This window comes from Dendronephthya gigantea, unplaced genomic scaffold, assembly GCF_004324835.1.
Source record: "Dendronephthya gigantea isolate DGI-Jeju-01 unplaced genomic scaffold, DenGig_1.0 000016F, whole genome shotgun sequence".
Lineage (NCBI taxonomy): Eukaryota > Metazoa > Cnidaria > Anthozoa > Malacalcyonacea > Nephtheidae > Dendronephthya > Dendronephthya gigantea.
The window spans coordinates 1,817,626-2,085,811 of record NW_021163026.1 but is presented as its reverse complement, the minus strand read 5'-3'; the positions used below and the strand labels follow the sequence as shown (position 1 = coordinate 2,085,811).

The 268,186-nt window shown below is 39.1% G+C and overlaps 45 protein-coding genes, 4 long non-coding RNA genes, 1 other non-coding gene and 1 pseudogene across 59 annotated transcripts in view; 16 read left to right on the top strand and 35 right to left on the bottom strand.

The window, feature by feature from the left end:
• The window catches only part of LOC114520342 (Golgi SNAP receptor complex member 1-like), a 7,296-nt gene extending 1,950 nt beyond the window's left edge, over positions 1–5,346 (bottom strand). The window contains exons 1-5 of the mRNA XM_028540587.1: positions 5,235–5,346; positions 5,002–5,098; positions 4,823–4,910; positions 418–555; positions 220–260 (exon numbers count right to left, since the gene is read on the bottom strand). Coding sequence (XP_028396388.1) covers positions 220–260; positions 418–555; positions 4,823–4,910; positions 5,002–5,098; positions 5,235–5,289 — 419 coding nt within the window. The 5' untranslated portion in view covers positions 5,290–5,346. The remainder of the gene's footprint in view (positions 1–219; positions 261–417; positions 556–4,822; positions 4,911–5,001; positions 5,099–5,234) is intronic.
• LOC114520341 (transport and Golgi organization 2 homolog) lies at positions 1,504–4,706 on the top strand. The gene is made up of 4 exons (XM_028540586.1): positions 1,504–1,645; positions 2,952–3,414; positions 3,624–3,737; positions 4,312–4,706. The coding sequence occupies exons 1-4, from the start codon at positions 1,504–1,506 to the stop codon at positions 4,436–4,438; spliced, it is 846 nt and encodes a 281-aa protein (XP_028396387.1). The 3' UTR covers positions 4,439–4,706.
• Positions 5,347–5,450: 104 nt separating the features above from the next.
• Positions 5,451–6,793, top strand: LOC114520516 (transport and Golgi organization 2 homolog). Its single transcript, XM_028540809.1, has 4 exons — positions 5,451–5,633; positions 5,747–6,209; positions 6,302–6,415; positions 6,602–6,793. The coding sequence occupies exons 1-4, from the start codon at positions 5,492–5,494 to the stop codon at positions 6,741–6,743; spliced, it is 861 nt and encodes a 286-aa protein (XP_028396610.1). The 5' UTR covers positions 5,451–5,491; the 3' UTR covers positions 6,744–6,793.
• On the bottom strand, positions 6,574–8,273 carry LOC114520517. Its single transcript, XR_003686699.1, has 4 exons — positions 8,141–8,273; positions 7,806–7,979; positions 7,296–7,416; positions 6,574–6,647 (listed from the first exon to the last, which is right to left on the bottom strand). It is a non-coding gene; the product is annotated as an uncharacterized LOC114520517 (long non-coding RNA).
• LOC114520513 (dapdiamide synthesis protein DdaC-like) lies at positions 7,025–8,883 on the top strand. The gene is made up of 4 exons (XM_028540807.1): positions 7,025–7,676; positions 7,896–8,078; positions 8,154–8,280; positions 8,369–8,883. Exons 1-4 carry the CDS (start codon positions 7,212–7,214, stop codon positions 8,677–8,679), a joined length of 1,086 nt encoding a protein of 361 aa, XP_028396608.1. The 5' UTR covers positions 7,025–7,211; the 3' UTR covers positions 8,680–8,883.
• Positions 8,884–8,926: 43 nt separating this feature from the next.
• LOC114520514 (inositol oxygenase-like) lies at positions 8,927–11,868 on the bottom strand. The gene is made up of 8 exons (XM_028540808.1): positions 11,776–11,868; positions 10,975–11,190; positions 10,392–10,554; positions 10,138–10,312; positions 9,979–10,046; positions 9,835–9,884; positions 9,608–9,720; positions 8,927–9,425 (listed from the first exon to the last, which is right to left on the bottom strand). The coding sequence occupies exons 1-8, from the start codon at positions 11,797–11,799 to the stop codon at positions 9,317–9,319; spliced, it is 918 nt and encodes a 305-aa protein (XP_028396609.1). The 5' UTR covers positions 11,800–11,868; the 3' UTR covers positions 8,927–9,316.
• Positions 11,869–12,214: 346 nt separating this feature from the next.
• LOC114520590 (calcium/calmodulin-dependent protein kinase kinase 2-like) lies at positions 12,215–20,318 on the bottom strand. 2 transcript variants are annotated; one of them, XM_028540894.1, is made up of 20 exons: positions 20,022–20,318; positions 18,646–18,760; positions 18,507–18,543; positions 17,046–17,270; positions 16,490–16,709; positions 16,333–16,380; positions 15,922–15,975; positions 15,783–15,831; positions 15,494–15,597; positions 15,354–15,390; positions 15,016–15,037; positions 14,815–14,903; positions 14,607–14,680; positions 14,394–14,493; positions 13,902–13,981; positions 13,733–13,788; positions 13,597–13,614; positions 13,373–13,460; positions 13,064–13,192; positions 12,215–12,681 (listed from the first exon to the last, which is right to left on the bottom strand). In XM_028540894.1, the coding sequence occupies exons 2-20, from the start codon at positions 18,653–18,655 to the stop codon at positions 12,592–12,594; spliced, it is 1,530 nt and encodes a 509-aa protein (XP_028396695.1). In that variant the 5' UTR covers positions 18,656–18,760; positions 20,022–20,318; the 3' UTR covers positions 12,215–12,591. The 2 variants fall into 2 exon arrangements, with proteins under 2 accessions (XP_028396695.1, XP_028396696.1); XM_028540895.1 differs by lacking the exons at positions 18,507–18,543; positions 18,646–18,760; positions 20,022–20,318 and adding an exon at positions 17,604–17,988.
• A 375-nt stretch (positions 20,319–20,693) lies between these two features.
• Positions 20,694–23,090, bottom strand: LOC114520520 (glutathione gamma-glutamylcysteinyltransferase 2-like). Its single transcript, XM_028540813.1, has 3 exons — positions 22,198–23,090; positions 21,758–22,003; positions 20,694–21,323 (listed from the first exon to the last, which is right to left on the bottom strand). Exons 1-3 carry the CDS (start codon positions 22,823–22,825, stop codon positions 20,818–20,820), a joined length of 1,380 nt encoding a protein of 459 aa, XP_028396614.1. The 5' UTR covers positions 22,826–23,090; the 3' UTR covers positions 20,694–20,817.
• Positions 23,091–25,388: 2,298 nt separating this feature from the next.
• On the top strand, positions 25,389–30,158 carry LOC114520332 (glutathione gamma-glutamylcysteinyltransferase 3-like). Its single transcript, XM_028540574.1, has 3 exons — positions 25,389–25,896; positions 28,313–28,960; positions 29,278–30,158. Exons 1-3 carry the CDS (start codon positions 25,776–25,778, stop codon positions 29,706–29,708), a joined length of 1,200 nt encoding a protein of 399 aa, XP_028396375.1. The 5' UTR covers positions 25,389–25,775; the 3' UTR covers positions 29,709–30,158.
• Positions 30,159–30,186: 28 nt separating this feature from the next.
• On the bottom strand, positions 30,187–38,951 carry LOC114520331 (anoctamin-4-like). The gene is made up of 26 exons (XM_028540573.1): positions 38,464–38,951; positions 37,383–37,565; positions 36,945–37,043; positions 36,539–36,681; positions 36,388–36,445; positions 36,224–36,275; positions 36,015–36,070; positions 35,868–35,915; positions 35,721–35,785; positions 35,592–35,635; positions 35,188–35,278; positions 34,799–34,904; positions 34,655–34,715; positions 34,481–34,563; positions 34,204–34,266; positions 34,026–34,100; positions 33,717–33,878; positions 33,207–33,355; positions 33,053–33,104; positions 32,818–32,915; positions 32,573–32,736; positions 32,141–32,293; positions 31,701–31,753; positions 31,415–31,611; positions 31,073–31,205; positions 30,187–30,924 (listed from the first exon to the last, which is right to left on the bottom strand). Exons 1-26 carry the CDS (start codon positions 38,851–38,853, stop codon positions 30,787–30,789), a joined length of 2,916 nt encoding a protein of 971 aa, XP_028396374.1. The 5' UTR covers positions 38,854–38,951; the 3' UTR covers positions 30,187–30,786.
• Positions 38,952–38,972: 21 nt separating this feature from the next.
• Positions 38,973–47,019, bottom strand: LOC114520333 (integrator complex subunit 2-like). The gene is made up of 19 exons (XM_028540575.1): positions 46,692–47,019; positions 46,419–46,593; positions 46,244–46,346; positions 46,047–46,160; positions 45,427–45,722; positions 45,141–45,345; positions 44,685–44,991; positions 43,682–43,931; positions 42,993–43,127; positions 42,699–42,881; positions 42,489–42,600; positions 42,035–42,295; positions 41,609–41,810; positions 41,393–41,512; positions 40,722–40,962; positions 40,340–40,456; positions 40,160–40,267; positions 39,618–39,888; positions 38,973–39,320 (listed from the first exon to the last, which is right to left on the bottom strand). The coding sequence occupies exons 1-19, from the start codon at positions 46,940–46,942 to the stop codon at positions 39,073–39,075; spliced, it is 3,699 nt and encodes a 1,232-aa protein (XP_028396376.1). The 5' UTR covers positions 46,943–47,019; the 3' UTR covers positions 38,973–39,072.
• Positions 47,020–51,228: 4,209 nt separating this feature from the next.
• Positions 51,229–54,502, bottom strand: LOC114520524 (glycosyltransferase 1 domain-containing protein 1-like). The gene is made up of 13 exons (XM_028540816.1): positions 54,157–54,502; positions 53,675–53,826; positions 53,369–53,474; positions 53,233–53,284; positions 53,088–53,124; positions 52,835–52,894; positions 52,700–52,749; positions 52,387–52,456; positions 52,234–52,283; positions 52,112–52,155; positions 51,898–52,021; positions 51,704–51,802; positions 51,229–51,580 (listed from the first exon to the last, which is right to left on the bottom strand). The coding sequence occupies exons 1-13, from the start codon at positions 54,225–54,227 to the stop codon at positions 51,431–51,433; spliced, it is 1,065 nt and encodes a 354-aa protein (XP_028396617.1). The 5' UTR covers positions 54,228–54,502; the 3' UTR covers positions 51,229–51,430.
• Positions 54,503–55,129: 627 nt separating this feature from the next.
• On the top strand, positions 55,130–57,213 carry LOC114520572 (translation initiation factor eIF-2B subunit alpha-like). The gene is made up of 9 exons (XM_028540874.1): positions 55,130–55,230; positions 55,427–55,566; positions 55,651–55,687; positions 55,794–55,873; positions 56,059–56,171; positions 56,254–56,322; positions 56,466–56,541; positions 56,617–56,742; positions 57,038–57,213. Exons 1-9 carry the CDS (start codon positions 55,152–55,154, stop codon positions 57,179–57,181), a joined length of 864 nt encoding a protein of 287 aa, XP_028396675.1. The 5' UTR covers positions 55,130–55,151; the 3' UTR covers positions 57,182–57,213.
• A 1,687-nt stretch (positions 57,214–58,900) lies between these two features.
• LOC114520532 lies at positions 58,901–61,323 on the top strand. Its single transcript, XR_003686701.1, has 3 exons — positions 58,901–58,988; positions 59,499–59,628; positions 60,595–61,323. It is a non-coding gene; the product is annotated as an uncharacterized LOC114520532 (long non-coding RNA).
• A 1,265-nt stretch (positions 61,324–62,588) lies between these two features.
• Positions 62,589–67,132, bottom strand: LOC114520623. The gene is made up of 3 exons (XM_028540929.1): positions 65,786–67,132; positions 64,182–65,308; positions 62,589–64,009 (listed from the first exon to the last, which is right to left on the bottom strand). The coding sequence occupies exons 2-3, from the start codon at positions 65,254–65,256 to the stop codon at positions 62,589–62,591; spliced, it is 2,496 nt and encodes an 831-aa protein (XP_028396730.1). The 5' UTR covers positions 65,257–65,308; positions 65,786–67,132.
• A 955-nt stretch (positions 67,133–68,087) lies between these two features.
• On the top strand, positions 68,088–72,504 carry LOC114520603 (protein phosphatase 1D-like). The gene is made up of 4 exons (XM_028540909.1): positions 68,088–68,451; positions 69,876–70,226; positions 70,476–70,692; positions 71,779–72,504. The coding sequence occupies exons 1-4, from the start codon at positions 68,154–68,156 to the stop codon at positions 72,131–72,133; spliced, it is 1,221 nt and encodes a 406-aa protein (XP_028396710.1). The 5' UTR covers positions 68,088–68,153; the 3' UTR covers positions 72,134–72,504.
• A 351-nt stretch (positions 72,505–72,855) lies between these two features.
• LOC114520348 (calcium-transporting ATPase sarcoplasmic/endoplasmic reticulum type-like) lies at positions 72,856–82,860 on the bottom strand. Its single transcript, XM_028540597.1, has 26 exons — positions 82,571–82,860; positions 82,312–82,329; positions 82,102–82,184; positions 81,886–81,990; positions 80,623–80,761; positions 80,302–80,382; positions 80,108–80,193; positions 79,805–79,871; positions 79,615–79,703; positions 79,017–79,194; positions 78,767–78,897; positions 78,338–78,426; positions 77,989–78,247; positions 77,773–77,883; positions 77,495–77,612; positions 77,267–77,364; positions 76,926–77,109; positions 76,758–76,830; positions 76,274–76,446; positions 75,607–75,733; positions 75,249–75,451; positions 75,077–75,162; positions 74,858–74,991; positions 74,449–74,566; positions 74,219–74,333; positions 72,856–73,634 (listed from the first exon to the last, which is right to left on the bottom strand). Exons 1-26 carry the CDS (start codon positions 82,686–82,688, stop codon positions 73,600–73,602), a joined length of 3,018 nt encoding a protein of 1,005 aa, XP_028396398.1. The 5' UTR covers positions 82,689–82,860; the 3' UTR covers positions 72,856–73,599.
• On the bottom strand, positions 82,446–82,520 carry LOC114520769. The gene has a single exon (XR_003686723.1). It is a non-coding gene; the product is annotated as a small nucleolar RNA Z195/SNORD33/SNORD32 family (small nucleolar RNA).
• A 1,825-nt stretch (positions 82,861–84,685) lies between the features above and the next one.
• On the top strand, positions 84,686–85,542 carry LOC114520384 (protein GUCD1-like). Its single transcript, XM_028540630.1, has 2 exons — positions 84,686–85,098; positions 85,215–85,542. The coding sequence occupies exons 1-2, from the start codon at positions 84,752–84,754 to the stop codon at positions 85,540–85,542; spliced, it is 675 nt and encodes a 224-aa protein (XP_028396431.1). The 5' UTR covers positions 84,686–84,751.
• A 53-nt stretch (positions 85,543–85,595) lies between these two features.
• On the bottom strand, positions 85,596–88,833 carry LOC114520382 (beta-ureidopropionase-like). Its single transcript, XM_028540629.1, has 14 exons — positions 88,422–88,833; positions 87,828–87,999; positions 87,653–87,740; positions 87,482–87,576; positions 87,149–87,233; positions 86,964–87,040; positions 86,838–86,892; positions 86,582–86,696; positions 86,427–86,508; positions 86,181–86,223; positions 86,075–86,101; positions 85,941–85,981; positions 85,783–85,869; positions 85,596–85,717 (listed from the first exon to the last, which is right to left on the bottom strand). The coding sequence occupies exons 1-14, from the start codon at positions 88,520–88,522 to the stop codon at positions 85,619–85,621; spliced, it is 1,167 nt and encodes a 388-aa protein (XP_028396430.1). The 5' UTR covers positions 88,523–88,833; the 3' UTR covers positions 85,596–85,618.
• A 119-nt stretch (positions 88,834–88,952) lies between these two features.
• Positions 88,953–93,727, top strand: LOC114520381 (acetoacetyl-CoA synthetase-like). Its single transcript, XM_028540628.1, has 18 exons — positions 88,953–89,151; positions 89,647–89,750; positions 89,919–90,033; positions 90,209–90,319; positions 90,413–90,510; positions 90,611–90,725; positions 90,826–90,907; positions 90,990–91,131; positions 91,414–91,494; positions 91,563–91,687; positions 91,762–91,826; positions 91,982–92,104; positions 92,189–92,302; positions 92,392–92,517; positions 92,620–92,689; positions 92,816–92,874; positions 92,979–93,081; positions 93,156–93,727. The coding sequence occupies exons 1-18, from the start codon at positions 89,040–89,042 to the stop codon at positions 93,391–93,393; spliced, it is 1,983 nt and encodes a 660-aa protein (XP_028396429.1). The 5' UTR covers positions 88,953–89,039; the 3' UTR covers positions 93,394–93,727.
• Positions 89,003–90,877, bottom strand: LOC114520385. The gene is made up of 4 exons (XR_003686690.1): positions 90,780–90,877; positions 90,570–90,665; positions 89,604–89,740; positions 89,003–89,097 (listed from the first exon to the last, which is right to left on the bottom strand). It is a non-coding gene; the product is annotated as an uncharacterized LOC114520385 (long non-coding RNA).
• LOC114520681 (SET and MYND domain-containing protein 4-like) lies at positions 93,640–98,220 on the bottom strand. The gene is made up of 13 exons (XM_028541002.1): positions 98,075–98,220; positions 97,685–97,916; positions 97,469–97,593; positions 97,427–97,437; positions 97,255–97,364; positions 97,115–97,178; positions 96,886–96,984; positions 96,558–96,634; positions 95,744–96,045; positions 95,293–95,366; positions 95,121–95,211; positions 94,641–94,961; positions 93,640–94,547 (listed from the first exon to the last, which is right to left on the bottom strand). Exons 1-13 carry the CDS (start codon positions 98,218–98,220, stop codon positions 94,265–94,267), a joined length of 1,935 nt encoding a protein of 644 aa, XP_028396803.1. The 3' UTR covers positions 93,640–94,264.
• Positions 98,221–98,856: 636 nt separating this feature from the next.
• On the bottom strand, positions 98,857–107,888 carry LOC114520560. Its single transcript, XM_028540857.1, has 4 exons — positions 107,772–107,888; positions 104,927–105,012; positions 100,782–101,073; positions 98,857–100,558 (listed from the first exon to the last, which is right to left on the bottom strand). Exons 2-4 carry the CDS (start codon positions 104,997–104,999, stop codon positions 99,196–99,198), a joined length of 1,728 nt encoding a protein of 575 aa, XP_028396658.1. The 5' UTR covers positions 105,000–105,012; positions 107,772–107,888; the 3' UTR covers positions 98,857–99,195.
• Positions 107,889–113,550: 5,662 nt separating this feature from the next.
• Positions 113,551–118,949, bottom strand: LOC114520491 (sin3 histone deacetylase corepressor complex component SDS3-like). Its single transcript, XM_028540769.1, has 15 exons — positions 118,682–118,949; positions 117,401–117,557; positions 116,870–116,936; positions 116,692–116,747; positions 116,499–116,570; positions 116,381–116,400; positions 116,239–116,298; positions 116,047–116,143; positions 115,866–115,961; positions 115,660–115,742; positions 115,481–115,544; positions 115,126–115,204; positions 114,939–114,992; positions 114,548–114,578; positions 113,551–114,469 (listed from the first exon to the last, which is right to left on the bottom strand). Exons 1-15 carry the CDS (start codon positions 118,784–118,786, stop codon positions 114,374–114,376), a joined length of 1,137 nt encoding a protein of 378 aa, XP_028396570.1. The 5' UTR covers positions 118,787–118,949; the 3' UTR covers positions 113,551–114,373.
• Positions 118,950–119,357: 408 nt separating this feature from the next.
• On the top strand, positions 119,358–121,053 carry LOC114520509 (vacuolar protein sorting-associated protein 29). The gene is made up of 7 exons (XM_028540798.1): positions 119,358–119,444; positions 119,612–119,686; positions 119,756–119,872; positions 119,943–120,050; positions 120,120–120,170; positions 120,287–120,363; positions 120,451–121,053. The coding sequence occupies exons 1-7, from the start codon at positions 119,442–119,444 to the stop codon at positions 120,563–120,565; spliced, it is 546 nt and encodes a 181-aa protein (XP_028396599.1). The 5' UTR covers positions 119,358–119,441; the 3' UTR covers positions 120,566–121,053.
• On the bottom strand, positions 120,833–125,851 carry LOC114520508 (pre-mRNA-processing factor 19-like). The gene is made up of 23 exons (XM_028540797.1): positions 125,826–125,851; positions 125,314–125,463; positions 125,053–125,129; positions 124,919–124,976; positions 124,752–124,835; positions 124,494–124,573; positions 124,373–124,396; positions 124,224–124,265; positions 124,031–124,072; positions 123,847–123,921; positions 123,683–123,758; positions 123,520–123,566; positions 123,375–123,437; positions 123,085–123,165; positions 122,933–122,975; positions 122,811–122,842; positions 122,642–122,714; positions 122,469–122,529; positions 122,283–122,378; positions 121,997–122,096; positions 121,813–121,874; positions 121,520–121,563; positions 120,833–121,439 (listed from the first exon to the last, which is right to left on the bottom strand). The coding sequence occupies exons 1-23, from the start codon at positions 125,842–125,844 to the stop codon at positions 121,345–121,347; spliced, it is 1,524 nt and encodes a 507-aa protein (XP_028396598.1). The 5' UTR covers positions 125,845–125,851; the 3' UTR covers positions 120,833–121,344.
• Positions 125,852–126,102: 251 nt separating this feature from the next.
• LOC114520717 (trafficking protein particle complex subunit 12-like) lies at positions 126,103–128,696 on the bottom strand. Its single transcript, XM_028541041.1, has 2 exons — positions 128,323–128,696; positions 126,103–128,220 (listed from the first exon to the last, which is right to left on the bottom strand). Exons 1-2 carry the CDS (start codon positions 128,635–128,637, stop codon positions 126,292–126,294), a joined length of 2,244 nt encoding a protein of 747 aa, XP_028396842.1. The 5' UTR covers positions 128,638–128,696; the 3' UTR covers positions 126,103–126,291.
• A 21,955-nt stretch (positions 128,697–150,651) lies between these two features.
• LOC114520543 (homeobox protein BarH-like 1) lies at positions 150,652–155,619 on the top strand. The gene is made up of 2 exons (XM_028540837.1): positions 150,652–151,039; positions 154,448–155,619. The coding sequence occupies exons 1-2, from the start codon at positions 150,778–150,780 to the stop codon at positions 154,768–154,770; spliced, it is 585 nt and encodes a 194-aa protein (XP_028396638.1). The 5' UTR covers positions 150,652–150,777; the 3' UTR covers positions 154,771–155,619.
• A 2,332-nt stretch (positions 155,620–157,951) lies between these two features.
• LOC114520350 (PHD finger protein 12-like) lies at positions 157,952–164,675 on the bottom strand. The gene is made up of 16 exons (XM_028540599.1): positions 164,584–164,675; positions 164,269–164,444; positions 163,564–163,639; positions 163,293–163,464; positions 163,043–163,103; positions 162,858–162,914; positions 162,625–162,766; positions 162,145–162,254; positions 162,000–162,063; positions 161,670–161,804; positions 160,385–161,597; positions 160,137–160,225; positions 159,859–159,937; positions 159,524–159,616; positions 159,279–159,361; positions 157,952–159,196 (listed from the first exon to the last, which is right to left on the bottom strand). Exons 1-16 carry the CDS (start codon positions 164,626–164,628, stop codon positions 158,786–158,788), a joined length of 3,006 nt encoding a protein of 1,001 aa, XP_028396400.1. The 5' UTR covers positions 164,629–164,675; the 3' UTR covers positions 157,952–158,785.
• A 95-nt stretch (positions 164,676–164,770) lies between these two features.
• On the bottom strand, positions 164,771–174,865 carry LOC114520351 (serine dehydratase-like). Its single transcript, XM_028540600.1, has 9 exons — positions 174,698–174,865; positions 174,325–174,364; positions 174,090–174,229; positions 173,877–173,925; positions 173,634–173,673; positions 166,225–166,452; positions 165,994–166,118; positions 164,973–165,488; positions 164,771–164,860 (listed from the first exon to the last, which is right to left on the bottom strand). Exons 1-8 carry the CDS (start codon positions 174,863–174,865, stop codon positions 165,274–165,276), a joined length of 1,005 nt encoding a protein of 334 aa, XP_028396401.1. The 3' UTR covers positions 164,771–164,860; positions 164,973–165,273.
• On the top strand, positions 168,124–173,404 carry LOC114520349. The gene has a single exon (XM_028540598.1). The coding sequence runs from the start codon at positions 168,524–168,526 to the stop codon at positions 173,174–173,176; it is 4,653 nt and encodes a 1,550-aa protein (XP_028396399.1). The 5' UTR covers positions 168,124–168,523; the 3' UTR covers positions 173,177–173,404.
• A 153-nt stretch (positions 174,866–175,018) lies between the features above and the next one.
• Positions 175,019–186,071, bottom strand: LOC114520370 (oxysterol-binding protein 1-like). Its single transcript, XM_028540621.1, has 11 exons — positions 185,867–186,071; positions 185,572–185,780; positions 184,912–185,150; positions 181,668–181,968; positions 181,165–181,370; positions 178,479–178,625; positions 178,055–178,300; positions 177,477–177,698; positions 177,210–177,305; positions 176,861–177,036; positions 175,019–176,526 (listed from the first exon to the last, which is right to left on the bottom strand). The coding sequence occupies exons 1-11, from the start codon at positions 185,992–185,994 to the stop codon at positions 176,163–176,165; spliced, it is 2,334 nt and encodes a 777-aa protein (XP_028396422.1). The 5' UTR covers positions 185,995–186,071; the 3' UTR covers positions 175,019–176,162.
• Positions 186,072–186,150: 79 nt separating this feature from the next.
• Positions 186,151–194,005, bottom strand: LOC114520369 (rab GTPase-binding effector protein 1-like). The gene is made up of 24 exons (XM_028540620.1): positions 193,902–194,005; positions 193,581–193,724; positions 192,985–193,188; positions 192,352–192,629; positions 192,187–192,237; positions 191,980–192,066; positions 191,847–191,903; positions 191,684–191,771; positions 191,566–191,613; positions 190,653–191,035; positions 190,351–190,549; positions 190,097–190,209; positions 189,874–190,017; positions 189,532–189,612; positions 189,315–189,413; positions 188,936–188,974; positions 188,748–188,813; positions 188,377–188,445; positions 187,921–188,020; positions 187,748–187,785; positions 187,521–187,610; positions 187,297–187,413; positions 186,852–186,962; positions 186,151–186,696 (listed from the first exon to the last, which is right to left on the bottom strand). Exons 1-24 carry the CDS (start codon positions 193,906–193,908, stop codon positions 186,520–186,522), a joined length of 2,790 nt encoding a protein of 929 aa, XP_028396421.1. The 5' UTR covers positions 193,909–194,005; the 3' UTR covers positions 186,151–186,519.
• A 377-nt stretch (positions 194,006–194,382) lies between these two features.
• Positions 194,383–195,497, top strand: LOC114520539 (annotated as a pseudogene).
• A 90-nt stretch (positions 195,498–195,587) lies between these two features.
• On the bottom strand, positions 195,588–197,613 carry LOC114520537 (solute carrier family 22 member 15-like). Of its 2 annotated transcripts, XM_028540831.1 has the most exons (3): positions 197,035–197,613; positions 195,953–196,876; positions 195,588–195,653 (listed from the first exon to the last, which is right to left on the bottom strand). In XM_028540831.1, the coding sequence occupies exons 1-2, from the start codon at positions 197,585–197,587 to the stop codon at positions 195,981–195,983; spliced, it is 1,449 nt and encodes a 482-aa protein (XP_028396632.1). In that variant the 5' UTR covers positions 197,588–197,613; the 3' UTR covers positions 195,588–195,653; positions 195,953–195,980. The 2 variants fall into 2 exon arrangements, with proteins under 2 accessions (XP_028396632.1, XP_028396631.1); XM_028540830.1 differs by lacking the exon at positions 195,588–195,653 and having other exon boundaries at positions 195,906–196,876.
• A 132-nt stretch (positions 197,614–197,745) lies between these two features.
• On the bottom strand, positions 197,746–200,057 carry LOC114520680 (secretory immunoglobulin A-binding protein EsiB-like; the record flags this gene model as incomplete). Its single annotated transcript, XM_028541001.1, has 7 exons — positions 197,746–198,350; positions 198,499–198,731; positions 198,900–198,980; positions 199,084–199,126; positions 199,217–199,291; positions 199,723–199,802; positions 199,901–200,057. Coding segments are annotated over 7 exons (840 nt in total), but the record flags the coding sequence as incomplete, so codon positions are not given.
• A 943-nt stretch (positions 200,058–201,000) lies between these two features.
• Positions 201,001–205,798, bottom strand: LOC114520631 (transducin beta-like protein 2). 4 transcript variants are annotated; one of them, XM_028540944.1, is made up of 13 exons: positions 205,461–205,798; positions 204,428–204,479; positions 204,271–204,333; positions 203,901–203,930; positions 203,202–203,410; positions 203,012–203,098; positions 202,822–202,883; positions 202,612–202,685; positions 202,480–202,529; positions 202,031–202,216; positions 201,278–201,438; positions 201,140–201,171; positions 201,001–201,035 (listed from the first exon to the last, which is right to left on the bottom strand). In XM_028540944.1, exons 1-13 carry the CDS (start codon positions 205,618–205,620, stop codon positions 201,008–201,010), a joined length of 1,194 nt encoding a protein of 397 aa, XP_028396745.1. In that variant the 5' UTR covers positions 205,621–205,798; the 3' UTR covers positions 201,001–201,007. The 4 variants fall into 4 exon arrangements, with proteins under 4 accessions (XP_028396745.1, XP_028396741.1, XP_028396746.1 ...); XM_028540940.1 differs by lacking the exon at positions 205,461–205,798 and adding an exon at positions 204,568–205,387; XM_028540945.1 differs by lacking the exon at positions 203,901–203,930.
• A 982-nt stretch (positions 205,799–206,780) lies between these two features.
• LOC114520639 (AH receptor-interacting protein-like) lies at positions 206,781–208,571 on the top strand. Its single transcript, XM_028540955.1, has 4 exons — positions 206,781–206,897; positions 206,985–207,170; positions 207,326–207,470; positions 207,835–208,571. The coding sequence occupies exons 1-4, from the start codon at positions 206,814–206,816 to the stop codon at positions 208,425–208,427; spliced, it is 1,008 nt and encodes a 335-aa protein (XP_028396756.1). The 5' UTR covers positions 206,781–206,813; the 3' UTR covers positions 208,428–208,571.
• On the bottom strand, positions 208,498–210,270 carry LOC114520638 (protein FAM227B-like). The gene is made up of 2 exons (XM_028540954.1): positions 209,878–210,270; positions 208,498–209,805 (listed from the first exon to the last, which is right to left on the bottom strand). The coding sequence occupies exons 1-2, from the start codon at positions 210,214–210,216 to the stop codon at positions 208,573–208,575; spliced, it is 1,572 nt and encodes a 523-aa protein (XP_028396755.1). The 5' UTR covers positions 210,217–210,270; the 3' UTR covers positions 208,498–208,572.
• A 5,346-nt stretch (positions 210,271–215,616) lies between these two features.
• Positions 215,617–216,461, bottom strand: LOC114520329. Its single transcript, XR_003686682.1, has 3 exons — positions 216,328–216,461; positions 216,118–216,180; positions 215,617–215,850 (listed from the first exon to the last, which is right to left on the bottom strand). It is a non-coding gene; the product is annotated as an uncharacterized LOC114520329 (long non-coding RNA).
• A 3,164-nt stretch (positions 216,462–219,625) lies between these two features.
• On the top strand, positions 219,626–220,588 carry LOC114520481 (DNA polymerase delta subunit 4-like). The gene is made up of 4 exons (XM_028540759.1): positions 219,626–219,794; positions 220,068–220,148; positions 220,267–220,378; positions 220,497–220,588. The coding sequence occupies exons 1-4, from the start codon at positions 219,674–219,676 to the stop codon at positions 220,522–220,524; spliced, it is 342 nt and encodes a 113-aa protein (XP_028396560.1). The 5' UTR covers positions 219,626–219,673; the 3' UTR covers positions 220,525–220,588.
• A 190-nt stretch (positions 220,589–220,778) lies between these two features.
• Positions 220,779–223,213, bottom strand: LOC114520480 (INO80 complex subunit B-like). Its single transcript, XM_028540758.1, has 8 exons — positions 223,103–223,213; positions 222,607–222,826; positions 222,323–222,475; positions 221,899–222,001; positions 221,769–221,826; positions 221,559–221,659; positions 221,028–221,206; positions 220,779–220,949 (listed from the first exon to the last, which is right to left on the bottom strand). The coding sequence occupies exons 1-8, from the start codon at positions 223,143–223,145 to the stop codon at positions 220,802–220,804; spliced, it is 1,005 nt and encodes a 334-aa protein (XP_028396559.1). The 5' UTR covers positions 223,146–223,213; the 3' UTR covers positions 220,779–220,801.
• A 146-nt stretch (positions 223,214–223,359) lies between these two features.
• On the bottom strand, positions 223,360–224,748 carry LOC114520600. 2 transcript variants are annotated; one of them, XM_028540907.1, is made up of 4 exons: positions 224,523–224,748; positions 224,307–224,458; positions 223,990–224,102; positions 223,360–223,903 (listed from the first exon to the last, which is right to left on the bottom strand). In XM_028540907.1, the coding sequence occupies exons 1-4, from the start codon at positions 224,534–224,536 to the stop codon at positions 223,685–223,687; spliced, it is 498 nt and encodes a 165-aa protein (XP_028396708.1). In that variant the 5' UTR covers positions 224,537–224,748; the 3' UTR covers positions 223,360–223,684. The 2 variants fall into 2 exon arrangements, with proteins under 2 accessions (XP_028396708.1, XP_028396707.1); XM_028540906.1 differs by lacking the exon at positions 224,523–224,748 and having other exon boundaries at positions 224,307–224,513.
• Positions 224,749–225,068: 320 nt separating this feature from the next.
• On the bottom strand, positions 225,069–239,769 carry LOC114520679 (heterogeneous nuclear ribonucleoprotein L-like). The gene is made up of 21 exons (XM_028541000.1): positions 239,367–239,769; positions 233,640–233,774; positions 233,115–233,155; positions 232,708–232,746; positions 232,307–232,374; positions 232,045–232,165; positions 231,544–231,629; positions 230,998–231,094; positions 230,828–230,903; positions 230,311–230,349; positions 229,980–230,057; positions 229,814–229,843; positions 229,551–229,736; positions 229,270–229,373; positions 228,641–228,762; positions 228,456–228,563; positions 228,224–228,243; positions 227,988–228,082; positions 227,831–227,885; positions 227,627–227,725; positions 225,069–227,222 (listed from the first exon to the last, which is right to left on the bottom strand). Exons 1-21 carry the CDS (start codon positions 239,707–239,709, stop codon positions 226,999–227,001), a joined length of 2,166 nt encoding a protein of 721 aa, XP_028396801.1. The 5' UTR covers positions 239,710–239,769; the 3' UTR covers positions 225,069–226,998.
• Positions 239,770–241,906: 2,137 nt separating this feature from the next.
• LOC114520588 (heterogeneous nuclear ribonucleoprotein L-like) lies at positions 241,907–247,107 on the bottom strand. Of its 3 annotated transcripts, none has more exons than XM_028540892.1 (6): positions 246,295–247,107; positions 245,147–245,273; positions 244,615–244,663; positions 244,208–244,246; positions 243,807–243,874; positions 241,907–243,517 (listed from the first exon to the last, which is right to left on the bottom strand). In XM_028540892.1, the coding sequence occupies exons 1-6, from the start codon at positions 246,311–246,313 to the stop codon at positions 243,457–243,459; spliced, it is 363 nt and encodes a 120-aa protein (XP_028396693.1). In that variant the 5' UTR covers positions 246,314–247,107; the 3' UTR covers positions 241,907–243,456. The 3 variants fall into 3 exon arrangements, with proteins under 3 accessions (XP_028396693.1, XP_028396694.1, XP_028396692.1); XM_028540893.1 differs by having other exon boundaries at positions 241,907–243,665; positions 246,295–247,103; XM_028540891.1 differs by lacking the exons at positions 243,807–243,874; positions 244,208–244,246; positions 244,615–244,663; positions 245,147–245,273; positions 246,295–247,107 and adding an exon at positions 243,583–243,660.
• A 6,437-nt stretch (positions 247,108–253,544) lies between these two features.
• Positions 253,545–254,683, bottom strand: LOC114520616. The gene has a single exon (XM_028540925.1). The coding sequence runs from the start codon at positions 254,658–254,660 to the stop codon at positions 253,599–253,601; it is 1,062 nt and encodes a 353-aa protein (XP_028396726.1). The 5' UTR covers positions 254,661–254,683; the 3' UTR covers positions 253,545–253,598.
• Positions 254,683–256,903, bottom strand: LOC114520678. The gene is made up of 5 exons (XM_028540999.1): positions 256,210–256,903; positions 255,755–255,993; positions 255,171–255,595; positions 254,741–255,011; positions 254,683–254,699 (listed from the first exon to the last, which is right to left on the bottom strand). Exons 1-5 carry the CDS (start codon positions 256,635–256,637, stop codon positions 254,683–254,685), a joined length of 1,380 nt encoding a protein of 459 aa, XP_028396800.1. The 5' UTR covers positions 256,638–256,903.
• LOC114520407 (dentin sialophosphoprotein-like) lies at positions 256,831–259,720 on the top strand. 2 transcript variants are annotated; one of them, XM_028540658.1, is made up of 8 exons: positions 256,831–257,028; positions 257,121–257,171; positions 257,249–257,407; positions 257,502–257,692; positions 257,893–258,065; positions 258,324–258,646; positions 258,733–258,905; positions 259,158–259,720. In XM_028540658.1, exons 1-8 carry the CDS (start codon positions 256,846–256,848, stop codon positions 259,453–259,455), a joined length of 1,551 nt encoding a protein of 516 aa, XP_028396459.1. In that variant the 5' UTR covers positions 256,831–256,845; the 3' UTR covers positions 259,456–259,720. The 2 variants fall into 2 exon arrangements, with proteins under 2 accessions (XP_028396459.1, XP_028396458.1); XM_028540657.1 differs by having other exon boundaries at positions 258,324–258,645; positions 258,735–259,720.
• Positions 259,721–260,134: 414 nt separating this feature from the next.
• Positions 260,135–263,017, bottom strand: LOC114520409 (ubiquitin-conjugating enzyme E2 G1-like). The gene is made up of 5 exons (XM_028540660.1): positions 262,752–263,017; positions 262,534–262,636; positions 261,650–261,747; positions 261,367–261,545; positions 260,135–260,810 (listed from the first exon to the last, which is right to left on the bottom strand). The coding sequence occupies exons 1-5, from the start codon at positions 262,798–262,800 to the stop codon at positions 260,730–260,732; spliced, it is 510 nt and encodes a 169-aa protein (XP_028396461.1). The 5' UTR covers positions 262,801–263,017; the 3' UTR covers positions 260,135–260,729.
• Positions 263,018–263,036: 19 nt separating this feature from the next.
• On the bottom strand, positions 263,037–266,291 carry LOC114520408 (NFATC2-interacting protein-like). The gene is made up of 6 exons (XM_028540659.1): positions 265,861–266,291; positions 265,504–265,635; positions 264,736–264,919; positions 264,401–264,560; positions 263,808–263,929; positions 263,037–263,676 (listed from the first exon to the last, which is right to left on the bottom strand). The coding sequence occupies exons 1-6, from the start codon at positions 266,121–266,123 to the stop codon at positions 263,515–263,517; spliced, it is 1,023 nt and encodes a 340-aa protein (XP_028396460.1). The 5' UTR covers positions 266,124–266,291; the 3' UTR covers positions 263,037–263,514.
• Positions 266,292–268,186: the final 1,895 nt, after the last annotated feature.

The following is a 268,186-nucleotide window of genomic DNA, read 5'->3' as shown; positions in this document are numbered from 1 at the left end:
GTGCATTTGACATTTCAAATGTCATATATTAAACGACCCAACATGCGTTGCGAACCCTTGCTGTTTTGCAATCAAAAGTAAACTTCATTTTGACGAAATCTATGTTCAGGTCACTCTGCATATCAAACGGTTTAGAGCAAAGGAAATCGTTTGTAGTGGATAACTTTAAGTAAACATAACGTCCATGTATTCATAATGAAACTTATTCCACAAACATACCCTAGTAACTCTTCTCTTTCAATGTACGCTTCAATATTTGCCTAAAAGAAGAAAGGTTTTAAAATAGTATGATTTAAGCATGGAATGTCAAGAAGACGCAATAATACCATCTAAAGCATGGATAATGCCGACCAGCCCACCCAGAGATCTAGGAGAGGTCGATCATTCTACAGCTATGCGGTTTATTTAGTTGCATACCTTTGTCTTGGTAAATTCTTGCGAGTAATCTTTCAAGATATCTCTATGTCTTTGCAGTGTATGCATTTGCGAGGCACTCGGCTGAGAGAAACTCAGGTTCGACGTCACCTCGACCATTTTATCGTTGATTTCCGTCAACTAAAATTGAGAAGTTGAATTAAAATTGAGAACGAGCAACGTATTATAAACTTATTCACACGATATATGACTGCTTATGCCTAGTTTCCATTCAGTCGTTAGCTGTTGTTACATGTCTTTCCCTGTCTTTGGAATAGTCGTGAAAGACCGATAACGACTGAGAGAAACAGAAAACGACAGTGTCGCTCGGACAGAACAAATCCTATCTCAACGACATAAAAAGACAGGAAACGACATGATTCTTCCCATAATTCGTTATCGGTGTAATTATTCCAAAGACACGGAAAGACGTGTAACGAACAAAACGATGCTGTGACCCGTGTCAAATGACGTCTAATGATGCTAAAAGCGACAAGAAGACTAAGGCATCGAAGGTTTTTATGTTTTTCGCATCTTTTGAAACTTTATAAGCTTACGGAATGTAGGCCAAGTCATGTCTAAGTCAGGGGCTTAGGGCCGTAGCTAGACCGCTTAATTGGGGGATGTATATTCATATATTCAGTGGCGTAGCCAGCCTGACGACTTATCATTATTCATTTCTTTAGAAATTCATTGTTTTTACAGTCAATGAACACCAAAATATTAGCATAGCATGACTAAATTGTCGGGCTGGCTACGCCACTGCATATATTCATGTTTACACCATAGGAACAATAGCATACAAAAGAAATCATTCAGGTATAAGACGAATATATGAATATGCACTCCCCCAATTAAGCTTCTAGCTACGCCCCCGGTCTAAGTGTTTCTTTTTGGTGGAGGGTGATATGCATTGACAACCTTTGCATTGAAAAGTAAATAATCTAATCTGATGCACCCTGTAGACTGGAGCGATTTGGCACAGTCACATGATTTATGGATACATTTCACGACGTTCTCGAAGACGGAACAAAAACCTTTCGCGAAACCAGCAAAAGCCTTGATCTTACCGAATTTCGACACAAAAAAATGTGCATAGTATTTTTGTCAATTTCAGACAACCCTATACAAGACGGATACAAACTTATTGTCGGCGTAAACAGGGACGAGTATATCAATCGGCCAACGAAGGAACTTCATTGGTGGAAGGATCGACCAGATATTATCTCAGGTTCGAAAAATATTAATTTCTCGTTGTGATGGTCTCTAAAAAAAGCTTTAAATGTAGTGGAGCTAAGCTATGGAATAGCGAACTGGTTGAATCAATTCACGTATTCAAAAGCCACTTAAAACTTTGCTCAAACGTAATAAATACTCGAGAAACATATTGCAACACATTCCAACCATAACATCAACTGGTGGTAACGCTTTTTGTAATTTTTAATCCTGAGGCTCATCCGTGGAAACCAACGTACTGTGGTTGGGGCACACATACATACATTGACACACATGGTTGTATAAGTGTTAAACGCGAGTTCATTACCGGCTTATTATTAATTGAAAGCAGACTTGTTGGCATATTATTAATTGAAAGTTATTATTAATTGAAATAAACACCAAAAAGCATGACCATTTAAAAAAATCATTCTGTCTGTGACCATTTAAAAAAAAATTCTGTCTGAAGATGACTTTGAAATATGACTTGACGATGTCCTGCTTATTCACAGGTGACTTTAAAATATTCCTGTTTTTTTACTTTAAAATACTATACTATAAGGTGTATATATATCTTTTATACTCTTTGAAAGTATGCATGTTATTTTACGTGTTGAAAAGATGTTAAGATAAAAATAAAATGCACCAAATCGCAATTCGCAAACAAATAAATACGGAAATACGCTACAAAGCAATTGCGGTTATATTTGCGTGATGTGGTGTTGTATTCAAATCAACAAGGTTTTCCAAACATGGGATTGCCAAGGATGCATTGAACATTGGATTTGTATAACAACTAAACAGAAAAACCATGTATATCAACAGAAATAACTAAATTCTCATTCAATAATTCATAGACCTTTTCAGCTTGTATGCAAACTAACCCATTTCAAATCACATGGTCTAAAATAGTTACGTTTTATTCCAAGATCACAACATCTGAAATGGGTGAATTTGCATGCAAGCCGAAATGGTCTATGGTTAGTTAAAAAACGGGATTTTCATGCAAAATTCTTAACAATAACCTTTAATAATTGCATCCGTAAAAACGCGGGAAATGTTTGGGGAACATGATGTTGCCGAGAATGGGGTAAATTTTCTACATTTTTATACCCCATCAATGACACTACCTCATAAGAGGATTTGAAATTCAAATAGAGTGCTGAATATGACCATCTCTGAGAATGAAACGCAACCCCAATCACGGTAGTGCTCCGTAAGCGTCTGCGTCAGCACATCCAATCCTCAATTTACTAGTATACCCCTATTGTTTTCTTGTGCCCAAAAACACAAGCAGATTTAAAGCAGAAATCGTTTTACAGGCGTTGATCTTGTTTCTGGTGGAGAGGGGGGGACATGGCTTGGGATGTCCACAGGAGGAAAGATTGGAATCCTCACCCACTACAGACAGAGTGATAAATTTAAGGGGAAAAACGAAATACGAAGAGGACACCTTGTGTCGGACTATTTGAAATCCGAGAAAGGACCCAGAGCATTTTTGGACGATGTTAAGAAAAACCACGAGAAATACCGTGGTTTTAACTTGATTCTTGGTGAAGTCATTCCTGGGAAAACTGAAATGAATTTCAGTTATTATTGCAACAAGGAGAGTCGGCCTTTGCAGGACTTGACACCAGGAATCTATGGTCTTAGTAATCGATATCTGGATTATGGTTGGAAGAAAGTTGATTTGGGAAAGAAACAGTTTGAAAAGATCGTGAAAGAAGAGAGTTCAATGCAAGGGAAAGTTGATAAAGTTTTGGAACTGTTACTAGATGAGACTAGGTAAGGTTATTATAGGAGAGACATTTATAACTTAGGTAATCGACGGGTTCTTTTAGGTACCACTGAAGACTTACAACACAGGAATCCCCAATTTTTAGAAGATTAGGAAGAAAAATATGCAGTCAGTAGCACCTGCTCTATATCTGATGAAACGTTTTGCGAAGAAGTCTTGGTTTATTTTTCGGGACGTAAAATCTTCTTATTTTAAGGTATTCTATCGATGCCTCATTTCGAGGTCCTGAGGATGATGGTCTTTCCGAAGAGTTCCTCGAAGGACTTACTGCAATCTCGATTAAAATGCCCGAGTTCAACTGTTGTTCACGGTGAGTCCTGTTATACGACACGACTTATGGTGGTGTTACACTATGCAACTTTCCTTGCAACTTGCAATACAATTCTACTTCTGAGACATTTAAAGTTGTCAAATACGAACATTTCTTACGATCAGCTAACGTCTTCTTAGCATTTCGAATACTTTTTACAAATTAACATCCCTCAAAATTATAATCACATTGAAAGTTCCAAAGAAAATTTCATAGTGTAACAGCGCCTTTAAGGCCATGTTACACGGTGCAATTTTTCCTGCAACTTGCAATGCAATTCTACTTTTAAGAGATGTAAATTAGGGAAGAGCCTTCAAATTGTAAATATAAGAAACGCCATAGAGTGTAATAAAGACGAAAGTTTGGTAGTTGCCAAATTTACATCTCTCAAACGAAGAATTGTATTGCAAGTTGCAGGAAAAATTGCATAGTGTAACAACGCCTTTAATTACAGTCCATATTTCGCGCATGTATAGTAACAATTTATTTGGCTCTTGAAGAGCTTGAAAACAGGCCTCAGCTTACTGTAATATAAAACCAACACGAATTCCTCTTTCATTTGCCTAATTTATAGAACCAATTCAGTCATAGCGGTGGACCATGAAGACAATGTAACATTTCTAGAGAGAACTATGGTTCAACCAATGAGCATTGAAAACCCGCGCTGGATGAAAAAGAGTTTTAAATTTAAAATATCTTAGAATTTACAAACGTTTTCTTGGAAAAGTCCTGGTGAAGAAATTACTTCATTCATAGAATATCAGAGAATGTTTGAAATTCAGTATCTTATAATTTGTTTTGTAAAAACTATTTCGCCTGCCTCCAAATGGTCAAGTAGTATAGATTGATTAGTTTTTTGGGGCAGTTTGTACTTAATAGTAAATTGCTTTCTTTTGTAAGTTATTTATATAGTTAATAGCACACCCCTGATGAAAATCAGCAAAATTTCTAATGTGGTCATTGTGCCTAAATAAGGTTTATGTGACGTCATCTGCTGACGAAATACAGATGACGTAATACACAACATATATGTTTAATATCAGCAATATTTCGTAATACTGTGAAACTTTTTCAATTTTTCATACCTTTGACAGTAAATCTCCAATTTCTAAGGACATTGTTTGAAACATGTGTTCGCTCGACGAATTATTCAACAGCGGAGATTTGTCAGAACTAGAGCAAAATAATGGCAAATAAATTCCCTTAAACATCCATTTTGTGTCGAATATAACTACATAATGGTACTCGGAGCTTTCTTTCCTACCTGTCATCTCGATGACTGTAACTAGTGCCGAGCTTGCTGAAAGAAACCAGCTTCAAATCGAGTTCGTTTTCAATTTGACGAGCTTTTCTGCGTAAGTCTAAGGCATAAACAACAACCAAAAACTGAGATTACAGAACTGCTACGAACATGAATCCACACACAGGCACACGAAGAATACGTTTATAGGTATCTTACGATTGTAATTCAACAGAATCTCGGCGAATCTCGCTTACCTTCCCATTCTTTTAACGAGTTCGAGGCAGCCATCTTTGATGGCTCCCGCAACATTTTTAAATGGCGCGCGAGGAAGATGGAGTCTGGAGACTAATATTTTTTGACACTGATCTCGAAAGTGATAACTGGATATAGGACGATGTTACATATTTTAAAAAAATACAGTTGAAATAGAGTCCATTTATTGGTCTATATAGACGAAACATACGAAATAATCGATTACATTAATAATTGATTATATGCTTCCATATGAAACATGTGTATTGTGTTTTTGGCCATCTCAGATAATCCAATACATGATGGATATAAAGTTATAATTGGTGTGAACAGAGATGAATACACTAGTCGACCAACAAAAGAGCTCCATTGGTGGGAAAAACGACCAGATATTATATCAGGTGATGTGCCGTGGGATGTAACAAATGGTCACAACTAGAGAGATAATGATGACTTTATTAATTCAGTTAGAATAATGATGATATAATTATTTACCAATTATGGACCTTTATAGGTATTGATCTTTTTCCTGGAAAAGAAGGTGGTACCTGGCTTGGGATGTCTAAAAGTGGTAAAGTTGGAATCCTCACGAACTACAGACAAAGTCCAAAATTTAAACGCGAGGATGAAATTGGCCGAGGGCAACTTGTGTCTGATTTTCTTAAATCTGAGGAAAAACCCAAAACATTTCTAGAAAATGTTGAAGAAAATGGCCACAAATATGGTGGTTTTAACTTGATTCTTGGTGAAGTCATTCCTGGAAAAACTGAAATGAATTTCAGTTATTATTGCAACAAAGAGAGTCGACCTTTGCAGGACTTGACGCCAGGAATCTATGGTCTTAGTAATCGATATTTGGATTATGGTTGGAAGAAAGTTGATTTGGGAAAAAAACAGTTTGAAAAGATTGTGAAAGAAGAGAGTTCAATGCAAGAGAAAGTTGATAAAGTTTTGGAATTGTTACTTGATGAGACTAGGTAAAAACAGGAGAGACATTCTTAATTACCATCTGCCAGTCATCTAGCTGCAAATCATCTTGACACATCTTTCACAAGTAACTTATTCCTAGGTATGGTGTTGATGATGCCTTTCGCGGTCCTGAAGATGAGGGCCTCCCTGACATGTTCCTTGAAAGACTCTCAGCAATATCAGTGAAAATTCCTGAAATGAACTATTGCTCCAGGTGGGTTGTTTATACAAGTGACTTCATCAAGTCTGTCTAAGTGTAAATGGTTCCAGGCCAGGCCTTTATCCTTGATAGTAAGCTTAAGATTTTTTTGGCCTGAAAGGTCCAGGGGAAGCTTGTATAGTATAGTGAATAGATTACACTTCATCTTCATTTTATTGTTTCTTTTCTATGAAATTTTAGAACACACTCAGTGATAACAGTAGATCATGAGGACAATGTTACATTTCTGGAAAGAACAATGATAGAGCCAATGAGTGTTAAAAATCCTTGCTGGACAAAAAATAACTTTGAATTCAAAATTGAACCAAACTACCATTCATAGTTTCATGATCATAGGCATTTACTAATAAACCAAGGAATGTACATAATAAAATCTAGTTACTCCACATTCCTGCTTTGTTATTTTTTTGTACAAAATTGTTCTGTGAGTTTCCATGAAGGTTCTCTTTGTTTAAACATGTGAAAATAGTCCTATTAATTGATGCGAAACAGGTTTTTCAAAGGTCCTGACCTTCGACGGTAAACAAAATTCGGCAAATTTAGTTCTACTAACAAATTTACTGCAAATATCTTGACAAACATCTTACTGGAAAAATCGTTTGTAAAGACTTCTGCCATTGACCATTAATTATCGTGGAAATGAAAAAAAAAACACCGCTCAAAAGTCAAAACTGCCAAAACAAGAAAACTGAATTAAAATATCCAGTTTTTTTATGCATTTCCTGAAATGGGCGGGCAAAAGGTTTGACAAAAACATTGTTGCGTATATATTAAAAGTACAAAACTAAATATGAATCCAGCGAAGAAACTGCTCAAGTTTGTACGGCTAACTCAACCGAGAAGAAATTTGGTCGAAATAGCAAATAGAAAATACCTCCCTGGCTCAACCAGTTCGACTTTCCCAAAAAATCTAAATCCACCGAGAGAGAATTTTCCGTTTGTCGTTTCAGCGAAAGATGTTGGAATTTCTGATCACGCGACCGCGAGTGAATGTGCTAAAATTTGCAAGACGAATTTCGGAGAAATCTTAAATGAACATGGTGCTGTATTATTCCGCGATTTTCCGATCAATGGAAATCAGGATTTTAACGATTTTTTCAACGGGTTGGGGAAGTTCAACGCCATGGATTACATCGGGGGGGCTGCCCCTAGACAAGTAGTTGGGAAAGATGTTTACACCGCTAGCGATGAGCCCCCAGGTATAACCATTGAAGGTCATAATGAAATGGCATATATGCCCAAGTGGCCAGATGTGGTACGTATGAATAAATGGTATTATATTTTAGTAATGACCACTCTCACACATAAGCCAGAGTTGTCCCCCTCCCCAGATTGCCCTAAATCATGGTTGAATGGGCTACTATCATAACAATAGGGTTCTTACCACAACAACAAGCAAAACTGCCTTCAATTTCCAGTAAAACCCTGGAGTGGGACTTGAATTATCAATCAATAGCTAGGATTCTTTTATTAGCTGTTGTTTTACTGCGATAAACCAGCTGGTCCAGGATGTGGTGGAGAGACCGTAATCATCAGAAATAGAGACATCCTGAAGAACCTTGATGCAGAAATTGTGGGAACATTTGCAAAGCTTGGCATTTATTACAACTACCACTGGGCAGATAAGAGCCTCGAGAAGTACAAGTCGTGGCAAGAGGTAATATAAGGCAATTTCTGTTTTATGATATATATATAGGCCAGCATACTAAAATCACATACCTGATGTTTTAAGGTTTTTCAAACCGAAGATCGAAGTAAGGTGGTAGAATTCCTTGATAGCATTGGTGCAGATTATGAATGGGAAAAAAATGGATCATTGATCTTTGGTTATGGTAGACCTGCAATGATTAATTTCAAAGGTAAAATTGTAATTTGTTTTTAATATGCTAAGCTTAGATTGTTTTAGAATTTAGACTTCAGTCACCCATAATCTTCTTAACTATTTAGGGGAACTTGTCTGGTTCAATCATATTACTCGTAAACATGCATCAGCATGGAAATACAATCACCCATTCTGGGAGCAGTTCACTGATCTACCCTTTCATAAGTTCCCAACTCATTCCCTTTATGGTGACATGAGTGAAATACCTGAAGAGTATGTGCAACACATCCGCGAAGTGACATGGCAGGTTGCTGTTGGGTTTCAACTGGAGAAAGGGGATGTAATTGCATTGGACAACCATCTTGTGCAGCACTCACGACTTAGTTTTACCGGAGAGAGAAAACTTATGGTTGCTATGTTACAGCATGCTGAATGATTTTGACATTATGGGATTGACAATTGGTTGAGAATTTTAAAAACCTCTCAATGAACAAGGCTCAAAGCCTCAAACTAATTTATTACTAATGTAATTTAATAATGCAGAGCATCTGAAGTATTCTTTGGTATGACCATATGGTATGACATTCCGATTATCCAAACATTTTAAACAGTTATATGGATTTGTCATGCCACAAGTATTTCATAAATCATAATAGACACTTAATTGTCAAAATTACCATTTTAATGCAATGCCATTATTACAATTGTCACATTGTAAACTCTCTTGATTTCATTACTAATGCCTTCATTATTCTAATTCCACAAGTCCCGCCTGCACTGGATTCTTATTAAGTTTTACACACTATACAAAAGTAGTTTTATATAAATCTGTCGAGTTGCTGTAAAAACAATTGATTTCAAAAAACTCAATTATTTAGAACACAAATATATGCATGACTATATGACTTATGTAACTCTAATAAACCCAAGGACTAGCTTGGACTGAAAAATTTTATAATATATGTACATTTTTTTATTTATAAATGCTATTAAATTTTGTCTTCAATAAATCTCACCAAGGAGAACTTGTTATACCGGTATGTTTGAGTTAGAAAAAAAGGGATGCAATAGGTTTACCACTTAAGCTTGCCTGGACAATACTGATCAATCAGAGATTGATAGTAGGGTTTTATCTTCTCAACATCTGGTAAAGAGTCTGCTTTTGAGTACAAATCAAATCGGCTGGAAAAAAAGATATACATTTTCTTTAGAAATTTCAACTCAGTTAATGAATAAACCAGATTAATAAACTATATGTAAATTACTATCTGACTGACATGCCAAGAGAACCATAAAATAACTTACTAACTTATCAATAAATTCTCTCTTTATTAAAAATTCAAACAACCAGGTGACACTCTTACTTGAACTCTTTAATCCACGACATCATTTTGCGATCTTCAGTGTTACAAAGATGATCATAATCGCCAGAACCATGCCACGGATAAAATGAATGAAACCGTATCATGTATAGACCCTAAAATAATTTAATGTTAACAGTTAGGCTGCATGGTAACACTTCTTCAATACTAGTAGATTTGTCAATATCATGCATGCTTGTTGCAAGTTGAAAGTAAAAAAGAATTATTACTTCTTCAGGAATCTTGCATTTATTGGCAAGCAATACTTGATACATGTATTCTGTAATAGAAGTACATTATGTCACAGTATGTCCCTTGCTATGAAGATGAACAGTTTGAAATTGTTTAATTAGTACTTGAAAACGATTACTTACCATCATGACCCCAGGACATTTGGACATTGTTCAAACCACAATTGGGTTCATACATGCCATACTTTGAACTAAGACAAAAAAACAGAAAGCCATTAAATCCTAAGATATAATTATCATAACCTGATAAGCAATTGGACTTGCGTTTTTAGCTGTATCTACCTGTATTCAGGGACTTTAGCATCAGGGTTGTAAACAAATTGTTCAGAGAAGACAATCTTATCTGAGAATTTGCAGCCAAGAGGAAATGTGTCACCCACAACAAAGTACTGTGGCTCGCCATACAATGCCATTATCTTCCCCACATCATGAATCAATCCAACCAGCTGAAACCAATCTGGAAGAAAGAGAATGATTTATTTCATTCTCTTAAACAATGCAAGCAAAATGTTCATAGATACATCTCAATGCTTCACCTTTGTCTGGATGAACCTCTCGTATCCTCTCAGCTGTTTGGAAAAGGTGAACAGAGTTAGGAACATCCACATCGGGGTCACTTTCATCAACGAGATTGTCCAATAGCGTTATAGCTTCCATAATAGTCAACTCAGCATGATCGAATGACAACCACTTTTCTCGCTGTAGATGATCAGAGAAGTAATTGATGAAATTGACCATCAATGGACACTTCACAAATTTGTTCCCGACAGTGAAAACCATCCCACTGACTAACAATGGATAACATTGCCTGCCCTGTTTCCAAACTATTGTTTTGTGGGCACTCAAGTAAAATTTTGGGAAGTGTCCATACTGGTACAGAACTGATGATCTAAGTTTGCTAAGCTGAGCTAAAGGTAATCCAGCCATCTCACTACAGCAAGTCATGCCAAGATGTTGCAAAGTCAACTAATGTGTTGTGAAGTTGCAATTTGCAAAATTATAGACATAGACTTGGAATAGTCCGAATAGACACAAGATTGTAAACTTGGTATGGGAAGAGTAATTTGAAATCTACTGTAAAGCTCAAAGTACACAACATTTCTATCCTATTTCCTGTACCATTTCCTTTCCTAAAGCAACAGTTTGCTTCGTATGCATGTTTCTGTATGTCTCCCGAACATGCGCCATGCTCTCATCCACGTTGAAATCTCGAAACGCTTCTGTGTCTTTGCCGACATTTTCCAAAGATTTGCCTGGTTTCAATTGATGAAATTCGTTATATTCGTCGTATATTGCTTCGGGTCTGTGGACTTGTGAAGGATCACAAAGAAGAGCCTAAAAAAAGATGAACAAAGCTTTCAAACAGAGAAGCAGAAAGCACAGTAACAATTCAATAGTAATTTGGACATTTTACTCCCGGAAATACGTCACATAATGCTATAAAGTCGCAATTACAGACGTAAACAAACACGAGAAAAAAAGTATAAAACTAAAAAATCATTTTCATGTCACCTATTCTTATATTTGTGAAGCAATTCGAAGCGATTGAGGGACGAACGAGCATATAGCTAAATGAAAGGTGAACTGACAAAAGCTCAAACTCTTTACTCAATATCCGACTATGTAATTTGAGACTTTAAAAAAACCGCAATATTCTGAGGGTCTAGACATCGCTTGTTTGAAACATTACAATGCTCAACTACAATAACGTAGACACTGCTTTACAGATCGGCAGTTTGTTGTCCTTTTCACAAATTCTACCTATATATAAATTGTCACACGCAAGAGAAATTCCACGTTGCGCCATCTTAATTTCGCAATACCAATTTCAACTGCGTAGCTTTCAGAGGAGGTCGAATGAGCCCCAAGATCATCAAAATCAAGTGTTGTTTCAAGAAAAGCACAAAATTTTCAACGTACCTGACGCATTAATAAGTCCTTCATGATTTTATATGTCCTTAACAACGCTTCGTTTATCAATAATATCAAATATTAAATATGATGACTTTTCCGGTATATGTAAAGTGACCCTGGAGAAGAACAGGTTTGCCCCCTAAAGAAACCTGTTTTCAACAAGTTATTATTACAAGTTGATGTTTTTTACGTCAATGTGTGCATGTTAGCCTTTTGAATGATTTTATATCGTGCAACATACACAGTCTAGAGTACCTATAGGCTATAGCCTGGTAGGCACAAATTGCTACTTCTTCAGTTCGAAACGTCGAGAAGTGTTTTGTCTATTTTAGGCAGATGTTATACCACATTTGATGCTAAATTGCCCATGTAGATTAACAGATAGATAAGAATGTAAATCAACGTTTCTAATAATACATATGATATAATTTCATATTTTATTATACATTATTATCGAACTTCTCTACCACCAATGATAAATTTACTTTTTTTGCATTTGATACAAATGTGTCGAATCTTTTAGTGTGTTCTTCTAATATAAACCAGTTTTCTGTTTATAAAGCGTCATAATGCATCTTTTCACGAACAAATATAGAAAATCCTACTAGGGCTACATATCTTCAAGTTTGCTTACCATTTACCATCCATAAAGTAAATTGGCATAATGATTTAAATACGGTTAAAATCCCCACCATTTCCACCAACTATTGTGTCGTCTCTAGTCTCTACATGTACATCAGTGTGGAGTTTATATCTTGAAGACCTACCCCAGGTATACCCACTCGGATAAATATATATTCTGTGTATTTTTTTTGATAATTTCTATTGTATTGAGCTTGTACTGAGGCGTGCACGATTTAGTTTCTCGCGGTTTCCAAAATGACCATGTTTTAACATTCGTTTCACCAAAATCTAAGAAGTGAGAATACAGAGATAGTCAGAAACGATGAAAGAATTGCAGTAATCCTGATCGAACTCCCATGCAGCACTGAATCGAGCAAAGGATATATTCCTCGATTCGTACTCTGGAATATACCGAAGAACGGTATACTCGACGATGGTCGAATAAATCAAAAAACGGTATACTCGACAATGCATGGTCGAATAAATCGAAAAACAGTATACTCAACGATGGTCGAATAAATCGAAAAACGGTATACTCGACAATGCATGGTCGAATATAACATTGTAGGAATCGAGTAGGTTTTCTTACTGAAGTAATCAAAGGGATTATGTTTCTTTACCGGTTCTTTAGGGAGAAGAGTTTTCAAACTGAGTTTTTCAAAAGACCTACCAATGTCCTAATTTTGGGCACGCTTCGAATACTATTGCAAATCTCTTCCTCAGTCGGTTCCAGGACCGTGCAATTATCGTAGGTCGAAGGAAGCGGTTCAGAGCCACCTTTAGTTAGCCAAGGATGAACCTAAAAGGTAGAAAAACATTTCTGAGGCGACTTGTGGCTGAATGGACGTCCCAAAACGACATCCTATCGCGATAATGTTTAGACCAGGTAGTGCTAATTCCGTGATTAAAATTTTTAAAAACTGATTCAATTTCAGTGATCAGGAATATTCCCGTGCATTGTTTAAACATTAAAACACACCTTCATATCATCAATTGTTATACGATTACTGGGATCTTTGATTAACATTCTTAGCAACAGGTCTTCAAGACCCGGACTCAGAGAACGGCTGCAAGAATATAGACAATATCACACGATTCTTTTAAAAAAATAGTTTGATCATAATCCACCTTTAAGGTTGGTGTATAGCTTGTAATACAATAACTATTAATCAAAATTTCCGAGAAAAATAGAAGAGTACGTACTTTTCCGGGAATTTCAATCTGAAAATATAAAATCGTTTATATACAGTTAACGACAAGAATAACATCTTTATTAGTTACGACACGTCTTTACAAAGTTACACACACTTTTTATGATGCAAAATTCTTCAACACTTACTCGCTTGTTTTAATCAATTCGTAAAGGCTGTATCGATTGCTGTGTTTAAATGGAATCTAATAAAGAAAGGATATCATTCTTCAACTCTCCAGCACGCTCTGACATGCAACAATTCACCCCACATGTTCCCAAGACAAGATTTTTGTATGACAACCTGAGTGCGACTTACCTCTCCAAATACGAAACAGTACAACGTCACTCCCATTGCCCAGACATCTGTAGCCTTTCCACTGTAAGTGTCCCGAGTTGCTGTAATGAAGGTTGACGTAAAACAATTCAGTGGAGAACCATCTTTGAACAGTTATCTAAAGGTCTGTTCACACAATCCAATTTTATTGGATCCAATTCACTTCTGACGTATGGAATGAAGTCAGTTATTCAAAAAGCAATACTTCGTTGGTTTAAGTTGATTTGCTGCGTAAATACATAACAAGTCAACAGACTATAAAACATCCTTCAGAGTCCTTCAGGATCGGACAAAGTTGGATCGTGTGAATGAGGCTGAACCTTAAGGCGGACACTTTTCAAAGCACTGAATTTTCTGCCCAAAATTGAAATTCCTGTAGAGTTCTCCTCGTTAATCCAATGTGTGCCAGCTTTAGAGAGGGATTTCACTGACCTTTACAAGTCTAAGTACACTGGACAGTCCTAAAACACTGACCTTGTAATGACTCTGGAGCCATAAAGGCAGGTGATCCAGCAGATTTCGAAAGCAAAGCATCCTCACCCTCAAATATATCAGCGACACCAAAATCTGCAATCTGGAAATCAGAATGAAATAATATGTAACAAGACAATAATTTTCACGTATAAATCTGCATGGCTAGCGGGTATTTTGACATTAAACCCGAACACGGTTCATATCAAAACCCACCTTAACATGACCATCGTCCCCAAGTAAAAGATTTGACGGTTTGATATCTCTGTGGACTATCCGATGGAAATGTACTGGAAAGAAAGAACAGTATCATTATAGCGGAACCATGGTGTGTAACCAACCGACTCTCCCCTCCCCCCCCCCACTCCCTGAAAGTCAAAATTCTGTCTGTGCCAATTGCCAAAGTCCTGAATGACAAACTTACGATATTCAATTCCAGAATGAACATCTCTGAAATATTTTCTCGCGTCTGCCTCGCTCAACGGATTGTCTGTTGGAACCTCCATCACAGGCCTTAAAACAACGAAGCAACACTTTTACAAACTTGTGAAACTCTCTGTACAATACTTGGTTCTCTTTCTTAGTAATATGCCCAGATAAAATAGGAAAAAAACCTCTTGCTTACCCCTTTTCGACCAGCTCAAAAACTAAAGATAAAAGAAATTAAATTGCGTTAAAAATTTATATAGAACTACTATCACAACCGCCAAAATCTTTACGGTAATAGTCAAGATGGAAATTAGTCAGAATGTTGAGTCTAAGTCAGCCAGCAGCTTTTGACGATGGCTAACCATGACCTAGGCTAAGAGCTGAATTTCTTTGTCAATCATAACCGAAAGTCAATCCCTACCTAAACCTTTTTCATCCTATACATTATCTCATAACCTCGACATTGGAATGTTAGAATATACCACAAAGAACGTAGACTATGAATTCCTCTTGAAATGAGATTCAGTTGCTTACCTAAGTACAAGTTATCATCAGACGGATCATCAAGAACCTAAAGAGAGTAACGAGGTGAATCATTTTGATTAAGGAAGAAATGAATGAATTAATGAATCATAGGTAAATGCAGGTATTTATCATCATAAAGTGATCAGGACCTCGTAAAGTCTCACAATATTTGGATGATCAACTTTCTTCAGTATAGCGATCTCTCTCTTCAAACCATCCAAAGCATCTTTCTTGCCGCGATCAGCCGGTTTCACTATTAAAATAAATCATGCAAAGTATGGCTTTTTCCCTGTTTTATCCTATCATCACCCTTATCATCACCCTGTGATGATCACAGACAAGCCTGCATGCTTGAGACTAGTTTAATATATATAGTACGATGAAGGACGACTATCCTGTTAGATAATACAAAACACACACAGTTTCTATTGCACTCACTCAGTCCTGCTTTTCTCATTATTCTTTTCTTTGACATAATTTTCATGGCCTGGTGAAAGCAATGGTGGACGGTCACAAAACTATGGCTATTGATACGAGAAGTTCTTTCACAGACTTTACTATAAATGATGACACTTACGTAATTCAGATGATCTGATTCAGAATAACACATTCTCACAACACCATAGGACCCCTGAAAATGATAAAAATGATCATTTAGGGTGATACGAATCATACGGTTAAAGATAACGTTGAAAGGTAAACCATCTCGCTCACTACATGACGCCAAACTTTATTTATCACTCTACATAATCTCCTTTAAAATAAGCAACCATATTCATGGAATATGACGGCAAAAAGCCTGCATACCAAGCCCATCGCATTCGCCCAGACCTCTCAGGGAGGCGGGGGAAGAGCGAAGGGGGCAACTTTTTATGAGCTTTAACAGGAACCAGAATGATAAAGGTCGGTGAATATCGTACAACGCACAGAGGGAAACCCCTCCGGGATTAATTTGGGCTCAGGTTGTTTTATTACTATGAAATCATACCTTTCCAATCTCGTCAAACACTTTATACTCGTTCAGGGAAAGACCATTCTGTTTAGGTAAGTAAATTAAAAGAAAGAGTGAAAGTTAATCAGGAAAAATGGATATACCAATCCAGTGATACGCAGATAAGCAACTTGGCCGTTTTCCCAGAACCCACCTCGGTCTTCAATACGTTGACGTGATGACTCTCCTTCGCTGGGGGTCTAGCAATCCTGGGGGATGATGGCACTGACCGACTTACAGCCACTGGATCGCTCATCTGTCGAAACACCGCCAGGTGGGCATGATCGTCCTCGGAGAAAACTTTGTCAACGGTGAGAAGGTTTTGACTGCCACAAGACCGCCTTAGCAATGATTTGCTGTCATCTCCTGTTGACCTACGACGGCAAATGGTGAAGTATAAATGAAAGAGTTCTCCGCTGTTATCTAAATATCAATCTCATCAACTCTCATTTACTCTAGTCAACTCTTACCCATCAACTCCCATCAATCAACTCTCAACAAATTCCAATATGAACTTCCAATATCAATCAATCCACCTTCATCAACTCTCATCAACTTCAATCAACCAACATTCATCAACTTCCAATATCAATCAATCCACCTTCATCAACTCTCATCAACTCTCATCAACTTCAATCAACCAACATTCATCAACTTCCATCATCTCCCATGCAACATTATGAACTCTCATCCTCGATGTCCAGCCTTACCTGCGCATAATGTGAGGTGTATTGCCTTCACTTTTACTCGGACGAAGGTTGACGGCGGATACCGAACGATCAGGTGGTTCCCTTAAATCCCTTCTCTTCCCCTCGACTTCTTCTACCTCAGACATATGAGCATGATCAGCCACGCCATTTTGACAAGAAACCTTGTTGCTTTTTGTTCTATTAGCGTTTTTCTTCATGTGACCACCATTTCCATTTGCGACAGGCCTAAAATATGCCGTGTCTTACTTTAAAAAACTCAAAAATTCTTCGCCCGTTTGCCGTCTAAGGGATTACGACACCTCTTGAAAAGATTAGCAGCAAGTGCTGTCCTGACTCCTGATGAACTAACTAGAATAATGTACTCTAAACTGGCCGTAGTTTTAAGAGCAAATCTTGTCTGTTATTTTCACCATAGTTTATCAAGTAATGCCGTATTTATTCACAGAGAAGGATTATTCGTTATGAAATTCTGTCGCAATTAATAATACAAGCATTTATTACACCTCAACCTACATTAGCTATATCTCAAAATATATATATCTCAAAATATAAAAATACCTCGTAGTTTCTATCTAACCGTTACACCGAATATTCACACAGCGTCTGACATTCGGACATCAAACTAATCCTTTGACGAGCGAGCTTCTTTTAGATAACGACACACATTCCTTTTGGAATTACGGCCCGCAATTTCGATTAAATGTACTAACCACGAAACCTTTTTTAACCACAAGTTTACAAAGGCAATAACCTCTAAACAGCTTGCTCACGTACGTAATTGAGATGCTTTTATCGTTAGGTGCATAAAATATGTTGCTAAGAAAAACGAAAACTTAATTCGTTTGTAATGTGACAAGTTAATGCATGTTTGCTTTTAAATAATGGCCAGTAAGCTTTCCTCTTTCTTTGAATAATGCCAGTAAGCTTAGACGAAAGTAATAATAACTCTATTTCAGCCGACAAAATATATACAAAAGCCTGTCTTAATACATGTTCTCTAACATCTGTGATTTTCTATATTGGTTGACCAATATGATAACCAATGCTTTGCATATTCATGCAACGCTGACTTTGAGGGAAAACAAGATATTTTTGCTACAAATTACATGAAAATTTTATTACAATATTGGCCAATAATAAAACCATAAACCTTCTGCAATAAAATTGCTATGTAGTGTCATTGAACTGCGGACAACTGCTGAGACCACAATTAAGAGATTTATACTCAGAAATCACTTCTAGTCTTGCACGTTGAAATGGCATCCTAACTTGTGTTAATTAAACATTGAAATGGGTTTAGACAATATTGATCAAAAAGAAAAAATAAAGATTTAATTCTCCTATTTTGTTAACAGGCTACAAATTGTACAAAATTGTACAAAAATATTGACCACGGAACATACAAATTTATCAAGACATTTACACTCAAATTTATACTAAGATTTATTCTAGGATACTTACATTGTTTGTGTCCGGCTTTTTCCAGAGCATGACGTTGCTAAATTCACAATTGTATACACAATTAATATTTGAATATTTGGTTAAAATTCAAAAAAGGATACAAAAATAGCGAAAGTACTAAAATATTGATCAAACTGACCTGCCCCCATCCTAAAGTCAATAAAACTCAACTAAAGTTTCTTCCTCTTATTATTTTGCCGGTGTATTTTCCCTTTCTTGGACCATCCATTCTCCTCAAATGCAAGGTTTATGACCTAAATATCATAATCTAAACTGAAATCACATTTTAGATATGAAGAATCCCCACCCACACTCCAGCACAACCTCACATATTGTCAACAACATATGTTTGCAAGCTTGTCGACAAGTTGTCACAAAACTGCCATTTCATCAACTTTGTCACTCACAATTTGTTTATGATGGTTGAAATGCATGAGAATAACAAGTTAGTTCAACAAGCAACTGATGTCTACTTGAGTTCAGCTGGATGCTATTATCAGTATGAGTTGACTGATTGGAGGGAATATAACAGCAGTTAAACCTACTTGACTTATCCGATTACACGCAAAAGATGTAGTTACACTTTATATTTAAAGACACACATTCCATTCACATGTTCGTTTACTGCTTTTCACGTTTAATCAGAGCTGCTGTGTGCTTTTGTCAAAGTGTCAAAACATAGAAGTATTTTATCAGCAGCTGGTATTAATTAACAACAAAGATATCAAAGCATCCTAGACAAACACAGTTGGTTCTTACAGCCAACTCAGCATTACCCTGTCCCACAAATAAAACTCTTCAAACCTCACAGAAAATATGGCTACTGTGATGCTTTAAAAAACCTATTTTAAGAATATCCTAGTTCATAAATTAATAAGATTTGTAGCAATATAATAAATTAGTGATTGGAAACTATAATTAAATTGAATAGAGGTTAATTTAAAATGCTCTTTCAAATTTCATCAAATTTTCAATACTTGAGCATATCTTATTCCATCTTTTTAAAATCTTTGAATGAATTGAATGAATACTTGGGATGTTGATGTATTTACTCTGCATAATAATATCACTAAAATATTACTAGATTTCAAGACAATCAGAATCAAACATTCATGGGAAAAACACGGAACTTATTAGAAGGGACAGTCTTGAATAAACAAAATCTCTTCATGGAGAACAGTATCAACAACTTGAATCAAAAACCAATTTCAACGCATGTTAAAGTATCATTATAAACTATATGTTGCAATTTTTTTTCTTATTTTCTAACTAATCCGTGAACAAAAGAAATTAAACATGCGTTGAAATCTGATATCAATACTCTTCGCGTTTCAAATGAATACAGTTCAAACTTCGTATATTTTATTCACCATTTCTCATCTTCACATGAAGAGAGTTGCTAGGCCAACGCTATATACAAATCTCATAAAACGCGAACGCTTAAACGAGTTATTTAGAAGCTAAATACTACACAATTATAAACACATAAGGATAGTTATTTTTTATATGCTCTACCTTATGTTCCCGTTGCGACTGGAAATCATAACGTACAAGACATCGTACTCCGGTTTTAATACTATAAAGTGTGGAACTTTGGACCGACTTTCATGCGAAATTTAGATGTACAAATCTTGCAACCACCCTCACATCATCTCGACGTCTCAAACACAAATGCTTTTAAAATGACTGTCGTGTGATATATATTGTAATAAAAACAATGGTTCAAAGGAATGATTTAAAAGAGATCTTAATCAGCGAAACATCCAAACAGCGGGATGTCGACGATTTATTTACAAAATATTGCACTTTCGAATGGAGCATGTGGCCGTGGCCAAAAAAACATCACTTGAAAGGTGGTTACATCCGAACAAACGAGTACGATACTGTCACGTCTGCACAGGATTAATAGGGTGGTGGGTCTATGTAGGTGGGCGTTTATGGGGTACGGGGGTAGGTCCTTGGACAAAGAAGAAATGCAGAAACCATTAGAATTCGCAGAGCTGGGGATTGGTGCAATTTGGAGCACACGTTTAGGCTAATGATAATAATAATAATAATAATAATAATAATAGTTTAATAATCCGTTTGGCAGTAGAAACTGAATTACACGGTATAAATAACTACAATTAATACAATATATCACAACTAACTAATATTTAAAAGTAATAAAACTTCTACAAAGAGGGATAGGAGGTGCTCTTAGCTTAGGATTTAGTTTCATTTCAATTGCAGTATTTACTAATTTAGTGTTGTCTTTCCAGGCAATTTTAACAATTCAGAGACTAACTGATATCAGGAAATTCGCTTTCATTTATTTTCTTTTACAACCAGTTCTATTTCTGTTCGATACAACATCAGAACTGTTAACACTTTCATAGTACATGAATATAGTTGAAAGTTGAGCATTCAACAATTTTACTTCATGCTCAAGAACTTTAGGAATTCCTTTCATCTCTTGGGCAACATATTCCAGGCTAAAATCTGCATGTGTCTTGTTTTGCGTCTGTGACGTTGGATAAGGCCAGGCGAGGAGCATCATTGTGGCAAAATGGCTGTGTTTTATTCTGGGAAATTCATGTGCATTACCAGTATCATTAGACATGCAGCACAGTTTGTCATTTACAATTTCAAGATCAGTGCACACATCCCAACATTTGGAGATTGTGTGTTCACCAGAGGTTAGGGATTCTTTCATCAATTGAAATAGTTGTTGTTCTTCCAAAGCTTGAAGGAGATCGCAAATTGCACATTTGTGGTCCTTCGAAAGATTTTTGCAACAATCTGGATCGATTTTTATGGTGAAGACTTTGTCAAGACCTGTTGAAAGTGGAAAGTTGAAATTAATAGTATATGTGACAATGATGGTGGTCATGTTGGGTGTGGTGGTGAGTGGTGACTATGGTGGTAATGGTGATGGTGGTGTTGGGTGTGGCAAGGTGGTGTGGGTAATTATGATAGTAATGTTGGTGTTGCGGGTGATTATTGTGATAACAATGGTGAAGGTGGTGGTGCTACTAATGTTGGTCATCACAGTGATGTTGATACTGGTGATAGTTGTGATGCTGGTGATGTTGGTCATCATGGTAATGGTGATGTTGGTACTGGTGATAGTTGTGATGCTGGTGATGTTGGTCATCATGGTAATGGTGATATTGATACTGGTACATGATGTTGGTTGTGATAGTGATGGTATGGATGGTGGAAGTGGTGATGTTTGTGATGGTGATGATGCTAAATTCTATTTATCTTACCTGGAGAGCATTCTGAACAACATAAACTCAAAAACTCTGAAACAAGAATGGCAAGGAACTGCTCCTTGTTGTGAATATCACGACTTTCTGTTGTAAGCCATGTTTGCCATTGTTGCAACATCTCAACAACCCCTTGCTTAATATCTGGCAAAATAGTCAGCTTGAAATTGTCGGAAATTTTGAACAGAATAGTCGGGTTGCCTGTGTGTTGTGTTCGCCGCATAGTCAGGTAGCCCCTTGGTTGACCTTGAGACATGCAAGCAAAAAATACAGTTAAAAAACTATAGTGGTATTGGGATTAAAAATTAGTGAAGATTGAATATCCTGGTATGTGGTATATTCGACCTTGGTGATAAACTACTGTTGATCCAGTGTTACTATAGGAGATAACATAAACTGAACTTTACTATATAAATTACAGCAGTTTAACAATTACTTACCAGTTTCCTTGTCCAATCCTTGCATTGCTTCCCACAATAGATCAACAGTAATCCAGTGAGGGTTATATTTAAACCTTGCCACATCAAAAATTAGCACCAGGTCCCTACCAGAGTGATAACCACCTATTGGTGAAAAATGACCATCACCTGATTGACCAAGGACTTTCCTAGAGTAGGAACACACCAGCACTTGTTCATCGGACTGTGTGACACACTTCACCACATTCCGGAACTCGGCAATGGTTGCCGTGGGTAACACCTGCACCATGTCGACGTCAAGGCCGTTACATGTGGCAAGGCACATGAAATGAAACATAGTAATCCCTTTCGTCTGCGCAACATCAAGGGGTACACAACAATCCAGCATGTTCTCATGGTACCAACGCCATGGTCCCTTCCATACCCGACCAGGGTCCACAGATAATGCATTCAGCACCATCACCAGTGTTGATAAACCACAATATGCTGGTTCCTCTTGGGTTCTAAACTGAGCTGCCAAATTAAAGAAGCACTCCATTGAACCTTCGTTTAGGGCTTCTTTGAAAATAGCTTTGCCTTCGGATGAAATGAAATCGATGCACGAAGAAGGCAAAGATCTGCGGTAAAATTCTTTTGATGAAGTCGCCATGTCAGAATTTGAATTGAACCGTATTGTGCGCTATTATAGTGAGAAGAAATAGCCTTGTTTACTATTTTCTGGCTTTTACTGTGGTAATATTAATACAGTATCGATACTCCAAACATTATTTATCGAACAAAATTTATAGGAATTGTAAAAATAAGGTAAATTTTAGACCAAATATAGTTAAATTCAAACAATTTTCGATATCGACTATTTACGCCAGCCTGTAAATATCTTTCCCCCCTGCCACAGTTCTTATTGTCTGTCCAATTAGTTACTACTTTATCGTCAGAACAGGGGGTGAAAGAAAAACCATTGAACTGAGTGAAACGGAAAGTTTAGAATGATGATTTATGATTAATTATGATTAATTAAGACGCAAAGAATTCTAATTTCCAACAACTCTGACGCACATACGCGCGCAAAATACATGCTGTTGTCAAATTGACTGCGATGAGAATACGATAATCAGGAAAAAGCAACAAACTAACAACAGCCGGCAATGACCTAGCCGGCAATGAACTTATGGACGAGGGTGTAATGGCCCAGGTAAGACCATCCCAAAAAAATGGGTCAAAAATAAGTGCTAGGCGTGGCCTGGGCTATTACCGTTCACGCGTTATAGCCATAATGCTTCCTTATTCCTTCTTGATTAAATGTCAGCAGGAGTGGCAATTGAGCTTCAGGGAATAGTTTGAACTTCGCTAAAAAAAACTTTGCTGCAGAGATACCTACACGAAGCCACAAATTTAGAAATATTTGACGGTAAAGGTCGCTGTTAATTATGGCTCATTGCATGACATGTATAAGACAGGAATATAGATCGCTTGATAATTGGGTTAGAAGATTTATGTAAGGCTATTAATGACTATCATCACCTGGTTAATCCGGTAGTCCCAGCATCAGATGTCAGAAAACACGAGATTATTCTAAGGAAATTTTATGACTGCACAATACTAACAATTTACATTTATGGTAAGATTTATGTAAATATAACATTGTTTTAGCAAAGTTCTCCCTCTCCTGTAGGCAGTATCAAAATGAGTTCGCGTACTGATTTTGCCGCTTTTAAAATTTAAGTAATTAACTAATTCTATGTGAACAAATTATGCAGAAAACAAGCATACTATATACAATTAATATTATCCATACTTACAATTACGCGCGTATAGTTATGTATCAAAGTCAAATGATAAATTATAAATGTCGCATTTTAACACTGCACAAAAATTCATTTTATCACTGCATGAAAATCTTATTTATCACTGCTCGAAATTTCCTTTATCACTGCACATATCCTAATTAATCCTATCACCACAGCGAAGCCAGCAATACATAATTACATTATTTACATAAACAGGCCAACAAAACACTAAACACAATATTAGTCTCAAATCTCAATGCTGGTTAAACAAGCGTTTGTCTACTTTATCTTAGGGGTAATTTAGTTGACAAAAATACGGATTATTTCTGATATTACGTATATAGGATATACGTATAGGATCTGGTTGATTTAGAACTCCCCCTTTGGCACGCCGCGAATATCACAAAAATGTGTGAATACTTGAAAAGTGATCAAAATCAGTTTGCTATAGTTCCGTTCACAAGTCACTGACGAAATAAGGGAAGATGAAAGATCTATATATGGCACAAATTGAAGTACTGACGGTGCGTCACTGCAGATTTGATTATTTTTAATCATTCACTATCTAATATCGAAAGATGAAGGTTTAAGTTCGCACAAAACTACTTCATAGTGATTCATAATGATCAGTCATATATGGTGAGATCGCTACACGGGATGCAGTCATTGAAAAATTTACTGACCAAATGTTCACACTTCACATTATGAAGGACATCAGCTGTTTACTGATGACAGGAAAAGTGAATATTTTTTAATAACCTCTGGTATAATGATAAGTGATATTGTATTTTAACACGCAATTTATTCGAAAATCAAATTTTGGGATGTGTTCAAAATACTGCTGTGAAATACTACAACGGCTGTTTCATCAGACCGTGCTGTAAAAAAGGCCCTTACTGCGAGACACTGATTTATTAAACATCACTGGACCTCTGAAAGAGAACTATTTAGAATTGATATACAATTCTAATAAGAGCCGGATTATCCTTATAGGAAGAACAGTTTAGAACTGAAAGAGCCATCCAGTATTAATGATCACAGAATACCTAGTTAGTTTAGTCTAGGTTTCCTTCCTGTAGTGACCACTGAACCACATAGTAACACTGGATTAATAAGGGATGATTCTTACTAGACCACCAGGAAGAATACTTAAGACTGACTGATATTGAACTTCTGTTCAGCGACGGCTGTCGATTAAAATACACGAGGTCGACGAAAGTGAGCGCAAATCAAAATATTATCCATGGATTCAAACATCATTTTTGTATACACTAACCAGTAATCATCACGCTCGATCCCCTCAAAATAGACGCTCAGAATATTGCACCTCTTTATTGAAATGACACCGACCCCCTCCCTGTAGACCATAGACTTCAAGTCCTTTCTCAAGGCTAGTTTTCAGGTCGTCTTTCATCAAACATTTTTTTTTGCCATTCAAAAATTTTTCACCGTCATTATTGGGTATGGATAACGAATTATCGAGCATCCGACGATGAATTACGATGACGAATGTCTGGCATTGAACCACATTCCGTGCGTCACGATACGAACGAAAACCCCGCCTGGTGAAAAGGTGAAAAGTAAATGCCACATGTAAAGCAGTCCCGCTGAAGGCCAATAAGCAATATTGGTATGCTTACAAGGAATGCTAATCGAAAGCAAAAGATCTCTTGCAGACAACCAGTTATATTCAACCTAAACAAGGACTCTTCATTCGCGTTCCCACGACTTTGAACACGTCTGCCACGCAGGTCGCAGGATAACGATCTGGTTGCTGTTTTCCCACCTCACACTGTTCGCAAGAGTGTTAAAATGCTGGGCACCGAGTCACTCAAGAGACGACAGGATGAGGCAATGCCCAAAGGCAAAGACGCACCAGAGAATATCAAAGCGCGTCGTGAATCGAGGGGACTCGACGCTGAGGATAAATGCGGTAAGATATTCCTATATTGTATACAAAGTCTGCAGGACTTTTGCCAAAACGACTGTAGGCATATAGATCATCTTTTCCCTTGGGAAACGCCTTCATTCACTACAATTTTAGCCAGTTTACCAGCTGGTATCGTTTTAAACACTCGTGATTCGTAACTTCCTGGGAATTGGAATCGTCAGAAAAGTACACAATTAGTCTTAATTGGTAACGGGATGAGAAACCTTGATGAAATTTGTACTGTTGTAGGCTGTTTACAGAACGTAATTTGATAACCTGAAATAATAAAGTTTTTTAAATACAGTTAATTAAAACTAATTATGAGTTGGTAAGTCAGTCTTGCTTACAGCGTTCAAACACAGCAAGACCTGTGACACTAGTAATGAGAGCCAATCTACTTCTTGCATCGTTAAAAAACTCTGCTGTTAAATTTTTCAACTCAAATATGTTTACTTTAATGGCGGATAAATCCAGATCAGTCATGCAAAATATGCAGGGATAACACTCAACATTATTGACAATGCGATTATCAATTTGTGCGAAGGTCAATGTTATTATGGTCACAGTTAGATTAGCTCAGACGTTAAACAATTTTATCTAAAAACACCCCGTGCAAACGAAGCAAGCCCTTTCTTGTGGAGTGTTCTAGAACAAGAACATGTGTAATTTAATGAAATTTGATCATGATATAATCAATCTACACTTCTGAGAAAGAAGCGTGGAAAACTCTTGTCCTCTTCAATTGATAGTGTGGCTAATGACACCGGAAAAAGTGTTGTATAATATTGACGCACAAACATGCTTACTGAACTGTGCAAGGTGCGAAGGTTAGCAGAATATTGTCACAGTATTAAATTGTCACTCATGCACTGAAAGTCGTCAGTTTTGCCTTGAGGATGTTTCGATATATAGGAGGTTAGTGCATGAAGATCAGATGGTCAGAAACCATTCGGCAAATTGAATTTGCGCAATCTGTTCTCCCACAAATTTTTTCATAATATATGACTCATTTGAAAACGAATGTTCAAGTCAAGTGAATGGAATTTAAACAAGACAGGCAGTGAAAATAAAACTTGAATTTTTTTGTTACTTCACTACCGTTACTTAAAAATAAACACTGCATAAATCACGTGCGTTGATGTGGGATTTATTGTAATAGGAACTATATGTATAAATATAGCCGGAGGTCAGAAAATTTAAAAGGCAATGAACAAGTTATCATTGACCTTGTTGGGTTTCAGACTGCAGTATAAATGAAATGTAAAAACAAGCGGTCTGACATCACCGAATGTTCACCAGAGGAAAAGGACAGCAAGATATCTGTAAGATGGAATGGGGCGCAGGCTTTCTGAGCGTGCGTAAGCACTCAAAAAGATTAATTGAAGATCCTTGTGGTATGACTCTTGCCATTCTTCCCAACTCTTAATTAAATCTTAATTGCTTTAGAAATATTGATTGCAACGTTTTGTCTGTCTGTTGTGTTTCTTCAAAGAACGTTTACACAAGTCCTATCGGATTATATCAGGAAAACACACTTGTTTCTTTCGTAGACATTAAAAAAAGAAAACACTGCAATGGTCAACGTTACTTTCCATATCGACGTTAACAACCGGTCATTTCGTGTTTTTTTTATGATTTTTATACGTCTTAGCTGTGGTTCAGTATATAGCCATGCGTAAATTTGCTCCAATATTGGTAAATACTCAATTTACCGAATCGATGAGCACGGAACAAACACTTCAATCGCAATGAGAGATCTCTCGTGACCGACGCAAACAGTCCGTCACATGGCCACTTACGAGTACAGTTCTCTCGACTGCGGTTGTCTGGGAAATTCGCCAACAGCAAAATGCATTCTTTTGACACGGTAATTTTGGTATTGAAAATGTCCAAAGACATCGCTATATTGCCGCTAAACTTAATGAATGAACATGCAGTGAAGCTCGGTGACGAATTTCTCCTTGACATGTCCTTGACCTGACACTGGATAAAAATCAAACAGGCGTCATGAGAAAGTCGTTCGCGTTTTTTGGCTGAAGCAAACGTGGCAACGCCAGCCAAACAGATAAAAAATGTTTTTAGAATTCAGACAATATCTGGCGGTATTTATATATTGACATGGGACTTAAAAAACTTTACGTCAAACCTTCAAATTGATATCTCAAATTGTATGTTTCCCACTGCCCATCCCTTCCTTTCCCTTACCAAATATATGAATAAAAATTCGCTCGAGAGCTGTTCATACAGTAACTTATTCCATGGACTATATATTTGTGAAAAAGCTATATACGTTACTGCTTAAATCTACATCGATGACAGTCAGTTTAGATGATGTTCAACCCCAGTTTCAAATGCTTCAGGCATTTCGTTAAAACAACAGAACATGGAATGAAAACTAACGGCTGTTGTCTTCTCTTAGAGAACAAAAGGAAAACAACAGAGGATTCATGGTTTGTTTCCGACGAACTATCAGATGGCTTGGTGTTGTTTTCATCTGACGAGGGAAGAAAGATTTTCTTCGAATCAGCAAGCTCAGGTTACCTAAACAGCTATTTCGAGTTGGCCCAAAACTTCCTGACTTCGTTCGAGCCTCGTTTCAGTTGTAGTCTGGCCACACTAACCATGTGTCTGAACACTTTTCGCGAGGACCCACATAGGATATGGAAGGATGTCTACCGCTGGTACGCGCAGACGATGCTGGAACATTGTGTACCTTACAGGGTAATCGAGGGCAACGGTGTTGTGTTCCAGCAGTTCGCGTGCATGGCCGAGGCGAATAATCTTAAGGTGGCTCTGGTGCGTAACCTCAAGCCAACGGCGACGATTGATGAGTTTAGAGAGGTTTGCAAGCGAACAACATCAGGTTCGTGTGACGAGATATTGGTTGTGTGTTATCACCGGAAAGGGTTGGATCAGAAAGGCACCGGGCATTATTCCTCAATCGGCGGTTACCACCCGGAGAAAGACCTAGTTCTCGTGTTCGATATATCTAGGTACAAGTACCCACTGCACTGGGTACCGGTTAAACGTCTCTGGAATGCCATGACGATGTTTGATAGCGTCACTGGTAAGTACAAATTAAAACGTTTTCTCTAGTAACCCAGCAGAGACAATTTCCTCTGAAACTAGAGCTCGGAAGACGAGACGTTTCTCTTTGACAATATTCCCTTTTATTGGACATATATGCAGCAAGTAATGGCTCTTGCATGCCAGATTTTGAACTAGGAATATATTTTGTGTGAAAAAAATGGCCATAAAAACTGTTTGCCCTACACACGAGGCAATAAACTAGACAAAAACATGTCCAGAAAAAATACTTGACTTGGTCGAGTCTACTTGACCATTTGTCTGCCTACCAAAACAAGTTCTCTTTTTTACATTTAGGTAATCCTAGAGGGTATTTTGTTTTAACTAAAAGAACGCATCTCGATAAATCTAGCCTCTTGTTGTTTAAAACTATAAATCCCGAGGATTCGCCTTCCTTTCACAGAGGATGGCTGAAGTTTTTTGAGACAGCTTTACTGCCGTGGCACAACTGGATGAAAAGTTCCGACGTCCAGACGGTTGATTCACTCGCAATGCTGGGTTTCGTTGTGAGGACGTTGTTTCGTTTTATGACGAGCTCACGATGTTCAGGCATCGATCATCTCGCTGGAATTCATATGCGTCTGGAATTCAAGGACGCGGGTTCCTCTTTGAACAAGAGATGCTTGGTCTGTGAAGTTCGTGAAGCCATCGAAAGCAACGTTTTGTGGAAATTCGTGGCGGACGAGATTGCGAAAGGAGACAAACAGAATGGTGAGCTGAAAAGGTGATGAAAAGACACAAGAACAATCACCTTGCCAGTGTTGGTCAATGCTAATTGATGAAGTCGCTCAATATCAACACGCATATTCATCAAAGATGTGTTGTGATTTGAAAATCCAGCCATCTGTCTGTCATTTGCGACAGTTTAACCTCGCTCATTATATAACAATGATTGTGTTGTCATGGCCTTACGACATAAACGAGATGAATGGTCAAAGAAACAACACCCGTGTTAGCACGGCAATGAATGATATCGTATCAGCCGAATCGTCCAGAATGAGTAAGTTGTTGAAGGAAGAGGTCGCCAATTGTAGACGACGTTTTCAAAAAACACAGTTTGCTCTGCAGTAGATTTGAACAGCTTGTAAACTATGTATTACAAGACGAAATTAGCTAGCATATGAAGGAGTTCCTTCAAATAATTTTATTAAAAGTTTTCCTAAGTTATTAGTACCATAGTTTAATATGAACTCATGAATTATTTAAAATAAAATATATTTAAAATCTACTGTTGTATGTAGCATTCTTTATTCCAACATAAAGAGATGTTGATAAAAACGTGGATTCGAAAAATGGAGAGAGACGGTTCGCATACAACAACTTCCTTGTAAAGAATAAACGAACACAGTGAGCGCTTGTTTATTTACTAAATTAACAACACTTTTTGGCGCTCATACAAAACAGAAAACCACAATCGCAAAAGGATGTTTTTTAATTACTGCACAATTACTAATACAAACACAATAGTTTCTACTGTTCGACAACTTTTGGACATTATATTCTTCGGCAAATAATCGTTGTACATTCGGATTCCCTTGCCTTATCATTGCCGTGAATAACCCAGAAACAACTTGGGTATACTTATCGTTGCCAGAATGCAATATTGACTTAGGATATACAAGGTCAAGACATGATTTACAATCCTGTTATTACAAGGGTCAAGCCTGCTGTATTTTTTACGAGGGATTACAAGCAATCTTTGGAATTAAAGGATTTACAGCAGCATATGTAGATAGGACGCGTTTTAAAAAATATATATTGCTGTAATATATATATATAGTAAGCCTGGGTATGTATGCAGTGGTGTTAGTTATCTACAGGGACTTGATCTGTGCGGAGAATGCTTTTAGCGAGGTAAGCTTCTCTCCTTATCTGATTATCCAGCTTCTTCGGTTTGTCTGGTATGATGTAGGCAAGAATGAACGTCAGGCCAAAAACAACAATCTAAAAATACAGAGAATGGTTAATATCAGGACTTGTGTAGGTGAAAATGAGCATTACAATCCAGAAAGGAAATCCCGATCGACAACAACTTCACCGTCAGTTATTGATTCATATGAAAACCAACAGTGAATCTACATTTATCACCCACCAGAAATGCTATTACAAAAAACAGCTGGGCAGATAATATGTGCCAATAGTCCTTCGTAAAGTCGTAGTTGTTGGTTAGGTTTCCTGATGGATTTTCTGCCAAAGACATTGGTTTGTCTCTGTACCCTCGGTACCTGAGAAAATGGAAGAAAATATGTGTTGGATTTCGCACGATATATGAACTATTATCGTGGTTAAAAGAGAAAGCAAAATGTTTACTCTTATCATTCCATGAAGTGATCTTAAATTTGAGGGTAAAAAGAGAAACTAGGTCTAGTTAACATATTTAGGCGCATGTATGAAAATTCGTGTCGTGATTTTCCGAATGGTTGACGATACTCACCGACAGCTCGGAAGACCCAGCCCACAGGTATTAGGCGCAGGTAAGGTAACATTCGGTCTTTCACTATCGGGATAATCTCTAGTATCATAACAGGACAAACTTGTTTCAAGATATTGCCTCAACGACCCGTCTTTTCCCTTACTCCATTGGAAGTACAGTCGAGGAATAAACTCAGACACAAAAGCGATAATAAAACCCTGGTTAAAAAATAAACATAAGCGGTAATGGCGGGAAAGGAATGGGACTAGTTGTCAAATAAGACATTATGAATATCTGACAAACTTACATTAACAAGAACGGAACATATGACGACTCCTTTTAGAATTGAGTACCAGATCCCTGAACGAAATGAAAATGAAAAACCAGTTTGTACGTGGAAGCAACAGTTCCCCCCAGTTCCCCCAAAGTCCTTAACTAAAGGCCCGTCGTACAAGCAGGTCAGAGGTCGCTTTCTCTCAGAACATTCGTCTACTTTAAGTAAAGGCCATGTTACACGGTGCAATTTTTCTTGCAACTTGCAATGCAATCCTCCTTTTAAGAGATGTAAATTAGCGCAGAGGATTCATAATTTAAGTGTAAGAAACGTACATGGAGTGTAATAAACATAAAAGTTTCGTACTTCCCAAATTTACATCTCTCAAAAGTAGAATTACATTGCAAGTCGCAACAGAAATTGCACCGTGTAACATAGCCTGCTGAACGAAATATATACTGGATGAAGCTTACCAATGTCTTCAGCTCTGGCGGCCCGGGGTCGTCTGTAGGTTGTGACGAATTTATACGCGTCAAGACGAATCTCGACCAGGTTGTTTAACAAAGCAAAGAGTGGACCGAGTGGGAAGGCAGCCACGAATATCGTGATGAAACCAAACTGAATTACTAGGAGATGCAAAGAATGGATGAGATGATGTCATTTGAAGACTAGATTATGATCGGGGTAAAAAAAAATGAAAGTAGAAAACAACAGCTAAAAAAAGCAACTTAGAATGAGTGAAATTGCCAAATTGGTGAACCCTGCATGGATATATTATAAGTATTCTAAAACTTTGTCTACTAGTATGGCTTGGACTATGTACGAATAATGTTCATTCATTTGAAGACTGTCCTTCATTGGTCCAGCGCCATTATCATATTTTGAGATCAGTGACATGCACCTACCCATCTCAAGATATTCATAAAACAAAGCATTGCGTGGTATCTCTGTGAGGTAATAATCATTCTCCCAGCGAAGGCGAGAGACTGGACCGGAACTATCTTCCACTTCCTCGCCACGAAATTTCTTTATTATGTTTCCACGTCGTTTCCACCAGTTCAATATTTTACTAAGTAAACGAAGCAATGTAAGCCTGCCTGCCTGGCATGTGGTCACAACAAATAGATTACATAACAGAGCAACATCTTACGGTATAAACAACTCCATAGCAGCGTTGAAAACCTGTTTTCCAACCATAATTATGGCGAGTTGTATTGTTAATTCAACCAAACACCCGGCCGCATTGCACTGGGAAAAACAAAGAAAAAAAAATAAACACATTTGCCGGCAATATGACACCATGTCGATAGAACTAGACAATACTCATTTGGTCAATTTTCAATTCACTAAAGCCTTTGAATAATATCTTCATGAAATAATTTTACCTCTTCTTGACGAAAACCAAAGATCCTGTGATAGTCTCCTGGTCTCCCAGGGCTAAAAGTGCAAGGAAATATTGTAGTTAATGTGTTGGTTGAATATTACTACACCAGTGTCCGCAGTGACACAGCAGTGTCCACCATGATTAATCCAACTTACTTGAGTTTTGCGAATGCGATGTAGAATAAAGATGAATAGTAATTGACAAACTGGAACAGATACATTTTGATGGTAAAGCTGTCTTCATATTTCGACTGTGTCCGTGGTAGTTCCATATCTGTTAAGATGTAGGCTAGCTTCTCGTAGACCTAAGAACACATTGAATATAGTAATTCAAATATTCACACGTTATCGGCGTTTTACTAGTTCTTACTGGACCTCTAGGAAGAACAGTTTAGAACTGATAGAGCTATCCAGTATAAATAAAGTTAGTTTAGTTTAGGTTTCCTCCTGTAGTAACACTGGATCAATAAGGGTTGATCCTTACTGGACCTCTAGGAAGAACAGTTTAGAACTGATAGAGCTATCCAGTATAAATAAAGTTGGTTTAGTTAAGGTTTCCTCCTGTAGTAACACTGGATCAATAAGAGATGATCCTTACTGGTTCTCAGGAAAAACAGTTTAGAACTAAGAGCTGTTCAGTAGAGAGCAAAATTTACCAAAACTTACAAAACTGAGCAGCAGAATGATGATAAGATTGATTACAGCAGCAGAAGCCGTCACGGATAAACTGATGCTACCAATATTGCTGTCGTAAGCTGCTGTCAGCGCAGCGAACACGGAAACTCTGTAGACAATGACACCAAAGACGGCTAATACAACAAGACAAATCTGCAACGACAACAAAAAAGCTTCTTATTTTGGCTATGATTTGCAAGAACCATTCCGAGGTTGCAACCTGGTAAAAATCGTTGAAATATGTCGGGAATGCAATGTGCTTTGGAATCAATAATTGTCAGTTTTTCAAACATTACGTACCATAAGAAAAACCGAAGCTGAACTGCAAACAAACCGCGGACATTTCAAAGTTGATGGATAGTATGGCTCTTGAACCTAGATAATGAATATATGATATATACACTAGCTTTCTTTTAGTTTATAATCGCCAATGAATCTAGTACACTGAATCTAGTACTAAGACCAGTGATAAGGCTACCTGGGTGATGGGATTGTTTCGCTTTTCCGTGCAGACCACCTCGTACTCTGGACGAATACTTTCCTAGAATAATGGATGGATATTTCAGGTGATGGACTAGGATCATGATGGAGGATGAGGGATGGCAATTGAGGATAAAGCATGGTAATAGAGGATGATGGGGGATGATGATAAATGCAGTAGAGTAACAAAGGATGAGGGATTATGATGGATGGAGATGGATGATAACGGATAATGCTGGATACTTAAAACAATTGTCCCATCCAATCCACATTACCTCCTCGACTTCAAACCCCAGAAGATCCCAGTTGTACGCGATCTCAACCTGCCTCCGTTTCCAGAACTCAAGAAACATGGTCGCTGTGAAAAGCAAACGAAAGTTTTAGGAATTCTCGTAAACTGGGAACACAAACCATCACGGAAGTGAAGTGGTAGAACATTTTATACTTACACCAAAGAGACATAAAAATCGCAAATATAACCGTAAACTCGTTGTCAAATACATAAGCCGCCTGTGAAAGATAAAATATGGATATACTCATGCATGAACTCGCCAGTTTGTTCAGAATTTAAATTTGCCAATACCCACGCTTACCCTTGAATATCCACACGTGTGATACAACGGAAAATAATCGCACTTTTTGTCGCATCTTGGGCACATGACGTATCTATCCTTAAGCGTTTCATTACAGATAATATTTCTAAAAAGAGAACAATTTGATATTTATCCACAGAGTTCATCAACTGAGTTCATCAGACTTGTTTCCACCTGGTCCATCCAGGACTACATAGTTCTTCACTTGTTTTCTGTACTTCATCTTAGTTTTAGAAAGATTTTATAACAGTTAAAAACAAAATATATCCAACGTACATAATAAATAATATTTAATATATCTAACGCATACAATAAATAATATTTAATAGATCTAACATATACAATAAAATCATATTTAATATATCTAATGTATAATATTTTGGACATACGTTGGGGTGTAATCCCCAAGTCTCGCCAGGCCATAAATAACGTTGATAACACCAACTACAGCGGCTGGAAACAGCAAGATGGTGTAAAAACCTAAAATAATTAAAAAAGACGCAATAAATATTGACCTTGAAGCCAAATACACTTGAGATACTCTCACAAATGCTAAATGCTTGGCTGAAATGAAGTGGAATAAATAAATAATGATCTTAAAAGGCAAAACATTACTTTCAACAGCGTTCATTCTCTCTGAGACTCTGCCAGCGTGAAAACATTTGGCAATGAAATTAAGTAATTTCAACTGCACCGTACAACATGCACAGTCAAACGCAGCTGTTTGTAAGTAACTAACATTTATTACGTTTATTATCGGAAACACACGCTGATACGCTGATATTAAACTCACCCAGCCACGCGAAGTAAATGCCTATTTTCTCTCCAAAATATTTTCTACGAAAACGGAAAAAAGATTTGCCAAAAACTGTTAAATTCATAGAAGATAATTCACATATTTTACAAAATGCAGTCAAATTACCTTATCAAGTTCAAAGGCTGTTTCTTGTAGAATCTTTTGAACTTCCCCCAAACATCGTACAAGATCTGCAAAAAAAAAAGTCAAAAAGAATCGAATCCTTGTCTGTTTTACCGTTATTCAATGAATCTCGTTTGTTATCCTGTATACCTGTCGTTCGGTTCTCTCTGAGGAGTTTGAACTGGGCTTGTGGTACCCCTAAATACATAAATTACACCTCAGGTGGTGAGCTAAAGTTCAAAACAAATACTTCTTATATTATATATGAATGCAAATGACTCAGATTTTATTACATACCTCGTGTAGCGGATACGCAGCATTATAGGAAAGATTTGATACCAATCTATCAACACCTACATGAAACACAAATATAGTTTTGACATTTTGTTGTAAAAACGTGTGTGGCATTACAAAAGTGTGGCATGCAGGTAGATTTCCAGACACCAAGAGTGGGTTTTCAAGTGGTCAAATGATATGTGTATCTATATACATACGACCATCCTTACCAATTTTGCTCTTATCTTCGTCATAAGCTGTTGATTTTAAAATACGATAGACCTGGAAGAAATTAAGGTAGATTATTGTTCATGGGAAATATTATATTTTCTCAGAGATTTAGGTTTCCAGACTCTCCTGAAAAGGGGAGAATTACATTTTCACAATAACTCACAATCAGACTTCTTTGACTGCTGCTGAAGAAGGTTTCTTTGTTTTCATGACCTTTAAAACTGTCAAAAAATCAAGGATGGATTAATTTGCAGAGTTCTTTTCCATCATACAAATGTCAGGCTCTTGTCTCAGAAGATGTAAGGCAGGCTCACTTCTCAAGTCTATCTCTCTGGAAAGCACAAGTGAAATAATTTTCTTCTTTGGGCACATCTTCGCTGCTGATTTCAAATGGACTTCTGCCTCCAAAACGACTAAATATTTTGTCAATCAAGCCTTTTGTTTCCAAATCATTTCGCTGAAAGGAAGAATGATATGATAAGTTCATCATCATGCCATGTGAAATCACTATATGCTTCTTGTTAGACAGACTAAAACCTAATAAAAACAAGTGTATCTGGGGCGATGCCACCAAATTGGCAGATTTACAATAGTCATTCAATGCCTGGTGGTCTTTTGCCTGATCAACTGACCGTCACTAAGGGGTAAAGTAATGTAAAACTAATGAATTGAGATTAGCAGAAGAGCAAGGGGGCTGAAGATTACAACTATCCTCCTAACCTTGGTCGGCATTCTCATGGACATTTCCTCCGCTACACAAGCTAACACCTCCCATGGAGCATGAATTTTGATGTAGACTGTCTTACCATCCTTTGATGCCTGTTATAAGTATCAAACACAATGTTATTTTATGGTTTCTGGTTGCAACTGGTGTCACATTTCCAATAAAATACAATTCTCAATTTGCAGTTGACTTCGACCTGGAGTAACTCTGGATCAATCATAGATGATTCTTAAGGCTTGTTTATATACCCTATGTGCAACTTTTGATAGATGTGAACAAGTGAATTGGTTACTGATGTTCAAATCAGAACTCTTATACATCAATGCATTCGTAACTAACTACTCGTTCACATCTATCAAAAGAACAAATTGCACATAAAATTCCAGCAAGAATTGCAAATGTAAATGAGCCTTTATTTAAATGCTTAATCTTACATCAAAGTCTTCTTGCTCAAGTTCCAGCCCATATTCCTTCAAGTTTGCTTCAAAATGCTCCCGTTTATCCTTTCTCTTTTCCTGCCACTCCATTGGTTTGTCCGGGTAATCTTGATAGGCAAGAATATAATCAATCTTTCTCCTGCCATCTCGAAAGTATAACGGCTTTGGTTGGTTCTCCAACTAAATTAATATAATTGAGGGCAATTATTCAGCAAAACTTCAACACAGCAGGTAAAATTGAACTATGATGTTACCTGTGTTTTTGGATAGGCTAGTACTCAATATATTTAGCAACAAATGAACAGGTGTTTCAGTCCTTAATAACATGATAATGCTACATACAAGTAAAGTGAGCATTGACATAAATGCAATACTGTATTTTCATGTTTAAATATAATAGTTCCTTTAAAATTTGACCTACGACATGAAATATACCTAAAAGTACGTATTTACTATTTAGCTACATAGTTTATTCAAAATGACCCGAACTATTGAATTATTGGAGCTACGGTTTTATTTCCAGAAGGTTCGCTTTTGTTTTGAAGTTTAATACTGCTCCTATGACAAAATCCGTCGCCCAAACACAATTTTGGCACGAAAATTGTACAACTACTGCAATATCAAATATTAGACAATATCAAATCAAAATACTTCTAGAACTTTTGAAAAAAATATTACTATTGGAAACCAATATTTTCAAATGACATATCTAAAACTACACCCCACTAGCTTTTATACTACGTTGTCTAAATAACTCTGTAAAGCAAAATACGAATAGTAATCAAAGTTTACTGTTTTTTAGCTTCAAATAAAAGCCAGATTTTGTCATGTTTTAATATCTAATGCGAAAGGATTATGTATTATTATCGCAACGAAAAGTAAACACATACTTTATTAAACTACAAAGAAATATAGCCAAATATTGTAGTTAGCGAGTTAGGCATTCATTTTATCGCCCGATCTACAAGTTACAGGATCTAACTATATCTCTAGAACACTACTAGAACTTAAAACCAATCAAATAACATGATAGTGGAGCAGATTTCAAACCAGAAACCATGAACTACACAGTACACACCTCAATTCTGGTCGCAGAACTATCTGACAACTGTTCCTCCGGTTCTTTCGTGTGAATATCGTGTGGTAGATCTTCGACGTTTTCAAGTTCAACACCAGATGCTGACTGAGCCGAAGGTGGGTTAGATCGTCTTGAAAATCCTTCAAATCCGACTTCGGGAACGTCGTTTCTTGCTGTCGGTCTGGGTTCATTCAGAGTCCGTGGCTCTGGCGCGCCGTGATAAGCGACGGTTGTCGGTGGAGGGTAAGGTTGATTTTGGGTCGGAGGAGCGCCAGGGTTAGCCGCAATGTAGTTTTGAAATCCTATAGGTGGGGGATAAGGATTCTGCTCGTAGTCTGGCGGATAGGCACGCTGGTAAGAGAAGTTCCCTTGAGGTGGAGGATAAGCCATGTTTATGTTGCCAAAAATTAACCGCCCAGTCAAAATATGCAGATCAGTTGGTTTTGAGATGTACTAATGTAACTGGATGGATAATGAGAATAATTTAACCATCCAGTGTCAATATGACGTAGATCAGTGTCTTCTGAATACAAAAAATAGGTTCGCAAAGCGTACATGTATTACTGGAAATTACTCGCATATTATGCCAAAATAACTATCGATTTCCCATCAGCTTTTAGAAAGGCCATATTTCTCTATGACACACAAATGAACTAAGTCTTTGAAAGTCTGTCTAACTACATTATAAAGTACGATGTGCTTTGAACCAGGAATGATGTCTGATTTGACTTTGCAAAACACTTGTTCACTTTCTTCACTAATATCTTCGTCTTCGAACCCAAGGTCCTCCAAAATGTCACGTCCAGCTTCTGCGTTTTTGTGCAAATCTTGAAGTAGATTGTAATAGCGAGATAATTCTGTAAAATAAGAAGAATAATCACACATCTTATGGTTGGAAGAAGCTGTTTTTTTCAGAGAGAATTGGTTGTATCAGAGAGATACTGTAGCTGTATTGGAGAGGTGTCTGTATTAGACCAGTGTCATTTTGGGGGAGGTGTTTGTATTGGAAATGTGTCAGTATTTAAAAGGTGTGCCCTTAGAGAGATGTCTGTACTAGAAAGGTGTTTGTAATGCAGAGATGTCTGTATTAGAATGGCGCTTGTATTAGAGAGGTGTTTATTTCTCTTGGAGGTATCTTCATACTGCTAACCTACCAAGTTCGTCTTCGCAGCCTCCAGCCGCACGGGACGCAGTCAGTTGACCAATCATCATCAGCAATGATGACGTATCCATCGATAAAGGCGGGAAAGCACGGCAGAAACGCAACAGACATTCACAGGCTGGGATAAAGAAGCTCGCCAACCTGTCGCCAGGCAACGCCTCACACAAAGACGTCATGCGACTTATGACGTACTTGGCTACATCCAAAGCTTTTGGCAACGGAAATTGAACGCATAAATATGAAGATAACTGGACAGCAAAGAGCTGAAACAGGGAATAATATCATTCAAATGTGATGTCAAATTTGTCTGAACTACCTGGAAAAGATATCTCAAAGGTGGTGGTCCAGTGTAGGCAGTATTCTACAATAAGCTGTCGTGATTTGTGTCAGAACTACCTGAAAAAGATATCTCAAACGTGGTGGTTCAGTGTAGGTAGTATTCTACAATAATCTGTCGTGGTTTGTGTCTGAACTACCTGAAAAAGATATCTCAAACGTGTTGATTTATAATGCAATAAAGATTTTTATTCATACCTGCTTTTCTAACTCCGGTTGATTTAATAATTCTGTAATAAAACTTAGACAGATATGCATGGATGGAATACCATTAACGGTGACCGGTAGTAACACTGGATCATATCCCTAGATATTTAACAAAGGAATAAGATCATAAAATATTGATGGAATCTACACTAGAAGACCAAGCATAGTCACCTGGAAATGAACAAGCTTTGCCAATTTTGGATCGGTTATGAACATTTGATGTAAAGTTGAACAAACGAGACATTGAATCTCTCGAAGTTCACACTTTTGCATGCTTCCCCCATGCTTCTGAAATAAAAAATCAGAAAGTTGTCAGTATTAGAGATGTGTTCCTATTAGAGAGGTGTCTGTATTAAAGAGGTGTCTGTATTAGAGAGGTGTCTGTAATAGAGAGATGTCTGTATTAGAGAGGTGTCTGTATTAGATAGATGTCTGTATTAGATAGGTGTCTGTATTAGAGAGGTGTTTGTATTAGAGAGGTGTCTGTATTAGAGAGGTGTCTGTATTAGAGAGGTGTCTGTATTAGAGAGGTTAATATCATCTTCATTCTGACCTGCTTTTCTTCAGGTGTTTTCAGGCAGACCTCCAACAATATTTGCACAACAGCGCTCTCCTGTGCTGCTAATAACGCAGACTTCAATTCCTCTCGCTCCTGTTCAGGATTGGAACATGAAGTACCCGAGGCGCTTGGGCCAGGATTACTGTTCGCCAGAATATGTTGATTCAGCATCGCACGTGAAGCCGCTAAATATCCCATGAGGACGCGGGTAATAACTGTGAATATCGGTGCACATCTAGACAACACATTAACGGCCATCATGTAGTAAATATTTCATTGGTTTCAACATTTTTTATCTTGGATGGCTAAACTGTTCTTCCTAGAGATCCAGTAAGGATCATCTCTTATTGATCCAGTGTTACTACAGGAGGAACCTAAACTAAGCTAACTTTATTTATACTGGATAGCTCTATTAGTTCTAAACTGTTCTTCCTAGAGGTCCTGTAAGGATCATCTCTTATTGATCCAGTGTTACTACAGGAGGAAACCTAAACTAAACTAACTTTATTTATACTGAATAGCTCTATCAGTTCTAAACTGTTCTTCCTAGAGGTCCAGTAAGGATCATCTCTTATTGACCCAGTGTTACTACAGGAGGAAACTTAAACTAAACTAACTTTAAGCTCTGTCCATCCTGAAGACCTAGAAGTCTAAAAATCTTGTACCTGAATATTTTTTGGTCACATCTCAGTGCTGTAAGAGGATCTTTAATTAGCTCATCATCAAGGTAAGGTGTCGACTCTGTAGTTTGATCGCACAACTTATTCACCGTCAACAACCACAACCTGAAAAAGTTGAAACAAATTAACTACAATTCTGCGATCCTGACTGCTTTTCAACTAAAACACAATCTTCCCAAAAACCGCAGCATTTTCGCATACCTTCTGGGTATCATCGTGTTAAGTTTCATCCACAAGTCCTTCAGCAATATTTGCACACGACGACACACACTAGGGTCCAGGGCCATGCGCAATCCCTCGACGACAGCATCAACGTAGGGAATCAGGAGCCTGGGATCTTGTTTGTTCAACTTCAGCAACGTCAACATAGTCATAGTGGGATTTTGACGCAGGTTGGCTAAAACTGAAAGAAGAATGCAAATTTATTGTCAATTTCTTAACTAAAATCTACTGCAGAATGCTATTTCTGTTTTGATCTAAGTTTATATTATCAAGACAGTCATAAACTAGACATGAGAGTGACTTGTGAATTCTTTGGTGACGGGACGAAAAACGCGATTGATAGCAATCATACAACTGTCAAAGCAAAGTAAATTGCATGCACTTGCAATATAAGATAACAACAACCTTGGCTAACAGCGAGTGGTGTCAGATTTGTCGTGGATAAAATATTCGACTCCTGTGTGTGTTTCTCTGCACCATCTTCCTCGCATAACCAGTCTTCGACCAGACATAACTGTGGGTAGTACGTGACGAGCAGGCGCAGTAATGGCGGATAAAGATCTCGGTAATGTTCTTGTGATTTCCTGGCTTGTTGCAGGAGATATTTGATCGGAATTTGCGAGTAGAGCGAACGGGAATAGTCCGGAGGATGATGGTTGTTTGCAACTGTGAGAATATAGTTTAGTGGTTAGCAATGAATTACGTAGTTTGTGTCTGAACTACCCGAGAAAGATATCTCAAACGTAGTGGTCCAGTGTAGGTAGTATTCTACAATAAGCTGTCGTGGTTTGTGTCTGAACTACCTGAGAAAGATATCTCAAACGTAGTTGTCCAGTGTAGGTAGTATTCTACAACGTACCTAAAGATTTCATGTTGGATAAACAACAGTCTTTATAAGAAAGCAGATAATACAATATTAACAACTGTGCTGTCAGATTAGCTTGAGATGTTTTTGACGACGAATTTCTTTGCTGTGAAAAGAAAACAATAATTTGAATCAAAGGTTAAATGGTTCTGCTCGTCGAACATGCGTTTGGTTTAGCAGGCCAAGTTTTTGAACATTTATTACCTGGCTTTTAAACACCTTCAATATATCAGTTTCGGAAAATCCTTCCACTGTGACATTGCCCGTGAGTCTACGATGCTTGCTAGGCAGCGGCATGACTACTGACGTCACGAACACGTCAATAAGATTTACAAGGAGAGGATGAAGTGGCTTGGAGGAGCATAAAATTTGCTTGTACAACCAGTCCTGGGTAAAACATCAAAAGATGTTCATATGACCGAGAATCATAACCTGGAGTGATACAGTATTCATTCGTAAGGAATAATGTAAGGAATTATTCTTGTTCCAGACACGCACCTTGACTTGGACAGAATGTTTCGTGAAAGTTCTGTTCTTGAGCAAGTGATAGACGCAATGAACTGGAAGAAAGCCTGAGTCATTTGCTGTTAACTGATCAGTCACGGCAACTCTCACTGCGTGTTCTGTTATTGCCTGGAAAAAAATAGCTACGTCTCAATAAGAGATGATCCTTTCTGGACCTTTAGGAAGAACAGTTTAGAACTGATAGAACTATCCAGTATAAATAAAGTTAGTTTAGTTTAGGTTTCCTCCTGTAGTAACACTGGATCAATAAAAGATGATCCTTACTGGACCTCTAGGAAGAACAGTTTAGAACTGATAGAGCTATCCAGTATAATAAAGTTAGTTTAGGTTTCCTCCTGTAGTAATACTGGATCAATAAGAGGTGATCCTTACTGGACCTCTAGGAAGAACAGTTTAGAACTAATAGAGTTATCCAGTATAAATAAAGTTAGTTTAGTTTAGGTTTCCTCCTGTAGTAACATTGGATCAATAAGAGGTGATCCTTACTGGACCTCCAGGAAGAACAGTTTAGAACTAATAGAGTTATCCAGTATAAAGTTAGTGAAGGTTTTACCCAGTGATAAACCTGGATTAGTTGAACGAGTTTTGCACAAATAAAAGTACTTAGACATAGTTAAGCCGCAGTATAAAGTAGTGTAGTTAGTTCCTAGCACAAATCTTACTTTTTCGGGGAATAAATCTTGCGTGAATATCGTCTTTATCCTCGTCAGAGTGCCCGGTCTTACCCTCATCCCAAGCGTGGAGCTAACGAGACCGGTAATCGCTTCCAAATTATTGCTATGAAAATGAATCGCTGTCAGCAGAAGGCTCTCGCCAAATGAGATATGGAGACCCGTGGAGCTTTCGTAGTGGGATTCTTCTTTCGAAAGCCATTTTATCCATTTGATCATTTCCTGTTCTTGTTCGCTGGTACTAAAAATAAATCATATGCATCAGTCACATGTGAGAAAAGTGCTTCAAGTTTGACTCTACCAAACACAGTGGTTAGTACATGTGTCCTTCATCTCTGTGACTGAGGTTTGATTTCTATAATATGCAGTTGTCTATTAATAATTTCACCTCAGTCACATGTGAGAAGAATGCTTCCACTTTGACTCTACCAAACACAGTGGTTAGTACATGTGTCCTTCATCTCTGTGACTGAGGTTTGATTCCTGTAATATCCAGTTGTCTATTAATAATTTCACCTCAGTCACATGTGAGAAGAATGCTTCCACTTTGACTCTACCAAACACAGTGGTTAGTACATTGTCTTTCATCTCTGTGACTGAGGTTTGATTTCTGTAATATGCAGTTGTCTATTAATAATTTCACCTCAGTCAGTGGCGGATCTAGGGTTAGGCAGAATAAATTAAAAGGCTTAATTTTAAATTCAAAATACCTCAATACCAACGCTATTGGTCACGGATTTCTACAGAATATTTTTAAATAAAAATCTACCAATGCTATTACGATTTTTAGCTGTAGTAATTTATTCTGCCCAACCCTGAATCTGCCACTGACCTCAGTCACATGTGAGAAGAGTTCTTCCAGTTTGACTCAATATGAATCATTTGGTATTACTTAAGGTGATCTCACATGAAATTTACATTCATCAAAAGTGAATTGGATCTGGTAAAATTGAATTGGGACCTTTAAACCAGACTAGTCTAAATCACTCCTTACCTGACAATACCAGAACAAGCCAACATGGTGCACAACCCGACTGTAACAAACCGTGCTCCAGCGGCAGTCTGCGGTGCTTGACTGGTTATCAGACACACAAGTTCATCTGACTCCTTGTTGCTTATTTTCATCCCAGCAATCCCCTTCAGCGCACAGAACAGCCTCAAAATAGCAGTTGCACTAATCACATCTTTCTCCAGCAAGGTTGTTGGTTGTTCGCTCGTATCCATTGGCATATCGTTTTGGCCTGGGGATGAGCTTTGAGCTTCCTCTTGGACGATTTCAAAATCTGTTGACATGTCCATTGCTAGGAGGATATGAGATATAATTTTGAGGCCAAACAAATTATTTCACAAGATATCATAAGACTTTGACCAAAATATGGATTTTGATTTACAACTAGTTTTAGTCTTAATTTCTCTGCCTGGGCAAATGGTCAATCACTGCCAGTTATACCTTCAATTATTTCCAATGTTTCTTTATCTTGTTCATCAACTGTTATCCTCCGCTTTCCCTCAGACATCCCCTCTTGCCCCTTTCTTCCCTTCTGCCACTCCTTCCTGATCCTCTCCCTATGTCCAGGGGGGGTGATTGCCACAACTTCATTCAGAAGTTCTTCACGGAGCTGCGTCAGTGCAGTGTTGGACACACTACCTTCATGCTACAAGTGAGAATTCAACAAGATCAACTAATTCCTTTCTACACACAATAAAACATTCAAAAACTTTATAGATAAACATACTTTTTGACCATTCTTAATAAAATGTGCAAACCATTTTCTAACACGAATATCACTGCCTAACAGTAGCCCACTGACAAACTCAACTAAGTCTCGTCTTTCGCCGCTATCAAGATGACAGTCCAGCGTAAGCTTTACAGTCAGTTCTGGCAGGCAACAATTCTTGACAGCCTCGCTACGGATGGTCATAGCGTAGTCAGGGTTCATCTTACAGAGGTGATGCAGAGCCTTGGTTTGAATATAGGATGGAAATGGATTGTTTGCTTTCAAGTCTTGTTTGGTTAACAGAGCTGAACACACTGTAAATTACATATACTGGATATTATTTTTACTGGATATCAGTTTTACTAAGTATCAGTGTCTAAACTGTTCTTCCTAGAGGTTCAGTAAGGATCATCTCTTATTGATCCAGTGTTACTACAGGAGAAAACCTAAACTAAACTAACTTTATTTATACTGGATAGCTCTATCAGTTCTAAACTGTTCTTTCTAGAGGTCCAGTAAGTAGCATATCTTATTGATCCAGTGTTACTACGGGAGGAAACCTAAACTAAACAAACTTAGTATGAATCTTAGTATGAAACTTAGTATGAAAAGCTCAGTATGAATCTTTCTGCTGTTACCTTGCTCAAAATAATCCGGGAAATTTACGAGCAAGCGGCATATAAACCATGGACCATTTGGAACTCTCAAGAGGGCCTTTGACACTTCATCAAGTGGGAAAAGTTCAGAAAGCTCTAGGGAGAAAATAATTTGAGAATGGCAATTATTCCTCAACAGATAGCACAGAAAGATCTCAAAGCAATACAATTTTACTCACCAGCTTGAGCAATGCACAATACATCACAAATGTCTTCCATATAAACTTCACATTCAAAAAATTCACAGTTTTCAAGAGCTGAGAACTCTCTGTTTTCTGACGACTAGAATTTTATCATGAATATAAATTAGGGTTGGAACACAGGTGATGCAATCCATCAGCAATTTCCAAATACCTGGCTCATAACGCGAAGAAGCTCCCTTAGGACCAATCTTAGCCTCCTGGATGGTTCACTCTGTTCAAAATCCAACACTAAACCCACCCTGGAAGCCTCTATCAAAGCACTGTGATTGTTTGGACCATTCTCTTCAAGCTTACGTTGAATCTGTTTTTCTTTCAAGCAATCTTGTCTGAGAATAACACAGGTCACTACTCACTGTCAGTTTATCGAGACGAAATCTTTGAGACGAAATCTTTGATCGCGCAATTGCAGTTAAAACTTACATACCTTAAACATCCAAAATCCACTGAGAGCAAGCCTACAATGGAGTTCACTATCTCCATACCGCATAACAATTTTTGAATTTCTTTTTTTGCTTCTTGCCAATGTGAACTCTCGTCCAAACTAGGACACTGTGACATCCTCACAAGCGAAGGTAAAAGCGCTCGGAAATCATGATCGCTGAGCTCTTGCAGCTTAGAAATGCATACGTTACGAGCGACGTGAAAGCAGCGTTCACTGGGATAAGTTTTACTCATTTTTTCCAAAAGCAAGTAGCACTCAAGGTAGTTTCTTTTCAAGTTTTCCTACAAAAACCGTTTTCCCGTCCGCCATATTGGAGAGTCGTTCCCAGACCTTTACCCCGCAAAATAAAAAAAAGGATCTCGTACTGACATATTTTGAGATATTCTTCATTACCACAAAGGCTATAAAAAATGAAATAATCGAGAAATCCTCAATATGTAATCAGTAATTTGCTTGGTCCATCGTTTCTTTGAGAAAGTGAATTCACAAATCTAACTTCTTGAGTTCTTGAGAAACAACTAATTTCATTGGCACCGAGTTCACAGTGTTCCGGGATTTTAACCCAGAGGCCAAACAATAAATTCAATAGGTTTTTAGTCAAAAGATAAGATCTCAGTAGAATCAGCCCCAGAAATGGAGGACTTCGTATGACAATTTTGATATCTTTGTTTGGCCCCAGACATGGACACTGTTTTTAAAGCCAAACGAAAAGGAGGGAAACCGGAGTGCCCGGTGAAAAACCCTCCAAAGGTAACCTGAATTTCAGGTTACCTGGTCCGAATTTTAGATTTTGTAAGAAGTATTGAAGAGTTCGCCATATTTTTGCCAAGTTTCGCTTTCGCCGCTATTCTAGTCCAAGTTTTTACACCCATTTATATATTTATCCTGGTGGTCCAAAACCTGCTCGTTATTTTCCGCTGCATGCTCTAGTTGTTAGGATTCATTTGAACGCGCAAAACAATATTTATTCAAATCGCAACTGCGCTTCCTCGGTCGTCGATGGCAACAAAAATTCACTTCTTTGTAGTCATGCACAGACTTTGTTTACGGCTGATTAAACTTCCATTTTGTGGTAAACTCGTGATCGAAAAACATTCAAACACTCGACTGTTATTACCTTCTAGAGATCATTTCTCATGCAGTGTACGTTTTAGGTGCTCAGAGAGCGACATATTTTGCCTACGTTGGACTATCGTCGTTCGAGCATGCAGAAAATACAAGTGATGGGGCCCTGGCCTAGAAGAAAATCAGTTTCTTAGTATACTGTAAATTATTAAATTAAGTATCTGCAGTGTTGTTCTGTTCTGTTATGTTATGTTATGTTATGTTACGTTATATTAGTTGATCAACAAGTATGCACCATTCAAACATAATTTAATACAAAATAAAAAAAATGACCGAAAGCCTAACTCTCGAGATAAGGAACTACTATAGATTACCATAGATTACTGTCACCTTTTCTATCATATTTTGAGAAATACTCCCCCGTGCTGCTGCATAGTTCTATTTCGAGTAAATAATACGAAGTGATTGATATAATATAATAGAGTAAAGTGATAAATACAATAAAATAATTATAATAAAATAAATTGAAATAATAATAAAATAAAATGATTGTAAATTCAGGAATCTGTGCAGAGAAGAGAGGTCTTGAGAACAAAATTTATCAAGAGGACAGGATATTCTTGCATAATATTTTCGTGTCTCATTACTGCTGGAGGACCGATAGTTGCTTTATTTTTCTTGACCGTTCCTGGCTTGAATTTGAAAAGTTGGAAAACATGCATTTATATATATAATAAATTATCCCTAAAAATGTTGGTTAAACTCCAGAAACAACATTTTAATTACAACGGAAATAAAAGCCAAAATGTTCAACCCCATGCATAAATATTTCTACAACTTCGAAAAGTGGCATCGAATCCAGCTTAGAATAATCCCTGTTGTAGCTATCAACCAGTAAACCAGGGATTGGGAAGACTGAAAGTACATGCAATCCGAAAATTGAAAATCAGTGAGGTAAACAGAAGAGTGTATGGTCTGCGTTTCAATCAAATTGTTTTCGTTCGTTTGAAAGCCAAACAGAAATGAACTGAAATGAAAATATAATTTTTGTTACCATCGACGTCCTTCGCCGTGATTACCGCAAGCAAACTGGAAAGAGCAGTTGTATAATTATTATACAAGTGCTCTGCGTCAAACCCTTCTTATTAATCTGAATCAGATCAATATGAATTCGATAAATTTCAATTTTAAATCGCGCGCAACCGATACGATATCAATTCGCTTTATTTTTAAAAACCTCATGCAACGATGCAGTTAAATCATGTATTTACACGTAAGTAAGGACACAGGATATTCAGAGTCTTCTGACCGACAAAACTCGAAACTGCATGCACAAGTTCAGGAAAACGTTTTGATGTTGTCACTTTTCAAAAGGGAGAAATGTTACTTAATGTGTAAATACATTCAGTTTGGACCACCATGAGAGTTATCGCGTTAAAAACAACTACTTTACCATGCATACATTATTAGTTACGAAAATGCTACCTTCATGAGCTTCCTCTTCGTTCAATGAATGCTGTAAGGTCTTTCGACATTTTATCGGCGATCTTTCGTCATCCGAGTGGCGATCCTATTCCTTTAAGGCTTCGACATCTTATCGGCGATCCTTCAAGGCTTCGACATCTGATCGGCGATCTTTGGCGTCGACATCCGACTGGCGATCCTTCGACATCCTTTCGGCGATCCTTCGACATCCTTTCGGCGATCCTTCGACATCCGATTGCACGGTCATCCTTCAACATATGAATTTAGTATGTTTCAATGGCATCGCATTGCCCAATAGAAATTCCAGTTTCTTTGACCACGACAAAATAACTAGGAAAGTTCGCTACCAGAACTACCTATATTAACCATGTACTGCTTCATCTGTCCTGGAAACGATATGAAACACAACACAAATGGTACCTGAATAAGCTTTCTCCTCATCTAATTTCGTCGTTCGTCCAACACATCCCCCATTCTGCACGCAATTACAAAATGCCGTCCGCTTTTTCGGAATACATGCATTATTTTATTTCATGCATTATTTTATTTCATGCAGAAACGGCGTTGACCAGAACACTCCACTGTTATTTCCTTCTAGAGAGATCATTTCTCATGCAATGTACGTTTTAGGTGCTCAGAGAGCGACATATTTTGCCTACGCCGGACTATCGTCGTTCGAGCATTCAGAAAATACAAGTGATGGGGCCCCAGAATCACTTGTATTTACTTGCTACTCGTAACAACCAGTAACCCAGGGGTTGGAGGTAAAGAATCTGCATGCCATCCGAAAATTGAAAATCAAGAAGGTAAACAGAAGAGTGTACAATGCCTACGCATGGGATACGAATAGTTTTGTTTTCAAAGCCAAACTGAAATGGAGATTTTGTATTCGCGTGCATTTGGCGAATGTTCCAATCTCTTGATCCCGACGCTGTGTTCGTCTAAAGGAAAATAAAAGCATGAAAGTCAGAAAGCTAAATTAAGAGTAGAATCTCATGGCATAGGATACGTTAAACCTAAAACTATAGAAATATCATGCAGTGACGATTTTAATGGAACTCAACGGCCATCGGCCGCCACTAATGCCTCTTCAGGATTATTTCAATTTAAGACACTACGATGATGGTTGATCAGGCAAACTAACGTTTTAAATGAAACACGTCCGTGAACACCAAGTAAGATCCTTTTGAAGACACCAACAGATTCTTGAGTTTCTTCTTGCTTCCTTTCCAAAGACTTGAGTGCATCATATAATCGCTCCTTGAAACACAGCAATTTATACTCGCTGCTTCAAACTTCCCTCGCATGCATGGTCGCTTGTGAATGTTCAGTGTTCTATCATCTATTGTTTCCGATAATCCATTGTCTCTCATTTGTCTATCAAGAGAGCGGTGAAACAAAGGACTTTGCACCACCCCAGGTTTTCATTATACATAGCATAACCGTTAGAGATCAAAACATTCCGACTAAAAATATAAGCAAAAAGGGCAAAGCAGTAAATATATTCTTTTAAAATTTCTTCTGTCTTGTCTTGTGTCGATGCTTCTCGAGTGAGTTGTGTTGCACGTTTTATTGCATTTCACTGCTTTACCTTTCGAATTCTTATGTTTTTGTTGCCAAGTGAAAACCATCAGTGGCGCAGCCAGCCTGACGATTTTGTCCCGCTATGTAAATTTCGAGTTTTGATATAATTATTCATTTCTTCAGAAAATTATTGTTTTCACAGCCAATGAACACCAAAATATTAGCATAGCGGGACAAATCGTCAGGCTGGCTACGCTACTGACAACCTTGCAGCCTTTACTGTGTTTGTGTTTGGCAACCTGATGTTAATATTTCGATCAACTACGCCCCGTTACAAGACAGCCAGGTTGCTAATATTTCAACCAACCACGGCCTTATACAAGACTTCACATACCAGTTAAAACTAAAATAGCTAAAATGAAACAACTTTACGGCTTCAAGAAAATTCTTTTGAAGCATGTTAAAACTTGATGTTCACTCATTTTACAAAATTATTTTTATAATTTTCTTTTATATATCGAATAAAAATATATTTATTCTAGTTTAAAAATATCCGCTCTGCCTATATGGTTCGAGAATAATCTCGTGAAATGTTTGAATTTCCATCCCGGCCCAAAGTTAACCACCAATATTTGAAACCAGCGAATTTAGGCCATTAGCGTCCTTACTAAATAATTATATGTTTCTCGTTCGACAGCTAACGAATGGTTATTTGAAATGTATTCTTTTCCACCCATAGTCAGCCTATCGCGATATTTCCCATCGAATGCAACTTGCTTTGCGAAGGTAATAAATTCCTGTAAATTTAAAACACATCAAAACACGTTTTAGAAACGTACTTGTACAAGTTATAACGGGAGATTCAGGACTTGTCGAGGACACACAATATAAACACATCTTAACTAAGGATACTTGAGTACCTCAGGGGTTTCAAAGAGAAGACCATTTTCATTATGTTTTATCACGCTCTCGTTACCAGGAACTTTTCTTGCGAGCACGACAGTATCAAGGTCCATTGCCTGGGGGAAAGAAAGGATGCTGGTAGGATAAGGTTATATCCTTCCAAAGTGTCGCTTTCGTGTGGTAGTTTTTAGACATGAATCAGTTTTCAAACCTCCAAAATGGATGCTGCCATTCCCTCGCTAATAGATGTGTTCACGACAGCTGTGGCAGAATATTTTATCGCCGCGTGGAGGTCTGGCTGAGAGAGAGCTTGCAAAATCACAACACCTGGATATCTAAGCATAAAAAACGTCTATTAAACTAGCTCTATGTCCGTCCACATGGTAGAACCGTTATTTCGTTATGCGGTGCTCTTCCGAACGTACCTTTTTGCCATTTCTTTTACATCTTTTGCAAACGCCACATCTATCTAACGTTTAAAAGGAAATGATTTAAGAGAACTGAATAAAGGAAGCAAATTGTAAATGAAATCAATCGCTTGCAATACCTCAGGACCAACGACCACCAGCAAAACTCTCGAATCTTCTTTGTGCCAATCTGATTATGAAAGTGAAACACAGAATTGAGCTCGGAAAACTCACTGGCTATACGATAGCTCTGTTAATTCCTTTCCTGTACGATCATTCACCGTAACACTTACCAGACATGGCTTTAAAAAGAAACGTTGGATCTTTAACTGGCCTTAAACCAGCAACGAGAAGAAAAATGATCTAAAAGAGACATGAAAATTACACTGCAAGTTCCACACGAAGATGGAAATTTTTTTTTAAAAATCCGTGCTTATCACCACAAACCAAGAGTGTACCGCTGCACGGACTAAGGATTATCTTTTATCGAACGTAGCCAGTATTTGCCGTAATTCGCTTCACTTTGGCTTTGGTCTAATGCAAACAAACGTGTAACGCGGTGTAATTTAGGCGGATTACCGACAACAAAAAGATCGCATTGCTTACCAATGTTCCTGAGTCGTTTCTCAAACAAGACGCTGACACCGTAGTGCATGCTACAAAAAGATCAAACCACCTTTTTATCATCGTCTCCCATGAAAACTAGCAACTAGCAAGCGCTTGAAAATTTCGGAGCCGTACCTCTCATCTTGTCAATCATATCTCTTTCAGTAAAGTTCTTGGATGGGCAAGTGAAGATGGCTATAAAATGACAGACTATTGATGAAATTCTGTCTGAAGCTGGTGAACACAGTTGCATGTAGAGTCAATTACCATAGCACAACAACACAAAACGTGATGACATTAAAAAGTCCAGTCGAATGGCGGAAAAATTTCATTTGTCCAAATTGGACAACGCTTTACACATATATACATTTAGGCCTGTCTCAGCTACCTTGCGGCTGAATGACCAGTTTTGACTTGATATTCGGCTAATCAAAAATAAAGAATTGAATGGCTTAATTGTTGAATTTTTTACTGCTCACAAGACACACATATTTATAAAGCAGCATGAGGACAAAGCTGCATTTATCACTCACCCAAAATGCCTCAGCTTTAAGTGCCATCCTTTGAGAAAACACAACCAGATTCCTGCATGGAAAACTCGAGTTTCTTACTTCATTTGTCCCAAAATAAGATGTTTCGTATATTCAGGTGTATTTGATATTTACATACGTTGCGTTTTCCACAACTTTCGTCATGACATCGAGTTTCTTGGAGTCTTGGACATGTAGATTTATGTCAGTGCCACCAAATATCATGGAAAATGGCTTTGAACAATCTGAGTTGAATAAAGTTGTTGAGAGTATCAGAAAAAAAATCGAGATTGAGGAAACAAACAATTAGGCAAAGAAACAAACAGATTACAAAAACAAACAGATCAAAAGAGCATGACACTACGTCACAACCATCTAAATAAATATATGATTGATTATTCATTAGGCATTTAAATGAAACCATTTTTGCTACTGAATTACGAACCTAGAAGTAATTTCCCCGCTCGCCAAAGATGGATCCCAATGATGCAATTAAATTCACTTTTGACAACGAACTGGTTAAAATCTCGATCAACTCCATCAAATGAATCTGTGTTCTGCAACTCACAGGTATGTCCAGATGCTTCTAGGTGGCCCCTGAATGAATGAAATGATTGTAGAATGATTCAGAATTTTGATCAGGAAGGCACTCCAAGGCATACTATGATATTGATCGCTGCTTTTAAAATAATGGGCACTAAGGCCAATTACACTGTGAACAAATCTTTAGTTTATAATATGATTCTGCAATGTTGGAGGTGAAAGTCAACCAAACTCCACTGATTTCTCCAATTCCATTCCAGCCCCCTCTAGAAACATTTGTCCAGAGCGGCCACTAGACCCCATTCCTAACTCTAGAGGGGCCACATTAGATACCATAGTAAAATTCATGTGTGATATAAAGACATATTATTGCCATTATATTACTTTATTCTCTCAGCCGTTGTCAAGTTGCCACTCTGAGGTGTCAATCTTGCTAACAACAAGATCTTAGCCATTCACAATTCGTCTTTATTTCATTTGCCAACGGTCGCAAATTCCCTTTACTCCACGTTCATCAATGTAACGTTGCACCATTGTGTCATTTTCAAATCGGCATAACAGAAAATCTAATTGACCATTCACGCCAATATTACAGATAACGAAACATTGATATCTATACTTTATTCTTCTTAGATTGATTTACATAGATTATACACTCTCACTCCATAAATTTGCCATATTTTTGGAAAGTTTAGTTGAAAGTAAATAAAAATTTATTTCAGTCCTTTTAAATTGCCGTACCAGCGGTCTTATCACGTCAATTACTTGAAGTAAGTAAGTTTATACAAAGCTTCCAATATGGCAGACGAAGGTTCGTAAGTTTTGGGAATTTTTTGTTTGAATGAAGGTTTTTATGTGATATTTCCTGTTTTAAGGAATAGTTTAGTAGTGGGATTGTGTTGGGCATTCATTTATTTTGCAATCGGAATAGTGTATTCGGTTGAAATAAGGACAAAAAACAACGATTGATAATGATGACTTTCAATATGGCAAGATCTGTTATGTAAATAATAATGCACTAGTTAATGTGCAAGGATCACAGGCTTTGAGTAACGTGGTTTACCTAATAGAAATAGCTTACCTTACCTCATCTAAATGTTTCATGTGGAGTCCCTCCCGTTTAACATGTCGTACGTTGTGATAGAACACTCAAAATAGCAAGCGTCTTCCTCGGTGTAACTGAGAACTACAGCACGATTTCAAAAGCCGTCTCTTCTTGTTTTGCCATTATAACTCCCTCAGCCTGAAGATCTTTCTCCTCGTATTTCTCCCGACTTCCCGAGTGACTGCACGAGCCCTTGGGCAATGGTCAGACAATTCCCATCCACAAATACTGAAATACTTCATTTCTAGATGTTCTGGCGAACTTTAAGAAACTAATGGACGAAAATCCTGACACGCCCCAGGCGGTGGCAGCAATCAGCACCTTGATTGAGTATATTAATCAATTACATTCAGGTAAAAATGTAAAATGTAAATGTAAAGTTGTAGACGTAATCTACGTTGTCTTGCAAAGTCGACGTGACAAGAATCACCAAGATTATAGTTTTAACTTTTGTTCGAAATTTTTATACATCAATAAAGACTCCAAGGCCTCCAATGCCCGATATTTCTGTAACGATCAGTTGATTTCATCTTCAATATCTTGAATTAGCCGAAACGCTGTCGGAGCTTCGGGAAAAACTCAAAAGTGCCATTGAAAAGTTAACGAGCATTGAAAGTTCCGTTGCATCTGTTGCCTCAGGATGTGAACTTTTCCTTCGTTTCATCACGCTCACCTCTTTAGATCACCCGGTAAGCTCGTGTGTACATAATCCTAGCATAATCTTGCATTTTCCACTTTTTCAATTTTATTCAACGTTTTATTTCAAACAAAAGGATTTTCAAGAGTGCAAGAGGCTTCTGGTGGAGAGAGGTAGATCTCATACGATGAATAAAGATATTTCCAGCTGATACCTTAACACGAATAAGCCGGATTTTTTCAACCAAAAATTTACTTTCTGTTTGTTTTTACGTTATAGGAAAGCTATTTCTAGAGAAGGCTGCTTCCTCGCGAAACAAAATCTACGAACTTTGTAATCATTTCATCAGAGATGGAGCTGTAAGGATCGATGCTTTTTTGTCGACAAAATATTTCTGCTTTTTATTCAGTGTTTAGCGTTCAAGAGCAATGTGAATATTTATCTTTAGCTTTAACCAAAACCTAAATTTTAGAAAAATATCTGTCACACAGCATAAATTGTTTTATATCATCACCTTACGGCCTCCATCTCGTTTTCTGACCAGACAATTTTAACGCATTCGAGATCAAGAGTTGTACTGAAACTGTTAAAAGCCGCGGCAAATCAGAAGAGAAGATTCAATGTTTTGGTCACAGAATCTGCACCAGACAAGTCAGGGTATGAACGACAATCAACGCCTAAACAAACTTAACTTGCTGTACACAAATCCTGATCGCAATTTGTGCTCTTCAATTCATAGCTATAAGATGCACGATCAACTTCAGGAGGCAGGGATACCTTCCACCGTGATTCTAGATAGCGCTGTCGGGTAAGGATTTAGCTTCTTTCAAAGAACTATTGCTTCTGTGAAACAATGTTTCAAGTATCCCAAACACTGCCAAACATTTCTAACATGAAATAGTAAATTGCAACCTCACATAAACCAGCAGTTTTCTTGTTTTACGTCCACAGTTACGTAATGGAAAATATCGACTTTGTGTTGGTTGGTGCCGAGGGAGTTGTTGAAAGTGGCGGAATTATTAACAAGGTGAGGTGAACAATGATCGTGATTTCACCACTGCTTCTACTAGTCTTGAAGACCGTTTCGTATCTGGTGATTTAGATTGGTACATATCAAATTGCCATCGTGGCTAAGGCGGCCAACAAGCCGTTTCATGTCGTCGCTGAAAGTTATAAATTTGTCCGTCTTTATCCATTGAACCAGCGTGATGTGCCTAATAAATGGAAGGTAAGTTGTGGTGATTATGATTATCGTATTATCGTGATGATATAATCGAGATTTTATCGTGAGGATATTATCGTGATGGTATTGTCGTGATGATATCACCGTGGTCATATCAAGATATTATCGTGATAGTGTTATCATGATGGTAGTGGTAATGTAGTGACCATGATCATTGATGCTGTATATTATGATGATAGTTTGGATCAATTTTGATCGGGATCACGATAATGCTAATGTGGTATTGTTAACTGTTGTGCATCGATATTATATTTTTGAAGCAATTTCCTTTTCTTTTTAGTATTCTTACACCTCATCTCCGAGACAGGAAGATCACCCATTAGTGGACTACACACCTCCGTTTTACATCAACTTACTATTCACAGACCTTGGTGTCTTGACGCCATCAGCAGTTAGCGATGAACTCATAAAGCTCTACTACTAAGATGTCATGTATTATTTACAAATAAAATTTACCTGAAGACACGTTGCTTTGATCTCAAAGTCTATATAAATCTCCGTTGCATGCGACCGTTCAAAACGCAGCTAGGGTGAGCTAGCTTTTAGCTGATTCAACCAACCCAAAGCATGTTTATATTATATGCAGTGTTGCCAAGTTCGGGATTTTATCCCGAGATCTCGGGATTTTTTGAAGCAGTTGGGATTTTTTTGGGATTTATTTCTCAAATGGTAATCTCGGGATTTTTTTAGGGATTTTTGGGAAAGGGAAGTTTGGAATTTGGGAAAAGATGTTTTCGTTAATTTGACAAATAAACATGTTAAAAATCTAAGGTAAATTAATACTTGCGGCAAAAACGCTACTCAAAGTCACTCAATAAAGACTATTTGTCCTATTTGTACAATCGGTTATGCAGAGAAGTACCGCTTTTGAAACGCAAACTGACCGGACTGGGTACTAGGGTGCGCCAAAGCTGAGGACTGGGGTTGAAATTAGAATCTCGGGATTTTAGGGGGAATCTCGGGATATTTCAGGCGCTTACTTGGGATTTTTACAAAATTACAGTTGGCAACACTGATTATATGTCTAACGACGTTTTTTTTCGTCAATATTGGGCTGATGGAACGTTTACTTTTGTAGGCATCACATTTCCCCTTTTATAAGTTTAAAACACGCCTTTAATAGATTTTAAGTAGCTTTAATACAGCTGAATAACATAGATTTAATAAAACATTATAGGATAGGGTCAGAATTGCCTTCAAACATGCTAAACAGGCTTCAAAACACTAAACACCGTTTGCTACATATGACAAAATGATTTTAACTATCAATTCATGAAACAAGAGGTAAGCATGCTACGATTACTAATAATCATTTGCATGAAAGCAGTCCAACAGTCATAACAAATATCTTGCCAGTGTCAACTGTCCCATCTTTTCGTCCGATTCACATACAAGTTCTGCAAAATAACGATAATATAAAACATTAAAAACATGTAAATAAGTCGCTAAAAGTACTTAGATACACCAGATTAAAGGTGAATTGAGTTCAGACGTATTCTTAAATACCTTTATCTTAACGTTAACTTCTTATTCCTTGAGCAGTCTCTTCTGAACGTCTTGCTTGTTCTTGCATCACAGCTCTTCTTTGATCAACCAAATTGCAAAGTGGGCATCCGCAATTTCGGTAAGGACAGGAAAGTTTGTGGCCTTTTAAAGGAACCCAAGAACCGTGAGCTCGGCATCGGGAACAATGTCTTTGACCTGGCATCTTTAATCTTCGCTAAGATTTGCTTGAAACGTGTTAAAAAGACGTTTTTTAAAAGGGCTTGCCAACTGTTTTTGGAGAAAATACTTTTTATTGACCACGTGAAGAATTCGCAGGCGAGCAAGTCATGTGCCGAATGAACTATATATATCGGGGATTCGTAACTGGAGCAGATATATTGAGGTGCAAATATGCATAATTTGCGTAAACCAAGATTCTAGTTTATAAGTATAATCTCCGACAATCCAGAAACAATGATTTCTTTTTATTAATGGTTTAAATAGGTCAAGATAACATTGACCAGGATTACAAGAGTGTCAATGAGTATCTGCCATCTAGTTTTGCCCAAAATTATTATATCAAGATCAAGAATAAATACCAGAGGTTTGTCGTCTCGCACTGGTCATGATCTTTGCAACTTCATAATTTACCATTCAAATTAGATAAATATTCATTTATTTCAAACGCTTCGTGAGCGGGGGTGTATAAGTGTATAACACAAGAAACAGGAAGCCTTTTGTTGACGGTCAGTATAATTAGCTTAGCTTTTCCTAAAACCCCGAACAAACCTGTTTTAAGGTTAAAAACAAATGCTTTTTAATTGATTTGTGTGTAGCCATCTGTTGTGGATCAACCGTGGAATATTTTTCCCAAAGAAAGACTTCATAGTAGAGAAAAAAAGGCCACTTTTAAAATAGACGCAGCGAAATAAAATACGAGATTGAAAAATGTGATATGTCAACTTTTAATAAGGCTTCGTCTTTGAAAGTTGACAGTGACAGGAACTGTTTAGAGGCTTTCCATCCGATAACAAGCTAATGACTTTGTTCGTTTTTCACCGAGCATTAAAAATGGTAATTGTTCGCACACGGATTAAGTCGCTTTTAGTCTGGGGAAAAACAAAACAGCCGCCGTTCGGATCTCGGGAGACGCTGTCGAAAACGTTCGCTCCTCATAGCTGGTTCCCTTTGTTTGTCTACCGTGTGGGTTACCTACGAATCTCCTAACGACTTTTAAACGTTATTACTTTTAAAAGATAAAAAAAGAGCAAATCTCACGCTGGGAAGACGAGCAACATTGGCCTACAAGTTCAACGGTGCGTGTATTCTTGTGTGAAATATAAATTTCACATCTGTCTACAAATTGCATACGGATCTTTCATAAAGGTAAGCATCAGACTATCATATTTCGTAGCGCTGGTGAAAGTGCTAATGTTTATATTATACAAATATTGAAATAGAGTTGAGATTAGATTGTTTCCGGAATGAAGATACGATATAAAAATTACTTGGGAATCATAAATAATATATAGATTTTATAACAATGCCTATCGCTTGCTCTCGACTTAAAATTTGTGACATTACCACGTAATTAGTGACAAATATTAAAGTTACAATAACATGAGTACGCAATTTACTCGCAACCTCCATGGATTAATTAACTGTCGGGCTGTTTTACGAGTTGTTTTGCGACGGAAGGAGATTCTACTTTCGTAGAGGTCAAAATTTTGCATAAAAATGTAGTCGGCATCTGACAGATACATTCAAAAACGATTAGTGTTATGTAAGATTATTTAAATAGACGTGAGAATTATTTTTTATCATTACTGGGTTTATGCGCTGCTTCTTCAACTCGAAAGAATTGTTGTCTGTGAAAGGATTGAGCAATCTCTCTCATGTTTCCTATAATTCTTCGCATTTCAGACTTAAACGACATTTCATTCGTGCTCAGGCCTAATTGTACGATGTGCGCGAAAATTGTCTTCACTCAAATGACCTATAACCATAATTAGAACTCATAAGGCTATCTAAAAAAAGTTGATGTGTTCCAGATTCCCACACCAGATTTCCACATCGGGTGAGGAAGATCAAGAACGCAATGCCGAACCTATCAGCATAAATCAAATCAAATTAACACTGGATCAATAAGAGATGATCCTTACTGGACCTCTAGGAAGAACAGTTTAGAACTGATAGAGTTATCCACGTAGTTTACGCCTGGATAAAAGTTGATCCTTTCTGAACCTCAGAATAGAAATGACAGGAGTATTTAGCGACTCGAATATCAAGTCACTCAATACACGGAAATAGACTTATCAGTGCACATATCTTACATCTTGCAATGCTTTTTAGGACACTTGAACAATGGACACCACTGAAATACTTCTTGTGATTTGCATAGCCCTTATCGGTATCACCCTAATACTTTTAATCGGGTTTTGCTGTGTGTTCCGTCGTTTCATAAAGTCCAATGCATTGGGCAACAGCAGGTATACGCCAAGCTACCGTCTCGAAACCACATTCACGAATGGTGCACACGCAAATGAGGCGTTTCGTCAGGAGAAAACGAAAGAAGAGCATTTGGTAATACAGAATGTTGGCACGAAAGAAGAGGTTAAAACGGACGGAAATAAAAATGAAACGACCGTTAAAACGTGATGACGAATACAACGTGAATATCGCAAATGAAAACGCTAATTTGTCAAACAAAATTCAATTTTCTACTTTCTACTTATAAGACTTATAATGTTATATCTAAACAACCTAGTTTAATGATCGTTGTGTTGGAATCTAATTTGATCATTTCATAATGAAATCGTTGTTGACGAAAGATGCAAGTTATCTGAAAATGTGAGTTGGTTGTATCTTTGTTTATTTTTCACTCAGTCTGTGCTCAAAAATATCAGACTAGCATGCGCTCCATAGAATTTTTGACACTCAATTTACTGCTATATTATTGATAACCTACAACGACTGTATATATATTCATTGGAATTGATGTACAAATTGTTATAATGTGTATGATAGGGACAAGAAAATATATTTTGCTTTTGTAAAAACGCTGAACAAGAGACTACGTTTAGCATTGCAAGATAGATTTAGCTACGATAATGAAAACAGGCCTAGAGATGATCTGGTACTGACTGACTGATTGGAGAAAGTCAAAGACAATTTCATTGCTTACAAGCAACTGTCATAAACCCAGTTACACTATAAAATACACTATGATAGATTGGAACTTCTTACAACGTGCTACTAGAGATCAGTCCGTTTTCATCCAATGGATTTCCTGACTGTACAGGATGCAATTGCTCCTCTTCTCCGTCATCGGCTTGATCACCGCCGCTCAATGATTTTCTCCTTTGTTTTACGAGCGAGCTTATAACCGCTAGCATAACGAGTGTGCAAAGAAAGACGAGTAACGCCAGACAGAAAATCACTGTTGAAAATGCTTTGTAGTTTGTCATCCTCACGATGTGAAATGGGTCCAGAAAAACTTCAGAACTAAATTGAGAATAAATACCTTCTTGTTGAATCCATGTCCTTGATCTGCACGTTTGTGTTTCAAGTAAGTCGTCTCGCTTGGAATATCAGTCACTGGCTCTATTTTATATCCTAGATTATATTCAGTCCGCACAAATTTGGGTGAAGTTCGGTTTATCAATTTTGTTTCAGACAGTACACCTTAACGAATAACCTCGCCGGTCTAGCTGTTTTCTCTTTTCACAAGATTTGTGGAGACGAATAAGGAATGTCTGGAAGAAACCAGGCCATAGCTTTGCAAGTTTACGAACATGCAATTCCCTCATGTAACCACAGTTTACTGTGGTTTACTATATTACCAATGCATATATACGAGTTTCAAGATATCGGTTCGTTAAGCGAGCTTACCTGTTTAATCGCTTGTTCAGTCCACAATCGACACGACAGGCTTCTGGATTGTAGAAAGAGGCTTGAGTGTATCTTCAGGTTTACTAACTTGGCTTTTAGTATGAAAGCGCGTTTGGTCAGAGGCAAAGGAGTGTTTGTGAGCCTTGCCTTGCTTGTTTTGTTCCGTAAAACAGCAAGACAATGGCAATATTCTAATCACTGGATCATTAATGGTTGACATGAGAGCAGCGAGGTTTTCAAGACAATGAAAAGACAATGGATCATTCTGATCTCTTGATTATAACTGGATGACATGAGAGCAGCTAGATTTTCAAGACAGTGAAAAGACAATGGATCATTCTGATCTCTTGATTATGACTGGATGACATGAAGAGCAGCAAGATTTTTCAAGACAATGAAACAGATTTTGATTACCGAGATTTTGAAAAAATATATTCAAAAATTTATTAAAACGCCTACGATGTTGTATCTATATGCTCACTGCCAGATACATCTTTTGAAATTTCAATATCCACTTTCAACTCTAAACTCCCAATATTAACATTCCCAGCTCTCAACGAACTTACAAAATATACAGTCCTAGGTTTTAAAGTAAAAAACATCGGCAAATCTGCCGACGTTCGAATATTATTTTTAGCGCTAATTGTAACATTTACTGTTCGGTCTCTGCAGATGTTAGCCATTTCAAATACTCCAACTTCAGGTGTTGTTGTACTATTGATCGATAGTTCCCGGCGAATTTGTAGTAAGCATGAAAGTGACGGGTGCGAAGTTATGGAAGAATTTACACCAAGTATTTCCTTGGTAGATTTTGGTTCAGCCGACGCTGATATTTTATCGCAGACGCACAAGGACAGCGGCACACCCTGGTCAGCGCACATTTTGTGTGACCCATATTGGGATATGCGATTAAATGAAAGCAATTTCATCTTAAGGTGGCTCTGGCTCTGTGCATCCCGTCTGGCCGTCGATTGAACCCGAACCGTAATGAGTTCAACTTGGTCAACAATTGTCCCTGATTGTACCGTAAGGTCCATGGACGTCGCCAAGAGTCCCTCGGGTTGCGACTCTTGAACGATATTTGTCACTTTCCGAATGCGCAAACGCTGACATGCGCCAAAAAGCACAGGTAACCCCGCTGTGGAATTTCTCAACGAAATACGCGATTTTGATAGAGCTCTTTGTATTTTGTTATTCAACTCACCCACAGCAAATTCCGATAATATGAACTCATCTGCCGGGTCTAACTCGACAGTTTTACGTGTCCTGCACAAGCAAATGGCAGCTTCAGTCATAGCTACATCCCTACACGTCCTGTGTCTTGATATATGTCCAAACAATCCTGCAGGGTCTAATTCGGATTTTCCATCGTAGTTTGCAAGCGCAACTAGACTCGCTCGAAAATCAAACATATTAAACAGTCGATGCTGGTTTGTCGTCAAATTCCTCACGATATTCCTTCCGAATTTTCGAGCTAATTTTTTTGGAAGCACGACAACCATCATAGGATGGTACATCTCCTGTCTGCCTTCGAGAAACTTGACTTGATAAGGGGTGTAGGTGTTCCCATGGTCTGCGAAGAGGAACGAAATGGTGTTCTTCTTTCTGGACAAGGTGTTGATGAAATCCTTCAGGTGTTTATCCACGCTCTGAACTCGCAAGCCGACTTCATCGTGGGAGACGTGGGTCGAGGTGTACGAGAAGAGAGGCTTGCTCCCTGGGGAGCGGGTGATGTCTATGTAACGTGTCAGGTAATCGAAGAGATATTCGTGCTGGTGATGGCCGTTGAAACACAATTGATGCTGTTTGTTGTCGAAAAACGGTAAATCGTGTTTGCCTTTCTCTGCCAAGAGCTTGCAGGAAGCTTCGGTAATGCCTGAAAATATAGTATACGCCACTTATTTATTACTTTCGTTCAACTAAACCTAAGAATTTGGTATAAATGCTAAATCCTGCTCAGTTGCAAAGGAAGGTTTGATTCCTGTCCAAAAAGTTAAGACCCCCAACCCTTTTAGCATAAAAGACATTGATTACCCTTATTCCCTTACCTCGCGTATCAATATTCGTTGTCTTCATTTTGCTGAGCAAAGATCTCCAACTGTAAGACTTGACCTTAGTAACGATGCCGTAAACAGCCTTCCAACACAGGTCATCCAAGAACATAGTTTGAAACCCGGCATCCTTGAACACTCCATACAATATTTGCAGACCAACGGGTGTTGCTGCCCTCTGCTTGGAATTCCACGCATGCGGGTATAAACTACCGCTGAACAGCGCATGCTCACTCTGATGAGTATGACCGTGAACGGCCTGGAAAAGTTCGTATTCAAAAACGTGCGCGGGAAAATCAGGGTCTACGTTCTTTTTCCGCAAAAATTCGACAGTTTTTGGTAAAGAACGATAAAAATGCGCTCTGGAAAGTGAATCTATCAATACAACATTCACATTCACCCTCTCCTTCCGCGTTTCTTTCACGGAGCGCGGTAGCGCAGGTAAAAATGTAAGTAACTGTGAAATCTTGGCACGAGTATACAGTCCAGTGCAATTTAGGTACAAAAAATTGAGATCAGCTGTCCGGGCTTTTTCTGCATATTCCAAGACATACCTCTCGACCGTAGAATCATTTGCACCCATCGGAATAGAAGCCCTGGTCATTCGTCCATCGCTTGGGTTCATCATTTCAATAAACATTGGTTTTTCTAGGTCACACAAAGACATATCGCAACTGATTGTGAGCGATGCATAAGTGTAGTTCCCGCGAGCGGGTACTTTCTCCGAGACGGTGCATAGTTCGTATGGCAGCTCCGGGCAATCCCGGAGCGACGGATGTGAGGCATACGCACGCGCAGTGTATGCACAGGCCTTCTCTGATTGGATATGTGGTCGACAGGCGAGGCTCTCGTCGGAGAGCCTGGGGTAGAGTGCGGGCTGGATGGACATTTTTGGGCAGGGTGCAGCGGCGGTTTTCTCTGCATCTGGACCGCGACTGACAATGTATCGGAACAGAGCGTTGAGCGAGAACTCTGGCGAAACGATGACACATATTCCGTTGAACAAAATCAAAGCCACGACGAGATATAGAAAAGTTCGTTGGAACGTCGAATTTAATGATAAACGCCTCATTGTGGCTCTTGAGATTATAACGATTCCTCTGTCTTCCACACGAGATCATTGCCTGAAAGACGGAAAAAAACATTGAAGATTTCATTACCCGAGGTTAATTGTATAAAATTCAACAACATTTTGCGTTTTTGTATCTTGTGAGGGAACAAGGCAAGCTCCCTCACAAATAACCCCCCACCTAAAACTCTAGCGGCACCCTAACCCACCATTACATTTTGAGCATAGCATCACATACACTGGCAACTCTGTCTGCTGCTGAAATAAAGACCCCCGCCATGGACTCCAAGTAGCAAAACCTACAGCTATATAAGATTGATTTTTGCACCACGAACGTTACACTTTGTTTACAGTTTCTTCGATTTCTGTGCAAGTTAAAGAGCGAAAGAGTCACCGTGACCTTCTGCCCCAAAGCACGACGCGCTTAACGCTGTTTTGAAGCAAATTTTGCCGGTAAGCACGTAACTTAACACATTAAGGTCATGCGTTTCAAATATGACAGCTTTAGGCCTACAATAAGTCTGTCACTTACCGTCGTCTCAGTGAATAACGCGTTTCCATAAACATTTTAAGAATACAACAAAACTATACATCTCCTGAAACAAACAGCCACAGCAATTTCTTGTTCACAAACAACAAGCGAATCATTGTCATTAGAAGTATATTCATCCGCTTAACTTAATCCGTAACCTGCACACGAGATGATTGAAAAAAAAACGCCAGAGCGAACCCTTCCGTTCTACTTCGCCGTCTCAAGGCCTAGGCTCTAGTCCTTATTGAATCAAGCAAAATCAATCTTTATTTATGAACAACATAATTTTCATCCAAGTTAGATCACAATAACACAATTTTTTACACTGGACCACAAGTTTTTGTGTACTTAGTATAATTATATCACCTGCTGAGATAAAGTCTGCAAGCAGGTGTGCAAGCTTTGGAAAATTCAGAATTTCAGGGTGTGTTATTTTGATAGAATCTCTACACTTGGTGAACAGTAATTAGTATTGTTTACAAGGGATGTAGGGACTTATTATAATGAAACTTAGGGAACAAACTAAACTATGCAATATATCCACAGCCCTGGAAGACGGTCTGTAGAGTGAACTGTGCAGTCAAGTTTATAATATGTACAACAGGCAATGGAATCTTTATCAATCCCACAACGGAAAACAGGTTTTCAACCAGTTCAGCAATCATTACAGCAATCAGGAAAACTTGATTACCTTTCCACAAGTTCCAATTTTTTTCAAGGGGATATAATAATGTATATGCACGATGTCACTTTTTTTATCAAGGTCAAGCAAGCTGAATCTCAATTATCTCATTAAATTTGAATGATTTCAGCAATATTTTCTTTCACACTGATCTGCAAGTAGCCTATTGTATTAAAGCCTCGTTGACTGCCTTTGTCTCAGAAGAATACTCAATTTACATTTACGTTTAATATAAATGTTATTAGCAACATAAAAATTTGCCTATATCTGTGATTGTCAATACTAACACGTCATTCATCGACTCTTTACAAAACAAAAAAATCGCAGTTTAACTACGAGAATCTACACATCCCCACATTACAAACAAAAGTACGCAATCTTACAGCTAACTATCGACGTTTACTATCCTTACTGCATACTATACAAATGTAAATATTACTAGCATTTAAAATACCTGTCATTTTAGTTCAGTCTTCAATATATTAAACGCTGTAACGTTGCGCAAATGTATGTCTGTATGATACCGTATGCCATAATGATGTCCAAACCGCTACATATCCTTGAACTTTAAACCAAAATAAGGCGTTTATTTAACGATTCAATACAAACGAAACGAATTATTTCAAAGTTCAACCCGAGCAACAAAGCAAAATTTAATTTCGGCATCTTCCCTTGCCATCGTCTACTTCATGTTATATCGATTACAGGGTTCTTTACAACCCCCCATTCCCCATAGGCCAAACCATTATTGGTGAATGGTCCGACCACATGTTTAGACCACCACCAGCTAACTTACTGTGTCCAAGGCAGTCCAACATCAATGCAGTTTGTTGGGCAAGAAGACCAAATGAAATATCGTCTATTTTTTACGTAACGTTGCACCCAAAAGTTGTCCCGAGGGGTCACAAAGGTCGAAAATCATTGCCTGTCTTTGCATGAGATGGTCTAGCTACACTGGCTACTGTCTAGATTGTCCATAACGCTTACCGCGCTCGGTTTGGTGTCCAAACCGATCACATCAATGCAGTTTGACGGGGCAAGAAAATGAAACAAAATCTTGGCTATTTTTTACCATATTCGCATTTGTTTTATGCAAATTGTACGAAGGGGTCAGAAAGGTTAAACAGCTACTACTGAAAGTGCAAAAGCGTTTTGAACAGTCATAATTAAAGCCTAAGGGTAAATTTGGAAATACAGGATGAGACTTCTCTGGTAAATTTCGAACCATTCATCATGCTATCAACATGCAAGTGATTGGGGAAACTAATTCGTCCTTCAAGAAACACACTATAAAGCACCTGGTTCCTACATGCGTAATTTCTATGACGACAATAAATCACACAAACGAGAGATTTTCGCGTTTATATGAGAACCTTTCATTAAGGAATAAATGCTTACGTGGTGCTTAGGGCATGTTTATGCGCAACAGACACGGGGACAAATTCAGAGGTTTTTGCCAGCTTTTGCCCAGCCAAGTCTGAACTTGTCCGCAAGCTGTTCTGCAATATGATTGGTTGCATGCGAAATGTACAAGTTTTAACCTTGTCTCTGATTGGCTACTTCGAACCGGAAAAGTATTCATATGTAAACAATTTATAGCGCGACATAGTGCGAAACAGTTAAAACACATTTCAAGACAACAAGAATCTAACGATTTTCTTTGTGATACGGGGATATTTTTACACGATGTCTGCTTCAAATGGTACTACAGTCCACCTTCGCGTTTCTGTCGAGGCGGCTCAGGGATCAAGAAAAAGCATGGAGGACTATACAGCTGTAACGTTGGATAAACGCGAAGACAGCGAGTGCTTTTTCGCGGTATTCGATGGCCATGGAGGCCATCAGGCTGCCTTTTTTGCGAGGCAAAATCTCTGGAAAACAATCCAGAAACAAAAGGATTTCTATTCCAGTGATCCTGATGAAGTTGGCAAGGCTATCAAACGGGCATTTATAGAAGTACACACGGCAATGTGGAAGGAGAGAGGTAGGCAAACGTTCTGTAAAAACGTATAAAAATAATGTACGTAAAAATAGACGTATAAATATTGTATTAGACTTGGGTTCACGAGATTTAGATCGAGGTAAAACCATAGTTAATATGAACTATGGTCCTACCGACGAAGGTTGTATGACTTGTATCATAGTGATACGATCTTTGAATGTTGTTCATTGATATCTAATTGTAAATTTTCAAATAAAGTATAGAGGTTATGCACTATGAAGACAGATGTTCTACTACTTCGATCGTATAGTCTATATATGTTTGGGCTATGCTTGGGCTATAAATCATTTAGTAGATAATCGATAAACTTAGGAAGTAGAAATGATTGTTTCGATTTGGAGATTTCAAGGAAGAATTAAATTGATCAAATTTTTGACACGTATTGCACTGTGAATTCACATTTGACATGTATTGACAAAAGCGTGCAAGGAAATGCTTCGCTGAATCAATTTTAGGTTTACATTATAAAGAGACACTTCAATTACCTTCCAATTTCTACCTTACAATGTACAGAGACAGTGGTCAACAATTTACAATCAACAATATCTTCACTGCCGATTTCGCAACAAAGTCACGGGTATTTATTTACGACGTCGATACATTTATTCATGAGAATATGAAATAAATATCGAAATTGCGCTGTGCTAAATATAATAGAGAATAAGTTGAATATTTTTGAAAAGATCTATATGCGTAGGAGCACTTTGCAGATGCTTAACCATCTTAACTCTAAGACGTTCAACCATGCGTAAAATCGGACAGAAATGAATAAATTTTTTAGCACATAAAGGAGCTTGTTGATGCGATATTTGCGATGACCTTAAATCGCTTCTCTAAGCAAAGAGCACGTTTTCCATATATACATGTTCATGCGGAATTTCAAAATCAACAGAAATATCCGGAATTAGCGGCAAAAATGCTATTAGCATGCAACGACAATACACATTTCAATCAACACTCTGAATAATAAAATGTATAATAGTTCTGAAGCCGGGGAGTCCTTATACAGCATTGGATTATGAAGGTCATGTGCTTTACACGCATCTATATTGTTGCTATGCTCATAGTGACATAGTCATATATTATTAACATTAAGTCATTATTAACATAAATATTAAGAATATTTATAAGTCGATGAATCGTTTTCATTCCATGCAGAGTCAAGTGATTTGGAGGGCGCTCTTCCGCGCGCCAAAAATGAGAAAAAGCTTAGTTAATATTTACATTGTATTTTACACATCACTGCATAAGGCTTTGCCTGGCTGGAGTGGCTGCCTGCCCTACATAGTCACACACTGTCTTTGTGACATTCACAGCCAGTCACCACCAAGTGTCAAGTAAAACTGTCTAGTGTTTAGTTTCACCAGAGGAAAAAAAGTAAAAAAGATCCGTTTCTCTTTGGACAGATTCATGGCCCAAGACGAAGTATGGCACCCCAAGTACAGCTGGAACTACGGCGTCTGTGGTGATCATGCGAGGTCGCCACATGTATGTCGCCAACGTGGGGGACTCCAGGGTGGTTCTTGCCCATGAAGATGGAGAGGGTCTTAAGGCTGTGCCGTTGACAGTCGACCACAAACCAGAAGACCCCCTAGAGGTCCAGCGAATCAAATCGCTAGGGGGGCAGATCGGCCGGAGCAACGGTATCTTTCGTGTTGCGTGGAACAGGGTTAGCCGTATTGGAAAACATAGAGGACCAGTTCTGCGCAGCACAAAAATGGAGAGTGTCCCATTCCTAGCCATTGCACGCTCGCTTGGTAAGATTACTTGAGGACATTATATTATTTAATCCATTATGCTTTGTTACATACTTTAATTTATTTGATTTCATTATTTTTATATTTCATAATTTATTATTTTAGACACATTCGTGTGTTAATGTAATTACAATATTTTAAACTTTTGAAATGCATGCAATTTAAGGCAGGCTGATTCATAAAATCAAGTTTAAAACCAATTAGGTTAAATAAAGAAAAGAAAGAATATATTCTTGGTTATTTTTTAAGGTGATCTGTGGAGCTTCAATCCCCTTGTCGGAGACTTCCTTGTCTCACCCATACCCGATGTCCACTACAGGCTTATTGATCCCCGGAAAGATAAGTTTGTTGTGCTGGCATCGGACGGACTATGGAATGCCATGAGAAACAAGGAAGTTGTGCATTTTGTAGACAACATTGAAAAGAATGTCTTCGATATGGACTGGCGAGATGACGTCACCCACAGGTGGGCTGAATTTTTCTTTCTGTCAAGTACATGACAACATCCACAGGAAAAAAGGCTTGTGGTGTTAGTTTGAATGTAATTGCACTACATCCAAACTATTTATTTACAAAAATGGCAGAAAGGAAGAGAGGGCCACATCAACATTAAAAAACAGCTGCGACTTATCTTTTTCGACATTTCATTTCATGATGTGTTGAGATTTGTGGCGAAAACAAAGGCAGGAAGGTCAACCATATTTCACTCCATCCAATTCAAACCCAAAAGCCTAGAACGGAAAATATTTTGAGAATTAAAAAAAATCATTCATGCACAGACAACCAACTAGGATAATAAATCAGATTTCACGAGGTTTCTTAGTCAAAAGTTGGTTCTCAAACAGGGACATTCGAAAACATTTTCATCGTATATTATAAGATGTACAGGAAGACAAATTTTAATGACAAAGAACCGCCACGTGCTATAGCGCTCTTATTTATTTGTTTAACCTGTTGCAATCTATTTAATCGTCGCAAATAAAGGGAGTTAAGTCGTTAGGTCGCGAGGTTAAGTCAGATTTGATTTCACATGAGATACACTAGATCAGTTTCTGCTTTTTTAAGTCCAAACCTGCGACTTTTGCCCAATAAATATAATTCCATTATTCAACACACATTCGGCCTGGTTGAAACAGCAGGATACATTTTTGTATCAAATTTAAAACATGTTTCATTCACACTACTAATTTGATACGTTTATTTGCAACTTACCGGGCCATCACTTCGTACTTTTCGTTGCAAAAAGTAACGGGATTCATACGGATTCTTCCATCTACAATAACTTTTTCTGTTATACAAAATATTACAATATAAATTATGGTTCTACAAGAGGGCGCTGTTGAGACAGAGCGTGGCAAAGGAGCGTGGTAACTAATCACGTGCCTAACATGATCCGCGGAGGAAGACCTGGGTAACAGTGGATCAATAAGAGATGATCCTTACTGGATCTCTAGGAAGAACAGTTTAGAACTGATAGAGCTATCCAGCATCAAAAAGGTAGTCACGTTGCCCTACTGCCATAATTCTAACCAATATGTCCTCTCATTTCCAGATTAACTTGTCGAGCGTTGGCAAAATGGCGGGAGAGAAACATTCGCGCAGACAACACAAGCGCTATCGTCGTCTTCTTCGACGAACAGGAGAAAGCAGTCGCTCCGTACCTTCCCTACTCCCCTCCGAGCGATACAGAAACTGAACTAGGCGAAGCTACGCCGAGTTTATCTCGAAGTAACTCGTCCACGGCTTCGGACACGCCCGAGGAAAGGCCGAAGTTAAAACGAGAATTCGCGTTTTACAACGGCTCGTTGTTAACAAAGAAACACAAGGACATTAAAAGAACACGTTCGTCTGCGTTAGACACCGACACGGAACGAGAATTCAAAAAAATCATTCTCAGCGATGATTAGAGAAAAATAATTTTAAAATTAGTCATAGTAATATATTGTACAATCAGGAAAACATCTTTCTAGTCAAGCTGAAACTTAATTTTAAACATGGAGAAATATATATCCATACTGTAAATAACACCTAATTAATGGAGGTTGATCATAGCAAAATTTTGCAGAGTTTCCAGTAAGGACCGATTTTTATAACAACTTTTTATGGTGGTAGTGTGATTTAGATGCCTCAAAGCATTAGAACGGTGTTTGGTAGACATCGAGAAATGTCTGGGGTCGGTTGTACGAAGGCAGGATAACGCTATCCAGCGGATAGTGATTTTTCAATCGTTCTAAAAATGCTCGAAAACTGCGATAAAATTTCATCTTTGGAACAAACAATTATTAAAGAGCGTCCTCGATTTTGGAATACTAAGATTTTATCAAAGTTATAGCAAATACCGGGCGATTTGAAATTTTTCAAAACGATTGAAAAAATCACTATCCGGTGGATAGCGCTATCCGGCTTTCATACAACCGGCCCCTGGTAGAATATTTTTTAAATGGAGTGTACTCTATAATTAATTTATTGATTTCGATGGTGATAAAAATTATGTTTAATAAATAAATGCACCATATAAAGGCAAGATACTGTTATGCAATTTCATTGAATCAAGAAAATTTCAACAATGCAATGTTACAAACGTATCGTGTTCAGAAAAAATTTTAAAACAATAAACAATTTCACCGCACAATTTTTCTTACTTTTAATAACTTCGTAACGGGGTAAATAAAGGGCAAAAATTTCCCTAAAACGGCATCCTAATTTCACATACAGAATCAATCACGTACAGCTTACAAAGGGAATCAAGTAATCATTATTTAAAAGCATGCCTACTTAGATGACGCAAAAATTCGCTTAGAAAGTCTATTTTTACGACAGCTAAAATGATCACGTCGGTTTTATTTTGAATTGCAAATATAATGATCTTAAAGCGCATACATGAAATAACCAGTAATCTTTAAGTCTGTACTAATACAATGCAACCGTCCTGATCATTTTTGCCGTATAAAAATAAAGCGCTCAACAACACAATCCTTAAATATGATAAAAAAAAAACTAAGCAACGTTCCTCACTTCGTTTGCAAACAATACGAAGCTAGTTTAAAACCTGTTCCTATTTAGTTATTACGTGCCCTATATAGAATCCGGATTCGATTAACGGATTAATACTACATGTACAAAGCCCTTAATCAAGCTTTGTATTATCCACGGATTATTTATGGTATTGCATAGAAATATATACTACCCGTTATATGCTTTATATTCACAATACGACAACTGTAATATGCCTATAATAAATTACACCGTTTCCAAAGTTTATATAAATAAATTTTATAGGAATGGTTATTATTGAAGTTTTGTTACGAGGTGTAAGGTGGGGTTAGAATATTCAGTTACACTTCAACACTATTTCATACCATGCGTTGATGATCTAATCTGTCTTCACTTTATGTTGATGCTCAACACCTGAAAAATACGGAATTTGATTAAACTAAATACGTACAATAACACATCTGGACTCTTCTTTGAGGTCCAGTGAAGAGCATCTCTTATTGATCCAGTGTTACTACAGGGGGAAACCTAAACTAAACTAACTTTATTTATACTGGATAGCTCTATCAGTTCTAAACTGTTCTTCCTAGAGGTCCAGTAAGTATCATCTCTTATTGATCCAGTGTTACTACAGGAGGAAACCTAAACTAAACTAACTTTATTTATACTGGATAGCTTTATCAGTTCTAAACTGTTCTTTCTAGAGGTCCAGTAAGAATCATCTCCTATTGATTGATTCAGTGTTACTACAGGAGGAAACCTAAACTAAACTAACTTTATTTATACTGGATAGCTCTATCAGTTCTAAACTGTTCTTCCTGGAGGTCCAGTAAGGATCATCTCTTATTGATCCAGTGTTACTACAGGAGACCTAAACTAAACTAACTTTATTTATATTGGATAGTTCTAAACTGTTCTTCCTAGAGGTTCAGTAAGGATCATCTCTTATTGATTCAGTGTTACTACAGGAGATAACAAAAATAAGAAGGAATCCTTACCAATTAATTTTCTTGATACAAACTTGAGTACTTCATCCAGCAGTATAACCGGGAAGGATATTTTTAAAACCATTATCCATTCCGTCATATTAAGAGGAGTTATGCGGAATATGGTCTGTGGGAAAAACAAAACAAAGCTAGGATCAAAATACGCTTGCGTTTTCCGTCGGATTTCCAATGATAAAGAATCTTGCGAGACAAAAACATGAATCATAATCGCGTCTACTTACATTAGTGAATTTAAAATAAAGAATTACAAAATGCATTAAAAATGACGCCAAAATCGCAGTGACCAACGATGGGTTTTGCCAGGGAGGCATTGCTAGTAAACTTTGGTTCTCGCTTAAACTGTAATAAAAGAAAAAAGGTTTAGATAATGAGGTGGTTAGTTGTGGGGTATCTCCCCTCCTTTACGGTGATCAGAATCAGTCTGCACTCAATGCGAAGCTAAGATTTTTACCATAATTCAAAGAGAATGAAATGAATTGAGAATACCTCAATGAAACAAATGCATTAAACTTTAAATCATTTTCGGGTAAAAATAGAGAACTTTACTCAGAGAATGGATTGACAGGTTGCATCATGTCACCATATAATCAAATAAATTGGATTCTGGAAAATGTGTGGTATATACGTTACCTATTTAGAGCGTTGAACATTTCAATGGTAACTAAGACAGACAAAGCCATGGTCATTGGATGGAGATCGGAAAAGATTGAGCAATTGACGCCTTTGAATGCCCCCTTATCCAAAGGACACTGCATGTGGTGAGTCTGGATGGAAAAAGAGAGAATTTAGAATTCTCTGCATCTAGCAAGCGCAGAGCACGGCAAGGAAGGTGAATATCGATCGTCTTACCAGTTGATAGTAGGTTATCTGAGGTCCACCTTCATAGTACATAAACCACCAGGCTGATGCCGCGACTGTCGCTGCCCCAACATATACTAGAGAATAATAAAAGAGGGGAGATTTTTAGGCGTGTGATACTGGTTTTGGTCGCTATTGGGGTAACCTCGCTACTGTCACTTACTGCCAATGATGAGGTATCTGAAGAAGAGCCATCTGTTGATCAAAGGTTCTTTTGACTTCCTCGGCGGTTTTTCCATAATGTCCAGATCAGGGGGGTTAAAACTAAGAGCTGTAGCGGGGGGACCATCCGTCATTAGGTTAACCCACAGCAATTGAACTGGGATGAGCGCTTCTGGCATTCCTAAGGCAGCCGTGAGGAATATACTAAAGAAGAAAAAGTTGCATAGAGTCAAGACATCAATAAATCTACGGAAAATCACTGGTCTCTAAAAAATTGCCTGGACAATAAACTAACCCTACAGAAATTCTTAGTCAAGCTACAAACTTAGTCCAACTATAGGTCCAGAGATAGAACTTACCTGACGACCTCGCCAATGTTGGATGAAATAAGATATCGTATAAATTGCTTTGTGTTATTATAGATGGCTCTTCCTTCTTCCACAGCAGCAACGATCGTAGCAAAATTATCATCGGCAAGCACCATTTCTGAACGGACACCATTTAAGGAAAAACACGCAACTTACAATTCAATCATGTTCGTACGGAATCCGAGGGCAGAAGAATCATTATCTACGGTCGCCCGTAAGGGACAGTGGGGCTTTTCTAGAAACATACATGCGGGGCAAGAGAATATGTGGTGATCAGATCAAGTCTGCACTCAGCGCAAAGGCTAACATTTCCACCGTAATTTAAAGAGAATGAAATGGATTGAGAATACCTCAGATACCAAATGCATTGAACTTTAAATTATTTATGGTAAAAATAGAGAGCTTCACTCAGAGAATGGATTGACAGGTTGCATCATGTCACCAAAGGAAAGAGGAGCGATTGTGTAACTTTTGTACAAACATCACGGAGGTGCACGCTATGGCAAGTTTTAACAACTGCCGTGTTCTCACGTCTTCAAAACAGACGATTTTTTAGCAAACCCAAATCGGATGAACTGCAGGGGAATCAATGCTGTCATGAAATAGAACAGGTGAACGTGTGAACTCGTGTCTCGAGGAGAATTTATCAAAAGGATACCGGAAGCAGTTTTGGCTACAGCCGTGCCCGATCCCATGGCAACACCGATCTCAGCTTTCTTTAGAGCTGGAGCATCATTGACACCGTCGCCTGTCATGGCAGCCACGTGACCGTCATCTTGAAGGTATTCCACAATACGACTTTTATGCGACGGCTCCACGCGTGAAAACAACCTGGACCGGAATTGGGGCAGATAAAGGCATGATTACTACAGTGTGTAGTACGGTTGACAAATTCTGCAACAACGCGCTTTAATTTTGGACAAAAATAAACCAGCCGGAAATAATAGGCTATGCATGATTTTCGCTCCATCTGAAACCAGGCAATTTACTTGTTGATGGCAGGGGTACTTATAAAAGAAAACACAATCCTATTGGTTTGAAGAGAATACGATAGGAAACACTGGTCGAGTAGCCTGCGAGTAGGTGTTAGGACAAATATACGACTGTTCGCACGCTTACAAGCAAGAAACTAAGTTACGTACCTGGCTCTTCTGCAAGCCTCCCGCTGTTCCTGTTCACTCAAATCATCAAATTCCCGTCCTGAGTATGATAAACCTAGAAAAAAGAGTATGGTTTTAAACGAAAAAGAATCACCCACCAACCAACCGCGACACCACGAATGGATGTAAACATGACTTTGTCTCCAATACCTGCCGTCTCTTCTTTCGAAGCGAACACACCGATTCTTCGACATATGGCCTCCGCAGTTCCCTTGTTATCACCAGTGATGACAATCACTTGAATTCCGGAATTCTGACATCTCTGAATGGAGTCGACGACTTCTGAACGCGGTGGATCTAACATTCCTACTACGCCGACGAAAGTCATACCATCCTAGTAAAGATGAGGTTTTCAATTACAGGACCTTTTAGAGATGGTGCGAAGATTGAGCTTTTAACAAGAATAAAGCCTGATATTTTTGGAGTTTGAGATGACTTCGAAAATCACAAATACACTGCATGGTAAGAGTTTGATTCAAACCGGTCCCTACCTCATACTGAGTCACATCACGGGTCTCTAAATTCATTTTTTCCTTGGCCATCGGTTTGTCGATCGTGGCAAGGGCCAAACACCTCAATGTGTTTTCACCTACAAGAATATCACGGGTACATTTATTGTTATTTGCACTAAATCACTCTTTCTCTGCATGGTCGTGCATATAGGATCTTGTTTTTGCAACAATGTCACATTTAAACTTCATTGTATCGAAGTCTCCTACCTGTGCCATACACGTGCACATTACTCAAGATTTCACTCTTAATTTCTTCAGTGAGAGGCACAGTTTCACGACCGATGCGCACGAATTCACATCGTTCTAAAATGCTTTCGGGAGCACCCTAGACAAGGGAAACAATTGTAGCTACTACCTTAGAGATTTGAAACACGATAACATAATACTCATAGGTAGTCTCGTTAAACAAGTGGAAAGAGGTCTTTCACTTTGAGATCGAGTGGGAGGGGGGAAAGGGACCGAAGGTAACATAACTGTGTACATACCTTAACAAACATCTTAGGTCCTGAACTAGGGAACATTTCACGGAGACCATCCTTTGGTATGCAGTAGACACTCATCGATTTACGATCACGAGAAAACTCAAATGTGAAATCCTGTGGAAAACGAGAAGACATTAATACACAGTAAGGATCTGCCTGGGAGAAGTTACTGTAAGGGATTTCTTCAGAGGAATACAAAGGTGATGAAAAGATGATTACCTTGGTGAAGTGTTTAAGAACCTCGTTGTTACAAGCATTTGCAAGCTCGTGTGGGTTTTTTCCATCAAGATTCAGTCCAAACACGTTCAACTTCTCAACCAGCACGACCAAGGCGGTCTCAGTCGCTTCGCCAACTTTTTCATAATGTTTCTTAGCCTCGTTGTAGTCGACACCAGAGTCATTACACAGCGCACAGATAATGGCCAATTCCTGAATGGCTTCGTAATCCTGAACGCGAACGGTTTTTCCATTCAAAGTTCTACAGGGGAACGAGAACACACATGAAGGAACCTTCAAAATCGGTGAATCCATGGTGGATGAACCGGGGGAGGGGAGGGAGGGGACTTACAGTTCGCCTTCTGGGGCGTATGTTGTTCCGCTGACATCAAAATGGTTGAATGTTGGTTTTTCGCCCTTCATTTCATCTAAAATAAAGAACTGAGATATAAAGAGAAAATGAGGATTTATTTTGATAAAGAAAATAGCAAAATTATCGTAAAAAGAGGGGAATGGGCAGGAGGATATTGTGTAGGAAAGGTAGTTCAAGGGCTGCTAATAGTTACATGATCCCGTCTGGTTGAGTTTAGACGAAATGTAAAATGAATATGAGGAATGTATTTGGATAAGTAAATAACATGATCCTAAGAGTGACAGACCTCACAACAACCAGGCTCACGTAAACCACAGAAACATCCTCTAAGTTTTAACCATGGTCATTGGCAGAATTCATCAATTAGAATTGTGCGCTAAGAGAGTGAAATATCTGTCGGGCTCTTACCTTGCAAACAGACATTTGATTCGTGGTCAGTGTTCCAGTTTTATCAGAGCAAATGACGGACGTACAGCCGAGTGTTTCCACCGAAGGAAGACTACGAACGATCGCATTTTTCTTTGCCATCCTTCGTGTTCCTATGGAAAATATCATTGAAAAATAACTCAAATCAGACGAGCTTGCCCCGGAGCGGAAAAAATCAAGATCTCTAATTAAAGCATGTTCGACGATGACTGAAAAGATAATCTGGACTAACCTAATGCAAGACATATTGTCACGACAGCGGGCAATCCCTCGGGTATAGCGGCCACCGCGAGAGCAACAGCAATCTTGAAATAATAAACTGCACCCTTGACCCAAGAACCGCCATGAACGGGGTCGTTGAAGTGACCAATATTGATCGCCCAGACTGCTATGCATATTACGGTGATGATCTGAAATGATGGTGGGAAGTATGATAATGTTGTGAATGGTGATGGTGACACACAGGGAGGGGACGGAGTGGGGTTGGTAGGGAAGAAGGGATTAGAGAGAAAGGGAAAAGGATGGGTTGCAAATATGGGGGGGGGGAATTGAAAGGGGTTGGATGGGGAGGGTGAAGGAATTGAAAGGTGGTGATAAAGATTGATCGGGGAGTAAGAAAGGGGTGGGAGTTGTTGTCGTATGAGGAGGGGGAAAGGAGGAAAAGGGACTTGAGGAAGGGTCGAGGGTGAGTGGAAAAGGTTGTGGGGCTCACATTTTGTCTGGTGTCAGAATAAAGACTATCACTTATGAAACAAGTGAAGGGGAATCTTAGATCATCATCCCAGACAAATAACACTCGATATTGATATAAGATTACAAAGGATACAAACCTTTGAAAGCTGTTCACCAAACTCATCCAGCTTACACTGCAGAGGAGTTTTCTCAGACTCTGTTTCAACCATCTCATCTCTGATTTTCCCTGAAGTACGATGGAGAAAAATCATCATGATTGATTGTATCACTTTTGACAATGACTTCATTGTAATCATTTAGAATAGTTCAATGATCAGTGACCAATACCTATCTGAGTATTACATCCAATACCACACACAATGCCGATGGCTCGACCACATGCAATGTTTGTTCCCTGTGAAATATTGAGATAAAACTGATGAAAAAATTTCTGGGATTTTCAAGAAATGTTCAAACTGTCAAACTTTCAAGAAACTGTCAGAGTACTGTACAGCACTACATAGTTTCCGTGGTACAGTTGGATCATTTCAGATGGTAGTGCATGAATGTAGTTTAATCATTTTATTCATTTTGCATTGGATTCATCATCATCAACGCCACAGCAGCGGAGGACGGTGAAATCTTACTTACGGAAAACAACATGTTAGTTTTATCCTGGTTCACAGCCCGTTCATCAGGAATTGCATCCGTATGCTTCAAAACGCTCACACTCTCTCCTGTGAAGGATATAAAAAGAATTGACATTGAAACACTGTTTAAAAACTTAGAGGCTTATCAACTAAAGAAATTCATTATTCCACAAAGTAATGCTCATGTCAACTAACCTGTCAAGATTGACTGATCTATTCTTAAGGTCGTTGATAATACTTTTGTAACACGTATATCGGCCGGAACTTTATCACCAACTAAAAATAGAAAAAATGTTAAACTAATTACATGGAACACTTGGCAGAAGTTCAGATGTTCTCACACTGCCCATTTAAGATGATAAGATTACAGGCAAACATTTGCAAAATATATTTGTTCGCGAGTGGAGTACGCCCACGAAAGAGTTTTTTTTACATTATTTCAGTCTGTAGGAACATCTACCAAGATATCAGAAGCAAAATAGGAAATTTTCAAAGAAAACTTGGCAGATGATTTACCTGCAACATGTACAACATCCCCGGGCACAAGATCTTTTGCTTTGATTTTCTGAACACCAACTTTGTTCTGCCTCACAACTTTGGCTATTTCTGGTTCATACTCTTTCAAGGCTTCTATGGCACTCTCTGCGTTCAGCTCCTGCAGAATATTGTTTTGTAAATTATCAGACAAATTTATGTACAACATGCTTCGACATGCTAAGTGATATGTCCCCACATGTGGTCAACAGGCCTTAATCTATACACAGATTACGATCTCACTTATAATGTATGGCCGTTAAAAACCTCAACACATGCAAAAATATCTGTTTCACTCAATTTTTTCTTTAAGAACTATTTGTGTTACTTGTCAGCTAACAGTATGCCCAGACATGTAATTAACTTAGTATTTTATGTATGTAATAACTTAGTATCTTTTGTTGGGCCATTTTACTCAGTGGAGGAGCATTGTCAAACAGAAAATTAACACAGACATAACTCTTAAGGTCATGTTTGTCATATGTTAACTCGTTATTGACAGTACTCTTCCACTGATGAGTGAATGGGTTAAGCTAATGGGTTGTAATTGCCAATCCCTGAAAGTTTTAAAGGGTCAGAAAGAGTTAATACACATTTTTTGGTCAATTCTAAACTCCTTGCTACCTTAAGAATTGAGATGGTTTTTGAGGTTGATTATTAGACTAGCACTGATGGGCAAATTGTACAAATGGTTTTTAATGGAAGGGGTGGTTCCTAGATATAATTTGTAGAATATTTTTGGTACATTTCAAAAACAAAAGTGATTTATCATAGAGCACTGTGTGACCCATGTGTTTGGACTAAATTTGCATGTTACATAATAAATAATTGAAGAGATCTTATCTGAATCTTCAAACTACAAGTTCTGTATGACAATACAATGTATATACCAACTCTTCCACTTTTTAAAACTCATCGTGAACACTGAACACATTGTAAACATCACTTTCAAAACAGCAATCAGCTGTCCGATTGTCAGAAAAATTGAGACATAATTGCTTTGGGAAACTTTGCAATTAGATGTAATTGGCATTTTGTCTGTGTTGTACATTTTGACCAATCACGACTCGTATCCCTGTTTTGATTAAGACAACGGCCAAATTCGAAGCAATGTTGAAGCTTTCGATAATTTAAATGCATAAATCATTTTGCCAATACTATGAAATCCTAATTACAGGCAACAGTATTGATCACATAGCATATGTTGCAAGAAACCTGTTTGTCCAATATCGCTCCAAAACTCACCTGCCAAACACCAATAATTGCATTCAATATAAGAATGACAAGAATTACTATCGGTTCTACAAATGCTGTGGTTCTATCCTCACTGTCTTCAAATAGAGCCAACACCTGCAACAAAGTTATGCTTCAAAAACCAACTCCATTGATTTTGACAGATAATCAAAACAGCATGAATATATATGTTATACTTTATCAAAAAAAAACTTATAAAATACTTACAAACGAAACAACAGCTGCTAAAAGCAGGATTTTTACTAGTAAATCATCAAACTGCTCTAAAACCAGTTTCCACATAGGCTTTCCTGTGCAAATCAAAAGTAAAAAATTAAAATTTAATACGTGACATCCATATATTTGAAAAATTTTTTTCAATCTGTCTAGCGTGAATGAATTAGGCATAAATTTTTCAGAATTTGTTTAAATACGAACCCTCTTCTGCTGGCATTTCTGCACGATTTTAAAGAACATAAAAAAGAAAATATTAAGTGATTAATACATAAAACTTTAGAGTTGTTTGCAAACAAACTCGTGTGTATCGACAGTTAAATTGTGTGGCAACCTTTGTCACATCAGATGGTAGTGCATGAAAGATGAAATCATTTCATTCATTTTCGGTAAGAATTCTCATCATATATGACAAGGGCTTGCTGGAGGATTAAGGAGGCATTTATCAAAGACGTTTACATACCATTTGGGCCATATTTTTCTTGACTCAACTTAACTTCGTCTAAGGTGAGCCCGATCGACTCGTCCACGCTAAAATGTTCTAGCACTTGTTCAACGCTTTTCGTGTGAGCTAAATCCATTTGAACGCAGCCAAACCGCCAAAAGGACAGTAGATGAATTCAGAGTTGGCGTCCAATGAATAAAATCCTCTTCGTGAGCCACGAAAATGGGTTGATAAAATATAAAGAAATCGACTTTTTGGATTCAAATGCCATACATCGTGGCACGATTATACAAAATTACTAAACTACACGCCGGACGCGGAATACTGTGATTGGTCAAAACACGTCACGTGATTCAGTTGAGATATTTAAATTTCCGGAGAGGGTGAAAACCAACTTTTTTACCAGGGGGGGGGGTTCGATGATAACCTGTTGTAATTATTCGGAAATATTACTGGAAAATATTTATTTCAAAAACTGTAAGCTAACTACAATAGCAATATAAAAACTGCAGTTTCAACACCAGAAAATGACTGCATTTATTTTTCCTGAACATGCTGTTTTACACAAGAAACACTATTGCATTACCACATCTCCTATACACATTGCTAGTTTTTGTGAATCTGTAAATAAAAAGAAAGTCTTTTTGAGATTTTAATGGCAGGTTAGTGTGTAAGCCTAAATTTTGAGCTCAGTCCATGGAAAGTCCAAGGAGAATCCATGTACGGGAAAGAGCTGGAATCCATGATAAAAAAATTCTAAACAAAAACAAGCGGTAAAATTAAAGAAGCATCACTGAGCAATGATTGCACCACTTTCCAATGAATTGGATATAAGGATGATGTTTCACTTTTTATTCAAACATAAATACAAAGCTTAAAAATCAACTCATTACAGTAAACACTAGTGACTAGTTCACTATCTCTTGTTCAAAAATTTTCCACCCAGTTTAGTTTCTAGGCTTATCTATATACATATTAGGTGATATTTGTAAAGACGACTGCATTTTGAAGGTTTATTCCAGCAATAAGGTCATGATGGAATGGTTACAGTTGGTGATCGACGATGATACTACATCCATGTTAACGTCGATGCTGGAATCCTCCTCTATGTCCACCTCCCCGATGACCGCCTCTGCCACGACCTCGGAAATGATCACCTCGACCCCTTGCTGCGGCTGGTGAAGACAAATGCAAAAGTTACAATTACGTTGAAACTGGGTACAAGAATATATCAGCGCTATGCCGCTGTAGGTTATAGCTAGTGCGATTAGAGCTATTTGATGAGAACAATATTATGAAAGCAAGACAGTTTATTTCTAAGTCCTTTCTGAAACTCAAAGATTACCCTAAACAAATCCTATTTATTTTGACAGCTGATGGTAGATTATATTTTGTGCACAGCAAAACACTTCAAAAATAAACTTTGGATAAAAATATACTTTGTAGGCAAGGTTTGGCAATAAGACAGCAACATTTATACGGGTATGGGTAACTTTCATACCTTGTGCCCTCAAAATGGCAGATTTTCCTCGCCCGGCAGCTGACCCTCTATCTCGCTGTTTCTTGAACATTGGAGCATTCTTTAACATATCGGGTAAAATTATAAAACGAACTTTACTTCCACGAATAAACACATTCTGTAGCTGCGATACACGTCCGTCCCGAGACGTTAACGTAATCTCTGACATTTGAATGTTCATATTGTCCTCAGCTTCGATGAGTTTGCCTCTATAAACTTCGCCTGTCAATGTTTCCAGCGTGACCGTATGTCCCTCAGCTTCGTGCAAAATCTTTATAGGAATACCAATAGACATCCTTGCTTGAATTTTTTATAAATAATGCTTATTTTTTGGAGAATACACGGCAGATTATTTAGGATTGAAAACAATATGCACACATGGAAATATTTTACTCAAAAAGGTCCAAAACGAACGTCCCGCGTACGCTTGTACAGTGTGAATGTGGGCTACAATGGGATAAGTTTGAGCACAATGACACTAACCCACATTGTTCAAAAACGTCCCACTTTATCCTTTCTGAAATAACCTCGATGAACACATATGCTCTCATTCAGAGATGTATGTATCAACATATACCTATATGTACCAATATAACCCTATTTCTACAAAATTTCCCACCACTGTTATACCGTTATATAGAGGGTCTGTATTTTTGTTCGTTTGGGGGAGGAACATAATTATGGCAACAAAAAAAATTGATTTACCACATGTTTTGCAAAAGCATGAATGGGATTGTGGCCTTGCCTGTATCCAAATGATCTTACTCAAATTGCAACAAATATCTGATGACTCAGCATTATTCAGTATTCTACCTACACTGGGTATTGGTGAAAGCATATGGACCATTGATCTGGCAAATATCTTGCGACATTTTAATATCAATTGTGTGTATTATACCATAACCTGTGGGGTGGATCCAGGCTACCGGGCTGAGTCTTTTTATAAGAGCGATTTTGATGCCGAACAAGTTCGGGTGAACACATTGTTTGCAAAGGCGGAGGAAATGGGTATAAAGGTTATAAAAAAGTAAATCAGTGAATTCTGGTTTGTTTCCTGTCAAATTCATTATAATTTAACCTGTTCTGTTAATCATTAATCAATAAGTTAATAATTAACTCGATATATTATCATCTTATGCCTAGATCCATAACGTTGGATGAAATTATTTCAAAATTGAAAAATGGATTCATTGCGATCATCCTGGTTGATTCAAACATGCTGAAATGCAACGTTTGCAACTACCCATGGAATACAAGTGATGATACATCATCAGAATACGAAGGACATTTCTTAGTACTGTGTGGTTATGACCCAAACACAGAGGTTATATTTTGCAAAAATCCTTCGTCATATGATGATGAATGTTGCATGGATATTTTATCAATCGATCAAGCAAGAAAGAGTTACGGCACAGATGAGGATGTTATATTTATAGACATGAATCAAGCAACAGCTACTTTCATATCATGAGTTTCATATTGTTAGATTATATTAAAATTGTAGGACACATAAGATCTGTCTCGATGATCCTCAAAGGTTGCTTAATTCATTGATTGTCATCTCCTTCACGAACAATATTTGGTTTATAACCAGGTTTTACAGCATTTGATATCTCTTCAGCATACATATCCAAGCGTGATGTGGCCTACGGAAAGGAGCAATGGTGTATAAAACAAACGCAAGACATCCAAGTCTCAATTCTAATTTTACCTGAAATCCCCATGTGTCTTTGACCTGACGACATAAATTGAGATCAACTTCAGTGACCAACAAACCATCAGACACTCGAGAGAGACTCTAAAAATACACATTTTCTTTGTCAAACACTTTTACAGGATGATTTCTCTATTCTTTCAAGATAAACTCACTGGAGTTCTTGAAGCATCTGGTGCTGCAACATAACTTGACCCTAAATCACAGAAAATTGTACATAACAGTATTAATAAGCAGTATTATATTCAACGTAACTGCACAATATCACAATTAACAAATACTCTTGTACCATAAAAATGTCCAAAATCATTGTGTGCTAAAAAGAAAGATTAATACACTTCGTTAGTATAGAAATGAACACACTTTTAACAAAGAAATAAATATCCATTGCCTACCAGGTTTTCCATCACCAGAAGTAAATTCATTCTCAAATATTTCCTAGGAAAATATTTGTTAAAATTATGCCATTATGCATATATAGTGTCTCAATTGCATATGACTTTGAATTAAGTTTTCCCCTTTAAGCTTGCAAATATGACTAGCTGACTACCTACTTGAGTAATTTCCCCAGACTCATGCCAGACAATATTATTCATCTTCTCATTGGTAAATGTCTTAGTTATATCAGTAATATCACTTACTGTTCCAACTCTGTTGATGCCTACAACAAAATAGTTGTTTGCAATGGCTGCACATCTTGCCTCAATTGCCCACATTGGTTCACTAAAAACATACCAAATGATGTGAGTGTGTCAATTGCAACAACTCAATGTAACATAACATATTGACAATGTACCTCAAGTCGCCAACAGTTGCAGATGGGTTAAAAACAATTTCAGCCTGATTCACTCCCAACATGTACCAATTCAATGGATGGTGACGACCATAACAGATGTTTACTGCAATTCGACCTAAGAAAGAGACATTTGTATGCATCCTTGGTTAAAAAAGTAGTTGTTGCAGCTATCACATGTAGCTGACTTTATAATTCAGGCCTTGATAACAAGGGATTATTGCTTCAACTTGCAACAGAATTGCTGGCATATGCTTACCAAATTGTGTCTCAAAAACAGGATGCCCAAGATTGCCTTCCATGTAGTAGGTTGACTAAAACAAGTATAGTATAATTATATATATTATGAGATACTTTTATTCACTTTGAGAATATGCTTCTGTACCTCATTAAAATCCCCAACTCTTGGGATGTGATTTTTTCTTGTCTTTCCAATAACATTGCCAGTGTTTGATATGACAACTAGTACGTTAGGAGAAATCCCGGTAAGAATGACTGGTCATATCATGCCAACCTCAAAATCTGGTTGATATATCATAAAAATTAAATGAAATATGTTTCTGCTAAAACCTGAAGTATTCCATAATACATCTCTATGGCTTTCTTCTCTCTCCAAAATTGAGGAAATAATCACCATGTTGTACTGCTTTGCCCACTGAAAAATCAATAAACAGCTTTTGAATGCTGGACCACCATGTTTGAGATATCTTTTTCAGGTAGTTCAGACACAAATCACTCATGACCTCACTTAAACATCATCACAACAACTTACAACCCTAAATTGTAGTCAGTAGTTTACTGTATAGAAACACTACCTAGATTAGATCATCACACAGTAGACGTATTTCCAGGTAGTTTCCACACATGCACCACTACATTACCCATGCAAATATAACTAATTACCTGTTGACAAAGTTTAGTTGTTTGGCCTTCTTCTGCTGATTGTGCAAACTCAACCCATGGATACTTTTCTCTTGTGCAAAAACAAAATGGCATATCTGAAATATTTAAACCTAGTTAGTCATACCTAATCAATCCAAAGACAATCTTTCTTTAGATTCATCATCAACTTACTCCAAGCTTCTTGAAAGCAAATGACATTAACACCACATTGACTGGCGATCTTGACGATTTCTCCCATCCGGGAATGAATTGCTTCTAACTAGAAGAGCACACAAACAGTAACCACTTTGTCTTTGCAAGGATCTCCGTTGTGACCAGCCACAGGTCAGAACAGTTGCTTACTAACCTGTTCAGCTATGGGAGCTGTTGTTGGTAAAATGATCTTGTGTTGAACGGCACCAATCCTAACGATTCTTGGTTTGCGTAATTGTTCTGGTCCTGCCTGAATTTTGTAACCAGCCAATTCCACTTTCTTATTTACTGCCTCCTCAGTAACCTCCTTTGAGAATTCCAGTTTGCTTTGAAAGAAGCAAAAATATTATTTGCAACCTTAAATATGGTTGTGAGAGGGAAACTCAGGATATGAGGGCAAAATATCTGGGAACCAAAGTGCTATGAGGGCTCTTGCACTTAAGTAATTAGCTGCAACCTTATTTTGCAACCTTATTGTAATAGAATAATGGTTTGATGCATTACAGTATTAATACATAATTGTGATATGGCATATGATTCCAGATGGTATGCTTGATAATGGTACTAAAACTATATCCCAACCACTAAAACTATAACATGTGCATGTGCACAGTGCACCTGGCTTAAATCAGTCCTAGCTAGTATGCTTTGACACCCAGGATTACGCTCTGCTACACCCGAGGTACTGCCGTACAGGCCCGTGCTGGTATTCTAATGGTACAAGAAGTAGCAAATTATTGCAACCAACCTGCAAGGTTTACCATACAATATGCGTTTCACCTCCTTTAACTCATCTTCCGGGAGATTCTTATCCAAACATTTCTCAAGACTTTCAAACTTTCCTGCCATTTCCCTCAAGTATTTAACCAGCAAAACTTCAACCAAAACCACAGTTTAATTAACAATGCTCCAGCGTCACCAGGCACTAAATTTGCGACAAATTTATCGTGAAACGAACGTTCGAATTCCCTCTGGAATTGCGACACAATTCAGGGATTTTCCCTTTTTAAGGACGATCTTCAGCTAACATCTTTTGTTCTTTTACATAATTGTACTGCAAAACTGCTCAAAAATACATCCCTGTAGGTCTCATCAATGCATTAATTGTAAAAAACAATATTTACTAAAGAAATTCTTTGATTTTCGAGCTTGTTGCTTGGTTATGGACTTATGGCGCAACCAGGCGTGGAGTTAGACAAAGTACAAAGGTCGTATTGCACTTATATTACGGTAACATCTCGAATGACACATCACAATACAAATTTATTATTCATCATCATTTGCATATATCCAAGCTGTGTTTAGACGGGAGTTTTCCCGTAGCTTTGCCATAATTTCTCTGACAATTGCTGGGTAAACTACAGGGATGGATCGCTGCAATGAAATTTCTGAAATCATGTGGAAACCAGCTCGAAAGGAAGCCACTAAAATGGATGAATTTCGAGAACAAGTCAATAAATCGTACAATTTAAATTTGGGTACGTGGCCGAAGTTCTCTAACGTTCGATCGATTGAGAAATTTCAATTATGTAACATTTCTTAATTATTCATTTGCATGCAGTTTTTAAATACAATTTTAATCACACTGAGTTTGGTTTTAAATTTAAAAAAATTCTAAAAAAAATTATGCCCTGTTTCATACACGGTGCAATTTTTCATGCAACTTGCAATACAAATTTACTTTTGAGAGATGTAAATTTGATAACTACGAAACTTTTATGTTTATTTATATTCCATGGACGTTTCCCATACCTGCATTTTGAAGACACTTTACTAAGTATACATTGAAATTAGTTTACTAGTATAATTGCATTGCAAGTTGCAAGAAAAATTGTGCACTGTGTAACAATTGCACCGTGCAACAGGGGCTTCAGGTTAGACTTTTTAGTCAAAGTGGAAATGGGTGTACTATTCTTGGTGGTATACTTACCAAATTTTGGTAGTGCTGACCCTGTCTTGCCCAATTTTTTTAGAATCTTATGATGACTTGTATCAATGGTCAATCAATTGTTATCAGGATTTCTGGGAAACTTTTTGGCATTTTTGTGGTATAATTGCATCATCTGCCTACACCAAGGTAATGGTAAACTCTCAATGTAATACCTATGGGTGTCATATATGGTATATGGCACTGTATGGTATGATATTTTATTGATGCTATGGTACTCTAACATTGCATAAAATAGTTTGAGGTATTCAATATGGTATAATATTGTCATCTAATATATACATATTATTCTTTAAGATTATTGACACAGAAGCTATCACAGAAATCCCAACATGGTTTTGCAACAGCAAGTTGAACTATGCTGAAAATCTTTTGAAATACAATGACAACAGAACTGCTATCATCACAACAGGTACAACAAGTCTCTAACTTAATTGCAATTAACCCAGAGTTGACCTTTACCAATGCTTGCTCATGTGGGTGGCCATGCAAGCATAGCAAAAGCTCTGACTCAATAGGTTGTGTTCGTGCAGCTAGGGCAAATGAAAATCAGAAATTAGGAATCTTATGCAATTCATATATTTCAGGAGAGGGTCAAGACGATGAGAAAATAACATTCGGAGAATTAAGAGCAAAAGTTACTGTTCTCGCTTCTGCTTTGAAAAAAATTGGCGTCAAAAAGGGAGATAGAGTTGCTGGTATAAAAATGGTTGAATTACCAACTGTGTGATGATTCTTGTTTACTCTTCACTAGACAACTTTACAAATATGTCATATTGCTAAATTTGCAGGTTATTTGCCAAATGGTAGTTTGGCAATCGAAGCCATGCTAGCAACTGCCAGTTTAGGAGCAATTTGGAGCTCAACATCACCTGATTTTGGATCATTGGTAAGCAGTATATAAATTTGTACTATTTTATAATTGGTGATAACCAGAGCAATACTTACAGATTGAAAACAACCATACGCATGTCTTTCAACCTTCACAGGGTGTCTTGGATCGTTTTGTTCAAATTAATCCTCGGGTGATATTTTCAGTCAATGCTGTTGTATACAATAAAAAAGTTCATGATCACATGACCAAACTCAAAGAAGTTGTGAAAGGTTTATAAATTAGCATATCTTATTTATTGAACTATTTTTATCATGTTCTCTTACCAGACCAATGCATAAAGATTCATTTCTGAGGATTTATTTTAACCAGGTCTTCCAAACCTTCAGAATGTGATTGTCTTTCCATTTGTTGGATCACAAGATGAAATAAATCTGGAACAAATACCGAACAGGTGGACAAGGCACATGCCACATTGGACTGTTGCAATGAATATAGAATCTCAACTACCTTTACCTTTTTTTTCTGACCACTAGCATGTTTCATGATGATTTTTTGAAGTTAGCCAGCAGCTCTGAGGAGTTGACATTTGAACAAGTACCATTTCACCATCCATTGTTCATCATGTATTCATCTGGAACTACTGGAAAACCAAAATGTTTGGTACATTCTGTTGGGGTAAGAGGTGCTCAGATTTGGTATGGTGCATTTATGAAATGGTGCTGGTGATTGTATTAACATGACGTACATATACAATAGTAAATTGGTACAGCTTGGTATGACGTTATGATGTATGGTAGACAATATGAGGTAGTTTAGTATTTCATACGGTATATTTTATATGGTATGGTATACCACATACATGGTTTGATGTATGGTATAGTATGGTATAGTATGACATGGTATGGTATGACATACAATTGATACCTTACAAGTATTGGTATCCTATATTTCTTTCAGGGGACATTGATTCAACATTTGAAGGAACATATTCTTCATGGAAACATGTCAAGAAATGATGTCATCATTTACTATACAACAGTATGCCAAAATTCTTTCATAATTTTATATGAAATAAAAAATCTTACCAGTAATCACGGTACTTTCAGACTGGCTGGATGATGTGGAACTGGCTGGTAACATCACTTGCTGTTGGTGCTACAGTTGTTCTGTATGACGGTTCACCAATTATACCAACACCTCATATACTGTTTGACATTGTGGAGAGACATAAGTGAGTTTGTCTGGGTGAATTTGGTGCATGACTAAAATTAAAAAGATTGCCAATACTGAAGTTTACCTTTCCAGAATAACCATCTTTGGTGCAAGTCCAAAATATCTTGAGACTTTGGAGAACAAAAATGTTGTTCCAAGTGAGTTTACCTACTGAAATAAAAGAACCAGTAATAAAAGAACCAGTCGCAAATACCCTTTCCATTGTACTGGAAATCCAGGAAATAAGTTACCTTATATTTCGTATCATTGTTCTTTTATTCTCGCTAAAAAAAACTCGTTTCAAATTATTTAGGAAGCTCTCACAATCTGGAAGCTTTGCATACAATATTATCAACCGGTGCTCCCCTGATGCCTGCCACCTACGATTATGTTTACAACAGTATTAAAAAGGATCTGCTACTTGGCTCGATTTCAGGTTCAAGTCTTCAACTGTTTCTACCTTGGAATACCAGATGAGGCGACGGTAATCTTGTTTAACATGGTAAAACATTATTTTTAGGAGGAACAGATATTATCTCATGCTTCATGGGGCAAAATCCAACCATTCCTGTGTACAGAGGTGAGATTCAAAGCAGGAATCTCGGGATGGCCATTGAAAGCTGGGATGAAAATGGTAAGAAACGGAACATTTGCTTGAGAAATTCGTCTCAATGTTTTCTTATCATATGCGTTGCACTGCAATGATTTTATTTACATCAATAGGTCATCCAAAACTCGACAGAAGAGGGGAGTTGGTGTGTACGAAACCTTTCCCTTCGATGCCAGTCTTCTTTTGGAACGATGAAGGAAAAATCAAATACCACAACGCGTATTTTGCAAAGTATAAAGGTAGGTTGTCGCCCCTTTTTTCAGCAAACGCGAGGTGAGCTATTATTATACGGTGAGCTGTTATTATACCGTTACCTGCTCTGACAGAGTGTTAATTTTTAGATGTTTGGAGTCATGGCGATTTTTGTACCATCAATTCTAAGACGAAAGGTGTTATCATGTTGGGACGAAGGTAAACAAGATTCATTTCCACGGCAGTGCCAATCCTATAAACTAGACTGACTCTGCTTTTGCACCAGAAAAGATCTGTTAGTTACGAGTTACTCTCGAGTGAACCAATTTTTCAAATTCTCTTCAGCGACGGAACATTAAATCCCAACGGGGTTCGTTTTGGAAGCGCGGAAATATACAGTGTTGGTATGACAGATCGTTTCCTTGTCATTTCAGTGAAATTTAGACATGTGAATTTGTTCACAGCAAGATTCTAAATAAACAAAAACCTTGTCGTATATTTTTCTCAGTTGAACGGTTGAAAGAAGTAGAGGACAGTTTATGTGTTGCCTGCAGAAACAAATCGATGGAGGAGCGAGTTGTGTTGTTTGTGAAGTTGGCTAACGGCTATAGGTATGTTTTATATATCGCAAGACAATGTTTCCTGGTTTGTATGACAAAAACTGACCTTTCTTTTCGTATTTTAGATTCACAGAAGCCTTAGTAAAGACGATAACGCATGAAATCCGGACCAAATTATCGCCACGTCATATTCCCGCCAAAATCCTACAAACGCAAGACATTCCTCACACAACGAACGGCAAGAAGGTCGAAGTTGCTGTGAAAAAGATCCTCGCAGGAGAAGAAGTAGAGCACAGAGTGGCGTATCGCAATCCTGAGTCGTTAGATCTTTATCGAAATTTGAAAGAATTGGAGGACTTGTGAAGTCATGAAACAATTGGAAATACAGTTTAAGCCTCGAGATAGTTTTAAGATCGTTGACAACAATTGAAATTTTGATGTTTATTTTTAGTCTTAGAGACTTGTTTCGTCGGGTTTCCATAAAACCACGTACGCGTCGTAGTTTGTGTTAATCTTGAAAGAATATTCCAAATTTTCAGAATGAAATTTATGATTCATATTTATACAGAATTAAGACGCAAAACATTATCATATATACCCACACGCCGAAGCAAATTCCAGATATGCATTATCTCAAATAAGTGTCTAGTCAGTGTTAAGTAGAATATTTTGTAATAAGAATGCAAAAAAAAATAAAATGCTATATATTCTTCTTTAAATATAGTTTTCATGTTTTGCAATTCATCCAGTGTTATGCTGGTTTCCCGGCGCGCAAATCACCCAAGACAGGGATGGATAGCAAAGGTTACTTTTCTATACATATATGTTATTGACTGAGCTTGTTCGGTCCGTACAGGAGGATACTGGTCGAGTTATTTTTTCGCTTGTATGGACCGAGCCTTTAGGCGAGTAAATAAACTATTTATTATATGACTAAAAACGATTAAAATTCCCAACTAAAAAATTCTCGCCGAACCTGGCCGGTCCGTACTGTTGGTTACCGACCGCTCAGTAACCAATCAGAATGCTTGATTTCAGTTGATGGACCGATGAACTATTCTAGTCATATAATAAAATCCGTCACTGTCTGAGGTCACTTTCTCTTTTGACGTAAGGTGGCTAACCCGTTACACGGATGGAAATTTTATAGTCAATCCATATAGCGGACTATTCATGAATATAATATATTGAAAAGTTCAGATCCATTTAAGCCAAGATCTTGTATAAAAACAAGCTAAGTTTTACCTCTCATAAAAGTTTTCAAAGTTTTCTTCATATTCTGCAGTTCCTGGACGTCCGTGTACTTCGGTCCGTAATGTATACTCAGTAATCGTATTCCAGTTTCAATCACGGTCAAAGCCTTGTTCGTTTGCCGTCCGTTGAATAACAGCTGCGCAAATTTATGCAGTTCGTGGGCGTACTCGACGCTTTCCGCTCCGAAGCGTCTTCGTACGGACTCCGTGCTCTGGTCGCAGTGAAACGCCGCTTGTCGAAAGTCTCCGAGTGAGGCATGGCACCTGGTAACGAAAGAGAATCACTCGCACAACTGATCTGCGTAAAACTGGACAGAAAATGCAATTTCATCCAAAGACAGTAATCCAGACTCTCACCTTGCCAACGCATCGTGAGTTTCAGCAACATTCTTATCATATTTCTGCAAAACATTTTGCCGTTTTTTTAAGCATTCATTTAGCACCTCCAAACATTTCTTCGACTGTCCTTGCTCAAGGATTGCCATTGCTGTTCCAAACAGTTTTTGAGCGTTTTTGACAACTTCTATTTCAAAGGAGAAGTCTTTCATCAATCCGCATTTTGGGTTTTGACATTTCCCAGGATTCAGCTCGTTTTCCCCGCTGACCGCAACCACACTGGAGCATTTCGGGCAGATGAAAGAGGCTTCATAGACATATCGTTCCTCCAAATCTTTATCACTGAAAAAGACCGCAAAGAAATTTAATAGTAACTGGAGTAAAGACGGGATACTAAGGTCCCCTCGAGCCCAGGGACACCGCCTGAGTGCGACGAGGCTCTGGGGACACCCTAACCTCATTACAAGCGGGAAGACTGAGTGCCCAAAGGTCGGGGATTACCTTTTACAAGCGGAACAGTTGCACGTGAAGAAATACTGCTTTTGAAGAAGACTTTGTCTGACTTCTCGGGTGAATCTACTCGCGCTGGGTCCTTAAGAGAAATCATAAATATTAAAAACTTGTAATTCAAAGCAATGGCAACCGTTTAGCTGATCCTCAGCATCTTACCCACCATAACAATGCGCTATTTCCTCTCCTGGTTGGATGATGTGGGTCGCACGAACGACCAGAGTGCTTCCTATAAAACTGAACAGACACAAGCGTGGTGATTGTCATGAAAGATTGATCAAAACGAGGGCATCAAATGTGGTTATAACAACTGCCTAAAATTTAAAAAAACACTCCTCTCTTTTGGGCAATTTTTTTCACATTTGATGCAAAGTTTTTAGAAGACGTCAACACTTCCGTCACTTCAAACAAGACCAGTTTGCGGTATTCAATATATAGCCGGACGATTCGGCCACTTTTTAACCGAAGTCCGAAAATGTTAAAAATTGAGTCCGCGCGAACTAAAAAATTGTCCATTTTCTTTACTCCAAGCTTCAAGATTTAAGATTCAGTACAGCATCATATCTGCTGTCCTGTGATACGCCATAAAACCGTCAAACAAAATTAAGCTATACCTCACGATGACATCTGGGTCACAAGCGTGGTTCATGAGGGACGCCGTTGGATATAAAGCAGCTGCTATCCTCCGTTGTTCCTTAGACCACACACCGTCTCGTCCATTGACAGGCACTATGGCAGTCACAGCGTGAATATTGCATGGCATTTGTTGGATATGGTGCAGTAACAAGCATCCCATGATATCCTCCGTGATCCCAGGCGTTGTACCATTGGTGTCTGTGGGTGGTGAGGTTGCTGGAGATTGTGGTGTTTCACCATAGAAATGGTCGTAAGCGACCTCGGTTATCAAAGCCGCATCCTATAGGAAGGAAGTTTGATTGGTTAATGTGATAAACACATCGCATTTGATTGGTTGAAGTGATAAACACATCGCATTTGATTGGTTAATGTGATAAACACATCGCATTTGATTGGTTAATGTGATAAACACATCGCATTTGATTGGTTAATGTGATAAACACATCGCATTTGATTGGTTAATGTAATAAACACATCGCATTTGATTGGTTAATGTGATAAACACATCGCATTTGATTGGTTAATGTGATAAACACATTGCATTTGATTAGTTAATGTAATAAACACATCGCATTTGATTGGTTAATGTGATAAACACATCGCATTTGATTGGTTGAAGTGATAAACACATTGCATTTAATTGGTTAATGTGATAAACACATTGCATTTGATTGGTTGATGTTCCCTGGATGGTAGTAGTAGTGTTTAAATATACTGGGGCCAGTCTTAGAGCAGAAGTACATAGTGCTCATTTCAAATCATATTCTTTGCTGCAACTCAAGTATAACTAACCAATGCAAAGGAGACCAGTGCTGCAGTTGGCTGGCGTTCTGTGTTGGTAACAAGGCTGTGAACACAACTATAGTCGCCTAAAAATAATAAACTATTGTTAAGAATATATATTTATATTGCTTGAGCTCATTTAAAGCATCGACTTTATCAATTCTGGTGTTCGGCAAATTTCATAACAAACTTGCTAGTAATTTGTCTGTCTGTAAACAGAAAAACAATCGAATATGCTAGCATAAAGCTCTTCAGCTTATGGGGATTACCAGCAAATGTAGTTCAACCATCTTGATTATTTCAATTCAGCTTTTACAGTATCAAATCATACACAAACCTGTATAAAAACCATCTGTGGTACAGCCTGGTATATTCTCTGGACACAAAGGTTCTGAACACCCTCCATAACCATCTTTCTTTTCTCTCTGAATGAAATCTGAAATCACATCGGTAAAACTTATAGAATCACATCTTGTTTGCTTGGATTAAAATTTTCCACAAATAACAGCGCAATTTACAATAGATAAGGCTTTCACAGAGAAAAACAAATTCTAATTCATATCTACCAAGCAATTTCTGCGGTCCAGTCACCAGGAGCAATCGTAGTGCCAAATGAGATGATATTTCCAGCTATATTTGAAATGATTTGAAGTGGTTGATGAATGCGCTTGGTGCACATATGCATGTAATGTTATTCTCAACTCACCATCTCTAAAAGAGGTCCTAGTGAACACTCATATTTGTGGTATAACTGCCAAGCTTCTTGCTGGCACATGATGGTACAATATTTGATTTTAGGTAAGACCATGGCAGGAGCTATAAACATGAATACAAATTGACCAATGGATTGCAAAACAATGAAATAAAAAACAACAAACATATGCAATTACTATACACAATCATATATAAACACTTCTTACATGAAATCATCTGGCAATGGTTCAAAACAATGTGAACAATGCCCGGTCTCATTGTCAAGAGCTGGGACAACAGCAAAAGGTCTTTCCAAGATCAACACATCACCAGCTTTGATCAATCCCTTTGACTGCCAAAACAAAAGTTAAATCTAGTTGTTTACTGAATTTGAATGATACTTGTTATTTCTAAACGAAATTCAAAGGGGTGATCATACTTACCTCCAAGTAACGTCCTTGAGTTGGGCTACAATGAAGCTCGATAAGTGCAGACCCATTTGATATCTTTGCGTGTTTGCCATTAGTCAAGCTTGGCAAGTCATTTTCGTTTCTTTGTTGTGACTTAGGCCGTTCAAATGGATTAAATTCATTCACCTGTTCACATTTGGAGCTGAAATTTGCCTTGATGTCCGATTTCAGCCTTTTGACAATATCGCAAAAGACTGGATGTTGTCTAAATAGGATAAGAAACAAGACACATAGAACTCGTTAGCATGAAAGACAAAGACAAAATGAAATCGCTGAAAATGAAACGCTTGGAAAGGCAGAAGCTAGTGTAAGTGTTGTAAGTGTTTGACACTTGACAGAGCATTAAATCCCTTCAAAAACTACCTCAAAATATCTCTGCAAACATCTAGCCTCTCTGTATCGCTTTTTATATCCTGAAACCGAGTTGTGAGCTTTTTGATGTTTTCTGAAACACATTTTCGCCATTCAGATCTCATGCTTCTTCCCAAAGTCATCTCCTTGGCAGACATGTTGTCAAATGATGAAATACTTCATGAAAGAACTCGTGGAATAATAGCACGTGTTTTCACTGTGCGTTCACGTGTTGTGCACGGCCAGATGAAATCATAGACAAACCACATGTCTTTTGGATTGTGTATGTTGAAATGAAGGCAAAGAAAGCGGGGGGGAGGGGCAACCTAGGGGGGGGTGCCCAGAGACGAATACAGATGAGAAGATAAAGGTTTCGAATACCAGGCTACCAGCCTACTGAAATTAGATCAGATCACTGAAGGTTTTCATGCAATCCAATTTTGTCAGATCCATCCACTTCAGATGGATAATTTATAGTGACATAGTCTGTTGACTTGCAAAGTATTTTAGGAGCAAATAAACTAGAGCCAATGCAGTACTACTTCATTAATAACAGACTACATTCCAGTGAATTAAATCCGACAAAGTTGGATGATGTAAACAGACCTTTAAATTTGGACTCTGAAGAGACCGTTTCAGCCAACTGAAGATTTACTTTTCAGTGGAAAATCTGTTTGTGCATGAACACCTTCCTTTCCAACGATCCCCGAAACATTTTAATCGCGAAATACCCTCAGGATTCTCTACCAGTAACCCCAAAACTGGCAATTAGACAATAGCTACAAGTTGGTGATAATATTTTTGCAAGAAATTTGCTAAAAAACATCATTAAATATAATAATAATTAAGACTGTTCTATACCCTTTTGATAATGACTGAGGTGAATGATGGTCTCTCGATTTTCTATTTTCATAAACTGTGTAGACCCGTCTCTGAAGTACATAGACTCTGAGATATTATATTTAGAAAGCAATGTTTCTGTGTTTCTAGCTCCACCTTCTAAAAACGTCGAATTAGAGAATTTGAGTCGTGTCATGAGTTATCCGCCCTCTTTCTTCTCTCAATCTGTACGAGATACATATCACCTCAATCGGTTGCAGTAGCAACAAGCATTTGTTCATAGAATCCTCCAATCAAACTGTGCTGACTCTTTCTGGTTCATCGTCATCACTGATGACGTCACACACAGTCACACCCCCCTCGCTGGTCGCACTCATCAACCGCCACCTGCGATCCCCTGCTGATCCCTCCGACACCCTGGCCTGCGGATTGTCAGTCAGGGATAACTTTTCGTGGGGAAGTTCCGCACTTTTATGTTCAAGATATTGTTCCCCGTCCGTATTACCAAACACGACTTGTGGTGCTTGAAAGCTCTTACCGTATTGTGAGTTCAGTTGTTTTGTTTTGAACGTGAAAACGACGCAGTTTGCGACGAATACCATAATCAAGAGGCAGAGAAAGCCCAAAAGCGCAAACATGACAATCTCCATAGAGTTGAAGGGTCTTGTCTCACGTATAACAGTGGAATTGTGAGCATGTAATATTGTTGTGCTAAAAGTGGGTAGAGGTGTTGGGATAGCTCGTATGAACTTGTCCAAACGTTTCCACATTTGAGCTAAAGGCTTCCGGTGTTTGCGCTTTGGTTTTGGGGAGATATTCATGGCCCGCGAACAGAAGTATTTTCTGGGCAGTAACCCCAGGGTGTGATAGCGTTTCTCCACAACTGACAAGTCTCGTTCAACATACGAGCTGATATGTTGCAATACGTAACAACGTCCGTCGGCAGTCATTGATTTGAAAAACTTCAAGAGGTATTTAGGCAACGACTCCTGTAGTCGAAACGACTCTAGGCTGTTTGGTTTGAATACTCTACGCATGCGTTCGAATCCGACGCTGTCCCGTTCACCGTGGGCTCTCCACCCAACTACGTCACCCTGAATGTAGCTATTCAAAACCGACCGACTTATCCCTTCAAACGCCGCTACGATTTCGTCGCCGTTTATTAACCGATAGTCTCCCGATATCTCCCGAGTGTAGAGCGAGAATGTGACCATGGCAACGCCCGCGTGAATCACTGGTTCGTGGGCTTCTTGTTTAATCTTGACCAAAAATTGGTCATTTGGAATTATGGGAATTTTCGTGCCGTCTTCATCCTTCGTCCAGCCGCTGACAAAATCCGATATCTTTCCAGATGTGGAAATATAGGTAAGATATATTTTCGGTAAGATTTGTCGAAATCTTTCCAACCATGCTTCCAAAGGCATTGAATTTCGCAGCCTGACGCCGAGTTGCACACGCGTGTTCGTGACAAGCCCGCGGAAAATGGCGTCGACGCACTTCTTCAACGAGTCATCCACGTTTAGATTCGTGCTTAGTTCCGACATTGTCTGCGTCAGAGCGGAGAGCATCTCTTGTTTCGCGACGTTCCCGCGAGACGCGATGGTGACGTCAGTTAAGATTTTGCATTGAAACACAAATGGGAAATTGTTGAATAATCTGCAAAATGTACAAAAAAGTTTGCGTCTTCAATGAAACTCTTTGGACTTTCAAAGCAAAATTCAGCACAAGTAACACACATATACTTAGTTACAAGTCGTCTAGGATCGATGAAGAACTACAATGGTAAAGTTAACTAATCCTTATGGGGGGATTATGGAATTAGCTTTAAACTGCGGAATGGCGACTGACGGGTTACAGTACAGCTGTTCCCGCGATTTACCTTGCGACGTTCTTATCCGTAGCTAAACGCAATCCCGATGTGTTTACGGAGGGGCTCTCCGAAGGCGACTTCATTCCTATGCAAGGCAGATATTGATACGGTACTGTTTCCATAAATGCTTTCATCACTCTGGGCGGGTTTTCTCCAGAGTCTTTCAGTATCGCGGCAAGAATATTACATTGCCGGGAGATTGAGAACGTGCTGATGGCTCGTAGCATGTGGGTACGAAACTCCGATGCTGCACTATCACCACGGGTATCGTTCCCCGGTCGTTCCTCATTCCTGACGTTTCCTAAAATTGACGAATAGAAAATTGTATCGAAGTGCATTTAAACTCAGTATAGTCGAAATGGATTTTGGGCAGAAAATTCTGATTAACTAAACAAAGCGAAGGGTGAAGTGTTTTCGGAACAGGACCCTTGAGTATAATCGGCACCAAATGCTATTCTCTATTTAAGGCGGAAGGCTCAAAGTCATCTAAGTTCCTGACATAAATCTTTATCAAATATTTAATTGAATACCATAGGATTTGCCTGTCGGCATGAAGATGAAAAGCCATTAGTACATCAAAACTTTGGGATTGTTTCTTTTGTTTTCAAACTGTCGACTATTTGTGGAGCTAAATGGACCAAGCAGCTCTCATGACAGTACAATATGCTAAAAGTATATTAACCCTAGACAGATGCCCAGTTGATAAAAGATATCAGTACCAAATTCAATAACGATGCACCTCGAATATCATGTTTATATGAGCTATCAGTATAATAAATACGATTAGTCGGTTCCCAATCAAAGGTAAATATATAATAGGAAGAAATGAAAGCAAGAAGTTTTAAACCAACCTAATCTTTATCATTTAAGAGATCGTGCCTACAGCTTGACTGAATTCACACTTTCTTAAGCCCAGGATGAAAGTTGGGGGCAGGGAATATGATTGATGGATCTATTTTTTCTTCCGTGGTAACAAGGCATAAATATGGAGGGGTTGCTAGCCTTTTTACATCAACTATTCTGCTTAGAGCCAGTGCATATGTTCGTTAACTAATAAGCATGAAGGTTTTTTGTCTGCCTGAGATGGTTTGGAGATACGAGATTTTTCGAACGTCATTTAGGCGTCAATTACATCACTTGCCATTTATGATGCGCTGCACGATCATCTGGTGATAGTTAAAACTCGAACCATAAATTATAAACTGACTGAAAACTATTAGGGTTGATCCGGACGAACTGATTTATGAGCATTGAAAAGTAATCCGTCGGAGACTCGGCCAACTCATCTACACTTGCAGCCTAATACATGTTTATTTTACAATGTTGTAAACATCATGTCGTTTCAAGAGGATTAAATATCTAACAGACAACAAAAGGATTTCCAGTTTATATTTTGATTAGGGGGATTGAGATATTCCTTCTAGGTCTTCTAGACTTGTGATACAGATTTTTGGTCTTTTGAAAGACACATACTTTTAGATAAAAATTCAAAATTTAATCGGCAAATCAAACAAAGTTAACTAGGCTTTCAACCGTGCTTTAAAGTAGAACTATGAAACGAACCAAAAGTATAGTTTGGCGACTCGACAATGCTCAGCGTAAAATTCGCAGAAAGCACTACATCATTTTGAGTAAAATATTCCCAGGTTGTTCTTCTCAAAATCTTCTGTTTGTAATTTTCACATTTTCGAGGTAACTATAGCTTAATCCGCATGACGCAAACAAGAACGAGTTGAAAGAAGCGTTGCCTTTGAAGTGAAATGAGCCAACGATTGATATTTGATATAAATAAAGAAAGAACTAAATTCGAAAGCAAATTATCAAAACAGATGACTGATTGTAATTCGCGCATTTAGCGAACAAGATAAAAGGGAAGCGCTGCGCTAACGCGCGCAATATGCAAATAGTATATTAACACCTATTTGCGATACAAAAAAGTAAACACAAGGTATCGAGGTAAATGAAAAACAGTAAATGTTAGTGAAATCAACTGAAAGTAATTTTGATGTAATTTTGATTTTGAAAAGTATTACGTTTCTGAGAGTTGAAGGGCTTGAAGCATTCTCTTAAGAAATCAAGACAAACGCTTAATTACTATCATCATTATAGTCTTCTTGTGAATTCATTTAATAGTTTCCTAATCGCTAACTTCCCACAAACATCAAAAGGCCCCGAAGTAAACATCAGTTGGGTTGTTAAAAAGCGGGCGATCATGAGATGAACAAGACGCACATTACGATAAGATCAGGCGGTGATTTTGGGTGTTTCGTAGATTTCCTGCACTAAAAAAAACAGAAACTCTACGCTATGTCAAACTCTACCCAGCGCCCTTTTCCGTGTTTAAACAAAGCGAATGAGGGCATGAAAATTAAACAAAGATTGGGCCAATAATTTCAGGAACCATGAAACGGAAGCTAGCGTTTAGTGCAAATGGACAGCCTCTGTGCTGGATCTATTTGAAGAACGGTTACACTCCTAAAGTTTATATCATATTGATTCTATAAAGTTTCGTATCAATTGCACGAGATTTTCACACGCATTACCATAAAACTGAGGTGATAAAATCAAATTGAAACATCTGCAGTGAATCAGTCGCGGTTTCCCGTGGCAATGTTTTCTATAGATACATGTTGGCAAATAATTTTTAATTTATCAACATTACAAGGTATTTAAATGCACATCATTGTCTAGAAAACGTACACTCCATGCATGTCTATAAAAAAAACACTCCTTTACTGTCATAGACACAGGGACAGGCAACTTCCTGGGCAATGAGGGTGGCATAGTTTACTAGTTTGAAATCGGTTTGATATAGTAATCCAGTCTTGAAAGGTTCATATTGATACAGTTTTCCTATGAGAGGAAGCTACCCTTCAACCGAGACTTACACTGCACGGCGAAGTCGTTCTTCCCGGAGATTCAGTAAGGATCATCTCCTGTTTTTCGAGGTTTTCTAAGGGGGGAGGCTTAAACTACATTAACTTTATTTATACTGGATAGCTCTATCAGTCCTGAACTGTTCTTCTTAGAGGTCCAGTAAGAATCATCTCTTATTGATCCAGTGTTACTACAGGAGGAAACCTAAACTAAACTAACTTTATTTATATTCGATAGCTCTATCAGTTCTCAACTGTTCTTCCTAGAGGTTCCATCTTGAATTTGACCCAGCTGTGTTACTACAGGAGGAAACATAAACTTCGTTTACACTGAATAACGAAGAGTAAGACACCTTTTATAGATGCAGTAGTTCCAAACGAAAATGTAAATCGCAGTAGCAGTGATATTAGAAACTTTTTGCATATTCCCAAACTGCTGTTACTTTTTCATGAACAGACACTTGCATATTGGGCGGATATAGAACAGTCAATATCGTTTTAGTACAGTACATATTTTTAAGTCAAGAGTATCTTATAAAAACAGTGAAATATGTAGACATGGAACGTTAGTAAACCTTTTCAACCTTGTAGGAATATTTTATGACAAAACGTGTCGAAAGTTTACAAAATTGGCGAGCTTTCAGGCAACATCCGTGGGTGACGACTTCATGCAGACTTCTGCCTACAATTTGCGTGGGTTGATAGGGCAAGAGATATTCGCATTCGCCGCAAGGAAGATCAAAAAATCTACTATATTAGTGTTTGCGCAGGCCGCGAAAAATACACAGATTTATCCTTGAGAATTTATCATTGAGCTAAGTGCGCAGTCGAAATTTAAAATTCCGCGAATATTTTACGTACCGATGAAGTTAAAAGCCGGTACGAGAATAGTTGGCCGTCATCATGTGATTTATGTCCATAGCTTGTCAAAAACATCAGCCGAACTCTTTAGTTAGTATTGAATATTGTTGATTCGGTCTTTTTGCGGCTACAGGTCTTAATTAAAGCTCGTGCTGACACCTTTAAAAGCTTAAGAGACACAACGCGAGTAATTTTAATCGTTTCAGACCTTTATTTAGATCGGCGTGTAGTAATTAAAGAGGATATTAACGAAAAAGACACACATGTATATAGTGTTTTAATTCCTTTGTAAACAGTGCTTCTTTGAGTACACGGATTAAGGAAATCCACGAGTGACCGAACGGTTTAACGTTAATTCGTCATAATTATAAACGCAGTGTTTTGTTAATTAACTGTAACAATTGCCTTTTGACCCACCTGCGGTTGATAACAAAACCAGAGGTAACAGGAACGCCATTAGACGTAAAACGTATCCTTTCAGCTTCTGCATGACGTGAAAATATCTAAACATAAAAGATCCTCGGCTAAGGATACATTATTTTGTAACTGTTTTCTTCGAAAAAGGGATGCGGGCGTACACTTCAAGGGTACAAATTTAGACCAACCCTTTAAATCCAGAAGGGTCCCGCGTTCGGAAATTCCTTGGTGTCTAAAATCGACTATAATCAAAGATCGACGCACACGTTCAAATTTTTTTCGCCATACTGATTCGTGTTTCAAGAGCGCTAACAGATGCTTTATCAAACCTAAGAGAAGATCAACATTAGATATCGTCTCCTTGGTAATGCAGAAACACACAGCGTCATATAGACCGTTCTACGTGCGCGAAGACACTGCATTAGGACGGAATTATGTCAGTTTATCCACACCTGTTTTTAATGGAAAGCACAAACGCACTTTTTTTGCACAAAATGAGCCCGGCAACTTGCTCTGCTATTTACTTATTTACACGTTGCGATGGTTGCTGAATCTTGAGACAGAACCGAGACGCAACTCTCAAAAACGATGACATTCAATCTTTTCCAGTCTATACTGGGCGTCTTAACCTTCTGATCTCACGCGCTAAAAATTCCCGTTTTCGCCAAATTGGGTTACAGATCTACCAAGAGATATCGGAACAGCGCGCGAGGGCTGCATTAGGAACTCTTGCAGTGAACCTCGAGTTAATCTGTATTTACAAATCCGTCGCATGCTGCTTCGGTGATTCTACCACAAATGGTATAAAGTTTTAACAAAACAGAGAGTGGCCATTTTCAAAATCCTATTAGCCATTTTCAAATATCCAAAGAGATTTACTCTGAAATAGCACAGCATGATGATGACCTTGAGAATATTATTGCTTCAAGGCCATTTTTAAATAAACCGAATGATTCTTAACACTTACTTCAAAGTTACTCATTCCAAATCGCATCACTGGGCTGACGGCCAAGTTAAACATTATTGTAATTTTCATCAAAAAACCCAAAGGAAACTACGACAGCCAAGAATTTTCGGAGTTTTATGTCTGATAGGGATACCCCGCGGAACAACCTGCAAAGTTCATTTCTCGCGAAGATGGTCTTACAAAAGAATCTAACCCCTTAAAAAAACCCAAACACAATCTATCGCAAGCCGGGCCGCGACGCAATGTTTTTTCTTCAGCGATAATAAAAGCCGGTGTACTGTACTTCCGTGGAGAAAAAACATTTTCTCGCCAACTGAAATATCTGCTTCGCGTTAAATAATCGAGGGATACATTTCTCGACTAGCGATAGCAAAGATGTCTATCAAACCGGGGAGAATTAATCAAAATCGAAGGCATTCCAGACGCCGCGGTGAGATTCGCAGCGCGGATTTTAACATTTTCAAAGCATTGACAGCGGTTCGCGTGCGCAGATTTATAAATATTGTCTTAATGACGCATTTCGACACTAGAATAAATTGCGCCACTCACGCAAGAATACAGAACTTAAGTATATCCAGTCGTGAGGTGTCAAAATTTGCGTGCTTCAAATTTTAAATCAATTAGGGGTTTATAGAGGTTTGCGTGTTCAGCGCAAGACGTTGCTAAGAGTTTTTTTTTAAAAGAAACACTTTGGGAAATTCTTTACAGGTTGGTTTGCAAACTAAGAGTCCTTGTCTTGTAGTGTCCAACTCTCACAACGATACCTTGGGCCTTGGCATAGCGCCTGGTAGACAAAGTTAATGATTTAAGAACGATGCTGGCATCATTTTTTGCCCACAGGTGATAAAATTTAATACTCTTGGATGGTAATTAATAAATCCTAATTGTTATAATATGCCAAAACAGTTTTGGTCACAGCCGAGAGAAGTGTATTAATGACATATCCCACTTCAACAAACGTCCCAGACGTGTTCGTAGTATTCTATGTAATATAACTAATATTTTGAGTAAATTTGTCCGGATTCGTTTCTTAACACACTAAAAGAGATCTTCTTAAACTCGGTAGCTCTTTTGGTAGTGTTGTCGTGGTTTGTGTCTAAACAATAATCAACTATTTTTAAAAAAAATATCTCGAACGTGGTGATGTTACTGTGGTATGCTGCAACAAGCTGTTGTGGTTTGTGTCTGAACTAACTGATAAAGATATCTCGAACGTGGTGTAACTGAGTAGGTAGTCGTTTCCTAGAGTAAGCTGTCGTGGTTTGTGTGAGAACGACAACATTATAAGTACCTCAAACGTTATGGTAAAGTGAAAGTTGAATTCAAAGATAAAATTTTGTGGTTTGTGCTAAATTGAACGGGAAAGATTAACGGATTCCCAAACGTGGTGTTATAGTGTATCCTGTGTTCTAAGATAAAGCTGTTGTGGTTTAGGCCTGAACTGCAAAATTAAAGATATCTCAGACGTGCCTTGAGCTGGTGGTATCATCGACATTAAACGTCGAGGTGTTGATATAGGGAATTCTGACACAAGCCACACATCGTATGGTTCAAATCAGGCCAACTTCTATTTTTAAACTGTATGCAATCTGAAATGGTTGCATTATTGCTGCTTCAAAACGGACAAGAGCTCAAATTAGACGTCGACGGTGGGAGAGAAACAACACCATACCAAACTGATGTTGTTGGCAAACTCCCGCAGAATAAAACGACCAACCAATCTACGATGTTTACTATACGCCTTGCATACATGCACGGAAAATCGTAGGCCTGAATAAGTCTACATCCGTTAAACTATCCCATAGAGTATATTAGATTATTCCTCCCTCATGCAAGCTTCTGAAAAACAGTCTTATAACAGCACCGCTCAAAACGTACCTTAAAATCTTGAATTTCAATTTATTTGAAAACAAATCCCACACGCTGTTAACCAAAACTTCGACCTGCTATTTTATTACGCACTTTGACGATTTGTAAATGAACGTCGTTGTGACCTCGACGCTATCAAGTCGAAAATGAGCTGTTTACAGAAATCGGAAGTGTTTTGTAATCCCTCTATTTCACGCGACGGTTTTATTGGTTCGAATTTGACAGCTTCGTACATAAAACAGGATTATCGTTTATGGTTTCAAATGGCCAATTGTCTCGTTCAATTAAAACAGCAAAATACTATTAGTCGGTCTATGGGCAGGCATGCTGGCTGGCTCTTAACGCGACGTTTCAACGCACATCTGCGAGTGATGTGACACAGCTTAGAGTATTCTTGACCTTTTCGTTTCTAAACGCGATTTTCTATTTACGATATCAAATACCTTTCCCCCGGGAGTTTGTATATCTAGGTTTTTACGGATAATTTTAATCTCAGCGGAAAGCTTAGCAAGGTTTTGTTGTGAAATTTTCAGCTTAAACAGCAGGCACAAACAGGCAGAACTCTTTGGATGTTATAAGCTCCCAGTATGCGATAGATAGATGCAACACGTACGTGTGGTCTCGGAGAATGCGGTTTATTTTTAGTTTGAGAACTCAGAGGAATGATATTTTTGAAGTGGCCGTAACGACCATGATAAAATTGAATACATAGACAGTATTGTTTCAGTAATCCGAATGTGCATTGTTTTTTCCAATGTTTCGGAAACTCAGTCTGATTACGACGACGTTCACTGGACATGGTTGAGAACAAAATACGACTATCCAGTATGTGAAACTGGGGTATAAGTTCAGTTGAAAAAACAACAGACGCTCAATATTCTAATTAACATTCCACGTGAAGGTGGACCAGCTATATTTGTTCCTGCCATTATGTGTCAATAAACTCTTTATGGAGGCAAGGCAAATGTTTGAAGGACTATTATTTCGATTCAATACCATTGCAAAGACTTGATATTCCAGCCTTCCGTCTCACGATTTTCGGAAAAAATTACCCAATCTAAACCTCTTAAACTAGCTCAACTTTCTCAAATACGATTTCCCTGCAATTCTCTCCAAATTATAGTTGCATTCACAATTCATATCAAAACGGAGTGTTCGGTATTTGAGACCATGAACACTTATATTATATAAAAAAATTGGCAAGGCATATGAAGACGCAAAAATTGTTCACATTCCGGGGTAACGTAAACTCCCTGACGCGTTGAAATAAAGCATTTCCGAATGAAACTTTCCTGTAGTAATTATCAATGAGTTATCGCGACAGTCTTAAACCCCGTGAAAGTGTCATAAACACCTTGTATACAATTGACCTTTTTCAATTTCCCCTGCTAAAAACGTGCGATAAAACAACACAGTGTTTCTAGTAGTAAAAGAAGAGGCCATTTTAGGTCATTTTTTTTAAAGATTATCTCCAATCTAAAACCCTGTTCCTATGTGAAGTGGATGCCAATCTTTCCGTAAATCCATTGAGACAAATCTCGTGATTTGCAATATTCTTCGTGTTGACGTAAGCTATTTGAGTGCAGTTTTCCTGCCGCCATGACGACTGTTGGTAACAAAGAATCATTCCTTCCTTTTTATGGGACAAACAAAACGAGGGTGACAGCTTTCTTGCCACATTCCGCTTGGAACTACTTCTATAGTGTGGAATGTGAAATAAGTTTGGACATTAAGTCTCTTGAAACTAATAGATCTTGCGTGTCACTAAACCCAGCGTAATATCATCTAAGAAATAATTTTTCGTCATGAGGACAGTTTGCTAATTGCTATTTTAAAGCATACATATATAGCTACTGACGCCTGTGATGTCTTCGTGTTCATGAGAAAATACCAAGTACTGATTGATTTTTACTGCAGTTGCTTCGTTGCTGTTAACGATACGCTTTTCAACACTTTTTCGGCGTTTCAAGTAACATTGTATAAACATTTTTGCATTAAATGGATCTGAGAAATACTTATTCGCGAGGCTCAATTAACCGCGACCACTTGTAAACTCAATCCTATTTCTCTTATGAGTTTTTGACTTACAAGGAACCGACAGACAAAATGGTTAATCTCTCTTCATTACTGTCTGAATAAATCGAATATTGTTTACGAAATCAAGGGTATATGTGCCAATATGGCTCTCATGGAGGTGTGAAACTAATAAAATGTTAACACGCGTTTAATATTTCCTCTCGCCGAGATATTCAATGGCACATTTTCTCACAATCCTTTCAACGTGCTCCGTCAACGGTCAACGTCAAGGCGAACCAGCGGCGTAGTTGCGTTGTCATTCATGAAAGAGCGCACGAAATGTAATCTCAAATCAATAAATGTCCATAATAAATTTCACGTTTCTCATGCCCAATGTTGCAAAATTGCCGCCATTGATCCAGCGTTACTACAGAAGGAAACCTAACTTAACTAAGTAACCTAACTTAACTAAAATTAACCTAAATAAAACTTCATGGGTATAGCCTGGAGGTTTAAAGCGTCTTAATTTCGAGTGGAATTATACACACATCAAATTCAAGCCAGGATATAGCTCCTGCCTGGGTATAGCTCTATCAGTTCACAAAACGGTCTAACCTATACTAGGCAACTAAAATTATAACAGGACAACAGACAACTGCATTATTTGTTATTTGTACTGGATTAAGATTATTCTCGTGGCAAAATTACAAAGTTGAAGATACAGTTATTACAAATTTAGTGAGCGTGAGGCTAAGAATTCTATTGAATCTATATAGTTTCCAAAAAACAACATCATGTGCTTGTCAGATATTACATAAAAAAACTAGCAAAAATAACTAGACTACGTTCATGCATACATGTATACTCGCAATACTTATGTTATGTTTCGAGGCGTGCTTTATATTTAAAATTTTAAGACTCGGTCTGTAGCTGTCGCTCCTCTTGCTTCTTAATATAATATACGACCGACAAAACTGCACTGAGGATAAGGCCCAGAGTAACGAAAGCCAACGCAGTTGGTGCCAAATCATCCCAATGATTAACGTCGGGTCTTGGTACGAAAACAGCTGAGATTGTAAGAATGAAGTTTTCGACGGACATTACACAAAAGACAGTGTAGAAGTAAACTGCTGTATAGCACTTATACTCTTTGAGTAAAGCCTTAGATACGTGGAAATTCAAGTGAAAAGATAATGTTAGGTAAGCGACAAAGGAACCAAGAATTTGAACACAATTACAATTACACTCATCCGACTCATCGTTAAACATTCTCATCATCATAAAAAACCAATTCATCACCAACCAATGCAATACCAGGACAAGGAAAATGTACGATTTGAAGACGTATGTAAAGATGACAATGGCAAAAAGTCTGGAAAGCAAGGTGAACAGTACGTAAGTGAACATCACAGTTACATTTCGCGTTTTTACCTCACGACCTTGCGAAGTATTTCTTGTTCTCTCAAGGGTGGTGATGTTCCACGCCAAAGAAAGGAGAGAAATGACGGCTGAGAAGATAGCCCAGAAGGGGAAACACCAAATATGAAGCATTACGTAAACTTGTAAAAGCCACTGTGGAGCTGATTCTGTGATTCCCCGCACATAATGTATCCACGCAAGATAGTGCTCAGCCTTTTTATACTTTAGAATTTCGTCCTTACTAGGGTTGTCGCGATATGTTCTCCACCACAATCGGAACATTTTTGCATAACGCACAAGCACTAACGGCCAGGCTAAAACTAGATTCAGATAACACATTGTTGCACTTTCATGAGTTTCATCACGTTCATCTTCGCCTTTAAAAATAGCTTGTAAGATAACAGCAATGGAGACGATCAAAATTGAAACGACAAAAATTGCTATCGCCACTCCGAACCACCATCCCTCAAAATGATTGTGATTGTACTCGTTAATGACGTATATGTCTGTACATATGTCAAGTACGTAGAGAAGGAAATCTACAATCAGCAGGAACAATTCTTTATTCCTTCTAGTTATCTGTCAAATCAAAACAAAATTATTCTTACAGATGTGTAACAGGGATGTACAGAAGACAGTTCATGATATCAACTTATCATTCAACTATATATCTGGGCTTTGAGCTATCTTCAAACTGAATTATCTTTACTAGGAGGCTGGTATTGATGTTCTGGCAAGGGCGTTTGCAGAACTAAAAGAGGCGCCGGGGCGATCCTTTTGAAAAGTTAAATCTCAGAAATCAGAACTGAATTCCATCTATTGCACCATGCATACTGTCGTTTCTTTTAGGGGCTTTCAGTGGGGCTGATCAGAATAGTAGGGACGAGGGAGTTTTAACTATGTGAATGCTCGATTGTCATTCAAATTATGTCGCTTATGATGAATATTTAATTGTAAAATTTAAATAGATATAACCCCCAAAATGCAGGAAAACGTGTTTTAGTGGGTTGAAATTCTAAACATTTTCCGGAGGAGGATGCCCCCGGATCCCCCTACTTGCGATTAGCCCCGTAACTTTAAACATCTTCCTACGTCCCCGAGTGTAGCCAAGTGTAAACGCCTTAAGTAAAGCCTTAGTACATGAAATCACATTTTAAAACATACATAAAACACTATATATGATCCTATAACGTTGGAAATTTGTTTCCAGGTCCATACTATATGGAACAACTATGGAAATCACTACACCACAGGCTACACCCAATGTCACCCATATCCTTCCATAGTATATCCATAGTATGGAAATGCATGGTAATAAGTATATATTATATTAATATATTATAGTAGATATTATAAACTTCTATGCTATTTCCAACTATCATCCGTACTATTTCAATAAAATGGATTTTGAAAAGAATTTCCAGTGATACTTCACGGTACTTTCACACATGTATATGTACGTGTATCATTATACAGCTAGTCTGGTTTTCATTTGCTTCTCTGCCGTCTCAGTATGTGGAACCACTGGCAAATGGAAACCTAACTTTTGTGTCTTGAATATGAGAAATAAATGATAGATTACCAAATCAATGAGCCCCATTTTCTTCTGCCTTCCTTGTTTATACGCTTGTGAAACTGTTTATAAACTTTGTTTATGCGCTTGTGAAACTGTTATACTGTTGAAATGTTGTCTCGTCGAATCAGTTCCGAATACTTTTACGCAGTTTCGTTTTCTACACAAACGCAGATCAAGCTGTGTTTTTGTTCAAAAAGACAGGCAATTGAAAAGTAACGTCACCACATGCCGTGTGTAACTTGCAGGAGTCCGCCAAGGTTGTGGAAAAAAACGTATAACGAGTTCAGGAAAATTCAAATGTTTGCAAATAGTTATTTGTTCAAGACTACGGGGGCATGTACAAAGAACATTTCAATTGGTGGGGGGTTTACTTGAATTGCGATCTGAGTATATATATATATATATATATATTATAATATATATATATATAATTATATATATATATATATATATAGTTCTATATCTGTATATAATTCAAGCTTATATGCAGATCTACCGAATTAATTTGAATAATATATGTTCCCTTTTTCTTTTTAATACAGCCCTGAGAAAGGGATTCAATTTCCTGAATCTTCTGATCGAAAACATCAAGCTTTGTCATGCTCAAGTTTTTGAGCAATGATTAAATACAATAGTATATTTTATTGTGCAAAATACCTGCGAATTGGCCTTTGTGCAGGTTATGCACTTCTGTCCATGCTGTACCGTTATAACCCGTCCGCGTATCAATACTGGACTAGTAGGTTGTAATTATTCGATATTTCAATTGAGTCAGAATGTAATCCTTCGATCTCTCAACAATCTACAATGACTATAGTATATATGGTGTATAGTGATTACATTTACATTAAATTATTTACTTCTGCATGATTGCATGAACATAATTAAGTTTTGTCTGGTCGTTTTAAACACTTTTACGTCTTTCGACGACTCTTTCTTCAAAACTGACGACTCTTCCTCCCATCAGCTTGTGGTACTTAGAGTAACATACGACAGACAAAATAACACTGAAAATAATGCCGATGGTAACGAAGACCAATGCAGTTGGTCCCAGTTTTTCTAAATGAGCAACATTTGGTCTGATAACGAAAACAGTGAGATTATTAGGATGAAGTTTTCGACAGTTAGTATACTATACGCTGTGTAATAGATCGCAGGTGAATAGATGTCCAAGTCTTTCATTACAGCCTTGGATCCGTGATAAAAAGAAGGGAAACGCGTATAATACTGTAGCCAGCTCATAGAAATAATAGATATCTATTATTTCTATGAGCCAGCTGAAACAGTTTTAGCTGGTAATTCTATTACGCAGTTTCGTTTCTGGCGGTAAGGTGATGAAACTTCTTCTAGAAAAATTTGCAATTAAATTATCCCATTGTATTCATGCATACATTTATCACCAAGCGCGAAAATGAACAATACTGTGCTAAAAAAATCACAAAAAGTCTCTTAGAAGAGCGCAATGTAATTATCTGGTCTTCTTGGAACAGTGACCTCTGCGGTTAAAACAGGTCTGCGGAACTTCCTCATAAGTTATTGTTCTGACTCCTACATGGCAGCAAGGAGTTGAATTTCATTTTTTTTAGTGAGTCATGAGGAATTATGAGCTCCGTCTTCTGATCGTGTATCGTCCCTTCTGCAGCTGGCTGATCGTGATTCTCATCTTGCTATTATCATTCGTTCTTTTTATGCAGATCTGAATGACGGAGGAAAAAGGATTATTTGTGGAAATCCAAAGAAAAGATCCAAGAATTCATCAGTTATATTCACTTACCTCGCTCGGTCCAATCGCATGAATAATTCCACTACGAAATAAAGAATTTAGCATTTGAAACAAAGAAATTTCTACACCTTGGGTAGTAAAACTATTTTCAATGACGTGAAGGATGACCAACCCCGTGCATTTATAGTTGGGGGGGATGAATATGAAGTTAAATGTGTAAAATCTTTCATCAGAATTAGGCCAGTAATTAGAATCTCATTTACTCTAGATTACCGTGGAAACCATCCACCCGCCATCCCGCCTCCTATCACCACCCCCCCTGAACATCAGACTGTCCTCTCAGGGCCAAAGGGGACAGTTATTAATTAGGCTACTGCTGCACCCTCTACATTCTGAGATGGATTGCCACTTTTGATGTTTTTTTCTTCGGGCGTTTTTTTACCTGACTTTTCCGTTTTCTTTCGATTCGACATAAACTTGCTGACCTCTATGATACCTGGATTGATAACGATAGTTGAAGAATCAGATATTCGTTTCAGCACCAAATAGCGTTTCCACAAGTCAAAAATAGCAGTTGGATACAAGATTGGTTTGATAAAAGTCAAACTGAAAAAAGACACCCGACTAACCATCTTCTGTCAAAGAACAATTTTCCATCCTCCACACGTATGTCGTAATGCGTTACGATTGGGTCAGCGACCTGATTATCTACAGACATAAACGATCTCATTGTAATATATTTGGCCGGACACAGGACTACTGGTACGGCTTTAGCCAGACGTATTTGTACCCAATATTACATTGCTGTCTGAGACACACTCATACTTATTTCTAGTAATTGTAATAACTTATTCTATCATTAGTATAATTGGTATATTAACTAGGATTGTGTCTGAAGACTCTGAACTACCAGAAAACATTTTAAGCTCAGCAAACATTCAAACCACAATCTTAAGTTAAAATCAAAGTTGAAATTGCGCTCACCGAGATTTGTGTTTTGGTCGCTGTTGTTGGAGTTTTTGGTTGCCTTTGAACCATTCTTTTGTGTCTGAGGAAGAAATATACAATAAGAGAAAGAGGATTGTTATTTTTGTTCTAACAAAACAAGTACTTTCATTGAAACAAACACACAAACAGAAATTTCAGTCTCAATAGGTTCTCACCTCAGTCGTCACTGTGTGTAACTTATTCATGGCTTTCAAGTCGTCCAACATTTCAGTTTCGTCCAGAAGAAAATTGATTTGAAGTAAAAAAGGTTAAGAATAACACAATTAAGCTGCCATATGCAACAGATATTCCTTACTTCTTCTATTGTTAGATGATTTTACCAAAATCTCTTTCTAAGCATTTAGTTTTTTCAAAAGGATATTTGGTGAATTCTTTCTTCTTTTCTCGGGCGCTGGTGGAGGATCATTAGGACGTCGTCTTAACTTTCTTGTAACAGCTGGTTTACTTTCTAAGATATCTGGAATGATTAAGAAAATTATAAGAATTTTAAAACAGTGATATCCAGGTATGACTGACTGGCATCCACTCTGTCAGTGTCGTACCATTTGTGAGTTCCATCGACACTTTTTCCAACTCTAAACTTTTTTTCTTTTCATCCAATTGCTGTAGGAGTGTCTCTTTGAGTTCAATCTTTTTATTCTAGTAATTTTAGATAATCAATCAATTAAACATATGATCAATAATATAGATTACCAATAATCAGATGAGCTGCCCATGCATTCATTCACCCTCACCTCGTATTCAATCTTTGCTGTTTTCTTCTCATTCTCACAATCCTTGTTTATCATCTCAATCTATCAAAATTTTAATAAAATAATTATCTTGAGGAACAATGGGAACACATAATGAAAGACTCAAGCTAACATTGGAACATACCTCGTACATCTTGCAAACTTCTACAATTGTAAAAAAAAGTAAAATATCAATTGCAAATAACTGAACAACAATCTCAAAGTATGTGATGTTATTTCTAAGCTGAAAATTGTTTTCTTACCTGCTAAAAACAACCTGTCATCTCGCTCTTTCTCCAGCTGATTCAGCCTTTTTAAGTAATCAGCTTGGGTGCCTAGAAAATACATAAAACAGATCTTCATAATAAAATCTGAAGAATGCATTCTGTCTCTAAGTTCTGTATTCTTGCATGTGTTGTATGTCATATAAATACAATAAAGATAGCATCTTCATACCATTGTTCAACTCCTGAAGTTGCTTTTTGTATTTGCTGAGTTTTTCTTGATAAACTCTTTAGAAAGATAAAGATTTGTTCAAAAATTATTACAAAGAAAAGGAGAGGTTTGGTGAGGATTAGTTTCATTTAAAACTGTTATAGTTTGGTCTTCATTGATGGACAAGAAATGCACTAACTGTTCTTTTAATTCGCTGAATTCTTCCTCAAGTTTCGCCATGTCCGTCTCGCTTGCATCTTCGGTGTCTGGTGATGTAAAAATGATCAAAACTGAGCACCCTGGCTCAAATTACACACTAGTCATTGCTATTTTTAGACCACATTTTACCCATATGATTGGCTCGTAACCAATTATGGTATTTGGAGGTGATGTTGGATGATATAATGGATATTTTTAATGGCTCGGATGTCTGACTGGTCTGGACAATATAGACAAGGCTGGATTATTTGGAAATTGCATATGCAGAATTAGTGAGAAATTTATTGGATAAATGTGTAGAAAACATAAAAAATTAAGGTTACAATCTTGGTTGCACAATCTTTCTTATCTACTGTGATTTTAACAGGCTGGATTTCAAATTCACAATTTTACCCACTGGGGGGGCCGGGGGGGAAGCTGCCATTCTGTGTTTACTTTGCCACTTTACCCAACCCCCGAGATTTTCCTTCGTGTGTAATGTAAGAATACAAGCCATCAAGGCATGAAATACCTTCATCAGACTCTGCCATTTGGAAAAATCCACGTTCGTCCTCGCTGGAAATATCTGAGTTGTTTTCATCGCTGTCAAAATTGGTCGCCATTTTGCTTTGTCGTCTGGGACGCTTTGCGCATGCTCTCTTCGTCTTCCCCGCAATTCCACCGGAATTCTAAAAGAGAAATAAAATTTTGATCAAAATTTTGTTGAAAATCGTCAGGAAAAACCCCGTGAAATTTACTCGTTAAAGGTTTAAACGATGCACAATAACATTTCTCACAATTTCGGGTAGGAAATTTGTAATAAAATTGGCGAAAAATGCGGCAAAATATCGAAAATTTGAACCTTTACTGGAGTTGTGGAGTAGTTCCTTCCATTCCTCTATGTAGCGTTTTGATTTTAATAACTTCCGGTTTGCATTCGCCCGGAAGTGAAGCACGAAGTAGGTAACTCGTGCATGAAATTGCAGTTACAAACGGCAGAAAAAGTTTAATAAAACAATCATACAAATACTTGCAGTTTCACCTTTTTTTATCACCATTTATCACTAAGGATTTGGGAGCAAAGATTAAACAGTGCACTTTTTACTCTTGGGCAAATTCCCTGTTGAACAAGGAAATGTTGCAAACATTTTGTTGTATCAAAAACCATATACAAGTCACGAGTCAGGCCATTTGCGTTTGTATATACCCACAAAAACGATATGTTCTAAGAGAGATTTGGTTTGCAATGTTAAAGTAATTCATTGCCAAATTTTGTAGCCAAAATAAACTTATCACTGGAGGGAAGTATATACAAAACAACAAATGATAGCACAAGGCACTTCAAAGATATACTTTATATAATACCAAAGCAATAGTGCTAAGTGTATATCAATCTACTAGCTTGTCTTTTCTCTTTTTAAGGGCAAAACTATCCTGTGCCAAGACAAAACGTATTTGATACTCAAAATGGACACATATTGAAGAAATGTTGTTGCTATTCCCGACAACAGCATTTTATTCCTTAGACATTAGTAAATAGTAATGACTATTACGACGTGGCAACGATGTCATATAAGATTGTATAAAATATTGATGTCAGAAAATAAGCCAAACTAAATTCAACGTTCTTAATATACGAACCCAAATTAAAACTATAAACATATGGGATGTTTAAAAATAAATAGCCTGTAAAAGCTAATTGTTCAAAGCGAAAGTTTATATAATAAAACTGCATGATACTACATTGTACGGTTTATGTTAAGAGCATACAGGTTTTATAAACATGAACATGGATTTTCTCCGAGTTTAATACCTTTCGCGTTTTCTGGTCGCCTTTGTCCAGAATTCTGCCTTTTCGTACACGTGCCTTTTTCAAAGGCAATGAATTTTTGCCTTCATTATTACGTTTAGGAGCCATCTCGATTCAGTTGACACTTCTTGTCACAACACTCCAATTTTCCAAAGATGATCTTCGTTCATAAACCAATTGCCACAGCAGCTTTTTTCTGTAACACAAAACAACACAATCTCTTCGACCCTTGGGCTGAGATTAAAAAAATTTACATCGTTCGGATAAAATATATAAACACAAAGGTTCCTGATCACTCGATGTAGCTGGTGTTGGCTGCTTACAAATTTTGTAAATTGCAACTTTTACAAAAGTTGTGCAACACTTCCGCTCAATGAGCGTAGAATTTGACCTCCATTCTGATTGGTTCAATCCGCGTTCTAGAAATGCTAAGAATCACGCGACTGGTTACTGTATCGATAATTTGTTATTTTGTGCTTTCGTCTTATTTATGGTGATTGATCGATTGCATTTTTGACTGAGGTGAAAATGAGAAAAATTAAGAGAAATTTGCCGTGGAAAGATCTTCGATGGCTCGATAGACGCCTGTCTCGAATAAGCGCCCGGGTCTTCAGCGGCGTCTGAAGTCTGAACACACGGTGAGCGATTACGAGAAGCCAGCGGTTGCAAATAATTTCAAAATCAAAGTATTTGGATATCTTGACATTGTTGCAACGCGAATTATCTTGAATTTATTTTGATTTTAAAGTGGACTTCGCTAAAAATGGTGAGTTATAGAAATGCCAAAAGGATATTACTAAAGTTTAGAGTTTGCAAATTCGTGTAAACGGGTTATTTTGAGTAAAAACAAGGCGCAAAATACTGAGCTGCATCACGTGATGTTTCATACAAGACTTTCATTTCTTTAAATATTTTTGTTAAATATTTTTATAGTTGGTTCTGGTGCTTGGTGATTTACATATACCTCATAGAAAAAATACACTTCCAGCAAAGTTTAAAAAATTATTGGTAGGTCATTTATTGATCTGGCCCTTGAGTGGACAGGAACAGCAAGATAACTAGAATTTTACTCTTTAGGTACCAGGAAAAATTCAACACATTTTATGCACTGGGAACCTCTGTACAAAGGAATCATTTGATTACCTGAAGATGTTAGCTGGTGACGTTCATGTGGTCCGAGGAGACTTTGATGAGGTACCAAAGCTATATATGATATCCTCCAATGTCTAAACATGGGATTGAAGTTTTTCGTTTCTTCATCCAGAACCTAACATATCCTGAACAAAAGGTTGTCACTGTTGGTCAATTTAAGATCGGCATTTGTCACGGACATCAAGTTGTTCCCTGGGGAGATCCTGACAGTCTAGCAATGGTAAGTATGATGGTAGACAGTGGTAGTGATGGTACGCCTGTGATCTGTAATATGTTTCCTCTTTTTTAGGTTCAGCGGCAGCTTGATGTTGATATCCTTATCTTTGGTCATACGCACAAGGTAGGTAGTACCCAGGCTCTCTATACCTGGTCAATGAACTATATACATGCCTGGATATATACCAACCCAGATATACCTAAATTTGATCAAGAGTTAACAGTGGACATTTTTTTCAGTTTGAAGCGTACGAGCATGAAGGAAAATTCTACATCAACCCAGGTTCAGCAACTGGTGCTTATAATGCTTTGCTCAGGTTGGTTTGACTTTGACAGTGGTTTGCAAGTCCAAAATTAAACCAACACTTGTGTAATTAAGTTGACCAAGTGATTTTTTCCTGCAGAAAGGTAACACCATCATTTGTCCTCATGGATATCCAAGCTTCAACAGTTGTCACATACGTATACCAGCTTGTCGATGATGAAGTCAAAGTTGAAAGAATCGAATATAAAAAATAATTATTTGGAACTATATGAACAGACATGATTTATGATTGAACTAATAATCCTCCATTTATTAACAATGCACAACAGTAGAAATCAAGAAATGTTTAGGACTTGTCAGAACTACATTTGTTCACGCCATACATTGGCTAGTCCCCAAACCTTCATTCTCAAGGCATCTCCTCTCAGTTTCTGTGGAAGAAGCCACATTCTTGTAAAGGAGGATATTTTCTGTAGAAAATCTGTAGATATTTCACAAATTAAGAACACATGGACACAATAGAAAGATGGAATTTGATTTAATTTGATTGCTGCAACTATCGTACACAAGTCAACTATCGTACTCAGCCAAGTTTTAAAACCATCAATTTAAACAGGAATTCAATTAAACCTTTCCATCTCAGCTAAATAATTGCATGCATATCAGTTTTTGGGCTAGCATTAAGCACTAGAAAATTTAACAATACTAAGTAGTAAATGCTTGAGTAATGATTTTGAACAGTGAAAAAAAAGTAAAAATTGTTCACAAACTGACTAGCAAGTGCTACACTAGTATTGATGTACAAGTGCAAAAAATCTTTGGAAATCCAGGATCCTTGATTACGAAAACTTGGCAGTGAGGAATGAAGGGGTAAGATGACAATACGATATTTTAATGACAGAAACTTTCCCACATGTATGTCTGTCATAAAAGCCAGTGTGCATCAGCCATTTCTTTTGTAACCTTGGATTATATACACAGATAAAAATGCGTAAACCTTTTGTGTTCCATCTATACATTCCAGCAACTTATCTCAAGCATAGAATTTCAGATTTCTGTCCATTCCTGTGGATGCAATAAATCCAGCGTTCTTGCCAAATTTAACACCAGTTGCAACACCAGAATGATCTGAAATAGTTAGAGAATGTTACCTTGTTATGTGAAAACAAATATCTGATTATCAATACTGTTAAATTCTTTAAACAAACCTGTGAAGGTCTTTAAGAGCTCCCATTGTTTCACCATGTAGATTCTGAAAATATTTAAAGTGTTTTATACACTACAAAGGAGGCAATATGTCATATGCATGGCTATAGAATACCCTGCAAGGTTAACTATTATTTCAAGTAAGTTTTTTATCCTTTAGAATAACGTTTCATTTGTGGGTCAGCTTTTTCTCAGCTCCTTAAAGCATTCTGTCTTATAGCCATAATATACCCTCTGATTCTCTTGCTAAAACTAATCTGTAGATATTAGCCACAGCATTTTAATGTTTACTTACTGGACATCAGAACCAGCGACTGCCAGATAAACACCACCTTGGTCAAAGCAAAGAGACTTCACCTGCAACACAAAAGGGATTTCACATTGGATTCAAATACAACCACAGACCTAATCATACTATTTCAATATTTCGCCAAAAAAAACTGAACACAAAAGTTCATTGTCTGGAAAAAGTCCAGCACCTCATATCTATCTTCCAAAGCTATTGTCTTAAAGTTCTTCAATTTCCTCAAATCCCACAATTTCACAACAGAATCATCGGCTGATGTTGCCAGATAATAACTAAACAGAAATGGCAGACATGTTACATCATTTTCACCAACCAAAGAGTTTGAACTCAGCTAAAACTCAAACTAGTTTTATAAGAGATAATGAAAAATATTAAAAGTCAAATGGGGATTCTAGTAACAAGCCTTTGACCCACAATGTGTTATTGTAAGCTGAGCATCCTGTAGGTCAATTTCTTACCCATTTTCTGAGAAAGATATGCTGGTGATTGGTCCAGAATGACCTGGGAAGTTGGCCACATTTGCTCTTTCCTTCAAATCCCAAATCTTGATCACACTGAAGTTGTCAATAAATGCAAAGTCAAAATGTTTTCTTTGGTGTAACTTAATTTTTGCATGAAACCTTTTCCGTACAATAGAACAATACCTGTCCGTTGTCCCAGTACCAAAGATTAAACCATCAGGATGGAATTGTGCACAGGTCAATGCTAAAGAAATTGATATATAATGATTAGTGAGTGGATTCTTAAGGTATAAAAGAGACTATTTAGATTGTTAACTCCATGCAAAGGATAGATCTTTGAACTTCTCTTTACTTACATTGTGTGGAGGATACGTCAGATACACATTTTGTCAAAACTCGGCCAGTTCTAATATCAGAGAATGCCCAATGCTAAACACAAGAACAGAAAAGTTCATTTTGATATATTTTACGACTTAATCTTATTTTGATATTAAAGAGTACACAAAATTAATGAGGTTGACAAACCTGGTCCAGTGAACAACTCAGTAAGTAGTCACCTGGATAGAAATAAAAAAAATTGATTGGAATGAATCGCCTTATAAAAAAATTTAAAACATGGACATAAGAATAAATCCTGGTTTACTGACCAGTAGCATGCAGACTGATTCCTGTGACAGCAGCATCGTGAGCCTGAAATAAGCATGAAAAACAATTGTGATGTCTTTGGTAGAAACAACACTATGCCAATGGTCTGAACACATATCTTGCGCTGATTTTAACAGGATAAAACTACACTCACCTTTACAATTTCAGTACAGCTTGCCGTGCCGACTGACCAAACACGAATGGTGCTGTCTGGTGAGGCAGTGAAGGCAATATCCTAAATTTATAGAAAATATATTTGAATTATTCTTTAGCCAATGTTTACTCTAAATTATCTCTATGGTATCCTTGTCTTGATGAGGTGAAATTGAATCTAAACACATGATCGTTTGTGAAGTTAGAGCATTAACCTTTCAGTGAATCATAGTGTGGAAATGAAACATATATAAAATAATAAATGTCATATGATTTGATGATTATAAATACCTCTGTTGGATGGTAAACAACACTTGTAACCTTCTTTGAATGTCCTTTGAGAGTTGCAACAACCTACAAGCAGCAAATGATCAGCCATTTATATATCTTGTGGCAAAAGACTGAGGATTTCTACCAATATTTTATCAACACATACCTGCTCTGTTTCACGATGAAACACAACTGCATTCTTGTCCAAACCACCTTAGAAAGAAAGAACTTACTATACTTGCCAAGTCCTAACCATTTTATTATATAATATTTTTTCAAGTCAAGGAAATGGACATGGAGAAATTGAGGAAATTGGTAAACCAAAATACCTGTAAGAACTCTGGATGTATCGGCAGCATGAAGATCCAATGCCAGGATTCCTGGGTTGCTGGCGCTGTGAAGACCCTGAAAAGCATTTCAATCATCTTTTTTCAATGTCTCGAATCAAATTGTTTAAAATCTAATCAAATTTAGGTCAGCAAGGAAAACTTACCAGATGAGAAGAGATTTGTTTGTAGGATTGGATCTCATCCACAGTTGCAAGACCTTCTGGGACTTTTTTCCCTCTCTACAAAAACAGGATGTTGGATTTCGAATCGAAATGAAATGATGAGAAACAAAAGCCCAAAGGACAAAGAAAATCGATGCTAGAAATTGACAAAGATATTTTAGCGAACCTTTTTACGCTCTGCTGTGAGAGTGGTGGCTTTGTCTTGCAGCTAAAAATGCAAACAGAAAAAAAATGTAGCTGGGTCATAGTGCCACCAGGATGACTGGGTTTTTAATACTGTGATTTTAAACATCAGATAATTGTATATGAAAACCATTTGCAAGTGTACTGGCTAGAAAATATTAAAGTTTTGCACATACCTTTTGTAAGACATCATCTGTCATTCCTCCTTCATCACCAACCTTTGATTAAAAAAAAATCATTCAAACATTCAGTTGACTATAAACTGCTCACTATGCAATCCACAGATTGAAGGCAGTATTTGAAAGATAGAATGAAAGAGTTTTACCTTGACTTCCATCGGTTCGTCATGCTAAAAGAAATGCACATGTAATTAGAAACATCAAATTCCTACAGTAAACATACGTGTTGGACATTTGAAAAGTGAGAGGTATAGATATCTGACTTACGTTCACATTAGGGATCGCAGGAGCCACTGGTGTTGGCGCCATTGCAACAATACCAGCTTGTGGTTTCAGAGTGGCCAATGCTGTAACAGACACAAAATGATCATGAGTAAAAGTTTTCAGGGGAGGTGACTCATATTTTATGGAGATCTAGAAGGAGAGGGGTTTGCTAGGGTATATCATTATGCTATGTCTACTAGAGGACAGGGGGATGTGCTACCTTTTTTGGAGGGAAACTATGGTCTAGAATGTACACATTACCTTCTCTGGCTGCAGTAACTTCTTTAGTCAAACGAGCAATGACCCGACAGGCAGCATCGTGCTGGTACAAGGCATGAGATAATTCTGAAATGAAAACAGATTTATAAGTTCTCCATTTCTCTGCATCGTTTTCAATTCTTTTATTACAAAAATCTCTTTCCACAAACCTTGTCTAGCGGTTTGAAGCTGTTGTCGTAAGCTGAAACTGTGCAACATTGTCGCATCCTGTCAAGAGAAAAAATAAGAATCAAACTTTTTATCAAAGCTTGTTGACCACAAGCCCTTCATCTGTTTCACTCACCCATTCATCTTGCAGCGACTTCAAAATGGCAGGAATACTTGTGGCTGAAGGTGGTTTAGGCTTTACCAATGGACTAACTACATGGTAAAATGATACTCGGAGTTAAACCAAAGCTTTTCTAATCCTTGGTCATGTTAAATTTAGACAGACTACAAAAGATGCTTTGAGCTCGACCAATGTCACAACCAATGAGCTCAGACTAATGAGCTTGACCATATCACAATAGCAAAAAAACTTAGAGTCAGACCATATCTAGTGTACCTTTGATGTCGATCAGTTGTTCCTCAGATAGAACATCATTTGAGATTGGATCAACACCATTTTCTGCTATGTATTTTTCAATTAGCCTTCGTTCAAACACGCAGTTTGATGAGGGAGAGACGCAAGGGTGTTCTGGTACCTCGTTACTGACTGAAAAAATGAAACCCAAATTCAAATATGATTGCTGAATTTCGAATACAAATATTGTGGACTAGCAGGGTACATAATAGAAAAATTATGCCACTTCTAAAAGGTTTCGCACTACATAGCACTGGACATTAAAAAATACTCCACATTTGATGTTTAAACTTAAACACCGATTAGAGAAAATTCGGTTACTATATCTGACTCAACGCTGACAGTTGAATCAAGGTCACTATCTTCTAATTATAGCAAACCTATATTCAATACGCTAAAATAAAAGTATACATGGCAACACGCAAATCTGCACTATAACATGCTGCAAACTACTGTGAAAATAATCAAATTTAACAAAAATATTTGCCTCTTACTTGCACAAGTGAGCGCCATCTTGTTTATTTCCACATGGACATCCCAAAGTCCATTGCGGGATGATCGTCAACGTGATTATAAATCCAATAAATCCAGAATCCACAAAGAAAATCCTTAATCTAATCCTATAGGATCCTTAATCTAATCCTTTAGTAATCGGGTAGGGGTTAAGGTGAAGTTTAGGATTAATGTTAGGATTATCTTTGTGGATTCTGCTCAAATTACTACCATTAACTTTACTAAATCAATCCTCAAAAATATTTGTGTAATTCTGCTACTTATATTTTCTAAGATCCATTTTCTTACATCAATAAAATTCTAAGAGTTATTCAAGAATTTGCATCAGATAGGAAAAGTAAATTTTTTTGCCATCAGCAAAACTCTAGCTCATTATACCAAGCCAGCTGATGCGTATACTATTCAGACTCAAATTTGTCCAAAAAAATTAACAAAAAAAAAACTAATTTAAGGAAATTTCAAACAAGACACATTGAATCCATCACCACAGTGCTGTGAAATAAGCTCAAGCAGGACCTTTTTCTTTTCTATATGCCGTGATGTTTCCAGTTCATACATCGTACAAATGTTGAAGAGAATACCAGAATGCAGGTTCTTCTCAGGATTTGCAAAAACAATATCTTCAACCAGACTCAACGCTTCCTTTAGCCTTCCTTGAAACAGCAAACTTACTGCGGCGTTGTTGACTGCAACAGCATTTTCTGAATCGATTTTTCTAGCTGCGGAAAAATGCTTGTAGGCTTCCTCGTAGGCATCAAGTGTTAATGCAAGAAGTCCCCTGTTGATCAAGACATCAGATTGGGTAGAATCATCTTGTGATTCCATCTCTTCAACCAGTTTAAAGTATTGCTGTGCACTTTCGATATCACCAGACTGTAAACTAATTCTACCAATGCCAGACATCAATGCTCTTGTGTTCTCAGGATCCCGTTTTGAAATCTGCTTGAACACAGCTATTGCCAAACCATACTCTTTTACGGATAAAAAAGTATTTCCAATGCAATATAACACCTTTATTAATCTTTCCTTCCACAATTTTATTCCTTTCTGAAGTGCTTCCAAATTTTCTTTATCAGCACCAAGCTCTGCTGTCAGATTTCGCAAAACTTGCAAACAGATGCTGTGGACATAAAACAACTTGTCCAACGCCTCTTTTGGTCTGTCAACATGTTGAGGTAGCATCGCAGCCAGAAGACGGAAACAGAAAGGCACCATTGTGCCTTGCCTGTCTGGATATAAATCTGGATAGAATTCGTAATATAACACAGCTGCATCAAGATTACCGAAAGCCTCAAGTTCAATGTCTGCTGCTGTATGCATCTTAAGTTGAACCATGAGTGCTATCCTGCAGAACCAAATCTCAAAGTTATTAGACGAATGCTGGTCTGCTGTGTCATGTCCAGCGTTGTTACCCAACAGTTTTGTGGTAAGGTTAAGAGCAGAACGCCAACATTCCGCCCTTAGCAGTTGTTTCAAACCAGCTGTGTCACATGTCACCATGTCTTCAGTCAAGACAGATCTCAAGGGTGCTTTTTCATTTTGGTCACCGATATATTTTGAAATCAGCTCATTTACAGGGTCAATCTGTGGTGTATCGAATTGAATATGTGGAACGCTGGCTTCAGGTGGCTTGGCGTTCTCTGGCTTCAAGGTGCTATTCTTGATTGCTTCGAGGAAAGAATTTGCTTCAGTTGTTGGTACCCACAATGCGCTGTACTGGTCATAGCTCTCAACAAACGGCTCTTCTTCTTTGACTTCAGAAAGCCGGGGTTTGCTTTTTACCGGGGATGGTGGTACAAAATGTGTTTGGTCCGATATTGATCCACTTTCGTGGTGAACAGCAGTCTCAGTTTCACTAGAAACGCTACTAGATTTGCTTTGGTGGATTGGTGAAACCGACACAGGCGAGGTGCTTTCGGATTTCCTCCCCCCCTTGCTCTCCCCGACATTTCCTGCTGCGCTTCCCAAAGAGTCGAAAAAGCTTTCTCCCGATAGATTTTGTCCAACCTGACCACCGAACAAATCTTGCAAACTCTTTGAACCTTTTTGCTCACCTTCATTCGCCCAGGTACCCAGTTCTGGCTTAGGACATTGCCATCCAAACACGTTATCCATAATATGTGGGTTTTTATGAAGCCATGAACTAAATTCTTTCGCAGAGAGTTTGCCGTTCTTTGACTTGTCGCAAGTCTTAAAGGCATCTTGGACGATTTCTGTGACAGTTTCAATCAAAGGTTTTTCACTGCTATTTGTTTCCTTGCTCGTTGAATCACCTACGCTGTCTAATATTGTGTTTGCTGATTGTAAAGAGCTCAGCAAAATAGTTTTTAATTCATCCTCAGTAACAGCATCTTCATCATCGCTGAAGTTGAAAACCTTTATGAAAAAATAAACACACAATTATTGTGAATAAAGCTGCTGTTATACAATCAATTCTTTAAATACGGTGTTTATCGCCCTTTTAAATGATGAAAATACCTTGAATAGGAGTTCACATTTTGCCTGAGCTGAGCCATGCAAACACAATGCTACACCGCCGACAAATTCTTCCAGGTTTATAGTGCCATTATTATCTCTGTCAAATGCATGAAAGAGTCGCTCTCCTATCAAGCCGGGCAATGAAAATCGCTCTGCAAAAACACGTCTGGTCGCCATATTTGGCTCCGGGATTGCCCGTATTCCGTCCTGATTTTCAGTCGATAACTCATTGAAAACCCCTACGATATTGTTTAACTCGAGAGAGCTGAGCTTCTTGATGGCTTCTGTGTATGCTTTGCTGTTTCCGTGGCCCATCTTATGCTAAGAAATCGTGTATTTCACATCAAAGTTAGTTTGCAACGCCTTGCCCGGAAGCCATTTTGGAAATTAATTTATGGGGAGCTTTTGGTATTGTGGGATACATTGACCTGTAAAGCACTGGAATGCTGCCTCTGGACCTCTTAAGTCTGACTAACTGTAGTTTTATACAGTCACTGGTTTTATAAGTTCTGAGTTTCCCAGCGTAATTCTCTGTCATCCACCGTCATCCACCATCATTCTCTGTCATCCACCGGGATCCACCGTCATTCTCTATCATCTACCGTCATTCACTGCCATCCACCGTCATCTACCATCATTCCCTGCCATCTACCATCATTTCATGTCATCTACAGTCATTCTCTGTTGTCTTTAGTTGTCTTTTAGTTGTCCTTAACTCAAAAACCTTAGTTGTCCTGTAATTGTTTTACCAGTGTCCTGCCAACAGTTTCTCCTTCGTGCAAACATAACATGTTTTCGGCCTATACTCGAATACGCATGTCAGGTCTGGAGTTTGAAGGAATGAATATATGTAGAAACGAAGAAACGTGCCTTACGCATAATCTGTCCAAACATATCTTATCGTTTGGCCTTACAAGCCTTTGAGTTATCGTCACTCTCCCAACGAAGAAACGAATTATGTCAGTCGTATTTTAATTAATAAACTGCTTAATCCAGAACACAAGCTGTTCAGTTTTATTCCTCATAGACGGGAAGACATACGTAATTATAATTTACGTTATGATCAACATATTGATTTATTAATTGTAGAATTAGTAGATTTCGTAATTCGTTTATCCCGTCCAGTATCGTAGTTCAAAATAATTTTTATAATGATAATTTTTAATATAGCTATTTTTAATACGCTGGAAAATGGCAAATACGACCATTGTCATATTCGCCGGACAATGGCAAATACGACCATGGTCATATTCGCTGGAAAATGGCAAATACGACCATTGTCATATTCGCCGGAAAATGGAAAATACGACCGTGTTCGAATTAGTCGTTTTTCGGCGAATTCAACCATGGTCGAATTAGTCGTTTCACAGCGACTACGACCATGGTCGAATTAGTCGTTTTCCGGCAAACTCGACCATGGTCGAATTAGTCGTTTTCCGGCGAACTCGACCATGGTCGAGTTAGTCGTTTTCCGGCGAACTCGACCATGGTCGAGTTAGTCGTTTTCCGGCGAATTCGACCATGGTCGAATTAGTCGTTTTCCGGCGAAGTCAACCATGGTCGAATTAGTCGTTTTCCGGCGAACTCGACCATGGTCGAGTTAGTCGTTTTCCGCCAAACTCGACCATAGTCGAATTAGTCGTTTTCCGGCGAACTCAACCATGGTCGAGTTAGTCATTTTCCGGCGAACTCGACCATGGTCGAGTTAGTCGTTTTCCGGTGAACTCGACCATGGTCGAATTAGTCGTTTTCCGGCGAAGTCGACCATGGTCGAGTTAGTCGTTTTCCGGCGAACTCGACCATGGTCGAATTAGTCGTTTTCGGGCGAACTCGACCATGGTCGAGTTAGTCGTTTTTTCGCAAACACGACCATGGCCGAATTAGTCGTTTTTCGGCGAACTCGACCGTGGTCGAGTTAGTCGTTTTTTGGTAAACTCGACCATGGCCGAATTAGTCGTTTTCCAGCGAACTCGACCATGGTCGAGTTAGTCGTTTTCCAGCGAACTCGACCATGGTCGAATTAGTCGTTTTCCGGCGAACTCGACCATGGTCGAATTAGTCGTATTCCGGCGAACTCGACCATGGTCGAGTTAGTCGTTTTCCGGCGAACTCGACCATGGTCGAATTAGTCGTTTTCCGGCGAACTCGACCATGGTCGAGTTAGTCGTTTTCCGGCGAACTCGACCATGGTCGAGTTAGTCGTTTTCCGGCAAACTCGACCATGGTCGAATTAGTCGTTTTTCGGCGAACTCGACCGTGGTCGAGTTAGTCGTTTTCCAGCGAACTCGACCATGGTCGAGTTAGTCGTTTTCCGGCGAACTCGACCATGGTCGAGTTAGTCGTTTTCCGGCAAACTCGACCATGGTCGAATTAGTCGTTTTCCGGCGAACTCGACCATGGTCGAGTTAGTCGATTTCCTGCGAACTCGACCATGGTCGAATTAGTCGTTTTCCGGCGAACTCGACCGTGGTCGAGTTAGTCGTTTTCCGGCGAACTCGACCATGGTCGAATTAGTCGTTTTCCGGCGAACTCGACCGTGGTCGAATTAGTCGTTTTCCGGCGAAGTCGACCATGGTCGAATTAGTCGTTTTTTTGCAAACACGACCATGGCCGAATTAGTCGTTTTCCGGCGAACTCGACCGTGGTCGAGTTAGTCGTTTTCCAGCGAACTCGACCATGGTCGAATTAGTCGTTTTCCGGCGAACTCGACCATGGTCGAATTAGTCGTTTTCGCAAACACGACCATGGCCGAATTAGTCTTTTCCGGCGAACTCGACCATGGTCGAGTTAGTCGTTTTCCGGTGAACTCGACCATGGTCGAATTAGTCGTTTTCCGGCGAAGTCGACCATGGTCGAATTAGTCGTTTTTTCGCAAACACGACCATGGCCGAATTAGTCATTTTCCGGCGAACTCGACCATGGTCGAGTTAGTCGTTTTCCGGTGAACTCGACCATGGTCGAATTAGTCGTTTTCCGGCGAAGTCGACCATGGTCGAATTAGTCGTTTTTTTGCAAACACGACCATGGCCGAATTAGTCGTTTTCCGGCGAACTCGACCGTGGTCGAGTTAGTCGTTTTCCAGCGAACTCGACCATGGTCGAATTAGTCGTTTTCCGGCGAACTCGACCATGGTCGAATTAGTCGTTTCCGGCGAACTCGACCATGGTCGAGTTAGTCGTTTTCCGGCGAACTCGACCATGGTCGAATTAGTCGTTTTCCGGCGAACTCGACCATGGTCGAGTTAGTCGTTTTCCAGCGAACTCGACCATGGTCGAATTAGTCATTTTCCGGCGAACTCGACCATGGTCGAGTTAGTCGTTTTCCAGCGAACTCGACCATGGTCGAATTAGTCGTTTTCCGGCGAACTCGACCATGGTCGAGTTAGTCGTTTTCCGGCGAACTCGACCATGGTCGAATTAGTCGTTTTCCGGCGAACTCGACCATGGTCGAGTTAGTCGTTTTCCGGCGAACTCGACCATGGTCGAATTAGTCGTTTTCGGCGAACTCGACCGTGGTCGAGTTAGTCGTTTTTGCAACACGACCATGGCGAATTAGTCGTTTTCCGGCGAACTCGACCGGGTCGAGTTAGTCGTTTTCCAGCGAACTCGACCATGGTCGAATTAGTCGTTTTCCGGCGAACTCGACCATGGTCGAATTAGTCGTTTCCGGCGAACTCGACCATGGTCGAGTTAGTCGTTTTCCGGCGAACTCGACCATGGTCGAATTAGTCGTTTTCCGGCGAACTCGACCATGGTCGAGTTAGTCGTTTTCCGCGAACTCGACCATGGTCGAATTAGTCGTTTTCCGGTGAACTCGACCATGGTCGAGTTAGTCGTTTTCCAGCGAACTCGACCATGGTCGAATTAGTCGTATTCCGGCGAACTCGACCATGGTCGAGTTAGTCGTTTTCCGGCGAACTCGACCATGGTCGAGTTAGTCGTTTTCCGGCGAACTCGACCATGGTCGAATTAGTCGTTTTCCGGCGAACTCGACCGGTCGAGTTAGTCGTTTTCCGCGAACTCGACCATGGTCGAGTTAGTCGTTTTCCGGCGAACTCGACCATGGTCGAGTTAGTCGTTTTCCGGCAAACTCGACCATGGTCGAATTAGTCGTTTTCCGGCGAACTCGACCATGGTCGAGTTAGTCGTTTTCCGGCGAACTCGACCATGGTCGAATTAGTCGTTTTCCGGCGAACTCGACCATGGTCGAGTTAGTCGTTTTCCGCGAACTCGACCATGGTCGAATTAGTCGTTTTCCGGCGAACTCGACCATGGTCGAGTTAGTCGTTTTCGCGAAACACGACCATGGCGAATTAGTCGTTTTCCGGCGAACTCGACCATGGTCGAGTTAGTCGTTTTCCGGCGAACTCGACCATGGTCGAGTTAGTCGTTTTCCGGCGAACTCGACCATGGTCGAATTAGTCGTTTTCCGGCGAACTCGACCATGGTCGAGTTAGTCGTTTTCCAGCGAACTCGACCATGGTCGAGTTAGTCGTTTTCCGGCGAACTCGACCATGGTCGAGTTAGTCGTTTTCCGGCAAACTCGACCATGGCGAATTAGTCGTTTTCCGGCGAACTCGACCATGGTCGAGTTAGTCGTTTTCCGGCAACTCGACCATGGTCGAATTAGTCGTTTTCCGGCGAACTCGACCATGGTCGAGTTAGTCGTTTTCGAACTCGACCATGGTCGAGTTAGTCGTTTTCCAGCGAACTCGACCATGGTCGAATTAGTCGTTTTCCGGCGAACTCGACCATGGTCGAATTAGTCGTTTTCCGCAACTCGACCATGGCGAATTAGTCGTTTTCCGGCGAACTCGACCATGGTCGAGTTAGTCGTTTTCCGGAACTCGACCATGGTCGAATTAGTCGTTTTCCGGCGAACTCGACCATGGTCGAATTAGTCGTTTTCGCAAACACGACCATGGCGAATTAGTCGTTTTCCGGCGAACTCGACCATGGTCGAGTTAGTCGTTTTCCGGCGAACTCGACCATGGTCGAATTAGTCGTTTTCCGGCGAACGACCATGGTCGAGTTAGTCGTTTTTCGCAAACTCGACCATGGCGAATTAGTCGTTTTCCGGCGAACTCGACCATGGTCGAGTTAGTCGTTTTCCGGCGAACTCGACCATGGTCGAATTAGTCGTTTTCCGGCGAACTCGACCATGGTCGAATTAGTCGTTTTGGCAACTCGACCATGGTCGAGTTAGTCGTTTTCCCGGCGAACTCGACCATGGTCGAGTTAGTCGTTTTCCGGCGTCGAACTCGATTTATGTAGTCGCGCGCGAACTCGACCATGGTCGAATTAGTCGTTTTTCGGCGAACTCGACCATGGCCGATTAGTCTTTTCCGGCGAACTCGACCATGGTCGAGTTAGTCGTTTTCCGGCGAACTCGACCATGGTCGATTAGTCGTTTCCGGCGAAGTCGACCATGGTCGAATTAGTCGTTTTCGCAAACTCGACCATGGTCGAATTAGTCATTTTCCGGCGAACTCGACCATGGTCGAGTTAGTCGTTTCCGGCGAACTCGACCATGGTCGAATTAGTCGTTTTCCGGCGAACTCGACCATGGTCGATTAGTCGTTTTGCGAACTCGACCATGGTCGAATTAGTCGTTTTCCGGCGAACTCGACCATGGTCGAGTTAGTCGTTTTCCGGCGAACTCGACCATGGTCGAATTAGTCGTTTTCCGGCGAACTCGACCATGGTCGAGTTAGTCGTTTTCCGGCGAACTCGACCATGGTCGAGTTAGTCGTTTTCCGGCGAACTCGACCATGGTCGAGTTAGTCGTTTTCCGGCGAACTCGACCATGGTCGAGTTAGTCGTTTTCCGGCGAACTCGACCATGGTCGATTAGTCGTTTTCCGGCGAACTCGACCATGGTCGAGTTAGTCGTTTTCCGGCGAACTCGACCATGGTCGAGTTAGTCGTTTTCCGGCGAACTCGACCATGGTCGAGTTAGTCGTTTTCCGGCGAACTCGACCATGGTCGATTAGTCGTTTTCCGGCGAACTCGACCATGGTCGAGTTAGTCGTTTTCCGGCGAACTCGACCATGGTCGAATTAGTCGTTTTCCGGCGAACTCGACCATGGTCGAGTTAGTCGTTTTCCGGCGAACTCGACCATGGTCGAGTTAGTCGTTTTCCGGCGAACTCGACCATGGTCGAGTTAGTCGTTTTCCGGCGAACTCGACCATGGTCGAATTAGTCGTTTTCCGGCGAACTCGACCATGGTCGAGTTAGTCGTTTTCCGGCGAACTCGACCATGGTCGATTAGTCGTTTTCCGGCGAACTCGACCATGGTCGAGTTAGTCGTTTTCCGGCGAACTCGACCATGGTCGAATTAGTCGTTTTCCGGCGAACTCGACCATGGTCGAGTTAGTCGTTTTCCGAACTCGACCATGGTCGATTAGTCGTTTTCCGGCGAACTCGACCATGGTCGATTAGTCGTTTTCCGGCGAACTCGACCATGGTCGAGTTAGTCGTTTTCCGGCGAACTCGACCATGGTCGAGTTAGTCGTTTTCCGGCGAACTCGACCATGGTCGAGTTAGTCGTTTTCCGGCGAACTCGACCATGGTCGAATTAGTCGTTTTCCGGCGAACTCGACCATGGTCGAGTTAGTCGTTTTCCGGCGAACTCGACCATGGTCGAAGTTAGTCGTTTTCCGGCGAACTCGACCATGGTCGAGTTAGTCGTTTTCCGGCGAACTCGACCATGGTCGAGTTAGTCGTTTTCCGGCGAACTCGACCATGGTCGAATTAGTCGTTTTCCGGCGAACTCGACCATGGTCGAGTTAGTCGTTTTCCGGCGAACTCGACCATGGTCGAGTTAGTCGTTTTCCGGCGAACTCGACCATGGTCGAGTTAGTCGTTTTCCGGCGAACTCGACCATGGTCGAGTTAGTCGTTTTCCGGCGAACTCGACCATGGTCGAGTTAGTCGTTTTCCGGCGAACTCGACCATGGTCGAGTTAGTCGTTTTCCGGCGAACTCGACCATGGTCGAGTTAGTCGTTTTCCGGCGAACTCGACCATGGTCGAGTTAGTCGTTTTCCGGCGAACTCGACCATGGTCGATTAGTCGTTTTCCGGCGAACTCGACCATGGTCGAGTTAGTCGTTTTCCGGCGAACTCGACCATGGTCGATTAGTCGTTTTCCGGCGAACTCGACCATGGTCGAGTTAGTCGTTTTCCGGCGAACTCGACCATGGTCGAGTTAGTCGTTTTCCGGCGAACTCGACCATGGTCGATTAGTCGTTTTCCGGCGAACTCGACCATGGTCGAATTAGTCGTTTTCCGGCGAACTCGACCATGGTCGAGTTAGTCGTTTTCCGGCGAACTCGACCATGGTCGAGTTAGTCGTTTTCCGCGAACTCGACCATGGTCGATTAGTCGTTTTCCGGCGAACTCGACCATGGTCGATTAGTCGTTTTCCGGCGAACTCGACCATGGTCGAAGTTAGTCGTTTTCCGGCGAACTCGACCATGGTCGAGTTAGTCGTTTTCCGGCGAACTCGACCATGGTCGAATTAGTCGTTTTCCGGCGAACTCGACCATGGTCGAGTTAGTCGTTTTGCGAACTCGACCATGGTCGATTAGTCGTTTTCCGGCGAACTCGACCATGGTCGAGTTAGTCGTTTTCCGGCGAACTCGACCATGGTCGATTAGTCGTTTTCCGGCGAACTCGACCATGGTCGATTAGTCGTTTTCGGCGAACTCGACCATGGTCGATTAGTCGTTTTCCGGCGAACTCGACCATGGTCGAGTTAGTCGTTTTCCGGCGAACTCGACCATGGTCGATTAGTCGTTTTCCGGCGAACTCGACCATGGTCGATTAGTCGTTTTCCGGCGAACTCGACCATGGTCGATTAGTCGTTTTCCGGCGAACTCGACCATGGTCGAGTTAGTCGTTTTCCGGCGAACTCGACCATGGTCGAGTTAGTCGTTTTCCGGCGAACTCGACCATGGTCGATTAGTCGTTTTCCGGCGAACTCGACCATGGTCGATTAGTCGTTTTCCGGCGAACTCGACCATGGTCGAGTTAGTCGTTTTCCGGCGAACTCGACCATGGTCGATTAGTCGTTTTCCGGCGAACTCGACCATGGTCGAGTTAGTCGTTTTCCGGCGAACTCGACCATGGTCGATTAGTCGTTTTCCGGCGAACTCGACCATGGTCGAATTAGTCGTTTTCCGGCGAACTCGACCATGGTCGAGTTAGTCGTTTTCCGGCGAACTCGACCATGGTCGATTAGTCGTTTTCCGGCGAACTCGACCATGGTCGAGTTAGTCGTTTTCCGGCGAACTCGACCATGGTCGAATTAGTCGTTTTCCGGCGAACTCGACCATGGTCGAGTTAGTCGTTTTCCGGCGAACTCGACCATGGTCGATTAGTCGTTTTCCGGCGAACTCGACCATGGTCGATTAGTCGTTTTCCGGCGAACTCGACCATGGTCGATTAGTCGTTTTCCGGCGAACTCGACCATGGTCGAGTTAGTCGTTTTCCGGCGAACTCGACCATGGTCGATTAGTCGTTTTCCGGCGAACTCGACCATGGTCGAATTAGTCGTTTTCCGGCGAACTCGACCATGGTCGAGTTAGTCGTTTTCCGGCGAACTCGACCATGGTCGATTAGTCGTTTTCCGGCGAACTCGACCATGGTCGAGTTAGTCGTTTTCCGGCGAACTCGACCATGGTCGAATTAGTCGTTTTCCGGCGAACTCGACCATGGTCGAGTTAGTCGTTTTCCGGCGAACTCGACCATGGTCGATTAGTCGTTTTCCGGCGAACTCGACCATGGTCGAGTTAGTCGTTTTCCGGCGAACTCGACCATGGTCGATTAGTCGTTTTCCGGCGAACTCGACCATGGTCGAGTTAGTCGTTTTCCGGCGAACTCGACCATGGTCGATTAGTCGTTTTCCGGCGAACTCGACCATGGTCGAGTTAGTCGTTTTCCGGCGAACTCGACCATGGTCGAGTTAGTCGTTTTCCGGCGAACTCGACCATGGTCGAGTTAGTCGTTTTCCGGCGAACTCGACCATGGTCGATTAGTCGTTTTCCGGCGAACTCGACCATGGTCGAGTTAGTCGTTTTCCGGCGAACTCGACCATGGTCGAATTAGTCGTTTTCCGGCGAACTCGACCATGGTCGAGTTAGTCGTTTTCCGGCGAACTCGACCATGGTCGATTAGTCGTTTTCCGGCGAACTCGACCATGGTCGAGTTAGTCGTTTTCCGGCGAACTCGACCATGGTCGAATTAGTCGTTTTCCGGCGAACTCGACCATGGTCGAGTTAGTCGTTTTCCGGCGAACTCGACCATGGTCGAGTTAGTCGTTTTCCGGCGAACTCGACCATGGTCGATTAGTCGTTTTCCGGCGAACTCGACCATGGTCGAGTTAGTCGTTTTCCGGCGAACTCGACCATGGTCGATTAGTCGTTTTCCGGCGAACTCGACCATGGTCGAGTTAGTCGTTTTCCGGCGAACTCGACCATGGTCGATTAGTCGTTTTCCGGCGAACTCGACCATGGTCGAGTTAGTCGTTTTCCGGCGAACTCGACCATGGTCGAGTTAGTCGTTTTCCGGCGAACTCGACCATGGTCGATTAGTCGTTTTCCGGCGAACTCGACCATGGTCGAGTTAGTCGTTTTCCGGCGAACTCGACCATGGTCGATTAGTCGTTTTCCGGCGAACTCGACCATGGTCGAGTTAGTCGTTTTCCGGCGAACTCGACCATGGTCGATTAGTCGTTTTCCGGCGAACTCGACCATGGTCGAGTTAGTCGTTTTCCGGCGAACTCGACCATGGTCGAGTTAGTCGTTTTCCGGCGAACTCGACCATGGTCGAGTTAGTCGTTTTCCGGCGAACTCGACCATGGTCGAGTTAGTCGTTTTCCGGCGAACTCGACCATGGTCGAATTAGTCGTTTTCCGGCGAACTCGACCATGGTCGAGTTAGTCGTTTTCCGGCGAACTCGACCATGGTCGAATTAGTCGTTTTCCGGCGAACTCGACCATGGTCGAGTTAGTCGTTTTCCGGCGAACTCGACCATGGTCGAGTTAGTCGTTTTCCGGCGAACTCGACCATGGTCGATTAGTCGTTTTCCGGCGAACTCGACCATGGTCGATTAGTCGTTTTCCGGCGAACTCGACCATGGTCGATTAGTCGTTTTCCGGCGAACTCGACCATGGTCGAGTTAGTCGTTTTCCGGCGAACTCGACCATGGTCGAATTAGTCGTTTTCCGGCGAACTCGACCATGGTCGAATTAGTCGTTTTCCGGCGAACTCGACCATGGTCGATTAGTCGTTTTCCGGCGAACTCGACCATGGTCGAGTTAGTCGTTTTCCGGCGAACTCGACCATGGTCGATTAGTCGTTTTCCGGCGAACTCGACCATGGTCGATTAGTCGTTTTCCGGCGAACTCGACCATGGTCGAGTTAGTCGTTTTCCGGCGAACTCGACCATGGTCGAGTTAGTCGTTTTCCGGCGAACTCGACCATGGTCGAATTAGTCGTTTTCCGGCGAACTCGACCATGGTCGAGTTAGTCGTTTTCCGGCGAACTCGACCATGGTCGATTAGTCGTTTTCCGGCGAACTCGACCATGGTCGAGTTAGTCGTTTTCCGGCGAACTCGACCATGGTCGATTAGTCGTTTTCCGGCGAACTCGACCATGGTCGATTAGTCGTTTTCCGGCGAACTCGACCATGGTCGATTAGTCGTTTTCCGGCGAACTCGACCATGGTCGAGTTAGTCGTTTTCCGGCGAACTCGACCATGGTCGATTAGTCGTTTTCCGGCGAACTCGACCATGGTCGATTAGTCGTTTTCCGGCGAACTCGACCATGGTCGATTAGTCGTTTTCCGGCGAACTCGACCATGGTCGAGTTAGTCGTTTTCCGGCGAACTCGACCATGGTCGATTAGTCGTTTTCCGGCGAACTCGACCATGGTCGATTAGTCGTTTTCCGGCGAACTCGACCATGGTCGAATTAGTCGTTTTCCGGCGAACTCGACCATGGTCGAGTTAGTCGTTTTCCGGCGAACTCGACCATGGTCGATTAGTCGTTTTCCGGCGAACTCGACCATGGTCGATTAGTCGTTTTCCGGCGAACTCGACCATGGTCGATTAGTCGTTTTCCGGCGAACTCGACCATGGTCGAGTTAGTCGTTTTCCGGCGAACTCGACCATGGTCGATTAGTCGTTTTCCGGCGAACTCGACCATGGTCGAATTAGTCGTTTTCCGGCGAACTCGACCATGGTCGATTAGTCGTTTTCCGGCGAACTCGACCATGGTCGAGTTAGTCGTTTTCCGGCGAACTCGACCATGGTCGATTAGTCGTTTTCCGGCGAACTCGACCATGGTCGAATTAGTCGTTTTCCGGCGAACTCGACCATGGTCGAATTAGTCGTTTTCCGGCGAACTCGACCATGGTCGAGTTAGTCGTTTTCCGGCGAACTCGACCATGGTCGAATTAGTCGTTTTCCGGCGAACTCGACCATGGTCGATTAGTCGTTTTCCGGCGAACTCGACCATGGTCGATTAGTCGTTTTCCGGCGAACTCGACCATGGTCGAGTTAGTCGTTTTCCGGCGAACTCGACCATGGTCGATTAGTCGTTTTCCGGCGAACTCGACCATGGTCGATTAGTCGTTTTCCGGCGAACTCGACCATGGTCGATTAGTCGTTTTCCGGCGAACTCGACCATGGTCGAGTTAGTCGTTTTCCGGCGAACTCGACCATGGTCGATTAGTCGTTTTCCGGCGAACTCGACCATGGTCGATTAGTCGTTTTCCGGCGAACTCGACCATGGTCGAGTTAGTCGTTTTCCGGCGAACTCGACCATGGTCGATTAGTCGTTTTCCGGCGAACTCGACCATGGTCGAGTTAGTCGTTTTCCGGCGAACTCGACCATGGTCGATTAGTCGTTTTCCGGCGAACTCGACCATGGTCGAGTTAGTCGTTTTCCGGCGAACTCGACCATGGTCGAATTAGTCGTTTTCCGGCGAACTCGACCATGGTCGAGTTAGTCGTTTTCCGGCGAACTCGACCATGGTCGATTAGTCGTTTTCCGGCGAACTCGACCATGGTCGAGTTAGTCGTTTTCCGGCGAACTCGACCATGGTCGAGTTAGTCGTTTTCCGGCGAACTCGACCATGGTCGAGTTAGTCGTTTTCCGGCGAACTCGACCATGGCCGAATTAGTCGTTTTCCGGCGAACTCGACCATGGTCGAGTTAGTCGTTTTCTGGCGAACTCGACCATGGTCGAATTAGTCGTTTTCCGGCGAACTCGACCATGGTCGAGTTAGTCGTTTTCCGGCGAACTCGACCATGGTCGAGTTAGTCGTTTTCCAGCGAACTCGACCATGGTCGAATTAGTCGTTTTCCGGCGAACTCGACCATGGTCGATTAGTCGTTTTCCGGCGAACTCGACCATGGTCGAATTAGTCGTTTTCCGGCGAACTCGACCATGGTCGATTAGTCGTTTTCCGGCGAACTCGACCATGGTCGAATTAGTCGTTTTCCGGCGAACTCGACCATGGTCGAGTTAGTCGTTTTCCGGCGAACTCGACCATGGTCGATTAGTTGTCGTTTTCCGGCGAAGTCGACCATGGTCGAATTAGTCGTTTTTTTGCAAACACGACCATGGCCGAATTAGTCGTTTTCCGGCGAACTCGACCGTGGTCGAGTTAGTCGTTTTCCAGCGAACTCGACCATGGTCGAATTAGTCGTTTTCCGGCGAACTCGACCATGGTCGAATTAGTCGTTTTTTCGCAAACACGACCATGGCCGAATTAGTCATTTTCCGGCGAACTCGACCATGGTCGAGTTAGTCGTTTTCCGGTGAACTCGACCATGGTCGAGTTAGTCGTTTTCCGGCGAACTCGACCATGGTCGAATTAGTCGTTTTTTCGCAAACACGACCATGGCCGAATTAGTCATTTTCCGGCGAACTCGACCATGGTCGAAGTTAGTCGTTTTCCCGGTGAACTCGACCATGGTCGAATTAGTCGTTTTCCGGCGAACTCGACCATGGTCGAATTAGTCGTTTTTTGCAACACGACCATGGCCGAATTAGTCGTTTTCCGGCGAACTCGACCGTGGTCGAGTTAGTCGTTTTCCAGCGAACTCGACCATGGTCGAATTAGTCGTTTTCCGGCGAACTCGACCATGGTCGAATTAGTCGTATTCCGGCGAACTCGACCATGGTCGAGTTAGTCGTTTTCCGGCGAACTCGACCATGGTCGAATTAGTCGTTTTCCGGCGAACTCGACCATGGTCGAGTTAGTCGTTTTCCAGCGAACTCGACCATGGTCGAATTAGTCATTTTCCGGCGAACTCGACCATGGTCGAGTTAGTCGTTTTCCAGCGAACTCGACCATGGTCGAATTAGTCGTTTTCCGGCGAACTCGACCATGGTCGAGTTAGTCGTTTTCCGGCGAACTCGACCATGGTCGAATTAGTCGTTTTCCGGCGAACTCGACCATGGTCGAGTTAGTCGTTTTCCGGCGAACTCGACCATGGTCGAATTAGTCGTTTTCCGGCGAACTCGACCGTGGTCGAGTTAGTCGTTTTCCAGCGAACTCGACCATGGTCGAGTTAGTCGTTTTCCGGCGAACTCGACCATGGTCGAGTTAGTCGTTTTCCGGCAAACTCGACCATGGTCGAATTAGTCGTTTTCCGGCGAACTCGACCATGGTCGAGTTAGTCGTTTTCCGGCGAACTCGACCATGGTCGAATTAGTCGTTTTCGGGCGAACTCGACCATGGTCGAGTTAGTCGTTTTTTTGCAAACACGACCATGGCCGAATTAGTCGTTTTCCGGCGAACTCGACCGTGGTCGAGTTAGTCGTTTTCCAGCGAACTCGACCATGGTCGAATTAGTCGTTTTCCGGCGAACTCGACCATGGTCGAATTAGTCGTATTCCGGCGAACTCGACCATGGTCGAGTTAGTCGTTTTCCGGCGAACTCGACCATGGTCGAATTAGTCGTTTTCCGGCGAACTCGACCATGGTCGAGTTAGTCGTTTTCCAGCGAACTCGACCATGGTCGAATTAGTCATTTTCCGGCGAACTCGACCATGGTCGAGTTAGTCGTTTTCCAGCGAACTCGACCATGGTCGAATTAGTCGTTTTCCGGCGAACTCGACCATGGTCGAGTTAGTCGTTTTCCGGCGAACTCGACCATGGTCGAGTTAGTCGTTTTCCGGCGAACTCGACCATGGTCGAATTAGTCGTTTTCCGGCGAACTCGACCGTGGTCGAGTTAGTCGTTTTCCAGCGAACTCGACCATGGTCGAGTTCGCCGGAAAACGACTAACTCGACCATGGTCGAGTTAGTCGTTTTCCGGCAAACTCGACCATGGTCGAATTAGTCGTTTTCCGGCGAACTCGACCATGGTCGAGTTAGTCGTTTTCCGGCGAACTCGACCATGGTCGAATAGTCGTTTCGGGCGAACTCGACCATGGTCGAGTTAGTCGTTTTCCGGCGAACTCGACCATGGTCGAGTTAGTCGTTTTCCGGCGAACTCGACCATGGTCGAATTAGTCGTTTTCCGGCGAACTCGACCGTGGTCGAGTTAGTCGTTTTCCAGCGAACTCGACCATGGTCGAGTTAGTCGTTTTCCGGCGAACTCGACCATGGTCGAGTTAGTCGTTTTCCGGCAAACTCGACCATGGTCGAATTAGTCGTTTTCCGGCGAACTCGACCATGGTCGAGTTAGTCGTTTTCCGGCGAACTCGACCATGGTCGAATTAGTCGTTTTCGGGCGAACTCGACCATGGTCGAGTTAGTCGTTTTTTAGCAAACACGACCATGGCCGAATTAGTCGTTTTCCGGCGAACTCGACCGTGGTCGAGTTAGTCGTTTTTTGGTAAACTCGACCATGGCCGAATTAGTCGTTTTCCGGCGAACTCGACCATGGTCGAGTTAGTCGTTTTCCGGCGAACTCGACCATGGTCATATTCGTCGGAAAATGGCAAATACGACCATGGTCATATTCGTCGGAAAATAGCAAATACGACCACGGTCATATTCGCCGGAAAATGGCAAATACGACCATGGTCATATTCGCCGGAAAAAGGCAAATATACGACCATGGTCATATTCGTCGGAAAATGGCAAATACGACCATGGTCATATTCGCCGGAAAAAGGCAAATATACGACCATGGTCATATTCGTCGGAAAATGGCAAATATTCGACCATGGTCATATATTCGCCGGAAAATGGCAAATATACGACCATGGTCATATATTCGCCGGAAAATGGCAAATATTCGACCATGGTCATATATTCGCCGGAAAATGGCAAATATACGACCATGGTCATATTCCCTGGAAAATGGCGAATTTTACCATGGTCGAGTCCGCCGGAAAATGGCGAATTTGACCATGGTCGAGTCCGCTGGAAAATGGCCTATTCGACCGTGTGAATGGGAAAAGTTGTTCTGAAAAAGAGCACAATTTGGTGCACTTGATGATGAATTATCAAATATTTAAAACTGAACACACGAAAATTTAACTAGGTTTGGAAAGACTAACTTATTATGAAATACTGACGTGCCTTATTCAGCTGGGCTTTACATTGAAGGCAAATGATAATTGTTTTTAGTAATCAATGTATGATTTTGCTAGAAGCAAACAGCTGTTTTAATGACAAATCTTATTTATTAATAACACTAGACAACTTGGCGTTGCTCAGTACACAAGCGATAGCAATGGACATTATTGGCGGTTTAAAGCGACATTTCTCACTGATCAGACGTAGCTATCGCTTTGTTCGCCATTGCATCTGGTCTGCGGCGTGGCGAGAAACATTATGTTGAAGAGAAAACAAAACCATGTCTTATTTCTTTTCAAAAACTATTAGCCTAAGTGCGCCATTCACAACTGTTTAAAAGCCACAATTGAAAATAATTAAAAGTGGATAAAACAGAATTGGCGATTAATGGAATAATTGCACAGGCACGTGTCACTAGCCTTATCGCCATTTCAAGTGTGTCTGTTAAACAAAAATTGATCATTGAAAGGGTTAACCATGAAACCGCGGACTGATAGCACGAAGCTAGACGTAAATATGTATCGCCCAGTCTATAGACTGATCGGCAACAACGAGATGAAAATCTTAGCCGGGTTTTTAATGACTCATGAAGCTCGGCTGATCGCTCATAGCTGAGTAGATTTAATTTCAAGTTATTTCCCACAAACCGCTAACAGGATATACATAGGACGTCTTGGTGAAATTTAAATTTCCCAAAGTCTTAAATTCTTTTAGCGAGATAAAATGGTATCATCAGTTCACACCCACTTTAACTTTTTCCTAATTGAACTGCTGAATAATTAGAGAGTGACCCCTTCCGCTGCAAAATAAACACGACATTCACTAGAGGGAGCGTATGTAGATAACAACTCTTCTCTTCAAAACGTGTTTGCGTTCATTTGGGCGTGCTGGAAATACCATAATGTGTTGGACCTCTATTTTTGATTGTTGTCGAATGTTGACCGAGCGAACACCATTTGCACTGAGCTTACAAAGTGATTAAGTTCTTAAAAGAAAGCGTGATCCACTAAGTCTCTAAAAGCACTGTAAATTGACAAGGATTAGCGAGTTTTCGCGAGTTCAGGGCTTAGAATGCTTGCCCATAAATCATGCGTTAATTGAATTATGAAGGGAGGCAGAAAACAAAGGCAAGAGCAAGCAGGTTGAATCGCGAAGGATTACAACGTTGACTTAAGGATGTTTAAAGCATGTTATTCACTAATGGCCCGTCGAAGCAAACGAATTGACAGCTCCTATAGCTTACAAGCATGCACAGAATGCTATGAAGCATTGATAATTAAGGTTGCTGAGGGGATCCGTACCGTACGAAATACTATCTACTATCTGAACATTCATTACAAAGTAATTTCTGAATAAACAAGCCACGTTTCAATTCTGACTCCCTATAACGAAACGTTTCTTCTGTCAAAATCCAGAATTTGACGAGGTGTTTTTTTTTTCATTTCTTCCTAACAATAATTTAGCGTACTAATCACTATATACGCCATTCTCTTTCGCGTTTTTTTTTCACGGCTTTTGCACCGAGAGTATTCGAAGAGGCGTTCATTGAAAAGGAGGACATTGATGAGTAGGATATTATTGTTGTCGACGGCCATTGGCTCAATGAAAGATGCTGAATGGCTTTGTTTAAGAGTCCCGAGCGTTAATGGATGACACCGGTCTGAGTGTGGTGAGAGCTACTTGGTTTGCCGGCTAGCATCGCTAGTTGAATGCTTTAGTTTCTACCTCGTTTCAGACATATTTAGAGCCATTAATTTCTCAGCGAGTAATTTGGATGAAATAATTACAACGCATAACCGCTTTTTATCAAAGGCCAAAGCACACTACTTTATTTTCACACATCAAGAGCCGTGAGAATTATCTTGTGGTTCAGTTTACTTTTCGACCGCTCATATGCCACATCCATATATTTGTCCATCATTGTCGGTCTTAAAATTCAAATACACTCATTTGGTTGGCAAGGAAACTGTAGTTCATGGCTTTCTTCTATGTCTGAGACTAAGTTCGAAAAGCCACTTGTAATGCTACACTCTGAAACTTGTTGGAAAGAGATTTAAATATAGTTCATTCTCACTGATTTTTTGCAAAATTCACACCGCAGGCTGTTAGGACCGATTAGTTTACCAACTTCCAGTCATAAATTGTCAATGTATAACTTGTGCTAACATCGAATTATTTTGAAATTCAACTCCTTTTGTTGTTTAAAATTATAATCTTGTTAAGGCTACGTATACGTGGCAGTGTTTGTTGATTTAGAGCAGCATGCAGAAAGCCAAACTGACAAAGTTAGTAAATTATCGCTTCAAAGACAATGTGAATAATTCTTTCATACGGCATATGCTATTTTTGATATGATATCAGTCTATCAGATGTCGAACATTGTATTTGATTCTATTGTTGAGAACTTCAAACATGATGTCTATCCAATTCGATTAACACCGAACTAAACGCGATTAAATACATCATTCTTAAATTATAATAATCATTCATATAGGATTTAAATTGAAATTATCAGCTCTTGTATATATATAATTAGAAGTATCGATGTTTCAGGCTGATAAATAAGCCAACAATATTAAACTAAACATTTCAACAAAGATTGGCAGAGCATTTGGGAGCCAGATGTCCGCATCGTCAAGAGGTCTACATGAGCTTTTGGAAACTGAACATTTAGGTTTACAAACTATACATCGGCTTGCACGCGTTTATTTGCATGCATACGACTGTTTAAAATCGATTTCTCGTAATGGGTTCAGTAAAACGCACTGTGTTTTCTTTCCTGGAGGGATGGTTCGTCAATTATAAAAGTAATTTTCGATCAATTAATTAGTAATTAATCACGATCCATTAAATTGGGTGGCTGGTCATAATAGCTACTAGGACTAATGCATTAAACTATGACATGCAAGTACTTCGGTTTTGAACTGAAAATTTTGCATCAAGGACTTTTATTCAGCTGTTAAAATATAGTTGCATGAATGAAAAGCGTGTTGTGTCTCTCATGATCTCTGAAAACGTAATACACATGGGCATCCCGAAGATTTGAAGCAAGTTGGTGTCTCTTACTGACACGCTTACAAAAAGCAAATTCAGATTATACTCAAATGCTGACCTGTTTTTGTTTAGAAACGAGGTTTTAACTGAACAAGTTTAAATTAATGCAAGTGATTTTTGAAGCAGAGCTGTTAAAAGCATTATTTTGAGGTCGTTATAGCGATAATGTTTGCCCCATTTAGATTCTAATGGCAATGATGACAGCTGCATGTGTGAACTATTACGGCACACGATACAAATATTAGCGAGACACTGCATGTAATCATTGTAATTCTGGCTAATTGAATGTTGGAACATGGCTGTACATTATTTACTCGAAGCAAAGCGTAGGTCGCAATTGATAGTTTCAACCTCTCGTTTTTCAGCTGTAAATATAATCATCTATGTTGTTTTAATAACTTAAAAATGTGAATGCATTGCGTTGAGTTTGTTTTCCTACCATTACTGCCGTTCAACGTACACACGAGCACACATCTGTGAAAATCATATATCTGAACATGTCATTTATCTGTTGTCATCAAATCCGAAGATAGCGTTTAATGGGCTTAGAGATTTCACCGAAGGCTTTCAACACAGCTACAGAGAAATGGCTGGCAATATAGCCCAGTGGTCAGTGAAGCTATTACAGATTCTACCAGAACACGGAACGTGCGTCATTTTTGTATAAACATTTTTTTTTGGACACCCTCGGACTGTCGGACCGCAAGTCACATACACTGCCATCTGATGAATACATTATTAGCATCTGGAGCGGTGCAAAATATCAGTTTATAAGTACTTAATGTTCTTCAGTCCAATCTAAAACAAGTGCAAGGTCTCTTTAAGTAAGGTCTCTGTACGCGAAAGCCCTTTAAGCACTCACAATTGAAGAAACCTTGAACACTTGCGCACTCATTCAAAATGAAAAGATTTTTACATACCGTTTTAATAACTTAATCACGAAACTTGAGATATTTGCCTTAAGCAACAATACATAAGTTTGACTGAGATGCAAAAATCACGAGTTGGTTACACTCGTGAACGCTCCAAATTTAAAAATCAGGTCAACTACGGAGGAACTCTAATGCATGCATCATGCATGCAAAGATAAATATCAGGTAAGGTTTTTGATATCTATACGTTGCATGTCCGTACGAAAAGAAGAACTGCAATTTCAAAATTCAAATTGCATTTGTACTAATCTTTCAGAGACTTGTTCAGTTCAATTCTCAAGCATTCACTTACAAAGCAGAATGAAAAAGCACTAGGCAAGCGAAATGAATGAATGTATATAAACATGAGTGAAGTGAAAGGTGGGCCATTATCACCTCGTTTTCAGCGCGAATGATAAACAATTTCACAAAAGACGTCTAGAAAGTGCTTCGTATCACTTCCTGGCTAAAATTAGCCCCACGACAACCCGCAATGTCATGAAGTAAACAGTTAAAGTTCCTCTAAAACAATCAATGTAAAACTAAAGCCAAAGTGATAGCTTCTAGTATCTTTGACCACCCTGATTGCATGTGACTTTAACCCGAGGAAAATCAGCGATGTCATCTCCTTCTATCGTCAAAGCAATTAACTGAAATTCGATATTTGATCGCTTTCACACATAGGTGGTCTGTTTTTCTTGCGCGCAATTAGTTGCAATAATGAGTTTAAAGAATGCAGGCGAATGTTGCACCCCTTAGCAACGTTCGTGTAAAGATCTTATCGTGGAGGGCTCACATGACAAGTACCCACTCCAAATGGAACATTTTTAAGTGCAATTTGGATTGTCTAAGTGCGTCCCCGCGTTTGAAAAGCTCCTCTCGCAGACAGCTATGCATGCAAATACCACGTAATGGCCGTCATAATTGACTGGATTATGACTGAAACGATGTTATTCTTAGCCATATCAATTAAATACATGGGCGCGTCAAAGTTTACACGTCGGATGTGGACGAAATGTTGTGCGCCATTGCATTTCCCGTCGAAATTCCTCAATATTTACGCTCGACCACGGAGTGCTTTGCCTCGGGGTAATGCCACCATTCAAACCCCTCCCGTTTCAAGAAACCTCCCTGACGCAAAATTGAGATCTTTGTGGGACGAGTCCCGTAATAAAAACGAGATTGCCGCTTGCCATCTGATTGGAGGACATCAACTGATATCAAAACGTTTCATGGCTGAACATCAGCGCGTTATTTACACACGCGTGGAAGAGCTTCATACATTTATCGGCTGGTGGCCGCACGTTACCCACCATTTAACCTCAATTTTATCTGCTGTTAAGAAGGTGTGGATTAACATAATTGCTATGAAATGATTTCGCACGAAGAATTCAATTATCCGATAAGAGAATGTTAGAGGGAAATACGCGACGTGATATCATATTGTGACACCTTGTCCATACATTTTACCAATCCAACGCACGCTCTTTCTTCCACGAGTGAAGTGCACGCTCTTTCTTCCACGAGTGAAGTTTGGTTGTAAACTTGCAGTCGAATCAAAAGAGAGAAATTTCCCCAAAACTCTTGTGTCGAAGATGAAGGTTAACAGTTGAATCTGACGTAGTGCTGAATATTTAGAGCAGGGTCCAAAGGAAAGGCTTTTGTAAACTTTTCATTCTTAATGCATCTATACTCAACGGGAGTATGTCCGATGTTCTCCGTCTTCATTGCCTTGCATTTACTTGTTATGGCGCGTTTTTTATTTGACAAAGAACAAATAGTGAACAAATTGCAAGTCCCTAGAATATCTTTCAATATTGTGGACATGACGAGTGTGAGCTAGCTAGGTAACCAAGATATGGTGAAGTGCTCCATTTAAACACAGTCATCTCCACAGGAACACTGCTATAAAGTCTGATAATAAAGAACTCGGAAATCACAATCACAAAGTATTAACATGAATGCACTTTTTAAGATATCTACACTCAAGATCTGAAATTTAGACGAAAGAGACCGTCATCGGTAATAGACGATGCACCTTTCAAAATTTGTTCAACAAAGCAATGTGTTAATTGACAGAAATTTTTATTGCGAGTTAGCTTAAAAGATAAAATAGCTCAGAAATTTTCACGTCCGATCTAAGAGGCCCCAACCCAGTCTATTTTGAGCGAATCTTATCTTTCTCGCCCACGCAAAAGGAGTGGATTTACGACAGCCAAGGTGTGCAAAAGATGCGTTAATGGTTAAATATCGTGACTTGTCGTCGTTCATTTGTTGAGTTTACGCATTCGATACACTTGATTGTAAAATTTGATTTTAGATATGGATACGTCCACGCCTAATGCACATAATAAGTGAGAATTGAGCCCATTAGGCCTTTACCGTCACAAAATAAAAGTAACTCTATAGCGGTTTACAAGGGCACAGCTGACGTGTGTACTTTCACGCAGGCAAGAAACGAACCTAAGATGTACGTGATAGGCTGATAGCCACCAGTTGTATAGTGTCTTTCGGTCGTTCACGAGGCGTTAGCTTATACAGAGGAAGGTTTAGACAACAGTTGGAAACTGAAGTGTCGAAATCTGAGTTGATTTATATCGGATACTCTAAGGTTTAGAGGTCCAATTAGTGGGGTTTTGTCCTCGGGTCGAGATGGGCGGAGTATTTGTTAATGTGTCATATCTCACGATGTTGGCAGAGAAATAAAAGCTTTCATAGGCTTTGTTTTAGCATTAATAAACTGCATTTGAGCTCATTAAACATTGCAGTGCCCACATGTCAATCAAGTCGAAAGGCTAAGTAGACAATCTGTTGAACAGGGGCTGTATTAAAGCTTTCTTGTGTCAAGTCAACAACATTTGAAAGCGCTTCAACCCGTCGACAATATCACATGATACTGCAGTCGTTGAAATACGCAACGTTCCCACCACAATAGAGAAATCACAACACAATGTACTGCTGGTCACCTAGCTCCGCGGTTCATCAAACCGCTTTTATTTCACCACCTCCATCAAATCGACCATTTCAATACGATCTGCTCATGACCCAGCGTCAACCGTGTTATTTTCAGAATCAACCGATGTTTCCAGCCAGGCGAACTCCGGGCCGTTCAACGACAATGGAATACTCTGCGTGCGCCAAGGCTCCCATAAACTTGGGCCTCGGAAGCTTGGCGTCGCAGTCGAGGTTGGACGAGCCTCTCGTTTATCAAGGTAGGAAAAACTCTGCAGCGGTTTTACGGACCGTTGCGACCGACTAGGATAGATTCAGAGTAATATATATAGTCAGGAATACGGTTGTATACTGATAGAGCAATTCAGGTATTGATGAAGTTAGTTTCTTCCTCTGCTATATCCTGAGTGCTATATATAGCCGTTGTATATCCTTGCTGACACATAAACACTCAGCCAAAAGGACTAGGCATATAGACTATAGTGATATCGCACCAGCCACTTTTTGATTGTATTGGCTTACAAGATGTATTGGAATTCCATAAAAAGAATTGAAACAATGATTGGAGCTTTGTGGGGCATTTATAAACTGACGATCGGTTGGTTTCTGGCGTTTCTATATCTTTAAATTTGCTCGTTATGATTGGCGACGATCGATGTATGGCTGCTTCCATGGCATCTTAATGTCACTGCGAATACCCTCATTTGTGGAAAAACGTAATGTACTTGGGATGGCTTTCCTTGAGCCCTTGCCGGGAGGCCACTGCTGACTGATAGGGGGGCAAGCTTGAGCTGAACTAGAATTCTCTTGTTTACAATGAAAAAGCGACGCGCTAGATTCAGTTTTAACAGCACACTAGAATCAAGTTAAAAAACCATTCTTATAATAATTAAAATATCTTTGGCGAAGTCCGTTCGAGACTCCGGCTCAGCTATAAACTACAAAATTGCGACACAACCGCCGGCATTGAGCAAGATGTTCAACTCGTTGAAAGAGATCATAATTGTTCCTCATTTGGTTTACGAAACCTACACTCGATTTATTTGAGAAAATCTACTCTATAGCGCAGGGTCGTCTGACGGAGGTGACAACTGCATGACGTTAACTTTACTTGAGATCTTCGGAAGACATAGAATACTGTTTAGGTAAGCGCTGCCGACGCACTAAACGCTATAAATTATTGAATGCATTGCAAAAAAAAACCATCCACACGTAGCAAATTTATATAAACACTGGTTTCTGTGTGTATAGTTGCATTTTAAACTTGTCTGTTTATCCGTTTGGAGTATACAAAAACTTTCTTGGCGCAATAACTGGGAAACTTTTTACTGTAAAAACCTTCCGCAATTTCTTTGCCAAATCGTCTGTCGGACTAACTCTTCAAAAAGCCGGAAAGGATAAAGTTAAACCCAGTTCCGTAGCTCCTCAACTGTGAAGTAGAAGTTATGAATGCATGCATATGAAACCTTTTTAGCATTCTGCCCTTGTTTTCGGCTCATGGCCTCAAGGGATGGCAATGTTTAAGCAAAGCAAGTTTTTCATTGAACTTCCAAATAACGAAACAACTCAAGTTGTTCCTAGTCTGAATTCTTCATTTATTTTACCCTGACTCTGAGAAGGTTGAAGTCTTGAAACATGACCTCAATCAGTTTATATAGGACGCACGTCGCCGCAGTTGAACTGGATAACATCACGGCCTATTATATTGGACTTGTCCAATCCTTTCAGAAATTGAATTATAAAGAAAGGGGAATCATGATTTATTGGCAATTGTTTTAGTTGAGATGACTAAGGAGGGAGATCATTGAAACAATTAAGCCATACGTTCCGGACAGGAAGCTGGAAGCATGCACTATGACTGTGGATACAAAGCACTGACGCGAGTGCACAATGCAATGCAATGATAGCTTTACAAATTGTCCTATTTGTCCCACAGCGAAGTTTTCAAGTAGCAAATGAAAATTAAACTCATGAATTTTTAAAAAATTGCGTCCATAGTCCCAACACAAAAACCTGCAACCCGCAAATTGATCTGACAAAAAGCTGAAACTCCTAAATTCACTAAAACAGTTCGAATATTAGTGGATTTTTTTTGGTCTACACGAAGAAGGCTTTGTTAGAATTAATCTGACTGAAGATCTCGTTGTTGTTTATAGTCTGTCCATAGCCGTCAGACGACGCGTTTGAGACGACAGACTGGCTAAAAATGTACACATATACATGTACAACACTAGGAAACATAAAAGAACAGGTTTTCTAAGTTATTAAAAACCTCGAACTGTTTTTATGCGTACGAAACTCTACATCGGATACAGTTGATCTTGATGCTTAAGAATTGACCGCGCTATTCTGTGAGAACAGTAACAGACAAACACTTTAATAATAGTTTAATGACCGCGGCTGTACGATTTTAACATCTGCCATCGCGGGCTTCGTGACTTTTTGATTAATCTGAGATGTTAAGGTCTAACGAGGGTATTAATCGCGTGTTTTATATAATTGTTATCAAATTGGATAACTTCTGTTTGAAGTAGTCTCATTTGCGCGTAGGAGGTCGTTGCCTTGTTGACGATTATACCTTCGACGCAATTTCCCCAGCTTGCCGTTGGGGACACCTTGTTCATGCGAAATTTAGACAAACATTTGAACGGTCATATAGCTTGAATACGAAATACGATTCAAGCCGACCTATATATTTGCCGCAAGGGAGGTTTATTTTGACATCATTTCTAAACAACTTAAAAAGTCATATTTTATTCCCCTTATCTCAGCGATAACATAACCCGAAAATTTCAACCAAATCAGTACTATTGTGACATGAAACAGTACTTTCTCTTCGACTGTCGGCCATGCACTTTATAAAAATGTTTTTATAGAAATGAGATCCTTGGTTGTCATTATAAATCGGATCTCGCAAATGAGACTTTTCCAAGTCCGGTCATAAATTAAGAGCAATTGTCACTAACAATGGTTTCTCCTCTGCAAGAAACATAAACATCCCCTAATCAATGGTCAGTTCCTCTGCTCAAAAAGTAAACTTGCGAGTTTGATAATGATGGGAAAAAAGACTTAAAACTCCGGAACCAGGTGTGAAGTTATCGCAGCTAATGAGCAAACATAAGCACAATGTCGCCTGAAAGGTATTTTGTTTGACCCAAAAATCACGAATGTCTGGCAACAAGAGCTTGTTTTGAAGAAAATGATAAGGCTTGCGTTGCGTGGTAAATAATTATTGCCGCTAATGGATGCTTTATTCAAATTACGGACAATTGATGAAAGTAGAAGCCACATACATTGGCGGTAAATTGATCGATTTAGGCCACAAAAGTTGGCAATTATATCTTCAATTTACATACGGAGTTGCTGAACTCATCGGCTTTGCTATTGCAGTAAGTGCGAAAGTAGTAAGTATACTAGACTAGTCAGGTTAGTATTTGTGGCTTCAACACTCAGTCAGACTAGCAGTACTGCAATGATCAACTGACATTGAGGAAGGTTGAAAGTGAAACACTGAATAAAACATTGCAAAGCAGTAAGTACTAGACTAGTCAGGCTAGTATTAGTAGCAACAGTCAACACTCAGTCTGACTAGCAGTATTGCAATGATCAACTGACATTGAAGAAGGTTGAAAGTGTCCAACTAAAATATGATTTGTTCCTCATTCTAGATCCCAGTCCAGAGGTTCTTAACGCTCTTCCAGTTTACTTCAGAGTAAAGCCCACGTTACGTACACCAAGCGGCAAACGTTGCCGCAAGTCGAGAACAGTCTTCACTGAAATGCAACTGAAAGTTTTGGAGAAAACGTTTGCGGAGCAGCGATATTTGGACACGACAAGCCGGGCGAAACTCGCGCAAAGCCTCGCGCTAAACGAAACGCAAATTAAGACTTGGTTTCAGAATAGGCGAATGAAGCATAAAAAAGAGAGTAAGACTGGTAACGAGGAGAAGGAATTGAGCCCACAAGCAAGCTGTGGTGTGGAGGGAAAATAGAGTGGAACAATGAAGGGACACGTCAGTGCACTTTATTCTTAGCCTGGATAACGAAGGCTCAAGATTTTTTACAACAAAAACCTATTTATTAAAAAAAGTCAAGCTTGAGTAGACGAATTTTACTGGGTATATTTCAGAAGTTATAGTAGACCAAGCACATTAGGCTGTTTTTGTTCAGAATTCATACGTATGAACCATTTAAATGAACAGCAAGCGGTTAACAAATTTGTCTGATGCTGTTTGAGAGGATTTGCGAAGTAAGATCCTGACGATCCTCAGAACCGAGCTAGGATCTACTATTGTACATAAATCAGTGACAATTGCGCGTGCGTGAAGTGGACTTAGAACCACAAATACGATATACAACTCTGAAGACGAGACTCTTTGTGACAAAGATAACTAAACATGGCGAGACGGAAGATGTTTGAGTGAACGCATGCAAGACTGAGCTCAGGATATATTATCACATTGACATCCAAGGAGACAGAAATATCGTATATACCTGTACATAAAGGCCCGTCAGTTACACTTGCAATTTTTACCGCCTTTTTTCTTGTAAACTATGAACGAGTGATTTGATTATATACCAAAAAGTTGCACCTATGTTGCAGTGAAAATTGCAAGTGTTAATTTGTTTTGATCGCGGTCCAATCCTTCATATTGCCTGTATAAGTTGTGTTTAATATTTAAGTAGAAAAAAATTAATAATTATATATTGTAAGTTAAATACTCCGCGATATTTTAATATAAAGAGTTTCGACTCCGGGATTAACTCGTTCTCGTTGGCTAGTAAAGATGGAACGTCGAGACGATCATATCGAAGCATCCATATTCTTCAAATTCCTGTGTTTTAATCGTGCGTGTCTGATATTATGTATCGAAACCCAAAATGACTGCCCAACGATTTTTGTACAAAGATGTACAAGTATGTAAGTGGCGTCAATGTGAGAATTTGGGAGGTTTTTTGTGTGTTTTAGCCAATAAAAGATGCGACGCTTTTACCTGTGTTTGTCTTTGGGCGTCAGCGTATGTCTACATTTTGTGATTACAATTTTTTTCTTCACGCTAAACGCCAAAGAATTTCAGAGCGCAACCGGTAGTGTTGGCATGGCCTTGAAGTTAAAGGTCGATAAAAGTTCCTCGAGTCATTCTGCAATGGCTCAGCCGGACATGATGACAACCTGTTGACGCGCTCCCACCCAAAGCGAGCGTTTTTTTTATGACCTTGTATACGGCAGAGCGTCAACAACTGAAATGACTATCGTTTGTCATTTATGACTGCTGAAAAGCATCGTCAAGCGATGATGACATTTCGTGGACAAAGAAACTATCAAACATGTGTTTTTTGACAAAACAAGAAAACCATTAGTGTGTGTGGGAACAGATAAATATGGGAGGTCAACACACGTTCGGGCTATTTTTATATTTTACACGTGGAAACAGCCATTAAAAACGAATGTGACTATAACTTTAGATTAGTCAGGTTAGTCATTAGCACTCAGTCAGACTAGTGTACTGCAATGATCGACTGACATTGAGTCAGGTTGAAAGCGAAATACTGAATAAAACATTGCAAAGCATTAAGTACTATAGCTAGTCAGGCTGGTATTAGTAACAACAGTCAACACTCAATCAGACTAGCAGTACTGCAATGATCAACTGACATTGAGGAAAGTTGAAAGAGAAACATTGAATGAAACATTACAAAGCATTAAGTACTAGATTAGTCAGGCTAGTATTTGTAGCAACAGTCAGCACTTAGTCAGATTAAAGTTGAAAGAGAAACACTAAATAAAACATTGCAAAGCAGTAAGTACTAGACTAGTCAGGCTGGTATTAGTAGCAGCAGTCAGCACTCAGACTAGCAGTACTGCAATGATCAATTGACATCGAAGGTTGAAAGTGAAACACTGAATAAGCTCAGCTTCTAATCAAACTCTTGAAAAGGAAAATTAAAGTTGTAAACAGCTTTTCGAAATCCAAGCGCAGTGTCAAAGGACGAAAAGACATACAATGTCACTGCGATTCAAAATATTGACACTCACGCCAAATCGACCAGAACACAAAGGGGACTATTCAATAATTTCTTTCTAAGTGCGTTGATCACGAACTAAGATCAGCTTAAAACTTGCTTGAAGTCGACTTAAACGAGTAGACTCCCTATATAGCGGAAGGCAAATCTCAAAATTGGGAAAGGAAATAAATGACTGTTTTGGAGATGACTGCAAACAAACGTACTAAAAATCAGTAGATTTATTGCAGCTTTTTTAAACAAAGGAGAAAAAGGTCGATAAATCGAGACAAAATGCATGGAAATGTGGAAATCTGATGATTGAATTCAGAATAATTTCAGCATGAAGTTTGACATTAGTGTCTGGCGAGATTCATGTATCATTTCTTATGTTTGTAAAGATGAACAAAACTTTGAAGTGAAAGTGTAAACAGCAGTTTTCACAAGATTGGCATGAACTCTTCTAAGCGCTTATGAAAAGTCAACGCGGGAATTAGTGCCTTAAGCAAAAGCTAACTAAGGAATTAGTGACTTGAACAGGCCATTAAGCAAAGACTTTACCATCGTTTGCAATAATCTCTTTAATCTGAGCAAAATTCAACAAGGAAATTGAATGATTTCAAAACAGTTGAATTTAGGACTGACACATTTATATAAGAATTAAACGCTTAAGCAAAGTCAACTGGTAAATGGCTCAAGTTGAAAAGACGCAGGCTTAATTTTGGCACATGGTAATGGCCCATGTCCGCTTGCTTCTAAAATAAACGCCCAGATAATGGAGTTTAAAGATTTAATGTCTTAGTTGGGTCTAATGGTCTCTTTGTGGTATGCCAGTTATAATTCATGTCATTGTAGGCTAATGGAGTAATATATTCATATGCATATGCGGTTAAATTGACGATCAAAATCTATTTTCAACAATCTCCAGCGAGGATCTATGATTTCCAAGTTCCCACCACAACAAATTACGAAACAAATTACGGCTTGGAGTTCGCCGATAACATGAAGTCAGGATTTGGTTCGGGTCCAGTTGAAAACACTGTCTGTACCATTGAGTGTTGACTGTTAGAGAGAGCAACATATTATTACTACACAGTTAATTTTAGTTTGAAAAGCTATCGAGGCACAACTACAAAACTACTCGTAATCTTTCGCGCCAAAAACGGGCGGTTTATTCAATTTTGCAATATAGGAATATATATATGTGTATATATATCGTGCGTCATATATATATAGAGTGATATTGATACAGTAAGTTATGTACAATTCATATACATCTGATTGTAAGAATAAATTACAAACTATTGAACAAGTTTTTAGGAGAGAAATGCGATTCACACCGAGTGGTGAACTGGTCAAACCAAATTGTGTCTGTGTGTGAGCAAGCTTTCGCTCTTGTGTTTGTGTGCAATAAAAATGCAATTTGGTTTCGTGATAATGATTAGCTTAGAACTGAGGGCTCTAGCCCAACACCCCCTCCAATGACAGGCCCTGGTAATCGCCACTCCCCCCTGACAGGCTCTGGTCATCGCCACTCCCCCTCCTGACAGACCCTGGTCATCGCCACTCCCCCCTGACAGGCCCTGGTCATCGTTAACATGTCAGGCTCTGGTCTCTGGTTGAAAGTGTCAGGCTCTGGTTCCGTATCAGGCCAGCGGCATCGACCCTTAGAGAATCTACTCCACACTGACTACCCAAGTCATCTTCACCCACGATTCGACTTCGCTACACTTTAAAATACAATCAAATTCAGAGACCAAACTGCGAGACGAACCAGGAAGATTTTGGACTGACATCAAACCATCTTGATTTCTTCCTCTAAAGATCGAGGTTATAGCCACGACTGAAGTCAAATTTCATCCACGTACTCCGGGCAGAGAAGACTGGGGTTAGCAGTTACAACCGTGGCCACATTTTCATCATTAATGTTAACGATATTGACATTGTTAACATTAATCTCATTTGGTTTAAAACACTTTGGATAAAAAATCTTTTCGATCCGCATTAAATTGCTTTAGTGTGTTTAGTGGCATCTATTTTCCCATCTTGGTTAACAATACTGAACACGAACTGCAAACAACCCATTTTGATATAACTCCCATGATGCAACGTGGCCGTGCCTTCCCATCCTGCACCGCTGCCACCGATGAGGGTCGAACTGCTTGCCGAGCAGTTGCAAGGCCTGGTAACATGTTGAATACCAAGTCCCGCCGTCCTTCGCGAAGCAAGTTCCTTCGTAGAGGGTTTTCGATCCCCCAGGAGTTTTTCCTTCGACAGCCTGGACGGGTCCAATCGCCGAGCGGAGGTGACACAAGTCCGGTGGTGTGGTTTATCAGAAAAGTCACAAGAATAAAGAACATTGTCAACATAGGTACCATGTTCGCTGTAGTTCAATAGTTCGTACTGTTTCGTTGCCTAGGAAACACCAAGTTAGAAATATTAAAACTAAATAGCTTCGTTTTATACAATTATAATGTTGATATTAATTGCCACTTACCTCGTCATAGAAAATAGAACAATGTTTATCCGATAAATAATTACAATACCCATAATTTCGTAAACATACATCCATGTCAGGTCCTGGAAAATTTAATCAAATTGAATAAAAAAATATCAAGCAAATTGCAGTAAAACAGCTCGGAATAACCAGGTGAGCTATAGTGTCGACACATGGTATTCAGTTATATATTTTTAATAACAGCCGTCAACCACCAGGACGATTTCACGAGGCTCGTGACTGACCTTGTCCAATGTTTAGCGTCTTGTAGACCATCGGACAAGAGATACCTTCGCCATGTACCGGACAAAGAACGGCCATGGCTTTACCTCGAGGAACTGCGGAAGTAAAAAAGGGAGATGGAGTTTTTGAAATGACACTGAAAGTAATGTCTCTTGTACGTTACAGACAGTTGATAAACTGGTTTCTCTGTTAGGGAAAAATAGGAAATATTTAAATCGAGTAAACAACAGAACTAATTTTCCTATGCCTGGCCTTATTAACATGGCTTCCTACTCATCTGCAGCGTACATTTTCAGGCGTGAAACTGCAATTATGTACGTCATTGAAGCACACTTACCATTTTGCGGTAAAACAACCGTTTCTTTGTTGCTGTTAAAAGAAATCTTTCTCGCGACAGACGAATTGGACGGATTTACCTGCAGAAATACGCAACGATTCGTCTTTTTTAAAGTTATAATATAGATTGAAGGATGAGAAGTAGCTGGATGCATATATCAGTTTTGAATGTTTAAACGAAAACCAAACAAGACGAGGGAATGGGTGACCACTACCTTTGGGTCATTGGTGGCCCACCAACTCCCCCCTCGCGTCTGGTGGGGCTAGGGGGAACCGTACCTTGCCAGTTGTTTGCGTTATCAATTGTTGCAATCTCTGATAGGCCAGAACATGGACGAGCCTGGAATCAAGTTTACTCAACTCGGATTCTGTAAACAAACCAAAATTTCCGTCGATCATACAAGAACTTCACAATATTATAGACCTACTAAACCCCCTTAGAACTGAGCCTTAGGTAACTAACGATGGGTTTTGGAAATTGTTAACAAGAGAACTGAAGAAAATTGAAGGATGAACTCCATTCAAACCTTGTATGCTGTCCAGACCCGAGACTGCACAGATGGTGCTAACCGGACTAGCCGCTTGGGACGCTGGTGTTACAGAAGGACCATTACTGGTTCCTCCTCCGCCGGCGATCCCCTTTTGAGGACTAGCCTGGACCACAATCCTTTGCACACTTGGACTAGTGACAGTTGTCGTTGAGCTGGAATTCCCAAGAGTCCCAGAACTTCCCACAGTCCTTTGCATGCTCGACGATAAGGTCGTATTCGCGATGCTTTTAATAATATTCCCGTTCCCAGCATTCGTCAAGACAATCACCTTTGTCGAACCATTACCGGAACTTAGTCCCGTGGACACAGTTCCCACGACATTCATAGTCCTAGCGGAGCTCGTCCCGGGGGGTGACACACTCACCGCTTTAGTTGACTCCCCCACAGTCCTTGGCTTGACCGCGGCCGGTTCGTTTAAAACACGAGGCTTCACAGCACTTACAGGTCCGTTGGTTAAAGATTTCACATCATTTTTAACCGTCCCTTTTACGGAATTAACTAAAGAAGTTGGCGGTGAAGTCGTTTTCGGACTCGGCGTTTGGATCAAACTGTTTTTAGAGTTCTGAACTGCAGGACTTTTTATATTCGTAAGAGTTTTCGAGCTAGAATTTTGCAGAGTTGATGTTTTTGTAATGCTATTTTGCAATGGTTTTTTAACGCTGCCTTCGACCTTTGCAATGGGTTTTGCTTCGCTATTCGTAGTTTTGTTTACACAATTTAAATGTTTTGTCACATTCGAGCTGACTCCATTCTGTTGAGTAAGATTTTTCGAAGGCGACGCGTAAAGAATTGTGATTGGTTTCGTGAGCGTTTTCCCGCCAGAAGTCACAGTATGCGTGGTCACCACGCGAGAGAATGACGTCACCGTAGAAGTATGCGCACCATTCGTGGACGGACTGGACACTACCTTTGCCGGCACGGTGCTTGCCTTGGAAGTCGTGATAGTCTTCACTGACGTCGTTGTGTTACCCGTGGTGCAACTTGTCGTTTTCGGCGTTTGTTTTTCGCTTGAGTTCGTGCAATTGGTTGAGGTTTGGTTTGGAAGTTTGCTGTTTGAAATGACGTGATTTGAGCTCCCGGATATGACGGCTTTAACGGTTTTCTTGACTCCGTCCTGGGGTTTGGGGACTGAGAGGGATGCCAGGTGTTTTGCAATGTCACATTGTAGGGATACGATGGACTTCAGCCACTGGGAAATGAAATGGAAAATAAGAGTGTTTAACCAGGATTATTGCTATAAATTTTACGATACAGTACAGACCTCTTCTTGATCCGAGGCACTCGGGGGTGTCACGGGCAGTCTGTAGGGTGGTAATGGTTTTACCGATTCTTGAATATGCTCTGGTAGTTGTTGGAACGGAGGGTTCTTGTAGTGCCATTTGATTGACTCCGGGACCTTGAAATATTCAACAATATCATTCGTGAGTCGCGATGATCCGAGCCATTGATAGCAGAGCAAAGACTGGATAGCGCATGCATTTTTATGCGACAATCATATCTCAATAGAAAGATTCTAGCTCTCGCCGAATGCAAAGAAATCTCTATCCAGCAAATGCGTAGAATCAGGGAGAGGAATCTAGTTGTTCCATACCAGACTAAGACGTTTACGTTTCCAGGTTTCCTGCTTCCTTTCAAAATCAGGATGGTTTTGAAGTCTGAAAAGAGAGAGGAGCACATAAGTCATTCAGCTTAGCAAGGAAGAGTGTTTTCGAGATGAAGAGAGTGTGTATTATTACCTATGAACACGGCTAAGAAAATCCATTTTAATCGTATGTTGTGAGATGTTATTACGCAGTTTGTCGTACGCCTTGAGTCTTCGACTGAAACGAGGATCCCTCAAACCGGGCTACAAAAACGAGTAAATATGTTGAACAGTTGGGTTGGTGAACACACACGCACCAAGAGGAAGCCCGGTCAATGCACCCATCACTCAGAGGCAGCCCACTCAATGCACCCATCACTCAGAGGCAGCCCACTCATTGCACCCATCACTCAGAGACAGCCCACTCAATGCACCCATCACTCAGAGGCAGCCCACTCAATGCACCCATCACTCAGAGGCAGCCCACTCAATGCACCCATCACTCAGAGGCAGCCCACTCATTGCATCCATCACTCAGAGACAGCCCACTCATTGCACCCATCACTCAGAAGCAGCCCACTCATTGCACCCATCACCCAAAAGTATACCAGAAGAATCAAGCAGCTATGTTTACCTCAGCATGTTCAGCATGGTTTGGACACATCCACATTCCAGTTGGTTTGTTAGTCAATGGAGGTTGCAAACAGTTTGTGTGAAATGACAACGGACAGAAATCACATTCAATCAAGTCACCATGGAGGGAATTTCTAGCAGTCCTGAGAAGAACATAAATGAATAACACATAAAGAAATTAAATCAATACTTGCTTGTTCACAGGTGAAAATCACAACAACACTATTTTACTACCTTGAACATGCAAAGCACAACTTATCAAGATGGCAACCGTCATCAAAATCTGATTCCCTGAAAGACGTTAAAAAACCTCCATATGTTTAGTAGACATATAAAAGCATCTAATATGAATGTCTTTATGAAAGAATCACGATAGCTTTTACAGTTTAAATGAATAGAACTGTTAACGTCTTTTATACCTTTTTTCAACCTTGGCATTTGAGCCTTTGTCCTCATTCTCCAATTTTCGTTTTCTGTCTCCTGAAAACAAAGAGGTTCAGACATTACCTCAAAATATTTACGAGAGATGTCGGCAGATTGACAGTCCTAATGGGCAACTTGGGAGGATAACAGGCAACTAGTGGGGATAGTGGGAAATTTGAGGTGATCATGGGGATTTTGTGGTAACAATAGCTACTAGTGGGGATTATGTATTTTAAAGTAGTCTACCTGGAAAAAGCGTGTTACAAGTCAGTTCGGGAGGAAGTGAAAATGTTGATGGGTTCTTCCCAGAACTCATTTTGACAAGAGTTTGAAATGGAGATGAGATCTTATCATTCTGGTCCTTTTTTGCTTTGGGATGTTCATAGGTCAGCACCTCATTCTTTGTTTCCAAACCATTCTAAAGAATAACATGAAACTTTGTCAATCACAAGTTTGTCAAGTGCTATGTTATCATAATTACATAAATATAACCACAATAGCCTCAATAATACGATACCTCAAGTGGATGTGATTTGCATTCATTACAAAGCCATTCTCCAGTAGGGATATCATCTTCCTCAAGCGGAGGGTCACTGTGTGAAATGAAACGTATAGAAAATGAGAGGTCCAAAATGACTCAAGTTATTGTTTTAATGTTGTGGTTGCAACTAGCAACAATTACTTTGGGAAACGTACGAGGAAAACTAATGCTCCCAGGATAATATTGCAGTTTTTTCCTAGCAGTAAATATAATGATCTGGTACAAAGCCTGTTTAAATGCACCCATATATATATCTTGCAAACAAGTCAACATAAAAATCATGCAACAAATATGTAGTTATAAATGTGAATTTCCTCTTTCTTGTATAAATGTTACTTTCTAATTCTTAATAAATCCATGTAGAATTGCTTTCTATATTGAGATTAACCACAGTCTGAGAGAAATTTCATTGCAGTTTAGTCAACGAATCAACTGAATCTAGAGTCAGAACTGTTCCCAGAACTGTTCATAGAGTAGAACACTATGGTACAGTAACAGCGGACAATTTGAAAGCCAATCTAACAATTTGAGGATCTCTTGGTCAACAGCCTTTTGGGTAAGATATAACCCTTGGGCAGTGTTGACGTTTAAAAACAGGCACTTCAAATTCATTTTGTGGGTATATTTTGGAGTAGATGATATGATTGAAGAGAATAAAGACAAATATTGTCAATGACATACCAACATGTGAGATGAAAGGCACAGGGACACTGGTCACAACAGAGCAAATCACCCCCTTCACCACAGCTGTCGCACGAGTCGTGATTCACTGTTCGTCCTTGTTTGCGAACCTCTTTCTCGCTTTTCGTCGGTTGTTTCGTCTCGCCAAATTCAGACTGGACCAACGCTTGTATTTGCTACAAATGCGAAATGAAAGACGCATAAACGAAGGTCCTGCAGCCGTAAAATCGTCTACGTTTTAACACAGACATCTTGTAGAACAACAAATGTTTATTTTACGGCTGAGAGCGACAAGGACTGTTACAAAACACTTACGGCGAAACAGCTTCCCTCTGGGTCAAGATCGTCGTATTGATCCATTTTTCACGTCTTGTCCTCTGCTATTTCCCAGCTACAACCGAAAAATATTCATCCTACTAGGCACACGAAGCCGTCGGTTCTATAGGACTGACAAAGCGACTGGTCTTCTTCGTAGCTGAAATTCCACCGCTTCTCCTTGCGTTTTCTGAGCTTTCAAACGTCGATCCACGCTGTTTGTGGCTGGGAGTCGAAGAGAGACAATACCTCGAGAACTTTCAAGCAAAACTAGCTTCTGTCACCAAGAGAAACGGCGAAAAAATCGGGAGAAAAACAAAAATATTTCAAGCGAAGGCAGAAAAAACTAAATTAATATGTCCTATAAGCATGCGCAGAGAGGAACAAACCTTCTGCGCATAAACCCATCGTGATCACTGCTGACGGACCGACGGCGCAATTTCATTTTCCAAACCACGCATGTCTGGAATTTAATGAGATTATATTATCATAAATTACGTTCTAATTCTACAAATTCCTAATAAATTACGGAGGATTTCACCACAGGAGTATTTAAAGTGCGTGATATATGATACGTAGTTGGCTTCATATTGTGATGTAGTTCATCCATAATTATAGCTTTATTCAGTTTCTTTTATACACCAGCTAAGGTCTTGATCTTCTCGCATATTATTCCGACGAAAACTTGATTCAGCCCAAATCGACTAACACCTCATGAAAGTCCCCAACACTATCCCTCCACTCCTGTAGTCTTTTCAACGTCACCCCATTCCCCCCACATACAATCACCACGGCATCCGTGAGCGCTTGAAGTTTCCCCTGGTTTTTTAAACTTGGCAATATGCCCGAGTATACGGCTGAGAGCGCCGCCCCACACGCCAGAGAAACTAGCATTTGATGATCATCTAAGAAAGTAAAAATTCTGGTCATTTTACAACACATATATCTAGGCTCAGTTGTATAAAAGTCTCAACTACATTTTGCACATTTTGCACCGGCATCGCAAAAGCGTTGGTTCGATGCCTGCCGGAGGTCCGATAGTTGGCTCACTTTTCCATCAACTGTTCCTGGCTTGAATTTGAAGTGTGTATAATTCCACTCGAAATTAAGACCCTTTTAGATTTTAGGTTTCATTGGTCAATTCTGTCACTAAATATAGTGCAAAGTAAACTAGGTTGTCGTTTTTATACAACCGACCCCAGTACAGGAATCCGCTTGTCTATAACTGCGTATAAAGCCTAACTTTGCACAATTACAAGAAGACGTTTCTGCGTTCGAGTTAGTTTCGGTACTCGGTAGTTTCATGCGTTATCAAGTTTCCCTACAGACATCAACTTCATCTCTACAGAAAGCAATTTTTCAACGAAATCTCGGATCCCGCGAGTGTAAAAGAACAGAAGCTCTTCTCACCAGCAAAATTAAGACAAGCGTTGAGTGCATCCTTGTCTTGTACAACGTGAGAAATAAGATTATGACGAGACGTCCAATTGTAAGCTTCTTCACAAGGTGTTTGAGCTCCCAGACATTTCGCGAGGCTGACAAAGATTAAAAGAAAAGCCAAATTAAAATGAAAGAAAATATCCTTTGAGGAGCTTTTCAACAAAAATCCCCATGTCCAGTTCCCTTAGGGATTTCGCTCACCTCGTTATCTCTGGGATCGTAACGACTCGTCCGGCTTGTATTGACGCAGCCAGACAATTGGCTCCTTCTGTTTCCATAGCAACGACAGGCACGTCACTCCAACCCACGTCATGTAGTCCTTTCAGCACCCCGCAGAGCAGGCCTCCACCCCCGACCGCCGCGACAACAACTGAAGGTTTCCGGGGGAGACTTGCCGCTATTTCGTGAACCATCGTTGCATGACCCTCCCTGGAATGAAACGAGATGGGAGGAAATGGAACCGAGGGGAAGTGAAGGTCGGCTTCATTCGTTTTACTTAAACCTATGTGATATTCATAATGACTGGTTTCCTGCCTACACGGGACCGCCCTGTCGTAGGAGTTTTGTTACCATATATGGACGTCTATCCGTCCAAGTTATGAATAACAAGACGCCGTTCTGGCGTTAACTCCGGCGCACGTGCCAGTCTTCAATATAGAGCTTCTGAACATAAACAATACAGTTCGCGTATTGTTTCGCATACATATTCGCATTTAGATGCCTTGCGAACCTAAATGTTCGATCGCAAAATTCAGAAGCACATCGCAGTATAGAAGTTCAATTGTTCAAAAATGTAAATAAACCGCATGATACATTCGCTTCGTCTTACACTTTGCCTTTGGAATTCGCGCTTATATATAGTTGTATTAAATCTTCGATCCTGTGCAAACTACGCGACGTGTCAACGCGCCCATACACGACCACATCATCTTGTTAAACGGCGAAATAGCAGCGATATTATTAAAATAGGACCGAGTCTACATGTATTAAATATATTCTTACCCCAATTCAATCTAAACTTAATCGAACAGCATAAAAAGAACGGTTTATTTGTTCCTCTTGGAGGAATTGCCATATCATGCGAGCGAAATCGAATCGCGCATTGGAAAATTAGCCAAAGCTGTGCACCACAACTCTTGGGAGATAAGACTGGGACGTAGATAAATACGATCACATACACTATTCAAATACTAGTATATTTCGCGCCATTACAGACTTGCGACGACGAAAAATAATAAAAAAAAAAATAAAAAAAAAAAAAACAAAAACAAAACAAAACCGGGGCGAATTTTCAACTCCGTCGCTGACGCCGGAGTAACAAGCAACAAATATTTCATTGTGTCACTTACACCGAACAGTTCATAGTTGAACGAATTCAGTACTTTCTGTATATTTGAGTTGGCTTTTGAAGTCAAATTTTAGGACTGTGTTAGTCCAATTGATACATACATACACGCAGGATTTGGTGAGAGGGTATCTTAGTTGAAGAAGGCAGTCCGTATATTTGCCGAGGGCATGCTATATTGCATATTACATCTAAATTATCATTTCATCTAAATCATTATTTAAAGTACTGTGTACCTATAGAATTTAAAAATTAATGAAGTCGGATTTCCTCTATGAAACTAAAGATGATTATCATTTCAAAAGAAATTGCCCAAGAATAAAAAGAGCGGGAAAATTAGCGACAAGAAGTAGAATCCTAAAGCCCGTATGTGTTTACACTTGCGATTTTTGCTGCGATTTTATGAGCGATTTTCTTCATTTGATAGATGTGAACGAGCGATTAGTTACGAATGTTCTGATTAATAAAAGCTCTTATTTGAACAGCAGTAGCTAATTCACTCGTTCACATCTATCAAACGAAGAAAATCGCACATAAAATTGCAGCAGAAATTGCAAGTGTCACTATCACGGAAAACACTGAAAAATTTAGTCTAATAATGTTTGCGGCCAGAATGTAATATTCCACAAATCGATAAAAAACATCAAAGATCCCCGTTTAATTTCCTCTTTTTAAGATCGTGACAAGAATTCATGGTTGAATATCATCGATTTTCTTCCTAAAAAGGGCTCATTCGTATTTATAGATTTTGAAGAAGAGTTCTTAGTATATTTCAAAAGCTATTTTAGGTTGAAGCTATGCTAGCCTAGAACTTGTAATCCTACACTGAAAACAATGCACATCAACATGTGTTACACTATCTATCGAGCGGATCAACTTTGTTGTTTAATTAATATGTACACCTACAACGAATTTATATGTTGAATGTTCGCGTTTACTGATATTTAATGAATTACCACCATGCGACGTCATTCCACGTCGTTAAAATACGAGCCGCTATAATAACCGGAAACCACCCATTGCGAGCCACTCTCCGTCACCAGGCGGCCGAAAATATCAATGAATGTTAGAAAATAAACAGAACTCGCACGATTAAGATCATTTACAATCGCAGCTTGTACTACGAACAGTCGTTTCACAACGTTCAAACGCAAAATGAAATGGACAAAACAACTTATAAGTACAGCCCTGTTTGTATGTTGCGTGTTAGTTACGAAGGCTTCGTCAGCCATGCAAAGCGATGATAGTTCAGCGTGGTTAAGGAGTAATTTGGAGAGAAATATAGACAGCAATGACAGTGGCAAAAGAACACCGAGGTTTGAAATGAAGAAGGCCCAGCAGTTACAATTCAAGGGAGAGTTTAATTTCTTGACACGAAATACAGAATTTGATGATAAAGAATTCACTATCAGATCAAAGGGGCGAAAAACGGAAGGGGATATGACCCAAGGCACAACAGTTGGTTTGAACAGAGAAGAAACGAGTCATCGTCACCCTTTGAATAAAAAAAAATTAATAATGACGTTTCATCACCGTATTTCAAAACGAAATGTAAACACAACTACCCCGACGCAACCAAGTGTGACCGTTACCCCCAACCCCCCAATTTTCATTCCACCTCCACCCCCCTTGAATAAAGAGCCCGTGTGTGTCTCGCAGCGGTCATGCTCTGGTCGATGTATGGTTAACGCAACTGGATGGCGAAGCGACGAAGCGATCGCCTGTTATTGCGATACGGCATGTCACGAAGTATTCAACGACTGTTGCACTGACTTCGTGAAATATTGCGGCGCACAAAAGCCGAAAGAAATTTCCATAAAAAAGTTCAACTGGTCATGCGAGGCGCTGGCCAACTTCAGGTCTAAAAGTCACCCTTGCGTAATCGCCGATGGTCTATGGATGGTGGCGCGATGCGCCGACGATTGGCCTTACGATGAAACCCGACGTCATTGCGAGAACCCTACGACGTTGATCCGACAGGCGTCCGACATCAATCGATACCTTCCGGCAATCAGCGAGAACGTGACATTCCGTAATAAGTTCTGCGCAAAATGTAACCGCATCGTTGGTAACTTGGAGTATTATCCCGTAGAAGTAAAAACTAACGTGATTCCACCCGAGCATTATAACTTCACCCAAAAAGTTCAATTCCTGTTGTCCAATGGCGCGCAGTTTCCACAAGACGGACCAAGAAGTCCAAAAACCAGCCAACCAAGACGTTATTGTGTAAAGAACATTGTGGATTCTTGTCCAGCTAACACGACTTCAAAGGCATGCGAAACAGGTCCTGTAGCTTTGGTGTCGGGGTTTGGCGGAGATACCTTTAAAAACATAGAGTGTGCTGTATGTAACAACCCCCACCAACCCAATACACTATACCTGTGTTTCCCCACGTTGTTCGTCTTTAATTGTCGCTCCAATTTTCTGCAAAAGTTCTCGTTGAATTTAGATTACAAAGATAATGCCAACGATGAAGAGGATTCCGTGTTTACAGTTTCGAGCAATTCTTGCGGTAGATATGGATTGCCGTTTGATGACAAGTTACAAGAATGTGAAAAGAGTTACCCACCCCCCTCGAGAGGCGGAGACAAGTATCGTCTCCTAGCATGGCTCGCTCCCTCAAAAGATTTTCCTTTCACCAGGAACAATTTCAGCACCATTATGAAACAGTACTTCGGCGTCGAAGACTCACAGATACATAACATCAGCATCGATACAGTTCATTTCTTTTTCCCGTTAGATCCGACTCCACATACTTCCACTCTGTTTCATTTGGTCAGCGCGACGATTCTCTTAACACCAGAACAAAGTTTCGATATGTTGTATAAAACGCATTCAAATTCATCCAGCTTACCTCTTAGACATTTCATCCACTTCCAAAAACCGCTCACCGCCACCTTGGGTAACATAACGTACACCATAATTAAAACTACCTCGCGACCGCTGTCCTGTCCCACTCAAAAAGTTTACCAACGACAAGACTACGAGGTTTTGCCCCACGGACAAATTCGTATCAGACTGACCAATAAGCGCTACAAGAAATCGGAATATTACGGAGATAATACCGTTAATATTACAACGTGCGAAGTGTATTCGCAAACTGACTGCGAAACGAGCCAAACTGGACTGGATAAAAGTGTTTTTACGATACACAAGAACTTGAGTCTGTACCTCAGAGATACAGGGGTGATGTATGACCTTGGGGAGTACGATGTGTTTACTGATTCAGGCATTGCATTGTGTAATTTGAATAAGTTGGACAATCCAGTCTGTGAGGGTGAGACGTCTTGCAAAGGACGTTGTAGCGAGGACACTGTTTGGAGAACTGGGATTAAGATGCAATGCTCTTGCGATCCAGATTGTTACGAAGTATTCAACGACTGCTGTGCGGACTACACCAAGTACTGCGGGGCTCAAAAACCAAAGGAGACGCTGACCAAGAAATATAACTATACATGTAAAGATGTTGGATTCTGGGATCACGAGTACTGTACGATCGGTGACGGACTCTGGATGGTCGCGCATTGTCGGCCCGATTGGCCTCACGACGCTTTCCGAACGAAATGCGAAGCACCAGTAGACCAGCTCACGATATCCACCCCAGATCTACACGGATACCTGCCGGTGGTCGGCCGCGATAACACCACATTCCGAAATCTGTATTGCGCAATATGTAACGGCGTTGAAGAATTCGACCCATGGCCGCTGGACGTTCACACCGCCGTCCTTCCGCCAGAGAGTTACAACCTCACGGAGAAAATACGCTTTCTTTTGAGACACGAGGCTAAGTTTCCACATGGAACGGGACCCTGGAGACCTGGGGCGAATCAAGCCAGGAGATACTGCGTAAAAAAGATCGCCGATTCTTGCCCCGTCGGTAAAAAAGCGCCCTTTTGTAGCGATGGTGATGTTTCTATAGTCTCAGCTGGGTACGAGCATTATAAAAACACACATTGCGCAAAATGTGACGGCCTTCCCAGCGATATTCTCTCGTGTTTTCCCGATCGCATACTCCAATCTTGCGAGAGATTCATTCCTCAGCCGTTCTCCCTCGTTATGAACAACAATCAAGCTGTAAAAGAGATCAAGACAACGCTCTCCGTTTACGATAAAAAGTGCGGAGAAAGCGGGCTGATTTTCGACGATGTTCTGCAAGTTTGTCGCGTAAATTGGTTGGCACCACCAGAAAAGAACGCCCAGGAACGATTCTACGTTTTCGCGTGGCTGGAACCGCCCCCAAACACCCAGAACACCTCTTTCACACCAACCCAATTCCAAGAATCGCTTGCAACGTATTTGAATATCTCTCAACAGCAATTGTTTGACATCAATATTACGACAGTGTTAATCCCGAAAACACGGGATACTGTACTGTTCTATCTGGTTTCCACGACCCTCGCTCTTACCCCGCGGGAAAGCGTGGAACTCCTTTCCACCAACCTGAACACTTTGCAGAAGTCGGCAATCCGAAACTTTATTCACTACACAGCGCCGTTTGTTCTGGAGATAAAAGGTCTTCCTTACATCGTAGCAAAAACTACGTCCCGTCCGCTCGCCTGCGCGGGAAAAACGACTTACACATCGGAGGAATACACTTTGCTAGAACAAGAGAGAGTTTTCATTCCGAGCGCCAACGAAACCTACGAACCGTTTGAATATTATAGAGAAAATGCCGAGCAACTCGGGATGAAACGAAGCAATATAACCGTATGCGAGAAATATACCCCAGCTGTTTGTAACGGCTCAATAGTTCAGTACAAGCCAGAGGAATATCAGATCTTTGTGAATTTGAGCGTGTATGTTAACAAGACCCGGAGTTTGTACGATTACGGACAATACGAGATCTTGAGGAATAAATCGGTTGCAATATGTCAGTTCACAACAGTGCGTATCATAACCGAGGCTCGTAGAACGATTCGTGATGAGGAAGCACTGGGTTACATAACGTTCATATTTTTCATCCTCTCCATAGTGTTTCTTCTCTTCCTGTTGATAACCTACACGATATTTTCCCAACTACGAACTCTTCCTGGGAAGAACCTGATGAACCTGGCCGCGAGCTTGCTGTTATTCGAAGTGTTTTGGCTGCCTCCGAGTTTCGACTCGGTTCGTGAAGACAGTTCGACCTGCAAGGCGATTGCTATCGTGGAACATTATTTCCTGATGGCATCTTTTGCCAGCATGAGCGTTATTGCGTTTCACACGTGTAAAGTCTTCGCAAGGAGTCTGCCCGCGCCGAAAAGATCCGAAGGACACGACCGGAACCTGTTCTTCGTGTATCTAGGCCTGGTCTGGGTTCTCCCGGGCGCTTTTATTGCGATTTGCGTCGCGATAGATGACAAAGATGTTGTGAAACTCGGCTACGGTGAGTCTGAGATCTGCTGGTTGACCGAGAGCAATGCCTACACGTATTTTGTAACCATCCCGATCGCTGTTTTGATATTTTTCAACATCATCGCGTTCGTCGTGACAGCCGTGTACCTTCGTGAACACGGTAAAAATACCGCGGCAAGACAGGCCAGCGGCAACCGCCAATCAAATCTTTCCATATACGTCAAACTATCGACGCTAATGGGCTTCACGTGGCTTTTTGGTCTGCTCGCTCTGGTGACATCGACGATAGTATTTTGGTACATATTCGTCATTTTGACCTCGCTGCAAGGAGTTTTCGTCACAGTGGCCTTCGTTATGAATCGTAAGACGTTGAACTTATACAGAATCAGCTATGGAAAACGCCGTGACACCGTTTCTTCCAACACGCATAATCGTACAAGAAAAACATATCTTCACAATGACACGAAACTGTGAAGTGTATCACGAGCTAACAGTTTCGCAATAAATACAATAATCTCGGTATATTTTGAAGACAATTTCATCGTGCATTTGACATTCTAGTTCCATATAAGCAGATCTTGTTCTCTTTTCCATAAATTTAATCTTGTAAAAAGCTTATTTTACATCATGGACATTATGTAGTTTGTGAATTGTGTTTTTCATGCCCCGAAGTGCGAAATCACGACCGAGAAATATTCCAACCCCCAGATATATTATTGGGGTACCCCCCAGATATATTATTAGTACACAAACCCCAGATATATTATTGGGGCGAACCCCCCAGATATATTATTGGGGCGCACCCCCAGGTATATTATTGGGGCACCCCTCCCCGCTTCATACGCCCTTGTATTAAATGTTAAATGCCTCTGGGTGAATTCAAACTTAAAACTGTCTTGAGTATGAAGGGATGTAGCTATCTATTACCTACCATAAGTCTTCATGGTCGAACGGGTGCACTAGGAAATGACCTAAGAAAAACAGAATGAATTAAAAACTGACTTTTACGACGACAATCGTCATTTCATGTAATGACACGAGACAATAGTCAATACTGCTGGTTATTAATAAAAGGCAGTTTAACATTTCAAAGACGATAAATCATAGATGGAAATTGGAAATTCTCTTTTGATGTTATTTGTGAAAAAAACAATCATAATAGACATCTCCTTACCAGGTTTCTCCGTGAGACTCATCGCATAGGAATTCGCTTCATCCCAAACCTATGAATAAAGATCAATATTGTCAGAGGTTGGCACAGCGAAGATACTAAGCAAATGATCCAACTTTCCTAGGGGGGGGGGAGCTGGTGCGGTGCCAGAAGGAGGGGAGAGAGGGGGGGATTCAAAACAGAAATGGTATTCAACATTCAATGATGGTCCATTACCTTGCCTTTCACAATTACACTGGCACCTTCTTCTTTTATCCTATTTCTCATGACTTCGGGCGTGGTCTCTGGGACAACAACTGTTACAGGCATTTTTAGCATCCTTCCCGAATAAGCTGCCGCAAGCCCAGCATTACCTCCTAAAGTTCATTTCGTTATTCATGCTATACACATCTGGGGTTGTCAAATATACAATGTCATGAGAAATACATCAGCATTTTATTATTTTTTATACCTGATGATGAGACAATATGAGTGTAACCTTCCTCTGCAGCCTGTATGTAGAGAGGTTTGCAAGCTTGGATGAATATACAAGTGAAAATATGGTGATAAATCAGGGGAGGGGGACACAATGGGAAGAGGGTGTCACAAAGAGTTGTCCCTTCAATGATCAATATATGCCAATCTGAATTTCAAATGATATTTTACACACTGAATTTTTTTGTCAGTTTGCCAGCTGCTATCACAGTTAATAACTAGTCTTTTCATTCATTTGCAACTCATTGCAAAAGTTTAAAAGATTAAGTTTTAGCTTGGAGCTTAATAGCAAGTCCTTGCAACGTCGTCATATTAAATGTCATTCAGACTCAGTTGACTTAATCGCTTACCTTCTTACACCTGTTACTAATACCGCGAATTTTAAACGAACCAGCAGGCTGTACATTTTCCAGCTTCAGATGAACATCGTATCCAAACCTATTTGACAAACACGTACTTTGCAAAAGCGGTGTTTGAAAGTACAAATTGGAGCACTTAGCCACGTTGACGCCCTCCATTTTGTTTTTCTAATGAAACAGCCCGCGACCAGGTTGCCCTACCTTTTCAACGCCCCACATACAGGCGAACTGCTCAGGCATAAAATACATACCGGGGGGGGGCGAATTTCAGCAGACTTTCCAAATACGAGACTTCTCCAAACTTTAGTGCGAAACGCTGTTTATGGACAGCAAATATTTTATTAAAGGACAATTTGACAGCATTATTGTTAACTTTTTAAACAGAGTTTATTAAAAAAGTTGAAGCTCTACGGATTGCGATATCCAAACTTCAAACGATTGCATACAGCAGGCACTCTACGACGTGTGCTCCCCGTGGCAAATGGTAGGCAGGGGGGCAGCTGCCCCTCTTACCAACTCCCGACTTCCATGTGGGTCGGTCTTTTCCCGCACTGCAGGTCAAGACCATAGCGCCTCACAGAGCATGCGTGGTATATATTTTCCCCAAGTGCAACGTGAACAGACTCCCAGTATAAATTGAGTAGTAAATAAAATTAAAACCAGACCTTAATTAAAATTTGAAAATCTTTTGAGATTCAGAGGATTTTTGTATATATTCATGGATTTAATGAATTTTTAGGGACCTTTTGGGGTAGACATTTTTGAAGATCTTCACCCACAGAAAAACCATTTTAGCCCGTCTTCGGCACTTGTCGCGACCGAGAAAATATATTTTTAAAGTATTTTGACAAACAGTCAATTCATGGCACGATTCATTCTCTCATTTAGAACGATTTCGTCGAATAAAAAGTTAGTTTCTCCGCTCGGGTGGTCATTCAAACTCGTGTCGCAAATAGAAATCACAATTTATAATAATTTCATACTCTCAAGAAAAGTTCACATCCCATGTGTGTGTTTTTTGTTTCATTGCGAACAATTGTCCTGCTTGCATTAAACTGGCTGTTCATACACCATACAATAGTACCATGGCTTGTCTTGAATGGTTACCCTATGCTTGGCATATTCACGAATTGTTCTTCGAGTCGATAGAGTGACCCAAAAAATTATATTCCCATAAGAATCATATAAAAAAATCATCTGAATTATTCTTGATTCTCTCTGCTTTGCCAATATCAAATTTGCATTTAGTTCAAAATCTGATATCTCACCATACGATTTTGAAATCTAAGAAAAGAGAGTTGCATTTCCCCAAAGAATCATGTCTAAAATGTTTGGTTGTATCAACCAAGCTTGAATCTTCTTTGTCTCAAAACTTTGGCCATTGAAATGATTTAACCTCGATCTATTAAGGCTTTTCCAACGAAGTAGAGACGGTCTTTCAGTGAATTTCATGAGCTTAAAAAATATCTGGACACATTGACCAGTCTTGCTTTTCCTTCGCCTCCCAATACCCTCCTTTGTAAACATGTATTTCTAAATCTGACATCTCATCGTAAACTTTCTCGAACCAAACTGGTTTGTAGGCCTCGTACACTCGACCTTCCCGCTTCGCTAACTCCGCCTCAGCCTCCCGTTCTCGTCGCTTCGCGCGCTGTTTCTCCTCCAGTTTTCCCTTGGCCGTGTTCGCGTCATCCCACTTGCCCAGTTCCATGAGACGCTGGTCGGGTCTGAAACGAGAGTCTGATATCGCCACGAGGTCATCGGGCTCGTTCAAGGACATGGCGAAGTGCGAGAAATTGTATTGTGGTTCACGATCCTCACTACAAAACAAACACACGATGATAATTCAGTTAGTCTAATTTCTAACCTCAAATGAAGAAGGGAGTTGATGAAAGGTCATGCAAAGCGAGAGTTACATGCGTGCTTGGTTATACCTCGATCAAAGTTGGGTGGAAGTTGACGAATATCGCCTCCACACCCTCAACATTGACCCGACACTACCCCCTCACTTCCGCACCCCTGGCCTACACTCCCCCTCCCAAATGCCCGACACAGCCCCTACACTGTCCCACACAACCGCATCAACCCCCTCCCCCGGTCATTACTAGAAAATATACAACATAGAAAACAGACTAGACAAGTTGCATGACTTACGGCACAACGTTCATTTTCCATAATGCCACAGGAGTTCTTGTCTGGGCAACTTGTTTCGGCTGTCCGCCCTCAGACTTCGTTGTGTAGACGACTTCGGCGCAGTCTATCTTATTATCCCAGGTCCCCGTCAGAACATAATGAGTCACTTTGGATTTATCTAATACATAACCTGTCACCTTAAGAAACAGATTATACAAAAACATCAGGTGCACATCGCCAGACACTGGAATTTCAAAAACATATTTTCAAACCGAGGAAAGGTCGAGAATAAGTTTACACCTGGAATTCTTCAATGAAATCAACAAGTCGCCATTGATGGCAAAACTATTCTCCAGAGAAGCTTATTTACCTTTCTAGGTGTCTCTCTTGAGAAATATGTGTACGCGTTATACTTGAGTTTACATGTGTCGCCAGTAGTGTGGTTCACAATGTCCATTTCTCCGGACTAAAAAAGGAAAGCGTTTCATAGTAGTGTTAAAAAAAATGCACGAGAAATACAGAAATTTCTGCTTGGAAAATAAGGAAAACCGTCATTATCATGTTTGACTTCAAAGGTGATTCGTTGAGCACATCAGTCCGGTTCATCATGGTTGTTATAATAGTCATCTTACGTTACCTGATCGACCCATAGTTTTCCGACGATGATATTTCGTACCGTTGTAGTAACCTTACGCCAAGTGTAATGATTTCCCGACGTGCGGAATGTAAGATGCGCGACGCCGAGTGGAACAATTTGAAGATAGTTGCCTCGGAATTTACTGGTCGCCGTGAAGTCTTGCCAATACGTCCAGTTCGTGTGCTCAATGTGAAAACACGATATCGGGGGATGATGGCATACCTAGAGACAAAAAACGTTAGCATAATAAAAGCGATTTCAGCGTCCGTTGAAACGCCTTCGGGAGAGAAAACACTCGTGTTTCACATAAACCCTTGGTAATTTCTTCGTATTTTGAAATAAACAAAGTGATTGGTATGAACAAATTGCAGATATCTACAGAGCAATCAGATACCTTGCAGATACCTTCAGATTTTTCAACCACTGGGTTTAATTTCTGTGGTTACTATACCGTTGTGACCATGTTTTGTGAGGTTTCAAGACAGCTATCTCGGAGGACTTTACAGCTGGGGAGAGGGGTAAACTACCCTCCATCTCGGTGGGGCAGCTGGGGGGGGGGGTGAGACGACCCCACTTACTTGTTCGGCAAGACATCTCCATCCTTCCTCCAGACTTCTATCCATTTCAAAAGTCTCGCCCAGCAACGGGTTAAAAGGTTTCCCTGTTCGTATGCTTGTGGTGGAATAAGCAGAGATTGTGAAGGCTGCGACGTAGCACATTTCTTCCAAACTGTTCGTCGCGGCAGCAGCTTTATCCAGAAGATCAGAATATTCCATTTCTTCGGTCAGTCGTTGCAACATTGAGAGTGGCTCGTTAAAATTCACCTAAAACGGAATAGAAGAAAACACGAGCTGTAGATTTGAAGAAAGAATTTAGGTTTTTCTATACAGCAAATTTTCGAGTTCGCAGTTCGACTGAACGCTGCCAAGTTAATCTTCCAGATTAGATTTAGGATTACGATCTTAGGATTAGCGTTAGATTTAGGATTACGGTAATACTCACCGGCATTGGGATTTTGGAGAGATCTTTACCAATGCAGTTTTTCAGAATGTTCCAGAGGCTTAGACTTTGAGTTGGTTTGGGAGGAATATTTTTCCGTCGAGATATCTTTTTAACCTCCTCCTTGTCGGAATAATCATCTGGTGGTACCTTGGACGAAATATATTGTGAATATGTGAGATAAACAGGCGAAACGTACCGGTTAACAAAGTCAGAGTTACTACATTAAGGCAAGGTCATACGGGGAAAGACCACAGCTGGGAGTATTCAAATGAATGCAACTGGAATGCTAAAATTGGAGGTAAGTTTTTGGTGTGTTTTAACCTCGAGACACGCGTGGGAATCGTTTACAATGAGGATGGATGAGATACAAATACCCACAGCCTCGCAGTGGGAAACACGCGTAGGACTTTTGAGATCATTGCAGCACAAGATTCACACAAGATTAGCTTTCATTCCAGTTATATTAAACAGTCAGATGGCCCGTGGATGGCGTAGGATTGTCGGAACATGATTAGCGTAGGCCTGATCGTATGGATGAAGACGTCAACGGCATTTGTGGTTTTCGAAGGGCGACAGAGACGAGACACGAAGGCATTTAATATAATATTCTTTGAACTTTTTTTGTCTACCACATGCAGGAAAAACGGCACGATTACGAGTGGGCTTTCCGAAAAACGTGCTTGTCAACCCACGTGCATGTGAGCTAGCAGCGCTGCAGCTGAGTTTGATATTCAATTGCAACTTCTCAAAAATACAATCAAAATTATTCTATGGATCCATAAGAGGGTTTTCAGAAGGATTTTCAAGAAGAAAAAGATGAGCATCTTCACACAGAAGAAGAACATCGTATAACAGTAGATACAACGGAGAAAGTCTGATCTTTCGAACTCTAATTTGACCGTAGCTAAGTTCGACGAATGGCTGTTAATAGCTATAGGCTTTTGTGAATTATCTGCGGAGGGGGGGGAGGAGGTTGAAATGATAGCGTGCATTAACAGTTGCCCGCATTGCGCAAACACAGAAATCTGGTGCGCAAATAATCTTATCTGTTGCCGCAACACATTTGTGGCGGAACGTCATATTTTTTTTGTTGGTTTAAATGTTTTGAGTTGAATCGTATCATGCTAAAAAGGCAGGCGCGAGCCCTCTGGAGGTAATGACGAAGCCGCATCTATGAACTTAAGATAGAATAACTCCCGTAACCAGAGCGAAAGTCAATAAAGGTCACAGTCAAACAATCTTTCATCAAAATTTAAAGCTATTGCAAGTTGTTAAATTCAATGAGAGTCGCGAATAATTTAGTAAAAAAAAAGCCTTAGGGAAACTATGGAGATACTGTTGGAAAAACAACGGTATAAATCTTAGTGTTTCTGATAGATTTTCCCCGTTTGTTCAAAGACTTCCTAGAGTTGCTTTTCACTTCACAAATTGCTTCCGTTGTGGCTTTGCTAAAAACTTAATTTGCTTTTTCTAACATATTTCTTATTGTTCTTGCATTCGACTTTACCTCCTAATCGCTTGCAAATCGACCGCAAAGATCACATATAGTTTATCATCCAAATTATTACAATATTTCCTTGATTTTTGCTGGGAGAAGCCTCAGCTTGCATCAGCTGTCTTTTGCCGTACTGCATAAACAACAATAAAAACTGTTTACCGTAGCAAATAGACTTCTAATTTCATCTAATGACTATATTAAACTCAATTTATGATCGACGACGTGATTTTGCTAAAAGAGTTTGCAAGTTCTATGGAAATTCACAAATCTTATAGTATATAAAAAAGTCTATTCAGCAGAAGAATACATGCAGAAGATACAGAATTTAACCAAACTGACGAATGTTTATGCAATGTTTACATTAATTATCCAAAACAAAAATGAATATAGTTGGCGCCTTTTTCACTTAAGAAATGGGACTTTTGCTTTCAGATAAGCGCAACTCGATAGAAGAATGATTTTAAAAAAGTTTTTTGAAGCAAATTTAGCTGCAAAGCTTTGCAATCTGGCCTATATAATTGCACGAATCACTTTAAAGACCTCGTAATATTTACATCGTGGCTTTTCCGGCGTTGTCGTGAGGCATTGTTGAAGTAATTGAACGTGGTTTGATGCTGAAATCTCAAAACATAAAAAGCTCACTCACCGATGCTGATTTGTTGCGAGATGACGGCTTCTTAAAGAAGAAAGGCATTTTTGAACAATTTTTCCCGCGCAAAGAAAATTACATTTCCCAAACGGTGAAGAGTGTTGATATGCTACCTTGCTAACGCATATCTGCTGTTATATTAAAGTGATTCTTTGGTCGGCGTGAATAGGAGAGGCACAATGAGAGGATTTAATAAAAACGGCGATACACCGCTGACAAACCTCGCCACAAAACCGCAGTTTAATTATTTAGAACGTGGGCTCACAGCTGCCGAAATTAAGTGTTCGTTTCGGCACGTGTATCGCTCGGGTTCTACACGGCAGTCGGAAGTTGAAAACTCAGAACAAATGGTCAGCAATGGCTTCAAATTTGCACCTGAATTAGCCATCCAGTTTACTTATAGTTCAATGAAACAGAATGAAACAATCCAGTTTACTTATAGTTCAATGAAACAAAATGAAACATCCAGTTTACTTATAGTTTAGTTCAATGAAACAGAATGAAACAATCCAGTTTACTTATAGTTCAATGACACCCACCTCGCTAACGATCGCTGATATACTGTTCCCCAAGTCCCCGTCAGAGGCGCTGAGCGGGTGGCGCCCACTCGAAGGCTTCGCGGGTTGGGAAACTCCGAAGTCTGAAGCTGACCTCTTGTGTGACGATGACGATGACCCCACATCCTTCTCCGTGACGACGCTGACTTCGGAACTGCTCGGAGAGATGTCGGCTGGCGGGATATTAACTAAAAAGGAATTGGTGGAAAGAAATTAGCCGTGGTAGAGTAATGAGATCGCAGCATGACCGTAAATAAAATACTTTATCCAGTCAAACATATGAAGATCAATTTCAATACTTTATCCAGTCAAACGTATTAAGGTCAATTTCAATACTTTATCCAGTCAAACGTATTAAGATCAATTTCAATACTTTATCCAGTCAAACGTATTAAGATCAATTTCAATACTTTATCCAGTCAAACGTATTAAGGTCAATTTCAATACTTTATCCAGTCAAACGCATTAAGATCAGTGCCACTGACCTACAAGTTCTTCAGCGTCGAAAAACGCATCTTCATCATCACTGGAGTCATGAGAAGTGTCCATATTCTCCTGTATGGATGGATCACCAGCAGTCATGTTGGATGCCTGGCTGGATTCCACCGCGCTCGCTTTGAGCTTGGGAACGACCTGCTCGCGACAGACCTCCTCCAAGAAGTTGTGTTGTTTCGCTAAGTCTTCCACGGTTTGTTCCAGGCGTATTCGTTGCGCTCGTTCATGGTCGACCACCTTTTGGAAGTTCTTCTCCTGCTTTTGGGCCAGTTCAAGAAACTCACCGCATGCCTGGGAAGAGATAGAACTCGTAAAGACCTGGGTACGAGGATGAGTCCCTCTGAACTCTAATAATACAACTGAAACGCGAGACAAACTCTGCCTTTCTTCTAAGTCATGAGCTGAAATACTAGACCCTTACACTTGCAATTTTTGGTGCGATCTTATGTGCGATTTTCCTATTCTTGATGTATACGAGCTCCTATTTGAACATTCGTAACTAATTCACTCGTTTACATCTATCAAAAGACGATAATCGCCCATAAAATCGCAACAAAATTGCGAGTGTAAACGGGCCTAAACCTTTGGCTGTTTATCAAAATAAAGCTATTAAAAACTTCTATTCGGCATAAAAATGTTACGACTTGCAAAAATAAATATTAAAATCTACAAAAACTTTCATTCGGGGAAAAAGGCCGAAAAATATCGCTGATAATCTTTGAGCTTCCCTTTTCAAGTTTTGAAATTTTTACACCAAAAAGGTCTTTCAACTGCTCCAGTTTCATATATATAGCACACATACAGCACAGCATTCAGTTTTAAGTATTTCTGATCATCGCTCACTTCCCTTTCTAAATTAGCCGCCCAGTTAGTTTACTTAGTCCAATAATCACTCAAATATGTCCATCATCACCTGTCACTACCTGTTCGTGACTATTCACACAATTAAGCATATATTATAATGAATTTGTTCAGGTTTTTTGTAAAAAAAAAAATTGAAAATGTTCCGAATTATTTTTAGGGCCTAATTTGATGCTTGAACGAGCTTTGAAAATGCCTGCATAGTTCAAAATACTCCCTAAAAGGGTTTCTAAACTGTCTAAAATCACAGAAAAGATCATTTTGAACCTAAGAGAGTGTTCCTCAAAGAGAAATCTCTTTATGGGCATCCTGAGGTCGAAACGACGAGTCCTACTCTTGTATATTTTGCCATTAGATAAAATCAAATGGACTGCTTCGATATTTAAACACGCTGTTATCTGATGTCTGTATGAGATCATAATTGAATTCATAAAGATGACATAACTTAAATTGATGCCGAAGATAATTCAAATTTGCATAAAAAGTGGACGACTTTTTGTCGGATTAAAAATAAACAAAGTAAAATAATACTAAGAATGTAATATTTTAATAGGAGTGAACGTTCGAAAACGGATTAACATGTTCGTCTGTTGTAAACACTGTCAATTTTTCGGGTAAATGTATTGAATATTTCACCTCCCCCCCGTTGTTTCTCGCCTGCTTAAACTCGAAGAGTGGCATTGCGGAAGTTACTTCAAAAAGCTATAGAAACTCTCGTGTGTGCCCTGAAGTGTTCGTTGTGACTTCTACTTTAAGAGATTTCAAGTTGTTATTATCAGAGGCTCTGTTGAATATTCGCCAGCTGAGATTGAAGTGCCTAATACGATTTTACGGTTTAAAAAAAATCATTTGGGGCTGATTTTGGTGACTTCTGTATATCTACTTTACCAAACCCAGTTCTATTGTCCATACCGTCACTCAATGTTACAATTAAAAGTCTTTGAACAACAGTTGAAACTGCCTGTTTAAGCCAAATCTACTTCAGTTCATATAAAAATATATTGCACAGGCATGTGTCTCTATTTTATCATACAAATACCATTTAATAATTGATTGAGTGATATTGTAACACAAGTTTCCTTGACCACGTTCACATGCAAACAAAAACTCCTTCAAAATCCTCTCCATTAAGTCAGTGTCGAAAATCTCCTACGAGAATTGAAACTCACATTGTATATAAACACGTCTGCAACTAATCTTGAAATATTTTCAAGCCCGCTTCATGCATGTCAGTTTATTTTAATATATATCACACAAAGGCTCTAACCTTTCGTATGGTCCATTGCTCCGTTTTCCTGTTTTCCCACGGGCAAATTCGCAGCGCATCAGTGGCTACGACGAGCGTTTAATAAATCTCGCCGCTCACAACATTTTAATTACCGTTGCGAGTTCATATTTTAAGACCGAAACGAAATCCCTGACGTCGCTATGTCTATGGTCGCCATTTTATTAAGCATTTGTTTTGATTTGCATATGCTATTTACGAGCGTTGCATTATGAATGATGTGATGGATTAAGTCTGAGTTGAAATAATTTGACAATATAAAAAAGAGTTCGCACAAGCATGCCGTCAAATGGGAGTGATCGATAACGCACGAATTTATATATACATAGCAATTTAGGGCCATTTATAGGCCGAAAAAAAGTGCGCGATATAAATAAAACGCGTATTATATGACACAGGCGAACGACGCTCAAAACAGAAATTGGTAAACAGCCAGTGAATGCCAAGAAATGCATATAGATAACTCGTTTTCTTAACCTTCAGGGGCCGCTTCTTCGAAACGCATTTAGCTTAAACGGTGGTGGATAAGTTCAAAATGGAAAACCAAATTATCTATTTATTGAACAACTGAGCTGAAATATTTCGATGTAAATAGCTTAATTGTCAAAGGAAGTACATATTAAATGCGTAAGATGCAGTCATTCACAAGATGTACGAGAGTAATTTTAAACTTTGGCTTATCCACCGTTTAAGCTAAACGCCTTTCGAACAACAAGCTCCTGGTCATAGCGAGGATTATCATATTTTCCTGAACTACTCTAGAATTTAAAATCCTATTTCAAATAATCATTTTTCCAAAAATAGTTTAATTGGTATTTGTAGAATGCAGTTGCTATAATCCTGCATCTTTTACTACAAGACAACGTTCCTTAATCGAGCAGAGAGCTGAGTCTAGTTCAGGTTTGGACAAGTTGAGATGGGGAAACTAAATATATTCTAAAGTCTAAACAAGGCTTCATTACACCTTTCGCTTGAGGAAGTCATCTCAGGAATGCAGGAAGACTAAAGGTCACTGTACCATCCCTAAAGGCTAAAACAAGTAGCTAAACCTAGTCCTCTTCTCGATTGCAAAACGGTTGAAAACTTACGCTGATCATGGCACTTGATGTTATCCTGAACAAGGTTGCTTTTTCATTCACAACCTTCAATCTCCTGGCTAGTTCATCCTCCTCATCTCGAAACTCGCTCAGGTCCTGCACTTCGCTTATCGCCTTCTGTAATGCCGTACCATGTTTTGCTACGAGGTCATTACAGGTCTGCAGGTCATCAACCTTACTTGAAAGAGGTTTCGTACAACTTTCATTTTTGTCATCATCGTCCTCGTCATCTAGAAAAATACCTCAAATTACAACTGACCAAGACACCATTACTAAACTAATGTAGTATTCTGGAATTTGGTTTGAATATCTCATATCTTATTAAAATGTCCTCTTTTACAAATACTTATTCTTTACATGAACTGAATAAAGGTGTTTATAATAAATATACAATTTCACACTATGAACCTGATCAATTTTCCATTCCTAAACGTTTTCCTATTGTGTGTAGTAAAAATTGTCATATTTTGGGTATTTGTTTATATTCTTTACTTTAATTAATGTATAATATTTTTAATATCGGCAATGAACCTATAAATACATTGCCTCAAATACATAAATATAAATTCGGCGTTTCCGTTTATACATTGTGATATTTATCAAAATATTTTGTTATGGGCATATCAAAGGGTCGAAAAGATCAAGACTCACCAGACTCGAGCATTTTAATGGCTTTCGCTTTAACAAGTTCTAGAGCTGTAACCCACTTTTGTCGTTCAACTTCCGAGGAAGCTTTCAAATGAAAATAATGAGTGCTGCCGTTTGACACAACAAAACTACAAGGGTCGTCTTCGGTGCAAATGAATGCGGTTGCCAGATTTATCGTTCCCCTACAGGTGTGAGCAACTTCAGCCTGGTTTCTAGATAAAAGAGGAAGCAATTAGATCATGACGGTTATATTAAAAAAATTAACAACAAGAAGTTATAAAGACACGAATATTTTTACCTGTAATACGAGAGTAAGCCATTGCTTAAGACGAACCAGCGCTTTTGATAGCCTTTGATGTAATTTGTCCATTTCATTAACCATCCTCGAAAAATATCCGTGGCTCCTTTACCAACGTCCTGCATCATTGGATAAAGATTTTAGGAAGATTCACGTCTTTCAAGTCTTCTCGTGACTTCTCGAAAAGGACGCCATGTTTAATAATTATTACATCTAACCCGCAACCACCCGCAGCATACTTGCTTGGGTGACTAACCCGCACATTAGAGATATTTTAATTGATAAATATTTAAAATATAAAATGTAATTCTTAACATTTTTGCAACATAATTATTGTAATTTAATGTGTTTTTTGTCTACATCGGCGTTGAATGAATGCTCTAGGTTTATTTCGTATCCTGAAACCCGTGCCATAGCCCCAAATTTTAATAAAACCGTACACTTCATAACTCTGATATATTTTTATAAGTTTTCATTCTCCATAGTGTCATTAATGTACAATTTGTGCGCCCAAAGGCAAGTTAAGTCTAATCGTTTAGTGGCTTTGTACACATTGATTTAGAAAAGTTCATTAGGACCACAGCTGAAAACGCTGCTATCGGTTAACACCCCTGTTTATCACCAAATATCAACGGATGATATCTCCGATCCCCTCAGGTATCGTCCATATCAGTACTTTTGTCAATGTTTTCCCCAGAAGGGACATTTTGTATTTTCTCCGTAGTCCCGCAGTCTGTACACAGTCTGAGCGGCAGCTGAGATGAGTGAGTGCTTAGAGTTTGCTTCGTGCAATTGTCGCAAAATATTCGTCCACATTGTCTGCAATGGTGCTAAAAAAATGTTTAAAAAAATCATAAATTTAGTGAAACCATTTCTTGTAGGTTGAATTGCGATAAATACGGAAAGCTTTCCTTGTAGAAACGCTGCCATAAACATGGTTCTTTGTTTATAAAAATTCGCCTAAATAACAGATGAAAATTTAAACCTTATCTTGCGGCACATCCAAAGGTTTTTCACATTTCCTGCACGATGAAACATCATCTTCGTGTTCCCATTTGATCTCCTTTTGAGATTCCTTCATTTCTTCCAACTTCACCTGCAAAATAAAAATATTTTAAGTCCTCAGGAAATGAAAGTCGACGTTTTGAAATGAGCCTAAAGGGTTTACAAACAGGGAAAAAATTTAGTAGGTTAACAAGGTAATATAAGTAATCTGTTTTGAAAATTTGCTAAATCGGTTCGAATCCAAGGAATGATAGAAGAACATGGTTGACATAACTCACTACAACACACCACTTACCCAGGGGCCTCTCAAGAGGGAGGGCAGAGGGGACAATACCCCACAAGTGGGAGTACAAGATGAAAGGTCGCGCGGAAAGGCCCTCAGACAAAATTGGCTTTGTGGAAAGCACTCCATGCACACACATTACCTGCAAACTTTGCGACAGTTGTACAAAATCCCTTTGAACTGCTTCGCTGTTATTCAACTGGCTGTTTAAAGAATGAAGTTGTGCTTTCAACTGCTTCACATCATTCACGAGGTTGTCCTGCACGATAAATATGAATTACCTCGATGAATTAAGTCGAAAACAACATTCTGCTTAACGTGATGACAAGTTGACAACATGCTTTGAAGAAATCGTTTTATCCTTACATTTTCTTTAGTGGAATTCTGCAGTTGTTTTTCCAGAATTGTGATAACCTCATTCGAGTAAGTGTCATGGGAACGACTGTCAGATGGTTGCTAAAGAAGGTTGTAACAGGCAAGAAATGTTACTTTGTGTCAAATACAGTGAGAAATCTCAGCAACTACTGTAGGTCTAAATGGATAAAATAATGCATGAATAAGGATTGAGATTATTCCACAAAATGATTTACCACCTTATTGCTCTGCTGGGCTAATTTGCTTTTTAGGTTTCCTGGAAGCAAAGATGAAAAAAGTAGTAAAGATTATACTAAGAACTGATCCCCCTTCCTTTTTTACTAGTGTACTACTTTCCTAGAGTAGAACCTTATAACCATTATATTTTTATCATTTTTGATCTATTGCTTACTAATTTCGCGTCCCAATTCTTCAATCTCAGCTTGGTACAGTTGTTCCAAGCTTTCCTTAGCAACACCTTCAGCAACCACACGATCTTTCAGGAAGTTGATCTAGAATGATCTGCGCATTAGTTTGGGAATTGAAGGCAAATAAATCAAGGCTTTTTCTCAAGATACAGCTAAGCTATCTCGCCAGCAGAAGTTCCAGCACACGAGGACATCAACACAACCATGTATAACCATGAACAACCATGTATAACCATGTATAACCATGAACAACCATGTATAACCATGTATAACCATGAACAACCATGTATAACCATGTATAACCATGTATAATCATGAACAACCATGTATAACCATGTATAACCATGAACAACCATGTATAACCATGTATAACCATGAAACAACCATGTATAACCATGGACAACCATGTATAACCATGCAGACATCATTGCAGACCTCACCTCACTTTGCAAAGCTTCGTTAGTTTTTGAATCCGTTTGTAAGACCCCTTCCACATTATCTTGTGGTCTCTAAAAACACATGGCAAACAGATATTACCTAAAGTATACTAATATGGAAGCCATGAAAAAAATGAATGTATATATGTAAAATATTGTAGATTCAGTAAATAAATTGGCTGCTGGGTCGAAGATTGCACAGTTCAATAGACGTTGGCTTTGATCACACATTGACGGCTTTCACAACAATCTTGCCACGTTTAATTGGTGTGAAATTTTCAGCTTGCTTATAAACTACATATCCGGCGTATGTGTACGACGATAATGCATGTTCAATAACTGTGGATCGTACCAACATTGATAAGTAAGCATACCTGTGCTACTCGCTGCTGACCGCCGCTTTTCGCCAAAGACCGACTGTTCTCTGACAGCTGTTCGTACTAAAATGTACATCATAAACCACAATTGTATACTGCATGTCAATGAAAATACGATGTAGGCATGATAGCTAAGTGGACAAGCTGTTTTGGAGCGGAAGAATAAGAGTTACTCGCATCTATACCTTCGCAAGTAAGCTGTCTCGGGAAAGCATCAACTCGCTCTGAAAAGAGGAAGAAATAATCATCATTTGACGAAACAATCGTAAACAATGTTGCTGGTAATTTCTGAAGGGGCAAGAGTTGAATGACATAGATTGTTGAATGAGATTTGGCTCGTTTACACTTCGATTTATTATGGTCGATTTTCTTCTTTTGGTAGATGTGAACGAGTAATTAGTTACGAATGCTCTGATGTATAAGAACTCTTATTTGAACATCAGTAACTGAATCACTCGTTCACATCCATCAAAAGAAGAAATCGCACATAAATCGCAGCCAAAATTGCAAACGGGCCTATAGACTGAATAAAGAATTTTTATTCAAGTGAGATCGTAAACACACCAATTGGGAGCTGGTGTCCTTCTTTGTTTTATCAATATCAGCGGTGATTTCATCCAACAGACTTTCGAAGCTCCTTTGTGTGTCCATCGCTACCTTAATCTGAGAGGAAACCAAAAGGTTAATTACAGTACAAAGTAGCGTAATGTAAGCGGCAAGTCAGGGTCTTCTACATCACAATAGGATATAACAGTGGATTCTAAGGGTCATAGGCGGATACCTGGGCTTGCGCATCCTCGCTGGCGATCTTCACACTCTGTTCCAGGCGATCACAAGCTCTCTTTATCACTGTAACAGTTTCCTGTAGAGTGAAATGCGATAATTAGGATAATTCCAAGGCTGGAATACCTCTACTGTGGACACGGGCCGAAGTCTGAGATGAAAACTTTTAAAAGACCAAACTTTGAAGGAGAAAGAAGTAAACTTAGGTGGGGAAAGAGGTTTTGTTTCCTAAGGGAAGGCTGGTTTTTAAAGTGGGAGGGGGGTAGCCTTTGTTTTAAGAAGGGCGTTAATAGAAGGTGCACCGTTCCCTGTGGCATGCCAAATGCAAAGATGAACGGACCTGCTCTTCTTTCAATTTCTTTGATAATTCTGCAGTTTCTTCTGACAAAGCCTCGTTTCTCTGTTGCAGTTTCTGCAGCTGTTTTTCATAGTTACTACACATCTCGCATGCGCGATCCACGTCATTCGACAGTGAAGATTTTGCCTGGAAGAACGTGGCAACACAATATCAATAGTACTCCAAGGGTTCAAACCTAAGTTCGTTAGACATAACATGCACTCACAGCTTCCTCAAAACTCTTCCAGTCTATGTTTTCTTTCTTTCGTTTTGATTCGTCGTTTTCGTTCGTGAGAACATCGAGTTCTTCCGACCGACATCGTGGGCTCTTCGTTGCGGCTGGAGGAAAATGAAAAGTTTTTATTACCCGGTGTCTGACTCCGCTGGGGCCAGTTGTGTAAAACTTTTTAACTAAATTTTGAGTAGTTAAAATCGAATTTAACTCGAAAATACACGATTCTGATATACATCACACAGTACCTGGTGCGAGTTCTGATTCCAGATCGTCAGCGGATTTGTATTTCTTCATTTTAACACCATTAACAATCAAAGTTGTCTCATCGTCAGAGAATGCATTCAGACTTCTACTGTCAGAATCTACACTATCACTGAACACCGTAGGATGAAGAGCATTGGGAACTAACGGCGATGAACTTGAACCAAACTGTGGAATATCACTCTGGTGAAACAGAATTAGTAGTAACATAAAAGAGAGTCGTTCGGGGGGAGGGGATAAAAAAGAGAATCGTACGGGGGGGAGGGATACCATAACAAATACTCACATCTAATATCGAGGAAGGGGTGGAGGGTAGACTGCTCGCCTTTGGACCGCGAACAAGACTGGCAAGCGATCGTTTTGATTCAGACGAACTTGGTGTTTTCGTCCTAACGTTGTCTTTTTTGTTAGCTCCTTGCTTGTTTAGTTTACGGCTTAAGAAACGTTTGTTTGTCGCCGGTGATGGTGGGGTGAGAAGCTTCACCGAGACATTCTTCTCTTGTGGATCTTCGCCGATGAGTTTCAGTTGTTCGATGGTTAAAAGATTCTTAATTTTGTCCAGCTCAAGTTTTTGTACACGCTGCGTCTCTAGAAAGCGATCATTCGCCATGCCCCAGGTGTCTTTCAGAGCGAGGTGCTCTTCCTTCTCTTGTTCCAGTAATCTGCACACTGGATGGAAAGAGACGGAAATCTCTTTAATGGAGATAGCACATGGTGTACCGGTTTACCATGCCTTACCAAGACTATTTATAATTTAGCATAATGACCACACCATGTACCACACCACACCATACCACACCACAGTATACCATACAATACCATACCATACCATACAATACCATACCACACCGTATCATACCATACCATACCATACCATACCATACCATACCATACCATACCATACCATACCATACCATACCACACCACACCACACCACACCACACCACACCACACCACACCACACCACACCACACCATACCATACCACACCACACCACACCACACCACACCACACCACACCACACCACACCACACCACACCACACCACACCACACCACACCACACCACACCACACCACACCACACCATACCATACCATACCATACCATACCATACCATACTACACCATACCATACCATACCACGCCATACCATACCACACCCAAACCACGCCACACCACACAATACCATACTCAACTCACCATTATGAAGTTCTTTCCTAAGTTTATCTGCATCTTCCTGAAGAACAGCTGTAATTCATAAAATTACCATATCAATCCTCTTCCACTTTTGCTAATAAGGCGTTACTTTCCAACTTACTCTTTTGTGTGTTCAAAACTGCAACAAACATTTCAAGATCTGTTCTGGCTGACCGTTCTGCCTCCAAATATTGACTCAACTCTTTTATCTGAAGAAGAAGGTAACAGTTGAATAACTTGAATTAGTTTCAGCCATGCAAACATGCTGGTGGTTAATTCAATACCTTTTCATCTGTCTCTTCAGAAGTACTTCCATGTGACATATCTTGCTGTGCATTACTCTGTGCAAAAAAATATAGAAAAAAATTACATAATTTTGAACTCTTTTAATGCAACTTTGCAGCAAAATTATCTCACTTTAACAGGTCTCTTTTCTTGCTTTGTTTCTAAAACAACTATTTTGTCATTGGCATTCTTCAATTTCGATTTCAAAGATGCAATTTCCTACAACATAAAGAGTAAAGAATATAACAGAAATATGTTATAGGACCAAGCCCAATGATAGCAAAAATGCACTTTGAGGCTCTGTCCTTCAATGGAATTGACAAAAAATGTGAAATTTACTTCTTCTAGAGGCATGACAATTGATCTTAATGTCTCAGCATCCTCTTGAGCCTAGAAAAATAGCAATAAAATTAAGTTTAATATCCCTTTTATTACATTTAACTGGGGTTCCTGACTCACAAAACACTGACTCAAATCTTAAAAACTGCTCTAAACTTCCACAACCTTCTTCATGCTATCCTCCAAATTTTCATCAGTGTCTGCAACTGGCTCTGGTGTACTTGGTTGTGCCGATTTCCATGGCAACACATCAAACAGCCCATCGCCTGAATCATCCTCTTGTTGTGGGGGTGGTAGTAGTTGTAGTTGTTTGGATTTTAACTCGCGGATTTGTGCCTTGTATTTTGACACCTTCTTCTCTAAGTCTTGATTGGCCACAACCAATCCCATGCGTTCAGCTTCAAACTTCTCCTTTTCTTCCTGCCGTGTATCCTGGACCGCATCTGAAGAAGAATATTGTGTAAAATGAGGCAAAGTAAATCAAAAACTTCATGTAATGTGGTACAACAACTGCCTAAATTAGACAAAACACTTCTGGACGTTTCGACCTGAGGGCCTTCGTCAGGAGAGTTGGTATGAACTAACCTAACTCATACTAACTCTCCTGATGAAGGCCCTCAGGTCGAAACGTCAAGAAGTGTTTTGTCTAATTTAGGCAGTTGTTACATCACATTTGATGCTAGTTGTTTGAAACTTCATGTACGACATATTTTCTACCATCATCAACAAAATAGTATGAAATATTTTCCACCATTATCTACACTCTCCTAGCCAAGGAAAGAAAATAAAATAGTTTACCATGCATTATTGCTTTGAGGGAGGCAATCTCCTCCTGATATTTGAACTTCATTGCCGTAAGCTCGTCATTATTCGAGGTCTCTGAGATGAAGACGGCGGTTTTGAGATTATCGCGCTCTGTTGATACACTCTGTAGATTAGCCAAGAGCTTCGCATTCTCTTCACGAGCTATTGTAAGCTTCGTCACCTCATCATTCAGCTCAGCTGTAAATGTTTAACTCATTATGAGGAATTCCTACCAAAAGATACCTCAAAGAAAGCTGCGGAACATGCAAACAATGTATTAAATTGGCGGCTTTGTTTTTTACTTTTGAGCTATTGTTTCATGGCCATTCAAGCAAATTCAGGAAGTGCCCTCACAAGATGATGACACACAGGTACAGGTAGCTTTAAATACTGAATATTAATATCCCTCTTTTGTTTACTAAACTGAAATCTATTGATATAGTAAATCTGTTGATAGACCCTGGCAGCAAACTGGCTTTAAAACACCAACTTGAAACAATTTATGTAAGATATTACATACAGGCAATAAATTATTAAACACGTTCTCTCTAAAAACCAACAAAATAAGGATTTAGCCTTCAAAAACTTACTTTCTTTCTGAAGAAAAATCTCTTTAAATTGGGCTCGTTTTTTCCCGAATTCTTGTTCTTTCGTTTCGATTGCAGAACGTAACTCATCGTGTTTCGTTTCTAGTTCTTGCACTTTAGCCTGAAGTGAGGCCACTGCGCTTTCCTCTAAATCAATCAAGAAATACAATAGCTACGTAAGGTATAATTTTAAATAAAATTCAATCTTCATTCTCGGATTCTCCAATACCCCCAAATTATAGCCAAAATATTCTTAAGAACCTGACCTTTTTATCTCAAACTAACGAAACTTAGAGGCTGAAATAACTATTAAAATAAACGTACCGTCCATTTCAACTCATCTCTTCAATGAAAAGGGGCAAAATATTACATTTAAAAGCAGGACCAACGCTGAAACGTATTTTCGTTCCACCATTATCGCGGAACCCCCCGGTGTTTATTTTTGGTGCAATACACCCCCCGTCAAAATCATTTCGCAATCTCATGCGTGGGAGTGTGCGTGAGACCCACGAGGAAACACAATACCATTCGGAAGAAAATTTCCCTCAGGCAAGGAATTTTCTAAAACCGTTCTGCCATCGACGTGGGAGTTAATTACGATAATTACTGCGGGTATTACACCCCGTGATAGGTGGGGGCACATAGCATGTTACTAAAAACATGAAAATTTCACACAAATTTGACTCCACGGCTTCGCAATCCACTCAAAGAAGGGTACATGTCCCACCCAGAACAATGCCCAGATCCCACCCACACTACACCTTAAAATGTGCGCGTGGCACTCGCGTGGAAGGCACGTTGATGAAGAAACGAAGGTGCCGCTTCGGAACATGAAGTTATGTCTACGGAAAAACTGAAAAAAAAGAAATTTTCTGTAGTAAACCACTTTGTTGCGGGAGGTCTAGGAGGAGCAGTTGGTTCTGTATTAACGTCGCCATTTGATGTGGTTAAAACAAGACTTCAATCGTCGGGATATAGTTTACAAAAAGTAAACTATGGCAACCTCAATTTGGCAGGTTCAAACCAAGCTATCATCGGTGCCCCATCAAAACATTTTAGTGCCGTATTTGCTTATATGCGTTACATGATAAAAACAGAAGGATGGCAATCGCTGTATCGTGGCTTGGAGCTCCAGTTGTTCGGCACAGCACCTTCGAGGGCGATTTACTTTGCAGTCTATTCAAACTGCAAACATTTCTTAAAGGTACACGGGAACCTAAAAAACGATAGCATCGCTTTGCCTATAGCTTCTTCTGTTGTCGCTGGTTTTACAACATGCACAATGACAAATCCAATATGGTTTTTGAAAACAAGGTTACAGCTGGAGTGTTCGCGATATGGTGGCAATCACAAAGGTCTTTGGAAAACAATACGAAATATTTATATGAAAGAAGGATTAAGGAAATTCTATTGTGGGCTAACAGCTTCCTATCTGGGTATTGGTGAAACCATTATACATTTTCTTATTTATGAGCAAATGAAAATTAAGATCAACAATTTTTATACAAGAGATGGTAACAAGTCATTTCATTTTTCAACCTGTGTGATCGCATCAACACTATCAAAATCGACGGCTGCTGTGATCGGTTACCCCCATGAGGTGTTGAGGACGAGGTTGAGACAACAGTCTAACGAGGTGCTTGGTCAAGCTAGGTACAGTTCGGTCCTACAAACGGCAAGGATAATGCTAAAAGAGGAGGGATGGACTGCATTCTACAGTGGTTTGTGGACACATCTGTTACGTCAAGTACCCAACACGGTTATACTGCTTTTAACCTATGAAACCATTATTCATCATTTGGAAAAATGAAGGTTGCATGTATAATGCTGTCCAGACATGACTACAATGCAATGTGAAAATACAAGTCAATATATTATATAGAAGTACATATATATATATATAGAACATTGCTGTTACCATCCAGGTATTTTAAAGCAAATTTTGGTAAACAGGTTTGTCACAATGCTTGCAAGTTTATTTCCAAACTTCATACCTCAACTGAGATGGTTAACATGTGTGTTGTTACATTTGTGTTGTTCGTTGTGTTATTTAATTGATAAGGCGAACCTAAGAAGCTGAGAATTAATAAATATATTATTTATATAGTGCAAGACATATAGTGGTCAGAATCTATATACTATAGTTAGACAAATGTTTTAAATTATGAAAAATTTACAAATTAAATAAAACATTTTTTGAATATTCCTTCATTGTTTTGATCATTGTCTGATTTAGCTGCTAAAATTTTTTAAGATTTAAGAATATCTTTAGGAATATTTAAGAAAATAAGAAGCTTGCTTATGCCTGTTTGGAGGACAATTTCTATATATATTTAAACTTCAATGTTAATCAAGACTTCTGAAAGTTAAATTACCTATTGTTTGGAGGAATTCCTAGCCCATTCACTTTGTCTTACGAGATTTAGAAACCTTCACAGTTTCAGGTAATGTCAGTACTAACCCAGCAGCAAATATGGCCCCAATACCAAAACACACCATGGGTATTCTTTTATCATAAACCTCAAGACCAATAACTAGTGGTGCCAGAATACTACCAATGCTAGCTGCAATTGAAAATATACCCATGGAAAAGCCCTTTACAGAGGCACCAAAATGCTCCGCAGAGAAGATATATATTATGTTGTAACAAGCTGCCACGCCAAATTTTCCCAGCAGAGCCAGCACTGTTATGATGTTCATGTTTGACTGATCCATCCCTTGTAACCATCCACAAACAAGACAAGCAAGTGATCCAATCAGAGCAAGGCAGCTCAACGGCTTTCTTCGGCCAGACTTTATAAACCACATACTGAGAAATAGAGCTGGGATCTCGACCAATCCACATAAACTAAAACTTATGTATTTGTTGCTGCTGAGGTTGCCCGAGGCGAATGACAAACCATAATACATCATTGCAAGAAAGAGCCAAGTTGCCGACAAAATTAAAACCTTTTTAAGATAACCTGGTCTTGCAAATACACTTGTGTTACTTTGGCTGTTTTTTACATTGGTTTTAGGTGCATCGCTGGACAATTTCTCAAGGGATGTTTCCGAGATCTCCTCTCCATTTTCTTTTGCAATATCTCTCAACAACTGCTTGCCTTCTTCAATTTTGCCATTTTCCACCAGCCATTGAGGGGATTCACACAGGCCATTTGGAAGAAGGAAAGCTGAACAAAACACAATCGGCAGAGATACAGTGATTGTCAGGTATCTCCAGTCTCGAATGAAGTAGGCAAACAGACCCAATACAAGATAGCCAATTGCATAAAATGCCTGATGAGCTGTCAACAACATATCTATAAAGATGTGGAATACAGCAATTATTCAGTACAAACTGGCTAATTCCACATTCCGCCACCCTTTGTGGAAAGGGTGTACCCCTACCCTTTCCAATTAGGCCAAGATGGAAACCATGCTTCATATATACAGTTACAATAATGCAAAGTTTACAAACCCTTTGAACTTCGTCCAACCGTTTCTGATATTAGCACAAATACCGCCGTACTTGAGCCATTTAACATAACAGCTGCAACAAATCTGAAGAAAAGAAACTGCTCAAAGCTCTGTGAAAATCCACTGGCGATGCAGGCGAACGAAGCTATCGACGACAGCACGACAATGGTTTGTTTTCGTCCTTGCTTATCCGCCATTCCACCAAAGAGGACAGCTCCAAGAAAACAGCCTGCCATTACTATGGCACTTGCGAGGCTTCTCTTGTATTCTTGGTCGCAAACCAGTCGCCATTCGCTTGTTATCGACGAGAATTCACTGCTAAACTGCACACTCTCGCACAACGAACCGTTCGCTAAACATGGAAAATTACCATTTGTGGTCAAAGGTTGGCCGTCGTTGCCGCCGCATCGCCAACGCGGTTTATCGGCCACAAACACCAACAAAAACATCTGACAGCACCTGAACACAACCAGAAAATTTAGCAAGCCGTACACACGTTTCTGAAACCTGCCAAATTCCCCAATTCGGGAAAGAATACTGTTTAATTGAGACATTTTAATGCAAGAATTACAACACCCACTGTTACAAGTTATAGCCCAAATATTATTACAATTTACAACAGATTAAAATTTCATTATGATGCAATTCATGTGATTTAGTCTTATAAATATTGTACAAAGTTCTCTTTGTTTTTTGAAACGGAAATAGTTGTAATACGTTGCTATGAAAGATTTTTATATCAAGAATAGAGGGCGGAGGCTGCTTTTAGATAAATTGAATTATTGAAACGATCACGGATATTGTTTATTTTTAAAAAAATATTGCAATTATTGAAAATTGAAATTGATCCACATCGTTGAACATGTAATGATGGGTTGTGACGCAACACAAAACCGCGCTTGAACTAGATGTTTTATTACTGTAAAACCGTATAAAATAATGATCCAAAGAAATTACTCAAAACATCTTTATCAAAACATTTGCATTTAAACACTGAGAGTTTGGTAAAGAGATCCTTTAGTTTATTTGATCGTTGCCCCCCGCCCCGCCTCCTTCCCCGCGCAAACGCGATGAATGGAATGTACACCGTAGAGTGATTCTTATACTGCATGTGCCCTGGGGCCCTAGGTGACCGGGTATTCGTACTCATTCCTCGGGCTTCTGTTCCTCCCGTAGCTTCCGTTCATCTTCCTCGACTTCTTTGAGTAAAGCCGCTGCATTTTTGTTCGTTGGCGCAGCTTGACGATACAGTTCCTTGGCCCGTTCCCAGTTTTTCTCCACGCCTAGACCATTGTAGTACATATTCCCCAAATTGATCTGCCAAATTTAAAATCAGTAAAAAACGTTTAAAGAATATACAAACCTACCTATTACATCTCCAGGTATTGAGGCATTTCACCTGTCTGACTCTGACCCTAGATCATTTTTCTTGTTTAAAAGTGAATGGATAGGTTTCATGTCTTACCTGAGCAAGTTCAAATCCTAGGTTTGCAGCTTTTTCAAAGTATTCTGCTGCTTTTTCCATATTGACATCAACTCCCTTCCCAGCAAAATACTGTGTTCCAACATTGTACATACCAATAGGATGGCCTTTCTCTGCGGCACTGACATGGTACTCGAAAGCTTTGGTCAAATCTTGTGTTACACCCTTTCCATAGGAATAGCAGTGAGCAAGAGAGAGTTCAGCAGTTGGGTCACCTAAGAAAGAAATACTTTGAGAAACTAGGTGTGAACTTGTCCCAAAAATGTAGCCATTTACAGGGATAGCCTAGCTCATACCCAACAGGGTTCATCACTCTTGTTTCCAGGTAATATATGCAAATTTCTTTTTATAATTTTTGCACAAGTTTGGTATCATTTGTTTACCTTTCTTTGCTCCAGTTTGAAAATATTGCAAAGCAAGTTTGTCATTTTGTTCAACAGCCTGACCATTAAGGTACATGTTTCCTGGAAGAGGAGATTTCATTGGGAAATTAAAAGAGCACGGATTGAGAATATATCATTGCAGATTCCCAATATACATCTCATGTATATAGAACCATCTTTTTACCTAACATACTGTGGGCCATGTCAACTCCGTTTTTTGCGCTTTTCTAGCAGAAAGAAGAACATCAATTTTGTGAAAGGTTTTGAACATTATGTTTTAGCAACAAATGCTTGCATCATAGTAAGCAGATAAAAACCTCATAAAGTTGAAAGGCAGTTTCAAAATCTTGGTCTAAGCCAATTCCATGATAGTACATACCTGCCAAGGCAAACTAGACAATGAGAGAGAATGGTAGAATAATGGATGGTATGGTACGGTATATATATATGGATAGTGACATTGCTGGTGTATGGAATGGTATGATTAGCGATGCGCATTGTATGTAGATGGTTGGTGATGATGAGTGTAGTTAGTGTATGGTAGTGTATGTATTGGTATATGGCATATTGGTATGGTATATTGGTATGGTATGGTATGGTATGGTATGGTATGGTATGGTATGGTATGGGATATTAGTATTGTATGGTATATGGTATGAGATATTGGTATGGTATGGGATATTAGTATTGTATGGTATATGGTATGGTATGAGATATTGGTATGGTATATGGTATGGCATATTGGAACTGTATGGTACTTAGGCTGCATATCTGCAAACTAAGAAAACCAATCCCATGGCATCTTATGGTATAGCTACAATACTTGTGCATATGGATGACCATCATTTGCAAGATCACGAAACAATTTTGCAGCTTCTAACAAGTCAGGATCGATACCAGTTCCTAAGAAAATGAGGATTCATTCAACACCAATCATAAATACACCTAACAATACAATTGACCTACTTCCAAGCAACTAACGAACCATTAAAAATACACACCTGATCGCAACATCTGTGCATATGTATACTTAGCATCTTCATTACCAGCCAAGGATGCCAGACGAAATAACGGAGCCCAAAAATCAATGGTATCTTCACCAACTGAATGTGATATACATTTGCTCAGTTTGGTAACAGAAATTAAATTGGCGCTGATCTACATAACCTGGAGTACCTACTTTGCTCAAAAACCAAGCCAACGCAAGAATTTACTACAAGACAAAATGATAGAGTACAATGAAATCTTTGATGGCTGGAAAAATCTCAACACTGCAAGTCAAAGCAATGTAAAATTCAAAATCGCAACCACAGATAACTATTAATACTATGTTTGGCTGCCTCAGTCACATCTGCAGATGACACAGCTCCCTCCCTGTGCTGACATAATAGGTCCAGTATTGTTAGTTGTTCTTGCAGCTTCTCCTCAGTTGCCGTTGGTGATTTGGATAAAATTTTCTCGACTTTTTCTCGCAACTCCTCACCTCCTACCACAACAAAAAATTGGATATGACGAGTGGAGAATTATCAGTGCCACTATTGCTTGAGTTATAGAAATGTCGAGGTGAAAACAAGTTCAATAGCTACCTGTTTTTGTGCAATACCTCTGTGCAGAATACCTCAAGGTCAGTCCTAAACGACCGTCTGGAATGGACCGTTCAATATGCGCACCAAAAGCGCATCCAATTTCGAAGTTCAGCGAGGTAAAACTCCTTTTTCGTAGGACTAAAGGATTTGAAAGCTGGAAATATGTACTAGTTCTGGTTACGTTATAGTTTCTATAAGTTACATTTTTAGCTAATACAGTTGAACATGGAAATAATCTAGAATTTCTACACGGTTTTAACAATTTTTGGCAAATTTTGGAAGCCATATTGGAGTTGGAGAACTTGAGAGGCTTGGAACTAGATAACTGACCTCAAAAGATACACTGGATTCATGTCATAATAAAATTTATTTCATTTAACACCACATTAATTAATGAACAGAGGATAATTATTCTTTTAAAACATCGCTTGTATATAAAAATTTCGATTTCGATTTCCAGTATTGCATCAAATAGCTCCAGTTTAAGTTAACGAAGGTGTTCATATTTCGTGTTTGACGTGTCTAAAATGAGATCTTCTCCAACGTTGATCTAGAGAGGAGTAAAAAGAAAATAAACGAAGCTCAAAAATTGATTTCTGCTTTTAAAGTGAAGCATTAGAAAGTAAAAAACAACTAAAAAAAGCCCACTCAAACCTTGCTTCCAGAATCCTATGTTCCAGACGTGTCTAAATAAAGTACGGAGTATTTCTGTTAACGCTGACCATCTTTTCATAGCGGTTTGTTAAAAATTTTTTTACTATCAATGATTGTATTAAACGAGCTCAGTCCTACCTTGAGGCTCTCCGTTTTAGCTTTCTTCAATTGTCCTTCGAGGTCGTGTATCTGAGCCTTGATGCCAGCGGTATTGTGCCACACTCGTATGTGTTTATCAGCCCCACCAGCAGAGGCAAAGAAATGACACGACGGATGCCAAGTCAAAGAACTGATGTCGTCTATAGAACCCAGGCAAATATTGTTAGGGATACAATATCCTATCCTATCATCCTTTGACCATCCTTATCATATCATGACCTCCTATTCAAGTATTTCTACGGACGTCACTATAACTAGAAACTACAGTCTGTCTAAATTGTGTTTTCCAGGGGCCGGTTGTATCAAGCCCGTTTAGCTTAAACGGTGGATAAGTCAAAATTAAATAACACTCTTACATCTCTCTTGAGTGAGTCAACTTGAATATTATGCACTGAATATGTAGTTGTAAACAGTATCTTTGTATTAAGGTTAAAAACATTTAGTTCGCTTGTCGAATAAAACGATAGACTTGCTTTCTATTTTCAACTTAACCACCGTTTAAGCTAAACGGGCTTGATACAACCGGCCCCTGAAGGCCTAGTAAAGATCGCATTTTTTCGATCCAGCAACTTTCAAAGCGAAGAAGAAAACTTAAACAAAAGTAAATCTATTCTTGCGCTATTTCTAAACAGTTTCCCCGTAGAAGTTTGCCATATTACCACAGGTCAAACCCCGGACTATATTTAGACAGGCCTGTCTTGAGGTCCAGTGGTTCTCAAAGACACGACTCACCAGAATGCACGTTTTCAAGCATTTCTTCTAATTCTCCTGTTGTTGTATTGAACACTCCAATGGAACGTCCCATACTAATTGCAACAACGTATGCATCAGGTGAGATTGCTATGAACATGTTATTGTGATGCCCCGAGTACACCCCTGTCATCAATAAGGAAGGATCTTGCCCTTTATTGTATTCCACTGGAAAAGAAACAAAATATTTCAAGTGTATCACTCTAAATCCTGCCTGTGCGTGATAATGATATCTATTAGCCAACGACTTTCATAGAATTTTTAAAAATTTGAGTGTCCAGTGCGGTTATCAGGTGCCATATCTAGTCAATTTTCATGCACTTCTTTCATCCCCCATTAAAACTTTCGCTTGTTAAGTCTTATCAAGGCACTAGACCAACCATAAAGGAAAATATGTACCCAACAATGTACCTGACTGATCCAACACTTACCATCAATATCCCAAATTTTCCACGTGCCATCTTTCGACACAGTTGCCATCCTGAAGAAAAGATGAACTGATAAGCTAAAGCGATGCTTACGTAGATTCACGTAGATTTCCTGCATTACTCTCAGAGACAAACCTGGTGCAATCAGCTGAGAAACTAAAATGATAAACACCAGCGCTGTGTCCTTTCAAATCCATCGCCCGCGACACCTGTAAAAAATACAAATAAAACCATCTGATTTATGCCTGCATAATAAAAACCTACGAGAACCCGCTGATGGCGACGATGAAAACAAGATGGAGGGCGTTCAGACAAAATGGTGGAAAATGTAAATGTTTAAAATACCTGCTTAAAATCTCCAGTCTTTGTGAATTCCACCTCGTAGAGTTTCACGTCTGATGTAAAACCTGTACAATTCAATATGACGAATATAATTTTCAATTCGACGCAAGAGAAACGAGAAAGCAAACTAAGTAACAACCAAAACAAGTGAGAAAACAAAACAGAAAGGAAATCAAAACTTCAAAAAACTCGCCTGCCGAAGCCACAAAGCGGCCACAAGGTGAAATACAAGCAAAGCTGTTGTTCACTTGATTTGTGTTCAGAGTCTCCAGAACTTCTCCTAGAGAGATCGGAGATGAAATGTTTTACAAGAGTGAGAATTACCCATACGGTCGTGCTCGTTCAAAATGGCGCTGTAATTGTGCAAAAGGTCCATATCACACCTTTGAGATTCCAAATGACGATTGTGGTATCGTTTGAGCAAGACATGATGAACTTCCCGGTGGCTGATACACCGACATTGATGATATCAGCCTTGTGCTGCTGGGGAAAGTCAAACTCCCCCGTCACGGTGTTTCCAGTTCCGTCGTGCTTTTTCTGAACTTTGAATACGCGTATCGTGTTCCCATTGGCCAGCGCAGAGATGAATGCTCTAACGGACAAAAATACACGTTGAAATCATTGCACTCCTGGAGCTGGTTGTATGATTAAAATTAATGCTTCCAAGATTATACGCGTTACATTTTGTCCAGATTAAGCGTATGATAAACGTAAGACATATCGCCTCTTGGCTGAATTTAATGGTTGTTAGAGCTGCTTTCCACTGTTGCGTTTTTAGCACCTACGTACAGGCACGTAAAAGTTTAAATGCTTCTAAATTTTTATTATTCAAAATCTAGCTCAACAAATGCGCGAAAACTAAGTTCTTTCGATTTATTCACTTAGCATTTTTAAAGATAACTTATTTAGACTTTTACGTGCGTGTACGTGCATATGAAAAATGTTAGTTAACCAATTTTTATATTTGTGTATAAAATTACATGAAATACGAGGTTAATTAGGATTTGATACTTTAAGACGGAGTTGGGAAATATTTATTAGAGGTTTAGGGCATTTTAAGTTTAAAAATGTTATTTGCCAACCTGAATTTTACTGGCTTCTCAACATCGCCACTGAAATTAAGATTAATTTTTAAATTGAGTTCGTTAGTTTAGTTTACAAATTAGGTTAAATATTACCACCTAACGTTTAATTTTGTTCAAAAGAATATAAATAGCTATATGGCTAGCTGAGCTGCAGACCAAGGGAAGCTTAAACCTCTATGCTTTTAGTAACCACAAACGTATTTTTTAGGCAAGCAGACATTTACTTTAGTGGTATTACAAAAATACACGAGGAACTACAAAAGTTAAATTGGTTGTGATCTTGTATTTTGATAGTAAACCTATACAATATTGATGATATCAATGAACATAAATGCAATCATATGATCATCGTATATCGTACGTGTACCTCGCATCTTGTGTGAGATTGATTTTTGTCGCATGATCCCACTCTACGTTACCACGAATATACCTATAAAGAAAAATAGCTGAGATGTTTATCCACCCTTTGAATGATCGCCGTTCGTTTGACTGCAAGATAATCAATATAGGTGAAAAGAACCAACTTATGATCTCTTTCATTAAAATCTTTAACACTCCACAGCCTTATCGTCCTATCTAAAAAAGAAAAGGCACAATAGATTAGTCCTCTTCAGTATAAGTCCTGCAACTTTCCATTGTCTTGTCATATTTAATTTTATTCTACCTGACGAAGTGGAACCTAACAATTTCCCGTTGTTCGTAAACTCTATATAAAGCACATCAGATGTATGTCCCTTAAGTATACACAATTGTTTCGGATGCTCGCTGGCTGCAACGCGTTTCGAATTTTTTGTAGGTGCCTTTTTGGAAACCTTCGAACTTTCGGCAGTATTGTTCTCTGCTTTGAGGTCTTCTACTTTGGTTTCGCTACGCGAATCGTTGCTAGCATCTTTCTTGCCCTTTTTCCCGCCAATGGAAAACACTAGGTACACTAGGAAGCCGCCAAACACGACGGTAACTAGCAGTATTACTGTGAATTGTACAATTCCTAAAGATTCTTCTTCGTCCGCCATATTGTAAACGTCAGCAAAATCACCGCTGACTTGATACGAGCGAGGGGCTCGTATTAAAATGCAGTATTGCTCCAGTTTTTATATTGCGCTCAGAAAGATGAAGATAATGGTAGATTTTGGATTTGGAACCCTTGACTTTGACAGAAATTGGAGTGTACAAATTAATCAAACAAACACAACTAAGAGATAAATCACATAGTCGAAGCGATCGCTCTAAAGCTCGCTGCCATTATTAATATTACATGGTTGTCTTACTTTGTAATTAGATTCGATTTAAATTTTAAAACAGCTAGCCGTACGGCCCCGTACTGATAATGCAAAAAACCAAAAGAACTTATCAATTCTTTACATATTTTGAGGTAAACCACTACGTATTATACAGGAAACCCAAATCTGTAGCTCACAAGAAAGCATATGCGAAAAGTAAATTATAATTGTTGCCTAATGGGCGATAGAGTTGGATAGACAATGCCCACTAATGATTTCCAAGCCAATTGCAGCTGCTAAATCTGTCAAACAATGAAAGTTTATTTCTTTAACTCACCGGCGGCAGACGAAATCAAGTACTTTCCATTGCTGCTAAACTCAATGCCATCAATATCTGTTTTATTTCCGTCCAATGTCGCGGCCAAAACTCCCTGAATTTCATCGTAATAGTTGTTTGAATTCAACGAGCTGTAGCCGTTTCGTCCGTTCGACAACATAGTTCCAAGCTTTCTTCACTTTAAAACCCTGGTTTTGTTTGTTCAGACTATTTTATCAGACTATTTTCGTACATCAATGGTTCACAAATTTGATGTTAGGCCTGAAAATATTCGAGTGCAAAAAAAAAACGCTGGCAGACGCTAGTCGATAGCCGTTTAAGTATGCAAAAATAATGCATCAAGTTTGTCAACTTCCTGATGGATATATACGCTTGGCGAAAAAAATCGACTATTTTACGGTTTTCAATTGGCTGAATGGTTGTATGTTTTGAAAAAGAAATTAAATTATAATAACAAATTATAATGCACTGTCCAAGCATATTAGTTTCAAGGGAAGACTCGATAAACTTGCTTTCAAAATCTCAGTGGGAAAAAGGTTGAATTCTTCAGTTCAATGTTATTGCTATTACTTGCAGATATTCTAAACCGATCGTACCGAGTTTTCACAGGAGTTTTCAGTGGAAATGCTTTACAGGTCTAACAGCACTGAGAGAAGAAAGAATATCTAATTTACAGGTGTCGAACAGGTGGTTTTACGGCGACAAATCGACAACAAGTTCCTTATTGTCCACAGATGCAGGTGCAGCTGACGGTATGTCGGTATCAGTGTTGCCAAGTCAGTTTTCCTAAAAATCCCAATATAGCTCCCAAAAAATCCCAAGATTCCCTATTTTCCCCCAAAAAAATCCCAAGATTTTTTTCATTAGTTCCCAGGTCCCCTCATCAGGCGAAGTGTTCAGCCATGCGCGTTAACCGAAGCCTGGCGAAATACTTGGTCTTGTATAAAGTATAAACGATAGGAAGAAACCTTCTCACTGATCTCATCACTTAACTGCTGTATACTCTGTATGGTATATTAAAATATTTAGTGAATAACAGTTATACCGAGCAGGCAGATTAATCAGTATTACAACTATCATTATTAAAACATTATCTTGTCTCTATTCTAAAAAATCCCAAGAAAAATCCCAAGGTCTTATTAAAAAAATAAAAATCCCAAAAAAATCCCAACAGCCTTAAAAAATCCCAAGATCTTGGGATAAAATCCCAAGGTTGGCAACACTGGTCGGTATATTTCCGTCAGAGATTCCTTCACATCATAGTGATCGAGAACATGACGTATCATGTAAAAGTATCGCCGGCTCGTTTCTTTCCGAAACAGAAAGTAAACAAAGAGACGCTGAAGAAGGAATATGGCGGACGAAAAGCCGAATATAACAAAGAAAATAATATATCCTGGCTCTGGAGATGAGCTCGAGTTTACTCCAGGATCTAAGGTACTTGATCTACTCGTCTACTAAAACATCCATAGTCTTTTCACTACTAAAACTGCGCACTGATTTTCAACTTGTCTTCAACTTCAGGCGACCTTCCACTTTAAGACATTTAAACTCACTAAAGACAAGGAAAGAAAGGAAATTGATTGCAGTAAAAAGCTTGGCCGACCTTTTGAACTTCTTATTGGCAAGCAGTTCAAACTTGTAGTATGGGAGGAGCTGATACGAAGCATGAGAGTTGGAGAAATATCGGAGTTTACCGTTGACAACTCGGTTGGTATTTTGATTTATCAGTATTTTTATTTTCACAGGGCGCTTACAATATTGTAGAGTGGTTCCTTGAGCACTTTATGACCTGGTTTCACCGCATAAGCACTATTATTATATCCACTTTAACAACTTGTCAACTGTCATTTTATATCTTATAGTTGGTTGAAAGTTATCCTTTTGTATCAAAGAATTTGAGAGATTATTCAGTCCAGCAAGGAGGTGGTCATCATCATGGACATGACCACAATGATGAGAAACACAAGCATCATTGTAGCATGGCTGCTTTCCAGGATCAAGGAACAGGTGAGATTCTCAAAAAAGTGTAATTAAAAGTGTAATTTCCTCCTGCAGTAACACTAGATCAATAAGAGATGATCCTTACTGGACCTCTAGGAAGAACAGTTTAGAACTGATAGAACTATCCAGTATAAATAAAGTTAGCTTAGTTTAGGTTTCCTCCTGCAGTAACACTAGATCAATAAGAGATGATCCTTACTGGACCTCTAGGAAGAACAGTTTAGAACTGATAGAACTATCCAGTATAAATACAGTTTGTTTAGTTTAGGTTTCCTCCTGCAGTGACACTGGATCAATAAGAGATGATCCTTACTGGACCTCTAGGAAGAACAACAGTTTAGAACTGAAAGATTTCTTCATATTCTTTAAGGCTACAAAGATCTTGATGAGCTTGTGAACGAAAAGCCAGACCTCATCTTTGAAATCCATCTTGAGAAGTTCCAAAAACAAGGTGACTATGAAAAGGAGGCTTGGCAGATGGATGAGAAAGAAAAACTTGAAGTTCTACCAAAATATAAGGAAGAAGGTAACAAGTTATTCAAGGAGAAAAAGTATGAAGAAGCTGCACAGAAATATAGCGAGGCTTTGGGCTGCCTTGAACAGCTTTGCTTGCGTGAAAAACCAAAAGATGATGCCTGGAATGAACTAAACCAAAAGAAACTACCGTTTTTATTAAATTTTGCACAGTGCAAACTTAGTTTAGGTGAATACTATGAGGTGATTCGTCACACAACTACAGTCCTAACTAGTATTGATCCAGATAATGTCAAAGCTCTATTCAGGAGGGCAAAAGCTCATGTTGGTTGCTGGAATCCCAAAGAAGCAAGGCAGGATTTTGAACGTGTTATGGAACTAGATAAGAGCTTGGTGAAAACAGTTAAAAAGGAACTTGAGCAATTAGATAAGAAAGAGAATGAGCATAAGGAAGAATATAAGAAGAAATTAAAAGGATTATTTCCTTGAGAAATTAGTAGAGTTTATAATTGCTATTTAAAGTGTTTTTAAAAACATTTTTATTGTATAAGACTGTGACAAATATGAGAAATTGGGACAGGAAAAAGTCCAACATTTTAATAATTTAAAAAATTTTAAAACAACACTTTGCATTTTAAGAATAATCTGAGTATAAAACTAGATCGTATATTTTTTCACTCAATGTTTTAAAGTCACTGTGTTTTCTTGTTAACTCGACTTGCATCTGATTGATCTTCGCAATGACTTGACGCTTTTGTTTCTGAATATGTTGGCTTTCTTCTGCAGACATCTGAAGCACAAGACGGTATTGCTGACTCAGCAATTGTGAATTTTTCTTACACTCGTTAATAAGATCTTGATACGTCGGTCTGGGCTCAGGCAGCCGGGCTATCTCTGTGCGACCAACGACTTTTTTAACGCTTTCCAAATCTGTTTCCCTGACCCCTTTTACTCTCATAAAGTGCAGCACCAATGGGCTATGCCCTAGTATATTGAACTGGACTTTATGGAAGTCTGGACCGCTTCCTGCAGGATGGGACTTATAGGTCTCAGAGCTTTGTCCAGGGGAAGGGGATCTTGCTTTACTCTTCTCAGAAGGGGATACTCGCTCATTCTCTAAGATACCATCAATGTCAAAAGACAATGTTTTTGGAATGAGTGATTTCCTAGCTTCCTCGGAATTTTGAAATCCCGCTGGTTCCAATTCCTCTAGTTGCCAGGTTTCCCATATCATAGGCCGAGGACGGACGCCCGATATCCACTCAAAGATGGTGTCAGTCAAAGTGGCTTTAAAAGGGTTGCCAAATATTTTATACGAATCTGGGAATGCCTCGCAGAAGCCAGCATACAAAGCTTGTGCCAGGCAGTCGGGGTAGTGGTGGAAGAATCGATCCTTGTATGCCGTTGGGATATGGAAAAAGAGTGCAACAAAACTATCGGAAATACGTGAGAATATCACATCTTTGGATTGTTTTGGTTCAAACAGTTGGCAAAATATCCACCAAAATGAATCTTGAAACACTGCAACAGATGCTTCGGATAAAATCGCCTTTTTCCAAACATTCCTAAAAGGTTGTGGGAAATTTTGAATTTTGGTGACTTTGTTTAGGAGTTGTTGAGATTCCAAGTTTCTTGGTAATGGCGTAAGCTCGTTTGGTGTGAAACCAAAATATGTTGTGTTCTCAACTGTTTTAGCTTTGCGATTCTGAGCTTCCTTCTCTTGGGATTTCCTTGCTGACTCCAAGACGTTCGATTCATCATTGCTTCTATAATGCCTGACTAAAGCCACAGGTGTTACAACTTTCTTCTCCGCATCAGCTTGCTGATCATTTTGATCATTTACCTCTTCATCCTGTTGTGGAGTTATCTGAAAATAGAAAAAAAGTTTATCGAAACAATGATAGTCAGCTGCAAATTTCGTGAAGTTATTTTCACTGACCTCAATATTGAAAATCTTGGATGCATAAAAGTTAACTTTCTTTTCTAATTCTTCAATTTGTTTCAAGACTTCATCCAAAATGCTAAGGTCAAGCGGTGCATGAGCTGCTAGAGCGTTGATAATATCTTCAAGTGTACCAGTTCCCACATCTTCCGGTGTTAAATTAAGTCTGTCTTCCTCTTCCAATTTTATAGGCCATGTAACATAACCCATTCTTGCAAGCCATTCGTCCGCAGTTTTTGGCAGCGGGCTGGATTCTTCGCTCTCCTCTCCCTCCTCTAGCTCTTCCCCATTTTGCTCTGCGTAATCCGATAAAAAAGCGTCAATTCTGCGGTCCATTTTAATGCAAAATAATTGTACATTTGAAGAAAACTGATTTCCTCGCTCTCTTTTGCGAGGCCATTTTGAATATCGCGAATCACGACATCACCGTCACCATGGCTACGAATCGCGCACGTCGATTGGTTAGAAATCGCGCTGTTTTTAACCAATAGAAAACCATTTTGGGTTTTAAACACTATCACAGAATAGACATTATACCATAAGGCTCACCCCTTTTAGTATTCAATTTGTGTCTTGCTCACGCAATCCTGGTGCGTGTAGGAACTTTTTCATGGGGGTACAAACTTCCTGCACATACCAGGATGGCGCCGGAATTGCGTACAATGACGCGTGCGCTTCTGAAAAATTTCGGACACGAAAACATTAGCAAAATCCAAAGAGTGAGGCTTGTGGTATAATGTCTATTTTGGTATATGTAAAGTTGACCACGAGGTCTTGTGCTGAACGGCTATGGTTATTTAATTCATCTTTTTCTCACGTTGTTTTAATGGTCAAATTTTTTGTCCTATGTAAAATTTTCAACATATTTGGTGCTCATATAAAAACAATCAATATAACCAATGTTTGGTTATAGTGTCAAATATTTTGACATGGATAACGATGTTGGTTAAATGGTCTAATTCTGGTCCTATGTAACTAATCACTCGTTCAGATCTATCCAACGATAAAAAAATCGCATATGAAATCACAGCAAAAACATTAAACAATATAACCATGCTTTGGTTATGATGTCAAATATTTTGAAATGGATAACCACGCTGTTTTAATGGTCAAATGCTTGTCCAATGTAAAGTTTCCAGCATGTTTGGCGCTCATATACAAACATTAAACAATATAACCATGCTTTGGTTATGATGTCAAATATTTTGAAATGGATAACCACGCTGTTTTAATGGTCAAATGCTTGTCCTATGTAAAGTTTCCAGCATGTTTGGCGCTCATATACAAACATTAAACAATATAACCATGCTTTGGTTATGATGTCAAATATTTTGAAATGGATAACCACGCTGTTTTAATGGTCAAATGCTTGTCCTATGTAAAGTTTCCAGCATGTTTGGCGCTCATATACAAAAATTAAACAATATAACCATGCTTTGGTTATGATGTCAAATATTTTGAAATGGATAACCACGCTGTTTTAATGGTCAAATGCTTGTCCAATGTAAAGTTTCCAGCATGTTTGGCGCTCATATACAAACATTAAACAGTATAACGATGCTTTGGTTATGATCTCAAATTTTTGGAAATGGATAACCACGCTGTTTTAATGGTCAAATGCTTGTCCTATGTAAAGTTTCCAGCATGTTTGGCGCTCATATACAAACATTAAACATATAACGATGCTTTGGTTATGATGTCAAATTTTTGGAAATGGATAACCACGCTGTTTTAATGGTCAAATGCTTGTCCTATGTAAAGTTTCCAGCATGTTTGGCGCTCATATACAAACATTAAACAGTATAACGATGCTTTGGTTATGATCTCAAATTTTGGAAATGGATAACCACGCTGTTTTAATGGTCAAATGCTTGTCCTATGCAAAGTTTCCAGCATGTTTGGCGCTCATATACAAACATTAAACAATATAACGATGCTTTGGTTATGATGTCAAATTTTTGGAAATGGATAACCACGCTGTTTTAATGGTCAAATGCTTGTCCTATGTAAAGTTTCCAGCATGTTTGGCGCTCATATACAAACATTAGACAATATAACCATGCTTTGGTTATGATGTCAAATATTTTGAAATGGATAACCACGCAGTTTTAATGGTCAAATGCTTGTCCAATGTAAAGTTGCAAGCATATTTGGTACTTATATACAAACATTAAACAATATAACCATGCTTTGGTTATGATGTCAAATATTTTGACATGGATAACCACGCTGTTTTAATGGTCAAATGCTTGTCCAATGTAAAGTTGCAAGCATATTTGGTACTTATATACAAACATTAAACAATATAACCATGCTTTGGTTATGATGTCAAATATTTTGAAATGGATAACCACACTGGTTGAATGGTCTAATCCTAGTCCTATGTAAAGTTGCAAGCATGTTTCGTGTTGATATAGAAACATGCTTTGGTTATGTCAAATTTTTTGATATAGGCAAACGATCTTTTAGTGGTCAAATGTTTGTCCTATTACCAAGGAATGTCTGTAATTGCATCTTCATTAGCTGTGTTCATTACAACATTAAACATCACACGTCTTCTTTATCATGAAATGCTCATCAACGATTAACAATACTCGACCACTTTTGTCGGTGAACTGCCTTGCGCCGGAAATTCTGCGGTCTCCAAAATTCTGCTTTTCTTGTAGTTTGGAATGGGACGAAATCTTAATTTTAGCAGCTTGTCATGTAAAATTAAGTTAAAATGGCTAATAATTATAGATCTAGGCTTTGTTGCCGATGAAGAACAGTTTATACCCTGAAGGAGAGCAATACAGTGTACCAGGAATTGAACCCAGTAACCGTGTGCACAGTCAGATTCCATCAATTTAAGTTCACTTTGAAGTCTTAACCCACAAAATAAATGCCTATTGGTTTGGAAAACATTCCTATAACTTTGTATCGAATGTAGTTATGTAGATCAACGTGAAATGGGGTTAACACGACATTTTGTAAATTTTAGGAAATGAATCCGGAGAGAAGTTAAATTTTGAATGGAAAACCAACCATAAACGCGGTTCCGAACACACGGACACTGTTTTTATTACGAGGGAAACCAGAGTTCCTGGAGGAAAACCCTCACCGAAAGACCGAAAGACCGAAAGCCGGAAGCGAACACAAAGTACACAAGTTTTTTCAGATTTTATTAAAGCATTGTCATGTGTTACAAAGCGTGTGTGTATATTTAGCTATTGAAATCAAGAGACATGGAGACGGATAATTTTTCTACTTTTATTTTACTTTTACATATATAATAATAATGTACAAATATATCAATTGGGATGCAAAATATTTACATATGAAGAAGGTGTAAGATGTGCACTTTAAGTTTGGCATGCTTTATTGAAAGTGTGAAAGTCTTTTACACTGTGTTTGTGTATTGACCAGTGAAACATGCATGTATATCTATGTGTATAGCTGTATGCAAGTGTCGTGTATATTTTATTCTACAAAGACTTATACACCCAATCCAGTTTGAGAACCGACTAAGGCAGAGTATATATAACTTAGTTTAATTCAGAGCATTTTGATTCAGGGTATTTCAAAGCCCTCGATCGTCGAAAAACTAAAACTATTCTTCTGACAAATCATAGGCAGTGTTCTCCTAACGGTTTTTCGTTTTGAAACTTTGTAGCTTTATTATTTCAAGGATTTATTAGGTTAAGATGTTTCATGAACATTTTGAAAACTTCGGCGTATAGCTGAAGCAAGCTGCCCCGTATATGAAAACAGCAAAAAAAGAAAAATTTTCCTTGAAAAATTGACTGCACATTTTTTAAGCTAAGGCATAAAGCCAAAGCACGCTGCTCTTATAGAAACAGGATTTCAAAAAATATCTTATTGACAAATTGACTACATTTTTGGAGCCTAAACATATAGTCAGGAAGGCTGCCGACGTGAAAGGTAGTATACTGAGTACAAATCTCTTAATTTCTTAATTCTTAGAGGTGAAAAATATAACCAAATTAAGATTTAGCCAAAGCAAGCTCCCCTTTGAAAAAACAGCACCGAGTAGAATTTTTTTGTCTGAGAAACTGATAGCACACTTTTAGAGCCAAGGCATATAGCCAAAGCAAGCTGCCCTTTAAAGAAACAGCGCTGAGTAGAAATCTTTTGTCTGAGAAACTGATAAAACACTTTTAGAGCCAAGGCATATAGCCAAAGCAAGCTGCCCTTATAGGAACAGCGATGAAAATAACACTGCAACGTTATTAGATATCCCAAGATACCTGCTAACACTTCGAACCACTCAGCAAGGTTAAACAGTACAGACAAAAAGTGGCGCCTTACTTTTCATAAGCACTGCTCAACGATGCTAGGTGATTAGAAATCTCACAGAGACCTTGGAAAAATAATAAAGTTACAATGCCACTGCCCATGTTGTCTCTTAATCTGTTTTTAACTAAAGTAAGAATGACGCTCCCTCCCCATTTCAAGTATAAATTCACAATCATTAAGAGCATGTTTTATTTTTCATGTGTATAAATTTTGTTAGTAAGTGTGCGTTAATCAGATTGCATAGTTTGATGTATTTCAGATTTATAGGAAGACAGTATGTGCTTTAAATATTTCTGAAAATAATTAGTCTTGCTGATAAACAAGAGAAAAGAGGGAGAACCTAGAAGAAGCCTATTGGATTATGTCTGCCATTAGAGGCTGTTGTTTGCATAGTTTTTGCATATGTTTGTTCATGTGTTATATGTATTATTATATGTAAACAACTAAGTATGGTAATATGTTTTAACTATATACATTCGTACTACAGTATTTATCAATTACAAAATATGGTAAGACAGTTGAATAATGGTATATTTACAACTCATAATTTTACAATCGATATTTCCGAAAGCCGCATGTGGCCGGGTAAGACTATTTCAATAGGACAAGAGCCGAAAGAGACAGATGGAAGCAAGAAAGAACCTACGGGATTATGTTTGCCATTTGAGGCTATAATTTGTATGCGTGTACTGTACAAAATAGTGTTTCTCTTATAATATTACAGTTTACATTCGTAGCCGTAAATCACCCAAGAATAGCGTTCCGAGAGATGGAACAAGGTAAGAACCTATGGGATTATGTTTGCCATTTGAGGCTATAATTTGTATGCGTGTACTGTACAAAATAGTGTTTCTCTTATAATATTACAGTGTACATTCGTAGCCGTAAATCACCCAAGAATAGCGTTCCGAGAGATGGAACAAGGTAAGAACCTATGGGATTATGTTTGCCATTTGAGGCTATAATTGTATATGCGTATATATTGTGCAAAACAGTGTTTTTCTTATAATATTACAATCTACATTCGTAGCCGCAAATTAACTAATAGCGTTCCGAGAGATGGAACAAGAACCTATGGGATTATGTTTGCCATTTGAGGCTGTGATTAATGTTCGTGTGTCTGGCGTTTTAAGCCATTTCGTATATGAAAATTTATGTTTTAATTAAAGTTGTGACATATAATCCTAGTTTGAACATGCAACTTTATCAACCTAAACCTTAGCGCGTAGCCCTAAGCGCAGCGCGTTGCCCTTAAGCGCAAAGCCGGATCCTATGGCCGAATTTATTTACTCACATGCAAATTAATTTAAACATGCATCATGCATTAGCTATGTTCCTGGTGGCCAGAACCTAAGTAACAGAATAACTTTATGGTTTAAAGAACATCGCGACCCTTTAAGACGAGCAATGAACTTCTGCTTTGCAGAAGAATTGCTCGTAGACCACGCATTTTTCGTGCGAAATCACATCCTAACCCTAGCATGCACATTTTTTGACCACCAGGCTACTCTAACCTTCAACGATGTCGGGGAACATCGCCAATTTACGCTGCTGTTTGACGTCGTATCGTATTGTGTCGTTTTGGCGTGGTTTTAGCGTCGTTTTGGCGTCGTTTGGCGTCGTTTTGGCGTCGATCATAGCTCCACAGAGGCGGGTGATTTATATTTTATCAACCTGAAATAGAATTTAAAATAAGAATAAGAAACCAATTTTTAACATATGGGGAAGATTGAAGAATAAAAACTGTACATAATATAATGCAGGAGGGTGAACTACGCCCGAACATTACACATAGGCACACCCTCTATGATTGAGGAGGGGAGCGTGGTGAAACTTTTAAAGCGAAGCTCCGCTATAGATACAGCAATTCAGCCATCGTTGTTCGTCCTAAGGTTCCTATGTTCGCTCTAAATCTAAAATGGGCAATCGCTTAATACTTACATTTTAATTTGAACAGGTTAATCTTTGTTTCAAATGGCTTTGACTCGCTCAATCTCTCTCTACCTGAAGTAAAACAAAGCAATACTTGTTATAGACGGTGATATCCGCAAGTTATTCCATAAAACAAACTTAAATGTTAGGAGAAAACACGCGTTGATATAGCTACTTCTCCCGTGTATGTGAATTAAATAGAAACGAATAGATATGTACCTGTTCATTTCAGCAACTATCAGACGAGCAGCTTCGGACTTGCTGTCTCATTAAACGAGAGTCATCTCGGACAATTTCAGCCGTTATCGATGGCGAATTTCTTGCCCACGGTATTTTTTTTAGTTTGACTTTAGCTCTTATAACTCTGCCTGAAAAGAGTAGAAGGCAATGTTAGTTTTCCGCAAAGCCTTTAGAACTTAATTGAAAGATATAATTTGCTAGGTTGGTGGTTATAGGATTCAGCTGGTTGAGCTGGACTGCGCGGCATCAAAACGTCCGCAAATTCACATGGATTTTAGCACGTGTATTAATTACCTTTTTCATTTCACCAATAAGCTCCGAGAAAAAGCTAGTCGTGCCCTCTCTTCAAAGGCGAGTTATCTTGAGCTATTTCAGCCACAATTTATCGGTCATCAATCTCTTGTTCACGAATTTCATCGTCAAGCTTGGCTCTCAGTCGTCAGAATCTTGTCTGCAATGAATAAAAAGCAACGTTAGTGTTATAAGGACAATTTCAAATCGAACACAAGGCGAATAAACCCGGATTTTTGGGCATTACACGTGGTGAAGTTGGACCACGTTGCTGAAATATTCGCCCAAAATCTCTCACTAAAGCAAGCTGATAATCGTAAAGAAAAAGGCATATCAGTACCTGTTTTTCACACTAACGACAACGGCACAGCGCCACAAAGATACTAAACTTCTCTTCTGTAAAAAGACGTTATCATTGATAGCGATTTCAGACGAAATTTTGAGCATTAGAAGTGACTTGTCTTTATGCTTTGAAGACCAGCGCCCAAATGAAGCCTCGAACAGGTTGCATGGTATATGACTAATAAATTAGCCCAACATTGTTATAAGCGGGCCTTTGTTTGTTTTAACTGGGGAAACAAAGATTATGTTAATTTGGCTTATTTTTATCCAGTAATCTACGAGTAATCTTGCCTCAAATTTGAACCTGAGCTAGATCATTTCCATTTTGTCCGCTCCAGTGCTCCTTGCGATGAAGAATAAAGCCAAGCTATTGGCTGACAGACCCGTCCTGACAGCTCAGATTTAAATAATATGATTAATTCGTCTTCTGAGCACGGAATGATTGACATAAAAATTGAAAGCTTTTGTTATTTGAAAGCCTATTACAATACAATAAAATCAATCAAAACTTTTGTTAGTGGTACTAAAGCTACATTTCCACTTGCAAAGAATTGGCGAAATATTTGCATTTGAAATGCAGTCAAGCTGAATTAATTTCCTTGTTTTCTCAAAGTTACCCAAACGCTTACATTTATCGATATACTTTGGTCAAGTTTGACTTGCCCAGGTTCAGCTTAGATTTGAACCATCGGCTTACCACTTGGCAGACCAGGCCACGAGATCTTGGCTGAACTGCGATGGTTATTTAATTGACATTATACTTCTCTCGAAAGTCGAAGGTCAGAAGGAAGGAGAGTTAAGACCAGATTCGAACCATCAACTTACCACTTGGAAGACCATTGTCTTCCCCACAAGACTACGAGATCCTTCGCTGAACGACTATGGTTATTTAATTTACTTTATACTTTTCTCGAAGGTCATAAAGAAAAAGAGTTAAGACCAGATTCGAACCATCGACTTTCCACTTGGAGACCATTGTCTTCACCACTAGACTACGAGATCCTTCGCTGAACGGCTATGGTTATTTAATTTACTTTATCCTTTTCTCGAAGGTCATAAGGAAAAGACTTAAGACCAGATCCGAAACACCAACTTACCTCTTGGAAGACCATTGTCTTCACCACTAGACTACGAGATCTTGTGCTGAACGAAAATGGTTATTTATGTTATTTTATACTTTTCTCGAAGGTCAGAAGGAAAAAGAGTTAAGAGCAGATTCGAACCACCAACTTGCCACTTGGATGACCATAGTGTTCACCACTAGACCACGAGATCTTGTGCCGGACGACTATGGTTATTTAATTTATTTCATATCTTTGTCGAAGATCATAATGAAAAGAGTTTAGCTTAGACTCGAACCATCGACTTAACACTTGGAAGACCATTGTGTTCACCACTAGACTACGAAATCATGTGCTAAACGGCTATGGTTATTTAATTTACTTTATCCTTTTCTGGAAGGTCATAAGAAAAAAGAGTTAAGACCAGATTCGAACCATCAACTTACCACTTGGAAGACCATTGTCTTCACCACTAGACTACGAGCTCTGGTGCTGAACGGCTGTGGTTGTTTCATTTACTTTATCCTTTTCTCCAAGGTCATAAGCAAAAAGAGTTAAGACCAGATCCGAACCATCAACTTACCACTTGGAAAACCATTGCCTTCACCACTAGACTACGAGACCCTATGCTGAACGACTATGGTTATTTAATTTACTTGATATTTTTCTCGAAGGTCATAAGAAAAAAGAGTTAAGAACAGATTCGAACCATCAATTTACCAATTGGAAGACCATTGTCTTCACCACTAGACTACGAGATCTTGTGCTGAACGGCTATGGTTATTTAATTTACTTTATAATTTTCTCGAAGCTCATAAGGAAAAAGAGTTAAGCTCAGATTCGAACCATCAACTTACCCCTTGGGAGACCATGGTCTCCACCACTAGACTACGAGTATTTTGGCTGAACGGCTATGGTTATTTAATTTACTTTATATTTTTCTCGAAGGTTATAAGGAAAAAGAATTAAGCTTTGGTTCGAACCATCAACTTGCTACTTAGAAGACCTTTGTCTTCACCACTAGACTACGAGATTTTGAGGTGAAATGCTATGGTTATTTAATTTACTTTATCCTTTTCTTGAAGGTCATAATGAAAAACAGTTGTGCTTGAGCTCGAACGCAGCAAAATTGCAGGTGTAGACGGGCATTTGGCGACATCGTTCACTACCCTGAGTTAGGGTAGAGAATAATACAATGTATTACTGAACCCTGTAATTTTTTTGGCTAATTTAGTGAGCGTGTGCGGGAGTGCCTGACTGCGCATGCTTGGCAAGTGCCTGAAATGTTCTGATATGGCTTGGATTTCTTGATGAGCTTCGACAGTCGAAACTTTACAATATCGTCATTTATATAGAAATTTACGCCCTTGCAGATAAATTGCAGATTTGCTAATACATTCAATCTCAGGCATTGTCTAGCATGCGCACTAAAAAGTGGGACACTAGTTCCGGCCAGTTCCGGCTCTGTATCGCTGTATCTATTATTTACTCTGTGTTTAAAGGTCTATGGGAATCCGCAGTACTTTTGTCCAGTTTGCCTTTTCTCTATACTTCATATACACATGGTTTGTTTTGATCAGAAAAATTCAAAATTGTAGTTTTCGAAGAGAAATTTACGATCAAACAAAACGATGTCGGCTAAAATAACAGACACGTTTGCTGTCGTAAAGAAATCAGAGGCAGTTAAAAAGAAGACTACTCCAAGAAAGTCTAAAGATCAGGTTAAAACGAACGCTGATCAAAAGCCTAAAGGTAAGAAAGCACTCGGGCGAAACTAGGCAAATTTGGGCGAGTTTGAACGTGATTAAAACACAATTTTCTTTTTAACGATCTTCGTTTTTCTTGGCCTTAAATCTGACATCGCATTCATCATGGAGAAACTAGGACCTGCTAGGTTTATGATTAAACTATTGTCTGGTTAATTACACTTAAAATTGTATAAAATACTTCATGTTAATGGCTAACCTGACTGTATATTTTTATCATTTGTATATGACTTGATGTAGCTTTCGTATTGTATTGTAGTATATCCCGCGGCAAAAGATGTCTCGGATTTGAAAATTCTTCGCAATTTTGATCTGAGATGCGAATTCGGACCATGTATAGGTTTGTAGAAATGGATTAGGAGAGTTCATTAAGGGTTAAAATATATATATTATATCTATGATTGCCATTTTATTTCACTTTATCAGCCTGTTAAGGCATTTTAAAAATATTCACTCAGGAATCTCGAGATTAGAGAGATGGACCAGAGCTGAGACGTATGATCTTAATCCCCCTGAAGAAGTAAAGAAAATTATCGAAGAACATCCAAACGATGACAAATTCACACAATGGTTGGTATTAACCGTATTATACATGATTAATGTTCACCCCTGCCAGGGGGGGTGTACATATGAGCAATGCTGAAACTATTGCCATCTCTACAATTACTCATGTCAAATATATTTTCAGTTTATGGTATGACGAGGAACTCATATGAACGAGATGCTGCAACCTTTTTAAATTCTGGTTTTACAACAAGTGCAACTTGATGACAAGCCAGGAAATCCACAATGTGTATAAAATGCACTGGATTGATATTTTAAAGCAATATAGGTTGTGATGTTTTAGTACCGAAATCAGTGCCATCATTGGTGCTGAGGGTGACTGTATCTAGATAGACAAGCAACTGTTTTAGATTTTGAAATTATGTACATATAAATACAGTTGAGATGAATACACGTATGTATGAACACCAGGTACACCGTCTTGTTCGATCATGCTACACTCATAGCAACCGTGGTTGTCTGTTGTATCTTTTTATAACACCCTAGGCTGCAGAGGGGTAGTTTTGTCTGAGAACAAGAATAGCGTTTAGCATTTCCACATCCGTGTGCAGCGCACATCACTGGCTCTGAAGTAGGACTGAAAGAGAAGACAGGTTACTTTTGATGTTTCAGACTTTCAGATGCATGCTTTTGACAAAAATCAAGTATGATTTACCTTCTAGGAACTCCCCTTTTGAACGGCACATCCATGTCAACAGGAAAAGATATGGAAATGCCATTTTTGTTGTTCAAATACATAACCCGCGGTACATCTGCCTTTTGAATACGCTTTTGTTTCTCAACTTCTTTCCTGGATTTCACTTGTTTTTTCAAGAGTCTTTCAATTGTTTGTGCCTGAAATAAAAGCTCTTAAAATGAGAACATGCTTACTGTATCTATTATATCATATTTGAGACATAATATATATCACATAATATATATCACATTATATATATATATATATATTTATATATATATATATATATATATATATATATATATATGTTTAAAAATTTGTAATCCAGGCATATTTGTTTATCAATGAATGTTCTCCGGATTTAAAATTGTAATAAATAAATAAAAAACAATTTTAAATCCGGAGAACATTCATTGATAAATATATATATATATATAAATATATTATATATATATATATATATATATATATCACATTTGATATTCTAAATTGAAGATAGCCATGACTTACTTTATTTTCTTCAATCTGTTTCTCCATTTGTTGTTTTCTTTTCTTTGCTCGTTGTTTCCGCCGTTTCACTGCCTCCTCAGAGTTCTCATCCTTTTTCCTCACTAGAAATACAATGAATAAAAGAAAACTAATATTTTCCCCTGCCAAATCAAGAAAGAATGTTTTGTCAACAAAGTCCCTTACAACAACTCCTTACAAATAAACTCATACCTGTTGGTAGTTCCACCAGCTCATTTTCACCTTGTATTTCATGACCCAACATTGCTCGCTAAAGAAAAGGATAACTTAGACCTAATGCTGACAGTCAAAACAAGAGAGAACAACATGCACTGATACTGACCTGTCTTGCTGTCATCATGCTGGTATCTATTTCCTGTTTCAACCTCCCAAAATCATCAAGTTCCCCAGCCTCTAATGCATCAAGCCAGTCTTCTTCCTCCTGACTGGAAAAATTTCATTTGAAGAAAGGTTTTAGAATTTTTACACCCAAACCAATAGACAAATAGCTAAGAATTGCAGAGTACAAAGATTTATCATTTTTAGAAAAAATACTCTAGGATCAATCAAGCTTTGATGCCAAAACAAGTAGTCTGTTGTACTATAAGGTGATCTCAAAACAACCTGGATTGACAGAGATAGGAAATACTTATAGTGTAGGTAAAACAATCATAGCAGAACCAGCAGATTTTGATTGTTTGAAGTATTTTTAGAAAGAAACTAGTTAAATGAGTCTTCTAAGTTCTCATGATGCAAGCTCTACTCACTCTTCAGTATTTTTCAAGTCTTGTACGTCGCATGAATCATCCTCCGCTTGCCATGGTTCATCAACCCACGCTGTTGTGAGTTGTTCTGGTTTCGAGCTCTGCTTGGCTGCTTTACTGCCAGATATCTCCGTCACTGGACTTATCGTTGGAACCCTGAAACAAAGAACTCCCGAGTCATAATCCTGAAAACATTCTCAAAGCAAAATCATCGATTTCCTCCAGTGAAACAGCCATGAAATACGTAGACTGCTGTTGAATATCAAGCCAGACATCCCAACCCTTACTCTTTAGTTGTCAAAGTTCTTCCACCCAACTTTATTTTTAATTTTAGGGATGATCTTCCTTCATCTTTTTCCCTTTCTTTTTTCTTTCGTTTCTTTTTCTTTGGTGACTCAATTTCTCCAACACTCTCACTCTCAGTCACATCGCGTTTTCTCTTGTGTTTCTTATGCTTGTGTTTGTGCTTCTTCTTAGGTGAACTCGAGCCCTCTGTTGTTTCAACAACTACAAACATCAAAAAATGCCCTTCATTTTTGTATTCTCTGTAATTTTGCATGGCAAACCACAAAATAACAACCAGTTTGAAGATACACAACACATATAAGCGGGTTGAAAGTTTTGCAGTATTAAATATACGTCGTATACATGCAAACATATTTGCAGAACTGCAGTAAAAAATTATATAGGTTAAAACTTAAATATAGGTTTGAAAACCGCTTGATTTTAAAAGACTAAACCACTATCCATATAGCATTATACCAATATTTCGAAACACAATACCTCTTAAATCGTCATCGCTTGTAATTTGGTTCTTCCTTCCCATCGTAAAACGCTGTTTAACTCGTTTAAAACTTCATTTTTACTTTTTCCTGGATTTCACATTGGCGGCCATATTGGATGACGTCATGCGCTGACCACTGAGCTATATATAGCATAGACAGTTAACTGAACTGAAATAAGAAATCTAACAAATATATAGTCTAAAATACATAAAAAAATCTCCAAAAAAAAAATTCAACCTTAGAGATGCACTGATTATCTACTTTATTTGACCGCAAACTTTGAAGCGAAGACAAAACCTTTTAGTTTTGCTTATGGTACATAAAGTGTTCAAATTTTTATTATTATTGTCCAATCTGTTCCTCTGCTATTTTTAAAAATGTCTACATTTCTTATTCACTGTTAAACAGTGTAAATGTCATCTAACGTTATTCTGATTCTTCACCGAATGCTTTTAGAATAGGCTGTTTCAAGACAGCCTTCCAAAGGCTTTATCATCTTGTGGGCATATTGGAAATTTCATCAAATCTTACACCAGCAATTCTATCCACTTCTGTCATCCTTTTTTTACACAAATTCCAATCAACTAGCTCGTTTAAATGGTTTTTCCATAATTTGTAATGTTCTGAACAAAGCGCTGCTTGAGTGAACGCAATCTATCGGCTCACCAACTTCAACATAACCCATCTTTCTGAAGAATACGACAGCCTTCATTGCACTTTCGATCCTGATGGTTGCAGGTGATTGATACCATAGGAGCTGCTCCATTTTATGCAATATCTGTCTTCCATATCCTATACCCTGTAGGGAGGTTATCAGAAGAGTTAGTTAGGCATTTGATGCAAGGCTATTAGTAGATGGTGCTATGCTGCTTCTTGATAAAGTACCTGGTAATCTTTCAAGACAAAGAGAAAATTAATCCAGTGGTACAAATCTACATCTTGTGGATTGTCGCTGACAAAAATCTTCTGAGGACGTGCACATGCAACACTCACAACATCTAAAAAGGAGCATTCATTATTCATGCGAGGGGGTAGCATGTGAAAATCAGGGCATCCTCAAAAAAATTAATACACTGGAGGGGAACCCCACATCCCTCCTCTTACTGGGTATCCACCCCACTGGCATAAAACTGCACTTTATAGTATTAAGTATAAGGTTTTGATCTAAGGCCTGCTATATCGTTAATTGTGCAAAATTCTACCTGTTTTCTGTCCAGGGCCACCAGAGACTCTACCAAACAGCACCACATCGTTCTCCCCAGGTTCCAACGACTCTCCACTCACCCCACGGGCGACTTGACGAAATATACGCAAGGTTTTTGAATTGTATTTTTCGCTGCTTACTGTAAATGCACTAGAATGTACAAAGATATGTATTATCTCACTAAAATTTAATGGGAAATGCATCTATAAAGTACCTGGTTTTGTCCATTTGTTCACAATATATCTCGTGCCCAGACTTCTCACCAGGCTCCGAGGCTCGGATTATTGGGATCAGCAGTGACGGACGGCGGAATTACGCATCCTGTTTCCCGAGCCTGCGGATGCATGTTGATCGATGAACGGAGAAATGAATCGAGACGTTTAGTTTTGGTTTCCTCCTGTAGTAACACTGGATCAATAAGAAATGTTACTTACTGCACCTTTAGGAAGAACAGTTTAGAACTGAACTGATAGAGCTATCCAGTATAAATAAAGTTAGTTTAGTTTAGGTTTCCTCCTGTAGTAACACTGGATCAATAAGAGATTATCCTTACTGGACCTCTAGGAAGAACAGTTTAGAACTGATAGAGCTATCCAGTATAAATAAAGTTAGTTTAGTTTAGGTTTCCTCTTGTAGTAACACTGGATCAATAAGAGATTATCCTTACTGGACCTCTAGGAAGAACGGTTTAAATCATAACAATTACACACAAGAGAATAAAACAAATTAATGCTTTATTAAAACAAATACAACATCCACCAAATAAAATTCAACAATTTACATAAAATTTGTCGTCAATTGATGTTCGTGACTCTGAATTGCCTACAGTTAAAAGTGTATTTATAAGGAATAAAATATTTTAGACATTAATAGCGTGTGTAAACAGAGGTCGGTTGTACGAAAGATGGATTGCGTTATCCACCAAATAGTGACACTAAGGTTTAATCAATGTTTTACCGAACAACGGGCAACTTTAGAGCGATTGAGAAGCATTATCCGGTGGATAGCGCTGTCTAGCTTTCGTACGACCTTCCCCAGAACGATAGGTGAAAGACATAAACGATTGCATGGTTTCATTTCCATCAGTAACCAATGTCAGTTTACTCGCGATAAAATCTTTTTGGTTATCACAAGAAAGTACAGCTCACAGTTTGAAATTACTCAATATTAACATTTTGTTTATCAAGAATGATGTATAAATGATAAATTTCGCACCATTTTACGCACTGAAGCAACAAATGGCAAATTCGTGGCAAAAATTGATTTCATTGCATAGTAAATAGATTATGTCATAATATACGTTCACGAATGTCATCTCCTGGTTCATTCACGTGAGGACATTTTAATTAATCAACATGCAGTAAAATCAATTTTTTGTCGAAAATTACGGCATTTTGTTGGCATTTTAACAGCATTTTAGGCTGACCAATATTCAGTTTCTTTAGACTTTATCTCATATCTTTCACCCGGCAAGCTATATTACATTGACAGTGCATTGTGTATCAACAGAATAAGTACATATCTTTTTATAATATTGTTCTATATATATATTTATATTTATATAATGTGAAGCAATGATTTTATATACCTAGATTATATCGACTAATATATATTTTAACGAGGGACATAAATACCCTGCGATATGTGTACCCGGGGTTGGTGAAAGGTTGTAAGCGTAGGAGTGCATTGCATGCTGGGACATATATCTGTTTTACAACCCCGTGATGTATGAATGGGGTAAGATGAAGTAACCAGACTGAGAATATGCCGTGGTTATCCCGTTATCGTTACTTTCATCTTGGCGGCAATTTTAGAGTTAGTGTCTCGCAATCTCACGAACGAGACACGAATGGATCTGTGGGGACACCGAAGACATCTCGAGAAGGAAATCCACCTCGGACCACTTCTACCCTCAAGAGTATCCGCCACATTCGTATGTTGTACCCAATAATCCAGGCCTGTCTACTGTACCATAGTAAAATACTTGTGAAAATATCAACCCCACCGCCCTAGTGGAAAATATGAACTCCAAAGACCGCTGAACTTCCCCAGATCTCAGACCTCCCGCATGCTGATGTAATAGATTGTTTCATGCAGTTTACAAAATCTTGTATCTAATTTCGTCATAACGCTCTCAGTTACATTTCTTTGAAGTAAACGAAAATATAAATATCTGACAATTGGCGAATATCACATTTTTACGTACAAATTCCAGCTGTTTTTTCATTCCTGCGACTTTCTTGAAAATCCTATAACTACCGCTATTACATCAAAAGCATGCAGGGAGTTTCGTCTCTAAATATAATCTTATACAATTTTTTATAATTATATTTTTTAACATTTCTAATTTTGGTGCTAAATTCGCTCTGTGCCTTTCATTTATTTTGACACAAATTTCGTCGGGAATGTGAAAAGTACTATGGGTTAAAATCATCAACTTCTTCAGCAAGGCTTACTTTTAAAACCCAACGACAGATAAAATCTATTATGGTGCGCTGTATGTACGTTCTGACTAATATAATCTAATATGTGGACTATTTTCAAGTCGTCTATTATCGAGAAACTCGATAAAGTACAACCCTGTGTCTTCAGTTGAGAAGATGATGTAAAACCAGCTACATATAGAGCTCAGTAGTAATACGCACCTCGACCATGCTACAGGAGTCTGAGAACGAGTCTGAGAACGTCTGTTACGACACCAACAATAGGGATGAATCCCCGGGAGGCCTACTTCCGATTGGCCCAAGTCTCGCAGACACTAGGTTCTCATGAATGGGAAATGTTTCTCTCCGGGGGGAACGACCCCCGAAGCTTATGCCTGCTGCCGCGGCGACTGCGGGCGCAACTGTTGGAGCTGAGGGTGTGATGGTTGAACTTGGTGAAAATGCCAGTTTTAGTGTGTAAGAACCGCCACCTGAGATGTAATCAAACGATTAGTTAGCTAGAACTAAATTAGCTGAACTACTTTTTTCCATACAGGAAAGCTCTGTCAGTTCGAAACCGGTCTTCCTAAAAGATCCAGTAAAGATAATCTCTTATTGATCCAGTGTTACAACAGGAGGAAACCTAAACTAAACTAACTTTATTTATACTGGATAGCTCTTCCCCAGTTCTAAACTGTTTTCCAGAGGTCCAGTAGGTATCATCTCTTATTGATCCAGTGTTACTACAGGAGGAAACCTAAACTAACTTTATTTATACTGGATAGCTCTATCAGTTCTAAACTGTTCTTCCTAGAGGTCCAGTAAGGATCATCTCTTACTGATCCAGTGTCACTACAGAAGGAACCTAAACTAAACTAACTTAACCCATTTTTACCTTCAGGATTAATCGTCACATGATTCACAAGAACGACTGCTTCGGCTGCCGACTGCACTCTTGGCATTTCAAGTAAACCACTTGAAGATTTCGCGCTTCCTGAAAATAACATGGTGGTTATAAAACAAGGACGCTGCGTTTCAAAACTGCCCGGAATCAGAGCTTCAGTCGAAGAGAATGCGCATGAGCTTGTTCTGAGCTTACCTTTGGAGAAGAAAGTTCCACGAATCGGAGATTCGGCTCCTGACGTCAGAAACACCTGAACAACAATGAACGAGTGATGATTGTATTTGGCAAAATATTTCACTCTGGTCAGCTGGAAAGGTTGGTTTTGCTATTACTATGAAGTTGTATCACTTACGTCTTTGAGTCGATCTAGGGTGCAGTTGCGTGGTGCATTGAAAAAATGAAGCATGCGCGTTGGAGGTTGATATCCTAGATACAGCGTCAAGGAAACTAAATACAATTCAATTCCTCCGCCAAGGAGGAAAAAACTTGTACGAATCATTATTCAACTAAGCCCCAGAGAGAGTTAAAGACACAGGCTGCTTGCACTTTGGCAAGAACAGAAAATACTCAACAAAGGATACGTTTTTTAGGCTCTGCCCTCCGGAATGCTAAAATACAAAGAAAAATGAGTTATGTTGCCGGAAAGATCACAGATATTGACTGACATTGTTATTGGCAACTGGAAAGATATTCAACATCAGTTTAGCAAACGCTAAAATAAAACTAATATTTCACAAACAGGTGACAATCTTAGCTGGGATATGATAACTGTGACTGGACTGTGATATAGGTCAACGCTTGAAGTAAATCACTCACTTACTATTTAAACCTGTTATTCCTGTTTTCCGTGTACGTCACAGTCGCGGGCGTTCCATCGTTTAGGGTGTTCACGGTGGACGAACCCGCAATGTAGGGGTGTTTGGAAAATCTACAGGATCGATGGAAATAGTTATCGGTAAATACGAAAAGTTTCGAGAGAAGTTTAGCAAACAGAGGTCTACTCACGCAATCACGAGCTTGCAATCAAACAGTTCCAGACCATTTAAATTTTTTATTATCATTTCGGATGCCATCTTGTCCGACATCTGAATCATGGCCACACCTGGCTTGTTTGTTAGAAATTTTATCTGAAAAGAATGACAGATTCATAATTTGAACTAAAGAAATAACATGGGTTAGTTTAGTTTAGGTTTTCTCCTGTAGTAACACTGGATCAATAAGAGATGATCCTTACTGGACCTCTAGGAAGAACAACTTAGAACTGATAGAGCTATCCAGTATAAATAAAGTTAGTTTAGTTTAGGTTTCCTCTTGTAGTAACACTGGATCAATAAGAGATGATCCTTACTGGACCTCTAGGAAGAACAGTTTAGAACTGATAGAGCTATCCAGTATAAATAAAGTTAGTTTAGTTTAGGTTTCCTCCCGTAGTAACACTGGATCAATAAGAGGTGATCCTTACTGGACCTCTAGGAAGAACAACTTAGAACTGATAGAGCTATCCAGTATAAATAAAGTTAGTTTAGTTTAGGTTTCCTCTTGTAGTAACACTGGATCAATAAGAGATGATCCTTACAAGAACAGTTTAGAACAGAGCTATCAAGTATTAATGAACTTTTTTGCTCTATACTTACCTTAATTACGTTACCATAAAGACAAAACAAGTTAAACAGACGATCACAATTCATTCGCTCTGGATGCAGACCATAGACCATGAGTACACATCCCAATCCCCCGTCTGTGGGAAAAAGGTAAGTAAAGTATTATGTAAGTTGAGAGACGAAGGGGGGGGGGGTCTAAGGCATTCCAGGAAAGACGAAGGAAACAAGGTTTGGATGACGCGGGGGGGGGGTCGTAATAAAAAGAGTTGAAGACAAGTCGGTCAGAAACAGAAGTGTCACAAATGACCACCAACCTGGATTAAGGATTGTTTGGCCAGAGCCAATCACACTCTGGGGAGCTAAGGATAACGGTGAAAGACCTCCAGGACTGTTAGGAACACTTGGGAACAAACCAGCCAAATCAGAGTTATCCATACCAGGAGTAAGCGAAGTAGACATTGGATCGCACGAAGTGGAATCACCAGATACACCACTACTACCTAAAATGAAATCCGGGTCATTGGTATCACATGGGTTACTACATGTGTTTTACATTGCTTTGACCTCATTTTCTCACCTTGCAGGACACTTAGTTTGGACAAAATACCTGAAGAAGAAAGCAATAAACTCTCACAAAACTGAATCAGTCAAATAGACAGGCAACTCGTCAGTTTTACTTTGTTTTTCTTATCAAAATGGCCACAATTGATGCAAGCAATAATGTTATTAACGTAGTTTCTCACTATGAACTGTTGGAAATGCAGAAATCTTTGCCAAAGCATCATTTGAGATAGGTAATTGACCGCCAGGCATTGACATCGCTGGGAAAAAAAACATGTGACATCCCTATAAGCCCAGGTGACAAATGGCTGTAGATACATCTTCAGATATACCTTCAATCATGCGAGGGATAATATTGTTTTCATTAAACCCCATATGTTGGGTCGTGAGTGATTAAAAAGGGTCATGAGTGAATAGGAAGGAATGATTTAATAAAACATGTTCAAAAAAACAAGCATATTCTACAATTTGCCTCTTAAGACTTGTAAATTGTTGAAACATAAGACTACATACTGTTGAGAGGCGCAAGAACATTACTGGATCCACAGTCACCTGAAAATAAACGGGAACAGATCAATGTTAGGGTGCAATGTGATTAGGAATTTCTAAGCGACTGGCATTCGGTTCTTTAAATCCGTAATCAAGATGGGAGGTCCGGAATCTAAGAAAGGAATCTGGATTTCAAGAAATGCAACCCAAAATCCCTGAAAAAAAAAATGGAATCCAATGTATTGAATTGAGAATCCAATAAGGAAATCCTGAATCAAAGACATTCAGTCTGGAATCCAACAATCGGGAATGCAGGATCCAAGAAGAGAATTCGAGATATCCAGTCCGGAACATGCAATCCGAGAGACGTAGAATCAAGACGTAGAATCCGAAATCCAAAAAAGGCAACCGAAAATCCAAGAAATGCTACCTAGAATCTAGATGCCGCTTCGATTACCATACACGGAGATATGGATAAAACTGCAATTCTCTCAGGAACGTCATTCCACTCTAAAATTAGGCTCGAATTGAAGACACTTACCAGTTATGCATTCGTTATTATCTTGAGTAAAATCCCAGGTCTCTTCGTCATTTTTATACACATTTAATTTCTTCGCCTGAATGAATAGAAATCTGAACTGTCAAAACATGCATCATTCAATAGTTGTTAGGCAAACTGCAACATGCACGTAATGTTAGAGGTTAGAGTACCCGTGAATATTCGACTTTTAGTGTGCAACACCCAGGATAGATATCTTGCCCATTCAAATGTAATTTGGCCTGTTCTGCGGATTCAATACTGTCAAATGTGAACTTTGTTAAGGAAGAAATACAGTTAGGAACAGATTATATTAAACGTAAAAGGATCATATGACAAAGTGTGATGAATGCAGCAACGAAATCTTTCCCTAGCGATATAATTAGTCTTGGAGTGGTCATGTCTGATATTTTCATGATATTCAATCCAATGTCGGATTATACAGAGATCTGTCAAACGAGATATTCTGATAAATATAGCGACTTCTACCAGCGATCATTCCAGAAGGAGAAATCCTCACTGGTTTTTTAAAACTATAATTCATCTGTTATCTTACACACTTAGGACTAGTTGGGAAGCAACGATTATATTTCAAGGTACATGTGAAGCTTTTGTTCAACCAGATGAATAGTCTTCAATGAAATTTATCTTATCTTTACGAAAGTTCGCAAGGGGGATCTATTCGGTCTATCTTTACCAGTTCATGTTTAAAAGGATATTCGACAAGGCACTGCAAACCATTTTTATGAAAGATAACAATCTTTAAGACGTTGCCATATGGCGAGCAGACATGAGATATGACATTCTAAAATTATATATCATTTATCAAATGTCAATTTGCCTTGTCCTTTTTCTGTCAAAATACTTAAAAAATACGTGACGATGTATTGATATAACGGAAAGCAAAACAAGAAACTGTAGCAAGAGAAGCAATGAACGGGGAAACAAAAATACCAAAAAAATATCAACAACAATAAAGTCAATTAGCGATTAGATCTTGAGTTAAATTGATTAAAATACTAAAATATAGGGTTCTTCAACTAGATACTAATGGAAAACAGTCTGTGACGTCAATAGACAGGGAGAAAACAAGAACAATAAGTTTTAACACACAAATCAAACTAAGATTTAACAACAAAGACTGTTAAATTAAAGACAAACAAACGCAGGAAGACAACTAACCAACGTAACAGGTAATCAAAGTGGAGCATACTACTCACAACATCTATGGAATATAGCGCGTTCATAATCGTTAATAATAAAATATTTCCACATATATCTTGTTCACCAGGACTTTGAGGCGACATTGGAACGGGATAGTGACCGCTGGGAATCTTGTCTCTGAAAACATTTAACATTGAATCAACGATAGAGCAGGACAGGGGTTAATCCATGTCTAAATATGGGACGGTTTAGAGCAAGCTATCTCCGGGTACGACTCGATTCAGAAATCGCGATAAACCGTAGCTATATAGACAATACCTTTTTATTTCTTGACTTTTTGAGAAATTCACGTACATCTGTCTTCCCAATAATACAATAGGATTTCCCTGGAAGAGGCCAAAATATCGAAAACAAGTTAAAATTATACTTCTTAAGAACGTTCGTAAAGGAACTAAACTTGAAAATGGAATGGTTCTATTATGCGTTGGGCCATGGTCACATGTGGCTTATCTCATTCGCTAAACGCATTCAAAACAAAAGATAATAAGTAGAGATGTCTCAGAGTCAACATTTCTAAAGTTGATCAGAATTTACCGCCTTGGAACGCATGGTGCCACACGCAAAACGTTTGTCGTGAAGGTGAATAGTTTATCAGAAGATCTTTGAGTGAAGTCATAGTTGTATTGTTAAGGTTGAAAGTATATCGTGCTTGTTTGTACCTGGGCGAAGCGGACAAGCGCAACAGCAGAGTCAATATCCTAGAATAAAGATTTGTTAACTTAGAAAGGCTTAAACCATGATAAATTTACAGGACATTTGAGATATCAAAAAGACAACACATGCAAAGGTCGGGGAAAAATCTACGACAGTCTAAAAGGCTGTTCAACAACATTCTGGCTCGTTCTTGCGTCCCCATGCAGGCTGCCGGACAACTTGATAACGTTTTGCTTAAAGATTCCCCTCAGATTGAATTTACAAGCTTGTCACAATTTGTTCCCCCGAATTGTTATCGTCCCTACAATTCTGCAACTTGGCAACACTACATCCCAACATGCAACAAGTAAACGAAACTAAGGCTTTTATTGTGAAGATATATTGATAAAGCGATATCAACTGCTCTAAGTACCTCGAATTCCACCAAAGCTTGGCGTATTTTCGGAAGAAGAGCTACGTATCTGCAGAAAAAAACCCCAGCAACGTTATCTTGAAACATCGGTTCATTGGAATTAGGAAGGGAATTAGCTGGAATCCTGGCCAAAACCATCGCCAACACTTTAATTGATTTGTCACATTTCACGCAAATCATCTACGCTTCCGTGTCGAATTCCTCCTCGTCCCCTCCCCCCCCCACCAAATCATTTCTACATCTATGCTAAATGTTCGCATGACATATGACATAGTTGATTTGTGGGAGAAAGAGGGACAATTTTGAAAACAATCCTGCGACTTCTGATTGTCATGTGTGAATTAACAACGAGTGTTTAATGTTTTGAAAGATTGTGGGTAGCTTGTGGTTGTACCCCACCAGCATATCTCAATCAAATTGGGGAGTCCCCCTTCTTTCCCGCGCCCCAAAAAAAACTTCGAGAAGTGTCTATTTTAGACAGTTGTTATACGACATTTGATTGCGTCTAGTTTCAGCCCAGTGAACTTACGTTATTAACGTTGACAAACGGTTGTAAAACACCGATGAGATCCGTTTCTTTCGTACCGTCAGCCACCGCGCGGCAGTGAATAACCCTTGACGGAGGAGTGTCGTGGAGAGGATTGGGGATAGGATTCGATTCTAAAAATTGACATGACATATTTAAGGTGGCTGGCTGGCAAATTTTTTTTTGTCCAAAGGAAAAATCTTATCACACAGTCAGATAGCGCCAAAACCTAGTTACAACTTATCTGATGTCAGAATAAAAACATACAAATTAAGCTAACAGGTTATTTTCAAACAAATCACCTAGTAAGCATAAAATTTAGCCAAGGTAATCGATTTTAATTTTCAGATAACTGCTTCGCTGCCACTGTTTTTATTTTAACTTTAGACATAATTTTAAGCATAGAATTAAAAAAATAATCAAGTCTCATGCTTAGTTACGATTGTTTTGATGTTGTGGTAAACATAAATAAATCGTAATCAATGCACATTCTCTGATAATTCTTTATTTTCATACCAAGATACGACGATTCTGATAAAGAAAGCATAAAATTCATGACAAACTCACATTTTCTTGTAACTCCCAAACCTAGCTACGGTATTTTTAATTCATATTTTTGGATAAGTCTCATGCTTAGTTACGATTGTTTTGATGTTGTGGTAAACATAAATAAATCGTAATCAATGCTGATAATTCTTTATTTTCATACCAAGATACGACGATTCTGATGAAGAAAGCATAAAATTCATGACAAACTCACACTTTCTTGTAACTCCCAAACCTAGCTACGGTATTTTTAATGATGTGAGCATAGAATTAATAAACAAATTGGGTGACAAGAGACAAACAAGGGAATATTAGGACAAGCCAATTTATCAGCTCGCAAACTACACCCCTGTGTTTAAGGCAACGATGAGTAAAATTATTAATGATTCATCAAAACCTCCGGGGGGAGCGCACATCGTACCTTGCCACAACTTTCCGTAGTTGCGTCTAATTTTTGCTCCCAAATTAGTTAAAGATTTACTCATATAGCTACTAATGACCAATACGGTAATTGACGACTGGATATAAGCACATCTGAGATGAATACCTTTCTTTCTAACATGAACGTCTGAATCTCTTTCAAAACGACTACACTTCTTACCTTTTTTCAACGAATACATTTAGGTCGTAAAACATTCGTGCACAACTTGACAAGCTCTCGTTAAACATGCCAGGAAAACGCAGCCGAACGACGCAAATGCGTTGTTCTTTAGAGTCATGCTAGCTAAATTTAGCGCGACGACAGACGAGTCGGTTTAAGGAATTGTCCTCTTTGACCTTCTAACCTAGTTAAGACGTATATTTGACGTACTAGGTCTGTTTACCGAAACAACGTTAGAAAAAAAATTTGCATTAATTTCAAGAAAACCGTTATCTCGGGGTTTTGGCTTTGTTAATACGCTGTCAGTTGCCATGTTTTCGGTTAACCAAATCTCGTTGAAAACGCAGAGGTGAGGTACTTCAGAGAACAATCAGTCCCTTATAAGTACAGATGTAATACCATATTCGGAATATTTTGGTATGACGGTAATTGCCTCTGTCAAATGATACATATTAAATATAGATTTGCTATAGCGTTAAGGATTTGTGGTGTCTATATCAAAACAACTAGTAAAACAGGCTCGCTTAGTTTCATATTTCAGAAGCATAATCGGATATTTTTTTGTCCAAATAATTAGAATTTAGAAACATTCGATGGACTTCTTAGAATGTACTGAAACGTTTCGAATTGTTACGGAATTTCTGAGAATGTAATTTGACTTTTCAGGAAGTAATTTATCAGGGAGAATTTTAAATTCTCAGACTGTAACGTGACTTTTAAAAACCTAATGTGAATTCTCGGGAAGTCTTGCATGCAACTGCCTAAGGTTTTTTAATATAGAGTAACATAACATAAACGAATTTTCTAAAATTTCTATTTTAGATTCAATCGTTATAAAACATTTTATACTTAGAGTATAATATCAATAAAAATAATACTTATTCCAAACAAAGATGGTAATTGACCACAGCGGTTATTATCGTATGAAAACAGAGTATTTAAAACTTCAATTTTGAAGCCATTTTCTCGGCTGCAAGAATAAAAGCAAATACACTTTTATGATCCAATTCATATTTAATCTCCAAGTGTGTCAAAGAAGATAGCTTTCAAGTGTTTTTGGTAACGATGACCCACTTTATAGCTACCGTCTTTATATTATTATAAGGACACACACGCAGGTGCAATGAAGCAAACAGGAGTCGCGCAAAGGTTTCACAAAACTGTCTACGGTTTTAACTCAGCGAGATCTCATTCAACGTGGATTGCGCTGATCATGAAAGCATTGTGAGAAACATTTCGTGAGAAACGGCAATCTCTATCTAAGGGGTTGTTTACACAGATATATGCATGCATGCATGCATGAATACACGGAGAGTGCATGCCACGTTGGATTTTAACACCAAACGTTAGCTTCAGGGCGAAAAGCTGAGAGGAAAGGGAGGTTACCGGCTATTAGAATAAGCGCGAACTTGCTTTAGAGTTAATGAAAGCGTTTCGTTAGCCCAAGAAAAGGTTTTCGTGACTTAAACGAACCCTTCTAACGTTAACAGCACTGAAGATCGATTCATGCATTCACAAGGAGTAGCTTGATGGGACTTCTGCACTCGTTAATACAGTTAGGCGGTTAATGCCTGTTGTTTGTCCACATACACTATGCTTATATATACTCCTTATATAAACAAAGTATGCTCAAAGATGAACATTTGCTTTCGTTGATTCTGTGAAAATTGCAGCAGATTTTCTTAAGTGTTCGTCGACTGCACAACACTCAAGGCTCTCAAACATACTGGACCGAATCACTCAACATCGCACTTTGCATTTTGGCATTTAAAACAAGGAAATTGATGCAGTGCGGATTACCTTTAGCAACGATTAGGGAATGATTGAAAGAAAGAACAACAAAATTTCAGGATTTGGATTTCTTATCTCTGCTCAATTGGACTTTTAACTCCGCGAGAATGAAAGCCGTTTGACGTGAAGCCCTCGTGAGACGAGAATAAGAGCAGATATCGTCGAGATAGGAAGAGTTCATGATGACCACTAGTATCTGATCAACTACCGTTAGAAAAGACTGAAAACGTGTTGCAAATGAAACTAAAAAGCGACGTGTTGCAAATCAACTTTGATGATGAAAGTTTCATAAACTATATCATCTCCCAGGGTAAACGCCGGCTACCCCATGGTCAAAAGATTACAAAATATTAAAAAAAAACAACATCACGTCACGAAAAACGACTGTTGTTACAAGGGAAATTACTGCATCTAAACGTGCTTTCGTTAGCCGCGCTAAATCCTAAACACGCTTTTTGCATTTATTAAACAAATCTGAGTATAAACCATTTGTGTTTTATACAAACGAGCAAGTTGCGCAAGAGAGGTGAGATGAAACAAGTATATCTTGTTTGGAAAATATTAAAGCCGCTGAGTGCAAGTTGTATGCATGGAGGGGGTACAAATCGTTTCTCATTCAGGTCTGAAAAATGCAGGAAAATTATATATAGTATATAATCCTTTCACAAACGATTTCCACAGATATATCATGCGGCATTATAGATTGTACAAGATTTTTCCCGAGAGATAAATTGCTTATATATCTGAATCAATAATTTACAGTATCGCTTAATTTGTGCAATTCTCTTAGTCTGGAAAGCGCTAGACAGCCAAATAAAATCGCTCTGTAGACACCACAAAATTTGGAGGTTATTAATCGGCCGCGATCTTGCGTTTGCCCGCTAAAAATCGATGTGAAATCATACGTTGATATCCGACGCGCACTAGTGCAATATACACAAGTGAATGTTGCAAAATACATGTCTCTAAGCAGAAATATACGTCGACAAATATATCCCTCTCTTCTCTAGTGTTTACACTTGGAAAGAAAAACAGCTGCTCCGGGCAACTTTGTGCGACTGAACACTTCCAATTAAAAATGCCAGACTCGAGCAAAACAAAACGAGATTAGGAGAGACAGAATTTTCTCGCTTGGGAATGGATGAGCTTAGGCGAATGCGATGTTCTGCCTATTCTATATGATTTTTAAGAACTTTCCCATGGTCTTGACATTCTTGAGAAATTTGAATAAGAGAAGCAATTAATAGATTAAAACTGAAGCTTTAATATGAAATATTTTTCACAAATGCTGTCAGGTAAATCTTATTATATAATCTGCAAAATTTCAATTATTCCCGATGCAATTACTTTTAAGGCTTCGACGTATAAGAAAAATCCAGCCTATTCCTTCAAGGAATATCATGATTTCGGAGAAAAATACTCACAAAATGTTGCAAGTTAGAAGCTTGTAAAACGCTTCGAGGTTTCCTGGGTCGGTTTAGCTGAAAGCTTAAAGTATACGCTACAAACAATACTAATTTTGAAAAACAAGAGTCGTAGTCTGAACCGACATTATTCAATTCAGACATAAACATTCACGAACAATATCATAATTTGCAATGTATTTCGACACAATGCCGAGGCACTTGCAGATAAACGTCATTGAAGAAACGAAGTATGGCTGCATGACGGACAGAATAAGCGTTTAGATGATTTTATTACACACGAAATGAATAGGAAACGATGTAGCATTGCGCAAAAAAGTTACAGCTTTACCTCAGTATAAAAAAATAATCGGCTTGAAGCCTGATCGCGAGCCAGGCAATTTTAAATTATGATAAACATTTTAGTTGGGGGTCTTATGGAAATCGTATTTTTTGTTCTGGTCTGGACAGTCCGTTATCTGCGCCCATCTGCCATCGATAATTAAGCACGAAAATTGCAACAAAGCAGAGAAAACCAAAGCATAATCAATTTTACTCTCTAGATAATCTGTTTGTGAAAGAAACGGCGATGTAAGCTTCGCGTAGCAGCGAATAAGACGACCCTGTTATACATTCGAGAGCATTTTGGTTAGCAATGGGGGGTAACTAATCATTAAGTTGTTGTAAAAGGGCACAGTGGGTAGCGATTTCAAAACAAAGAATTCAAACAGAAACGAAACAGATCAGGAATAGCTGTGTCTTATTTCTCATCCTTTTTAAACGCTTTTCGCATTCACATTCAGGCTGTATTTCCTAGTTTATGAAATATACTGGATTGAATATCGAATTAAACTCTGTCTAATTGAGATATTAAATAACCTGCGTTTTCAAAATATTTCACTCGTCTGGAACAAGTAAAACAATTGCTTCAGTCTGCCTTCGCTAATTTCCGTTTTTGGTATCATATTTTGGTCTTCACGAGACAGCAAACGATTAAAGGTCATATAAAGACACTTTCCTTTAAACCTCATGCATAATCGGGGAAAAAGAAATCAAAATTAGTGATTAATTAATATGTCCGACTATGCCTCATTTACATAATAAACATACACTTATTTCCTCGTGTATTTTGAAGCAGAAATCTACGGCAATACGTGAATCTCGAATCGCAACACAAAGTACATACGAAGGGTCAGAAATAACATCGCTAAATATGTTAAACATTTATACCCAAGGCAAGTTTGCAACACCTTATGTATTCATTTACGAATGTAACTTTGATCAATCGCTTAGCAAAATACACAAAACCATGCGTTAAATATTTATAATATGCCCTTTACGCGTTGCGAGAATAACAAAGACCATGTATACAAATTTGAGCATACCTGTGAGTTCTGTCGTTAAATTTTCTTTATTTTCGCAGTCTAAGTTCGCCGAGAATCTAGCGCTGCCATCGATATTACTTGAAAAATTTAAGCGTGTCTCGTTTGGGCTTAAATTCGAGCCATAACAAGAGTTCTCGTTTGGAGTGTCTGTGGATGTTTTGATTTGCGCCTCTGTCGGGGGGCTTTGCGACAAGCTACCGATGCCTGCTTCAATGTCTGCAATGTTTCCCGTTTGATTAACGCCAGCCTTGTAGAATTTGACAAACTTGGACTCGGAGAAGTCTGTTTTTTGCCGTCCTTCCATCTTGGGTTTCTTATGCGGGGATTCTACAGCGGGTAGCATAGCGGTATCGAGACTCCTTCGCTCCGTTCCAAAGGTTATAACATCTTCTGCGGACAATTCGCTGACTCGACTGACTAACACGAGGTCAGCTGTACGCCTCACGGGCTCAGGGAAAATCTGGGGAATTTTTACGTATTTCCGTTACATGCGTCAACCAATCACAGCGCGTTCGAATAATTTCTGACCAATCGCGGCTCGCGATTCAACATCAAATCTCCAGCCCACTTTTCGCGTTGCCAGTAATCAAAAACCGCTTATTAATTTTGCATATCTCCTGTCTAGTGTGCGTAATTACACCCCTGGCTTCAATCTAATGATTTTGTTCTAATTGGTTTCCTCATCCAATCAAATTCAATCAAGAATATTCCAGTGATATTTCACTGCAATTTATACGTTTCGCGTCGTTATTTGGTTTCCGATAAATCACTCAATTTTCGGCGATTGCAACTCATCAGAGTTCGAGCATTTTCCCAATCCGACAAACTCGGTTTTTGCAACTTTTGATTCCACGTTGTTTAGTTTGTTCGCACACGTCGAGATTCACCGTTTTTGCGGCAGCAAACTGTTATTTGGAAAGGTCATATGAGTATAGTTTTGATAGCGTATAAAGAAAAACATAAAAAATTCACTACCTTAAAAGGCATGATGTCGCGTCATATATGGTGAACAGAAATAAAAAGATCTGGTTGAAAACGAAATCAGCTTAAAGCAATGCCAATTGTCATTCAGTAACACATTTTGGGCGTAATGCTACGATTGTTCAAAAAAACTGCAAACTTAAACGCAGAAAAAATCCTCAAGAGCCGTTATCAGACCTAATGACTGCTGTTTATTTGGAACTTTAGATATAGTTTGAGGTACGGGACTATGGGTGGCACTAGGGATTCTCTAACCAAGAGTGGGTTAAGTAGACCTCCGGTATTAGAGACTAACAAACGCTGTATCGTTTATCGAAATTCTCTCCGGGGAATTAAGAAGATGTTTTGTTGTTTTTAGAACAGTATTTACATACGAACGCATGGAGTGCTTTTAGGAAAGGCAGATTAAAATTTCATTAGGATGGAATATGGTTCCCCAGCGACAGAACATCTGGTTTGACTGACGAGTATACGCATCGGAAATTCTCCTCCGTATTTACAAACTGGGAATAGTGAGGAATTTAATTACAGTAACCTCTAATACTCCAAATCCCCAGCAGCACTTTAGCCGTTGCAAATACCGAGAGCTAAACTCTCCTTGCTTCGGATTAACAGCTGTTGTTATAAACTGCCGCGTTGGAAGAATAACGGTGATTATCTAATGATGTTGTTCAAAAAAACCTTTCAAACAACGGCTTTGAATTTCTCTTTGTATAAAAACTGAACAGTTTCTAATGATAGTCGAGTTCTAATGATAGGGAATTCAAAAAGGCGCTACACCACCTGAGGTCAACGCCAGCTATATGTTTTAAGTGTGTGAAATATTTTAATGAAATTTTCGAGATGAATAATTGAAAAACCGCTGCCAGGAGCATCGCCTGTAACGGTTGCTCTAAGTATTTGGTAAGCCAGTTGATGATAAGATATCTCAGCCTTAATCCCTTGGGTGCCCAAGAGAGTGCTTAACCATTGATAGATTAAACGTAGGTCTTGCCAAATGATTAATATCACGGAAACTTGAGACTTCTGGATACGTCAATCCGGACTCGGTTGCACTAAATACGGAATTCTTGTAGCTGTTCCACACGCAGGCTCTGCCATTAGTAGTACATCTTTAATTTACGTTGGACGATCAGCTATCAAAACAATAGTACAGTCTCGTTATGCATGTCATTTGGAAGCCTCATTAGAGCTTTTAAACAATCAAAATATTTGCTAATGAATCATTAATAATGATTATCTGTTGTTTTCCACCTCGTCAACATAGAAAATGTTAATAATTCAGAAATAATCATGCGGTTTATATGGACCAATGTGTCATGAAACGTCCCGAGAATATAAAAAAACGAATTTGAATCACTTTGTTGTGCCCGGCTTCGCATAACAGAGACTGCAAATCTCGAAGCTTGTAAACCGTTTTAACGATTTTTTTCCAACAGACGCGTTAACACTCAATCGTTTTGGAATAAATAAATATATACACTTATGCACAAAAAATGACAATCAGTTTGTTTTAAACTTTTATTAAGTGTTTATACATACATAAATTTTAGCGACATTTTACACCTTGAGATAAATAAATAATATATACCGAACACAACAATATTGTTATGCACCTTTCCGTGTGTCCGACAGCTTTGGCCTTTTATTTAAATAAAGTCCATTTTCAGCTGCTAAAATATGAACAATATATGACTTGAAGCAATACGTTAAAGATATACAACATTGAAATATGATTGGTTAACCGTTCCTCTCTCTTATTGGTTAGCTGCATTCGCGCCTTTTCTCCTGGCAGCAGTCAACTGGGCCCTGACCTCGACCAGTTCCGTGCGCAAGTTCTTTACGTTCGTGCGTTCTTTCTCGAGGTCAACGGTCAGATTCGTGACATCGTCGACCAATTCGTTTTTGATTTCGGTCAGTTCGTTGACCTGCGCAATCAGCTGTGGTTTGCCTTGCATATTCGATGCCTTGATGACCGTCTCGAGTTCCTTGCAACGTTTCCTCGTTGTTTTCAGCTCGTCTCGCTGCTTACGTGACATTTCCCTCATTCGACCAATCACGACGAGTTTCTCGTCAAGGAGAACTTGCATCTTCATCACCCGCTCCGTGTCCCACGGCCTCTTCACCAGTAGACTTTGAATTTCGTCGCCCGCATTCCCCTCCACGTCAGGCACTTGCACAGCGGCGTCTACAAAGGTGCTCTGTGGACACGTGGACGTCGACGCGTCTTTCATAACCGGTTTGACTCGTTGAGGGTTTTCTTGTTTCGCAAGTAATTCAGGTTTGATCTTAGGCGCATTTTTGTTTCCTTGTGAATTTTTTACCGCCGTCATCGCCAGATTCTCGCGTCTGTTGTTGTACTCGATGTTAAACTTCTGTCCGTCCTTGGAATACATAACTCTCCTCTTCGTCACGTTGCCGGATCCTGCCGGAGCCTGTCGCGTTGTTTCGCCATTTCCAGGTGGGGTCACACCAGCCGATTTCACGGGCTTTGCAAGGCCCGGTGCTTTTCGCCTGTTTGCGGGTTGGTTTGTGCTAGCGCTCGGAGTTTGCCGGCTGGAAACGTGAGTTGCAGGTTGCTTTACGACTTCGGAGTAAGCCTGTTTTACGGGAGGCCCGATTTGAGAAGGATTTTGAGGGATGACGGTTTGTTGGACGCACTTTCGAGGCATCGGGCTTTGCAGGTGGGCCTGTTGAGAGCCCAGGGTTTGTGACTTAGAAACTGCCGTCTTAGAACTTTGTGCTGAAGGAGTTTTCGAGTTTACCAGCTGGTGCGATTTTGGGTTTTGCCGGGCAGAAGTGCAGCGAGGATCTTGCATACCTGACTGGGGACATTGGAGATCATGAGATTTGGAACTCTGAGGAGCCTTAGAACTTTGAGGGACTTTGGAGCCCTGACTGGCCATGGGAGGCTTTGCACCGTTTCTTTGTCCCTTTTGACCGACTTGTGCTGCGGGGTTTCGCTGCTGCGTCGCTCTTTGATTATCCGGGGAGACTGGTGCTGGATTGACGAGCGCTGAACTGTGTGCAAGGGCTGGATTGTTTGCACAGGAGGCGTTGCTAGGTGTGGGGTTATTCAATCCAAAGCATCCGGCGGTTAAAACATTTCTTAAATATTCGGGCTCTTGAGCGACCGAGGTGCTGGGATCGATATTTTTGTGTTTAACAATCTGCAATTAGACACGTATGATGCTCTTGACTTTCAGAATGATCAAAATAATTTTGGTAATCTTACCATTCAAAGTAAGAGGCTTCATGCTGTACATCGGCATACCAAATTACTAACTCAATCCCCAGACAAGTCAAAACATTGTAAATCTGAAAACATTTAACATTGAATCAACGATAGAGCAGGACAGGGGTTAATCCATGTCTAAATATGGGACGGTTTAGAGCAAGCTATCTCCGGGTACGACTCGATTCAGAAATCGCGATAAACCGTAGCTATATAGACAATACCTTTTTATTTCTTGACTTTTTGAGAAATTCACGTACATCTGTCTTCCCAATAATACAATAGGATTTCCCTGGAAGAGGCCAAAATATCGAAAACAAGTTAAAATTATACTTCTTAAGAACGTTCGTAAAGGAACTAAACTTGAAAATGGAATGGTTCTATTATGCGTTGGGCCATGGTCACATGTGGCTTATCTCATTCGCTAAACGCATTCAAAACAAAAGATAATAAGTAGAGATGTCTCAGAGTCAACATTTCTAAAGTTGATCAGAATTTACCGCCTTGGAACGCATGGTGCCACACGCAAAACGTTTGTCGTGAAGGTGAATAGTTTATCAGAAGATCTTTGAGTGAAGTCATAGTTGTATTGTTAAGGTTGAAAGTATATCGTGCTTGTTTGTACCTGGGCGAAGCGGACAAGCGCAACAGCAGAGTCAATATCCTAGAATAAAGATTTGTTAACTTAGAAAGGCTTAAACCATGATAAATTTACAGGACATTTGAGATATCAAAAAGACAACACATGCAAAGGTCGGGGAAAAATCTACGACAGTCTAAAAGGCTGTTCAACAACATTCTGGCTCGTTCTTGCGTCCCCATGCAGGCTGCCGGACAACTTGATAACGTTTTGCTTAAAGATTCCCCTCAGATTGAATTTACAAGCTTGTCACAATTTGTTCCCCCGAATTGTTATCGTCCCTACAATTCTGCAACTTGGCAACACTACATCCCAACATGCAACAAGTAAACGAAACTAAGGCTTTTATTGTGAAGATATATTGATAAAGCGATATCAACTGCTCTAAGTACCTCGAATTCCACCAAAGCTTGGCGTATTTTCGGAAGAAGAGCTACGTATCTGCAGAAAAAAACCCCAGCAACGTTATCTTGAAACATCGGTTCATTGGAATTAGGAAGGGAATTAGCTGGAATCCTGGCCAAAACCATCGCCAACACTTTAATTGATTTGTCACATTTCACGCAAATCATCTACGCTTCCGTGTCGAATTCCTCCTCGTCCCCTCCCCCCCCCCACCAAATCATTTCTACATCTATGCTAAATGTTCGCATGACATATGACATAGTTGATTTGTGGGAGAAAGAGGGACAATTTTGAAAACAATCCTGCGACTTCTGATTGTCATGTGTGAATTAACAACGAGTGTTTAATGTTTTGATAAAGATTGTGGGTAGCTTGTGGTTGTACCCCACCAGCATATCTCAATCAAATTGGGGAGTCCCCCTTCTTTCCCGCGCCCCAAAAAAAACTTCGAGAAGTGTCTATTTTAGACAGTTGTTATACGACATTTGATTGCGTCTAGTTTCAGCCCAGTGAACTTACGTTATTTTGCCAAACGGTTGTAAAACACCGATGAGATCCGTTTCTTTCGTACCGTCAGCCACCGCGCGGCAGTGAATAACCCTTGACGGAGGAGTGTCGTGGAGAGGATTGGGGATAGGATTCGATTCTAAAAATTGACATGACATATTTAAGGTGGCTGGCTGGCAAATTTTTTTTTGTCCAAAGGAAAAATCTTATCACACAGTCAGATAGCGCCAAAACCTAGTTACAACTTATCTGATAATGTCAGAATAAAAACATACAAATTAAGCTAACAGGTTCATATTTTCAAACAAATCACCTAGTAAGCATAAAATTTAGCCAAGGTAATCGATTTTAATTTTCAGATAACTGCTTCGCTGCCACTGTTTTTATTTTAACTTTAGACATAATTTTAAGCATAGAATTAAACTAAAATAATCAAGTCTCATGCTTAGTTACGATTGTTTTGATGTTGTGGTAAACATAAATAAATCGTAATCAATGCACATTCTCTGATAATTCTTTATTTTCATACCAAGATACGACGATTCTGATAAAGAAAGCATAAAATTCATGACAAACTCACATTTTCTTGTAACTCCCAAACCTAGCTACGGTATTTTTAATTCATATTTTTGGATAAGTCTCATGCTTAGTTACGATTGTTTTGATGTTGTGGTAAACATAAATAAATCGTAATCAATGCTGATAATTCTTTATTTTCATACCAAGATACGACGATTCTGATGAAGAAAGCATAAAATTCATGACAAACTCACACTTTCTTGTAACTCCCAAACCTAGCTACGGTATTTTTAATGATGTGAGCATAGAATTAATAAACAAATTGGGTGACAAGAGACAAACAAGGGAATATTAGGACAAGCCAATTTATCAGCTCGCAAACTACACCCCTGTGTTTAAGGCAACGATGAGTAAAATTATTAATGATTCATCAAAACCTCCGGGGGGAGCGCACATCGTACCTTGCCACAACTTTCCGTAGTTGCGTCTAATTTTTGCTCCCAAATTAGTTAAAGATTTACTCATATAGCTACTAATGACCAATACGGTAATTGACGACTGGATATAAGCACATCTGAGATGAATACCTTTCTTTCTAACATGAACGTCTGAATCTCTTTCAAAACGACTACACTTCTTACCTTTTTTCAACGAATACATTTAGGTCGTAAAACATTCGTGCACAACTTGACAAGCTCTCGTTAAACATGCCAGGAAAACGCAGCCGAACGACGCAAATGCGTTGTTCTTTAGAGTCATGCTAGCTAAATTTAGCGCGACGACAGACGAGTCGGTTTAAGGAATTGTCCTCTTTGACCTTCTAACCTAGTTAAGACGTATATTTGACGTACTAGGTCTGTTTACCGAAACAACGTTAGAAAAAAAATTTGCATTAATTTCAAGAAAACCGTTATCTCGGGGTTTTGGCTTTGTTAATACGCTGTCAGTTGCCATGTTTTCGGTTAACCAAATCTCGTTGAAAACGCAGAGGTGAGGTACTTCAGAGAACAATCAGTCCCTTATAAGTACAGATGTAATACCATATTCGGAATATTTTGGTATGACGGTAATTGCCTCTGTCAAATGATACATATTAAATATAGATTTGCTATAGCGTTAAGGATTTGTGGTGTCTATATCAAAACAACTAGTAAAACAGGCTCGCTTAGTTTCATATTTCAGAAGCATAATCGGATATTTTTTTGTCCAAATAATTAGAATTTAGAAACATTCGATGGACTTCTTAGAATGTACTGAAACGTTTCGAATTGTTACGGAATTTCTGAGAATGTAATTTGACTTTTCAGGAAGTAATTTATCAGGGAGAATTTTAAATTCTCAGACTGTAACGTGACTTTTAAAAACCTAATGTGAATTCTCGGGAAGTCTTGCATGCAACTGCCTAAGGTTTTTTAATATAGAGTAACATAACATAAACGAATTTTCTAAAATTTCTATTTTAGATTCAATCGTTATAAAACATTTTATACTTAGAGTATATATCAATAAAAATAATACTTATTCCAAACAAAGATGGTAATTGACCACAGCGGTTATTATCGTATGAAAACAGAGTATTTAAAACTTCAATTTTGAAGCCATTTTCTCGGCTGCAAGAATAAAAGCAAATACACTTTTATGATCCAATTCATATTTAATCTCCAAGTGTGTCAAAGAAGATAGCTTTCAAGTGTTTTTGGTAACGATGACCCACTTTATAGCTACCGTCTTTATATTATAAGGACACACACGCAGGTGCAATGAAGCAAACAGGAGTCGCGCAAAGGTTTCACAAAACTGTCTACGGTTTTAACTCAGCGAGATCTCATTCAACGTGGATTGCGCTGATCATGAAAGCATTGTGAGAAACATTTCGTGAGAAACGGCAATCTCTATCTAAGGGGTTGTTTACACAGATATATGCATGCATGCATGCATGAATACACGGAGAGTGCATGCCACGTTGGATTTTAACACCAAACGTTAGCTTCAGGGCGAAAAGCTGAGAGGAAAGGGAGGTTACCGGCTATTAGAATAAGCGCGAACTTGCTTTAGAGTTAATGAAAGCGTTTCGTTAGCCCAAGAAAAGGTTTTCGTGACTTAAACGAACCCTTCTAACGTTAACAGCACTGAAGATCGATTCATGCATTCACAAGGAGTAGCTTGATGGGACTTCTGCACTCGTTAATACAGTTAGGCGGTTAATGCCTGTTGTTTGTCCACATACACTATGCTTATATATACTCCTTATATAAACAAAGTATGCTCAAAGATGAACATTTGCTTTCGTTGATTCTGTGAAAATTGCAGCAGATTTTCTTAAGTGTTCGTCGACTGCACAACACTCAAGGCTCTCAAACATACTGGACCGAATCACTCAACATCGCACTTTGCATTTTGGCATTTAAAACAAGGAAATTGATGCAGTGCGGATTACCTTTAGCAACGATTAGGGAATGATTGAAAGAAAGAACAACAAAATTTCAGGATTTGGATTTCTTATCTCTGCTCAATTGGACTTTTAACTCCGCGAGAATGAAAGCCGTTTGACGTGAAGCCCTCGTGAGACGAGAATAAGAGCAGATATCGTCGAGATAGGAAGAGATTCATGATGACCACTAGTATCTGATCAACTACCGTTAGAAAAGACTGAAAACGTGTTGCAAATGAAACTAAAAAGCGACGTGTTGCAAATCAACTTTGATGATGAAAGTTTCATAAACTATATCATCTCCCAGGGTAAACGCCGGCTACCCCATGGTCAAAAGATTACAAAATATTAAAAAAAACAACATCACGTCACGAAAAACGACTGTTGTTACAAGGGAAATTACTGCATCTAAACGTGCTTTCGTTAGCCGCGCTAAATCCTAAACACGCTTTTTGCATTTATTAAACAAATCTGAGTATAAACCATTTGTGTTTTATACAAACGAGCAAGTTGCGCAAGAGAGGTGAGATGAAACAAGTATATCTTGTTTGGAAAATATTAAAGCCGCTGAGTGCAAGTTGTATGCATGGAGGGGGTACAAATCGTTTCTCATTCAGGTCTGAAAAATGCAGGAAAATTATATATAGTATATAATCCTTTCACAAACGATTTCCACAGATATATCATGCGGCATTATAGATTGTACAAGATTTTTCCCGAGAGATAAATTGCTTATATATCTGAATCAATAATTTACAGTATCGCTTAATTTGTGCAATTCTCTTAGTCTGGAAAGCGCTAGACAGCCAAATAAAATCGCTCTGTAGACACCACAAAATTTGGAGGTTATTAATCGGCCGCGATCTTGCGTTTGCCCGCTAAAAATCGATGTGAAATCATACGTTGATATCCGACGCGCACTAGTGCAATATACACAAGTGAATGTTGCAAAATACATGTCTCTAAGCAGAAATATACGTCGACAAATATATCCCTCTCTTCTCTAGTGTTTACACTTGGAAAGAAAAACAGCTGCTCCGGGCAACTTTGTGCGACTGAACACTTCCAATTAAAAATGCCAGACTCGAGCAAAACAAAACGAGATTAGGAGAGACAGAATTTTCTCGCTTGGGAATGGATGAGCTTAGGCGAATGCGATGTTCTGCCTATTCTATATGATTTTTAAGAACTTTCCCATGGTCTTGACATTCTTGAGAAATTTGAATAAGAGAAGCAATTAATAGATTAAAACTGAAGCTTTAATATGAAATATTTTTCACAAATGCTGTCAGGTAAATCTTATTATATAATCTGCAAAATTTCAATTATTCCCGATGCAATTACTTTTAAGGCTTCGACGTATAAGAAAAATCCAGCCTATTCCTTCAAGGAATATCATGATTTCGGAGAAAAATACTCACAAAATGTTGCAAGTTAGAAGCTTGTAAAACGCTTCGAGGTTTCCGGGTCGGTTTAGCTGAAAGCTTAAAGTATACGCTACAAACAATACTAATTTTGAAAAACAAGAGTCGTAGTCTGAACCGACATTATTCAATTCAGACATAAACATTCACGAACAATATCATAATTTGCAATGTATTTCGACACAATGCCGAGGCACTTGCAGATAAACGTCATTGAAGAAACGAAGTATGGCTGCATGACGGACAGAATAAGCGTTTAGATGATTTTATTACACACGAAATGAATAGGAAACGATGTAGCATTGCGCAAAAAAGTTACAGCTTTACCTCAGTATAAAAAATAATCGGCTTGAAGCCTGATCGCGAGCCAGGCAATTTTAAATTATGATAAACATTTTAGTTGGGGGTCTTATGGAAATCGTATTTTTTGTTCTGGTCTGGACAGTCCGTTATCTGCGCCCATCTGCCATCGATAATTAAGCACGAAAATTGCAACAAAGCAGAGAAAACCAAAGCATAATCAATTTTACTCTCTAGATAATCTGTTTGTGAAAGAAACGGCGATGTAAGCTTCGCGTAGCAGCGAATAAGACGACCCTGTTATACATTCGAGAGCATTTTGGTTAGCAATGGGGGGTAACTAATCATTAAGTTGTTGTAAAAGGGCACAGTGGGTAGCGATTTCAAAACAAAGAATTCAAACAGAAACGAAACAGATCAGGAATAGCTGTGTCTTATTTCTCATCCTTTTTAAACGCTTTTCGCATTCACATTCAGGCTGTATTTCCTAGTTTATGAAATATACTGGATTGAATATCGAATTAAACTCTGTCTAATTGAGATATTAAATAACCTGCGTTTTCAAAATATTTCACTCGTCTGGAACAAGTAAAACAATTGCTTCAGTCTGCCTTCGCTAATTTCCGTTTTTGGTATCATATTTTGGTCTTCACGAGACAGCAAACGATTAAAGGTCATATAAAGACACTTTCCTTTAAACCTCATGCATAATCGGGGAAAAAGAAATCAAAATTAGTGATTAATTAATATGTCCGACTATGCCTCATTTACATAATAAACATACACTTATTTCCTCGTGTATTTTGAAGCAGAAATCTACGGCAATACGTGAATCTCGAATCGCAACACAAAGTACATACGAAGGGTCAGAAATAACATCGCTAAATATGTTAAACATTTATACCCAAGGCAAGTTTGCAACACCTTAGTATTCATTTACGAATGTAACTTTGATCAATCGCTTAGCAAAATACACAAAACCATGCGTTAAATATTTATAATATGCCCTTTACGCGTTGCGAGAATAACAAAGACCATGTATACAAATTTGAGCATACCTGTGAGTTCTGTCGTTAAATTTTCTTTATTTTCGCAGTCTAAGTTCGAGAATCTAGCGCTGCCATCGATATTACTTGAAAAATTTAAGCGTGTCTCGTTTGGGCTTAAATTCGAGCCATAACAAGAGTTCTCGTTTGGAGTGTCTGTGGATGTTTTGATTTGCGCCTCTGTCGGGGGCTTTGCGACAAGCTACCGATGCCTGCTTCAATGTCTGCAATGTTTCCCGTTTGATTAACGCCAGCCTTGTAGAATTTGACAAACTTGGACTCGGAGAAGTCTGTTTTTTGCCGTCCTTCCATCTTGGGTTTCTTATGCGGGGATTCTACAGCGGGTAGCATAGCGGTATCGAGACTCCTTCGCTCCGTTCCAAAGGTTATAACATCTTCTGCGGACAATTCGCTGACTCGACTGACTAACACGAGGTCAGCTGTACGCCTCACGGGCTCAGGGAAAATCTGGGGAATTTTTACGTATTTCCGTTACATGCGTCAACCAATCACAGCGCGTTCGAATAATTTCGACCAATCGCGGCTCGCGATTCAACATCAAATCTCCAGCCCACTTTTCGCGTTGCCAGTAATCAAAAACCGCTTATTAATTTTGCATATCTCCTGTCTAGTGTGCGTAATTACACCCCTGGCTTCAATCTAATGATTTTGTTCTAATTGGTTTCCTCATCCAATCAAATTCAATCAAGAATATTCCAGTGATATTTCACTGCAATTTATACGTTTCGCGTCGTTATTTGGTTTCCGATAAATCACTCAATTTTCGGCGATCGCAACTCATCAGAGTTCGAGCATTTTCCCAATCCGACAAACTCGGTTTTTGCAACTTTTGATTCCATGTAGTTTAGTTTGTTCGCACACGTCGAGATTCACCGTTTTCGCGGCAGCAAACTGTTATTTGGAAAGGTCATATGAGTATAGTTTTGATAGCGTATAAAGAAAAACATAAAAAATTCACTACCTTAAAAGGCATGACGTCGCGTCATATATGGTGAACAGAAATAAAAAGATCTGGTTGAAAACGAAATCAGCTTAAAGCAATGCCAATTGTCATTCAGTAACACATTCTGGACGTAATGCTACGATTGTTCAAAAAAACAGCAAACTTAAACGCAGAAAAAATCCTCAAGAGCCGTTATCAGACCTAATGACTGCTGTTTATTTGGAACCTTAGATATAGTTTGGGGTACGGGACTATGGGTGGCACTAGGGATTCTCTAACCAAGAGTGGGTTAAGTAGACCTCCGGTATTAGAGACTAACAAACGCTGTATCGTTTATCGAAATTCTCTCCGGGGAATTAAGAAGATTTTGTTGTTTTTTAGAACAGTATTTACATACGAACGCATGGAGTGCTTTTAGGAAAGGCAGATTAAAATTTCATTAGGATGGAATATGGTTCCCCAGCGACAGAACATCTGGTTTGACTGACGAGTATACGCATCGGAAATTCTCCTCCGTATTTACAAACTGGGAATAGTGAGGAATTTAATTACAGTAACCTCTAATACTCCAAATCCCCAGCAGCACTTTAGCCGTTGCAAATACCGAGAGCTAAACTCTCCTCGCTTCGGATTAACAGCTGTTGTTTTAAACTGCCGCTTTGGAAGAATAACGGTGATTATCTAATGATGTTGTTCAAAAAACCTTTCAAACAACGGCTTTGTATTTCTCTTTGTATAAAAACTGAACAGTTTCTAATGATAGTCGAGTTCTAATGATAGGGAATTCAAAAAGGCGCAAAACCACCTCAGGTCAACGCCAGCTATATGTTTTAAGTGTGTGAAATATTTTAATGAAATTTTCGAGATGAATAATTGAAAAACCGCTGCCAGGAGCATCGCCTGTAACGGTTGCTCTAAGTATTTGGTAAGCCAGTTGATGATAAGATATCTCAGCCTTAATCCCTTGGGTGCCCAAGAGAGTGCTTAACCATTGATAGATTAAACGTAGGTCTTGCCAAATGATTAATATCACGGAAACTTGAGACTTCTGGATGCGTCAATCCGGACTCTGTTGCACTAAATGCGGAACTCTTGTAGCTGTTCCACACGTAGGCTCTGCCATTAGTAGTACATTTTTAATTTACGTTGGACGATCAGCTATCAAAACAATAGTACAGTCTCGTTATGCATGTCATTTGGAAGCCTCATTAGAGCTTTTAAACAATCAAAATATTTGCTAATGAATCATTAATAATGATTATCTGTTGTTTTCCACCTTGTCAACATAGAAAATGTTAATAATTCAGAAATAATCATGCGGTTTATATGGACCAATGTGTCATGAAACGTCCCGAGAATATAAAAAAATGAATTTGAATCACTTTGTTGTGTCCGGCTTCGCATAACAGAGACTGCAAATCTCGAAGCTTGTAAACCGTTTTAACGATTTTTTTCCAACAGATGCGTTAACACTCAATCGTTTTGGAATAAATAAATACATACACTTATGCACAAAAAATGACAATCAGTTTGTTTTAAACTTTTATTAAGTGTTTATACATACATAAATTTTAGCGACATTTTACACCTTGAGATAAATAAATAATATATACCGAATACAACAATATTGTTATACATCTTTCCGTGTGTCCGACAGCTTTGGCCTTTTATTTAAATAAAGTCTATTTTCAGCTGCTAAAATATGAACAATATATGACTTGAAGCAAATACGTTAAAGATATACAACATCGAAATATGATTGGTTAACCGTTCCTCTCTCTCATTGGTTAGCTGCATTCGCGCCTTTTCTCCTGGCAGCAGTCAACTGGGCCCTGACCTCGACCAGTTCCGTGCGCAAGTTCTTTACGTTCGTGCGTTCTTTCTCGAGGTCAACGGTCAGATTCGTGACATCGTCGACCAATTCGTTTTTGATTTCGGTCAGTTCGTTGACCTGCGCAATCAGCTGTGGTTTGCCTTGCATATTCGATGCCTTGATGACCGTCTCGAGTTCCTTGCAACGTTTCCTCATGGTTTTCAGCTCGTCTCGCTGCTTACGTGACATTTCCCTCATTCGACCAATCACGACGAGTTTCTCGTCAAGGAGAACTTGCATCTTCATCACCCGCTCCGTGTCCCACGGCCTCTTCACCAGTAGACTTTGAATTTCGTCGCCTGCATTCCCCTCCACGTCAGGCACTTGCACAGCGGCGTCTACAAAGGTGCTTTGTGGACACGTGGACGTCGACGCGTCTTTCATAACCGGTTTGACTCGTTGAGGGTTTTCTTGTTTCGCAAGTAATTCAGGTTTGATCTTAGGCGCATTTTTGTTTCCTTGTGAATTTTTTACCGCCGTCACCGCCAGATTCTCGCGTCTGTTGTTGTACTCGATGTTAAACTTCTGTCCGTCCTTGGAATACATAACTCTCCTCTTCGTCACGTTGCCGGATCCTGCCGGAGCCTGTCGCGTTGTTTCGCCATTTCCAGGTGGGGTCACACCAGCCGATTTCACGGGCTTTGCAAGGCCCGGTGCTTTTCGCCTGTTTGCGGGTTGGTTTGTGCTAGCGCTCGGAGTTTGCCGGCTGGAAACGTGAGTTGTAGGTTGCTTTACGACTTCGGAGTAAGCCTGTTTTACGGGAGGCCCGATTTGAGAAGGATTTTGAGGGATGACGGTTTGTTGGACGCACTTTCGAGGCATCGGGCTTTGCAGGTGGGCCTGTTGAGAGCCCGGGGTTTGTGCCTTAGAAACTGCCGTCTTAGGACTTTGTGCTGAAGGAGTTTTCGAGTTTACCAGCTGGTGCGATTTTGGGTTTTGCCGGGCAGGGGTGCAGCGAGGATCTTGCATACCTGACTGGGGACATTGGAGATCATGAGATTTGGAACTCTGAGGGGCCTTAGAACTTTGAGGGACTTTGGAGCCCTGACTAGCCACGGGAGGTTTTGCACCGTTTCTTTGCCCCTTTTGGCCGACTTGTGCTGCGGGGTTTCGCTGCTGCGTCGCTCTTTGATTATCTGGGGAGACTGGTGCTGGATTGACGAGCGCTGAACTGTGTGCAAGGGCTGGATTGTTTGCACAGGAGGCGTTGCTAGGTGTGGGGTTGTTCAATCCAAAGCATCCGGCGGTTAAAACATTTCTTAAATATTCGGGTTCTTGAGCGACCGAGGTGCTGGGATCGATATTTTTGCGTTTAACAATCTGAAATTAGACATGTATGATGTTCTCGACTTTCAGAATGGTCAAAATAATTTTGGTAATCTTACCATTCAAAGTAAGAGACTTCATGCTGTATATCGGCATACAAAATTATTAACTCAATCCCCAGACAAGTCAAAACATTGCAAATTATCTACGTACCACTTCATTACCACCAAGATTTTTACTTGGACCGGACGCTATGGACGGTTTCTCGTCAATTTTCTCCCGATTTCCACGCGGGGCCATCGCTGGATTTGACGCGACGTTCCTTTTAGCCACAACCGCTGTTTTCGTCTCACAAACTTTTGCCATCTGTTTGTGCGCATTCTTGTCCTCGACGAGATTTCTTTCGACGTTCTTCCGATCAGCGGAATTGCCGCTAAACTTTGGGACGTTTTCCTGACGTGATGTCGCCGCTGTGCCCGCCGGGACGGCTTGCGCATTACCACCACGTTTCTGAACATGGTTTGACGTGACTGCCGGTAGTTGTCGGATCGCCTTTAACTTGGTTCTAGCATTAGGGTCTTTCGGCTTGCTCACGTAACAAGCCGCAGTTCTGTCAGGTGGTGCTGGACCTGTTTTATCTGTAGGAAGGTTGAATGTGGGACACTTATCCATACTGTTATATATATGCATAGATTATGGTCACATTAGCTTTGATTAATATATCAGTAATGTGCGAAATCATACAGAAATAGACGTGCCTTTATTACCAGTACATGAGAATCATGATAACCGCTCACCTTTACCGTCCATTTTCACTGCTTGGACTTGCGTTGTTGATTCAACTTGGCCAAAAATTCGAGAGTGTTTCTCCTCCCAAACACCAGCTTTCAAAGCGTCTCCTCGCTGTTTTCGGAAATCTTTCGGTACTCTCTTTTTCAATGCCTCAACTTTCTTCATGTTCAATACAACGTCCTTTCCTCCATTTGGCCTTTCATTGTAAACCACAAGAGGACTGTCTCCGCCATGATCACTGCCGCTGAATATAAAAATAACCCGGCTTCATCATGTGTAATGTGAGGAGAGGGGGTATGATAAAACAGTTCATTCGTCACTCTAGTTTAGTGGTTATACACTCGTCATTTCGGGGCCCCTGAAGCCCCGGGAAAGTTGCCCCCTTTTCCCCTTGAATGAGTGAAGGATCCTTGACATTTAACTGGTTACTCCATAGTTAATGTTTAAAACTCTTACGCACCATGCAGAGCTGCTGCCAGTGTCCTTTTCTACGGCAGTCTTAGTTGTATTCTTCGCTGCCTTTGATTGTCCGTCTTCTTTACTGGTCTCTGCAAATCCTCGATCAGGATTAGCGTCTTTTGACCCTCCGCCTCGATCACATTCCTTCGCGGGTTTGTAGGCTTCGTTCACTTCTTTGCGACAAGTGTTTGTTCCCGTTGGTCTATTCCCTCTACGAAACATGCCAAAAGGTCCGCCAGAATTGTCGCTTCTTTTCCAGAACTGCCATGACTCCAACCATCCACCCTTCCGCTGAGCACTTCCCATCTTACCGCTGGATTCTCTTTCCGTTTCCCCTTTTGGTTCGGCGATTTTCTCCTCAACTCTGGACTCTACTGGGAATGCTTGTTTTTCATCGTTCGTATAAAAAAAGTCAAAAAAATAGCTCATACCTCCTCAGCTTTCTTATCATAATGCCGTTGAGAATTCTCTGACGTGAACGCGACTGTTTTTTAATTTGAAAAGACGAGAATGGATTGGTTGAAAAACGCGTTTATGATTGTTTGCGCGGAATGGCGCAAGAATAAATTGCGTTGAATGTGAGCCGGAGTTATCACGCAGTCAGCGGAGTATTTTCCGGCGGGAAATGTGAGGCAAGATGGCGGATTCAAGAGGACGAAGAAGTCTGTCAAGAAAATCAAAGAAACTAAAAATATCTCGGTCGGAAACAAACGAAGCAGCCCAGAATTGCGTTATATGTTTAGATACAGTTTCATGCAGAGGCAAGCTCAGCGTTTGTAAGCATTGGTTTTGTTTTATCTGCATTTCGGAATGGTCGAAGGTAGGTCGGTTGGTCAAATTTCTGCATTCATAAAGTATTTACTCATTTTACGGTTTTGCAATAATATCGAAGTAGAAATTTGTTTATTCTAGAACACGAATAGCTGTCCTGTTTGCAAGATAAAATTCAGATGCATTTCAAAGGTATTGTTTGAGTATAAAATCCGATAGGCTGCTACAATACGCGACTATTATGTATTAAAAGGTCACGTTGTTTTTAGATACATTTAGTTCCAGGAAAGTCACCTGTTCAAAAAATACGGGTGAAAGATGTTGATATGCGCAATGACTCGCTACGGATTCCAGATGATGATTACATATGGGCCGAACTGGAGTCATCTATGTCTGAGAGCGATTTCTCCAACTATGAACCAAATCATGTGAGTTCTTTGTTGAAGATGTGGTTTTGAGGATATTGTTTGGTAATTGTTTAGCGATGATGGCAAAAACTAGCTGGTACTTTCATATTTTTAGGATCTAGAGAATGGGCCATTTCATTCTACCTCTGATGAGGATGATTGTTCCATGTCATTGGCATGCAATAGTGAGATCAAGAGTGATAGTGGTGATTCATTCATAGATGACCAATCTATTGAAGAAATGTCATATGCAAGCTCTGATTCTAGTGAAAATTGCCCACCAAGTATTTTGAGGCAACCAAGAAGGTTTTAAAACCTGCATTCTTTTAGCAACATGTAATACCATAGACTTAAGAAATGATATTGAGGAAACCAGAATTTATTCACATGTATATCAATTCCCCATGGTTCATGTCATCGATTGTCTAACTAGTGAATCAAAGACAGGTTGATTGCCACACATCTCGCAAAATATTGTTGTTAAAGTTTAAGGGTTTTTTTCTCAGGAAATCTAGGGTGATTCTCTCTGATACTGAGAATTCTTCTGACCTGGAACAAACTGACAATGAATGGCCACCATCGGATGAAACAACAAGTGAAATAGGAAGAGAAACAAGGAAAGAACCCCAAAGAAAAAATATGAAAATTAAGAACACACAAAACAGTGGAAAGTCACAAAGTAATGCATAACTACTTCTCTAAATTAGAATGCTAAAAAACATTACCTTAAAAAAAAGGTTCCCCCTGTTTCCTTTCCCAATCCTAAATCTAATCCTAACCTAATCTCAAGGATTAAATCCATGTATTTAGGATTTACCAAACATGGAATTTTTACTGTTTCTTTGACTAAATATGAAAGTGTATTGACTCAAATTGGTTAGGTTCTGGAGGTTCATATTCTGAGACAAAAAAAACATTTTTCTTCATTGTTCTTTAGTTGGTGCAAGGAATGGTTTTCATAGAAACCGTCAAGGACGTAGAAAGTTATCAAATCACAGATTTGAAGAGGAATTAAATCGAAGGAATTCAACAAAAAGAAGTGAACTGAAGAGAAGTGAACTGAAGAGAAGTGAAATGAAGCGAAGCTCAACTGGAAGAGCATTTGATTCTCAAGCAGGCAGTTCTGCAAGGGAAAGAGATAATAGAATTGGAAAGTGGTTGTGCACTGTTAATAGTCATTCACAAGCAAGTTCAAGGAGTCATGCTGCACCTGATAGAACCTGGCAAAGTCACACAGAAACAAGGACTACATTTCATAAGTAAGAGTCTGCACTTCATTTCGCCTCTAGGAAGAGCATTTGAGTTTAATAAATTTATTATTATGATTTCTCTTTTACTACAATCATAGGAGGACCAGAGAAACTTCACCCGAGTCGATAGAAGATGAATCCAGCTCAAAACGAAACGATTTCCCATCAACACGATACGACTCGATGTCGACACGAAACAATTCTAGGTCAACACGAAATGGTTCCCCATCAACACGGAACGATTCAATCTCGTCACAAAACAATTCCAGGTCAACACGAAACGATTCCAGGTCAACACGAAACGATACCAGGTCAACACAAAACAATTCCAGGTCAACACGAAACGATTCCATGTCAACACAAAACGATTCAAGGTTAACACGAAACGATACCAGGTCAACACGAAATGGTTCCACATCAACACAGAACGATTCAATGTCGTCACAAAACAATTCCAGGTCAACACGAAACGATTCCAGGTCAACACGAAACGATACCAGGTCAACACAAAACAATTCCAGGTCAACACGAAACGATTCCAGGTCAACACAAAACGATTCCAGGTCAACACAAAACGATTCAAAATTAACACGAAACCGTAAACCTAGCCATAAGAAACTAACATTTAATTTCGGGTTGGACTCATCCAGCTGCAGCTCTGGTGAATCATGGAACCCGTTCGGCGAGTCGTCGGGAAAAACGAAAGATCTCGAGAACATGAGCACAAAGAAATCGGAAACGAGGCGAAGAGAACGAATGAGATTTGGTCAAGTGTTAAAAGATGTTCAGAATGTTTGGGACTGGGACGAGGATGAATGAAAAGTTGAAGATTTAGTAGAAAGTGATTTAGAAAATTAGACAATTCTGTTTTAACCAAATCGCAAAAAAGTGTATAAAATATATGAAATCATCATAAAAAGCTCACTTAGGTGTAATAGAAATCGTTCGAGGCCGTTTAGATCAGTTTAGAAATGTCAAAGTTAGAAAAATATGTATTTGATAAACTATTATAGGATTATATGAAAGAATCAGTTATGCTTACCTTTGCACATATGTAAATATTCAGTAGAATGTCAATGCTAATAAATACGTACTAATGTGTTCGCCAAAAACGACAACTGTCTTTGGATCTGATAGGTTTACTGCTAGATATAATCCCAGGGTGTATATTCCTAAGATATTTTGTCATTTTGCATAGAAACATACAAAAAAGTGCAAAGAATACAGCCATCTTGAAATGCATGACTGACAAAAGCAAAAAGGCAAACTTGGGTGTAAGTTTTCGACATATTTAAAGTCATCATCAGATCTTAAACAATGACTTTGCCTTTGAGTTAACGTCGACAGCCCACAGAGATTTGCCTTTCTTCGACTTTTTTTTGAATTCATACTTTGAATCCCATGCAATTGAAATTCGGACGTACGAATTTCATGAATTATATTTCCTGAAATTGTCGACTTGACTTTTTTTCCAGGAAACACAAGACGATACAAAAAATTGAAAAACAAAAAGAAGGCGTACAATTTATTAGAAATGAAGCTGTACAAAGATCTGTCTGTATACATATGAGATGCATGAACTACAATGAAAAACGTTTCAAGCCTAGAAAATTAATTAAATTGTGCTGCTTAAATTTTAGTATTTTACATCCAAAATTTGAAATGCGATAACTACAAAAGACAGGTGAATGATTCCTCTCCTGGTTTAAAAAAAACTTGAGATGCCATTTCGAGTCGCCTTCAAATGATGTTGAAAACACTTGATGTCCACAAAATGATCAACTTTCATGATACATTCATTTTCATAACACAGTGTTTTCATCAACATTATTTGAATCTAACCATCTCTCTGGAACACATCAGTGATCTTAACTTGAATGAAGTGTCACTTGAAAGTTCAGTGCTTTGACTCTAGCTATATTACCCTTTCTGCATCTCTCTATGTCCACGACAATAACTGATCTCAATATGTGGAAATAGCTGAATGTACATATTGCATAATTTGTTCCTATTGATGTGTGGCTATTTCTAGATGTGCATAGCTGACTATACTTCATTATCAAGGTAAGGATATATTGTTTTATATTTTTTTTTTACATTTTCTCCTGACTCAGTCTCACACACCGTTGAACGTGTTTTTTAAACATTCCATTGTAATCGTCTCGCCATTCTTTCTGTTAAAATTGTTGAATACAAGTCTTCAGCAAAAAAAATTTGATCTAGCATAGCTAGGCAGTACCTTGTCAAGCAAAGCTTAGAGTTCATGACAGAAACTAATATTTACCAAGCAGACCCTAATACTATTGTAAATCATTGAAAATGCTAGCCCACCTTATCCCTCATTATCCCATTCTATCCAATACCCTACCAAACCTGAGACACCCAATATTCAACACATACTAATACTTGAACTTTCTCAGTATCCCCATATCTAATACTAATACCACCCAACCTATCCCTCACTACCCAACCCTATCCCATACTACCAGACATATCTTATTCCATTCCTAGACCACAATTTTATCAGTTATTTTCTAAGGTTTATAGATTGATCCATTGACCATAAATAACTTGATTCGGCCTAACTCACTTTACTTCACTCTAGCTGTACCCTGTGGAAACTTACTTCACCCCACCCATTTGATAAAAACTAATTATTCTATTTGATTTCATTTACTATAGCATTACTTTTTGAACTAAATTTTCAGACTATAATCGTAAGATACTTACAGCTGCATCTACGTTTGCTGGAGACTCATCGTTTGGATCAGTTATCATTGATATAACACTAATAAGGATTGATTCGACTGTATGAATGGGTAACCATCTTTCGGACGCTGTCTCGTATCCAAACTTATCCTCACCAGGTTCGTGAAGTATGGAAATACAAACATCACCGTTTTTATGAACTGGAAAATAGACATGAAATATTTTTATATTCTCATGTGAAAACCTATGACAATTGTATTAAAAGATAAATTTAGTTAAAAATGAATAATAAAACAACTCTCACCATTTGGGTGCCATATATCTGATGTAAACTTCATTTTAGGAGGCTTCTGTGGATATTCCTTAGGAAAATATAGTTCAGCTCTAAAGAATCCACCCTCACTAAATAAAAAAAGATATTACATGATAAATCAATAAAATACTCAAATAAAGTACCGGTACGCTTAATTAGAGAAAGTAATTCTACTAAAAAGCACTTTGATGTATTAATTTATTCTGCCAAAGGCATTTTACTTCTCTGCAACTTGACCAGGTAATTATTAAATTAACGATAAAGTCATAAACATAACATAGAAGAAATTTTTATATTCAGTTAAATTAATAATTGTATCCACCTTCTAATTAGATACAAATATATTTAATTTTATACTTCTACACAACTTGTCGTTTCTAATGCTCAATTTGTTTTACCAGAAATCTTCTCAAAGTCATGAAAAAAAATTCTATGAGAGCTTCCAGTAATTATTCAAAATTCTACAGACACAAGTTACCAAGAACTATAGTAATTATAAATTTAACTCCATGTTCATTTTGAACAAACAAACAATATTGAAAAAAACAGTTTATAGAAATTCTCATTTGTCAAATGAGCCATCTGAAGGAAAGTCAAAGTCAAGGTTAGCGCACTTTGAAATAAACTCAACAAGCTTTAGGGTATTGTTCATTGCTGTTAAACACTGCCAAATATTTCCTAACTTTTTCACATTCAAAAACTAAATTAATAGCCCCCCAAGAGCTTTAAAAATACACATCCGAGTAGTAGGCTTACAGTGGCTATCTTATTCAACTACGATGTGACGAAATACTACAATTAATAAGTTAATTCTCGAAGCAACATTAAAATTGTTTTCTAAAATTAATATCAACTGTGGAAAGGTTTAGCCTTACTAAAACGTATCTGGCGGTCCAAATATTGTCACCTCCCATTTGAACAAGTCGTCGTCGTCTACAAGGCCAGCAGAGAATCCCTCTGTTCCTTTTCTACTCAACTCTACAAACGAAACGGGAAAAATTCAAAGGCTTAAATACAACTGAACGCTGTCATATTGCATTGTAGATTACTAAATTGCACTGAAATCAAACAACAAAAAAAGCCCTAAAAATACCTTTTAATTGCTTCTTTAAAAGCAAACCAGCTTGGTCACTTGAGCTCATTTATACGAGAAAGCAGAGAGGAGAATACAGACTTTTACGAACGAGACAATGAACAACAAATATTTTAAGACAAATTTCTTTTGGCAAAACACAACTTGAAATTTAAAGGCGCTTGCGCACGTAGAACCACATGTCTCCCACTTCCGGTACCATACTTCCGGTATAGGCCGTGCCACTGAGCTATGTATAACTACTGAAGTTACCTTGGTACAAATACGGTCGTTTAGATTAGGGAGTGGTGTGGTGCTTGGTGTAGTATGAAATGGTGTATGGTATGGAAAATGCTTTACAGGTGGTATGGTATAGCGCGTATTATGGTATGGTACATGGTATGGAATTGTATGTTGGTGGTATGGTATCCTTTACAGGTGGTATATTATAGTGCTTTCTATGGTATTGTACATGGTATGGAATGGTACGGTGGTGGGTGGTATGCTTCATCGTGGGCTTTGGGAATGGTACATGATATGGAATGGTGCTTGGTAGTATGGTCATGGTACACTATTACCATTCAGTGGAAAAGCGGTTTTAAAAGTTCGAAATTAAATTATTCTAATTTTGCGTGCATATTTACAAGCGATAAAGCAATGGTTGCAGTCAACTCGTTTCTACAATAATTCGAAAAAATCCACATTGGGTAATATATATATATATACATATTTCATCGACTAGACACAAAACCTGCTTCTTTCCCTAAACGTAAACTCAATCGCGCTATCTGATCTGCACATCCACAACATTCTCGTCATCCATGTCAAGATCATCCGGGGATTGCTCTGAGGTCATCGCTTCACCGTCAAATGAGAATTTCAGCTTGGACAATGGTATTTCTCGAAAATCAGCATATTGTTGCATAATTTTCCCCAGCGGTTCGTTCTGAAACCGAACAGAAAAAAATACATCAATTGAATACATCATCTTTTTGGCGAAGTTTTCCCTAGTCCATTTTAATGTCTGAAGAACCAAACGATTTCAACGTCCCTAACGAAAACACATTCAATACTCACCTTGTGTGCTTTGAAATGTTTTACTGAGTGACTGTCAGAGCCTTGTATTTTTATGTTCACTACGTTCTCACTATTTTCAAAAGATTCGTTCACTGTCGGTGCCGAATGAACCACAACGCAATCTGGAAACAAATCATCACTGCAAACATTGTAACACGATAAAAAATAATGTTAAATACGATAAAAAATCATGAAATTTGATTTTTTAGAAGTTAGGCGGTGACCCAGTGGACTGCAAACCACGTGGCCCGTTTGACAGATCTTTTTCACTTAGATCAGAAACAAACCACGACAGTTTATTGTAGAATACTACCTACACTACTGGGCCAACACGTTTGAGATACCTTTTTAGATAGTTCAGAAACAAACCACGACAGCTTATTGTAGAATACTGCCTACACTGGACCACCACGTTTGAGCTATCTTTCTCAGGTAGTTCAGACACAAACCACGACAGCTTATTGTAGAATACTACCTACACTGGACCACCGCGTTTTAGATATCTTTCTCAGGTAGTTCAGACACAAACCACGACAGCTTATTGTACTAGAATACTACCTTCACTGGACCACCGCATTATAACTACAACATACCAATGATATCAGCAACGCTCAAATTAACAGAATTGGGAGTATCTGTTAATCGTAATGTCTGAAAATTTCCTTGTGTGTCAGTAAACGAGAGTGAAAGTGAATCAACGTCTTCATTATGCTTTTTCGCCAGTTTATGGAAGATTTCTTGGAATATTTCATTCTAATATTTGAAAACAAGAAGTTCTTTAGTTCTATCAGTTCTGAACCGTTCTTCGTAGAGGTCCAGTAAGGATCATCTCTTATTCATCCAGTGTTACTACAGGAAGAAACCTAACTTAAACTATCATCATATCTATGCTAGATAACTCTTGTGAGAATCTTATTCAATTTCTAACCATCCTCAATTGAAATCGTTCCACTCCAGCTCTAGTCCGTATTCTAATGGTCATTTTCCTATCTGCAGAACTTGGTGTGCCATAATTATCACCAACAATAACAACGTCTGACTGTTTGGTGACTGGTGATGGTGTTTCGTCTTTTTGCAGATATTCAAGGTACCTCAACTTTTCCCCCATTGCCCTTAGGTCAATTGAAAACAAAACAGTCTTATAAAATAATTAAGCTTTATTTATAAAGGATAGCCCTATCAGTGCTAAACTGTTCTTCCTAGAGGTCCAGTAAGGATCATCTCTTATTGATCCAGTGTTACTACAGGAGGAAACCTAAACTAAACTAACTGTATTTATACTGGATAGCTTTATCAGTTCTAAACTGTTCTTCCTAGAGGTCCAGTAAGGATCATCTCAATTGATGCAGTGTTACTACAGGAGGAAACCTAAACTAAACTAACTTTATTTATACTGGATAGCTCTATCAGTTCTAAACTGTTCTTCCTAGAGGTCCAGTAAGGATCATCTCTTATTGATGCAGCGTTAATACTACAGGAGGAAACCTAAACTAAACTAACTTTATTTATACTGGATAGCTCTATCAGTTCTAAACTGATCTTCCTTGAGGTCCAGTAAGGATCATTTCTTATTGATGCAGTGTTAATACTACAGGAGGAAACCTGAACTAAACTAACTTCATTTATATCAGATAGCTGTACCAGACTACCAGTTATAGTACGCCTGGACTCTGGAGTAGATATTTCAAGCACACACCTTGACATTCTGACTGATTGCCTGCTAATTCCGGACAAAGGATTACCAGGGATTTTTGGAGGAGGGGTTATGGGTCTGGGATTGACATTAGGTCTGACATCATCGTCATCATCTGGTATTTCATACACATCCCTGTAAAGATGAGTCACTTTCAATGCTCAAAATGAATTCAGTAACTAGAATTACTGTCGAGGGCAGTTGCAAATGTAAAATTCTCAACTTTGAGTAGTGAGTACTACGCCAAGTCTAAAATACCCTATTAAGAAAATTACCCCGTTTAAAAATTAACAGTGACAAAGCAAGTCAGACTTGTTCACGAGGTAGAACCAGCTGTATTCATGCAGAACAAGCACATACTTATCTGCGCTGTTTTTCTTTAGATCATCATCGCTGTCACTTGCGCTACTGGACTCAGAACTACTGCATGTACCCTCGCTTCTCATTTTTGTTTTCTTTTTCAAAACAGGCAAGTTATAATCATCGTCGGATCCGGAGTCCCCAACGTCTGCAACAGCGTCTAAAGCTTTCGACTGACTTTTAAATGTCAACTCTACTTTGTTGTTATAATCGAACAACCCGGAGGAACTAGAACCAACACGAGTTCTTCGTTTTGGTGGCATCTTTTCAACCTGTTTTTACAAAGGATTTTTCACACAATTATTCTTGATAGAGAGCAAAAGCATTTCGGTTTTGCACAATATACATGCAGAAGCGTTTTAACAACTAAAAGATGTTCATTATAACAGTTTTCAAAATTCTAATTAAGTTTGCAAACCACTCAAGGTAGGACGCCATATTGAATATTTATTGGCGCGAAACTCTTGAATAATATCGACGGTTATTATCTAACCGCTGTTTAATAATCAACGATAACTGTTGATAATACCCCCCGGAATTTCCACCTGAGCTGAGATATGGAGATTTAGAATTCTGCATTTTGGCGGTGGTTTGAAGGTAATAAATAGTACAGAAATACCAGAATGTATTTATAAGGTGTTTATTTTGTAACATAATCTGCCTGCAAAAATAATTAACCTGCAATCAATAACAGTAAGCTCACTGATCAATAACATCACTTTATCGATTATCTATCCTCTCAGTGTGACCAGATTTGGTAAATTAATTTACTTTTGGTAAAATTTGGCATTTTTTGGGAAAGTTTTGGTAAAATAAAATTTTGGTAAAATTTTTGGTAAAATTTGGAAAAAATCAAGTAATTTGGTAATTTTTTTGGTAAAAACAAAAAACATTGAATATAAAGATGTTGTACTTTATTATCTTGGCGAATTTGGTGACTGCCACTGAATGACAAATGACATTGGCTGGGACGTAATAATCTGTCTACATGAAGTATTTAACGGTTTGCTGTGTCCGGTACCGGGCAACCGGATTGAGGGCCTGACTCGCTCGTCTCGCTGTCGACGCTGTGTTTTTTTAAATATGCTTTGAGTTTGAGTTTTGACTCAACACTTTTTAAATCAAGTTTGTTTAAGTTTAAAATGGCTCATTCTGCTGGCAACAACACGATAAAGAAAAAAAGAACAGAAGGACCAAAGTATACACAAAAATATCGCTCTGAGTGGGAATTGAAACCAGAATTTTCGAAGTGGCTAAGTGTAAGCAATTCATCGCAAAATTTTGCTTTTTGCAAAATATGTCGTTGTGAACTGCAAGCTCGTTTGGTAACTATTCGTTTGCATGGAAAGAGTGCCAAACATACTTCCTTAATGAGTAGTATGTCAGGAAGCTCTCAGGTATGTAATGTACAGCATGTGAATACTACTAAAAAAGTATTGGCAATGTCAGAATTTTCATGTTTTAGAGTATCACTAAAGCTGCAGTTACATGTTTTTTGTTTTATTTACATGTAAATAGTTATCCAAATTCTTCGTATCGGATAGCAAACTGACCATAGAAACTAAGAAGGCCGAGTTAAAATTCTGTGCTTTTATGGCGGAGCACAACATTCCATTTCGTGCAATGGATCATCTTTCGAAACTGATCTCGGGAACTTTCTACGACTCTGCAATCGCCAAAGGATTCTCGTGCAAACGAACAAAAGCAGCCGCATTGACGTATAATGTTCTGGCGAAGTCATTTAAGACTGAGCTGCGAGAGCAAATCAAGGCAACCGGGGAATTTGGTAGAAAGTTTGTCTCCCTGATTATTGACGAATCGACTGATAAGGGAACAACAAAGTGTATGTCAATTGTCGTAAAATTCTTTAGCGAGAAGCTACTGAGGGTAGATACTAGATTACTGAATTTAGTACGTGTTGACGGTGAAAAAGCTGAGGAACTTTTTGACACAATGGAGAAGGACCTACAAAAACATGATATTGAGGTCAAGGATCTCGTTGGATTTGCTGCTGACACAACAAATGTCATTTTTGGCAGCAATAACAGCATTGTTTCTCGTATCATGGCAGCCAATCCTCATTGCCTGGCGATTAAATGTGCTTGCCATTCTGTTGCTCTTGCTGTCAGCCACGCATGTTCTCTGTTGCCCCGACACTTAGAGCAAGTCGTCAAGGAATGCTACAACTACTTTGCTTATTCAAGTAAGCGATCTCTAGAGTTTAAAGAATTTCAAGATTTCACGGACTCCCACACCGAATGCTTAGATTCTACGATGTCAGATGGCTATCACTGGGCAGCTGTGTAGAAAGAATTTTCAGTCAATG

Coding starts and splice junctions, on each gene's coding strand:
- LOC114520341 (XM_028540586.1), top strand. CDS start 1,504: ATGTGCATAGTATTTTTGTCAATTTCAGACAACCCTATACAAGACGGA. Junction 3,415..3,623: donor CTGTTACTAGATGAGACTAG/GTAAGGTTATTA, acceptor TCTTATTTTAAG/GTATTCTATCGATGCCTCAT. Junction 3,738..4,311: donor GAGTTCAACTGTTGTTCACG/GTGAGTCCTGTT, acceptor CCTAATTTATAG/AACCAATTCAGTCATAGCGG.
- LOC114520516 (XM_028540809.1), top strand. CDS start 5,492: ATGTGTATTGTGTTTTTGGCCATCTCAGATAATCCAATACATGATGGA. Junction 5,634..5,746: donor ACGACCAGATATTATATCAG/GTGATGTGCCGT, acceptor GGACCTTTATAG/GTATTGATCTTTTTCCTGGA. Junction 6,210..6,301: donor TTGTTACTTGATGAGACTAG/GTAAAAACAGGA, acceptor ACTTATTCCTAG/GTATGGTGTTGATGATGCCT.
- LOC114520513 (XM_028540807.1), top strand. CDS start 7,212: ATGAATCCAGCGAAGAAACTGCTCAAGTTTGTACGGCTAACTCAACCG. Junction 7,677..7,895: donor TGCCCAAGTGGCCAGATGTG/GTACGTATGAAT, acceptor TTCTTTTATTAG/CTGTTGTTTTACTGCGATAA. Junction 8,281..8,368: donor TGCAATGATTAATTTCAAAG/GTAAAATTGTAA, acceptor TTAACTATTTAG/GGGAACTTGTCTGGTTCAAT.
- LOC114520514 (XM_028540808.1), bottom strand. CDS start 11,799: ATGAAGGACTTATTAATGCGTCAG. Junction 9,721..9,834: donor AATGCAAGATTCCTGAAGAA/GTAATAATTCTT, acceptor AAATTATTTTAG/GGTCTATACATGATACGGTT. Junction 9,426..9,607: donor TCGTGGATTAAAGAGTTCAA/GTAAGAGTGTCA, acceptor CTTTTTTTCCAG/CCGATTTGATTTGTACTCAA.
- LOC114520590 (XM_028540894.1), bottom strand. Junction 16,710..17,045: donor ACACCTCACATTATGCGCAG/GTAAGGCTGGAC, acceptor TTGCCGTCGTAG/GTCAACAGGAGATGACAGCA. Junction 13,789..13,901: donor ACTGTTTCGTATTTGGAGAG/GTAAGTCGCACT, acceptor TTTCTTTATTAG/ATTCCATTTAAACACAGCAA.
- LOC114520520 (XM_028540813.1), bottom strand. CDS start 22,825: ATGGCGACTTCATCAAAAGAATTTTACCGCAGATCTTTGCCTTCTTCG. Junction 22,004..22,197: donor AGGATTGGACAAGGAAACTG/GTAAGTAATTGT, acceptor GCATGTCTCAAG/GTCAACCAAGGGGCTACCTG. Junction 21,324..21,757: donor TTGTTCAGAATGCTCTCCAG/GTAAGATAAATA, acceptor CACTTTCAACAG/GTCTTGACAAAGTCTTCACC.
- LOC114520332 (XM_028540574.1), top strand. CDS start 25,776: ATGCTGGGCACCGAGTCACTCAAGAGACGACAGGATGAGGCAATGCCC. Junction 25,897..28,312: donor CGACGCTGAGGATAAATGCG/GTAAGATATTCC, acceptor GTCTTCTCTTAG/AGAACAAAAGGAAAACAACA. Junction 28,961..29,277: donor GATGTTTGATAGCGTCACTG/GTAAGTACAAAT, acceptor TTTTACATTTAG/GTAATCCTAGAGGGTATTTT.
- LOC114520331 (XM_028540573.1), bottom strand. CDS start 38,853: ATGGCTTATCCTCCACCTCAAGGGAACTTCTCTTACCAGCGTGCCTAT. Junction 34,905..35,187: donor CTTGGGGATTACACCCCAAC/GTATGTCCAAAA, acceptor TTCTCTTTTTAG/AAATATTATCTGTAATGAAA. Junction 32,737..32,817: donor GCTATGGAGTTGTTTATACC/GTAAGATGTTGC, acceptor TCGTTTACTTAG/TAAAATATTGAACTGGTGGA.
- LOC114520333 (XM_028540575.1), bottom strand. CDS start 46,942: ATGAGTAAAACTTATCCCAGTGAACGCTGCTTTCACGTCGCTCGTAAC. Junction 44,992..45,140: donor AACATTGGAAATAATTGAAG/GTATAACTGGCA, acceptor ATATCCTCCTAG/CAATGGACATGTCAACAGAT. Junction 43,128..43,681: donor AAGATTTATTCCCCGAAAAA/GTAAGATTTGTG, acceptor ATTTTTTTCCAG/GCAATAACAGAACACGCAGT.
- LOC114520524 (XM_028540816.1), bottom strand. CDS start 54,227: ATGGCTAAGATCTTGTTGTTAGCAAGATTGACACCTCAGAGTGGCAAC. Junction 53,475..53,674: donor AGCGGGGAAATTACTTCTAG/GTTCGTAATTCA, acceptor TATTCAACTCAG/ATTGTTCAAAGCCATTTTCC. Junction 51,803..51,897: donor TGGCAGCATCCATTTTGGAG/GTTTGAAAACTG, acceptor TCTTTCCCCCAG/GCAATGGACCTTGATACTGT.
- LOC114520572 (XM_028540874.1), top strand. CDS start 55,152: ATGGACGAAAATCCTGACACGCCCCAGGCGGTGGCAGCAATCAGCACC. Junction 55,231..55,426: donor TATTAATCAATTACATTCAG/GTAAAAATGTAA, acceptor ATCTTGAATTAG/CCGAAACGCTGTCGGAGCTT. Junction 56,323..56,465: donor ATTCTAGATAGCGCTGTCGG/GTAAGGATTTAG, acceptor TTACGTCCACAG/TTACGTAATGGAAAATATCG.
- LOC114520623 (XM_028540929.1), bottom strand. CDS start 65,256: ATGAGGCGTTTATCATTAAATTCGACGTTCCAACGAACTTTTCTATAT. Junction 64,010..64,181: donor AACGAATATTGATACGCGAG/GTAAGGGAATAA, acceptor CTATATTTTCAG/GCATTACCGAAGCTTCCTGC.
- LOC114520603 (XM_028540909.1), top strand. CDS start 68,154: ATGTCTGCTTCAAATGGTACTACAGTCCACCTTCGCGTTTCTGTCGAG. Junction 68,452..69,875: donor GGCAATGTGGAAGGAGAGAG/GTAGGCAAACGT, acceptor CTCTTTGGACAG/ATTCATGGCCCAAGACGAAG. Junction 70,693..71,778: donor CGAGATGACGTCACCCACAG/GTGGGCTGAATT, acceptor TCTCATTTCCAG/ATTAACTTGTCGAGCGTTGG.
- LOC114520348 (XM_028540597.1), bottom strand. CDS start 82,688: ATGGATTTAGCTCACACGAAAAGCGTTGAACAAGTGCTAGAACATTTT. Junction 75,452..75,606: donor AACATTGGCGAGGTCGTCAG/GTAAGTTCTATC, acceptor TTTCTTCTTTAG/TATATTCCTCACGGCTGCCT. Junction 73,635..74,218: donor TGTATCAAGAAAATTAATTG/GTAAGGATTCCT, acceptor CGTATTTTTCAG/GTGTTGAGCATCAACATAAA.
- LOC114520384 (XM_028540630.1), top strand. CDS start 84,752: ATGGCAACAAAAAAAATTGATTTACCACATGTTTTGCAAAAGCATGAA. Junction 85,099..85,214: donor GGTATAAAGGTTATAAAAAA/GTAAATCAGTGA, acceptor TCTTATGCCTAG/ATCCATAACGTTGGATGAAA.
- LOC114520382 (XM_028540629.1), bottom strand. CDS start 88,522: ATGGCAGGAAAGTTTGAAAGTCTTGAGAAATGTTTGGATAAGAATCTC. Junction 86,697..86,837: donor TGTTTTTGAGACACAATTTG/GTAAGCATATGC, acceptor TCTCTTTCTTAG/GTCGAATTGCAGTAAACATC. Junction 85,718..85,782: donor AAGACACATGGGGATTTCAG/GTAAAATTAGAA, acceptor TCCTTTCCGTAG/GCCACATCACGCTTGGATAT.
- LOC114520381 (XM_028540628.1), top strand. CDS start 89,040: ATGGATCGCTGCAATGAAATTTCTGAAATCATGTGGAAACCAGCTCGA. Junction 90,726..90,825: donor ACTCAAAGAAGTTGTGAAAG/GTTTATAAATTA, acceptor TATTTTAACCAG/GTCTTCCAAACCTTCAGAAT. Junction 92,303..92,391: donor TGAAAGCTGGGATGAAAATG/GTAAGAAACGGA, acceptor TTACATCAATAG/GTCATCCAAAACTCGACAGA.
- LOC114520681 (XM_028541002.1), bottom strand. CDS start 98,220: ATGTCTGCCAAGGAGATGACTTTGGGAAGAAGCATGAGATCTGAATGG. Junction 97,917..98,074: donor GTTTGCAGAGATATTTTGAG/GTAGTTTTTGAA, acceptor TATCCTATTTAG/ACAACATCCAGTCTTTTGCG. Junction 97,594..97,684: donor CTCAAGGACGTTACTTGGAG/GTAAGTATGATC, acceptor TTGTTTTGGCAG/TCAAAGGGATTGATCAAAGC.
- LOC114520560 (XM_028540857.1), bottom strand. CDS start 104,999: ATGCAGAAGCTGAAAGGATACGTTTTACGTCTAATGGCGTTCCTGTTA. Junction 101,074..104,926: donor GGTTTTGTTATCAACCGCAG/GTGGGTCAAAAG, acceptor CGTCAATTTTAG/GAAACGTCAGGAATGAGGAA. Junction 100,559..100,781: donor ACGGATAAGAACGTCGCAAG/GTAAATCGCGGG, acceptor TACATTTTGCAG/ATTATTCAACAATTTCCCAT.
- LOC114520491 (XM_028540769.1), bottom strand. CDS start 118,786: ATGGCTCCTAAACGTAATAATGAAGGCAAAAATTCATTGCCTTTGAAA. Junction 117,558..118,681: donor GCGACCAGAAAACGCGAAAG/GTATTAAACTCG, acceptor TTTCTCTTTTAG/AATTCCGGTGGAATTGCGGG. Junction 116,299..116,380: donor AAGTTTGCAAGATGTACGAG/GTATGTTCCAAT, acceptor AAATTTTGATAG/ATTGAGATGATAAACAAGGA.
- LOC114520509 (XM_028540798.1), top strand. Junction 119,873..119,942: donor TCCGAGGAGACTTTGATGAG/GTACCAAAGCTA, acceptor TTCTTCATCCAG/AACCTAACATATCCTGAACA. Junction 120,364..120,450: donor GCTTATAATGCTTTGCTCAG/GTTGGTTTGACT, acceptor TTTTTCCTGCAG/AAAGGTAACACCATCATTTG.
- LOC114520508 (XM_028540797.1), bottom strand. Junction 124,574..124,751: donor AGTTACTGCAGCCAGAGAAG/GTAATGTGTACA, acceptor TGTCTGTTACAG/CATTGGCCACTCTGAAACCA. Junction 122,097..122,282: donor ATATCTTTCTCAGAAAATGG/GTAAGAAATTGA, acceptor ATTTCTGTTTAG/TTATTATCTGGCAACATCAG.
- LOC114520717 (XM_028541041.1), bottom strand. CDS start 128,637: ATGGGCCACGGAAACAGCAAAGCATACACAGAAGCCATCAAGAAGCTC. Junction 128,221..128,322: donor AATGTGAACTCCTATTCAAG/GTATTTTCATCA, acceptor TTTTTCATAAAG/GTTTTCAACTTCAGCGATGA.
- LOC114520543 (XM_028540837.1), top strand. CDS start 150,778: ATGTACTGCTGGTCACCTAGCTCCGCGGTTCATCAAACCGCTTTTATT. Junction 151,040..154,447: donor CGAGCCTCTCGTTTATCAAG/GTAGGAAAAACT, acceptor TCCTCATTCTAG/ATCCCAGTCCAGAGGTTCTT.
- LOC114520350 (XM_028540599.1), bottom strand. CDS start 164,628: ATGGATCAATACGACGATCTTGACCCAGAGGGAAGCTGTTTCGCC. Junction 162,915..163,042: donor AATGCCAAGGTTGAAAAAAG/GTATAAAAGACG, acceptor AACGTCTTTCAG/GGAATCAGATTTTGATGACG. Junction 162,255..162,624: donor ACCATGCTGAACATGCTGAG/GTAAACATAGCT, acceptor TCGTTTTTGTAG/CCCGGTTTGAGGGATCCTCG.
- LOC114520349 (XM_028540598.1), top strand. CDS start 168,524: ATGAAATGGACAAAACAACTTATAAGTACAGCCCTGTTTGTATGTTGC.
- LOC114520351 (XM_028540600.1), bottom strand. CDS start 174,865: ATGGAGGGCGTCAACGTGGCTAAGTGCTCCAATTTGTACTTTCAAACA. Junction 174,230..174,324: donor TCATATTGTCTCATCATCAG/GTATAAAAAATA, acceptor AATGAACTTTAG/GAGGTAATGCTGGGCTTGCG. Junction 166,453..173,633: donor TTCGACCATGAAGACTTATG/GTAGGTAATAGA, acceptor GTTTCATTCCAG/GGAGGGTCATGCAACGATGG.
- LOC114520370 (XM_028540621.1), bottom strand. CDS start 185,994: ATGATGCAGGACGTTGGTAAAGGAGCCACGGATATTTTTCGAGGATGG. Junction 181,371..181,667: donor CGACGCTGAAGAACTTGTAG/GTCAGTGGCACT, acceptor ATTCCTTTTTAG/TTAATATCCCGCCAGCCGAC. Junction 177,037..177,209: donor CAAGAGAGACACCTAGAAAG/GTAAATAAGCTT, acceptor CTGTTTCTTAAG/GTGACAGGTTATGTATTAGA.
- LOC114520369 (XM_028540620.1), bottom strand. Junction 190,210..190,350: donor GGAATCAGAACTCGCACCAG/GTACTGTGTGAT, acceptor ATTTTCCTCCAG/CCGCAACGAAGAGCCCACGA. Junction 188,975..189,314: donor AGGACACCAGCTCCCAATTG/GTGTGTTTACGA, acceptor TCCTCTTTTCAG/AGCGAGTTGATGCTTTCCCG.
- LOC114520537 (XM_028540831.1), bottom strand. CDS start 197,587: ATGTCTCAATTAAACAGTATTCTTTCCCGAATTGGGGAATTTGGCAGG. Junction 196,877..197,034: donor GGTTGGACGAAGTTCAAAGG/GTTTGTAAACTT, acceptor ACATCTTTATAG/ATATGTTGTTGACAGCTCAT.
- LOC114520631 (XM_028540940.1), bottom strand. CDS start 204,916: ATGGCGGACGAAGAAGAATCTTTAGGAATTGTACAATTCACAGTAATA. Junction 201,439..202,030: donor GCTTGAAAACGTGCATTCTG/GTGAGTCGTGTC, acceptor TGGGTTCTATAG/ACGACATCAGTTCTTTGACT. Junction 201,172..201,277: donor CTAAAACGGAGAGCCTCAAG/GTAGGACTGAGC, acceptor TACTTTATTTAG/ACACGTCTGGAACATAGGAT.
- LOC114520639 (XM_028540955.1), top strand. CDS start 206,814: ATGGCGGACGAAAAGCCGAATATAACAAAGAAAATAATATATCCTGGC. Junction 207,171..207,325: donor AGTTTACCGTTGACAACTCG/GTTGGTATTTTG, acceptor TATATCTTATAG/TTGGTTGAAAGTTATCCTTT. Junction 207,471..207,834: donor TTTCCAGGATCAAGGAACAG/GTGAGATTCTCA, acceptor ATATTCTTTAAG/GCTACAAAGATCTTGATGAG.
- LOC114520638 (XM_028540954.1), bottom strand. CDS start 210,216: ATGGACCGCAGAATTGACGCTTTTTTATCGGATTACGCAGAGCAAAAT. Junction 209,806..209,877: donor CCAAGATTTTCAATATTGAG/GTCAGTGAAAAT, acceptor TTCTATTTTCAG/ATAACTCCACAACAGGATGA.
- LOC114520481 (XM_028540759.1), top strand. CDS start 219,674: ATGTCGGCTAAAATAACAGACACGTTTGCTGTCGTAAAGAAATCAGAG. Junction 220,149..220,266: donor CGAATTCGGACCATGTATAG/GTTTGTAGAAAT, acceptor ATATTCACTCAG/GAATCTCGAGATTAGAGAGA. Junction 220,379..220,496: donor GATGACAAATTCACACAATG/GTTGGTATTAAC, acceptor ATATATTTTCAG/TTTATGGTATGACGAGGAAC.
- LOC114520480 (XM_028540758.1), bottom strand. CDS start 223,145: ATGGGAAGGAAGAACCAAATTACAAGCGATGACGATTTAAGAG. Junction 222,002..222,322: donor GACTTGAAAAATACTGAAGA/GTGAGTAGAGCT, acceptor AAATTTTTCCAG/TCAGGAGGAAGAAGACTGGC. Junction 220,950..221,027: donor AAAAGGGGAGTTCCTAGAAG/GTAAATCATACT, acceptor CTTCTCTTTCAG/TCCTACTTCAGAGCCAGTGA.
- LOC114520600 (XM_028540906.1), bottom strand. CDS start 224,511: ATGCATTTCCCATTAAATTTTAGTGAGATAATACATATCTTTGTACAT. Junction 224,103..224,306: donor TGGCCCTGGACAGAAAACAG/GTAGAATTTTGC, acceptor GCTCCTTTTTAG/ATGTTGTGAGTGTTGCATGT. Junction 223,904..223,989: donor TTGTCTTGAAAGATTACCAG/GTACTTTATCAA, acceptor ACCTCCCTACAG/GGTATAGGATATGGAAGACA.
- LOC114520679 (XM_028541000.1), bottom strand. CDS start 239,709: ATGCTACCCGCTGTAGAATCCCCGCATAAGAAACCCAAGATGGAAGGA. Junction 231,630..232,044: donor CGCTATATTCCATAGATGTT/GTGAGTAGTATG, acceptor ATATAATTTTAG/AATGTCATATCTCATGTCTG. Junction 229,844..229,979: donor TGCATTTCCAACAGTTCATA/GTGAGAAACTAC, acceptor TTTCTTCTTCAG/GTATTTTGTCCAAACTAAGT.
- LOC114520616 (XM_028540925.1), bottom strand. CDS start 254,660: ATGCAAGATCCTCGCTGCACCCCTGCCCGGCAAAACCCAAAATCGCAC.
- LOC114520678 (XM_028540999.1), bottom strand. CDS start 256,637: ATGAGCTATTTTTTTGACTTTTTTTATACGAACGATGAAAAACAAGCA. Junction 255,596..255,754: donor AGTGAAAATGGACGGTAAAG/GTGAGCGGTTAT, acceptor ACCTTCCTACAG/ATAAAACAGGTCCAGCACCA. Junction 255,012..255,170: donor ATCTTGGTGGTAATGAAGTG/GTACGTAGATAA, acceptor GTCTAATTTCAG/ATTGTTAAACGCAAAAATAT.
- LOC114520407 (XM_028540657.1), top strand. CDS start 256,846: ATGGCGGATTCAAGAGGACGAAGAAGTCTGTCAAGAAAATCAAAGAAA. Junction 257,408..257,501: donor CCAACTATGAACCAAATCAT/GTGAGTTCTTTG, acceptor TCATATTTTTAG/GATCTAGAGAATGGGCCATT. Junction 257,693..257,892: donor ATTTTGAGGCAACCAAGAAG/GTTTTAAAACCT, acceptor TTTTTTTCTCAG/GAAATCTAGGGTGATTCTCT.
- LOC114520409 (XM_028540660.1), bottom strand. CDS start 262,800: ATGAGCTCAAGTGACCAAGCTGGTTTGCTTTTAAAGAAGCAATTAAAA. Junction 261,748..262,533: donor GGACCGCCAGATACGTTTTA/GTAAGGCTAAAC, acceptor TTTTTTATTTAG/TGAGGGTGGATTCTTTAGAG. Junction 261,546..261,649: donor AGATATATGGCACCCAAATG/GTGAGAGTTGTT, acceptor TCTATTTTCCAG/TTCATAAAAACGGTGATGTT.
- LOC114520408 (XM_028540659.1), bottom strand. CDS start 266,123: ATGCCACCAAAACGAAGAACTCGTGTTGGTTCTAGTTCCTCCGGGTTG. Junction 263,930..264,400: donor GAGCGTTGCTGATATCATTG/GTATGTTGTAGT, acceptor ATTTGTTTCCAG/ATTGCGTTGTGGTTCATTCG. Junction 263,677..263,807: donor AACATTTCAAAGCACACAAG/GTGAGTATTGAA, acceptor GTTCGGTTTCAG/AACGAACCGCTGGGGAAAAT.